This window comes from Cupressus sempervirens, chromosome 3 (genome assembly GCF_028749045.1).
Source record: "Cupressus sempervirens isolate cs-2001-9-10 chromosome 3, ASM2874904v1, whole genome shotgun sequence".
Lineage (NCBI taxonomy): Eukaryota > Viridiplantae > Streptophyta > Pinopsida > Cupressales > Cupressaceae > Cupressus > Cupressus sempervirens.
This window is the reverse complement of record NC_143120.1, coordinates 391,837,396-392,125,753: the sequence shown is the minus strand read 5'-3', so window position 1 is coordinate 392,125,753 and position 288,358 is coordinate 391,837,396. Positions and strand designations below refer to the sequence as shown.

General features: G+C 34.7%; 1 protein-coding gene across 1 annotated transcript; it reads right to left on the bottom strand.

The window, feature by feature from the left end:
* Positions 1-208,894: 208,894 nt before the first annotated feature.
* Positions 208,895-214,346, bottom strand: LOC149566675 (E3 ubiquitin-protein ligase WAV3-like). The gene is made up of 3 exons (XM_089819990.1): positions 214,178-214,346; positions 213,698-214,063; positions 208,895-211,006 (listed from the first exon to the last, which is right to left on the bottom strand). Exons 2-3 carry the CDS (start codon positions 213,899-213,901, stop codon positions 209,093-209,095), a joined length of 2,118 nt encoding a protein of 705 aa, XP_089676116.1. The 5' UTR covers positions 213,902-214,063; positions 214,178-214,346; the 3' UTR covers positions 208,895-209,092.
* Between the last annotated feature and the right edge of the window lie 74,012 nt (positions 214,347-288,358).

Here is a 288,358-nt window from a genome sequence, read left to right as displayed (position 1 = left end):
TAATCTTGTATCCTAGCCTGTATCCTATCACATGCACACACAGAATCCCATTTTCCTTAAGCTTTTCACAAACCATCTACCTATCCACCTATCAACTATTATAGACATCCCATCCTTCACAAACATTTCCATCTCACAAAAAAAACAAAACATGAACAAACTTGTACATTTGTAACATATCTTAGTCTGTTAGCTTGTACATCCTCTTTAGCTTAGTATCATTGTATCTATCTGGCTTTGGTGTTAGTTCATCCTTGGTCAACATCTTGCACACATCGCACACCTTGGTTAGATATTCCAATGCATCCTTTAGCTAGATCTCCTATCACCAAAGTGTTATCCTTCTTAGTTCAACTTGCCAGACGCATCACTCATCCAGATCCATCAGCTTAGGTGCTCTCTGATAGATCCTTGCAGGATATAGCTTTCCTCATGTCTGATCTTGGTCCGTTAGTACCTCGTCCTACCCATATCGTTGGCAAAAAGTTCTCTTTTGGATTTTCGCTTTCTTTTGATTTGGGATCTTCCCTTTTGGGTCTTGAAATATCTTTTCCAAGCAATCTCCTTGTTCCCTCCTCAAGGTTGCCACGATCTTCCATATCATGGTATGTTGCGAATGGGGCAATTAGAGTGTAAGGTCTTGATCAGGTCTTTTACTTGTTTTCTTTTTCTGCTTGTGGGTTACCTAGTGTCATTTCCATGCTGCTTCCTCTGGGATTCATGTGTGATACTGGGGCAATCCTTTCATGTTTGTTTCAAGTCAGTTCGTCAGTCCTCTGGATGGTTGGTGAAAAGGCCTTGATGTTCTTGGTAACTTTGGCAATTAACCAACAGTCCTATAGAAAATCTAGTACTCAACTACATGGTGGTACTTCTCTTTGAAGTATCCCCCCGCTCAAAAAGCTTCAATGGATTCCCTTCATCTCCATTATCCCCCATCCATATCCTACATCTATCATTCCTACCCCAGCCTATGCATCAGTATCTCTTTAAATCACTCCTCACGCTTAGCTTTAGGGATCCACAATCTTAGTCTTAGGGATCCACCAATCAAATCAATCCACCAAGCCTCATCTTTCGAGATCCACAATCCTAGTCCTAGGGATCCCCGAAACCCATCTTCTGCCAATCTGAATCTTTGAAATCTTGTTGCATCAGCTTTATCATTCTATCATCCATCTCCCTACCATGGATTCCTTTTATAGCGCTCCGCTCCTCCTCCCCCCCCCCCCAATCCTGGAAAGTCTTAAGCTTGCTTTACTATTGTGCCTCTGATTTCCCTTTATCATTCTCCTATAGTGAGAGTTTGAGCTCATTCAACCCTTTCTCTTTGCCAATATGTGTCTTAGCTCATCTCAATTTCTTGTACTTTTCAAGAAGTCGTCGAGCCTCATTTCTCTCCCCGCCACCTTCTTGAGGGGGCATCATCTAAGTCTAGTCTCTCCTCTTCTTATCCGAGACTGGGGCAACCTTGTTGCTAAAACATCTTCTTCGTGTCATCTTCATTCGAACTTCTTTGAAATAGTGTTGTCTCAACACTATGTCAAAGAGGGGAAAAATGTAGACACCTAAATTTGATTACACTATTTTAGTAATCCTATTTAGTTATCTAAAAAGGCATTATTAATTAAATTTCTATTTAATTAATCCTTTGTCATCCCCTAGTTGATTAATTTAATTAATCATCTATAGTCCTAATTGATAAATCAAATAATCTATTATTTATCAATTAAATCCTATTCTTCTATCTAATTACAAAAATCCCCATTTATTAAATAAATCTATTTGATAAATGAAATCCTCAAATTCAAAAACCCCTAACCTATCTCTAATCCTCCATTTAGCCTAATCCACGCCATCCACCCATACTAACCAAGCTTATCCACTAACTCACCCACCCTCATTAATGCCATCCACTTGCACATCTCTAACATCCCTAATCTAATCCTAAACCCAAGCCTAATCCACCCCCTAATGTTGTCACATTCCTTAAACAAGTTTAAGACTTTCCTAATCCAAACCAAAGTCTCCCCTCAAAAAACCCAACCACTAAGTCATGAGTGCTCTTACAAAACATAAAAGCCTCTTACAAGCCCACTCATGACTCTTACACCCATCTTCCAAACTCTTCCCTCTTCCACACTCATTCCTCTTACATCCCTCTTACATACTCAACCCCACTCATCATGACTTTAACCAACCCTTTACCCTACCCTCTCACACTCATCCTCCTTGTGACAAGTGTCACCTTCCCATTGGTGCTAAACAAGCACAATCCATGTGCTCTCCTTTGAGTGCATCCTAGCCCTCCTTAAGCCTTCATCCATCCTTGCATCTAAGCCCTCCATCCCTCTACCCCTTAGCCCATAAATTGAATCCCATCGCAAGCCATTTCATCAACAATCTTTGAGCTAAAGTTACCATGCTATTTTGAGAACCAAAGTCATCAACCATACCCTTATAATTCCAAATTGAGAGCTCACAAAGCTACCAATTTGCCATTACCCATCTCCATTGAAGCAGCTTTTGAGCATCTTGAGCATACATCCACAGCAAAAGGACACATCTACAGAATCAAGAAAGCATGGAGTGCTTTTTCTTGTGAGGTTTGCACTTCTTGTTTTCTTTCTTTGTCTAAGCATATATTTGAATTTAGTTTTTGGTTTGTGAATGTTTACTTTATTTGTTAATGTTCTTTGCATGCTAATTCTTCTTCTACACCACCTACTTTAATTGGTAGTATTGCTTCTATCCATATTTAATGTGATGATATAATTGTTTTTTGTATCGAATATAGGTATTGGTGAGGTCCATGATTTTATTATTCTAATATTTGTTTCTAATGTACTCATATATTTGATTTGATTGAAAGATTAGATCCTTAGAATTCATAGATTTCCTTTGTTTTGGATAAACCAAAGGATGGTATGTAGTGTTGTGGGGTCCTATTTCTCGATGCCTTAAGTATCAAAAGTAAGACTAGGGTGGTAGTAGAGTGTTCTGATGCCTCCTAGTATTCCTTCGAAATAGGATAGATTATGAAGATTTAGATAGATGGATTTGGTTTGATTGTTTCCCCTTTATCAATTGTTTTTCAACAGTTGAGCTTTAGCTAATGTTAATTCTATATTAAGTTTTGGTATCTATTTTGATTTCCATTTGAGGTCCATTAGGAATTTTTCTTTTCTGCCTTATTTTTTTGTTTAGTGTAGGTTTATATGCTTAATATATCTTGATAAGTTTAGGAGAACATATTAGAGAGTTACCATTATAAAAAGGTTCACTAATGGACCACTAGAAATTATTTAAATCATCTCAAATTAATAAACTTGACAAAAGGTAGAACCATAGGTTCAAAATAAACAATAAAATTAGGAGTGAATTAGAAAAAGAAACAAAAGAAATGGCGACTTTGAAAAATCTTGAACTAACACATCATCATCATAATATTCTTTGTCACTAGATAACTTCGCATATCATGATTATATCTTGTATAGAAGATATAATTTAATCATCATAAACTTCTTATTAGGTACCCTTTCTCTATACTAATCCCTATAAATCTTGCATATCTTCTGCATGAATTTGACTTATGTTACACACACTTAACCTCATCCTTAGGATATAGTGTGGAACATATCCTTAAGTATATGCAACCTGAACATCAAACTTTTTCTCTACAACAATGATCTGTGTTTGCTACTCTACTAGTCTTTACAGAATCACTACTATGTTAACATCAATGACAAGAAACAAATCTTCCTTCAAGAAAAAATTCTCCACCATTGGTTCTCTTTCTGTCACCCATATTGCTTATCCAATCTACATACGTATATGCACATAGAGTGAAATCACCCAATCTTTTATATTATATTACATAATCAGATGTTGCTTTCAAATATCTAAATATCTTTTGTACTTCTAAATAATTATACTCCTTAGGATTGGCTTGAAATCAAGCTACAATCCTAACTACATTTTCTATATCTAGTATGGTGTGAGTCAGATACTACAAACCTCCAATCATGGATCTATACTTGTTCTACTCAACTATAGGTGTCTCATCCTAGCAAGATAACTTATGACCAGTTTTCATAGGTGTACCAATAGGCTTAAAACTTTCCAATAAAAACATTTTCATCAAATATTTCAAGTACTTAGCTTGTGAAATAAAAATACCATCACTATTCTACACAATCTGCAACCCTAGGAAAATATTCAATTCTTCTATCATGCTCATCTCAAACTCATTCTTCATTTATTTTGATAACTTATCACTTGCTTGATCTTTATTGCCAAATATTATGTCATCAAAAAAATTTACTATTATCAACAAACCATTCTTAATTTCTTTCAAATACAAGTTACAATCTTTTGTACCTTTAGCAAATCCAAGTTTTTCCAAATAGCTATCCAGCCTTGCATATCAAGTTCTAGGTGCTTGCTTTAGTCCATATAGAGCTTTCTTTAGTCTGCATACCATATCTTTGTCTTTTATTAGAGGGAAACCATTAGGCTGCTCAATGTAAACCTCTTCTTCAAGTTCTCCATTCAAGAAGGCTAATTTAACATTTGTATGATATACTTTGAACTTCTTATTTTTTGCATAAGCCAAGAACATTCTTACTACTTCCATTCTGGCCACAAGGGCATATGTCTCCTCATAGTCTATTCCTTCTTGTTGTGAATATCCTTTTCACACAAGTCTAGCCTTGTTTCTTACAACTTCACCTTGCTCATTCATCTTATTTTTGAATACCCATTTTGTTCCAATTACGTTCTTATCTTTAAGTCTAGGGACTAATTCCCATGTTTCATTCTTCACAATCTAATCTAGTTCTTCCTTTATTGCTTGAATCCAATGATCATCTTACATGCTTCTTCTACACTCTTAGGTTCAACTTGATAAATTAGACATAATTTATTATTAAGTATGTTTCTTGTCATCACACCTTTGTCTTTGTTTCCAATTATCTGCTCTGGAGGGTGATTCTTTTTCATGTTTTTGTTAGAGGTAGGAATTGCCAACTCAATTCTTATCTCATCTCTTGGTTTAGATCTTTGTTCTCCTCTTCGCTCAATAGTTTGTACATCATTGTGTAGATCATTGTTAGTCTCAAAGAAAACTTCAACATTATGTCTAACAATTCCAGTACTATCTTCTTCTTCATTTGAATTGTAATATAACATATTTTCCTTAATTCCAAACTTTTCATCATTATTTACATTTGCACATTCAACTATTGTCTTAGTTCTATGATTAAAACATCAATATGCCTTGCTTTTTAATAAATAGCCAAGAAAAATACCTTCATTTCTTCTTGGATCAAACTTACCAATATCATCATCTCTCTTAATGTAACACTTGCTCCCAAATATTCTAAAATACTTAATTTATGGTGAATGACCAAATCATAATTCATAAGGTGTCTTATTCATACCTTTTTGTGATTTGTACTTTATTCATAGTATATACTGTTGTATTGAATGGTTCTCTCCAAAATATCTTGGAAACATCATTATGAAATGATATTTCTCTTGCTTCCTCTAGTACTGATATGTTTCTTCTTTCTATAATCCCTGCATTTTTTTCAAGTGTTCTTGGTGAAGACAACTGTCTCTTGATTCCATTCTCTTTACAAAACATGTTAGATTCTCTAGAGGTGAATTATCCTCCTCTATCTGATCACAAACATTTTTTTTAACACTAGATTCATTCTCAACTCTATTTTTAAATATCTTAAACTTGTCAAAAGCTTCACACTTCTCTTTAAGAAATTCTACCCACATCATTTTAGTGAAATCATCAACAAAAATTATAAAATACATTTCACCATAGAATCCTCTTGTTTTAGAGGGACCACTCATATTTGTGTGAACAATCTCTAGTTTATCTGTGGTTGTGAACTTCTTGCTGCGAAATGATACCTTCTTCTACTTAGCCAAAATACATTCTTTGCAAACAACATTAGTAGGCTTTATTATATTAGGAAAATCTCTAACTACAAATGTGCTGCTAACTTTCACAATATTATCAAAGTTTTAATGACAAAATCTCCTATACCATAACCAACTGATATCCATTTTTGCAACCAAACATGGCATTTAGGTAAGATTCAACTGAAGTACATTACCTCTGGATCTAGTTCCAGTTCTAATAATCTTCCCATCTTTATCCTTGATAGTGGAAGTCTTTTCTGTGAATTGGAATTGATGCCCTTTGTCCACCAACTATCCAACACTCAAAAAATTATGCTTTAATTCATCAATAAAGTAAACATCATCAATGTTATTCTGTCATCTAAAATAATGAATGATATTCCTATAATGTGACAAGTTGCATTGTTACTAACGCTAACGATACCTCCATCATAGTTCCTAAATTTAACAAACTTGTTCCTATCACCAGTCATGTGATGTGAACATCCACTATCTATTATCCAATTAGATTTCTTTTCAACCTGAGAAACTAGAGCCTTCTCTTCTCTAATTTATTTATCAAAATCAATTTCCTTAATATCTATAAATCCTAGTTCATCATCACTTTTGTTGCAAAATTTGTTTAGCACACCCCTCAGGATTCATGACAAGGGCTTAGCTATGTCCTATGTTCTATAAGTTGATTGGTTGTATCAGGCATTAAAAGATCAATATTTTGGTGCAACAAAAACCCACTCTAACCACTGGTATCAAAGTTTGGTCAAAGATTTGAGTCCTTATACCCTCGGGTAATGCTAAGGGGATGATTGTTCAAAAAAAAAATTGTGCTCCCCTTGGGATTCATGACAAGTGCTTAACCACCTCTTGTGTTCTATAAGTTGAATGGTCATATCAAACATTGAAAGATTGGTATTTTGGTGCAATGGAAACCCCACTCTAATAACTTTCACTCTAACCTTTTTCATCAAATTTCTCTTCTTCATTAGCATATAGAAAATTTCTAGGTCTTCTAAGATCATACTTTTCATTATACTTTTTCCCTCTTTTAGGAAATTTAGATGCATAATGACCAAACCCATTACAAGTCCAACATTTAAAGATATTCTTACCATATTTTTCCCTTCTCACAAGAAGGGATATACCTTCTTCAATCTTCTTATCTTTATTAGATTTGGTTTTCCTGCTACTAGAAAAATCTCCATCTGTGCTAGTGCTTCTAAATAAGCTTGGCTGAACATTTAAGGTACTAAAAATTGTCTACACTCTAGTTAGTTCTCTTGATTGTCTCAGACCTACTTATGTTTCTTCCAATCTTCCAAGCAATATTTTCTTGGTAAAATCCTTAGTATAGGGTATAAGTAGTTGAATCATCTGAGGTAATTCCTTGAATGGTGGTGTCAAAGTCTTCAAAGTCTTCCACACGACCTCATCTTATTCCTTTTTTCCACCATATGCCTTGATTCTTGCAATAATCTATGATATCCTACCAATATAGATTTTTACAGATTCATCTTCCATCATGTTGTATTGCATAAAAATGTAACAACAAAATAAACAATAAGCATCTAAAGTCTATTCCTACATATTCATGCAAACCTCAAATATGAAAGACAACATGTAAATAATGATGACATGAAATCAAAAGAGCTTAAACCATTCAAAAAAGAACTAATGCAAACCTCATAAAATCACCAAGTTGTTAATGATTTCATTATTTTGGGATGTTGTTGGTCTTAAATCTGTAGCATGACAATGGGCTAGATAGTGCTTCTGGAGATGAGTTGAGGGCTCTCCTTTTATAGGAAATGAGATGAAATGGACGGTTGAGATTCAATGCAAGATGAAGGGCTAGGATCTTTGAGGATCAATGAGATGTTTATGAGGTGGATGCCAAGTATACTCCATGTGGATTAGGGTTTTTGACCATTCAAAGGGGGAAAAATTCTCACACATGTGTGAGCAACCTCTAATGTGATGGGTCAATGACAAGTGTAAGAGGTGTAAGAAGCATGGTTTCTCACACATGTATGAGACACCTTGATTCTCATGTGAAGGGGGGAAACTATGTAAGTGGTGTGAAAAGTGTGAGGGGTGTGGGAAGTGTGAGTGTTTCTCACACATGTGTGAGTACACACTTAGGATTAAAAGGGGATTAACAAGGTGATTAGGAAAAATAAGTGGGATTAGGTAGTGGGTAGGCTTAGAAGGATGAGTTAGTTTAGAAAAGTGAGGTTGGGTGAGGGTTAAAGTTAGGAGCCATGTGCTCAAATAGAATTATATTTAATATTTAATTCCAAGTGAGATTAAAAAAGGATTAATTAAGTAAACAAAGTACTTTACTTAATTAAAGTGAATGGGTTAAGATGTAAGTGGGGTGAGGGGAAATAGGCTAGGATTAAATAAACCTAAATTTATTTGAATCAAGGAAAGGTGAATGTAATTAAATAAATATAAATTTATTTTATTAAAGTTAGGATAAGACTATAATTAAATAAATAATAAATATCAAGTTAATTGGTCAGGAAAAGGGGTATTTAGACAATTTTACGTGTCGACATTTTGCCCCTCTTTGATATAGTATTAGTAATGTTATATCAAAATATATATATATATAGTGGATTTAAGGATAAGACTAGTAATATGATGCCTCGGTCATGGAAAGATGAGGGCAGAAGGGTATAGCCAAAATGTATGCTAGAAAACTAGACCTATTGGGAGCAAGAGACAAAAAGAATATGTTAATCAATATGCATATACCAAATATTGAACAATAAAAGGAAACTAACTAACACTAGCTTGAGTTTTGCAACTCAAAGCAACCAAAAGATCAAGTCCTCATGCAACCTCAAACAGCTCAACAAAGGCACCCATGAGAGGCCTTGTTGGTGTGTTTAGATTGGAGGCATGTTGATGTGCTCTCCCAAAACACAACTATATTGAACCTCTTGATATGTAAATGCAAGTGTGATAATGATCCTATGCTAAATGAGTGAATGAACACCTCAAACAATGGCTATGTAAGTAGCCATGCTTGAGAACATTTAAGGATATGGTGGTGGAATGCAATAAACAAACTAAGCTAATATGCAAAGATGAAATGAGAATGGAAATGCAAGAATGAGCTAATCTAACAATGCAAATGTAATGAAGACTAACAACTACCAAAGGTTAGTATGCAAGCATGAAAAATGATTAACAAGCCCAAAACTCAAACTAACATGATAAAATTGCATATGAGGGAGATGAAAATGCTTGAGACAAGGGCTCTATTTATAGGCTTGAGAGAGGCCCTAGTGAGGTGGAATCTATGTGACATCCACATAGGTGCCACAAAGAGACATGTAAGCAAGCCATGCAAGTGGTCAACATTAAAAGTTTTCTCACACATGTGTGAGCAAACTTGGAGAGAGGAGTGGGGGACAAAGTTGTAAGAGGTGTGAGAAGTGTGAGGGGTGTAGGAAGTGTGAGTGTTCCTTACAAATGTGTGAGCACACACTTAGGCTTAGGAAGGGGGTTTAGCAAGATGATTAAGGTAATTAAGTGGGATTAAATGGTGGATAGGCTTAGAAGGATGAAAGTGATAGGTGTAGACTAGTTTTTAGGCTAGGTTTAAGGCTAAATTAAATAAGATTTAATTTAATCATATGTTTAGAGAAATTAATGAGATGGAGGGGATAAAATATATAAGATTTATTTAAAAGGGGGATTTATGAAGGATCGTGTATTAAATAAATTTAACAAATTAGGAATGGAAGTATTTAAATTAAATTTAAATATCTTAGGAAAATGAACCTTTTTAATTAAATAAATTTAATCAAATAGGTAGAAGAATATGAAAAATATAATTAATTATAATGTCAAGGGCAATATTAAATAAATTAATATAGTCTTTTGGGATGATTTTAAGCATCTACACTTTTCCCCTTTTTGATATGATGTCGGGATGATAGTATATCAAAGAAAAGAAAATATAGGTTACCCCAAAAAGGATAGGAGTCTTAGGGGTGGTGTTGAAGTGATGACAGAGGAGGAGGGTGCCCCCTCATGAAAATTGCACAAAAAATAAAATTTGGGCAATTTTCACGAAAAGGTCGTTGGAAAAAAAAGAAATAAGAAGGAAATGGGTTAAATGAAGACATTGCATGACTTGCAGATAAAAAAAGTAGACTGATACTGCTTAGAAGGAACACAAGCTCAAAAAGGGGTCCTAGGGGCCTATATAGGCCTCCAAGGGGCTCAAGGAGAGGTCATTTGCACACCTAGAGAGCAGAGAAGCAAAGTGACCATGGACCCTATTGAGGGGTTACAACTTGGTGAGTGCATTTGGGAGCACCAGAGACTTGCAGAGATGGGCTCATCGATGATTCGACTAACCCTCTTGGTCAATTTATTGATTTAGTAGGTTAGATCACATTTATAATGACTTAAATAGGCCCAAAAAGCAATCAAGGTAGGGACGATAGTCCTTTCCTCGTCATCTATGCAAATGACAAAATGATGACTACGACATCTACATAGACAACAAGATTTGTCCTATCGTCTACATAGATGAAAAAGGGGGGGAAATGGTGTTTATGCAGATCATAGGATACATCATGTTGTCGACATAGATGACAAAGAGGTGAAAAGAGCAAGTACAGATGGCAGTCAGCAGGTCGTTATATCCACAGACGACAAACTAGCAGCTATTGTATATGAGCAATGTTAGTATGCTAATAGAAACCAAATTTAAATAAAGCTTCTACAAACTAAAAAAAATTCATAAACTTCAAGATAGATTAAGATAAGCTCTCAATTGAGAATATGAGCCATTAATGGACTCTCTCAATGAGAAGCTCTCTTGTTGAGTGGCTTTGTCTAAATAGATAGGATGTATGCTCAAGCTTATGCTTCAAAAATGGCTTCAAATGGAGTTGGAATTTGGGTGTGAGTGTATGGTTTTGATGTAAAATGGCTTCTTAAAATGGCATTATGACTTTACTTCATGGATTGTGTTATTTTGCAAAGGGGAAGGATCCAATTTATAAGCAAGAGGCTTGAGGGATTGAGGGCTAAGATGCAAGGATGGGAAAAAGCTCATGGAGGGCTCAGATTGCATGAGAGGAGAGCACATGGATTGTGCTTCCTTACAGCCAATCAGGGAGTGACACATGTCATAGGGTGAGAGGATGGAAGAAAGGGGAAGGATGAGTCAACAAAGGAGGCTCAATGGGATAAAATCTTCATAAAGACCCTCATAATGGCTTGTAAGAGCAATAAAAGGGCTTGAAAGAGTCATTTATGGCCTAGTGGACTTCATAAAGTTTTATGGTTGGGATATTTTGAGGGAGATGAGAGCAATTTTGACTTGGACTTTATTAGGAAGGTTTTAAGCTTGCTTAGGCTTGTACAAATGATTAGAGGATGGTTTAGGATTAGCTTAGGGATAGGCAAGTGGATGGCATTTAATGAGGGTGGGTGAAGGAGGAGATATTTGTTAACTTTGGCTTGGGTTAGTAAGTCTTAACCCATTTTTAGGGAATGTGACAAGTTTAGGAGGGGATTAGGATTAGGTTTAAAGACATCTTCTAGAAGTGTCTAGACTTTGGATGAGGATAAAGACTTTCTAAAATAGTCTAGAATTTCCTAGGATGAGGATGAAGACTTTCTAGAAGAGTCTAGAACTTCTTAGGATGAGGATAAATTAGATTTTTAGGAAATAAATAAAGTTTTATTTATTTCAAGGGTTTGGGTTGAGGAGATATTTATTAAAACTTTTTTAATAAACATGAGGATTAATATTTAATCTTAATCAAATATTTTGAGTTGGGATTAGGGGTAGGAAATGATGGGATTAGCCTTTAATCAAAATTAAAGAAGGATTAGAAGATTTTGGAAGAGGTTAGTGGTCTTGAGGGAATTGGCCAAGTTTTGGGAAAAGAATAAATTTTTTATTTATTTTGGGATTTTTGGTCAATTTATTAATTAAATAATTAATAAATAAGGAAATAATGTTTAAATAAGATTTAAACATTTTTTCGGAGGGATTCCTTAATTAAATATTTTTAATTAAGATAAAGGGATTTAATGGCATAAAAATAAATTAATTAAATAAATAAATAATTAATTAATAAATGATGATGTCATTAGGAATTTTTTAGAAAATAAAAATACTTTATTTTCTAAAGGTTTTTAGGTGTCTACATTTTTCCCCTCTTTGATGTGATGCCGCAAGTGGCATGGCATCAAAGATAAGAAAATGAGATGCCCAAGGCTAGAGCAGAAGAGGAGAGAATGGACTACAAGATGCCCCCTCAAGAAGGCGGCTGGGAGAGAAAGCGACGCTCGATGACTTCTTGAAAAGTACAAGAATCCAAGATGAGCAAGAAGACTCAGATTGGCTTAAGAGAAGAGGTTTAGTTAGCTCAAACTCTCACTACGAGAGAATGATAAAGGGAGAATCAGAGGCACAAGAGGAAGCAAGCTTAAGATCTCAGGGATTGCAGAGGATGAAGGAGTGGAGTGCTATAAAAGGAATCCAGGATGGGGAGATGGATGAGGGGATTATAAAGCTGATGCAATAGGATTTCAAAGAGTTAGATTGGCGAAAGATGGGTTTCGGAGATCCCTAGGACTAGGATTGTGGATCTCAAAAGATGAGGCTTGGTGGATTGATTTGGATTGGTGGATCCCTAAGACTAGGATTGTGGATCCCTAAAGCTAAAGGTGAGGAGTGATTCAAAGAGATACTAGTGCATAAGCTGGGGTAGGAGAGACGGATGCTGGATATGGATGGGGGATAATGGAGATGAAGGAAAACCATTGAAGCTTTTTGAGCCAGGGGATACTTCAAAGAGAAGTACCACCATGTAGTTGAGCACTAGATTTTCTATAGGACATTTGGTTAATTGCCAAGGTTACCAAGAACATCAAGGCCTTTTCACCAACTGTCCAGAGGACTAACAAACTGACTCAAAACAAACACGCAAAGATTGCCCTAGTATCACACATGAATCCTAGAGGAAGTAGTGTGGAAATGACACTAGGTAACCCACAAGCAGAAAAGAAAACAAGCAAAAGACATGATCAAGACCTTACGCTCTGATTGCCCCATTTGCAGTATACCATGATATGGAAGATCGTGGCAACCTTGAGGAGGGAACAAGGAGATTGCTTGGAAAAGATATTTCAAGACCCAATAGGGAAGAGTCCAAATCAAAAGAAAGCAAAAATCCAAAAGAGAATTGTTTGCATACGAGATGGGTAGGACGAGGTACTAACTGACCAAGATCAGACATGAGGAAAGCTATATCCTGCAAGGACCTATCGGAGAGCACCTAAGCTGGTGGATTTGGATGAGTGATGCGTCTGGAAAGCTAAACTAAGAAAGATAACACTTTGGTGATAGGAAATCTAGCTAAAGGATGCATTGGAATAGCTAAACAAGATGTGCGATGGGTGCAAGATGCTAATCAAGGACGAACTGACACGAAAGCCGGATAGATACAATGGTACTAAGCTAAAGAGGATGTATAAGCTAACGGACCAAGATATGTTACAAATGTACAAGTTTGTTATTTTTTTGGTTTTTGTGAGATGGAAATGTTTGTGAAGGATGGGATGTCTATAATAGGTGATAGGTGAATAGGTAGATGGTTTGTGAAAAGCTTAAGTGAAAATGCGGTTTTGTGTGTGCACGTGATAGTATACAAGCTAGGATACAAGATTATTTACAGGCTAGAATATGGTACAAGCTTTGGATAAGATTCAGATATACAAGGTATGGTACAAGATTTACAAGGTATAATACAAGCTTTGGTACAAGATTTTACAAGCTGTACAAGAGGTATTTACAAGCTCCATTAGATTTTGGATATTTGGTTGGAACACCAAGGGAACAAGTAGGTGTTTTATGGGATGGTGGGTGAATGGATGAGGGGTAGGATAGTGATAGATAATGGATTAGTCTTAGTACACAAGGCACCTAAATTACTAGGTTTTCACCAAGGTACCTATCCAAGGCGCTTGAATTGCAAAGTTTTCACCATTGGACGCTTATTTCTTTTTACTATTTTTTTTTGTATTTTTCAAAAGTTGGGTATACCAAGGATCTTCAAGCATAGAACTTCTTGAGATGAATGATGTTAGTAGGATCATTCAAGAGTTCTCCTTCTGATGTAGATAGTTGATAGGCTCTGGAGCCAAAGGAAGCAATGACAACATAAGGACCAAGCCATGTAGGTTCAAACTTGCCTTTCTCTTCTCGATCAGCTTGGACTTTCATGTTTTCTTTGAGGACCATGTCACCTGGCTAAAAGTGTTGTGGAAGCACCTTCTTCTTGAAATTCCTTTTGAGACAAGTTTGATAGACTGTGAGATGATCATAGGCTTGTTGTCGCTTCTTGTCTAAGAGATCTAGCTGGGTGAGCCAAGCTACTCTATATTCTTCATCTGATATTTGCCCTTGCAAAGATATGCGCAAGGAGGGAAGTTCAACCTCTATAGGTAGTACTCCTTTGGCACCATAGACTAGGGAGTATGGATTTGTGCCTATGGATGTATGGAAGGAAGTTCGATAGGCCCATAGGGCTGGATTTATTTGTAGGTACCAATCACGGCCGGAATCATTGACAACTTTCTTTAGGATTTTGAGGAGGGTTTTGTTAGTTGCCTCTACCTGGCCGTTACCTTGTGGGAAATATGGGCTAAAAAAGTGGTGATGGATGCGGAGGGAAGTGCATAATTCTTCCATGTTGAGATTTTCAAAGTTACCTCCATGGTCGGTGAAGATGGTGGATGGGATGCTGAAGCGGCAACCAATGTGGTACAAGATGAACTTGGAGACCTGAACTCCTGTAGTTGAGACTAGGGGGACTGCTTCCACCCATTTAGTGAAATAGTCTGTAGTTGTTATTATCCATTTATGTCCATCAGATGAGAGGGGTGTGATAGTTCCAACTAGATCAAGGCCCCAACAAGCGAAAGGCCAAGGTGGTGCAATAGGCTGTAGATCCTATGCTAGAGCATGCACAAGATTTGCATGCTGCTGACATGGGAGACACTTTCTGACAAAGTCACAGGAGTCTTCTTCAATGGTAGGCCAATAGTAGCCTTCTCTAAGGATTTTTCATGCTAGGACAATACCACTTGTGTGGGCACCACAAAATCTAGAGTGTACTTCTTTTAACACCATTGCAGCCTCATTTTGGTCTAAACATTGAGAGAGAGTATCGTGATAACCCTGACGATATAGGGTATTGGCTATGATAACATAGCGAGAGGATTTTTGGATGAGGTTATGGTGTTGGGTACGTGTGAGGTGAGGGGATATGATACCATCGTTAAGGTAAGTGTGAATCTCATGATACCAAGGGGATTGGGGACCAACCAAGATACAAACACAGTTTGAATCCTCATTTGCATAGGCGGGTGTGAGGAGCTGCTCCACTAAAAACTCATACTGTGTAGCTGCCTGGGGAATTTCCAAGAGCGAGCCTATAGTAGCCATAGCATATGTTGCTTTGTTCTATATTTGAGGCACTTGTGTAAACTGAAGCTTTGTAAAATGTTGGGTTAGCTGATCAACTAGCTCTTTGTAGGGTAATAGCTTTTCATCTTTGGTTTGATATTCATTTAGGGCTTGCTTGATGATGAGTTGAGAATAGCCAAAGATTTGTAGCTCAGCAATGTTCCATTTTGCAGCTATCTTTAATCATGCTATGAGGGCCTCATATTCAGCTATATTGTTGGTGCTAGGGAATTGTAGCTTGAAGGCTTTTGGAATGTAATCTCCTTGAGGTGTGACCAACAATATTCCTGCCCCTGATCCATGAGATGTGTATGAGCCATCAAAATAAAGTTTCTATGGGGGTTGTTCTTCAATTAGACAGATATGCTCATCTGGAAATTCTTTGATCAATGGATAAGCATCTATTAGAGGTGCATCAGCTAGGTGATCTACTATAGCTTGCCCTTTGATTACCTTTCTGTCCACATACTGGATGTCAAATTCGATAAGGAGCATAACCCATTTGGCCAAACACCTTATAAGTGTTGTTCTAGAGAGCATATACTTGAGAGGGTCAATCTTGGAGACTAGTTGGATGGTATGACTTAGCATGTAATGGTGAAGCTTTTGAGTTGAGAAAACAATTGCCAAACAAGCTTTTTCCATAGGAGTGTAATTGAGTTCATAACCAACTAGGGTTCTACTGATGTAGTAGATGGCTCTTTCTCTACTACAGTCATCGAGCTGTGCTAGAAGTGCCCCTAGAGTAGTAGGTGTTGTTGATATGTACAAAATCAGGGGATGACCAGGAACTGGTGGAACCAGGATAGGGGGATTGATGAGATACTGCTTGAGATGGTCGAAGCTGCGCTGACATAAAGGATCCCACTTGAAGTTCTCATCCTTCTTCAGTAAATGTGAAAATGGTGTACACTTATCTGCAAGCTAGGAGATGAAGTGTCGAACAGATTGAAGCTTTCCCTGAAGAGAATGAAGTTGTCGCAGTGTCTAGGGAGGAGGCATGTCTAAGATAGCCTTGACATTCTTGGGGTCGATCTCTATACCTCATTTAGAAACTATAAAGCCTAGAAGCTTGCCAGATGTGACCCTAAAGACACATTTCTTGGAATTCAACATGAGATGATATTTGGCTAACCTATCAAAGACTTTCTCCAAGTCAGCAAGATGATCCATGAAGGTATGAGACTTGACCAAGATATCATCCACATAATCCTCCAAAATGCTATGGATGAGATCATGAAAAATGGTTGTCGTAGCTCTTTGATAGGTAGCCCCAGCATTCTTTAGGCCAAAAGGCATCATGTTGTAGCAAAAGGTTCCCCAAGGGGTAGTGAATGATGTCTTATGTTGATCCTCTTCTGCAATCTTGATTTGATTATACCCAAAAAATCCATCCATGAGAGACAAAATTTCATATCCAGTTGTAAGATCTACAATCATATCTATGTTGGGAAAGGGAAAATCATCTTTTGGACAAGCTTTGTTAAGATCTCTGAAATCAGTGCAGATTCTAATGTCACTAGAATGTTTAGTGATGGGGACCATGTTGGAGATCCACTTTGAATAGTCGATAGGTTGGATAACCTTGGCAGCTAACATTCTTTCTAACTCAGCTTTGACCAGTAATGCCACCTTGGGGTGCATTTTTCTAAGCTTTTGTCTGATGGGCTTGATCTGTGGATTGACTGCAAGATGATGAACTACAAGCTTTGGATCAAGCCTTCGCATGTCCTAATATGACCATGCAAATCGGCCAATGTTCTCTCTTAAGACCTCAAAGAGGAGATTAGCTTGGTCTTGTGATAGGGATGCAACAATGTGAACAAGCCTAGGGATATCTGAAGAACCAATGTTGACTTCCCTAGTATCCTCAATTAGAATAGAAGATATCTCTGGTCAATTATCTTGAGGAGGTAATGCTAAATCCTCATGTTCTGCTTGTGGCTCTGGATGTTCTTGCTGAGGGGTTCTCTTTGCTACCTTAGCTAGTCTCAGATTCACCTTAGTTCCAGTTTTGGGTGTATCAGAACTAGGTTGGGGATTTTCTCCAAAATACCCCTTGGGATCTAGCTTGTAGATATAGGCAGAATCTGGCTTTGTTTTCTTGTGAGGTGTTTCAGCTCCCATGAATCTCAGAAGTGCTTCCTCTGATGTGAACTCATCAATGTGTATGATGCTTGGTTGGTCCCAATCTATGAGTTGTGGATGGGCGAGTGGTAGGTCAATGAGGTGGATGGATAGTTCTTGGAGAACAGAGTCTCTGAGGGAGATTTGGTCTAGCATATCATCGTAGGCTCTCTTTTTAACTTCCTTAGGAATGTCTTCAATTTTGACAAGGTCACGATGAATGTTCAAAAAAGTGTGACTGTTCGTATTGGTGCCCTCAGTTGTGGGTATGCCAAAGCCAAGACCTGACTTCGATTCCCACTTGTGTGTGTCGATGGGGCATTGCATGCCTCTTTCTTCTGGTCCTAGACCACCACCTTGATAGTTCCATTTGTTAGTGATGAGCTTATGTTCTTGGGGATACTTTTGGCTGAAGTGATCAAGGTGTGCCTGATTCCTTTGAGGTGCATCCTTATGTAACCAATTGTTCAAATCTGGAGTGAGCTCCTCATGAAGAGGGATTTTTGAGGATATAAAGGTTGTTGGGCCAAACTATTTGTATCGAGGAGGTGGAATCTCCTTAGCTTTTTGATATGTCAATCATCCATGGGCATGTGGATCAAGTGGGAGTGCCCTGACAAAAAATGCATCCAACAGACTATACTCTCCACAGCCCTTGTTATTTATCTTCATGGTAGATAGGGTAGAGGCGATGGTTTTTGGGTCATTACAAGTGTGGGATGAGCTGGCGATGGATGTGCCGATATCAATTCTAGGGCAATGGTTTGTATATGAAGCTTCAACTGCATTGCAGTAAGCAAAGGGTTCCAGATCGGCATGGATGGTTACCTCAGTGCCTTGATGCATAAATTTGATGCACTAATGGTAAGTGGATGGAACGGATTTCATGGCATGAATCCTTGGGCAATTGAGGAGGATGTTGAATGGTAGGTTTAGATCAATAACATGGCAGAGTGTTTCTTGGATGATTGCCCAACCTTGATTGGCAGCAAAATAGTTCCTTCTGTGGTTCTTTCCAAGTTGTCATAAGCTTTGATGGTGATAACCTCACTGATGATATCTGCCTCAGTATACCTATCTTGTTTTATGAATTTTAGGGTGCAAATATTCAAGGCTGATCCATTATCTATCATTACTCTTTTCACGGCAAAATTGGATACCTTGATGGCTATGCGAAGTGGAAGGGTGTGATCTGGCTCGACCACGGGTATGTCAATGGGTTTGAACAATAGGGCACATGAGGATGAAAGGTGTCCAACAAGATTACAAAAATCAGTAGCATTGATATCAGAAGGGACACAAGATTTTATGAGATCACTATCAAGGATGTTCTTTTACATAGGACTAGTGCGAAGAAGGTCTAAAATGGAGATTTGGGCTGGCATGTTCCCAAGGTGTTCCAAGATATTGTACTGGCTTTTTGATGGAGCTGATAGTGCTGGTGAAATGGGTGGGCCTGCGATGTTAAATCAAACTCTTCGAGTGGTGACTGCACACTCATTGTTTGGTCCTTGGATATTGATAACATTGACATAAGGTTCTTTCTTGGATATACAACCTATAAGGCTACCATAGTCTATATAGGATGAAGTGTGTTCATTGTTCTTCCCATGCTGTTGGTTTGGCTGACGGTTGTTGGTGTTGTTGTTGTTGGTTTGGATAGGTGCTTTTCTAGGATTTTGATTTTTGGGAGGAGGAAAAGGATTTTGATAGATCTTTAAGCCTGTATTGGGAGAGATTTGGGCACCAACAGTGATTTCCTTCCGATCAATGAGGTCCTACACATAGTCTTTCAGTTTCATGCATCTGAGGGTAGTGTGACCTTTTACCCTATGAAATTTGCAATACTCATTGTCTTTGTACCATGCAGCTTTGGATTGGCTTGGGTCAATTTGCTGGGTAGGAGGAAATTTGATGAGGTTTTCCTTGACTAATTTCTCAAAAATGACATCCAATGGCTCACCAAGGGGAGTATAGTTTCTAGGTGTAGGTTGGAATCTGGGCTTTTGTCCTGTAGCTACATTGATGGCATTAGCTTGATTGCTAGACCCTTGAAAGTTTGGTCTTGGATTGTGGTTTTGATAGTTGTGGTTGTTCTGCTGTTGGTAGTTGATAGCTTGCTAATTGTTTGGTTGATAGGGTGGGTTGGACTGGTTGTGAGAAGGACCAACAATATTCACATGTCTGGTGTCAGTGACGCCATCTGTTGCAACATGCTTGTTTTTGTTCCAATACCTAGACTTTTCATTGGAATGTGATTGATTTTGGTTGGCTTCCTTGTAAATCTTGACCACACCATCTTTAATGAGTCCTTGCTCAAGGATCATTCCTTTCTCTTTGATATCTTTGTAGGTCTGCAAATAGTTCATGGTCATGTGGTGATCCAAGCTAGGATGGGCATTATCAATAAACATTTTCACCAAATGGCGCTCTAGCAAGGTGCAAGATATGCGGGTGATAAGGGTTTGCCATCTTTGCAGGTATTCAACAAGGCTTTCTCCACCTTTTTTCTTAGTGTGGACAAGGTCAACTATTGATAGCTCTATTTCAACAAGATGGGCATATTAGGCTACGAATGCCTCAGATAATTCAGCAAAGTTTTTAATTGTGCCATAGGGGATTCTGTAAAACCATTCAAGAGCTGGTCCAGCCAAGCTTTTGGGAAAAAGTTGCAAGAGGAAGACATCATTGTATGCCACGTCCTGGCAGTGCATGTAAAATTCTTTGATATGTGTGATAGGGTCTCCTTCTCCTCTGAATTTGTCAAATTTGGGTACCTCAAAGTGTTCGGGAAATGGTTTCATGGTAATGGCTCTGTCAAATGGGTAAGGACACACATTCTCAAACCTGAATGTCTTTGGATCATTCCCTTCTTGGATGGCTTTCAGAGCTATCTTCATTTGCTCCCATTCTGAATTGATAGGTGATGACTGGGGTGCCCCCAATGTAGGAGTGCCTTGAGGTAGGTATGCACTAGATGGGGCCACTGAATATGGATGGCTGTGAGGGATTTTCTGATAGAGATTGTACATTATTTGGGCAGCTGCATGGTGGATGATGTTTTGCTGAGGGGGAGGTGGCGCATAGTGCTGCATGTGCTGCGAGGCTTGCTATTGATATGGGATTTGAGGTTGGGATTGAGGAACATAAGCTGGCTATGGGATAAATGAATTGCTTTGTGGAGGTAAGGTATAAGATGGTTGTGAAGCTTGGGGAAAGGATCAGGGGACTTGTGGGGTTTGACCAAGGTATGTGGGTTGCGCCCCCATTCGGGATGGTACCTGCAAATAATTGGTGGTTGGCTAGATTGGTGGGTTACCTCCTAGAAGTGGCATTGAAAAGTAGTTGGTAATAGGAGGTAATGGATTAGTTGGTGGTGGAGGTGGTGGGAATTGAAAGCTAGGAAATGGAATTGATGGGGTTTGATAGCTTGGTGGCTGGATTTGGAAGCTTGGTAGAGTGGTGACGGGAGCTTGGGTCACTTAAGAGCTAGGTAGAACATTGGTAGTAGCTTGTGGGGTTTGATAGCTTTGTGGAGTGAGGGTAGTAGCTTGTGGTTTTGTGGCTGATGGCACTGAGCTTCCAAGACCTAATGGAAATGATGGGATTGTGCTTTGGGCTATGGTGAACAAGCTGGGGGTGATGAAAGGTTGATTACTTGGCCCCATGGGCAGCATCCCTGTCATATATTGTTGAGGTTGGCCAAATATTCTAGCACTGATTTGGGAGATGGGTGGATTTGGAAGGCTGGGTTGGGGAGCAACAGCAGCAATAGTGAAGGGGGTGAATGGTGAGGTGTTTTGGGTAAAGGGGGTTTGGAGTGGAGAGGTATGAACCAAGGATGGAGTGGTGGTGGCTGGGCTAGCTTGCGGCATGGAGATTTCAACTTGGGTGGATGATGGTATGTTTGGGTCTATTGGATCATATGGATTGGCTGGAGGCTCCTCTTTTGGAATATATTGAGGATAATTTGGATCATAAGAGCCTATGGGTGGTGGCAGCTACCCAAACAATGGGTGAGATGGATCTAATAATGGAGGGGGTCTTCCAAAGTTAAAGGTTCCCACATTGTCCCTTCAAAAATTAGCCATGATTGTCTCTTTGTTCTTGTCTATAATGGCGTTTACCAATACTGCATTTCCTGGTTGGTTCATGAAAGCTTCAATGTCAGTAGATGATGGCATAGCTTTCTCTAGGCTGAAGGATGGCTGAGTGCTCAACGGGGGTGAGGTTGTTCAATCCAAGTGATAGGGCTCCATTGTTTCTTTCTTCTTGGCTAAGCAAGTGATGGGTGGCATGAAAAATGCTCCTAGGGATGAGATGCAACAAATGCTGGTGGATGCAAAAGGAAGGTAGGCTTTTCTATGCAAATGATTTCCTAGGTTGAGAAAAAGCTATATGACAAAACCTAAGGAGGATTGGGTTGGGGATTCTAACTTCAAAGATATGTTGCCAAAGCACAAAAGGTGTACTTTCCTATGTGCAAGCTTGGTGGTGATTGTGTCAACTTAAGGATAGACTGATGATCCTTTAGGAAGAACACGAGATTGACCACTTGTGGATCCCAACTTTTAGCTCAAGGTGATGAGGGATAACAAGTGGCAAAGCTAGATTACCCTAGACAAAGCTTTGTCAAAAGGGATAACCTTGGTGAGATTGGTGGTTTTGAAAGTTTTTAGGAATGGAAAACTTTTAGCAAGGTGACAACAATTTTGAAAGCTTAGATGTGCACTTTTTTGGATTGTTGGCTAGATGGTTTGATTCTAAATGAGATGGATGAGCTAATAATGCTTAAGGGGATAACCTAAGATGGCTGGATTTTCTACAAATATGACTCTAAAGTGAAGCTTATCCAAGAAGATGTGGAGAAACAAGGGTGTTTAATCATAAATCATGCTTAGTTGGTAAGGCATAAGCAGGATTAACTCCTGGATGTTGGCTAAATTTGATGGTGCACTCTAACCAAGCCTCTTGAAGTGCTTCGTCAGCAGCTTTGTCCTCTACTTTGTGGAGTTTGGAAATTCGCGGGCTTGGTGTTATTTCTTTTCTCTTGGCTAAAAGTTCTTGGTATGCCTGAGATGGCTTGAGTTTAACTTTGTGAAACTTTTGTTTGGGTTTGGGTTGCTCTGACCTGAATTCTTGAATCTGCTTGGCTTTGATAGACCTCAGTTATTTTGCTTCAACTTGTTCAACTTCTGGAATAGGCAATGGCTACTCTAAGTGTACCCTAAGCTAGGATTGACCAATTTTGGCAAACATTCATTCAATAAGTAAAAGACTAAGCAAGAGATAGAAACAACCAGATAGAAGTTTTGATTCCCAAAATGTGATACTTGCGCCAAGGAGTGTGTGTTCTACAAATGTTTCAATCAATCACTTCAAGCACATTAACATCCTAGATGGTTGTCTACAAGGCTGATAGTTGGTTTAGTTAGGGAGTCCTCGATATACCCAAGGTCCGTGAGGCCCAAATCCATAGATGAAACCAAAAAGATGTCACACAGTCGAGAGGAGTGGTAACCCACTTCTCCTCTTTCACTTCTCAAGGGTATAAAGTTCCTTGAGGCTTAGCCCGAGTGACAAAATCTTGATCCCAAGAGAGGTGTCTTTCAATTCACCTCCTGGTTCTTATACTCTTCCAGAACGCGGGAGTTGAGGCCGTCCAAGGGGTGATGAAATCCCCAAGCAGGCCTCCTAAAAAGAAACAAGGTTTTGGATCCTAATCTTATGCACCCAAGATGGCCTCAAAAGACAACAAGGGGAGAGAAGACTTGGATGACCTTGGGCTAAAAAAACACACTTGTTCTTTTACCAACTGACTCTTATGTGTGCTAATCTAGACCTTGCAAGCACTCATGTTTAAGAGACAATGTTCAATTCCAACTTGAAGCACCAACAAAATTAAATCGATCGAAGAATGCAAACAAGAAGAAGAGTTAGGGTCAACAAAAGAAAACTCATGTTCTCGGAGGCCCTCCACGTCAAGTATCGATTAATTTCCTTTAAAGAATTCAAGAGTTGGTGTGATTTTTTTTTAAGCCCAAAGCAAAGATGTGTGAGACTCGATTTGTCAAGCGCGCGCCCGGAGGCCCTCCACGTCAATAGTTGTTCAATTTTAGTGCCCAAACTTGAAGTGTGATCGATTTAATCTAGAGTTTTGGTCATTTAAAATTTTTGATAAAGTTAAAGCAAATGTTCATTGACCAAGTGAGTGAGTTAGATTGTGGAACATTTAACACCTTTTTCAAGTAGACCCATCCCCATAAATGGTGTTGAGATTCCAACCAATGGTTGAATTGATGGGTGATTAGAAAAGAGGTGAGTCCAAGGAACTACTCAAATTGATTTTGCAAATTTTTATTTAACTTAACAAAGTTTCTTAAATGTCCAAAAATCAAACTTTACCTAAATTGCATGTGGAAAAGAGATTTGTTTTGTTCAATTTTAGAAGCTCCAAATGAAGTGTTTGATATTGCAATGGTTAATTGATCCTTGGCATTCAAGATAGGATTTGTTGTTTTAATCATGCATTCAAGGAAAATTTGATTTTAATCCATGGCATTCAAGAGTGATTTTAGCAACATGCATTCAAAGACAAGTGGTTAAACATTCAAGTTTTTTCTTTTGAGCATTCAAGATTGAAATTTTGTGTGTTATTTTAAGAACTTTGAAGTGCTTTTTTTTAACCTTAGATCATTCAAGATTGTTTTGGACTCAAAAGTGAAAATGACTCTTTGGAATTTGGTTTTCATTCAAGATTTTGTGTTCTAGTTTGCATATTTTAAGCCCAAAAATGATATTCCTAGATTGTTTTGATGCATGAAAAACCTAAGAAACATTCAAGATTTTGCAACAAGACATTTGTTTGGAACAAATAACAAAGCTTTTTAGGACAATTTTTGGCAACCATTTAGGACTCTTAGTTTTCATGAGATTTTTAAAAGAACTTTAAAATATTTGCAAATGAGGTTCATTTTATCCTTGATTGATGCTTTGAGTTTGATTTAGTTTTTAGTGTGCACTTAGTGTTGATTTTGAACCTTTTGAAATGAAAACTTGAAGTTCTTTTTAAATTCTCAAAAATGAAGTGTTCCTAACTTTGCATGAATGCATCTAAAACCTTGATGTTGCAAGGATGCAAATGATTAGATTGGTTTAGTTTCACTTGTTAAAAGATTTTTTCTTTTTTGAAAATTTTTAATTTTTTAATGGATTTAAGTATGATTTGGGGGTTCATTTTAAGCACTAAAAAGAAGTGTGTATGATTTTGCTTCCTTAAAAAAAATGGCCAAGATCTCCCACAAGAAGAAGAAGAAGAAGAAGATGTAAGAAGAAGAATATAGACAAGAAGAGGAAGAAGAATTCCAAGTTCTTTGTCCACCTATAAGCTTGAAAAATATGCAAACACTATGAGATATACTATGAGTTCCTTTGTCTTCCTCATGCTCATGTGGACCTACAAAACCAATTTATACAATCATACCAATCACAAAAACAAGAAAAATTAGCCAAAATCAACAAATGACATACAAAACTTGACTAAAAAAGCTAATGAAGATGACCCATGTGGGGTCCCACCAGGCGTGCCAAAATGTATATGAGCAATGTTAGTATGCTAATAGAAACCAAATTTAAATAAAGCTTCTACAAACTAAAAAAAATTCATAAACTTCAAGATAGACTAAGATGAGCTCTCAATTGAGAATATGAGCCATTAATGGACTCTCTCAATGAAGCTCTCTTGTTGAGTGGCTTTGTCTAAATAGATAGGATGTATGCTCAAGCTTATGCTTCAAAAATGGCTTCAAATGGAGTTGGAATTTGGGTGTGAGTGTATGATTTTGATGTAAAATGGCTTCTTAAAATGGCATTATGACTTTACTTCATGGATTGTGTTATTTTTCAAAGGGGAAAGATCCAATTTATAGGCAAGAGGCTTGAGGGATTGAGGGCTAAGATGCAAGGATGGGAAAAAGTTCATGGAGGGCTCAAATTGCATGAGAGGAGAGCACATGGATTGTGCTTCCTTACAGCCAATCAGGGAGTGACACATGTCACAGGGTGAGAGGATGGAGAAAAGGGGAAGGATGAGTCAACAAAGGAGGCTCAATGGGATAAAATCTTCATAAAGACCCTCATAATGGCTTGTAAGAGCAATAAAAGGGCTTGGAAGAGTCATTTATGGCCTAGTGGGCTTCATAAAGTTTTATGGTTGGGATATTTTGAGGAAGATGAGAGCAATTTCAACTTGGACTTGATTAGGAAGGTTTTAAGCTTGCTTAGGCTTGTAAAAATGATTAGAGGATGGATTAGGATGGTTTAGGATTAGCTTAGGGATAGGCAAGTGGATGGCATTTAATGAGGGTGGGTGAAGGAGGAGATATTTGTTAACTTTGGCTTGGGTTAGTAAGTCTTAACCCATTTTTAGGGAATGTGACAAGTTTAGGAGGGGATTAGGATAAGGTTTAAAGACATCTTCTAGAAGAGTCTAGACTTTGGATGAGGATAAAGACTTTCTAGAATAGTCTAGAATTTCCTAGGATGAGGATGAAGATTTTCTAGAAGAGTCTAGAACTTCTTAGGATGAGGATAAATTAGATTTTTAGGAAATAAATAAAGTTTTATTTATTTCAAGGGTTTGGGTTGAGGAGATATTTATTAAAACTTTTTTAATAAACATGAGGATTAATATTTAATCTTAATTAAATATTTTGAGTTGGGATTAGGGGTAGGAAATGATGGGATTAGCCTTTAATCAAAATTAAAGAAGGATTAGAAGATTTTGGAAGAGGTTAGTGGTCTTAAGGAAATTGGCCAAGTTTTGGGTAAAAAATAAATTTTTTATTTATTTTGGGAGGCTACAGTTACACTTCTGAATGTGTGGAGGATACTATGAGTGCCAATCTAGGGGATGTATCTAGAGTATGTGTTGGAGGGTGCAGAACTCTTTCTACAAGAGTGCTTTGGGAGGCGATAGTAGAGACTGTCAATTTAGTGATCTTGGCTGACATGGCAGGAGGCATTAAAGAAATGATTCTCAAGATTAGTTGTGTACATGGAATTATTGATCTAGAGGATGGTATTGGACCATGCTAGGCATAGTTTTTCCATCAAGTGGACACAAGTGCTTAGCACCCTGCTACAGGAGGACAATGTTTTCTATTGTTGGGGACAAATGATTCTAGTGAAGCTCTATCATGATCTGCATATGTGTGCATACAGGACATAGAGTACTATGGGGCTGAGATTGACACTATTGATTGTATGGTTGTAGGAGCATATTGGTGTCACATGACTGATCACTAGATAGGAGACATGGCAGCTCAGTGAATCATTCACCTATAGATATAGGCCTCCTATCTAGTAAACATCTACAGAGTCATTGGAATTTTGGCAGCGTTATCTCGATGAGATCATTATTTTTGACTAGATATCCTATGATGGTGTAGAGTGATGGGGTACAATTTTGGTAGTTGGCAAAGAGGATGACTCTAAGAATCAAATGTATCTCCCCTACACATAGATAGACTATGAGATCATCGGATGCTCTATGCACATCATCATGCTATATATGCCCTCTATGGTGTGGCAACTATTTTGTAGAGTGTAGGATGCAGTTCCCGACAAGTTTTTGTAACCTATCATATCACGAGAGTATGTCAAACTATGGGCTCATGGGACCACCCTATGACTAGAACAAAGTTCATGGTTGGCTATGTAGCTAGTGCCCTGGGTACATAGGTAGGATTGTGGAGATGTCAATATGACACTGGCATATGCACAGTGGTGGGTAGCACATCAGCCTATTAGATTGACAGTGCCTGGGGCACCACCGTTGATAAAGTTGGCATAGGAAGAGGGGGATGAAGTATGGGATGGTGGGCAAGTAGTTATGATGCCACCACTAGCACAAGAAGTATTGAAGGGGCCATAAGGGTGTAGAGCCCAAGCGAGGAGGGCACTAGCATAGGGGCCACCAGTGGGGCCATAAGTATAGATGTTGATCAAGCCAAAGGTACAGGTGCCATTAGGTGGATAGGGGCCAGCTAAGGACATAGATACAACCAAGGCAAAGCAAGATAGTCTCTGTACAGAGGTTTCCTAACTCTAGAGTGTGGCACAAGTAAAGTAGGCCTAGGCAGATATCACGTAATAGGCCTTGGCAGCCTTATAGGCAGAGATCCAAGTATAGAGGGCTAGGGAAAATAGTGCATAGGAGGCCCTAACAGCCTTATAGGCATGGGTGGATTCAGGGGAGTTTGTAGATTTCTAGATGCACGATAATGCATAGCTAGAGGCCCTATGAGGAGAGGTGGACACATTACGGGTCCAACGAGATAGCCATCAGGCATAGCTGGATGAGTATCATAGGCAGTGAGATATGATGTTTATAATGGATGCATGTAATGAATTAATGTGATGAACTAATCATACCATCGAATTAAATAAATAAAATGCCTAATGAATGTGACAATGAATGAGATAATGAATGTATCCCAAAATATCAGTAACTAATAGTGCAAAGTGAAATGAACCTAATGTAACATGAATGAACCTAATGTAACATGAATGAACCTAATGAATGGACATGTGTCAAAACTTCTCACTTGTAAGAACCAGGTAGCATAGCATAGTAGGGAGCCAATAAATAGGATGCATGGAAATGGAAAGATGGTATGAAGGCTATTATATGGAGGAAGTGAAGGCATGTGTATTTCCAAAGCTTGTATGAACATTTTGTTGTTGTGCCTCTAGTATGGATCACAAGCATGGGCATGAAAGGGGAATAAAGAAGGGATATGGGAGGGAGGATGCGAAACAAGGAGAATGATATGAAATGTAGGAGATGAAATGGATGGGATAACCAAGACCAAGGAGATATGAAAGAAGGATGAAAGTATATAAGAGTATGGATGGAAAAGGGATGAAATGAACATGACAAGGACTATGGGATGCAAGATATGGATAGAATGTCAAGATCAAATATATGAAAGGACGTATATAGGGTAATGTATGGATAATGAGAAAGGGACATAGAAAGTTCATATACATGGATGAAAGGAAAGGGAAATTCAAGATCAAAGATTGAAACAAATGAATGGTAGATGGAAATATGAAAGATATGTATGGAATTTTGGTATGGATGGAGCTTTCCCCCAGTGTAGAGTGCAAGTGGAAGAGGAAAAGTGAATGGATGGATAAATGGAAGTGGAAGTGGAAGACTGAAGCATCTAGATACATGGATGTTATCCTTTTCTTCTTTGTCTCTATTATTTTCAAGGGATTTTGACTACTTTCTCATAGATGTTGGTAGGATAGTGAAAAGAAGGATAAAGTGGATTGGGGAATGGAGGACAATGACCTATGAAAAAGTTTGGATTAAGGGGGTGGAGTGGCTAGGACGAAGTCATGGTTGATGGATGCTAGGTTGGATGACTTGTGGATGGGTGGATGAAGGAGGTGGAAAGATCTTCATTGACACACATCTTGAAGGGTGATGGAAAGGTGGAAATTTTGGAGGATATGTAGGAGAGAGTTTGAATTTTTGGAACTTTTGAATATAGGGACCCAAAATGGATGAAGGAGATGATGGATAGAGGATGGTGGATTTGGGTATATAATTGATGGGGACACAACCCAAGCATAGAATGGACATAACAGGAAAAGGGAAATTGTATTAACTGTGAAAATAAGCTAGTACATTTAGTACAGATAAAATAGACTTCAAAACATGCCCTAAGGGGGCTTACAATAGCACAAAATTGGAGATAATTTCTCCTTTTGGTACCTCCTCTCAAATTCCACTCCGAACTTCCTTTTACAATGCCAAAAATGTCCTTAAATAGACCTCAAAGGGTTAAGGACTAGGAGTACATTCTAGAAAGTGCTAGTAGGCATCCACCGACCAAGTAGAAGGCTCTAGAAGCTGCGTTAGAAGTTGGTGCAAATCTAGAAGAAACCAAAAATGGTAATTGAACTTTCGAGAGGCATAATTTTTGAACCATAGCTCTGATTGACAAACCGTTTACATTTTTGGAAAGCTCTCAAAGCGCTCTATAGCCCTATGGACCAACTTCACTCGTACCCCATTTTTTGTCCCATTTTGAGGTCATTTAATGCCCCTAACCTAAAATTGAAGCATTCTTAGGAGGTCTCAAAAAATCAAAAAATTGTGATAACTTTCAAACCGTGGGGCCTTTTGACCTAATTCTTTTTCTGGAATGCTCTAAATTGCAATTACACTCATCTAGCCAATTTACACCTCCTATTTCACCAAAATGATGGCTCAATTACATACTCCTATTTTTTTGACATTTACACGTATCCCAAGGTGTTCAAATACTCTATCCTAGAACACTGATAGTGGAACTATGAGAGTCAGAACCTTTATTTGACCCAAATGGGAATCCAAAAATGAAAAAACATGAAATAGAAACTAAGTCTAAGTACATTTTTTTGGGTGACACAAGATTGCCCTTATACCTCTAGATGCTCCTACATCAGACACCCAGGGTAGATTGAAAAGTGACCCTATCACTTTATGAATGGTAGAGGAAATCCCAAATGGGAAACCTTAGCTGCTAAAATCCAAGTTGAGTCCTCTATCGGCCATCCTTTCCAGTTGACCAAATACTCTTCATACTGACTATTTCTGGTACTCCTACCCACACGATGATCTAGAATGTCTTCTATCTCCTCCTTCTTAGAAGCAGGAATTGGACATGGCTCTAACATCAGTTCCTTATCTGCACCATCATCATGATACTCTGTTAAGTCTGCAATGTTGAAAATAGGAGAAATGTGAATACCATTTGGAAACTCCACCTCATATGCATTTCCTGAGTCATATTTCTTCAGAATTTTGCAAAGGCCAAATTTTTTCATTTTCAGCTTGTTGTAAGTACTGGCTAGAAATCTTTCTTTTCGTAACTGTACCATGACTAGATCCCCTACTTGGAATTTTGTATGTCTTCTCCTTTGATCAACCTAGCTTTATACTCTTGATTTATCTTGGTAATGTGTGCTTGAACCTCCTCAAGTAGACACTTGATATGTTCAGCAAATTCTTCAGCTTTAGCACTTGTCCTCTCCCCTTGCTCTATCTTCCTCAATTCTAGTGCAATCCTTGGGCTACTTCCATATACAATTTGGAATCATGATCTACCAGTACTCCTATTTACAGAGTTATTGTAAGAAAACTTGGCTTGTGGTAGAATCAAATCCCACCCCTTGTGCTTATCCCCAACTAAACATCTCAGCAAATTGCCCAGACTTCTGTTTACCACTTCTGTTTCGTCGTCAGTCTGTGGGTGATCTGTGGAGCTGAATTTCAAGTCTTTTCTCAACTTTTTCCACAATGTTCTCCAGAAATATCCCACAAATTTAGTGTCTCTATCAGAAACTATACTCTTTGGAAGACCATGTAGTCTTACCACCTCTCTAAAAACAAGTCTACAATATGGATAGCATCATGAGTTTTGTGGCATGGAATGAAATGTGCCATTTTGGAGAACCTATCAACCACCAAAAATACTGAGTCATTACCCCTTGGTGCCCTTAGCAATCCAAGAACAAAATCCATACTTATGTCCTCCCATGGCTTTGATGGAACAAGCAATGGCTGATATAGTCCAATATTGTGGCTAAATCCCTTGGCAACTTGACAAACATGGAAACTCTGTACAAACTTCTTCACATCTTGTGAAATCTGAGGCCAAAAATAATGTTCTCTAAGAATGGCAATGGTCTTATCTCGACCAAAATGTCCTGCCATCCCTCCACTGTGTTTCTCTTTAATCAAATTTTCCCTCATGGAACTCCTTGGAATGCACAATTAGCTGCCCTTGAATAACATACCATGCTAAATCAGATAGTCTAACCATTTAGTTCTATCTACATCAACAGGCTCTTTACAAGCTTTCCATGCTTCAGCAAAATCAAGATCTTTAGGGTACAGATTCTTGAGTTCATCAAACCCAACTACTTCAACCTGCATTACTGTAAGCAACAACTGTCTCCTACTTAGTGCATCTGCAACCCTATTAGATTTTCCACTTCTATGTTTCAACACAAATGTATAGCTCTGTAAGAACTCTACCCACTTCATATGCCTCTGATTCAATTTACCTTGGCTATTTAGGTATTGTAATGCCTGGTGATCAGTATACAAAACAAATTCCTTTGGCAATAAATAATGCCTCCATTTCTTTAAGGCCTGAACTATTGCATAGAATTCTCAATCATAAATAGAATACTTCTTCTTTGCATCATTCAATTATTCACTAAAATATGCAATAGGCTTACCTTCTTGGCTCAATATAGCCCCAATAGCACTGCCACTAGAATCACAATCCACTTGGAACACCTTTCTAAAATCTAGAAGTGCCAACACAGGTTGTTTTATCACCTTCTTCTTTAGCATTTCAAAACTTCTTGTAGCTGATGTAGTCCATTTGAACTCTTTTCTATCTCCTCTTATTGTGTCAGTTAGGGGTGCACATATGCCACTAAAATTCTTAATAAACTTCCTATAAAAACTAACCAGACCATGAAATGCTATTACCTCAATAGCAGACCTTGGAGTAGGCCATTCCAAGATGGCTTTTACCATCTCTGGATCCATTTTAAGACCTTCAAGTGATATAACAAACCCCGAATAGACTAACTCCCTTTTTGCAAAGATACACTTCTTCAAATTAATTAATAGTTTCTCTTCCCTTAACCTCTCAAGGACACTATGAATATGCAATAAATTTTCTTCCAAAGTCTTGCTGAAAATTAAAATATCATCCAAATAGACAATAACAAATTTTCCCAAGAACTTCTTAAGTACCCCATTCATAAGCCGCATGAAGGTACTTGGGGCATTCGTCAATCCAAAGGGCATGACTAACCACTCATAAAGACCCTCCTTGGTCTTGAAGGCCATTTTACACTCATCTCCTTCTTGAATCCATATCTGGTGATAACTAGTCTTGAGATCTATCTTTATGAAGTACTGAGCTCCACTCAAGTAGTCCATAAGATCATCCATTCTTGGTAAAGGAAACTGATATTTGATAGTTATCCTATTTATAGCTCGAGAGTCTATACACATCCTCCACTCTCCATCCTTCTTTGGTGCTAATACTGCAGGTACTACACATAGAGTTAGGCTCTCTCAAATCAAGCCCTTCCTCAATAGTTCCTGAACCTGTCTATTTAGCTCCTCAGTTTCAATAGGAGTCATCCTATGAGCAGCCTTGTTAGGAAAACTAGCTCTTGGGATTAAATCTATCTGATGACTGATTTGCCTTACTGGTGGCAATCCTTCTGGAACATTATTAGAGATAATATCTCCAAACTCATCTAGTAAATCTAAAACTTCAAGTGGTATTTCACTACTACCTTCTTTATCTTTCCTAGGAATCAAAGCATAGCACATACGCTAATGTTTCATTCCATCTAAAAAATTTATTCCATCAACAAGACAAATCCTAGCACTGCTACATACCTTTTCACCTTCCTTTTTCATGGGCTTCAGTTTGTGGCAAACTCCATCTTTTGTTAGAAAGTATGTGTTTGCATGACCATCATGTATTGCATGCTTATCAAACTGCCATGGTCTACCCAACAATAGATGGCAAACATCCATTGGAATAACATCACAGAGAACTTCATCATGGTAACTCCCAATTTTGAATTTCATGAGACATTGTTCACTTACCAGGACCTTATGATCATCTTTCATCCAAGCAATTCGATAGGGCTAGGGATGTTTCTCCCTCTTGAGCTTTAGCTTAGAGACCATCTCCTATGACACCAAGTTGTCAGTGCTACCACCATCAATGATCACATCACAACATTTATCCTCACACTTGCATCTGGTATAGAACAAACTCCTCCTTTGTCCTGGTTCAATCTCACCAATTAGTAGGATCCTTTCATTTACCAAGGTCTCTCCTCTCTCTGCATCCTCTGAATGTGATGACTGTGCATCCTCATCTACATGAGCAACCCTAGCTTGACCCTCAACTCTCCTATCTGTCCTTCCTTTTTGTTGAGGGCATTCAAAGGCATGATGACCTTCTTCATTACAATGGAAATAGGTACCATGGAAGCCTCCTCTTCCTTTTCCACATCCTCTACATCTTCCTCTCTAATTTCCAAAGTCTTTATCACGGGAGCAGTTGAAACCCTCATTCCTCTGGTTCTTGCTAGTACCCACATCTTCATTTTTCTTTTGGGTTTCATTTCGGCCTCCAAATGACCTATCACTTCCCCTTCCTCCTTGACCACGCCCTCTCTATCTCCCTTCAAACCTCTTATTCAGCTTCTCTTCAACTCATAGGGAAAATTGGTATGCCTCTTCAATGCTGGTCATTCTTACTAGACTTAATTCCTCCTGGATGCTAGATTGCAACCCACTGATATAACGGGCAACCTTCTCCTTATTTGCTTCTGCATGCCCTACTCTAATCAAAAGTCAATAAAACTCCTCTGTATATTCTTGGACTGATCTTCCTGCTTGCTTTAGCCCATGCATCTTCTTAAATAAATCAAGCTCGTAGTCCACAAGAATGAACTGCTTCTTCAATTTGTCCACCATGCAATCCCACCTTGTGATCTTCTCCTTTCCTCTTCTATTTCTTTCCAATTGAACCTCTTGCCACCAGATTTTGGCATGGCCTTTTAGTTTGGCCTTTGCAAACTTAGCCCTATTTGGGTCCTTGATATCCTCATACTCAAAGTATTCTTCCAGTTCATTGATCTAGTTGATCAACTCATCTGGTTTCAGATTTCCTAAAAATACAGCCACATCAATTGTAGGTCTTTTCCCAAACTTAGAAATGGCCCTGAAAAGCCTTTCCTCTGCCTGATTCAGAACTTCCCCATTGAATTCCCCTTCTAGTCCAATTTCTTCTTCTTCATTGTCATCCTCATTGTCGTCACCTGCGGCAACATTTGTTCCTCTACGGAGCTCCTCCTGTAATGCCTATACCTGGCCTTGGAGGGCTCTAACCTCCTTAGGATTAATAGCTCAGGCCCTTCCACCATGCTCTCTTCATGGAGGCATCTTCTTAACTCAAACCCACAACCACACAGTCCTAGTGCAAACTACTTCACAGTCGGCGCTCTGTCTACACACTCAAGAAAAGTAGCTCTGATACCACTTGATGGGGACACAACCCAAGCACAGAATGGACACAATAGGAAAAGGGAAATTCTATTAACTATGAAAATAAGCTAGTACATTTAGTATAGATAAAATAGACTTCAAAACATGCCCTAAGGGCTTACAATAGCACAAAACTGGAGATAATTTCTCCTTTTGGTACCTCCTCTCAAATTCCACTCTGAACTGCCTTTTACAATGCCAAAAATGTCCTTAAATAGACCTCGAAGGGTTAAGGACTAGGAGTACATTCTAGAAAGTGCTAGTAGGCATCCACCGACCAAGTAGAAGGCTCCAGAAGCCACGTTAGAAGTTGGTGCAAATCTAGAAGAACCCAAAAATGGTAATCGAACTTTCGAGAGGCATAACTTTTGAACCGTAGCTCCGATTGACAAACCGTTTACATTTCTGGAAATCTCTCAAAGTGCTCTATAGCCCTATGGACCAGCTTCACTCATACCCCATTTTTCATCCCTTTTTGAGGTCATTTAATGCCCCTAACCTGAATTTGAAGCATTCTTAGGAGGTCTCCAAAAATCAAAAAACTACGATAACTTTCAAACCGTGGGGCCTTTTGACCTGATTCTTTTTCTAGAATGCGCTAAATTGCAATTACATTCATTTGGCCAATTTACACCTCCTAGTTCACCAAAATTATGTCTCAATTACATACTCCTATTTTTTTAGCATTTGCACGTATCCCAAGTTGTTCAAATACTCTATCCTAGAACACTGATAGTTGAACTATGAGAGTTAGAACCTTCATTTAACCCAAATAGGTATCTAGAAATGAAAACACATGAAACAAAAACTAAGTCTAAGTACATTTTTTTGGGTGACACGGGATTGCCCTTATACCTCTAGATGCTCTTGCATCAATAATGACCCAAAATGGATTTGAAGAATGGAAGCTTGGATGATTTATGAATGAGGGAAGCCTTTGGATTAGCAAAATTGGATGTCATTTTGAATCTTTCTTTAACATTCATTGCTATAGTAAGTAGCTTTGGGATCCAAAAAAAATTTGCATTTTTATTTTTAGCCTTTGTTGCCTTTGAGTTCTATTTCTGATCATATTTTTATTTTCTTGCACATGTCTTTTAGAGGTGACATGTTGATCCTTGGATTTTTTTGGATTTTTGGCTTTATTCACTTGTTCTTTGGCATGCAATTTTCTTCCATTGGCCATGGTATGGTTGCATGAAGATAAATGGGGTGGAGAGCATATGGATGGTGAATGTTGGAAGGAATTCAAGGATGTGTCCTTTTTCGATCTTGATTAGGAGCATAACAAGATGACGTGGAAGAATTGGATATTGTGGATGGATGTATGTAAGGATCCAAAATGGAAGGAAGGGATGAAGGGCTTGGATGTGGAACATAAGGACCCAAAATGGATGGAAATGAGGAAGGAAGAAAATGATGGATATAAGGTCCCAAAATGGACTTTAAATATGGATGATGGGAACATTTGGGTTTGGATGGAGGAACTTTGGATTTGGAAGAAGTGGAAGGCATACCAACATCTTGAGACATTATTTCTTAAATGGGATACTTATCATTTTCAACACAAGATGTGAGTCCATGTATATGGGGTTCATAAGTGGATTGGATAGGTGTGATAGGATCATGTGGAGGATAAGGATCATAAGGGGGATCATGAGGGATAATAGGATCTTGAGATGGAGTGGGATCGTGAAAGGAAAATAAAGGGGTAATTTAATCTTGACTTAAAAGAGGATCATGTAATGGAATGATTGGATCATGAGATGGAATAGGATCATATAATGGAGTGGGGGGAATGGGACCATGAGATGGAGTGATTTGATCTTGACATGGAAGAGTATTAGTGGATGGAGTGGAAGGAACTTCTTTATGAAGTGGAGGATCTACAAATTGTAACTCTTTAGATGAGTGGAATCGGTAAGGTATGTGGTACATAGAATGCCTTGATCTTGATTAGGAAGGCAATCATGAGATAGAGTAAGAGGGATAAATGGATCTTGACAGATAAGGGTACAATGAGATGGAGAAATGCTCAGATCTAGAGGAGAAGAGGAATCTATAATGTCATGCTTTGGAGGAAGGTCTTGAGATAGAACTAGGGGTATGACTTTGGGTGATTAGATCACTTTATTTTGAATTTTTTTCTTAGACAAGAATTCGGGTCAGAAAAACCTATTATGAGGTGGGGATGATGTTTTTGGAGGATTAGGATTTTTTGAAGGTGGAGGTATGGGTAGGGGATTAAGGTGATGGTTTTTGACATTAAGCTCAAATTATGGGGCATTGCATGGAGGATTTGGACTAGATGGGACATGAGGACTATGGTCTTTGAAACATGGGGGAGGAGGACATATGGCATGGAAGGTGGACTTTTTTTGCTGATTTTCTAGGCTCAAGATAGAATTCCTTAGTTCCTCAATTTCTTTGGCCATGACATTTCTGTTTTAGGAATTGTGTGGGCTATGAATGGAATTGTATGTTGTTGCAGGATAATGAGGTGGATTTCCCTTGTCAAAGGTAGAAGAATAATGAACATGAGATGGATTAGAATTGGATATCAAGTTATGAAGATTGATTTGATACATAGGTTGAAAGGGTAACTCCATATTGCCTTTGAAGATCTTCAACCATTTGATTAAGCCAATTCTTATCCATAGATTAGACTAGGAGTGGAGAGAGATTTGATGATGAATGAAATATCAACTTGGGACTAGGAGAAATTTTGGACTTTTTGCTGACTAGATTTGGATTTGACTCGATATTGATTGGATTGGATTTGATGTGATTTGATGTTGGATGAAGTTTTGATATAGCTTTGATAAAAACCTTATAATATTGCAAACAAGTAAATTTATTTAATTAAAGGTAGGATAAGTTTGCAATTAAATAAATAATAAATATATATTTAATTGGTCACGAAAAGGGGTATTTGGATAGTTTTAGGTGTCTACACATGTTAGCATCTTGAAATGCACATATCCAATTCTGCAATCTTACTCTCTTTGTATGTATATCACCTTCAAAAATATATTATAATGTTGTCCAAATCTTATGAGATTTATGTAGTGACTTTACTTGACTATATTTATTCTCTAGAAGAGCTGATAGTAAAGCTTCTCTAGCTCTCATGTTGCACATGAATAAATATCTCTCTACTTTACTTAATTATTCAATCTTATCTTCTTTGACAATTTTCTTTTTGCTTTTAGTCAAAAGAAAATAACCTAGACCCATACATAGCAGATGAGTCTTCATCTTCTCCTTCCAACTATTATATTTGGCCCCATCAAATCTAGGATTTGCCATTGGTCTCCCAAAGTTATTAAGATTTTCTTGAAGGACTTGAAGTATTGATACCAATTGTTAGAATATATAGTCCACCAATATAATTGAAGGGTGGGCGGGTCAGGGGGGGTGGTGAATCAGCTATCCAACTCATATTACAATAATCAACCTTATTAAGTTTTAATCATGTAAGAATTTGGCTTAGGCCAGAATTCACCCAAGAACTAAAGAACTCAACATAAGCACACAATAGACCAAAATAGACAGAGTATGATCAGAATGATGATATTCATTCAATAACTGGATGAGACTACACTAGGAGTGCCTAAATATAAAGGCCTCAAGAGAGCTTCTAGAATGCATAGAAGTTAGCATCATGATATGTCATACAACTAGGCACATGTCCACCAGATATGGGTTATCCTCCATTGAGCACAAGATTAAGTGTGATGATGTGAGGATAAGCCTACAATGGTGTCACAATAGGTTTTCTACCACACCATGCCTCAAAAGGAGTTTTTCCATCTAAGGTTGGATGAGGAGAATGATTAAAAATGTGAGTAGCACTGGAGATTTCTTTGACTTCTAATGATGGATCGAGAGACTTGGCATGAATCATGCAAATTGCCATAGATTTGAGAATTTGGATCCTCAAAGTTGCTATATCTATCTTATGCAGACTGAATGCTGGTGGAGTCTAAAGATCAATTCTCTCATGTTTGCAAAATTCCATAAGTCGTCTGTTCACATACATGCTACCATTTATCCATGTGGAGTATTTTGATGGCCTTTCTAGATTTCCATTATACATAAGTCTTTAAGTCTAGAAACTTGTCCAACATTTCATTCTTGCTATGCAGAAAGTAGACTCAAGTGAACCTTGAAAAGTCATCAACAAAAGTGAGTATGTAGTGACCCTAATTGAATGCAAAAGGACCTACTAATACCATGTGAACCATTTGAAGAATACATATTGCTCTTGAAGACTTCCCCCTCTGTAACTTCCCCTCTAGATGCATATCCACTAAATCTGTCGAACACTCACCCTTAGAAAAGTTGATTTGAGGTAGACCTTTCACCATTTGGTATGTGCAAAGTTGTTGAAGATAGAGATAGTCAAGATGACCATACCGCTCATGCCATAATTGCATGTTTGAATTGGATTGATTTAACAAGGCTTTTGAAGGAGACTTGGGTACAAAATGAGCGAAATAGTACAACCTCTTGTGATCATTCACTTTCCCCACTACAACCAAGGAATTATCTTTAAGACTGTGCACTTGAACTGAGTCTAGAAGGAACTCAACTCTATGTCCATCTCTGAGATGAGTGATTTGGTAGATTGATAGGAGATTTGAACTTAGTTTTGGAACACAGAGAACCTCTTGAAACTCTCCATTTTCCATCTCCACATTTCATTTCCCTTCAACTTCCATTTTGCTATCATTTCCCATGAAGATGTGTGGTACATTTGAGTGATTCAATGAAGAAAAATCCTCTTTTGAAGAACCCATATGATATGAGGCACCTGAGTCAAATATCCATTCCTTTGAAGAGTTTGCATTTGCCATGAATGCTTGTCCTTTTCCCTTTGAATCTGAAGAAGATCCCTTCTCCTTATAAGCATTAGTAAATGGAACATTATGTTTTTTCATGATATTGGTTAATTCGTCAATCTTTTTGAGATAACACTCATGCTCTTCATGACCCATTTTTTGCAATAAGCACACTTCTTCTTCTCCTTATTGTTGTCCCCTTTCTTGTTCGAATTCAAGGACTTGCCTTGTTGATTAGATTGTGGTGTTGTCTTTTCTGCATCCTCTAATTTGTCTTTCTTCCACTTCTTCTTACCCTTTCCTTTGTTTGAAGATTGTGCAGCTAAATGTTGAGAACCCTCATTGGCCACCAATGCTTTGGATTGAGGTGTTTTGAGAATCCCCATTGATTTCAATTTCTTTTCTTCATCATCTAATAGTTTAGCATATTCATCAAAAGTGACTTTCTTGTAGGCAGACCCTAAGGTAGTCTTTGAGGTGTTAAAAGTAGATACAAATGTGGAATACTCTTATTGCATCTTGTTATGTATGAGATAGATCAATCTATCATCTTTTATAAAACTCCCACAATTAGTAAGCTTTTTCCTTAATTCATTCACCTTGATGATGAAGTCTTGTATGGAGTCATATGACCTAGGATCTAAGGATACAAGCTCATCTTCAATTTTGAAAACATCCTCTTTAGACACTTTACCATAAAGGCTTTCAAGGGTATCCCAAGATTCCTTGGATGTAGTGCATTTTTTGATTTGATACATGATTTTATCATCTACCCCCAAACATATATCACCTAGGGCTTTTCTATCCATTGCTACCCAATTTGAAATTTCACTTGCTGATACATTATCACCTACTGGTTTAGGAAGAGTACCATCTACAAATTGTGAAACTCCATTATGCATTAAGTGATGCAACAATTTGATTGACCACAAAGCATAGTTATGAGGAGTTAATTTAGGAAACTTAAAGTTGCCCATAATGCAGAAAATGAAAGAAAAGTGTAGAAAAGAGAGAACACAAAACCAAGAACACCCCCCCCTTTTCACTAAATCAAGAAACCCCCCCAAAAAAGATGCTTTGGGCACTTTATCAGTAGTGTGATTACAATGGGCCACTTGCCAATTTTGGCCTTTGTGGACTTCTAATTTTTCTTTTTACAACTTCTTAATGGAGTACAAATTTGAAACTTTACAATGTGCTACAATTCTGAAGCATTACAAAGTAAAGAAAGGCCCTGTTGTTGAAAGTGACAATTTTTTCTGTACAACACTAAAATCTAATGCTAGATCTAGAAAGTAGACTAAAAAATATGCACTTTCAAAAAAAATAGAACCTTTTTTTGACTCTAGATGTGCCCGTACGGAGCATTTGAAGTTGCAAAATATAGAATTATCTAGGTATAGTCGCCAAAAAATGCAATTTTTGAACAATCTATGCACCAAAACTAGAAAATAGCTATACCACTAAAATTTTTAGAAAATTCTACCCAATTTCAAAAAAAATTGCACCTAATTTGGAGTCCAGATGTGCAAGTTATAGCCTCCTGAAGTCGGACTGCAAAAACCAAAATGAATCTAGAGAGGGGTTGCATCAGTGAAACATAGGATTAAATTTGATGATCATACGACCATCATAGCAGTACAATTTTACCATGGAATGACATCCCGATGGGCATCAATTTTAGGATAGTGAAAAGATGACATCAACAACTCCAAGGGTTGAGTTGACATCAGTGGCTGATGTGGCATGTCATACCTTACAAAATTGTATGAAATTAGTAGACGTGTCAGGTGACTCAGCGATGACATGTCACTGACTAACTGTCCACATGTCAAATCTGATTGTGCAGGCTTAGTACACCTGTCAAATGTCTATTTGATCAGTAGGTATGCTGACTCTGACCATATGTGGAGCTAACTAGGCAGGTGTGTGAGGTTTTTGACCTGCCACATGGGCAATTCGAGAGGCATTACATGTCCTTCTGCAATTGGTCCACGTGGTTTTCGCCAGAGTGAAGTTTGCACTGCCAGATTCCTTCCTAGGTTGCCGGAGGTCAAGATTTTGACTCCCCAAAATTTGTGTAATTATCCCACATGCATGGGTATAATAGTTTGGGGACTATTTAAATAACATTCACCATAGTTTTAAATGCAAACGGCCATAGGTGTATTTGGAAAAACCTTCGATGAAGGGAATAAGCCTACCAGATGTTAGATGTTATGTAATTTTGATGCCAAAATTATGACAGTGATCACTGGGTAGGTTGGTCGTCATCCTGTGTGCGCAGTTATGTTATATGCACAATGTGATTAAGGAGCCCACCAATTAAAATATAAGGCCTACGAAATTAATATAACACCCACCAAAAATACAAATCCGAGCTGGGGTGTCACTGCCCAGTTCGGCAAAAAAATTTCTCTACTAGGTAATTGAATAAATCCGAAAATAATGATTTCAAAAAATACAAATACCCAATAATTGCAAAGAATAAAATAAATTCATATCTGAAAAAGCAATTAATCAGATCAAATTAAATGATCATACCCAATTGCAAATTGGGGCCTCCGAGTTTCAATTTGCAAAAAAAAATTGCCTCACAATCAACTTTCACCTAATATAGGAAAAGTTATAGTTGATCTTCACCAAATTGACACTCCAGACACAATGGTGAGGTTAGATTTGGCTCTAGACGCTCCCAATTTTTGTGGATCCTCTAGATTTGTGTTAAGGTGCTCAAGCATGAACGATCTTGAATAGCTACGTGATGAGAATCCTCCTTGGCTCTAATGCCATGTAAGAATTTGGCTTAGGCCAGAATTCACCCAAGAACTAAAGAACTCAACACAAGCACATAGTAGACCAAAATAGATAGAGTATGATCAGAATGACGATATTCATTCAATAACTAGATGAGAGTACACTAAGAGTGCCTAAATATAAAGGCCTCAAGAGAGCTTCTAGAATGCATAGAAGTTAGCATCATGATATGTCATACAACCAGGCATATGTCCACTAGATATGGATTATCCTCCATTGAGCATGGGATTAAGTACAATGATGTGAGGATAAGCTTACAATGGTGTAGCATGCAAATCAATGGTGTAGACAACATGTGCTAAATGAGGAGTGTGAATAACTGTGTTGTCATCATGACAACTTAGTGAATGATGCATACTCCAACTCCTAAGTGTCTCACCTAAAATAATAATAAAATAATGCAAAATAATTAAATAATGCATTAACCTAAGTAAAACTTAAGTGTAATAAGTAAATACTTATTTACACTAAAAAACCATATGAGCAATATAATCGGAAACCACAAGAAGATACTCATGCACAATAACACCATATATTAACTAGGGAAACCCTTGATCATATGAAAAACCCTAGTGGGGATGGTACCCACAAGATGATGTACTAATATAAATATTTGTTTATAGAGAATGGACCCTATTAGGAGTCTATAACAAAAATTAGTACATGTTAGTCCCTCTTAGGAGACTTTGAATCCCTATTAGGAGTTGTGCCAACCCTATTAGGAGTTGTGGAAGACAGATGGACTCACTATCCCAACAGCTTTAGGGAAATACCAATGAACCCGGTGTCCAAATGATCTATGTATTATTCCTTGTAGAATTGCTCCTTACTCTTTCTTTGACCTATAACCTAAACTTTTTCTCCTTCTAATCTTGTAATCAGATCATAAATATCGCATCCAATAATCCCTCAGATCTCTTACTCGCATTCTCCAAACACTCTGTTCCTTTTCACACTTTGCATTCAATACAACGATAATGACTTCCATACATATTTTACAAACAAGGAAAACATCTTTAATTTATACTGTATCTTCAAAATAATTCCTTTTGTTGGCCTTGAGGCTTTCCCAATTAATTATTATAAGATAATTAATTAATTCATAATTACAATATCATTGTCAGCTCGCGGTCTATACAACTTCTCACACGTGCAACCCTAGGGCTTGCACATTTTTTGATGTCATAATTAGAGTTTATTATGTCACTAGTTGATTGCACATCTCCATATTATATCTCTATCAAATGATATATTACAAACATCAAAAATTGCTTCTTAGATACTTTGTCTCTATACTACTCTTTGTATATTAGGCATATCTTTTGTACATCTTTGACTCAAGTACTATGCATTGAACCTTCACATTAGGACACTATATCAAACATGTCCATGAATGCACATCACTAGATAATCAAAACATTGTTTGTACAATCAAGATCTATGTCTGTTACTTTGCAAGTCTTTACAGACTTACTTCTATGTTGACATCAAAAACAAACATAGTCATGAATACAACATGTCAATACTCTCCAATTCATAGAATACTCCCCCAATGTAGTATCATTAGCATTCATGCTAACAAATAGATCTCTTTCTACTTCATTTCATTCCTCAAGCTTGGCTTTTTCGACAATCTTTTTGTTGTCATTTTTCAAAAGCCAATATCCTTGACCCATACATAATAGATGACTCTTCATCTTTTCTTTCCAGCTGTCATAGTTAGCTCCATCAAACTTAGGACTATCTTTTCTGGAGTGACATGCCATTGATCTCCCAAAGTTGTTAAGCTTTCCCTTCAAGGACCTAATGCTCTGATACCAATTGTTAGAATATATATTCCACCAATATAATTGAGAGAGGGGGGTGAATTAGTTATCCAACTATTAAAAATATTATCAACCTTATTAAATATTAACCATATGAGAAATATAATCAGCAACCATAACAAGATACTCATACACAATAACACTAGATATGTTAACTAGTGAAACCCTTGATCAAAGGGAAAACCCTGGTGGGGATGGTAGCCACAAGATGATGTACTAATATAAGTATTCCTTTTTAGAGGATGAACCCTATTAGGATTCTATGAAAACATTCAATACATATCAGTCCTTGTTACGAGACTTTGAATCCCTGTTAGGAGATTCCAACCCTATTATGAGTTGTGCCAGCCTTGATAGGAGTTGTAGAAGGTAGATGGACCCACCTTCCAAATATCTTCAGGGGAAGGACCAGTGAACCCACTATCCAAATTCCCTCTATATTGTTACTTGTAGAACAATAGAATGAACTATACTTTGTTTCCTCTTCCTCTATCCTATCAACTAGATTTCTTGTCATTTTGTTCTTGATATCAGATCACCAACTTTACATTTAATAATCCCTTAGATCACTTACTCACATTTGCAAAATGATATGCTCCTTGTCTGTACACTTTGCACTTGATTCTCATGCATAACACATTTTACAATCAAGGAAAATACTTTCCTTTATACCAAGTCCTCAAAATAATTCCTTGAGTTTCCATTGAGGCTCTCCCAATTAATTATAATAAGACTATATTAATATAATTAAATATTTTATAATCACATAACATTGTTAGCTCACAATCTTTAACAATTTATCACACATGCAACTTTAGGACTTGCACACTCACTGACATCATCAACAGATTATCCTCTTTCACTAGATAACTTTGCATATCACAATTATATCTCTATTAGAAGATATAATCTGATCATCATAAATTTCTTATTAGGTACTCTCTCTCTCTCTCCACTACTCTCTATAAATCTCACACATCTTCTACATGACTTTGACTTATGTTATGCATACTTAACCTCATTATCAAGACATGGTGTGGAGAATATCCTTAACTACATGTCACCTAAAAATCAAGACTTTGTCACTATGACCATGATCTCTATTTGTTACTATGTTAGTCTTTATAGAATTATTTCTATATCAAAATCAATGACAAAGAAAGTCATGAATGCAACATTTCAATATTGCCACATGCTCTCTAATTCTTAGGATACTTTCCCAAAGGAATACCATAAGCATTCATGCGAAAAGAACAAGGCTAGACTGGTATGAAAAGGATATGTAGAAGAAGAAGGAATTAACTATAGGGAAACATTTGCCCCTATTGCAAGACTAGAAGGAGTTAGAAAACTAATTTCATATTCTTATTACAAAGGATCTAAGGTATACCAAATGGATTTCAAATTTGTATTTATGAATGGAATACTTGAAGAAGAAGTCTACATAGAGTAATTAGAAGGATTTTTTGACCTTAGTGAGAAGAATATCATATATAAGTTGCACAAGGCTCTATATGGTTTGAAACAAGCCCCTAGAGTATGGTATGAAAGACAACACAATTATTATGAAGATTGGATTTTGTAGAATTAATGATAACAATAACTTATATTTGAAGACCATCAATAACAATGAGGTATTGTTGTCTAAAATCTTTTTTGATGATATCTTATTTGGAGGCAAGGAAGAATTATGAAAATTATTTGCAAATGAGATGAAGAAAGAATTTAAAATGTTTATGTTTGGTGAGATCAAATTGATTGTTGGTTTACAAGTTTATCAAATGAAGCAAGGTATCTTCATTACTCAACCTAAATACATCAAGGAGATGTCAAAAACTTTTGGAATAGAAGATTCAAGACCAGTTAGTACACCTGTGGCCACTAGAAATAAGTTACCTAAGAATGGTGATTCTATTGATGTGAACCAAACATTGTATTGATCAATAATTGGAAAAATTCAATATGTTGTTCATAGCAAACCTAATATTACATTGGTAGCTAGGATATTTGCAATATTTTCTACAAGTCCACATGATGGAAGTGAAAATGATACTGAGATACCTGAAAGGAATAGAATACTTTGGATTTTTTTATATGAAGAGTGATAAGTTTGAACTAAAGGTGTTCACTGATTCAAATTGGGAAGGAAATTTTGATGATAGAAAAAGCACAAGTGGAGGATCTTTCTTTCTAGGAAAGCGACTAGTTTCATGGATAGGAAAGAAGTAGAACTACATTTCTCAATCAAAAATTGAAGTTGAATATGTGGAAGCAACAGTGAACTTTTCAAATATCATATGGATTAGGAAATAGTTGAAAGGTATAAAGAAATGCACTAGTCCAATTTATTTCTATTGTGATAACACTAGTGCTATAAACATATCAAAGAATCATGTAATGCACACAAAGACTAAGCATATTTCTATGGAGTATAATTACTTGAGAGAGCTAGTTCAAGTCAAATAAGTAAGATTTGAGTATGTAAATACTAAGGAGAAAATAGGTGATATGTTCACTAAATATTTACCCAAGGATGCTCATGAATATCTAAGAGGTAATTTAGGGGTGATTCCCCTAGACAAGGCTACTTAAGTTGAAATGGTGTTGTAAGTCAAATGAATTGATCTAAATATCTTACAAGTTGATGCAGACAACCCTACGTTAGGAGTTTCCTAGAGTAGTAGTGGAGGAATAATGACAAAATCATATTATATATCACATACATATGATAGATGATAAATTTAGTACTGACATGAAGATATCTACATGAAAAGATGTGTGAGATAGATTAGGTGTCTTTTGGAATTGTTATCAAAGAGGGAGAGATTGAATAAAACAAGATTTCAGTTACCTATGGAGTTATCAGTAAGAGGGAGAGATTGAATAAGAAAGGAGTTTATAGAAACCAAAGTGTTGCTAGCAATATAGAAGAATCTAATTGATTTCATGATCTGATATGATAGAGGGAGATTATGTGTTGTATATCATACCTACATGGAAAAGAACCAAAATTAAAATAAAAGAAAGATATTGTTGGACACAAAGATGTGAATCAAAATGGAGCTAAGGCTATTAATGTAGATCTGATACTATACATAGAGGGAGTTTTCTCAATGCAGTACATGTTTTAGATTGCATGGTAACTAGAGGTGTTTCCATCAATACCAAAGAGGGATATTTCTAGAAACTATAATTGAAACAATTTTTATATTGTAATTGATGTCAAACCTTATTAGTAAGATAGTTCGATATCTAATTTGAGTGCCATATCTAGATGATTGATGAAGAGCATTTGAGAAGTTGGTAATAATAAAATCACCTAGTGGAAAGGTTGAGTAATTAGAAGAAACTAAAGATGGGCACTTGATTAGTTAGACTTTGACAAGATAAAGTGATTGTTTAATCGTGTTATAAGTAGAGAAGGTAGTTGTCTTGAAGCCTTGAAGAAGTGATCAAAGATTGATCAAATGCATAGGCTTGACTGAGCAACACAGTAGAAGATTAAGGAACTTAAATTTTATGTTGAGTAATGGTAGTGTCAACCGAGTGCCAATATAAGCCAAGAAAATAGTGTTGACCAAGCATCAATATTGACTAAGTGTTAGTATATGCATCAATCAAAAATTTAGTAGTGATCGATTAACCTAGTAATGACCAAGTGTCAGAACATAGTGTTAGTAAAGGGAAAACATTTTAATTGTTTATGAGGAAATCATGATTTCCAAATAAAAAATTTAATTCTTGGAATATGTAAAGCATGTTGAAGATAAGTGATGCAATGAGAATTTGAAGATACCCCTACTCGAGGTAATCTAGATCCTAGCAAATAAAAACATAGTGAAAAATGAACAAGAGGAACAAGATTTAGATCTAGAGAGACAAAATTTTGTATATTTAAATCAAGAAGTTTACATCCAACATGCTCAGTTGTGAGGCCTTCCGGGTTATGACTATTACAAAGAAAAATACATCTTTCAAAGAAGAATAGATCTCTAGACTCAAATGCAAAGTTCTATCTCTAAGATACCCCACACTAAGACTCCTACTACATCTCCATCATTCAATAATAAATGCCTAAGACTCTACATAAGAACCCTTTAAATACTTGCATGACCATAAGTCATCTTGTTACAAATTACCATCTGAATAAACCCTTACATTACATGCATAACCAACCCAGAAGTTGGCTCTCAACAAATATTAAATACCTATCACAAACTTAAATGTATAGGTCATCTCCAACTACAACTAAACATAAACAACTTGGTCAATGAAGGACCAAGACACCATTGACCATCAAAAAAATCACCAACTTACTAGGAATACAAAAAACTTGATCACCAAAGAGACTCAGTTCACATTGAACTCAGTCAAAATTGGAACTGAACACCAATAGCAACTTGGCACCAACAATGAACTTGATCGACTTTGGAAGAGTAAGTTGATCGACAAAGGAACTCAACATCATCTGTAACTTGATCAAAACTTGGAAAACATTGTAACTCAAAAAATAGATTACTAACCAACTCAGTAATTGAAGACATTTGGTCAAAGAAGGAAACTCAGTCAAAACTAAATGTTCGTTTGATACATGAAATCAATCAAAACTATCACACGACAACCATAGCTTTAAAATAGTAGGAAGGTTTAGAAACCAAGGATGCCCCTATAGTAGACTACAATGGTAAATAGAAAAGACCTTAGATGATCCTGCATTAGACTATCAAGGAAAATAGAAAAATGTGCCCCACATTTTGATTCCAAAAGAAAAATTTGCACTCAACTTCATCTTCATGAAAGGCTTCCAATCCATCAAAGAAAGGAGATCAAATTTCAAAATCAACCGTTTGTGCTTCATCCATCCAAAAATCAAAATTTCATCCAACCAATCAACATACTCACTCATAGGGATTAACTAAAATCCATAATGCTAAACAAGTAATATTTACAACTTATTTTTGGGCAGTCATTCTGCACAAGGCCAATGACAAGAATCCTTCATGAAATTCCTCTCTTAAAAAGCTCATCTTTTGGATCAACTCCAAGGTTTTGTATTTGTCTTACAATGTGCCAAAATTTTCTCAGTTGAAGATAAATGTGATTATTCACAAGGAGGCCTTTAATGGCTCTGGAATGAAGTAAAATTTGTTTGTTGTCTCAAAATAACACACAAAAGAACTATGTTTTTATATTTTTCTATTTTTGAATGAATGTAATCTAACAATGCAACTAAAATGAGTTCTTATTCTAACAAGGGGTTAGCAAAAAAAAATAACAAAACTGAAAGAAAATAACATGAAATTGAAAACCTAACAGACATAAGCTACAAAAAAAAAAATTTGTGAGTTAAACTTTTGAAGAAATCGGTAGGAAACCAATGAAAACATGAGCAGCGCTTCCCAGAATCCACTGATGCAATCGTCGGTGAGAAACTTTAACAATCGTATGATATTTCACCTTTCATCAAATAGCAAGGCCACGAAAAGTGTGCTAATGCGAGACAAAAAGTTATGCAGGCACAATTTGATTATCTCTTCTAAAGCTAGATATGTTAGCAAAATTCATAAAATTATAGCAAACACCAGAACTAAAGAATCAAACAACCAGAAATAATGCAATAAACCTTTAGCTCAATCAAAATATCATGAAAAAAATCCACAAAAATATGACACATTCAGGCAAGAATCACTACACTCCAAATGCAAACACCAAAAGCATAATTTTATTGCATAATAATGGCAGCCCTTGTTACATATTACAATAGGATATTTATAAAAAATCATCTCCTCAATTTGTGTTGATCGTGAGAGATATTCTTGATGCAATAAAATGCTATTAAACAATAAAACAAACTAAATATATACAATATAATTAGTACTTAGTAGGACTCCATCCATATTTTATTCATTAATTGGATACATGAGCCTTCTACATGTTTAAAACAAAGAAATTATGAGAGAGAAAAGAGGAGGAAGCCTTTAGTCAAAGTAGAAGTATCTAGATATTCCAAAAATAGAAGCTGGTCCTTTACTAGGTGTTTGTCGAAGTTAAACTACCGTCAGAATGCATTCCTAATGCATGGAAAGAGTTATTTTTGGAACAACTAGTTAACTATTGGTGCACCTCTAAAGTGAAAAGCCGTGGACTTGCGTACCTGTGCACCTGAGGAGCTGCAGAGCTGCAGACCTCGATAGGGTCAAAATCTCAAAATTTTACTAAGTGTCAAAATTGAAATTTTAGCATCTAGGTTTTGTTCATCTTCATCCCAAAGCTATGTTTGGATGTTTTCCCTTAAATTTCTCTATCATCTCAGTAATCTTAGCTGCATCCAGTAGATCTAAAGCCTCATACTTATCCTTAACCTTCTATCTATAATTGTCTACCTCAATTAGGGTATCAACAAAATCCCCAAGTTTGCTATCCAATTCTAACAATGCTTCTTTAATTCTGAAGGCTTGTCAGATGTCCTCATCATCAGTAACCTCTACAAAAATATTCTTGAAATTCTCAACCACTGTCTCTATAGGTAACAACTTTTCTCATTCCTCATCTTCAAAAATATCCATGCATGCATCACTATAGTGTCCCTCTACTTCCAAATTCACTCTCAAGCTTGGTCTTTGAGCCAATAAATCTCTTCACGTAATATTCCCATTACCTTATTGCTATCCACTATCCTCTCTATCCAATCATTGATAATACCTAGCTCTTCTCCTATATATACATCGATCAAAATATGGTACCTTTGCCCCTTTATAGCTTGTAGAGTTTGCAAATCGTTACTCCAAGCCCATACTTCATCCATAATACTGAAGTTCTTCTTCAAAATTGCTACGAACTTATTCACATTCTCCTACTTAGCATGCAAAAATTTTAAATTCCTTGTGATGATCAAGATACCCTTCTCTAAGAATAGTATTTAAGTCTACTCAGGGTGCTTAGGATCAAGAGGACCAACTACTTTGGCTAGATATTTTTTAAGGATCTCAACTTGTCTTCAAAGGGTTTGGAGTTTAGCCTCATCTTGCTCCATGTTCTTGAGGACATATTTGTCCCCCATAGTCATCATCAAACTAGTTGAATCTTGTGTAGGCATCCCCAACATAACATCCTTCAATTCATAATCCTTGAGACCAAGGCCTTCCATATGTATTTCTTCTAGAGGGATAGCCACTTGCCCAAACAATTCCTAGCTCTATGTACTGGTGACAAATGCCAATGGGAGACTCAGGTTTATTCAAAATCTCTACAATGTCACAAATGTCTTCTTCTGAAGCACAAAATTGAAGCTTAGTAATCCTCATTATTTCCTTTTGAATCCATCTAGGGATGCATCCTACTGAGAACCTAGCTCTTAATGTCAAAAGGTTATGCTCTGCAACTTCCTACCCTTTGTCGCTCCTGCTCAGAGTTATCTTCTATTGGGAGGGCTCTTCTTCTATAACCTCAATCTCAATAGACCCGATAGCTTAAACCTTAGTGTCTTGGTAAGGTAGTTGAGAATATTGCACCATTTGTCCCTCCTTTGAAACTTCATCAGTCAACACTTGTTCTGGTTCCTCCTCCTATGATGGTTCCCTCTGAACCTATTCTTCTTTTGAACTCTGAGGTGGAGGAGTTACTGAGCCCTTATCTACCACTGTAATTCATGGTGGAGATGGAGGAGTAAGATCAAGACCCTATTAATTTGGTGGCATCTCTGTCCAATCTTCCTATTGAGGTTCACCTATAGGGGTGTCCTTGATCTTATCCCAAATTAATTATGTACCTACGAGCATGAAATCAAAATCTAACATTGAAAAAACTTCATCACCTTCTTCACTCTACTCATCCACCCACTATTGTACTTTATCCTCTAAGGAAGAGAGTTCTAAGGGTTCTACTTGGTTGGATGGCAAGATACATGTGGCACTCTTTCTCCATTTTAATTCTATAGCTCTTGCTAGCCAAGTTCTTCCCTATAGGGGCACTTTTTCTTCTTCCTCTTCTAATTCTTCTTCTTCATCATCTTCATCTCCCTCCAGAACGCTTTTAGGAATAGATGGAGAAGGCACCAATCTTTTTTTAATCCTTTGCCTCTTTTTTATCCAGATCTTAATTCTCTTCTTTTGTTTCTTGGAGGTAGAAGGAGAAGTTGGTTTTTCTTGCATAGGAGGAATGGATGCCTATGGAATCTCTCTCTCTTCTGGTTGTCTAGGTATAATGGGTGAAAATTGAGGTTCATCTTGGACTTGAGTAGCTCCAATATCCTCAGACCCTTGTGCACTTTGTTCTTGCTGTTGGGGAGGCACCTATTCTGTAGCTTGTTCTATTTGAATTCTCTAAGGAGAGGTCCTCTTTCTTTTGTTCTTTCCCTTCCTTTCAGGAGGGTGATAATATCCAACTAGGCAATCAAGTTGGCACACTGTCTCTACCTTGATAGGAGACTGGGCCACAAAGGTAGGAATTGTTACTATCTTTCCTCTACCTCTTTCTGGGCGAGCATGTACATGAAAGGTTACTGTATTAGGAATTGGATCAAGTGGAAAATCTTTCTTGATCCAATCCTTCATCATTTTGATGACATTCCTTGCTTGATGATTAATATCATCAACCTCTTCCCTGTCAACCTTAGCATTCATAATGGGCCTTTCACCAATTTTGTCTGAGTTGAATAGGGGCACCTGTAACTCCTTAGAATCCTGTTGCCTTATATCCTCTAGGATATTAACCTAGATATTCTTCTCTTTCAAACACAAATTCATCCTGCAATAGTCCCTTATGTGGACATTGTAGTCATTTGTTGCATTCATCCAATGATCTTCAACAACATCCTCATGGTGAAATTATTTTCCTGCTAGACTCTCCACTCTCCCAACATTGTCAAAATAGGGCTAAGGAGAGTTGTAATCTTCAAGGGGATAATTCTTCCATTCCCATTCAAAGGAAAAAATATCTTATTTTCATTTCACCTGATATGGTCCAATGACCAATGGCCATGCCCAATAAGGTCTATGTTGTCTCTTTATCTTTTGATAGGCCGACTCAATTTGTTTGGCAATATCTAATAGCACTAGTTTGTCACTTGGGTATCTTGGGAGCTTTTTAGGATTGATGGAGGCAATAGCTACCTGAAGATATGTGAACATTTTAAACTAGATGAAGTAGGCTTTGAGAACTATAATCTATTCTTTGGCTTCATTGGATAACCTCTTCCCATAATCTCCCTCAATGAATTGGATAATCACAAAGATAAATGCATCATTCATGATTCTATATTCTTTGATCGATGTCAAAAGCTTCTTCTTCACTAGCTAAGGGTAGACTATGTATGGCAAGGCATTAGGATTCTGCATACTACCTCTTCTATACAAACTGGGGTAGTTAGATGCCCTTGCTGCAAGTAGGTATACCATGTAAAAATTCATGTAAAACTTATTTTTGTCCTTCACTATCCTCAACAACTGACACAAGTTTTCACTTAGTGTGGTGGCCCAATCTAGTGGTATCTTCGCAAATTTGATGATCTTAATGAAGTTGAACATGAAAGTACAAAGGTGTCCTACTGTAGATAAGCCCATGACTTTTCTCAAGAGAATGATAGAGTATCCAATGTCCTCCTTCATGTATGACTCCCACTAGTGTTTCTTGTACTATCTCTTAGCTGCTTCATATGAGAACCTAATGAACTGATCTGCTCTTGGGAGATGGAAGACCCTCTCAATGTTATTGAGTAAGAGGTCCAACACAACTTCTCCTATGACATTCTTGACCACTCTCTCATAAGCAACAAAATATTGTGCCAATGTCATGATTAGTTCTTCTGACTACACTGACACGGGATATGACACTGCATTCACTAACCTGGAATGGATTAATGAGAAGACTAGAGCTGATCTCTTGATGGGCCTATTGCAAATCCTTAGGAATTCTTCCAAATCTATGTGTCCTAGGTTATTATCTCTTATTTATGTGTAATCATTATGGAATCTCAACTCTGAAGGTACACCTTGGAACTTGAATACGATGGGTTTGGGTGCTACTCCGAATGCGGACACCATTTGATCACCTGCATGTCACAAGAAAAAAATGCTTTTCAGGTCAGTGATAAAACTTAGAAATAAAATATAAAAGATTTGAATTTTAAATAAACAAAAATGAAACACCCAATTTGGGCTTTTTAATTTATTTATTACTTTTTTTTAATTTTTTCTACCTCTTATATTTTATTTTCTTTTAGATTTTATATTTTTTTGTATCAATTTATAAATGAGTGTGTAGTGGTTGCACATGCAGTGTTGCATACCATGCACGATAGACATGCCATAGTCACTGCTTATATTGGCACCATGGATAATGGTTATGTTGGTGTTGCGGCAGGTGGGTATGTTGGCACCGCTTGCACTGGGGCATGCAGTGGCCAAAGGGCCACACAAAGGTTCAAGCACACAGTGCATAGACTAAAATACATGGCACAAAGATTAAGTTTAGTGTGCAACACCAAGTCTCAATGTGCATGCTACCAAGGCTAAGCATGTGCAACACATGAATCAGCACATAGCGCATGGCTTAGCTCATGACTTGTGGCTTAACGCGTGGCGCCAAGTGAAAGTGGATGCGTGAAAAAACTTGGAACACACCTCTGAATGTGCACCTCAATGGAAACCCTTGAATGCAATGAAAATAAAATGAAGTGTTGTATGGGTAAGGGGGGTTTCATAACCTCCCCCACCGGGTGGGGTGCAGGATGCGTGGCCATGGGCATGTTGTGCGTACTTGCGTGAGGATTTTTTTTTTTAATGAATTTTTATAATTTTTATATTTTTTCAATTTTTGACTTTTTTGTGTTTTTTCAACTTTCTGATTTTTGTGTCTTTTCCTAATTATTTAATTTTTTTATTTTTTTTGATTTTTGATTTTTTTGTGTTTTCTAATTTTGACTTCTTGTCTCCTAACATCTTTTTTTTTTCCCCAAACTCTCAAACTCATAGTTTGAGAGCCTAAAAAAAGAAGGGGGTCCCCATTACTAGTTAGGAATGGGGCATGTGTTGTGAGACCACAACAAATAACCCCAAAAAAAGGAAGAAATGACCAAGGCATTTCTCCATCAGCAAACATTCTTCCAACATGTATCAAACACCACCAAACTTCAAACACCTCGAGCATATTTTGGATGACTCTACAATCAAAATCTCAAAATTTGAAACCTTCAAACTTAGTGTGTGATTTGTGTATTCATTCATTTTGACATCTAAAGATGCAATCTATCAAAGTTTTCTAATAACTTGGAAATAATCTTCCACTCTTCCTAGCTCATTCATTTAGAATCTCTACGAAGGCTATTCATCGATCATTCACTTAAGCAAATGAGAGAATTAGTTCGAGGGCTCTTGGTAGGATGCCACATTCTTCTAATTTTTTGTAAAATTTGAATAGTCACTCCATGTTGTTTAGAATGTTACTTTTGATGAAGCAATATTTTGGATACAAAATACCTCGTTTCAAAATGTATCTTTTTCCATTTTGAATCTTTAGAATCCTTCAATCTTAACATCATATTTTCTCTCATTTTCTTTCCTTTTTTTTTTTTAATCTTCTATATCCTGACTATGCTTAAACTATTTAGTCAGGACATTGGTGTCATTTCTAGGATTCAATCTCTTGCGAACATCCCTTATGTTCCTCTTTTAGAACTTTTTTGAAACTCTCATGCCAAACAATGACCTTGCCAACCTTTTGAGGAGACCCCTCCTGTTTGAACTAGTTGAAGTTTGATTGTCCCTTGTCATCTTTGACTTCAATTCAACAGCACCTAAACAATCAATTTTGAAGTTTTTCAAAGTGTTGAGAAATTTTTGGTCTGGAGTCCTGATTTCTAGACTGAAAAATCCTCTATTTCCACAAGAAATGTCGGTTGCTTGGTTGGTATAAGACACACAATTGTCCAAATGTTTTTATAATGAAATACCTCTTCCTAAAATTAGAACCAAAGAGTTGTTAGTAAAATCTTGAGAAAAAAATCTCAAGTACACCTTACCCCCTAGGACTGACACAACTTTGAAAGGAAACATGCAACTAAAAGTAAACATGCAACATGAAAGAAAAAACACTTGCAAAAATAAACGCACTTGGAGGAAAAATAAATAAAAATCTAGGCTAAATGCAGAAATAAAATCTAACTAATTTTTTTGTCTTTTAGGCTTTGAAATAATGCTTTAGAAACTGCCCATTTATGAGCAAGGGAAGAAATTCCCCTGTAAGGAACTGAGCCTAAAAGTGTTTTCTTTGAAAATTTCCATGATCTAATAAGGGCTAGACAACAAGCATTGAAACTTAGTATGGCTGCCCAACTTTTCTTTTGCCTTACCCTAGACTAGAACAAGGTCAAAAATCCTGAATGATTTAATTGTGGCTCTCTTGTCGAACCATCTTTTCACAACAGCTTGATGTTTAGCCATGTGCTCCAATGTAGCTATTCATTTCTTGTCTATCTCTAAAAGGTTCATCAATCCAATTTGTACTTTGTTAGCATATTCAGTGTACCCACTCATGAATTTCAAATAGGAATATGCAAATGTCTATAGACAAGCAAATATTAAGAATTCCCCAAAGCATTTTTAACTCTCACTCAATCTGTCCATAAGGCATATTTGAGTTGAGTATGCCAATCCCTAGGGTTCTCCTTCAATAATCATCTTATTATCATGATCAAGTTCTTGTTTGCAGATTATGCCACCCCATTTCCTTGCGGGTAATAATTTGAAGAGAACTTGATCATGAATTTATTTTCAAATGCCCATTGGGTCAAGAATGCAGATGCAAAAGTAGATCCATTATCACACACAAGGGTGAATGGCATTTTGAACCTAGTAACAATGTGTTCTTCTATGAAGTCTATTACCACTTTAGTAGTGTAATTTCTAAATGTTTCTGCTTCCGTCCATCGTGTACAGTAATTTATACCTATGAGAATAAATGTGTGTCCAGTTGATGATGGTGGATTAACCGAACCAATAAAATCTAGCCCCCACTTTTTTAAGGGGAGCACCTCGTATATTGATTGTAATGGCATTTCTAGGTGTCTCTCTTTATTAGCAAGGGTTTGACATATATGGCAAGAATGCACATGTTCGAAAGTTTCTTTGACTATTGATGGCTAAAAATAACTTGATCTGAAAATCATGTGAGTTATTGCTTCTATCTAACCATGTCCTATACCATACTTCTCATAGAAATGTTCCAAGACTTCCTTGGCTTCTTCATGTCCTAAGCATTTTAAATAGATCCCTTTGTAGTTCCTTTTGTACAACTTCTTGTCATGTCACATGTAGGAATCAGATTTCATTTTAAGTCCCCTATGTTGTGAACTATTCATCCACTTCAGACACTGGTCTTGTAGAAGATAACAAATAATGTCTTGATACCAAATGTTTGTCACCACTCCCTAATTAATGTCAACTTGTGATACAACCATCTGCTTCTGATCATCCTCATTTGTTTCATCGTCAAACTTGAATTCCTTTTCATTTCCATCTTGGTTATCAGCTGTCATTTTTGACAACCCTTGACCTCTGACTAATCTCATAGATTGAATTCTTGAAGTATGTCCATCCACTTTCCCCTTCTTTCACCAAGTTCATTCTGCATCAAAAGCATCTTTACTACTAGATTAGGTACAATTGTATACACCTTACTTCTTATTATGTAATGATGAAATTTCTTTACTGCTTTGATTAATGCAAAGGATTGTTTATCAAGGTTTGAATAATTGAACTTGGCATTCTTCAACGGGCAACTCATAAAAGAAATTGGTCTTTCATCTTCCTTTTCTTTCTTCTATGTCAAGATCCCTACACAAGAGTGTTCAAAAGAAAATGAATAGATCTTAAAAGCCAACCCATAATTAGGACTCACGAAAACTAGGGCCATAGAAATGGAAACCTTGATATCTTCAAATGACTTCTTTATCTTAGGAACCCATTCCATCTTAGCCCCCTTTTTGAGTAAATCATTAAGGGGATGAACTATCTCTGCAAATCAACTTATGAATTTCTGCACAAAGTTTATCTTTCTGAAAAAAGACTTTAATTCTTTTCAACTGTGTGGAGGTGCCAATTTCAGAATGGCTTCAACTTTATCAAGATCAATGGAGATTCTAGCTTTAGAAATGACATGTCCCAGGATATTTCCTTTAGTAACACCAAGTGAGCATTTCTTGGGATTGAGAGGTATGCCATATTTATGACATCTATTGAATACCTATCTTAGATCATCAATGTGGGTACTTAAATCTTTCAAAAAGATAGTCAAGTCATCCATGTAGATGACTATACATCTATTAATTAATCCTTTGAAAGCTTCATTCATCACTCATTTAAATGTAGCTCTTGCATTAATTAGTCCAAAAGGCATTCTTTTGTATGCAAAAGTTCCTCACTTGGTTATGAAAGTCATCTTTAGTCGATCTTCTTCATCAACCATCACTTGATTATATCTTGAATAGCCATCCAAGAATGACATCATTTTTGAACCATTTAGAATCTACAAGACCTCATCTAGTGAGGGAAAAGGATAGTTTTCTTTCTGAGATGCTAGATTCAAGTTATGAAAGTCAACACAAAGACAAATCTCTCCAATCTTCTTCCATACAGGAACCAAATTTTTGACCCATGTGGAATGGGGGATAGGAAATATGATCTTAGCATCTAGTAGCTTCTTTACTTCTTTCATGATCAGTGGTTCAATGATAATATTTACTGGTCTTTGTCTTTACCGGAATGGTTTGGCATCTAGTTTTAATGGGATGTCATGTGTGATAATCTTAGGATCATATGTTTTTAGTTCTTCATAGCTCCAAGAAATAACATCCTTATACTTAGTAAGTAATTTGAGCATGTCTTCTCTTTCCTATTGATTGCACGCTTTTCCTATCTATACCATTTTTGGTTCTTCATCAGTACCCAAATTATATGAGTCACATTATTTTATTCCTTTTTCTTGAGTCTCCCTTCTATTGAGTGTTGATTCATCATGATCAAAGATATGTTCAAGTTCAACCATTCATTTTGGAATAGTATTGGTCTTCAAATTAAGAATGCCATATTCACCTCCAAGCTCATCATCTTTAGGTTTGTCATCTGGTGTATCATCAATTTCTTGTCCCTCAAAATGGCAATAGCACATGATAAACTCAAATATATGTTGATCATCCTGAAAGACTTGAAAGTTAGTGATATTATCAAGAATGGACAGAACAACAACCAATTCTACTGAGAATCTTTTCAACGTGGTTCTTTCAAGTGGTTGCAAAGCACTTGCTGAAATGGAGAGAGCATTTGCTACCATATTTTTTCTTCTTGGAATGGATTTGATGTTCAAATCTTTAAAGTCATCCAATATATCTCATACCATTTTTCTATAAGCAAGTAATCTTTTATTGTTGCAAGAGTACATGGATTTTACTTGTTGTATGACCAATTGAGAATCCCCTTTGATTATGAGAGTTGTGACTCCTTTCTCAAGTGCAAAGAGAAGTCCTCAAATTTACACTTTGTATTCTAAAGCATTGTTAGTACATCTAAATTGTAATTGATATGCAGCATAGAAAGACATACCTTTTGGGTTGACCAATTTGATACCTACACCAGCTCCCAACTTGCACTGGAACCATCAAAGTAGAGTGTCCAAATCGAATTTTTCTTGGGTTTCCTGACTTTATGCTTATTCATCCTTAACTTTTATTTCACTTGAGCCTTGAATGAATGTTTCTTAGGAATCCATATTAACTTTCCTTGTCTAGGACTTGATGATTCCCCTTTGTAATCTGTAGATAGAGGAAGTGTGTGTTTTTCTTGTTTTTCTTGAATTTCCCCTATCAGTTCTTTCATTTCCTCAACCTTAGGTTTAGGATGAATGACTACTAAAGTCCATCCTTTACCTTTCACATATCATCTTCTCCTTTGAACTTTAATCATCCCAGGAGGTGGAGAAGACAAACCTCCACCATCTGAAGAGCTATCACTGTATGATGCATTTAGATCTTCATTTTCCTCTTCAATCTTTTCAACAAGGTTGGATGAGTTCAATATTTTTTGTTTTTCTTTGAATTCATCTGTTGAGGTCTTTTTATCCTTGTTTCCATTATTTGTGTTAGTACCTTCACTACTACTTCTTGACATAATGAGCATTCAAATTCTAAGTGACTAACTTTGTGCAATCAACAAAATCTTGGAAGAAGGAGGATATTGGGATCAGCTTCCTCTCCTAAACATTGTAAATTAGGCACCATACTATCTATGAACTATGTCACGGTTTCACTTTTGGGTACTGACACTTTAGGTTCTTTATTCTGATCTTGAGATGTATTGGTTGGAACCATATCCAATATCATCACTTTTTATGAACCCAAATCTGATTGTAAGAATGCTATCTCATTTGAGGCATTATATTTTTTGATTATTGTTTTTAGTTTGGGTTCAACATCTATCTTGATTTAATTGTTCAATCCTTTCCATGGCAACCACAATTGAGTGAAGTCTATAGAAAAACATCCTCTTGGACATTTCGTCCACTCTCTGCTTCAAAGTAATCCATATTTTTCTAGGATATCAACTGCATGTATGTCAATAACATCCTGAATTTGAGGGTTAACGATTAATTGTATCCGCACATCTTTCAATACACCAATGACTTTTACCTCTATTTTATCTAGCTATATTACTACTCGATTGGAGGGTTAAGGACTAACTCTTAGCCTTTGAGCTATTGATAATGGCATTACATTACATGAAGCTCCTAAATCAATAAGGCAATTGTGAAGGTTCTTCCCATATATCTTGATGCTAAGCAGAAATAGGGGTACCTCAACTTTGTCTTTCAACATATGGACATCACTTATACAACATTCACCTATTGAGATACCATCTTTTGAGGAACAATATTCGTATTTTGGGATACCTTTATATGATCCAGAGTCTTCATGAATGCTTCTCATTATTGTGGACAATTTTTTAACATGTCAAACATGGAAATATTGGCCTTAGTCCTTTTCAAGTCCTCTACTGCATTGTACTTTTCAATGAACCAAGCAGGATTCTTCAATATTGTTGGTACATTCACTTGATTTCAATTTTGTTGTCCTCTATACACTGGTCTTACTAGTGGCAGATTGTTACTTGCTCTTGGATCAGGTGGAGTTGGTTGAAAAGCTAGAGGAATTCCATCTGTTAAGTGATCCTTTCTATTTCTGAGATTGTATGTATTCTAATTGTCATTATGAAAGGAAAACATCTCATCATGTTGAAGGTCTAGTTCCTAGCTAAAATGGAATGAAAATTCCTCACTTGTTGGTGGTTCCACTTGTGTATTCTATGCAGAATTGTAGGATTCCAATAGAATAGTATTGAATTATACAGGAGGAGGATTGTCATTTACCTGTGAACTTTGATTGATCTTTTGTTTTCCATTATGGTACAAGCCATCATTGTTAGGTGCATTTTGGCTATCATCATATTGATTGATATCAACATACTGAATGTTGTTGTTGTTTTTATCAGCAGGAATGCTTCCATTATTCATATGAGTGTTCCATTATTGGTTCTGCCTTTGGAAGCCATTGTTGTGATCAGGAGGATTGAAGTTGTTCCCTCCACTGTTCTTTCTTGCATTGTTGTTAGTATTGTTCTTGTTGAAGTTTCTGTTGTAATTCTAGCCAAAATTATTGTTGTAGGGGCTAGCGTTGTTTCTTTGGAAGTTGTTATTTTATCCTTGTGACAATCTAAGATGTGTCAACTCATTATTCATTTGTGACATAGTCTTTTTCATTTGACCAACTTCTAAAATAAGGTTATTGTCTATTTCCATGGGAACTATTGCTTTCTATTGAAAGAAAGCTATTTTTGGAGGCTCATACCCTAGATAGGTTATTGCAGAGCTCTATGGAGTGGGTGCCTACTATAAAGGAATTAGATTCATAGGTATGAATTGGCTAGGCATTGTGGGTGCTCCCACAGGGTATGTTGGTATTGTAGTGATTGCTTGTGTTGGAAGCATCATTCCTCCTCCATTAGGATTGGCTTGCTTCATGAATGTGATTACTTCTACAAAGACTTTATCTAATGTATCAATATCACCTAGAGGAAGTCTTCTTAGAAAGATCATTGTAAGAGCATCCATAGCATTCAGATAAATTTGAATAGCGGCTCCAACTGGTATAGTGTATGGCATTTCTAGCTTGTAGTATGCCATGTGCAAGTGATGGTTGAAGTGTGAAACTAAGTATGCCATGTGAAAGTGATGGTTGAAGTGTGAAACTATCTCAGATAGGTCCCTTTAAATTGATATAACCTATTGATGTATCATAGCTGGATTGATGAAAGTTTTGAATTGGTCCAAGAACAATTTTTTGAAAGTAGCCCAATCTCCAATATATCCTAGTGGCAAATTAACATACCAATTAAAGGAAATTTCCCCCAAAGAATAGGGGAATAAACAAAGAACCACATCCTCATTAGCAATTTTCTTTTAGTTGCAAATTTCTTTGAAAACTTTGACATGATCCTCTACAATTTGTGTCTCACCATAGATAAATCTTGGGCAAAATTTATCGGGATTCTTAGGGAGGTCATGAAGTGCACCTCTCAAGTTGATGGGTGAGTCTACAACATTTGTGAAAAAGGCCATTGGAGGATTTGATGGACCTAAGGGTGGTTGTTGAGGAGTAGCTATTGGAATATGGGGTGGTCCACCAGGTGGTTGGAGTGGAGGTGGAGTTGAAGAAGATGATGAAAGTTCGAATGGAAGTGGTTGAATTCGGGGTATTCGATTGTCACTACGTGGTTTGTGGAAGTGGATAAGCTCAAGAAACTCGTGTACACTTGGCATAGACCTTAATACTCGCTGAAATGGGGATTTTGGATCAATATCCTCCAGTTTGCATCAATTCTAGAAAAAGTGCATCTCTGTAGAAGTACACTTTCTCACCTTTCTAAACTTTGTGCAACACAAAGTTTTGCACTCTTGTGCACCTACGTAGTTGTGGATCTGTGGACCTGCATGGCTATGAACCTACATAGCCACACACCTATGCACCTAAATTTTTGAAAAACTCAAAAAAAATTATTAGCTTGTGTGAAGCATAGATTAGTACAAAAGTGTAAAATTTTGAAACTTGGCAAAAAATTTCTTCTTTTCCCAGAGTCTAAAGCGCCCTCCTTCTAGTGCCACTTCTATTGGGTAGTCATTCTACAGAAGGCCAATAACAAGAATCATTCACAAAATTCCTCTCTTGAAAAGCTAATCTTTTGGATCAACTCCAAGATTTTGTATTTGTCCTACGATGTACCAAAATCCACTCATTTGAAGATAAATGTGATTTTTCATGAGGATGCCTTTGTTGGTTCTATTATGATCTTGGAATGAAGTAAAATATGTTTGCTATCTCAAAATAACACACAAAAGAACTATGTTTTTTGTATTTTTCTATTTTTGAATGAATGCAATCTAACAATGCAACTAAAATGAGCTCCTACTCTAACAAGGGGTTAGCAAAGCAAATAACAGAACTAAAAGCAAATAACATGAAATTGAAAACCTAACGGACATAAGCTACAAAAAACAACATGCTACGAGTTAAACTTTCAAAGAAGTCAATAGGAAACCAATGAAAATAGGAGCAACACCTCCTAGAATCCCTTGATGCAATCGTTAGTGAGAAACTTTAACAATCATATGATATTTCACCTTTCATCAAATCATAAGGCCATGAAAAGTGCGCTCATGCAAGACAAAAAGTTATGTAGGCATGATTTGATGATATCTTCTCATGCTAGATACATTAGTGAAATTTATAAAACTATAGCAAACAACAGAATTAAAGAATTGCACAACCAGAAACAACATAATAAACCTTTGGCTCAATCATAATCTCATGAACAAAATCCACAAAAATATGACACATTCAGGCAAGAATCACTATACTCGAAATGTGAGCACCAAAAGCATAATTTTATTGCATAATAACAACGGCCTTTGTTACATATTACAATAGGATATTTATAAGAAATCATCTCCTCAATTTGTGTTGAGAGTGAGAGATATTCTTCATGCAATAAAATGTTTTTAAACAATAAAAAAAACTAAATATATACAATCTAACAATCTAACTAGTGCTTAGTAGGACTCCATCCATATTTTCATGAGCCTTCTACATGTTTAAAACAAATAAATTATGAGAGATGAAAGAGGAGGAAGCCTTTAGTCAAAGTAGAAGTGTTTGGAAATGCTAAAAATAGAAGTTGGTCCTTTACTAGGTGTGTCTCGAAGTTAAACTGCCATCAAAATGCGTTCTTGATGCATGGAAAGCACTATTTTTGGAACAAATAGTTAATTGTCGATGCAACTTTGAATTGTAGAGTTTTGGACTTGCGTACCTATGTACCTACGAACCTGTGGAGCTATGGACCTCGACAAGGTCAAAATCTCAAAATTTTACTAAGTGTCAAAATTGAAATTCAGGCATATGGGTTTCATTCATCTTCATCCCAAAGCTATGTTTGGATGTTTGCCCTTGAATTTCTCTATTATCTCAGTAATCTTAGCCACATCTGATAGATCTAAAGCCTCATACTTATCTTTTACCTTTTATCTATAATTGTCTACCTCAATTTGGGTATCAGCAGAATCCCCGAGTTTGGTATCCAATTCTAACTATGCTTCTTCAATTCTGAAGGCTTGTCAGATGTCCTCATCATTAGCAACCTCTACAAAAATCTTCCTAAAATTCTCAACCACTATATCTATGGGTAACAACTTTCCTCATCTCTCATCTTCAAAAATATCAAAGCATGCATCATTGTAGTGTCTCTTTGCTTCCAAAATTCACTCTCGGGCTTGATCCTTGAGCCAATGAATCTCCTTATGTAATGTTCCCATTACCTTATTTCTATCTACTATCTTCTTTATCCAATCATCAATCATATCTAGCTCTTCTCCTATATATACATCGATCAAAATGCGATACCTTTACCCCTTTATGGCTTGTAGAGTTTGCAAATCCTTACTCCAGGCCTATACTTCATCCATAATACTGAAGTCCTACTTCAAAATTGCTACAATATTATTCAAATTCTTATACATAGCATGCAGCAACTTCAAATTCCCTATGATGATCAAGATACCCTTCTCCTCAAAACTTTCCCACCATTGCTAACAGGCTTTCAAAAATGGATCAATATGCATTGCTCCCCCTTCTTTGAGAATAGTATTTAAAGCCTACTCATGGTGCTCAGGATCAAGAGGACCAACTACTTTAGCTAGATATCCTTTTAGGATCTCAACCTACCTTTAAGTGTTTAGAGTTCAGCCTCATCTTGCTCCATGTTCTTGAGGACCTCTTTGACCCCCATAGTCATCATCAAATGGGCTAAATCTCATGTAGGCTTCTCCAACATAACATCCTTCAATTTGTAATCCTTGAGACCAAGGCCTTCCACATCTATGTCTTCCAAAGGGATAGCCACTTGTGAAAACAACTCCTGGCTCTGTGTACTGCTGACAAATGCCAATGGTGTTGCCTCATGTGATGGAGACATAGGTTTATTCAAAATCTCTACAATGTCACAAATTTCTTCTTTTGAAGCACAGAATTGAGGCTTAGTACTCCTCATTATTTCCTTCCAATTCCATCTAGGGATGCATCCTGTTGAGGACCTAGCTGTTGATAACAAACGGGTATGCTCTGCAACTTCCTTTTCTTTGTCGCTCCTTGGAGTTGTCTCTTTTTGGGAGGGCTCTTCTTCTATAGCCTCAATCTCAGTAGACCTTGTAGCTTGGTCCTCAGTGTCTTGGGAAGACGGTTGAGAATATTGCACCATTTGTCCCTCCTTTGACACTTCATCGATCAACACTTATTCTAGTTCCTCCTCCTATGATGGTTTCCTCTGAACCTATTCTTCTTCTGAACTCTAAGGTGGAGGAGTCATTGAGCCCTTATCTACCACTATAATTCAAGAACCTTTGTATCTGGTGGCATCTGTGTCCAGTCTTTCTATTTGAGGTTCACCTATAGGGATGTCCCTAATCTTATCCCCAATTAATTCTATACCTATGGGCATGAAATCAAAATTTGACATTGAAAAAATGTCATCACCCTCTTCACTCTACTCATCCACCCACTTTTTTACTTCATCCTCTGAGGAAGAGAGTTCTAAGGGTTCTACATGTGTGGACGGGGAGATACCCAACCCACTTGTTCTCCATTGTAATTTTGTAGCTCTTGCTAGCTGAGTTCTTCCTTGTAGGGGGTCCGGTAACTCCTTAGAATCTTGTTTCCTTATCTCCTCCAGGATATTCAATTGGAGAGTATTCTCTGCTAGATACAAAGTCATCCTACAATAATCCCTTATGTGGATATCGTAGTCATTTGTTGCATTCATCCAATGATCTTCAATAGCATCCTCATGGTGAAAGTCTTTTCCTGCCAAACTCTCCACTCTTCGAACATTGTCAAAATAGGGCTGAGGAGAGTTGTATTCTTCAAGGAGATAATTCTCCCATTCCCACTCAAAGGACGAAATATCTTGTTTCCATTTCACCTAATATGGTCCAATGACTAAGGGCAATGCCCAGTAAGGTCTCCATTGTCTCTTTATCTTCTAATAAGCTGACTCAATTTGCTAGGAAATCTCTAATAGCACCAGTTTGTCACTTGGGTATCTTGGGAGCTTCTTAGGATTGATGGAGGCACTAGCTACTCGAAGATATGTGAACATTTTAAACTAGATGAAGTAGGCTCCGTGAACTATAATCTGTACTTTGCCTTCATCGAATAACCTCTTCCCATATTCTCCCTCAATGAATCAGATGATCGCAAACATAAATGCATTATTCATGATTATGTATTCTTTGCTCTATGTTGAGAGTTTCTTGTTCACTAGCTGAGGGTAGACTATGTATGGCCAAGCATTGGGATCCTGCATATTGCCTCTCCTGTACAAACTCGGGTAGTTAGTTGCCCTCACTGCAAGTAGGTATACCATGTAAGAAGTCATGTAAAACTTCCTTTTGTCCTTCACTATCCTCAACTTCTCACACAAGTTTTTACTTAGTGTGGTGACCCAATCTAGTGATATTTTCATAGATCTAATGGTCTCAATCAAGTTGACCATTAAAGTACTAAGGTGGCATGTTGTGGGTAAGCCCATGACTCTGCTCAAGAGAATGATAGAGAATCCAATATCCTCCTTCGTGTATCCCTGAGTCATATCAACTTTTCCTGTTATCCTTCCCCTAGGAGGCTTCTCAATGAGGAAAGAAGATTGTATGATGTCTATTGCCTCCCACTAGTGTTCCCTATACCATCTCTCAACTCTTCATATGAGAGCCTAATGAACTGATCTGCTCTTGGGAGATGGAAGACCCTCTCAATGTTATCAAGTTGGAGGTCCAACACAACTTCTCCTATGATGCTCTTGACCACTCTCTCATTAGAAAATAAATATTGCACCAATGTCATGATTAGTTCTTCTCATTGCACTAACACTGGATGCAACATTGCATGCACCAACCCAGAACAAATTAATGAGGAAACTAGAGCTGATCTCTCGGTGAGCTTGTTACAAATTCTTAAGAATTCTCCCAAATCCATTTGTCCTAGGTCACTATCTCTAATTTCTGTGAAATCAGCATGGAATCTCAACTTTGAGGGTGTGCCTTAGAACTTGAATAGGACAAGTTTGGCTACTACTCCTAATGTGGACGCCATTTGATCACCTGCAGATCATAAGAAAAAATGCTTGTCAGGTCAGTGATAAAACTTAGAAATAAAATGTAAAAGATTTGAATTTTAAATAAACAAAAATGAAATGCCCAATTTGGGCATTTTTATTTATTTATCACTTTTTTTTTTACCTCTTATTTATTGATATATATATATATATATTTTTTTTTAATATAATTTTTATTTATTTTTTTATTTATTTTTTTAATTTTATATTTTTTTGTATCATTTTAGAAATGAGTGTGTAGTGGATGCACATGGTGTTGCGTGCCATGTGCTAAAGGAACGCTACGAGTGCAAGAGGAGCGTCGCGGGTGTAGCTTATATTTGTGCCACGAACAATGGTTATTTTGGCACCGTTTGTATTAGCGTCACGGGTAGTGGGTATGTTGGTGACGCTTTTACTAGGGTGCGTGGTAGCCAAAGGGCTAAGGAAAGGTTCAAGCACATGGTGCATAGACTAAAAAATGCAATGCAAAGACTGAGTTCAGTGCGCGGTGCCAAGTCTAGACACGCATGGTGCCAAAGCTTAGTGCGCAGCACCAACTGAAAGTGGATGCATGAAAAACTTGGAACGCACCTCTGAATGCACATGTTAGTTGAAATCCTTGAATGCAATGAAAATAAGATCAAGTGTTGTTTGGGTAAGGGGGGTTTTATAACCTCCCCTAGTCGGACGTAGTGCGTGGTGCGTAGCCACGTGCACGTACTTGCGCGAGGCGGTTTTTTTTTTTTAATTGAAATTTTTTTTTGAATTTTTATAATTTATATTTTTTTTCAATTTATATTTTTTTTTTGTGTTTTTTCAACTTTCTAATTTTTTTGTGTCTTTTTCTAATTTTTGAATTTTTTGTATTTTTTATTTTTGATTTTTTGTGTTTTCTAATTTTGACTTTTTGACTCCTAACATCTTATTATTATTATTATTATTTTCTGGACTCTCGAACTTACAATTTGGGAGCCTAAAAAAAGTAGAGGGTCCCCATTCTTAGTTAGGAATGGGGCGTGTGTTGTGAGACCACAACACTTATCATCATAAACATCCATAATAACATCCTCATACATGTAAACTAGATCAGCAACAATATCCAAATTACAAACCCCATCAGCAAAAAAATATGAACTCAAATCCATACTAAGAACAAAATATAAATCCATAACATGAAAATTCTCCACTAAATCAATAGTAAATGAATCCATATCAAGAACATACAACAATAACCCTATGCCATCCATACTCATAAAAGTATATATATTCATTCCTCCAGCAACATAAATATCACCAACATCATCAAAATCCCCATCAGTAACAACATTCATATCCTTCAACATCTCAACAACAACATATAAGTTTAGATCCATATCAACAACAACAACAACATCTAAATCCACCTCAATAGCATCTCTAAAACCTTAACTACATCACCAACAGGTAAATCCATCTTCTTATCATGAGAAACATTCAAATCAATAACATTCATAATAGAAGGAACATGTAACTCCAGATCAACATATAAATCCTCAATCACATCTACATCAATATTAAAATCATCCTAAATAATAGAAACTTCCAATTCCTTACCAATATAAGTGAAACTCTCCTCCTCGGCAATCTCATTGCACATAATAATATACCCTACAATTTCCATGTCTAATCTATCCATCTGCTCATGAAAACCAAAAGATACTTCATCAACTGCAACAAAATCATCATCCACTTCCATGATCTGTCTTCTTCTCTTCATAATCTCTATAACTAGCCAACAAACCTTCTTTCTAATCCTCAGATGGCAACTCCAATCAAACTCATCCAAATCATCAATCCTTTCTTGAATTTCATCCCAAAAAGAATCATACTCATTTTTCTCAACATCACTGAAATGTCTTCCACAATCTTGAACTAACTCAACAACTTCTACTCTGGTTATAATTTTTCTCAGCATGTCAAAGAACTCTAGATCAACATCTTTCCTTCCACAAACCATCTTTACACATACAAACAACAATCAAATGGAAAGTTCTCTGTAAGTGTAGGCTAAATCTTTAGATTTGCTACCCTACACCAAAATCACCAACTAGTGAGGACTTCTGAAGAAAATATTCTCAAATAATTTTTTCCCAATCCAAGGTCCTAAGACAAACTGCCTCACACTTCGGTGATCTATTTAACACTTAGGAACACTGAGCTCTAATACCATCTAATGCAGCAAGAATCTAAAGATACCCCTACTAGAGGTAATTTGGATCCTATAAAATAAACACATAGTGGAAAATGAACAAGAGGAACAAGATTTACACCCAGAGAGACAAAATTTTGTATATTTGAATCAAGAAGTTTACATCCAACATGCCTAGCTATGAGGCCTTCTGGGTTATGACCATTATAAAGAAGAATACATCTTTCAAAGAAGAATGGATCTCCAAACACAAATGTGAACTTCTACCGCTAAGATACTCTACGCTAAGACTCCTACTACATCTCCATCATCCAATAATAAATACCTAAGACTCTACCCAAGACCCCTTTAAGTACTTGTATGGCCACAAGTCGGTCTATTACAAATTACCAACTAAATAAACCCTTACATTAAATGCATAACCAAGCCACAACTTGGCTCTCAACAAATATTAAATACCCATCACAAAATTAAATGAAAAGGTCTGATCCAACTAGAACTGAACAGAAAAAACTTAGTCAATGAAGGACAAAGACTTGGCCAACCATCAAAAGAATCACTAGCTTACTTAGCATACAATGAAATTGGTAACCAAAGAGAATTGATTCATGCTATACTCAATCAAAATTGGAACTTGGTTGAGATTGGAACTCAACACCTTAATAGCAACTTGTCACTAATAAGGAACTCGATCGACAAAGGAACTCAGCATCATCTGCAACTAGGTCAAAACTTGGTTAACACTATAACCTGAAAAATAGATTACCAACTAACTTGGTAATTGAAGACACTCAGTCAAAGAAGGAAACTCAGTTGAAACTGCAAGCTCAGTCGATACATGAACTCAATCAAAACTATCACTCAGCAACCATAGCCTGAAAAGAGTAGAATAGTTAAGAAACCAAGGATGTCCCTGCATCAAACTACTAGGGTAAATAGAAAAGACCTCAAATTCTCCTACATTAGACTCCCTAGGAAAATAGAAAAATGTGTCCCACATTTTGACTCCAAAAGAAATTTCCACACTCAGCTTCATCTTCACAAAAGGCTTCCAATCCATCAAAGAAAAGAGATTAAATCCAAAACTCAACCATCTATGCTTCATCCATCCAAAAATTTGAATCTCATCCAACCAATCAACATACTCACTCATAGGGATTAATTGAAAATCACAATGCTCCACACGTAATCTATGCAACTTATCATCACAAACATCCATAATAACATCTGCATACATGTAAACTAGATCAACAACAACATATGAACTCAGATCCATAATAACATCAACATATAAATCTATAACATGAAAATTCTCCAATAAATCAATATAAAATGAATCCTTATTAGGAACATACAACAATTACCCTATGTCATCCATACTCATTATAGTATATATATTCATTCCTCCAGCAACATATAGATCAGCAACACCATCAAAATCTCTATTAGTAACAACATAGATATCCTTCAGCATCTCAACAAAAATATATAAGTTTAGATCCATATCAAAAACAACAACATCATGTAAATCCACCTCAATAACATCTTTGAAACCCTTAAACATATGACCAATAGGTAAATCCATCTTCTTAACATGACCAAAATTTAGATCAATAACATTCATAACAAAAGGAACATGTAAAGGAACATGTAACTCCAAATCAACATATAAATCCTCAATCAAATCTATATCAACATTAACACTATCCTGAATAATAGAAACTGCCAATTCCTTACCAACATAAGTGAAACTCCCCTCCTCATCAATCTCATTTCACACAACAAGATACCCTGCAATTTCCATGTTAGATCTATCCATCTGCTCGTGAAAACAAAAAGATACTTCATCAACTTCAACAAAATCATCATCCATTTCCATGATTTTTCTTCTTCTCTTCATAATCTCTATAACTAGCTAACATACCTTCTTTCTAATCCTCAAATGCCAACTGAAATAAAACTCCTCCAAATCATTAATCATTTCCTGAATTTCATCCCAAAAAGAATCATACTCATTGCTCTCAACATCATCAAATGTCTTCTACAATCCTATGCTAACTCAATAGCTTATACTGTAGTTGTAATTTTCCTCAACATGTCAAAGAACTCTAGATTAGCATCTCTCCTTCCACGAACCATCTTTACACATACAAACTACAATTGAACAGCAAGTCCTCTATGAGTGCAAGCCAAATCCGCATATCTACCACCCTACACTAAAATCACCAACTAGTTAGGACTTCCAAAGAAAATATTATCAAATAATGTTTCACCCAATCTAAGGTCCTAGTAAAAACCACCTCACACTTTGGCAATCTATTTGGACACTCAAATACAGTAAGCTCTAATACTATCTGATGCAGTAGGAATCTGAATATACCCCTACTAGAGATAATCCAAATCCTAGCAAACAAACACATAGTGGAAAATGAACAAAAGGAATGAGATTTAGACCCAGAGAGACAAAATCCCATATATTTGAATCAAGAAGTTTACATCCAACATGTCTAACTGTGAGGCCTTCTAGGTTACGACCATTACAAAGAAGAATACATCTTTCAAAAAAGAATGTATCTCTAGACTCAAATGCAAACTTCTACCTCTAAGATACTCCACGCTAAGACTCCTACTGCATCTCCGACATCCAATAATAAATGCCTAAGACTCTACCCAAGACCCCTTTAAATTCTTTCATGGCTACAAGTTAGCATGTTACAAATTACCAACTAAATAAACCCTTACATTAAATGTATAACCAAGCCACAAGTCAGCTCTTAATAAATAGTAAATACCTATCACAAACTTAAATGCAAAGGTTGGCTCCAACTAGTACCAAACATAAACAACTCGGTCAAATGAAGGACCAAGACATGACCAACCATCAAAATAATCACTAGCTTACTCGACATACAAAAAACTCAATCACCAAAGAGACTCAGTTCATAATGAACTCGGTTAGAACTTAAACTTGGTTGAGACTAGAACTTGACACTAATAGAAACTCGGCACCAACAAGGAACTCAGTCAACAATAGAATAGTAACTCGATCAAAAAATGAACTCTACATCATCAGCAACTTGGTCAGAACTCGGTGAACACTATAACTTGGCCAAAAGATTACCGACCAGCTCGACAATTGAAGGCATTCAATCAAAGAAGGAAACTCAATCTAAACTATAAGCTTGGTCAATACATGAACTCAGTCAAAACCATCACTCGACAACCATAGCCTAAAAAGAGTAGGAAAGTTAAGTAACCAAGAATGCAACTACATCAATAAGGATGGATGACTTAGAACATTTAAATCAAGAAAATTTGTGTTTTCACGTTTCTATGCAAGGATTTAAGGAGAAGTTTCTAGAAAAGAAGAAGATGAGTGAGAAGGTGGAAAAAGTAATTATATGTGATGAATCTGATCATAACCCTAATATCTATGGTGGTGTTTAAGTGGAAAAAGATCATAATTTCCTATTTAAGGAAGTACATGGGCTAACCTAGTAAGGTTGGAGTAGTTGTTGATGCTATTGATTAGAAAAATTAAGTAGAAGGCTGAGAAGAGTTGAGAAGAGGAGAAGAGTGATTGCTTGAATGGTTGCCAAGAAAATCAGAGACTGAGATGACAATGAAGGCCAATTAGTGGATCAACATTTGAGCCAAACTGGGATCTATATTTTCAAAGTGATTTGTGTTTTCTATATCAAAACTTGGTGTTACTTTCTAACCATTATATTAGTATTGAAATCTTTTAATCAAGGTTGACCTAATAGTAATATGTAAATCCTTTAATCAAGGTAGCATTCTAATGGAATGTTATAAAGTCCTCATACAAGGCCACTCCTAACAAGGTGATTAAATGCTTTAAAAAGGTCACATTTAATAGTGTGTTTTGTAACCTTTAAGAAGGTTGGCTCGTAATAGAGCTCACTTCAAAATAGTGAAAAGATTGGTGACATTTTACTAGTGGTTTCTCCTAAATTGGGTTTCCAGGTTAAATCCTAGTGGCAAACTTGTGTGGATGTTGTTTGTGATGATTTACTATTAATGGTTACATTTTGCAAGTCGGTTATATTTAGGATAGTGGACTGCTAGGTTAAGTTATTAAAATGTTACTATAGAGGCTGAACTAATGGATGTTTAGATATGAAGTATTTTAAGTATTCGTTTGTTCAATTGGTACATTTGGACCTTGGATAACTGATTCAATTCTAACAATGGATTGCTATCTAACTATACAGAAATGAATATCTTGCATTCAAAATAATTTTTTTTAAATGGAATAAAAATTAGACATGAGAATGAGGTACACCCCATAGAAAATAAAGTAATACAAGGTTCAATAATTCTCTCTTTGACTCATTTGAAAATAAGAACACAAAGTATTTACTATAAATTAGAAGAACTATTTTTTCCTTTTCCCAAAAATTATGAGAGAAATATAACTATCAAGAAAAATCATTTAACCTTTTTATCTCACCCTAGAAACACATATATTGGATGTTGCTTTGTCAATTGTACATAATGTAAAAATTAGTGAAGCTAGGACCAAAAAATTGGAAAAAGATTCAATTTATTTTTAAAATGTGTCACTGCGGTGAATAATGAATTTTTAGGAAGAAGGAAAAGTCCAAAAGCCATTTGGCTTAACATAAGAGTTTGAGATTATGACCAATCACATCATTTATAGAAAAATCCCTACCATTGGAGAACATAAATCAATTGATGAAACAAATAAAATCCCTATTAAAGTATAAATGACATGTTCAATAAAGGTAGAACAATAATTTAGTTACTCGTCAAAAAATATCTTAAATATAGTGCATCTATTAGTGTTAATTCAATACTTGATTTGTTAGTTCACTCATTTCAACATCTAACATGGGGTGTCTACAAGTATTATACATGACTCGAAGAAAAAATTATATGATTTTAGAAGCTACCTCTTCAAAAATAATTTAATAAGTTTGAAGATTGACTTACAAAGACAAAATAGATAAAGAAAACTCAAAAGGGAAAAAAAAAACTCAAATATAAGCAAGCAATCTTATCAAATAGTTTCTATTACTACACTTAAATTTCAGCATCAAACATGAGATGTCAATAAGTGTTAGGCATTGCTTATAGAACAATGTCTATGGTAAAACCAAAGGATTTTCAATTAGTTTTGAAATTCACTTACAAATAGGTTTCAAAGGTTAAATATTCTTCTAATTTAAGGGATCAATCTAATCAAATCATCCAATAGATAATAATGATGATGCTTCTCAATATTATATTTTCATAATATGATTCTATAATACTCATAGAAAATGATACAACATATATAGTATCTAAAGGTTTGATTAATCAAAACAAGAAAGAGACAAAATTGATCTTGGTCATTATATTTGCACAAAGGTAGAAAATATAATTGTAATTTTAATTTTAAGAATAGCCAAGCTAACTCACGTAATGGAAAATAAGGTATACTTGTTGTAATTTAAGAAATAGTGTTATGGTCAATTTCCTTCCACGTTTGATAAGGGTAGCTCAATTATATAGTGAGGGATTTCTACTTTATCTCTATACTCATAATTAGAATGTATAAAATCAATGAAAAGAAAAAAGAATAGAATGAAAATTATACCAAAGATATCTTGGATAGGTTAGATATGGATTAATAGCTAATTATATTGAAAAGAATATGTTGCAATCAAAATATGAAAAAATGCAATAAAAATTAGACATGAATGAGGTACGCCCCATAGAAAATAAAGTGATACAATGTTCAATAATTCTATCTTCGACTCATCTCAAAATAAGAACACAAAGTATTTACTATAAATGATTACAACCATTTTTTATTTTTCCCAAAAATTATGAGAGAAATATAACTATCAAGTCCTTCCACGTTTGATAAGGGTAGCTCAATTATATAGTGAGGGATTTCTACTTTATCCCTATATTTGTAATTAGAATGTATAAAATCAATGAAAAGAAAAAAGAATAGAAAGAAAATTATACCAAAGATATCTTGGATAGGTTAGATATGGATTAATAGCTAATGTTATAGAAAAGAATATGTTGCAATCAAAATATGAAAAAATGGAATAAAAATTAGACATGAATGAGGTACGCCCCATAGAAAATAAAGTGATACAATGTTCAATAATTCTATCTTTGAGCCATCTCAAAATAAGAACACCAAGTATTTACTATAAATGATTACAACCATTTTTTCATTTTTCCCAAAAATTATGAGAGAAATATAACAATCAAGAAAAGCCATTTAAACCTTTTTATCTCACCCAAGTAACTATCATATCTCTAGCATTAGAACTACCTAAATATTGGTTGTAGTTATATAAAAGTGTGTGCCTTAGCAAGCCTAACTTTACTAACAATTTTGAATGACGAGATAACATTTTTTATCTGATGACTGTATTATGTATAATTTATGTTCGTCTCATCTAGAATAGAAGAAAGTTTTGTCTTCTTTATTTACAACACATTTTTTTTCTCCTGTAGTAATCTCAATATTATGAAAATTATTGGATTCTTTACATGAAGTTTTGTGTCTAATTTTAGTGTCAACTATTCCATGCTTTCAGCCCTTTTCCATAAAAGCATCTGATTTATCATTCGTGCACGCTTGGCATAGACATGTTTGCCACACTAATGGTCTGAATGTACAATTTCATCAAGTAATAACATTGGATAGAGGCATTGACATCCATTAAGGTCAGTTGGAAACTCAACTAGTCTAGTAAAAATAGAATTCATTCATTTACTATTGTGAAGACTTTAGAAACAATTTTAAAATGTCAATTATTTCTTGATATATTTATAAACCTTTGAAATAGATGTATAGATAACCAATCTTATTCTTAAACATTATGCACTTAGTAATTATAAATCACTTTTGAAGTATGATAAAGTAGAACTTCTCAAAATAAAGAGATTTCTAAGAAAACCAATAAAAAGGATTAACATTAACATTTTAGTTTGCACAACTGCTCATGCACCCAATCTTATAATACCCAAATGTGATTTTTAAAAAGAAATATTGCCAAAGGATTTGATCCCCTTTATTGTAGGTATCATGAAGCATTGAAATTTTATCCAAAATTTCTAGCCTTATATTTCACTGTCAAGCACCAACCTCGTTCCCATGCATTTGTCTTGTTGAATAAAGCAAGAAATTATTGGTGGACCAATTCTTTTGACAAGGAAAAAGGAATTCTCTTTCCTATGAATGTCTCCACAAAGAAGAACCCAAATGTATACATGTCTCTCCCAAGGACAGGTTAAACATGTGAGCTATAACAAAATCAATTGTTACAAAAATATGATTTGTTATTCCAAGTTTGTATCGATGAGAAAGTTAAGAACACACCTCGGTGGTGTATGAATATAATGAGACATCGTAGTAAGCAATAGAAACTTTGTCATGTATCTACTACCTCAACATGGACCATAAATTCTCACTTTTTTCCTGAAATTATCATCAATCCTTTCAACATAGATAATACGCAAAACATGTTGAAGTAGAAAGACAATAGCAAAATTGTCCAAAGATGTTTTGGTGGTAGAAAATGGAACTTGTGGGCCATCAGAGGAGCTGGATTGCATTTCATGTTTTCTATCACAATTCAATTCATATATGTGGCAGTCATTTGAGACATAATTTCTTCTTTTTTCTGAACCATACACGAATAGAATATCAGATTTTTAAGTTGTATTATATGGATTGATAGTAATGATGGCCATGTTACGAGCAATTAAGAAGCAAATGCTCAACTACTGATTGCACATCAAATGTTTCACATCAAAATTGTGTATTGAAAACTTTGAAGCATCTTATGATTTGTCTAATTTATTGATTGTGAGTTAAAAGATTATCTACTTCAACAAGGTTAATGTTGGAGCAAAGGCTATTAACATTTTTGGACAAAATTAAGAAACCTTAAATCTAAGTTAGATAAACAGTCTATATCTTTAATTGGTTGTTTACTGGTATAAATTTTAGAGATATCAGATTTTCACAATCCATTAAAATTGTTGGTAATTGCTTCTGAATTAGATTGTGTTCAAATTTTTACCATCAAAGTTTTAATTCATACTACGTGATTCATCAACGTTGCAACTCTTGCTCTCTCATCATAATGATGAATCACATAGAATGATTTGAAATGTTGATGGTATAAATATTGTTTATAATTGTAGTTAGAGTGGGAAAAATACGTAATTAAGATTATACTAAATACGGAATGGTAATATTAGAATGAAGATTTGATATACAATATTCAAATGAACAAAGTCTATTTCAACATATTCTATTGAGAAATATAAAACAAAAAATATTCAAATTATCAACATCATTTCAAGATTCTAGCACTTTAATCATTGGTCATCACCCTTCACCTTTAGACAATGATCTTGAAGTTTTTAAGAAAACAATTTTATAATTTAAATATTTTATTAAGGTTTTACTTCTCTCTAATCAAAAGTAGCCAAAATTTTTGGGAGGTGACATTTAGTACAAAAGATACAAGAAATATAAGGAAAATTCTCTCTCTTTTGGTCCATATAAAACATGAAGTTAATAACTTTTCTAATCAAAAGAACAATATTTAAACTCATTTAATTTCAAATATATTTTTAACAAATTATTATTATTACTTGCATTAAAGATAGTCAATTTCAATATGAAAGTGATTTGAGACATGTAATAAGATATGTTGTATAAGAAGAGGAATGAAATGAAAATAAAGACTGGAGAAATTTTTATTACAAAATAAAAATGTTGAAAATGTCAAATAAGGAAATGGGTTTACTAACAAGAACAAATCATAGGAAAGGGATGAACACCACAATTTTATTACAATCTTGTAAACTATACATAATAGAAAATAAAAGAAAGAGATATAATAGACTAAAGGAAAACTAAAATACTCGTAATGAAAATGGAAAAATATAACACACTAAATGTAATTATTTATGTAAGCTAATTTGCATATGATCTAATTTGAAAAGAATTAGTTAAGATTATGCATTTGTAAGACTTAAATATGAATTTGATTACATCAATAGGAGTCATATGAGTTATGAGTACATAAAAAATTAAGCATTCAATATTTTAAATGTGAACAGGGAAAAAAAACAAAGAAGGTATGTTTCCTTATTTTCCTCAAAAAAAGGTATATTTTAGATTTATGTTAAGGATTTGAAATGTAGGATTTTAGTTTCAAACTTTCTTATGTGATTTTCATATTTAATGTTTGAAAAGGGTTGTAGGGAAAAGCTTCTACTCTAGACTAAGTTACTAGAGCTTGACGAGGAGTGAAAAAATATTTTGTATGATTTTGAGTAGTTATCTTATGATTATCTTAACTTCTAGTTATGTTATATAATCATCATTTTAATTTTATTTAGGTCTTGTAAAAGTACAAAGTTGTGTCACACTTTAGGCTAGTGTATGAGGACACGGGAATTTATGTATTTTTGACTAAAATTTAATTTTGGTCAAACATATAATATAGCTTTGTATTAAAACTAGATAAGTATGAGGAATAAATAAGGATTCACACTTAATCCACAAATTGGATCCTCTAAACTTGAAGGAACATCAAATTAGTTTAGTGTTCCCAATGCACTCAAATGCCCCCAAAGTCTCAAAACTTGATCTTCACCTTGACCACTTACTCAAATCCATTAGGATGTCTTATTTCATAAAATGTGAAAAGATTAGACCATTCTTACATTCCCAAACACAAGTTCTAACCCAACCCAATATCAAGCCCTCAACTAGGCCTATTCACCAATTAGGTCTCTAAATACTACTTTTACTTATTTTCACCCAAATTCTCCAAAAAACCCAAAAAAATAATTAGACTTGAAAATACCCTTTTGGGAATAATTTAACATATATCTAATACTCAAGTGACCTTCCTTTGGACCACCTCTACCAAAATGGGTAAACTAGTGTTGATCAAGGCTTAATTATGTCACTTTTACAAAGGAAGTATCTTCTAAAATTTAAAAAAGAGCCTCTAAATTGCTTCTAGTATCATAAAATGTCCCCAATCCAATGATATTTCACTTACCTTGGTCACATCAACTTCCTAGATAGGTTTTTTGACAAACCCTCACCAAATTATGCCTAAAACTAGGGCCTTATGGTTCTTTGACCGAAACTCACTATAGGATTCAAACAAGAGTTGTTACAGCTTTACTTTGACATGCCCAACCCTCATCAATAATAAAAACACCCCCTATCAAACTATATCTCCTACAACAATACACAAGCTTCCATTCTCATTGCATTTCATGAAGCAAGTTAGTCATTTCCTTTCATGTACACTATCAACTCCTCACTTTTCCTGCAAAATTATTAGTGGCTTGTATGATGGTACATATTAGGACTTCATACCTCAGCCAAAAGTGAGTACAAAAAGAGGAACAAATCATATTCTCTCGTTGTTTCAAAATATCAAAATAAAATAACATACAACCATGTCGAGATAACATTCAATTTAAACAAACTTTTAAATTGCTTTTAGATCCTTCAAAATGGACTCAATTTCTCAAAAATACATAAATGAAATGGATGTTAAGGTTTTCCAATTTAAATTTTGATGAACCAATACAAATTTCAAATCAAAATCTTGGAAAACTCATGCCACACTTGTAGAACCGTGCCCTTTCATTCATAAACTTGTCATATTACATGTCCTTCATTTTTCCTTCTTGACCTTTTAATCAACAAGAAAAAAATTATTTTAAGTCCTAAAAATCTTGTACAAATTCCCAAACTATTCAAACTACCATTACCCACCCAAGGCCAACTAGTCATTATCATTCATTTTTTTTTTAATTTTAAAATCCTAACTAAACTTCTATGCATCCAAAACCTAAACAAATTCATAGCTTTTAATCTTCTTGATTCCCTTAAATCCTTCATACCCTATCAAAGTCTATTTGGCATTGGTTGTGTCATTTTACAACTTTTGGTCCTATGGTCCTTATTAGGACTATTAGGATGTTTGACCCTTACCTCAATGTTATTATATTCAATAGTCATTATTGACTTTAAAACTTCACAATTGAGTCCTATTGACCTAGTACCACGTCCCTCATGTCTTAAGGCCTTTATGTGTTTGACTCTTACATTAGGTGCTCCAGTACTACTAAGTCAAATATGGACCACAATTTTTCTAACTAGAAGTACCTAAGAATTTCATATTTTATAAGACTATGGAGTCAACCACACAAAATGATTTATATAAAAAAATCAAATTTCAACAACTCATACTCATCTAAATAATCTTAAAAGCATTTATAAAAATACATTTTTTTTAGATCTATAAGAGAATTTTATAAATTTTGTATGTGTCTGTGTGAGTGTATGCACATGTGTTCACGTGTGTGTATATACATACATACAAACAAACAGGTATGTATATATTTGTGTGTGTGTGTACATATATATGTATATATGTGTGTGTCTGTACATATATTATGTATGTATGTAAATATTTATGTACGTATATATATGTATGTATGTATATATGTGTGTGTATATAGAGATATATGTATATATTTATTTATTTATTGATATATTTACATATACATATACATACATATATATGTACATGTATGTATGTATGTATGTATGTATATGTATTTGTATGTATGTGTATATATATATGTATATGTATATGTATATTTATATGTTGGAAATGTATGGTGGGCTAGGTGACTGAGAGGGGGGGTGAATCGAGAACCAATAAAACTTTAACTTCAATTCATTAATTAATCCTCTTTAAGCTAATCTAATCTAATTGCAAGCATGAAAGATTGAAAGCAATAAAACAATCATAACAGTTGACACAATATTTGGTAACCAAGAAAAACTTCCAAATAGAAAGTAAAACTGGGGTGGGGATGATACCCACAAGCTTTAGTACTATAGTATAGAGTTGGCCTATTAAGGCTTACAAATGATCACTTCTAGTGATCTGCCTTGTTAGGAGCAATAAGGACTAATAGGTCCACCTTGTAAAAGGATTTATACAATACAATGAAGTATGCACTCAATTAGGAGATTTAGCATAAGACTATTAAGTCCACCTTGTTAGAGGATTTGATTGATACACCTATTAGGATGAACTAGTAGCTAATCTCTACTATGCAACTCGATTTGTTGATTAAGATTCCTTTGATGTACAAATGATCACCTTGTTGTGATAGATAAGACTTTATTTTTCCTTATATTGCTTGTAGCCTTTACTCTTCAACTTGCATTCACACTTGTCACTCATTCTCTCATTTGGATATGACAAGATATCTTACATATATACCAATCCAAATAATTACCTTCTGAGGTCGGCTACAATACCAAATTTATCAATCTTCACCAAGCCAGCTCAATGATGATACTCGAGTTATGAAGACCACTTGGGTGATATTTTGATACTCAACAACATAGTGAACTTAGCAAACTTTGGAACTTAGTTGACACTAATGCTCGGTCCACATTGATCACTTAGGAGTAGACATCAACTCGGTTAACACTAATGACTCAAAAAATATTGTAGAACTTGGTTGACATTATAGAGCTTAGTTGACATTGAAGCTCAGTCAACACTACAACTGCTCTACTTGGTTAAAATAACTAGCTCGGTTTACACTATCTTTCTATTCTACCCAATTAACACTTACTTTCTACTTGGTTGATACTGCAATAGCTCAGTTTATACTAAGAGACTCAGTTAGCATTGCAATAGCTTGGTTAACACTGTGAAGCTCGGTAGCAATGTGACCAACCAAATGATCAAGTGTTTTGGCACTAATTGACAAATGATTTGAACATAAGGTCAACAATATATATATACATACATAGATACATATATACATACATATATATATATGTGTGTGTGTGTGTGTGTGTGTGTGTGTGTATACATGTATTTATGCATGTATACATATATATACATACATGTATATATGTATATATATGTATGTATATATGTATACATGCATATATATACGTATATACATTTATTTATTACTTTTATTTTTTATTTTATATATATATATATATATAAATTAGGCCATCAACACTAAAATATAAGGCTAATTTGGGAAGGAACACCACTTGTCATTTATTTTCTAACTATCATTCACATCTTTCTTACCTAAACCCTTAATAAATAAATTTTAAAGAAACCATAAAATGATAATTAAAAGACCACCAATAAATTTCACATGAACAAATACAGACCAACTTTAATCTCTAGTAGTTAGAATTTGTAGACTTTAATTGGAAGAGTTGTGCAATTTTATAATAGCTAATAATGTGTAACTATTGGGGCATTTTCACATAAGTATTGGGAATTATCAAATTGATGTGGTTGTAAATATTGGGACATCCTTAAATAGATATCCAATGACACTTTGAAATGACCAATGGCTGACCCTTGTGTGCATAATGGATCCCACAACATGTGTTGTTACTACCTGGAAACCAAAATAATAGCTATTATCATTTAAGACACATATAGGAAAAAAAGTTAGTCATTGTAACTGCTAGTATGCTTCCATGTCATGGAAAATAACTAGTATCTGTTTAATTTTTTTGGAAAATTGGGTTGCAATAGAAAAAAGGAATATATGTAAAGAGGATATAATTCTTTTGTAATCTTGGTGAATAATTAAAATAGAAGGTGATGTCAATTAATAGAGTTGTATTTTAATTCATAAAAGTTACTAAATTTATTTAATAATATACATTTTTATGAAAAAAAGTTGATGCACTAATAATTGAGATTATTATATACATGAGAAATTAAAGAGAAATAGATAAAATTTACTTTATAAAGATTGATGATCTGTGTAACTTCACTTGTAACATTTTATTGGAAACTAAATTTTAATGTTTAATTTTAAAACTATATTCAAATAATATTTTATTTTATTTTAAATTAAAAACATAAACTATACTAAAAATGCATACATTTTATTAGCTTTCATCATTTCAAAGTCTAGAAAATATGGGTCACTTTCTAATTATTCAATTTAAAAAGTTGAATCAGTGTTGACCATTTCTTTTATAAAATTGACACAAAATTGTACTTTACATTGATTAGATCATCTTAATTATTATAAGTTAGGATCGGTAATATTGATGATATATTTAAGTATGTATAAGAGTTAGCACTTGGTATTTTCATTAGCATGATAAAATGAATAGTTCACTCATTAGAAATATTTAGAGGCTTTACCTTTTTTGGAAAGGGTATAAAAATATATTGAACCAGAAATAATGATAGAAATAAAAGAAAAATTAATCAAAAAGTGACCACAACAACCAAACATCATTCTAACCACAACTACCAAATAAAAAAGGAGGGGCCAATATCCCAACCTACCTAGACAAAGGAATTTATAGCTAATCATCTCCATAAACTATTATATAATTCCAACAAATAATTAGCATGAACATGAGTATGCTTCTAGGGCTCTCACAAAACATACTAAGCTTTCTTTTAAAAAATAAACTGGGAAAAAGGATGTAAAGTACTCTCCTCTTTTTTGTTACACAAGAAACACATTGAATTTCCCTAGCATCCTCTTTTCTAGATATTCTCCCAAATGAGACATTCATTTTTCACCAACATCAATAGAAATAAATTACATTTAGGCTAAGAAAAAAAATCAAAAATTTCCCCCCATCAAGAAACAATCACTTTTCCATATGTCATTATGTCAAACTCCATGCATCCTAAGGCCACAAAAAATCTTCCTTGAGGGTTTGGGCCCCAAGAAAATACATATTGTCTCTTTAGGAAGTTGCATATCTTCTTGCTAAAATTTTCGAAGAATATTCTCAGTCGTTCATTAATCCTCCAAGAGGTCATTCATGTGACTCTTTCAATCTATCCATTTACCCTCACTCTAGCTATGGATAACTTCAAAAATTTCAACTTTACTCCATCTAGCTTCGAATGATATCATAAAAAAACTAAAATCATCGAAATTGAAAGAGATGCGCAGGATTCCATCTCAAGAATCATACAAGAACATGACTTTATCTATTTTATTATAGAACCAAAAGAGTCCTCATTTAACAAATTGTAATCTGCTTCCAAGAGAATTCTAGATCATAGGTGATTGACCTATCATATTGCATCATGGAACATCCCTACAATCCACTCCCCTCCACATACTTAATATCAATAAATGTAGAATAAGGTCTTGACCTTAGTTAATAGATCATAGGTAAAAGGATTACTACCCCAAACATGACCATTCATACATGATTGATGTAACCTAATTCTAACATCCTACAAAGGAATAAAAGACAAATCTCATTTATCTAGAATCTACTTATTAAAGAAATCTAGCATCAAATTTTTTAAGATTACTTATTAAAGAAATCTACACAAGGCATAAGTATATAGGGAGAGTCTAAACAACTAAATTCAAAATAATCATCCTCTCATTAGTTGAAATCCATAAATAAGTTCAGTGGCTCACCTTCTTGTGAATCTTATCTAAAATATCTTGCTAAAACCCCTAGGCAAAGGGTGATCTAACAAACGAACCCCAAGATAAATAAAAGGCAGAAAACCAACTTAGAATCTTAAAATCCTATTAGTCTTGTCTTGAATAGTTAAAAAGGTTTTAAAAAAGAGGATAAGAGACTTATTTTCATTAACCTACAAGCCTAGAGTATCCAAATAGATCATTTTTGTACCACCTGAAGCATCCAAGTTGGTTTGGTGAGCCAAAGATTCAATTGATTTAGCATCTTATCAAGCATGGGCTAAGGTACCATGAGCAACATGTCCAATAAGCCATAAAATAGCAGGGGCCCATTAATGCACACCCTATGGATTTGTAAGTTTCATAAGTAACAAATCCATATCCATTACTATTCTACCCACCAATGTGGTTTCATATTCATATGCAAAATTGGACTCTTTTTCGCTTTACCGGTATTGGAAAAAGATGGAGATGGAAAAAATGATAAAGGTTTTACCATGGAAATCTAATCAATTTGAACATCAAATCTCTAGCTTTATCTAAGTCTATGATTTGGTAGGCCTATTCCACCTTGTTTCAATGATTCACAAATATCGTTGTTCTAGTAGACCTCTACTCTATCATCTTGTTAGCATGCTTTCAACACACAAGTTTTAAACTTCAAATTTTCCCCATAGGAAGAATTTCTAGTGATTTGTATGCTAATGATGTTGTTGTAAATCTCAATCTATAAAGAAGGTGGTGTTTTGGATTTGTTCAATGCAAAAATAATGGTTCAAAGGGGGCCATGTGGTTTAGGTTTAGATGTCAAATATGCAGATCATCTTCCCAAAGTGCATTTTTAGATATAATGGTCAGAAATGTAAAATCAAGGGATGAAGTTGTAATTGACAAGTTAGTTTGATGATATGTTTTAGTGATTTGGTTTTGACATGATAAATGCCCAAATTACAAACTTGAGTAAAGTTTAAGGTTAAACTCAAGTCTAAAGATGCTAATCCACTTATTCAAGGTTTAGGAGTGGAATACCTCAAGTGCAAATCTAAGTTCATACTTTGAGTTCAAATGCTCTAAATTCAAATTCAAAGGAATCAATTCATGTCTATAAATTGAGTGATCAAACTAATGGTTCTTGATTTGCCCAATTAGTTAGTGGTAACATGATCATATGTGGAACATTCAAACAATCTGCATTTTAAGTGTCTCCAAAGGGGCATCAGCCAAATGTAACAATGATACCCGCACCAATGACCAATTGGTTATAAAAAGAAGGAAGAATTTTCAAAGTGAACCCATATTGAATGCCTAAAATCATGGTCACTCACTGAGGTGTTTCTCAATCATGGATATAATGGGTTGTTCATCAAAACAGGAAAATATTCATAGGAATTTTCTAGATGGTCAAATTCAAATGTGTATGGTAACCATGTGATGGTACTAACCAAGCATGTATGGTGATCTCGATGTGCAGTTGGAAAGTGACAGATAAATTAGAATGTTGAAGCTTGAACAATGCATGACAAATGTTCAACTAAATGCCAGGTGTCAAATACGCAGAGGCAGCCCAAAAAGAACGTATGAATGTGATCAATGATTGATTAGAAGATAATTCCCAAGGAGACAACTTACATATTCAAGTAGATTATTTAGTCAAACTAATACTCATCATCTAACAAGGCAAGATTCATGACCATGAATTCTACATTTTCATCATCAAAAGATCTACTCTCAGAATAGAGTAAGGAATGATAGGCATGAGATTATTCTGATGCATAATGAGAATGCCTATAAAATTAGGGTGCAAAACGAATATATGATACACAAATTTCATATAGTATCATGAATAGTGGCAACCTACAAGAACGTGTCTCAATGCAGATAAGAAAGTGAAGATGTTTTCAATACAAATGCTACTAATACCAAATGGCATAGCATCCCCAAGTCAATTACACTTTGAAAACGAAGAGTCAAGAGATCACAATAGTACCAATAATTATAAGGTTGTTGCAGACCTTGTAGGGTCCTTCATATTGAATTCAATGGAGGTATTTGTGTGTTAAAATGCTAATTTTAAATAATAACACTTGACATGCAATGTGGACATATAAGTTATAGCTATAAATTCCCCAATTATTAGAGGAAGCCCAATGAAGAAGAATATCATTAAAATAGTCAAGATATTCAAAGAAAGTAAAAAAGTTTGTCATTAACGAGTGATTAAAGGTTGTGATGCCAAGAATGAGTTATAAGTTAGTAACTGAAGGGTCATGGAGAGAAAAAGATGTTAAATAGAGAATTGAATGATGTATGAAGGATTCTGCTTTTTCTAGATGTCATGTAGCTGCTAAGGGAGGGGGCATATTTTTTGTTTTGTAATAGGGGAATAATGGAGAATATTTTATTTTCTAAATAAGTTTCTTGTAATCTCAAGGACAGGGAAATCATGGGATTTCCTTTGTTTTGTGTATACAATGAAGAGAAGGTTATGTTGATCTGATTTTGTGTTTGGATATATCTTTCTCAAATTAATGTTGATCATGTGACCACATCTTTTGTGTTTTGAATGCAGTCTTTTGGTTACTTGTAATACGTAGAATAAATAATGTTTTCTTTTGTTTCCTCCTCAATGTAAAGAAGGATTGGATGAATGGTCTTGTGGCTATTTTTTGATCTTTCTCTCTTTATTCTAATCTAAATCCAGCAATTGCATTTGTTCATATTTATGAATGAATGTCAGAAATCCTTGGTATCTTCAAGTTAAAGATATATCCCATAGTTTAATTCATTGTATATCTTTCAACGAGGGAGTTGTACCTCTCAATTTAGAGGAGCATTATGAGCCTATGATAACTCATCCAACTATTAGTTTTGTTTGTTCTTCTCACTGGATGTTTAAGAGTCAGTTTATTTAATTATTTATTTGAAGGACAATCTATTTACTAATACATATGCATACTAGATGAAGATCAATGGTACAATTGAATCTAGAAAGATTGATCTAGATGAAGCCCTACCCCTCCTATTAGAAGGTTGAAGGATATACCTTGTCTTCCCATTCCTTGCTTGTTGAAGGGGGGTATACAGGGTTGTATTGGAATATTATAGATATAATATCCCCACCCCTTGAAAAATTCTAGGCTAGGTTGTGGTTTGATCTCTAGGGAGATTGAATTGTGGTTCCTTAAGAGGATATGAGGCGAGCTCATAGAATAGTAGGGCCTTATATGACTATTAACTTATTGAAGGTGTCACAAGAATTCCATAAACATGCATAGATGGAGCAACACAAATATTATGGGAAGATGCAAGATCCCTCTACGATGTGCAAGGGTTCCCTCTCTCTTGTAGGATAATCTGTAAGGGTTGGCAACGGGAGATCAATGATCTCATCCTGATGATGGATCATTGCATATGATTTGAAATGTTGATGATTAAAAGCACACCCAATCTCATCGAGAAGCATAATATATAATACTATGGATTATGGAAATTTATTATCATTAGCCAAATAGGTATGAAGAGACTTTTAAATGTTAGTGTAGACACCCAAAAATTGGCAAAGACCTAAATCACACAATTTCGATCAATCAATGCAAATTAAAGAGAAAATCAAAAGAAACGCAATAGACTTTGAAATCAAAAATCACATCAGGTCATTAATCGCCTATCAAATCGATAAGACCTAAATAAATTTTAAAAGAGGAGAAAAATAATTCAAATTCATAAAATGGAATTCAAAAAAAGGAGGAAGGAAAAAACAAAGTGTTGAGAATAAATAAGACATTTATTAAATCAATAAAATCATTTATCCTCACAAAATTGAAAATCTCCCTTTTTCATTTTAAAAGAATTAAAAATATCCTCAATTATCCTCAAAACCAAGTCTGTTGGACTCTTCCTCCTGGTCTCTTATGAAATAATTTTAGTTTCACTTTCACCCATCAATCAAAAGTGAAAATCCTAATTCCTACCCCAACCCCTTCTGAAATCTTATAAATAGGAGGGAAATCCAAGAGCAAGGCACCCAAGTTTTAGGCATCTGCATTTAGGAACATTTTGGTTCATCATTTTAGCATTATCATTCTATCAAATTCATCGCATTTTAGCATTATTTTTATGTTATTTAGCATCATTTATTGCATGTTAGTATTGCATGTCCATTTTAATAGCATATAATCTACATTTTTAGTCCTAGATATTACATGCATCCTTGTAGATCTACATTTTAGAATACTCCCATTCTAGAATTGTCACTAAAATGCTAGTCTAAGAGCTATTTTAGTAGTTGTAGTTAGGGAAACATGAGATGCTCATAGAGATTACATTCTGATGATGATATATTGGGTTTAGTTTAGTTCGTTGTTAGTCTATCTGCATTCTACATTAAGGTTTCATGAATATGTGATTACACCATGTACAAAATACATGAATACGTGGAAGATGAGTAAAGAACAAGTCTCAAGTGAGTGATAGCTCTCTGCATCTTGCTACACTAGTACTCGATACACTTGACCCTTGGCTCTAACATTTGGCCAAGCAAATTCCCACCGATGCATAGACAGAAGCCACTACTAAATCACCGCTAACACATCCCATGCTTTCTTATTCACCTGGTACAAAAGTTTCTCATTAGTAGAACTAAACAAACTTAACACTATTACACACAACCAGAAGCATGCCTAGTCTATAAATAATGGTTTTATATGCTATCATGTGCTTCTAGTACCTTGATGATGTGCTTGACTAGAGGTACTCAGATGAAGTCATGATTTTTTATTGGTTTTTTACTATTTAGCTCTAGTGACCCTTTGGTCTCATGCATTATTGGTGTCCACTTATAAGTGCCTCCTCTTGTATGGAACGTCATGTGTACCTTGACCAATTTTGTGCGCTATCTTAGGTGAGGTCATTTATCTAACATGTGACTATTTGCATGCCTATTTTTATTATTCTATGGCTATAACTTCTATTTCTCAGTGGTTGTCATGTCTTCTTGTCTATTGTTCATCTTTGTTGGAACTTCTCGGCATGACATAGTATTCACATCACCGTAGCTGAGCTAGTGGTGGTTGTACTTAGTCACTTTTTATCACACGCTCTATGATGACAATTAGTTTGCATCTCTTTTAAAAAAAACTAACCAATTGGTCGCACTCATCTATTTTGCATTTTCATCTTGGGTTCCTTGAAAACAAACAATTGGCACATAAACCAGGATTACACTACCATGACTTTCACTCAGCAAGTTCATGGCTAGTTATCTAATAATAGACAACAACAAAAATACCATCAACATCAATATCAAGATGAGCTTCTAGCACTCTGCTATCATGGACTTTGTCTCTTCACAACATAGCCACCAAGATTACACTTCATGGGTTCACATTTTCATTTCACCCATTGTGTTATGTGGCTTTCGAATCTTAGACAATTCTAGTCACTATCAAATTTTACCACCTCATCCATTTCCTTGTGTGGCTTTCAAATCTCAAATGATCTTGTTTAACCACAATCCACCTCATCTAATTCACTACATCATCTTTTCTCACACTCCATCATCCTTTCATTTTTCCATTTCATCTACTGCATCAAGTGGCTTTCAAATCTTACACAATTCCATTTGTCACACACTCATTTTCTCACTTTTCATTCCATCCCACTTCATTTCCTCCCTCATTCTAATTTGCTTCAATTTATCTATTTCACTCCATTCTTGACTTGCATTCCATCTTCCCTCGTCACATTAATTTCTTTCATGCATATCATCTTTTCATTTTGTGTCTTTTGAATCTCAAAATTTGACACCCCACCTCATAGCCTTCAAATCTCAAACAATTTCATTCCCTTCCATTTTTCACCTTCACTCACACTTCATTTTTCACATTATATTTTTATCACATTTTCATTTATCTTTTCATCTCATTTCATCCCTTTTTCACACTTTTACATTCCTTTTTTATTCTCATTTTATCATGTTCCATTCCATGCCACTTTGCCACACATTCGCTCCTCACAATAGATTTCATTTCATTACACATAATTATATTACATCACATCACATTACATTAATTCTTATTCCATTACATATCATCCTATTTTTATCATATCTCATATCATACTTCATTACATCATATCATTCTCACTTCCTTGCCATTTTTGATTCACTCACCAATTTATTTTCATTTCATTACAATAACTCTGATCATTTCATTTCTAATCATTTCTTTCATTGAGTATTTCATTTCATTTCATTACCTATCATGTCATCACATGTCATTTCATTCATTAGGCATTTCATTCCACTTCATTACCTATTCCATTTCATTTTATTTCATTTCATTGACCATTTCAATCCATTACCTATTTCATTCAGTTCCATTTCATTACCTATGGTATTTTATTCCATTCCATTACCTATTGCATTTCATTCCATTTCATTACCTATTGCATTTCCTTCCATTTGATTACCTATTGCATTTTATTCCATTTCATCACCTATTGCATTTCATTCCATTTCACTACCTATTTCATTTTATTCCATTTCATTACCTATTTCATTTTATTCCATTTCATTACCTATTATATTTTATTCCATTTCATTACCTATTTCATTTCATTTCATTACAATCACTTTATTACATCACATCTCATCACATTATGTTAAATTACACCCAATGCCATTTCATCACATTCCATTATGTCTCATTTCATTTTACCATATTGTCATTACACACATAGTATCACATTACCCTTTCATTACATCATTATCGCCATGTCATTCATTTCAGTCATTATCCATTTTGTCATGCTACATTAATCATTCACATATATATACACATCCACATCCACTGCTACCATAATCATCAAATCCAACCATCACATGCATACATAAGTCCATGATATAAGAAGTGCACACATCTAAATATCAATAAGCTTGAATATCTCATAAATTAAAAACAACAATTGGACAATACATCCAAAGGCCAAAATCCACATGCATATAAGATAGACCGCACTCACATGAACATCCAATAATCACATAACATGAACATCAATAAATCACAAAATATCTATCCATATGAACATCCAAAAGTATATCAACATAAATATCAAATGAACATCGAAAGAATAATCATATATAATGAGGAGTAAGGCCACAACACATAAATATACATTGACCCATGTGTGGGTGCCTACTCTGATGGTCCCTTCTTGCTGGGGGCACTCGTCCCCTCTTGGGACATCTTCTCTATCATACGTGCAACCTGTCACATCTATGGAATGTATGTCATCTACCCGATCACCTGTCTTTCATATGTGCTTGGTGGTGGTGGTGGCCGTGGTGGCCCTGGTGTCATCACAACTATGAGTGTTTGTAGGGAACTCAACACCTCACCCATCTGAGCCTCTATGGCACTCATCTGAGTCTCCAAATCTATTGAACCCCCTTGCCTCTCTAGTGCCAGCTATGAATCTAGTGGAACCTATTATTGTACCTATGGTTGTGCCTCTGGTAACCCCTCTTGTGGCCCCTATGGCTGTACATCTTGAAGATCCCTACTTGATGCCTATACCTGTGGTCTCTGGCATCGGACAAACTACATATCCTCTAGCAACCTAGCCCTCACCTACTCTATTCTAGCCTGCTCTACCCCTCTATCCTATTGCCCAACCATCCCTCCTCTCACCTATGCACCACCATAGCCTCGGATCCCTCTAACCCTCCTTGCACCTACCGATCTCTATATTGGGCCTTGTACCACTCCCCTCTATGGTAGTACCATAGCTACTCAACCTCACCTCCCCTATGCTCTAACCACACCTCTTCCTTTGCCTCTCCCCAAACCACCTTCATCATCATCATCCCCCACTCGATGGCTCATCAATCCCCAGAATAGGCTTAGCCAGATCTGTATATCTAGGGAAGGGATGCTCTTGAAACCACCGTACATAATCTCCCTCCATCCCTATATCTACCACCCCATCTCACCAGGCCCATGGTTATAGTGTGTCTATCATCTACAAAAAAGGCCTCCAAACAAGCCTCATACTCTAGAGTTAGCCCCCACACTACCCTCTCTGACTATACTCGGGCATAATGTGTTGTCCCTTATGGCATGCCATGTCATTGACCAAACTATCTCACCACCTTTCTAAAACAAAGCCACTCTATCATAGTAGGAACCTGACCAAGAAAATACCTCAAACTAAAGAAATACACCATCTCATCATCATCCTATGCCCATGGCTCTGTGAACCTTTAAGGTCTCCACGCGACTTCATCAATATCATCCAAAATCTTGCACCAATACTCTATCTTGTCCAAATGGGGCTACATGATCAAACCAGAATAGGTATAAATGAATGGCATACCTTGAGGCCACCGGTGCACACACACTAGACATGTAATGGCCAAATGCTCCCATGTCCATAGCTATAACAAAATCACCCCTGCTAACAATGATGACGCATCAAAATACACAACCTGATGTAAATCATGATATAAGTGGGCCAAACTATAGCTACCCCATGCAAATCTCTGTGGCTCATTAATAATATCCTATGTTAGTCAGCCCCATCCAACTGGACACCCTCACCCTCGACAATTTTGCAATAAAAATCCCCTATCAAACTAATCAAAACTACTAGTAATGCCTCATACTACAACATCTGAAACCATGACACGTTGTCATCACCAATACTGTCATTCCTAAAAAGTCTTGAAAAGTAGCACCATTGGTAGTGTCATCATAATAAACCAAATCTCCTACTGTCAAGATTCAAAATATCCTGTATACATCCTCAAGAGTCACTGTCATCTCCGCATCAGAAAATGAAAGGTGTTGTGGTCTGAGTGCCACCACTTAGCCATAGCTGTCAGTAATCCCCTATTCACTCAGAACTAGGGCATCTGTAACAAATATGTCAACCTACATCTATCTATGACCTACTGGTTTGTGCCCATCAAGCAGCTTATTGCCTCTAAGGGCCATGGATATAGTCCTCGTGCCATGAGCTTTTGCCCACACAAATTTTTTCATCACACAAACAAAAACATCAATTTTTGTCACAAAGTGATCATTAGACATCAATCTCATATTTATATCTAGCTACCTAGCTACTAGTTCTATCTTGGACCTATTACTCGTCTTTCTCTATCCTGAGTCATACTTGCTTGTCTTCCCTACTCTATATCCTGAGTTGGGACATCACCTATCTAGCATCGAATTGATCCTACCACATCACTTTAAGAATACCTTATCACTATTTTTTAGTCATTTTTTTGTGTTATCCTATGCTCAACAGAAGCCCTACACCCAGTTTTCACACTTCAACAATCATATGCGCTATTTCCTAGGACATATGTGCTACCAAATCAGTTAAAGGCATTAAAATAGGCAAATGCACTATTATAACATTCAAAAGCACTATTTCCCACATCAGAAGTGCTACAACCTACCTAAGTGCTATTTAAATGAGCATATGCACTCTTTAATAGTGCATAAGAGCTATTTACTTCATAAGCATTACAACCTTAGGTGTATGTGCTATAAGATAGGGTGGATGCACTCAAACATTTAAATGCGCCATGAAACTACTTATATGCGCTCTTTATTCACTGTATGCACTAATTTGTCTCAAAAATAGGTTTTTAAATGTGTTATTTCATCCTATGTATGTGCTAAACTACTATTTGAATGTGCTAAACTATTTCAAATGTGCTAAAAGAAAATGTAAATGTGCTAAAAGGCTAAAACTACCACATTTATCATGAAAATTTGCACAAAAATCTTGATGACTTATCAAGGCACCATATTCTACTAGATGCTCATACCAATGACCCTTCTTGAATCTATGCATTTGTAAAGGGACCACCATCCTCACTGAATCAGAGCTCCAAATCATCAAATACAAAAGGGAACAGTGAAATGACAAGGGTAAAAGGTCTTTTTGACCTATTTAACACACCTAAGGGGCATTTATATCACATTTTCACCTCATTTACCCATCATTTGACTCTTTTTTCTCACTTTTGTGAATTGGTATTGTATCCAACAAATATAATCATCTTTTTCTATCCAATATCCAACATTTCAGAAATAAAATTGGAACCTCCTTAATTTTTTCACTTTCATTTTTTTCCAATTTCATTTCTGAGCAGGCAGTATATTCGTATCAAACTAGGGCATCCAAACTAGAGTATCAAAATTTTTTGAAATATCAAAAACGTCCTACCCCAACCTAACATTTCAAAAATCAAGTCTACCAAAACCAAGCTATCCAAGAAAAAATATTGCAACACCAAATCAACACCACAATCAAATCATCAAATCAACGACAATGAAAACATCAAATCATCAACAATCAAACATCAAACCATCAATAGACAGACAACAAGAAAATGGTGAAATGTCAAAATATCATCGGACAAGACATCCAATCATCAGAAGTTGACCTAAAATCAAAAGATTAAAATAGTCTATGAACTAATATGCTTTGCATATTAGCTCAAAGAGAGGCATTTGTAGACACCCAAAAATTGGCAAAGACCTAAATCACGCAATTCCAATCAATTAGTGCAAATTAAAGAGAAAATCAGAAGAAATGCAACAGACTTTCAAATCAAAAATCACATCAGGTCATTAGTCACTTATCAAATTGACAAGACCTAAATCAAATTTAAAAGAGGAGAAAAACAATTCAAATTCATAAAATGAAATTCAAAAAAAGGAGGAAAAAAAAGCAAATTGTTGAGAATAAATAAGACATTTATTAAATCAATAAAATTATTTATTCTCACAAAATTGAGAATCTCCCTTTTTCATTTTAAAAGAATTAAAAATATCCTCAGTTATCCTCAAAACCAAGTCTTGTTGGACTCTTCCTCTTGGTCTCTTATGAAATATTTTAAGTTTCACTTTAACCCATCAATCAAAAGTGAAAATCCTGATTCTTACCACAACCCCTTCCAAAATCCTATAAATAGGAGGGAAATCCAAGAGGCAAGGCACCCAAGTTTTAGGCATCTGCACTATAGGCACATTTTGATTCATCATTTTAGCATTATCATTCTATCAAATTCATAGCATTTTAGCATTATTTATTACATGTTAGTATTGCAAGTCCATTTTGATAGCATATAATCTACATTTTTAGTCCTAGATCTTGCATGAATCCTTGTAGATCTGCATATTAGCATACTCCCATTCTAGAACTGTCACTAAGATGCTAGTTTGAGAGCTATTTTAGCAGTTATAGTTAGGAAAACATGAGACACTCATAGAGATTACATTCTGATGATGATAACTTGGGTTTAGTTTAGTTCATCGTTAGTCTATCTGCATTCTACATTAAGGTTTCATGAATACGCAATTACACCATGTACAGTTAGTAACCTTGAAAATTTTGGCAACACCCATCAAATTTTTATCATCCACAAATTTAAGATGAGAAGGAGGAAGATCATTTCCCCAATTTCAACGCTAGATGAATCATTTCCTTACCCAAGATTTGAAAAATATTTCCATTCATTCTTCTATTAACATAAATAAATTTAGGGAAAGAGGATCACCCTGCCTTAAGCCTTTATAAGCTCCAAAATAGCTATGTAGGCTTGTTATTGTGATATTGGTATAAGAGGAGGTACTAATATAATTCATAACCCAATTAATTCACTCACTAATGAAGCCAAAATCTTAAATCACTTTACTAAAGAAAATCCATTTATCTCTATCATAATCTTTGTACATGTCCTACTTTATAAACATAGGGCCTTTTCCTTAGAAGTTTTCATAGAATGTATATTTTCTTTTGTATGATAACCCATCAATATTCTGTCTCCATATACAAAAAAAAATACATGATCCTCAAAGATCAATTTAGTGAACAGTGGCTTATAGGCTATCTATAACTAGTTTTGTGATTATTTTTAAAATCACATTATAAAAAGAAATGAGATGAAATGATTCAAAAGAATTGGATCTTTCATTTTATTGATGACAGCAAGGAAAGTGGAATCTATAACCCTTGGCATCTACTTTTTTATAAGATTCCTACACCCCATTCAAGAAATCCAACTTGATTATCTCTTGAAATTCTTGAAAAAATTATGTAGGAAACCCATTAGGGCTAAGATTTTTACCCTTATTCATTCCAAACATCACCCCTTCAAATTCTTCCAAAGAAATATATCTATAGATATTTTCTTTAATTCTATTAGAAGCAAGAGGAGAAATATAATCACGAACTAGACCATCTTCTATCTTAGCAATGTTGTCTTTGATTTTAGCTTTGTGGAATAATGGATCATGTCCCACATTTTTTATTTAAAATTATGATCTATGAGTATCATCTTAGATTGGAAGAACTTTAATTTAATTATGATATAGCACCTATTTAATGCAAGATCATCACCTCTTGCATCTCTCCTCCCTTCTTCCCCTTTTCCTCTCAAGACCTAATTGATTCTCTTTAAAGCTCCTATTTTCATGGTGTAAAGCTAGAGGTAGAATATAACCACCTAGGTCCTCCCTTTCTCATCCAATCACTCAAAATATATTTTCTATATCATAAAAATCATATCACATAAAGTGTACCTAATATTTGGGATCTGAGACATGTTTTGGGACCCATAGGGTATTCCTAGCATTTTTGGCCCTTGTTAGAAGGGAAGTAGTGCATCCTTTCCAAGGCCCTATATTGGGTCCCCTTCTTGGATCTTGATCCTAGGTTTACCACAATTCATAATTGAGGTAAGTTAGTCTATGGGAGAATGTTAATTCTGAACCCTTAATAAACCCTCTCATTTGATCCATTTTGTTCATCATGCATTCATAATATATACACACACAAATTCATACACACTAGCATTCAAGCACTCAAGTTTTTAAGAATTCAATTCTTCAAGCATTCCTCATGCAAGTTATTCCATTGAATATCAAGGATTCAAGCTTACAAGCAATTGAAAGAGTTTATCTTCAAAATCTCCCTCAATCCATTCAAGTTCCTTTGTTGCATCTTCTACATTCATTCATATGCATTCTTGATCCAATCCAATTGGCAAAGAGATATCATTGCATTCAATTTGAGAGATCTGACCAGCATAAGGTGAATTCTCACATTTACTTTACATTTATGTAATTCAATTATTTCAATTCAAGGTTATTTCTTAAATTGGGGTTTTGTCGAGACAAGCCCCACATCAACAAAAAAAAGCCCATTTTATTATGCGTTTCAAATATTGGATAGGCAAATAGATTATAGATTCAAATACCCTTTTCATCATTTTTTACAAGTGCAAAATTAGACTTGGGATTAGTCACAGTCGATCAGGGTTATAGTGCTCCCCTTCTTTAGGAGAAAGTTGACATCATGTGGAAGTTAACCTTTCCATAATTTTGAATGATTTATGGGCCTTGTAGATTTGGTAATCGCAGGCCTAGATCTAATGTTGTTTATCTATTTTGAGTAGAACATCAAGCACAAAATCATATCCAAAGGTGATTTCTTTAATCCCTTTTGTTATTTTAGCATATCTCTTCATTAATCTACATTTTGTTTCCTATATTTCACTATAACTAGGTTTTTCAAGGAGTTTCACATATTTTTCCCTATTTAGCTCACTAGATCATGGGTTTACATTAGTCTAGCTTTATCACTTGGATAACACTAATCTTCATAGCTCTAGCCATTTAGAATTGGGATTGAGAGGATAAATTTTATTGACTCCCTCTTTGACTTGTGTAAGTGTGGTTATGTGATGAACTTAGCATTTATTTCCTTGATTACCATTCCCCCTTGACATCTTTGGTGAACCCAACTTTCAACATTTTCTCTTTTAATTTTGGAGTTAGATCATTGTATGCAATTGTGTTACCTCTTGTATTGTTGTATGTTTTATATATTTACTTTCATTAGATTATATTGTCTACTTTTTTATTTAGTTTATATCATAAGGTTAGGTTCTTATTTTGTCTTCTTACCTTGTTTAGTGTATGAGCTTTATTAGCTCAAGCCCTACTTATAGTGTGCTCATTAGGAGAAGTCATAGGCTCATGGCTCACTTTGATCTGGAATCTTCTTCTCCTCTCTTTAGGAACCTTAGTGATCCTATGGTTTCTCATGATCTTAATCCTTCTATGGATCATGACTCTTATCATTCATATCTTGATGAGGATGGGACTTTAAGGATTCCTCCTGCACAAGTTCATAACCTTGCTATTGAGATTGATAAAATGCACAATTGGCTTCTTCAAGAGAATCACAATACCAATAATATTTTTGCTTTTTATGATGTTAAGAAATTGATTAGTAATGATGAACATGGTGTTAATATTTTGTGTCATCTTACTCACCTTGTCCATTATCATGTTAAACCTTTGGCTCAAGCTACATCTTAAATAGGAATGGCTTAGCCTCTCAATAGTATTAAATCAACCTTTCCTATTTCCACACCTATCTTTAACATTCCTACTTATGTTTCTCCTATTGTGACTACTCTTATTCAACCATCTAATCCTCCTACTTGTATTTTTTCCTATTCCTTATTTACCTATGAATGTTCCACCTACTTCATTTCCTACCTCACAAACTCCACACAATATTGTTGCTTACACTTATGCTAATCCTTCTACTCTAGTTCCTAGTGTCCCACATGTAGCACCTTATATTCCAGCTAATTCATACACCCTTCCTAGTGTATGAATTGTGTCACTGCCACCTATTTCCTCTCATGATTCCACTATCATTATCCTTGCTTAGATTATTTCTTCCTTGCAACAACAACTTTATTCCCTTAATCAAAGTTTAATGTGCTTACATGTGATATGGGTAGTCATTTTTCCTTGAAAAGTATTTGTACCACTTCTCTTGAACAAGACGATATGCCTCACCTTGACAGTTATAATGGAAAGGGTAACCCTATGACTCATCTAAAAAAAATTCCAATTTCTATGTAGTGATTATGCACGTGATCATAGGATTTTAGCTAAGTTGTTTTCTTACACCTTCCATGAAAAATATTTGCAATAGTATTCCTCTTTTCCACCTTATTCTATTTATTCCCTTTCAAAAACTTGCTAATGATTTCATCCAAAAATTTCAGAATAATATTGGTCCTTAAGTGTCTTTGATTGATTTTATGCCGTGTAAATTGGGTTCTAAGGAAAAAGTGATAATTTTATTGGTATATTTGAGAATTTGCATGCTTATATTTATTATCATGTGCCTAATATTGATATTCAACATATGTTTATTACAAACTTACAAAAATACATTAGAGACATATTGTTATTGATACTCAACATATTGGTGTGCCTTGAACTTCTCTATGGACCAAGCCATCTCTTCAGGCTCCAATAAATCTAAAGTTTGGTATTTTCCACTTACTTCCCTATTAAAATCATGAACCTCAGGTCCCACTTCTACAAAATCAGCCAATTTTGAGTGTAGTTCTTGTTGTGTCTCCACTGCTTTAAATATTTGCCAAATTGTTGGAAGTATAAATTAGAAATCCAGATACTGAGAGGGGATGGCGGGGGGAGGGGGGGAGGTGGGGAGGTTGGGCGGTGAATTAGGATTTTAATACTTTAAATTTTTCACAATACGAGTGCATTTAGCATATTTTTCATCTCATATCCAATTGCTTATGCATGCATAACTTATAAAATAAAACTATAATAACATATAGATATAATCTATCAATCACATGCATGAAAAGTAATCACATGACATAGATTTTGGTTACCCAAAAACAATTCAATTTGAAGGTAAACTGGGGTGGCAATGACACCCACAAATCTTCACTATTGTATTGATTTAGTTAACATGTTAGGGTTACAATGTTTGACCATATCCAATGATCTACCCCATGATGCTTCTTCCCTATTAAAAGGTTTTGAGACTATTAGATCTCACCCTATCAGAGGCTTTCACACATGCAAAAAAGTAAGGACTCTGTTAGGGGATTTACAAAGATATGTTAAGACCACTCTATTAAGAGATTTACCTTGACTCAGTTTGTTAAAACTGATTTAGTACCTAATCCTTAGTCTACTCTGATAATTTTTTCTTGGATCTCCTCTTTCCAAACTAATCTCTGATCTCTGATCTAATATAGCTTTACTATCCTTCACTACTTTGACTAGGTTTCTTTCTTTGTTTTGGAATAACATAACTCTTTTGCCTCTTCTATAATGTTCACACATTCACACTTGAATCACACGAATAGCCTATTCACTCCTCATCTATATTTGCTTTCTCCCATATTGAAGTCTAGATCATCTCTATTTAAAGATTTTATAAAGATTTTTCTAGATGCTTCCTTTTTTTGCCTCTCCACCTAATTTTTTCATCACAGAACAGAGGGATCTATGATCCACATCATAAAATGTGTAATGATCTCTGAAACAAACTCTACAAGGATTAAATATCTTGCCTATGTCAACCTAAAATGGTTTACCTTAAAGTTTTTATCATTTCTAACTTGAATGTTAATCTTGTGTTGTTTGGCACTTACAGTCTCTAACACTCGACATTCACTATAAATATTGATGACATTTGGTATCTACTATGCTCAGCACTTTTGTGTAACTCAACAACAATATACTCAAATCACTCGATAAACATTATACTTGGCTTAAATTAAAAATACTCAGCGACCAAATACTTACTCGGATCCTACAGAGCTCAGTATATACATATTTATATACAAGTATATATCATGACCTAGCCTATATAGAGTAGCTCGGTCGTAGTGATGACTATCTGACTCTGCATATTATATGACTAAGTGTTTGACACTAACAAAAAACAATAGTTATAGATATCAACAATCTCCCCCTTTGACATTAGTGGCAAAAACACTTTTTCATGATTACAACATTACAATGCTAGTATGGGTACTCGCCTAAGCCTAGGACTTAGTTCATATAGAACTAAAAAACCTTGACTTATGTTGAATAAACAAATAATGAACAATATATACACATGACTTAAGTAGTCTGATTGTTTTAGTGTCATACCATGTTTGCCTTTTGCATTTTGATTTTTGTCTAAACTCTAATTTCTAACTCTAAACTCTTCTTATTATTATATCCATTCAAAATATGTAATCATCATTACAATCACATTCCCACTTGACTTCTCTTTTGATTTTTCTTATTTTCCCCTTTGACTTCTCTTCTTTCCCCTTTGTTTTTGTCACTTATGTCTGTTGTTGGGGTTGAATGGGTGGAACCAAACTATATTTTCCAATAAAAAATTTGTAAACTCAGTTGATCATAGCAAGTGCATGATCTCAAGTGGTTCTTGTTGATTTGAAAATGTGATTTTGTAACTGTAACCTAACTTCCAAATCAATCAAACTCTCAGCCACCAAAAGATTATGATCTTCATTGATATGATCCTGTGCTAATTTGATTTCTCTCTCCAAAACCTGCAAGTGAGGTATTATCATGGATTGGATGGAGATCAATTTCGATCTCATGTTGCTATTAGCTACCTAAAGCTCAACCAATTTTCCTTGAGCATTAAATAACTTATTATAATGATTTAAGCTAGATACAGTTGACTATGAAATGATGTTTCTTATTTTCTTCATATTAGCCTGAATCTGATTGATGTTTTCCTGAAGATCACTGGTGAATCTTGGCACATCACACAAAATATTGTACAAATGTTTTACTTTCTAAATTAGCTCTTTTGTGTTCTATACTCATTCTTGTAATTGAACTTTCTTCTAGACAATGGTAGTTGAAACTTTGTGCACAACCTTATTCTCAAATTTCTTTCTTGACCAATCCATCAAATTTTCATTGGTTTCTATATCTCCATCATTTATTTTTTCAACAATATTTACAAGCTTGGAAATTATTGGGGCTTGTCCGTCAAAATTTTCTATATCAAATGTCTCAACTATAATGTCTTTAACATCATGCAATACATGCTTTTGTTGATGTTATTTTCTTAGCTCTTCTTCCTTCTTCTTAGCCAAAATCTCTTGCAACAAAATTGTTTTCTCAAGAGTGAGATTCACCAAATCCAATTTGTGGCATCTCAATAACTTCATCTAGACTAACTTCAATATCTGGTGAGCTTTCTTTTATTACTTTCATTGTGAGAGGATTATAAGTGTTGCTTCTCAACACTACTTTGGGAGATGGTGAGGGGGCATCAACACTTAGTCTTGCTTCTACATTAGTGCTAGAGACAACAATAGTAGCACTTGATATAGTCTTATTTTCCTCTTTATTCTCCTCAATATGAGGTATTGACACATTTAGTCCTTCTTGATCTATGGTAGAAATGTTTGAACTTGTGTCTTTATCAGTTTCTTCTACCTCTCACTCCTCCTTGTCTTCATCTGAGGACTTTGCTGGAGTGTCAAGGGTGTCGGCATGAATTGGTGGCATGTTTCCTTGTAGAATCAACACACCTAAACTCATTACATTAGTCACATCATCTTGAATAGTTACTTTCTCAGTTTCCTTTGTTGCTTCTTTAATTATGAGACCAAGAATACTTATCCAAAGTAACTTGTTATGTTGAATAACAACTTTAGTCTTATTTTGCAATATCAAAAAGATTCTAAATTTAGGAATGAAATTGTTCCTGTATCTCTCCAAAAAATGTATCCTTCTATTCTTGTGATAGATCAAGCATGACCTTGACTAATGTCCCAGTTCTAATGTTTTTCTCTTTTGTTGCTAGCTATTGCCATCTTCTAACAAGTCTATTGTACAAGTCTATAGGTATCTTCTTCTCAACTTCATTTGGAGCTAACTTTACTTTTCCATCATATCTATCATGGCCTACTCAACTTGTGTTCTATCAATATTGTCCAATGTGTCATATTTCACAAATCTAAAACTGGATAAGCCTAAAGATTTTCTTAGGCATAAAAATAGCTCATCAATAGCTTTTATTATTATTTTGGGTGGTCTTTTAACCAATCTTATTATCTTTGGTTTTGATCCACTAGAATTAGCAGTCTCCACTTTTATTTTCTTTGTAGATTGCTCGACACTAGCTATTACCCTTCTTGTTGGTTTGGAAGGTGATGAAGGAGAGAGGAGTATTACCATTGGCTTCTTTGTAGTTTCTTTAGCTTTCATTCTAGATGGTGTGACAAAAATTTGGGATTTACCCTTGACTGCTTCTTCTTCTTCATCTTCCTCATCATCACTACCCTTTTCTTCATCTTCTCCTAGACCTTGTGTAATCTATAGAGGTTCATTGTTCTTGCCTTGGATGCCTAGCTTTTCTCCTAGGTCTTCAATCATTATCTTCATTTTCTTTTCCTTAGAAGCTATATTGATATATGTAGTGATTCTTGCATTAGCTTCTTCATACTTCCCAAAAGATTCTCCTTCAGTGTCAATTTCTTATTTCAATAATGCAATGATATTTGCATTAATTGTATCACTATCAACCTCATAATCAAATGTTGTTATCCATGCCTTCCTTGGCTTTACAGCTTGTACACGTGTTATCTGTGTCTACTAAGAAACATACATCATTGTAATATCTTATTACCAACTCTTCTAGTATTCTCATCCTCATCATTCTTTGTTTGAATTCATCAAAATATATACCCATGAGATTTTTAAAATTCTCTCCTAGTTGAGTTATGAATTCATTGATTTTTCTTATCACTAATTTTCCTTGTTCCAAAACAATATTCCCAATACCAAGAAAATACTTCTAAATATAAAAAGAAAATACACATAACAAGTGATCGGAACTTACACATTGAGTTATTTTCCTTCCTGATAGATATCAAGTTTTTTACTAATTGCAATCTCTACAACTTCGCAATATCATATTCATGATCTTTCATGACTATCTTCCATGCTTGATCCATTGTCATACATGGCATGTCATTCAATCTACTAGATTGATAGAATTGTGAGAAATCACTCTCATTGCAAACTCAATCAACAGATTAGGAATGTTTATGATGGACAACTCTCATCCATTACACTTGGCTCCTAAATTGGCTTCAACTTCTTCTCGACTTAGACTCTACATGGTCTTTTTCTTGTCTAGTGTAGGATAATGAGTAACCTTATGAATCATCTTCTTGGTTATTTCAACTAGTCCATTGTGTAACCAAAACTTTATGTCATGGATGCTTCTCAACAAAACCTTGATCCATTCGATCTTAAAATTACATGGAAATTCTAGGGCACAAGTTAACCCTTTTCTTTCAACAATTTTGAATTCCTCCTTCAAATATCCTTCATCACATTATTTCTCATAAGCTTCTTGAATCTCATAATCACCTACTTCTCCAATCTTACATATGTAGAAACTCATCACATCATGTATCATGATTACCTTGGGTGGTATCAAGGATAACGCACACATTGAGTTACCTCATCATGATCTCAGGAATAACACAAAATTTAGGTGGAGGAAAAGCTTCACTCCTCACCAATTGAACATTACTTACCTTTACTCCTTGACTCTTTCTTGTAGATGATGAAGCTTCCATTTTTCTATGTTAGCTTTCATAACTTCTTCTCTCTAGATAATTTGGCACTACTTAAATCATCACTCAATCAAGATTCTTGTCTTAGATTTTCTCTTAAATTGCCTTAGGATATCTTTGTTTACTAAAATCACTTTGTGCTCTCAAATTCTATATGCAAGGTATGAAATAATGTCTTCAAATTTTGACATATACTTTATTTTTCTCAATTTAGGGTCTTCATTAATGTTATGTACTCAAGTAGGTGGAAGCCAACTATCTCAATTGATATTGTGCCTTTGAACTAGGTCTTTACTATACATCTCAGCCTTTTCCATCTAACTCAGCCTATGCACTAGTTTAGCTTCTGAAGTACTTTGTCCATATTTAAATGCTTGGTCAATATAGACAATTTTACTAATGTTTGGCACTTACTATGTACATGTTTATTTTGCACTAGTCCTTTAATAAATATGTTCTTATGCATCTTTACTTATGCAAATATGAACTTTAGCACATTTTATGTTAGGAACTAATGTAAGATGTATCTTTGAATATATATAGTTCCTTACATACCTTTCTTGTTTAGTTTGAGATGATATGATCACCTTCTCCATTGGATTGGGTGATCTCAACTCCATTAGTTCCACTTTTTCCATCTTCTACCTTTTTATTCCATGTTTGATTCATCTCCTTCCTTGTTTGATTAGTGTCCACTTTTCATTTACCCTTGGTGTTATTGTGATTTGTTGTTGGTACTTGAGTCCTTCAGTTGTATCATCTTAAAATGGAATCACTTATGTGTCAAGAGTGTTTATCCCTTCAAGTAATTGGCATGGGGTCATGTTAAGCACCTTGAATGATTTTTTTCATGGATCTAGTAGTTTTCCCCCTATTATTCTTATCTCTCTCTATTTCTAGCCTTTTTCTAAAAACCTACTCTGTGAAACTAAGAACTTTGATTTCCAAGTCAAGGATGACCTGGTGGGTCAAGGTTGACCTCAACCTTGACCTAGGTCAAGGATGACCTCAACCCTAACCTAGGGTAGTGTTGACCTTGTCCTTAAACCTAGGTCTTATTTTCAATTTTTGGGAGTTTTGGGATCTCAGGCTTTGGAAATATTATTTTCCTTCTTCTAGGTCAGTTGTTTTGTGTTTCAGAATGGTAGACTCTTAATTTACATTTAATTTAGGTCCATTTCTAGGGGTTAAGGTTAAATGGGATTTAATGCTCCTATGTTGACCTTCTCTAGGATTTGGTGCCCTAGATCTAATGCAGAGACCAAGGTCGACTTTTAGTTATTCATAATCAGAGGGACTTCTTTTAGTGTTTTCCTAACACAAACATGTTTCTTCATAGGATCACTCTCCTTGACCCAAGCCAACTCCATAACCTCTCAAAGTGCACACCAAATCCTTATACCACCATAGGCTCTACATCATTGTAATCATCCCAATGTCCCTCCATCTAATCCCTATTTTCCTCTTATCCCCACACAACACCTAATCCCTTCACAAAACTTTCCCAACACATTTATGAAAGAAATTCATCATAAACTACCATGTCGTTGTTCCTTACATAGACCCAAACACATACATTCATAACTTTTTACCCCGATCATATTTCCTCAATCGCTCCAGTCAAATTTGGCACAACTTGGTCCTCTCCAACATATACAAATCTTGGTCTGATCCAACAGTTCAATTCAGAGATATGGCCCCTGCACTAGACTGCATTTTTTGGGATAGTTTTTCATTCATCTTCCAAACAGCACTTTGTCACAACCTAAGACCTCTGCCTTTAATTTCTTGCATTTCTCTTAAACAATCTCAAAAAATGTCCTCTCTGCCACGTGATAGTGACAGTTAAAAGTTTTCTATTATAAACAATCTATATCAAATGAATTCCTTCTAATAGAAATAGACTTGAAACATTCTAACAATGTTGGAGAGTCAAATTAGACACTTAAGAAATCAAAGAACTTGCACAATAAAAAAAACAATCCAAATATAATGTCACTGTTCTATGACAGTTCTATTATGGTAGAGAAATTATTGTATTTGTTATTGTTTTTCAAAGCTTCTTACAGAAATCTTCGACACACCTGAAACTCATTTACATCATGATTTTATAGACTTCCTTTCCCTTCCTCAAACTAACAAAACCTCTAAGAACCAACCACAAACTCCCTTAACTGTCACATAACAGTCATTGGACAGTTTATCATCTTTCACTAACAACAATTTACTAGTTTGTCCTTGTTTTAACATTTGATCACTTTAAGACTTATGGAACTTTTAGAACTTCCCCTATGACTTAAAAATACTAAAGGACTTAAAGACTTCACTAACCTATCCTCTTGATTCCACTTTAGTGCCCTATGAAGCTTGTTATGGCAATGTTGCACATTTTTCAATTACATTGCACTTATTGTACTTTATATGCCAATCATGACTCTTTGACCACATTTGATCATCCTAGTACCTTCTAGGACTCTATCCCCATGACACTTCATTGTATTACATTAATGACCCTTAGGTACATTCCTTGTCCTTTCATCATGATGCCATTAATGGCTTACAATATGAACTTTAATGATTACAAACATTTCAAAAAGGACCTTTACAAGGTCTTATCACATTTAATGACCCAATATGGTCATGTTGACACATTGTCTTCTCATGTCATCATCCTTGGCCTTGATGCTCCTGCATCATACTCCCAAGGATCAAAGCAATCCAAGTCCCTTTGGATTGAGTTCTTCTTCCTTTTCTTCTAGTCTTGAAGTACTCCATCAATAGACCCTACAACTAGATTGTACCCTCTACTCTTTGTCCTCATGTACCAGAAAATAAATATCTTAGATGTATGCCATGTGTTCCATCCTTCAACTATCATCATGATATGCCCAAGGTTTGTACCATCATCACCCATAGAATAACCCTGCAATCCTACAATAAAATTGTTAGAAAAAACAAGTATCAATAGTCCTTCATTCACCAAACCATATGTTTGGTTTTCCACTTCCTCATTCATCCATTCAGCCAACTCTTTCTTCTATTGTTCACCCATTCCATGTGACATTTCAATGTCTGAAACTATGTCAATATGCATGGTCTCTCCCTGACCAAATTCTGCTCCATCCTCTTCTTGTTTGCCATTCAACTGATCCCAAGATTCCACCTTAGTTATATCTTCAAGACCTTGTCCATGGTTTGCCTCTATCAACTCATTATCCTCTTTCTCTACACTATCATCTGCCTGCCATGCTTCTTCTATGGCATCAAACTCTCTTGTCAAATCCTTTCCACATTCTGGAATACTTGTTTCCACTGTCATGTTAGCAACTTGTATGTTGTTATCATCACCTTGAACCCTTATATCAGCAGGTTCAACTTTCAACAACTCTTTCCTCTTGCTTAGCCTCTTGATAGGCCATGTAACCTTCTTCTTCATTCTCATATGCCAACTTGTGGCTTCCCTTTCCATCTCTGCTTTTAGAAATTCTTTTATTGTCTCTGTCTGCACTTTAGTGTGCCTTCCACTATCTTTCATGTCTACCTCATCATTATAGCTATCCACCACACTTTCAACTTCTATGTACCTTCCTTCAACATCTTGTCCTCTCAATGGACACCCCTTCTTTATGTCTTCTTTCACTAGGACCTCTTACTGATCCATTCTTCCATCTGCTAATTCACTTTCACTTTTCCTCATCCTCACTTCATTTTGTTGCTTCTTTTCTTCTACTGTCCATGTCCTCCCAAGGATCAAATGGCTTTCTCTCTTATCTACTTCACTCTCACTTCCACTCTTACTCTCCCATTCTTCCATGATGGTTTCATATTCTTTCCATAAATCATGGTTCTCTTGTGCATTTTCTACACCTTGCATCTCTTCTTCCTCATCATCATACCATTCTTCCTCTTGGTATTCCATCTCTTCTTCTAACTTATTCAACTTCTTCATTATCTCTTCTTCTCTTTTATAGATTTCCTTCAACCTACCTTCCCACCATATTATAAACTTCTCTTTCCTTTCATAATAGGCTTCTATGTCTTTTCTTCTCACTATCTTTATTTCTTCTTATCTTTGCTTCTCCCTTTTATTCTTCTTACCAAAGATAAATTCTTCTAGCCACTTGAATTCCTCATATAACTCCCTCTCAGATTCTATAAGCCCCATCTTTACATATACCTAGAATTCTTCAAATTTCAAGCCACCTTACACCTTCCTCACCAAGAAATCTCTAGACACCTATAATACACCTTTCAAGTTTGGGACACTTAAGGAGGAATTAGATGCTCCAAGGCTTCAACAAAGGGACTAGTGCATTACAAATGACAAAGGCTCCTAGATGATGAAATATGAAACTTATCAACTCCTAAATAGACTTTTTTGATGCTTTGATACCACTTGATGCAGAGACCAAGGTGGAGTTTTAGTTATTCATAATCAGAGGGACTTCCTTTAGTGTTTTCCTAACACAAACATGTTTCTTCATAGGATCACTCTCCTTGACCCAAGCCAACTCCATAACCTCTCAAAGTGCACACCAAATCCTTATGCCACCATAGGCTCTACATCATTGTAATCATCCCAATGTCCCTCCATCTAATCCCTATTTTCCTCTTATCCCCACACAACACCTAATCCCTTCACAAAAATTTCCCAACACATTCATGAAAGAAATTCATCACAAACTACCATGTTATTGTTCCTTACATAGACCCAAACACAGACATTCATAACTTTTTGCCCTGATCATATTTCCTCAATTGTTCTAGTCAGATTTGGCACAACTTGGTCCTCTCCAACATATACAAATCTTGGTCCAATCCAATAGTTCAATTTAGAGATATGGCCCCCACACTGGACTACATTTTATGGGATAGTTTTTCATTCATTTACCAAATAGCACTTTGTCACAACCTAAGACCTCTGCCTTTAATTTCTTGTGTTTCTCTTAAACAATCTCAGAAAATGTCCTCTCTGTCATGTGACAGTGATAGTTAAAAGTTTTCTATTATAAACAATCTGTATCAAATGACTTCCTTCTGATAGAAATAGACTTGAAACATTCTAACAATGTTGGAGAGTCAAATTAGACACTTAAGAAATCAAAGAACTTGCACAATAAACAAAACAATCCAAATATAATGTCATTGTTCTATGATAGTTCTGTTATGGTAGAGAAATTACTGTATTTGTTATTGTTTTTCAAAGTTTCTTACAGAAATCTTCGACATACTCCTCCATAATAGAAATATCATATAACCCCCCTCTCTCCATATTTTCCATCACATGATCCATTCTACATTGATCACTTTATTATACTTAATCAATTAGGATCATCATATTGAAAAATAGGGTTAAGAGAGGGAATCCTTATTTTCTTTCTATTCAATAGTATTTGCTTGAATGTCCAAACTTGTGACATTTGGAACATACATTGTTAGGTGCATGGTTCTACCTTAGATTAGTCCAATAAAATTTTGTCTATGATCTACATTCATATGCTCTATGTCCACATTTTTTAGTGTTGTAACAATAGCCTTCAAATCTAGGTGTAGTAGATGTATTATTCATTCTTGTCCTACACTTATGTATTTGATGTCCTTGGTTCTTGCAGTAAAAACAATAACCAACAAACTCAGGTTTAGGATTTTGTATATCTTTTTTTCTCTTGCAAATGTTCACGGTATGACCCAATTTTCTACAATGATAGCATGTTGGTTTGCCTTTAGATTTTGCATTTCTCAGTTCTCCACTCTTGGATTATTCTCCTTGCTTGGTAGATGAATGTTCTAAACCAATAGTGCTGCCAGATTACCTCACAAGTTCTTCAAAGTATTTCATTGCTTCATTTGTCTTGTTGAATCTCTCCACAAGGTCTTTCTCAGTTTTTAGTTCATTCTTCAGTAAGTCCTTCTATGGAATTAGATTTTCTATTTTCACATCTTTTCTATTCAAATCCTAATTTGCAAGGATCAGTTGATTCATCATGTTGAGTGTTTTTGAGCTTTTGTACATTGGATATCCTTTCTTCAAGTCTAGTTTCCATTATCTTTTTTTATTCCTCAAGTTTCTTCTGTTGCTTAGTTACTTCGCATAGCCTTGTTGATTAATCTTGTGTTCCCTTTTTAGTCTTGTGACTTCTTCATTTAGGATTTTGTTCTTATCTAGTAGTTTTGTAGATGTTGTGTCATTTGAATTTACTATTTCAAAAAATACTTCAATTTCAATTTCTTCATAATGAAGTGGTTTATCCTAAATAGCCAATTCCTTTCTCCTTTTTAGGGATTTCTTAAGTTCTTGTTTGATTATCTCAAGTTGTTATATATGAGTTGGATGTCAATCACCTTCTTGTCAATAACTTTTTCCAATTTAAAAGCCTCCATCTCCAAGATCTAAACTCCAAGTTGTTAAACTTCTCCAAGAGAACTTGTCTATTATACCAATTGTTGGAAGTATAAATTAGAAACCAAGATATTGAGGGGGGGTGAATCAAGATCTATAATACTTTAATTTTTTCACAATATCAGTGCATTCACCACATTTACCATCTCATATAAAATTTCTTATGCATGCATAACTTATAAAATCAAACTATAGTAACATATAGATCTAATCTATCAATCACATGCATGAAAAGTAATCACATGACACAATAATTTTGGTTACCAAGAAACACTTCAATTTGAAAGGTAAAATTGGGAGGGGATGACACCCACAAATTCTCACTACTACGGTAATAAACTTAACCTATTAGGGTTACAATGTTTGACCATATCCAATGATCTACCTAGTGAGGGGTCTTCCCTATTAAAATCTTTTGAGACTGTTAGATCTCACCATATTAGAGGATTTCACACTTACAAAAAAGTAAAGACTCTATTAGGATATTTACAAAGATCTATTAAGACCACTATGTGAAGAGATTTACCCTAACTCAATCTGTTAAAACCAATTCAGTACCTAATCCTCAATTTTCTCTGATAAGTTGTTCTTGGATCTTCTCTTTCCAATTTGATCTTTGATCTGATATAGCTTTACTTCCCTTCACTACTTTGACTAGGTCACTTTCTCTAATCTAGAATAACACAACCCTTTGACCTCTTCTTCAATGTTTGCACATTCGCACTTGAATCAGATGAATAGCTTTTTCTCTCCTCATCTATATTTCCTTCCTCCCATATTGAAATAGGTTTAGATCAGCTCTATTTAAAGATTTCATAAAGATTTTTCTAGATGCTTCATTATTTCACCTCTTCATATGATTCATTCATCACAAAACATAAGGATCTATGATCCACATCATAAAACATGTAATGATCTCTGTAAAAAACTCTAGAAGTATTAAATATCTTGTTTATGTCAATTTGAAATAGTTTACCTCAAAGTTTGTATCATTCCTAACTTTAATGTTAATTTTTCATTTCTCAACACTTACTATCTCTGACACTTGACATTTGTTGTATATGTTGCTGACACTTGATCTATTCAATTCTCGGCACCTCTATGTAATAATCACTCAGTAAACATTAGACTTATCTTACATTGAAAATACTCATTGACCAAAGACTTACTCAGCTCCAAAATAGATCAATATATACATGTTTATATATAAGTCTATCTCATGACTCGGCCTATATAGAGTAGCTCAGTCATAGTGATGATCATCTAACTTTGCCTAGTATATGACTAAGTGTTTGACACTAATAGACAACAATAGTTAGAGATATTAACACAAACATCATCCTTAGAGGTCACCATTTTAAGAGATTCTCACAACTATTGCACAACTATTTCCATTGACCATAGGTGAATTTTGGAGTCATTGTCAAATATCTCCAAGCTAGTTGCACTATAATACTTATCCTCTTCCAAAAATTGGGCTTGAGTCCTAGCCTATATCTCATGGATATCTCTGTATAGAGATAACATGACCCTATTTCTTTCCTATATCTTTTCAATTCATTCATCAATATTATCCAATTCCTCTCCACTATAAACATTCAACAATATTATATATCTCTACGATTTTATTATCTAAAGTGCCTCCATGTCATTAGTTTAGGTGAACACATCATTCATTAACCCAAAATTCTAGTTGACCACTATTGCCAGCTTCTCTTCATTCTTTTGTATGTGTGTAATAGATGTATATTGAGCTCTATTATTTATACTCCTTTATCTTCAAAACTATGACACTATCTCTTACATGCATTAAAAAATGAATCACTTGGTTTCAGGGTCAAAGCTCATTTTTCAAGGGCAGCCGATAGAGAAATCTCAAGGTAGTTAGGGTTAATGGGACCCACTACCTCTTTTAAAAACTACTAAAAAAAATTATTCTACTTACTCAAAACTTGGAGCTCCTCTTCCCCTTAGCCTAAATGGTGGAACACCTTTATTAAACCCATAGTTATCAAAACTTTGGTTGTATCCTTAGTGGCCTTCTACAAAATGACTTCTTGCACCTAGTAGTCATGTGTGATCATGGTGTCTATATCTACATGAGGAGTTTGAATGGATTTGTGTACCACCAACTCTTGTTATTGATTCTTCATAATGAAGGATGACTGCTTAGGGTCCTCTCAAATAGGCATTTTTAGCTTCACTACCTGGTCAAAATTTTCATTCCTTCCTTAGGAGTCTTCACATACCTCCTATGACAAGTCTTTAGCTTCCATTTTAGCCAAGAAGGAGTAGTGCCCATTGGATATATATACTAACCAGATGACAAAGTTTTCATGGATGCTAGTCATTTTCCTTTGTCTATCCTCTCTAGGGTCTTTTCTACTCTTGGTTGTTCTACCACTGGGGTAGCCATTATAATTCTGGGAGGGTATGGAAGTGGTTGTACTATTAGTGAAACTTTCTCTCCAGTGTGACAAATTATCCTCCTTTTGTATGATGTGCCACATATATCTCCTCTTTTATAGCTTTCTTAGTTGCTCTACAACTAATGAGGCAAAATCACTACATCCTTCTTTGGTGGAGGTGGTAGTTGTGTTTATGTATTTCTCAGAGGAAGAGGAGGTAGTGTATTCTAGTCATCACCCAATGGCTCCTAGCATAGTGTATCCCTTATTTCTCCTTTCTCCAAATGGGTCCCCATGAGAATAAAGTAAAAATCAGCAAGATCAAACTCATCTAACCCATCCCTTTGTGTGGACTCAGTCCACTCTTCCTGCTCCCAATTCCATTAGCTTCCTTCTTGATCTTTTTGACAAATTAATTCAAAGATGTGTTGTTACTATGACTTATGTTCGTTAGGAATTTCATTTTCAATGATTTTCTTTAATGTATTGTTACCCTATCTCAGTAATTTGCTTTTGAATACATGGTTAGAATAGGAATTCATATAGTTGTGTGGTTAGAAACATGGATTCATCATAAAATATGAAAATACAAAAAATATATTGGTTTGTGGTCACATTTTTTAAAGTTCTACAGAATTTACAAATACCAGCAAAGGCCTCCTTATAAACAAACAAATTTATCTTCGATTGCGCTATCAAGTAAGTTTTAAAATAGCCATCTAAAACATTGGATTTAGTTAACCTGATCATATTTTCAAGAGAGAAATTAGTAAGGATTTCTATCATTTCCATCATGCAAAATGATTGGTCAATAGAAGTGGCACTAGAAGGTGGGTAGCTATGAAAAAACTTAGAGTTCCTCTTCTTCTTGCTCTAAATGGTGGAACATTTATTTTAAATCTACAATTTTTAAATTTTTGGTCATAACCTTGGTGGCCTTCCCCAAAATAACCTCCTACACCTAGTAGTATTGTGTGGTGATGGTCTTTATATTTATGTGAGGAGTAAGAATGGATATGTGTGCCACCAACTCTTGTAGATTATTATTCATAGTGAATGATAGTTTCTTAGGGTACTCTCAAATAGGCACCACCAGCTTCACTGCATGTGTCAAAACTATCATTCCTTTCTCAAGAGTCTTCACATACCTCCTTTGATGGGTCTCTATCTCTTATTTTAGCCAAGATGGAGTAGTAAGCATTGGAGACATATAATGATTAGATGATGAAGTCTTTGTGGATATTGGTACTTTTCCTTTGTCTTTCCTCTCTGAAGTCTTTTCTACTCTTGGTCGTTCTACCACTGGGGTACCCATTATAGTTCTAGGAGGGAAGGAGAGTGGTTATACTATCGGTTAATATTTCTCTCAAGATGTGGCAACTTGTACTCCTTCAAAATATCCCTCTATAAGGTGTGCCACATATATATAGTCTTCTATGACCTGGCTTAGTTTCTCTATAACTAGAGGAGGCAAAGGCACGACGTCCTACTCTTGTGGAGGTGGGGGTGGTGTCTCAACCTTTCTCATAGGTGGAGAGGGTATCTATTAGATAACTTAGAGGGGGGTGGGGAATCAGTTATGTTCAGTTATCCTATAGTCCCTTCAAACACTTTCAATACCAAACAACATCCAAAAACATCACTTTACTCCAAACTATGTATTCATTATTCTATTATAGTTGAATGATGGTAATATAACTTAATAGTTACCAATAATTAACTTAGTTGTTACTAAGTAGTAGTAAAATTAAAATAACATGTAAATCAACTTGCAACATAAAAGAATTAACACATTTGACACCAATATTATAATGTGGAAACTCTATAAAGGGAGAAACAACCTAGGATCGACAGGCCAAAATTTTCACTCTTCTAAAATGAGCTCGGATAAGGGCCAACCTTGTTATAGGTTACATACACATTGCTAAAGTGACTTTGTTAGAGGATTTCAACCAAAAGATCATCTAGAACTTATCACTCCTTGATCATATCTAAAAAATGGCCTTCTCTAAAGGGGTTACAAACATCACTAATTGATGTTACCATATAGGATTTCATAGACTTGTTAGGTCCACTTGGTTTACAATATTTTATGCTACATTGATTAGAAATTAAATGTATAATTATAATATGTTAGGTATAGTGTTAGCTTTTGTTTAGATATCCTTTTTTCTTGGTCTCTTTCTAACCTCATCCTCTAATCTCCTTACTGTCTTCTCTTAACTAGTTGAATCACACTTACAGTCTCTCTCCTTCTTTCAAGTCTGCTCAGTTCACCTAGCTCAACTATCTTCTTTCATCTTTCTACAAATTTGCACAATCACCACCTTAACAACAAAAATCAACCTCAACTCAATCATCTTTCAACTAGCAAGAAAAAACTATCTTGAACATCTCCTTAAATAGTTGTCTTTGTGCTTCTAGATTCTTCCATGTATTGTTTCTCATATTTTACCAAATACAATTTACCTAGTCACTTAGAAAATAGAACTTTTTTAACATCCTTATCCTTCTTCAATCTCCATAATCATATCCTCACTAAATTTTCCTAGTCATTGATATTGTTAAACACTTTTACTCATCCCTTTAGACATCTCAAACTTTCTACCTTTTCATCAAAATTTGGCCTCAGATTCCATCTTTACAATCTTGTTCTCCCAATTATTACTCAATGAACATAACATTTCGCTTGACTAATATGGTGCTCAATCAATATTAGACTTTCTCAAGCAATACTAAACTTCTTCTTTACTTTTCCAACTTATCGGTGAACATTGTAGTCACTCAGTAAATATTGTCTTCCTTCTTTAACCTTGTCACTCAGTTTATCTTGTGTAGCTAAATGCATAACAATATTACATGATTGTGAAATAATCAAACCAACATTACATTGTCACTGTCCAACTCATTCAAGTACCCATAGAATGTCATACTTATCAATTGTCTTCAACATACTTTCTTCAAATCCTCTTCATCAATCAAATGATATGGCACTCTATTGAAATACCATGATGTCTATCCAACTAAGACTTGACATCAATGACAACATAAAAACTAATATGACTCTTTTACATACATTCATTGTACTACCAATTACATTATCAGTTGGGGATAAAAATCTTCCCCTTTAGCATTGATGACAATACATAACATGTCATTTCACATTACATCATATAATCAAATGTATGCATTGTCAGCAACACAAATTTTCATCTCTTTGTCTTGAATCAATAGATTCTCTGTAACTCAGTCTATATCTTCAACAATAACAATCTTCATCAACATTTCTCCCCTTTAGGATATGATCTTTTTTAATTCATCTTTAGCTTGATGTATACTCTCCCTTTGCATTACGTTCTTTGGTTTTTGTCATTGTCATCAGAAACAACTCTAATATTCTCATTAACTAATTCTCTTACTCTTTCTCTCCCCCTTTGTACTAATGATATTATCCCCCTTTGACACTAATTCCAAAGGTCATTATAAATGTCAATATGAAAATTATAAAACTTTGTAGTTATCCTTGTACCTTTCATGTATAGTATACATGTTATCCAATGAAAATTTTGATCTCACCAAACATTGACATCTCAAATTTTGTACTCATTTTATTAGAAAATATCTTAAATAACATGTCATTTACTCCAAAAATTATGTCATCAACAAATATTTCAGCAATCAATACCATACTTTCATATTCACATTTCAAATATAGCTTGGTGTTCTCACTTGTTCTATAAAATCTAATCTTAATCAAATAGAAATGTAAACTTTCATATCATGCTCTTGGTTCTTGTTATAGTCCATATAATGCTTTGTTCAGTTTACAAGCCATGTTCTTCTTATCAAGTTAAGTGAATCCTTTAGGTTCTTTACTATATACTTCCTCTTTAAATATTCCATTAAAAAATGCAGATTTGATATCCATTTGATAAACTTTGAACTTATTGTTGTAGCATAAGCCAACAATGTTATTGCACCTTCCAATCTTTCCATAGGTGCAAAAGTTTCTCCATAATCTATTCCTTCTTCGTATGCATAAACTTTGAAAACCAATCTTTCCTTGTTTCTTACCACTTCTCCATTCTCATTCAAATTGTTTCTAAAAATACATTTGGTTCCTATTACATTCTTATCTACAAGTCTCACTACTAATGTCTAGGTATTGTTCTTCTCAATCTGATCAATCTCTTCATTCATAGCATTTATCCAATGAAGCCTTAACTATTATTGGTTCAAAATCAACAATCAAATAGGTATTGTCTCTTAACTACTTCTTATCTATACTCCAGAACTTCTGTCTCCAATAATTTATTTAGGAGAATGATTATTTCTCACATATTTGGTGAATATAGGTTCAACTCTCTAATTTTCAATAATATCTCCACTTGACAAGGGTTGAACTTCATGCTTGGCTTGTACTATTTGATGCTTAGGTAAAGCATTTTGTAATTTGGGTGTGATTATCTGGTACTCAAAGTAACTCGAGCAGTGTATTAGGTGTCTCTTCATATACATATACAAATTTCTTGTAATCTTCACATTCCTTCTTTCTTTCCACATCATTCTTGTCTACAAACTCATCAAACATTACATTTGCACTTTCAATCATCTTGTTAGTAGTTTTATTCAAACATTTATATGCTTCTCTCATAGATGAATAACCAAGGAATATAGCTTCATCTCCTTTAAAATAAAATTTTCCATTCCTTGTATCCTTATGAATATAACACCTACTTCCAAATATTTTGAAATAACTTACATTCAGTGTATGACCATACCAAAGCTCATAGGGTTTCTTTTTTGTTCCTTTCTTCAATTGAACTTGATTGAGTGTGTAAAAAATAGTACTAATTGCTTCTCTCTAGAATATATGAGCAATATCTTTTTCAATCATTGGCGTCCTTGCACAATCCAAAAAAAAATTTCTCCTTTTAGCAATTCCATTTTGTTGTGTCATCCTTAATGAAAATAACTATGTTTTAATATTATTCTCAGCACAAAATTTAGTGAATCCAATAGACACAAACTCACCACCTCTATCAGATCTTAAACATTTGAAATATTTGTCAGTTTCTTTCTTAACTCTAGCTTTATATCATTTGAACATATCAAGAGAATGTGATTTCACCTTTAGAACATATCAATAATCATTCTAGAATAGTCATCAACAAATAATATGAAATATATGTCACCATAGTAAATGTTAACACATATTGAACCACATAGATCAATATGCACTAATTCCATGATATCATTTGAAGTGTGTGTTTTTCTTTAAAACTATATTTTTTCATCTTATCGAGATGAGATTCTTTACACATGGAATTTTTAGATTTTTACAGATTCAGTAAGCATCTTACTCTTTTCTTTCTACTGACCTTCACCATATTCTCAAAGTTTACATAACACAACCTTTTATGTCATAACCATACATCTTCAACTTTATAAAATGATTGTGTCTCAAGAGTAGGATTAAGATAAAATAAGTTACTTCTTGTTTGAATTCTAGTTCCAATAAAATTACCTTCATCATCAAAATCTTGACTTTTCTATTCTAAAATAATAGCTTATGACCTAAATTATTCGACTAAGAAACACTCAAAAGATTATACTTTAGTCTATGTACCCAGTATGCATCATCACATGTGATCTTATCATTCAACATTGGTGATCCTTTACCTTTCACTGGATATGGAACATCATTACCTAACTTAACACACATAATCAATTTATTCAAATTTATCAAACTTACTTAGATCACCAATCAAGTGATGTGAGCATCCACTATCTATAATTCAGATGTGATGAACCTCCTTATAGCAATATCATGAGAATGCTCGAAATAATTGTTGAATCTGAAGAAGGGGTTCCCAGGTAGCATCCTCTGGTTGCATGCCATGCCACTGAATCAAGACCTCAGAGATGGAGCGAGAGCGAAGCTGGCGAGTGCGCTGGTCAATGATTGCCACCGGCTCCAGGATAATGGATCCTTCCGTATCCATTTCAGGGAGAGTAGTTTGTGCTCTGAAAGTGGTACCCAGAACTTTCTTGAGACAAGAAACATGAAAGACTGGATGAATGCGGGAAGAAGGAGGAAGTTCCAGTTTATAAACAACTGAACCAATCTTCTGCAGAACCTTATAAGGCCCATAAAATTTTGGGGCCAGCTTATGACGCCCTTTCAGCTTTAGGGAGGATTGTTTGTATGGCTGTAGACGAAGAAAAACCATATCCCCAACTTGAAATGAGCACTCAGAACGGTGTTGATCTGCTTGCTGTTTCATCCGATTACGGGCCATGTGAAGATTATCCTGTAAGGTACGAAGAATCTGATCCCTGCTGTGGAGAACTATGTCAACTGCCTGGACTGGTGAGCTGTTGGGAGTGTAGGGAAGGAGCACTGGAGGTGCCTGACCATAGACTGCTTCATATGGAGTCATTTTAGAGGCAGTGTGGTAAGAGGTATTGTACCACCATTCAGCTAAAGGGAGCCACTTGGCCCACTGATGTTGCTGTTCGGAAGTGAAGCAACGAAGATAAGTTTCCAAGCATTTATTGACAATTTCAGTTTGACCATCAGTTTGTGGGTGATAGCCCGAACTCATCTTCAATTTGGTGCCAATTTTCTGAAACAGTTCAGTCCAAAAATGACTGGTAAAAGTTGCATCACGATCAGAGACAATGGAAGAAGGGAGTCCATGAAGACGAAATATCTGGTCCATGAAGATTTGTGCAACAGAGGAGGCAGTATAGGGGTGGCTGAGGGCACAAAAATGACTATATTTCGAGAGACGATCAACCACAACCAAGATCACTGTCTTGCCACCGGATTTAGGAAGCCCTTCAATGAAATACATAGAAATATCAGTCCAAATCCGTGTAGGGATGGGCAATGGTTCGAGCAAGCCAGGAAGGAGGGTCGTTTCACCCTTGTGGCGTTGGCAAGTATCACATTCAGCCACCATCTGTTGAATCGTCTGTTTCATCCCTTTCCAAAAGAAGTTTCTCCTTGCTCGCTCATAAGTTTTGAGGAAGCCTGAGTGCCCTGCTGAAGGAGAAGCATGGAGTTCATAAAAAATAGCCTGATGTAGAGCTGGGTTCTGAGGAAGCACTAGCCAACCCTTGTATCGAAGAGAAGCACCATCCCAAGAGTAATGTGGTATAGCAGAAGGATTATTGGCTAGCTGGTGAATGATTTGAGATAAAGAAGAGTCACTGTCATAGCCCTGCTGAACAGATGCTAACCAATTGGGAATGGGCATAGAAATAGCGGAAAGGGAAGCTTGATTATCAAATGTGCGAGAAAGAGCATCTGCCACAATATTCTCCTTACCCTTCTTGTAGGTGATCTCATAATCATACCCCATGAGTTTGCTGACCCATTTCTGTTGTGTAGGAGAGGATACCCATTGTTCCAGGAAGTATTTTAGACTTTGGTGATCGGTTCTGATGCAAAAATGACTCCCTAAGAGGTATGGCCGCCACTTCTGTACAGCATGCAAAATAGCCATCATTTCTTTTTCATAAGTAGAGAGGGCTAGATTCTTACCAGAGAGGGCTTTGCTAGTGAACGCAATAGGATGGTCATCTTGTAGGAGAACAGCACCCAATCCATTGCCGCAAGCATCACTCTCAATAGTGAAGGGTTTGGAAAAATCTGGCATTGCGAGAACAGGTGTACTGCACATAGCCTGTTTCAGTTGTTCAAATGCAGTCTCAGCAACAGGGGTCCAGGAGAAGGCATCCTTTTTTAACAGAGCTGTCAATGGTGCTGCAATTTTCCCGTAATCTTTGACAAACTTGCGGTAGTAGCCAGTCAACCCCAAAAAACCCCGAAGGCTCTTGAGAATTTTAGGATGCGGCCAAGTTTTCATGGCATCTATTTTTGTAGGATCCACCCGCACTCCATGGTGTGCAACAATATGCCCGAGATACTCCACTTCCTCCTGGCCAAACACACATTTAGATAGTTTTGCACAGAGTTGATGATCAGAGAGAAGTTGCAAGACAAGCTCCAGATGATGGAGATGCTCAGCCCAAGTTTTGCTATATATGAGGATATCATCAAAGAAGACCAGAATGAATTTCCGGAGGTATGGCCGAAATATGTTATTCATCACTGCCTGAAATGTTGAAGGAGCATTCGTGAGGCCAAAGGGCATGACTAAAAATTCATAGTGACCATCATGTGTGCGGAAGGCAGTTTTAGGTATATCCTCCTCATTAACCCGAATTTGATGATACCCAGAACGAAGATCTAACTTGGAGAAAAAATGAGCCCCATGAAGTTCATCAAGAAGTTCATCAACAACTGGAATGGGAAACTTGTCCTTTATAGTGAGATGATTAAGTGCTCGGAAATCAATGCAGAGTCGCCATGATCCATCTTTTTTGCGAACAAGCAGAACTGGAGAAGAAAAGGAACTGGTACTAGGGCGAATAATAACTTGCTTCAGTAAGTCACGGACAAGTATCTCGATTTCGATCTTCTAATGAAATGGGTAGCGGTAGGGCCTGATGTTGGGCGGAACACTGCCAGGAAGGAGCTAAATACGGTGGTCCTCTAGACGAGAAGGAGGTAATCCCACAGGTTCAGCAAATACACCAGAATACTTGTCCAAAATGTGTTGGAGATCGGCAGGAGTGCTAGAGACTGTCGATGGCTGCATCTGAATGGAATGGAGCTGAGCGATGACACCATGTGAATTCTTCTTAAGAAGTTTTTCCATACGGTGTGAACTGATGATGCTGAGAGACCCTGGTTGTAAGCCTTTCAAAGTGTGTTGGTGCCCCTCGGCTGAAAACTGCATCCAAAGTTCAGCAAAATCCCAGAGAATGGGGCCAAGAGTGCGTAACCATTGGGCACCCAAAACCACATCACAGCCACCTAAGGGTAAGGCAAACATGTCAGAGCGCATGTTATAATCGCCAATAGAGAGACGCACATTGCGACATTTCCCTTTACAAGGTAAAGTGCCCCCATTGGCAATCATGACTTCAAAGCTAGAGCAGGGATGGATAAAGCAATCAGCCTGTTTGGCTATTCGTGGATCAATGAAGTTATGAGTGCTACCAGAATCAATGAGTATAGTAAGAGGGATCTTCTTGAAGAAACCCTGGACCCGCATGGTTTGTGGAGTAGTGACTCCTGCCAAAGCATGGACAGATATCTCTGGTGGAGCTTCTGGTGAAGGAGGTTCAGGCTGGTGAGGCTCAACCTCATCATCCACTGTTTCCTGAGCATCTACATATTCTTCCAGTTCTGGGGGAGAATCCACATCCAAGAGATAGAGCTTTTGCTGAACACATCTATGGCCCCGAGACCATTTCTCATCACAATTATAACAAAGCCCTTTGTCTCGCCTGACTCGCATCTCTGTTTCAGACAAGTGCTTGATCGGAGTAGTTCTGGGAGCTGGTATGACTGGAGGGTTGTGAGAACCTATATTTCTGAATGGAACAAAATTAGATCTGGAGCGTTGTAGAGCACTAATCTTGTCTTCCGCTAACTTAGCCAACCCAAGGGCTTCCATCATTGTAGTAGGTCGAAACATTTTGACTTCTGAGCGAAGTGCATCCTTTAGACCACTGACAAAACAACTACGAAAGAATTCATCAGACAAGCCCTCTGTGTGATTAGCTAATTTTTCAAACTCTGTCTGGTATTCTCTTACAGTGCCTGTTTGACGCAGTTTAGTGAGTGCTCCTGTGAAATCATCAAAGGAACTAGGGCCAAAGCGCTCCAAAATGAGGGTGCACAATTCTCTCCATGTTGGGCCTACATTAGCCTTGATGTACCAACGGAACCATTGAAGAGCTTCATGTTCCAAATGAAAAGATGCAAGGGGGACTTTGTGGTTATCCAAAGTATTATGCAAGCTGAAATACTGCTCTGCCCTATAGATCCATCCAGTCGGATCAGAACCATCGAAGCGTGGAAAATCAAGCTTTGGTCCACGGAAATTGCCAGAAGAGGACCCAGTATCTCCTGAATGGTTTCGGCTCATGGCTGACTGCTGAAAGTTAAGACCCAGAATTTTGTCATCCAGATCTTGAAGTTTGGTTTTGAGGGATGCCATTTCTTCTTCCATGATTTTTGCTCCTGTACACGTAACAACCATAAAGCAAGGTTTTTTTTTTTTTTTTTTTTGGAATGGGTAGAAGATGAGAAACAAAAACTTTTTTAGTTACGGCAAACTTGGATTTGGGTAAAACTCAGATAGGAAATGGGTGTTCGACGGGTGGTGGGAGACTATCTGGGGACAAGGGAAATAGAAAAATGAGGGTTTCAAGGGTAGGGAGGCGAACAGTCCAAGAGGGATAAGGGAGCAAAATGAGGAATTGAATCTTGTGGCTCAGTTTGGTGGCGATTGGATGAGAGGTGAAAAAGATAGGGCAAACCCTAAAATTAGATAAATGAGGGATTTAGGGCTTTGATATGTAAAATTTGGGGTTGGGTCGCCAAGGAAGGAAGTATGCGAAATGATATTGCAGATGTTCTGCGGAAGTATGAGCAGAAACAGAAAGCAAACAAGGAAGCTACGACTAAAAAACAGAAAAATTTTTACTCTTTTTTGAACAGTCGACTTAGAAAAATTCACTCACAGACAGAACAACTGAAAAGAGTTATTGCAATAACAAGAGATATTAGAAGTGAGAGGAACCTGAAGGCCACGACAGAAAAAAAATTTGATGTAATTTCCACCCAGCGAGCCCAAGAGAGTGCTCTGATACCAGATGTGATGAACCTCCTTATAGCAATATCGTGAGAATGCTCGAAATAACAGAATACAAAGTGATAGCAGAACTCAGAATGAATCTACTGATCGCAGGCCACTTCGAGGGGGTAACCTCCTTTGAGCAAGCTCAATACAATAAATTCGTCCGTGCCCATCAAGGGCCTCAACCTATTCTTATATACTGAGTACGATCTAGAAAAGTAATACTACCTATGCATGTGGGATAATAAAATATACTCACGGGACGACTTACAAAGCATATGCGTCCAACAACACTACTCTAACAAAATAAACAGAAGGAACACACAGGTTCCTAACATCATGAATCATTTTTATTAACATGTAAAATAAGGATAGTTTTACTTTTATACCTTTCTCCATTGGGATCTTCCTTTATTGAAACATGTACCATCTCAATTACTTCCTTTTCTTCATCAGTACTAGACTCAATGTGCTCTTCTTTAGCAATGTAGCATGATTTCTTCCCTTTTTCTTTGTAATCCCTATTCTTTCTGTACTTGAAATATTTGTTGTCATTTCTATCATTCTTGCTTTTGTAAGGACATTTAGCAATAAAGTGACCAACTTCATTACACTTGAAACAAATCAAAGGCAACTTACCTTTGTATTTAACTTTTACTCTTGATAACCTTCTTGCAAGAAATGCTTCAAGCTCAACTAGATCATCCTCAGATTTAGATTCACTTTATTCCTTACTTTTCTTTTCTTTCTTGGAACTTCCAATGATTAGTGAAGATTAAAAAGCATTTCCAATTGTAACCATACTATTGGCATAATTTCTTAATTCAACTATAGTCAACCGACCAACTAAATTGTCAAGTGTCAATATATTACTAGGTATAGCTCTCACTTCTTGAATTGTGAAAACTTTGATAGCATAAATAAGTAGAAGAGTCCTGAGAGCTTTAGTTACAATTTTACAATCATTGATAGCTCCTCCAATAGCTTTGATTGTGCTCACAACATCCTTAAATTAGTTTACATATTGTGCAGCATTCTCACCTTATCTCATTATCATGTCATAGTACTTTCTAATACTTTTGTATTTAGCTCTTCTTACATTATTATTGTTTCCTCCATGTACAAGTGTCAATTTATCCCACATATATTTGGTAGTAGTACAATCCTTGATATCATCAAACTCAACATCATTTAGTGCAAAATGCAATGTCAAGCATCAAGCTATTGTGATTCCTCTTCTCAATCATTTTCTCCATAGCCAAAGGACTAGCAGGGTAGTATATTCATGTTCCAACTAATATGTGAAATTATCTCCTTTCTTATTGGTCTCTTTCTGGTGTCTAATCTCTAATCTCCTTACTATGTTCTCTTTACTGATTGATTCACACTTACACTCTTTCTCCTTCTTTCAACTCTTCTTAGTTCACCTGGCTTAACTATAGCCTTTCTATTAGAGTGAGTTTATCATTGCATCAAAAGACTAATCTATTAATCCCCAATACAACCACTCAACTTATAGTACACATGAGGTAGTTAATCCATTGTCACAAATCTCGAGGGGAGCACAGACCATTTTTCCAATAGTCTCCCCCTTGGTGTTACCTGAAGGTTTGAGGATTTCAACTTGTGACCAAGGTCTAATAGAACTTGTTAGAGTGTGTTTGGAATTATACCAAAAGAATTATTTTTTAATCTCCGATATAGCCACTCAAATTATAGTATACAAGAGATGGTTAATCCCTTTTCATGAACCCCAAGGGGAGCACTAACCACTTTTCCAACACTTTCACTTTCAAAAACTTTGTACAATCACCACCTTAACAATAATAATTAACCTCAACTCGGTCATCCTTCAACCACCAACCAAAAAATATCTTGAACATCTCTTTAAATAGTCATCTCTATACTTCTATATTTTTTTGTTGCTTAATTGCAATTGTTGATCTCAAATTTTACCAAATATAATGTATCTAGCCACTTAGAACATACAACTTTCATAGAACTTTGTTAACATCCATGTCCTTCTTCAATTCCCATCATCAAATCCTTACTAAATTTTCTTATTCATTAATCTTGTAACAAATTTTGACTCACGCCATTGGACATCTCAATCTGTCCATCTTTTCATCAAAAGACGGCCTCAGATTCCATATTTACAATCTTGTTCTTCTAGCTTTTACTTGGTGAACATAACATTTCACTGGGGTAATATAGTACTCAATCAATACTAGACTTTCTTAAGAAATATTTCACTTCTTCTTTAGTTTTCCAACTGCTCAGTGAACACTATAGTCACTCAATGAATATTATATTCCTTATTTAATCTTGTCACTCATTTTAGTTTGTGTAGCTCAATGCATTACAATATTATATGATTGTGAAACAATCAAACTAATATTACATTATCATTATCCAACTCATTCAAGTTCCCATTGAATACCATACTTATCAACTTTGTCTTTGACATATTTACTTCAAATTCTCTTCATCAATCAAATGATATGGTTGTCTACTGAATTAGCATAATGTCTAGCCAATTAGGACTTGACATCAATGACAACATAACAACTGATATGACTCTTTTACATACATTCATAGCCTTACTAATTACATTATTAGTTGGGGCTAATAATATCCCAAATAGACCTTGTGAAAGTGGAGGTAATGTATTCTAGTCATCACCCAATGGCTTCTGGCATGGTGTATCCCTTATTTCTTGTAATGCCCTGGCCGGAGAACCCTACCTGAAGATCTTTGGAACAAGAATAAATATAAGCCAAGATTTAAAAAATAAAAATAAACAATTATGGGTGCACATGAAATTCAACATACAAGGATCACAAATATTGCAATGGAAGACTAAACAAACATCCAAATGCCAATGGATCTCCAAATGCCACTACTGACCAAAAATGTCAAACTATGGAAGTCACAAACACATTCAAATCATAAACATCCTGAATTCAAAAGGTCAAACTCTAGGGTTTAAGAACTCCATAAAGGGTATCCCAATCACCTCTCAAAACCTTTCAGTCAAGTCAAAAAGTACTCATTGGTCACCTGAATAGGTTTTCTCATAGACCTAGGTGATATTTCCTAACACTCATGGGCAATACTTAACCAGTATCATATGAAATTTCTACAATGGTCATGCAATACTTTCAGGGTTTAGACGATAAAGTTTCTATGGTCATGTGATACTCTTCTAGTATTGTATGACAATTTTCCAATAGGCATGCAATACTTTACAGTATTGCACAATAGAATTCCCTTGGTTGTGTGATACTTTCTAGTATTCAATGATGTTTCTTCTTTGGGCATGAAACACTTTATAAGTATCACCCAATCTTGGAACACTGTCACCTAGGAAAACCAAGAATGCTCTAATGAACATTTAGAGGGGTAAAGAGAGAGTTAGAATCTCCACACTGGGGAGCACCAAATCCACAAATTGAGGCTTGGACACTCGAACACAAAAGAAGCATGATGGAAGCACAATTAACCATCTAAGTCATAGTAGTATAAGAAAATGTACTAAAAGAAGCATTGCAATGTACAAAAACAACTAAACTCTTGCACGGTTCCTCCCAACCATAATAGCATCATAAGACCTCAAAGGTCCTAGCCATCCCCAACATATAACATCCCAAACTGTCGACTAGATTTTGTAGAGCTATCTTATGAGGGCATCACTACTACAACATAATGACATCATAGGAACAAGAACATCTAAACATACTAAACCAATAAAATAATAGATATTCCAACTAAGTGAATCATATTCTAACATCACAATAAAGGAATGCATCAAGTAAACTAACATCATCTAAACATGATATCCAAGCATCCCAATAAAATCATAAATCACAAGATAATATACTTTGGAACCCGAAGTGCCAAGTGAAATGCCAAAAAACAGTTGCAATGGAATAATAGATAGTCTTTGTAAACTAGTCCCTAATAGTGGTATAAGTAGCTACGCCTCCCAACCACATGAAACACATAGGTCCACTCTTGTCATGTTGATGGAGATAATGATCCAACCACAAACACAAATAAAGAAAATATTTATGGCTAACACTCATGGTAGATAGTAGAGAGGACCGCAACCAAGATCATGAGACAATGCAAGTAGATTAGGTCCTAATTAGACACTCTATGGGTTACTATGTAGGGGCCCACTAGAGGTAAGTAGCTTGGCATTAGGTAGTGTAAGCTGGTGGTGGCAGCTCTACTTCATAGGGATGGAGCACAATCATGTGTACTCAGACTTAATCGGGTGCTCACATAACAAGTGTCCTCAAACTGAATTGAGTGCTCACTTAAAATTTTATTATCTTACATTTATAACCCAAGTAATTTATTTAGTTATAATTTGATTAAAACTTCTTCATGCCAACCCTATACAAAATAGTCACTAGGTTCTGAGAGAGAAGCCCCCTCCATGTTACCGTACATACACATACTCATCACATGATGAGTGCCCATAGACATGCATATTCCCAACCCAACCCCAAAAGAACATAACTCCTTTGAAGTAAAACTAAGATTTTTGGCCTTGCAAGTCACCTGACAAATGCACATGCACGTTTTTGTGTGTGGCACACCACCATCATGAAGATCATAAAACAAGGGCTAGATGAGAACACATGCCAAGATAACTCTCAACCTATTATAATCTTGGGAGTATGGATGTGACATGAATACCAATGCACTGAAAAAGTAAAATAGTGGTCTAAGTGATATCCTATAGATAATCCAAGTCCATGACCAACATCATGCCAAGAAAACCTAAGTAAATTGGGTGACATGCAAATCGAGGTAAAAACTTCAAAACTTGTAAACTTCAAAATAAAAACCCATTTGGTCTTATGCTGAAAAAGCCATGAAAATCAAATAACAATTGGGTTTGGACATCATATGCAAAAATAGTGAGCATAACAGTGTGAACCCCAAATCCTCATCCTAAAAATCAAGAAAATGTTCATACCCATCCAACTGAGCTGAACTAACAATCAAAAATAGAGGGGAGCACTAGTTATCAACCTCCTAACATACAACTACTAGAAATGGAGCTAAAACATAAAAATGGGAGAGCCCTACCTAATAGCGAAAAGGATCAAAACAAGAATCAACAAAATAAAATAAATATCCTGTGGAAGCTACCGAAAGTCATGGCAATCCAAGGTCTCCTTGAGCTGGATCCAATGAGATTGATCTCTCAAAGATCACACTCCCATAGCTCCTACAACAAATAGAAATGCAATCCTCTAGAAGAAGATTTTGGAAAAAACTCTCAATTTTCTAGTTTCCAAAAGTGAGAGTTGGGGAATAAAATTCCTCTTTGGATACTTATTCACTTTTTTGAGTGAATAATCATTATGATATATAACTAACCCAATTAAACCTTGACTAAACCCAAAAAAAAATAGGCTATCTCAAGTAATTGGAATTCATCTACAGCAAAGCTATCAAGAATTAAAATTAATTAAAATAAAGCCCAGAAACCCTTAAACCAAAATCATAGAAAACTTTACAAACTTTTACAACAAATGTGAACCTCTAAATGCATAGACATGTTCACAAGTTTAATCACATAATGCAAATGAGTCCAAATGTATTAAATCCCTAGAAGGTTTAATTTAAACAATGAAATAAGATATGTCAACCATACAAGGATGACATTGGTAAAGTATGAATGGCTGAATCACTAACTCCATGTACCACTGCTAGGGATATAAATCCTACACATTAAAACACATGATCAAGTGCAATTGCATATAATAACATAGTCAAAGAAATAATACATTAAATAACCTAATGTAACCATTTAATTAATTATACTGAAATAATCCATTTACATCACTCATGTTCACATAAAGAATCACAAAGCAAGAATGAAGTAAATAACTATTTCATTAAATCCAACATATAAACATAATTAAAGATATGTCCAAATACTGAATAACTAGATATCATCATAAAACATATTGTCATCTCAAAATGGCATCATTATGCAAATATGATCAATTGAGCAACATAGTAATCTAACATCTATGATACTAGAAATCAAAGTATAACATCTGACCCTTAGGTCAACTCAAATGTAAAAATAACATGAGTAACAAGTATCTCTCAGATCTAAATATAACAAGGTACAAACTGCAAACACGAGAGGCACTACATCCTCCCCCACTAGGCATAGGGTTACTCCTAGAAGCTTGCAAAAAGATAGGGACACAAATCTCTCAACTGTGTAGCATCTTCCCAAGTAGCAAAAGTCTCATCGCTCAGGTCCCACTAGACCCTTACCTAATCTATGTCCTGACCTCTCAAAGTTAGTCTTTGATGCTAAAGGATATGAATGGGTTCCAAAGAAATTTTTTCTTCCTCCACCTGTAAAGCATCCTAGTCAAGAACATGGGTCACATCAAAAAAATACTGCCTCAAAATAGAAACATGAAAAATATCATGGATGCATGATAGGCTAGGTGGCAACACTATTTGATAAGCAACATGACCAGACTTCTTGAGGATCTCAAACTATTCGACAAAACATGGCACCAACTTAGAGTCTTTCCCATAATGAATGGGGCTCTTCCTTGGATGCACTCTCAAAAACACCCTATCACTAACACAAAAGTGATGATCCAACCAATGGGCATCTGCATACTTCTTATGTATGTCTTGAGTAGTAACCAAATGCTCTCTAATATGAACAACTTGCTGCTCCATATCCTGAAGCATCTCTGGACCTAAAAGTAGTCGGTCCTCCAAACAATCCCAACTCAAAGGGGTATGACACGGTCTACCATACAAGGCCTGAAAAGGTGACATACCAAGAGAACTATGATACCCATTGTTATATGAAAACTCAACAAGGTATAAACAATCCTCTCACTTCACCTACCTATCCATCACATACATGAGACACATGTCTTCCAGAACCTAGTTCACTCTCTTTGTCTGACCATCAATCTCTTTGTGTAAGCCAAACTAAAATTGAGTTGCATGCCCAAAGCATGTTAGAGAGATGTCCATAATGTTGAATTAAACACCAAATCTCTATTTGAAATAATCCAATGAGGGATCCCATGAAATTAAACAATATCTTCGAAGAAAACATGCGTTATAGAAGAAGTTGTGTAGGATATCCTTGTGGGTGAAAAATGTGCCACCTTGGACAACTTGTCCACTGTCACCATGATACAATCATGTTTTCATGATGACATAGGCAACCCTATGATGAATTCAATAGATATGGTATCCCATTATCACTCTAGATTGGTATGTGGTTGCAAGAGACTTGTCGGATGCTGATGATCTACCTTCACTCTTTGGCACTCGAGACATCGAGCAACAAAATCAGCAACATCGCACCTCATCTCTACCCAAAAGTAAAATTGTTTAAGATCAGCATGCATCTTCTTAACATTGGGATATGTGGAATACGGTGCATGATGGGCTTCCAACAAAATAAGGTACGAAGATCACCCGACACTAGTACATAGATACACAAAAAGTGTTGTAATAGTCTATCTGACTCAAGAAAATAACCTAAAAACCTCCCCTCAAGGGCACATCTAGACTCGATCTCCACCCTCACCTCTTAATACCATGTGTCACTAGGTAAAGCCTCCAAGATATGGCCTCACAAATCTACTCCCAATGAAAAAATTGATATCTCATGTCGCCTCCTACTCAAGGCATCCACGACAACATTTTCTTTCCCTTTAATGTAGTGAAAATCAAAGTCATATTCACACAAGAACTCCATGCAGTAATGTTGTCATACATTCAAGTTTGGCTAAGTAAAAATATATTGTAAGCTCTTATGATCGCTATGCAACTCAAACCTGTGTCCCAAAAGGAAATGCATCTAATGAACAAAAGCATGCACCATGGCCACAAGTTCCAAATCATGATTGGGGTATTTAAGCTCATGGTCCTTGAGTTTTCTAGACTCATGTACAATCAGTCGACTATCCTTCATCAACACTACACCTACACCTTCTAATGAAGTATCCATGCAAACCATAAAATTTCCTACAAGATTAGGCACTGCAAGGACTAATGCATTGGTCAAACACTCCTTAAGAGAAAATAAATGTTTCCTCACATTGGTCTAACCAAAATTGGTTTTTCCATTTCTGCTAAAGAGAAGTGATGGGAAGAGCCACATGTGAAAAATCCTTCACAAAGTGATGGTAATAACCTATCAATCCCATGAAACTATGAACCTTAGAAACATTAGTGGGTACCAGCCAATCCATGATAGCTTAGATTTTCTTTGGACCCACCTCAATACCATCACTAGTGATAATATGCCCCAAATACTTCACCTCCAACTAGAAGAATCCACATTTACCCAAGTTACCATATAACTGATGAACTTGTAAGCACGACAATATTTGGTCTAAATGGACCTCATGTTCCTCTGTAATCTTAGAATAGATCAATATGTCATCCAAGAATACAATGACACACCAATCAAGGTATGTGCAAAATACTCCATTCATCAAACTCATGAGCATTGATGGTGCATTGGTTAACCCAAAGGGACAACTATGAACTCCCAATGCCCATAGCATGTATGAAAATTTGTTCAATGAATGTCAGCATCTTAAATATGAAGTTGATGGTATCTTGACTTAAGATAAATCTCTAAGAACACTAATGCTCCCTTCATCTGATTAAACAAGTCATCTATTCTTAGCAAAGGATATTGGTTCTTCATCATCACCTTATTCAACTACTAGTAGTGAATGCATAAACACAATGGTCCATCTTTCTTCTTCACAAAGATGACTGGTGTACCCCAAGGGAATAAACTACGATGAATATCGCCCTTAGCCAACAATTCCTCCAACTATAATCTAAGCTCACTCAACTCCTAAGTGGTCATGTAGTAAGGAGTTCTTGAAATTGGCTCTGCTCTTGGCATGAGATTGATTCATAAATCAACGTCACGTTGTGGTGGCATACCTTGTATCTCATTAGGAAACACATTTGTATACTCACAAAGGAGTGGGTGATCATTAAGTGTCACTACATGGCTCTCAGCTTCCTCAAGATCACTGACAGAAGCTACAAATATCTGACATCCCTTCTATACACTCTACTTCAACTAGTTAGCTAAGACTATCTAAAGTGACAATAGTCTTTGGACCCCTAAAAGCTCCACCTACCCACCTATGTTATTAATTCACTACACTAACTTATGACAACAATCTATGTTCTCCTAATGGGATGCTAACCAATCCATGCCCAACACAATGTCATACAATCCTAGTGCTAGGATGCAAAGATCCACTGTAGTAGTGAAGGTATCCAAGTTCAATCTATAACCACTAACAAAGGAGTCCATAGCCACTTTGGATCCTCTGGTTAACTCAACTTTCCACCTATCGACATGATGTGCTTCCACTAGCCCACATTGTTGAACAAGAGATGGTAAAATAAAAGAATTGAAGAACATGAGTGAAATAATATTGAATATGAAATACCATATAACATACTTGTAGCCTTGGCTACGATACCTTGATGCTTAGCTTTATGCTTATCAACCAACAAAAAGACTCGATGGCTTCTACTTACATCTCCCATAGTAGATTCTGACTTGGTTGCACCTCTACTAGGTCCTGAAGAATTCTTTGAAGGAAATCCCACTACTCTATGGCCAAGCCAACCGCATGAGAAACATGCCCCTTTTTCAAAGGATACATGGCCACGTTCATCCTAAGAAGCACTAAAATAAAGTGTGCTTCCCTTGCTAGAGTTATGTTGACTACTCTAAGGAGGGTGATTATGCTAAGACTTTTGGCCACGACTTTGGTTATACCCTTTCTTTCCTAAGGCTTTTGAATGTTGTCCACCCTAAGTCCAATACCCCTTTTGATTTTTACAAAGTTGGCCACCATGAGAGGGTGTTGACTATGTTTGGACCTTTCCTAAGGACTGAGTGAACTATGCATCCTACCCTAAGGTTTGTGAACTATGGTTATGAGAACCTAATTTACCACTGAACCCCTTAGCCAAATTACTTACTACAATTCATGCCTTCTCTACAACAAGGATAAGAATCCTAGGTTGATGCATCTGAACCTCTCCAATAAGGGAGTCCTTCAAACCTTGGACAAAATGTTGAGTAAGGAGTGGCTCATCATGATTATTGCATGAGTACTACCTAAGCTCAAATAATCTAATCTCATACTTTCCCACCAACTTGTTCCCTTGCCTAATCACATGGAACTTATCAGCCCAAGCCTTCTTGAACAGAGGTGATAAGAATCTCTCTTTGAATCTCTCCTCAAAGATCTCCCATGTGAGATCTACGATACTGATCTGGAGCTTCTGCCCCTTGATATTCCACCAAATGGATGCATGGTCCCTCAACTATATAACTACACAATGGGCCTCCAGATTGGTTGCATATGGATACATGGAAAAGAAACATTCCATATCCAATAACCAAGTCTCCACCCTAAGGCCACCTCCCTTGCCATCATAGAATGGAAATTTGGACTGTTGAAGAGATTTCATGATATCCAAATGGATGGAATCCTCACCATCACAATTCCTACCTCCCCAATGGTGCCTTCTACCACTAGGTGGTGTGTAGGAACATTCACGCTTATCTTCCTCCTCTCTATGCTCAAACATGTGGGAACCTCCATGATGAGACCCCTCTTCCTGACCATAGTTGTGTTGGTTTTCCTCTATAAGAGGTCCCAACTAAGCTATGATCTCCTACAACAAAAGCATTAATGCCCCAATGCCACCCTGATCCTTATTACCCTATTCTTGACCACCAACCTGAAATTCATCCTCTTGGTGTTCTTCATGGTTATTTTCTCAGTTGCACCCCGACCACCAGGTCTACATGTAGGAGGCATCACTATGGAAGCAACAAGATAAGGTCAGAATCATACATCACAAACATAAGAATAACACGCATGAACCACAAAAAGATAAAAAAATAGAAAGCATAAGATAAAAATATACACAATGAAAACAAAATCATAGTGGAAGCATAACACAGAGATCCCAATCTTGCAACATGGGCTCTAATACTAGATGTAATACCCCACCCGAAGATCCTTGGAACGAGGATAAATATAAGCCAAGATAAAAAAAATTAAACAAGTATGGATACACATGACAATCAACATACAAGGATCACAAAGATTGCAATGGAAGACTAAACAAACATCCAAACACCACTACTAACCAAAAACAATAAACTATGGAAGTCACAAAACACATTTGAATTAGAAACATCTCAAATTCAAAAGGTCAAATGCTAGGATTTGAGAACTCTGTAAAGGGTGTCCCAATCACCTCTTGAAAGCTTTTGATCAAGTTGAAAAGTTCCTACTAGTCACCCAAGCAAGTTTTCTCATAGGCCCAAGCAATATTTCCAAACACCCATGGGTGATACTTAACCAGTATCGTACAACATTTCTACAAAGGCCATGCAATACTTTTAGGGTTCGGTTGATAAAGTTTTGATGGTCATGTGAATATGACAATTTTCCAATGAGCATGTGATACTTTCTAGTATCACATGATAGAATTCCCTTGGCCATGCGATACTTTCCAATATTGCATGATGTTTCTTCTTTGGGGATGTGATACTTTATAAGTATTGCCCAATGTTGGAACATTATCACCCAAGAAAAGAAACAATGCTCCAATAAACATTCAGAGGGGTAAAAAGAGAGTTAGAACCTCTACACAGTGGAGTACCAGATCCACAAATCTAGGCCTGGACACTCAAATACAAGAGAAGCATGACAGAAGCACAATTAACCATCTAAGACATAGCAGTATAAGAAAATGTACTGAAAGCAACATTACAATGTAAAAAAACAACTAAACTCTTGTGCAGTTCCTCCAAACTGTAATAGCATCATGAGACCTCAAAGGTCCTATACATCCCTTGCATGTAACATCCCAAACTGTTGACTAGATAGTCAAAACTATCTTATGAAGGCATCACTACTACAATGTAAAAACATCATAAGAACAAGAACATATAAACATGCTAAACCAATAATTCAATAGATATTTCAAATAAGTGAATCACATCATCTAATCATCTGCTAACACTATATGTAAAAACAACTAGCATAACAGTTTGAAACCCCAAACCCTCATCCTAAAAATTAGGAAAATGTTCATACTCATCCAACCGAGTAGAACTAACAATCAAAAATAGAGGGGAACTGATGCAGGAACATCTTGGTTTCCTTGTAATCTTGTACTTTTGTTCATTTTGCCAGTTATTTCCGAGTAACTAGTTTCCAATTGATGTCGAGTGACTAGTTTCCAATTGGTGCCAAGTAACCAGTTTCCAGTTCATGTCAAGTGACTAGTTTCTAGTTGGTGCCTAGTAACCAATTTCCAATTGATGCTGAGAGACCAGTTTATAGTTGGTGTTGAGTGCCAGTTTCTAGTTGATGCCGAGTAACCAGTTTCCAATTGGTGTCGAGTGCCAATTTCCAGTTAATGCCGATGATGTCGAGTGCCAGTTTCTTGGTGGGTGTCGAGTTATCCAGTGTGTGTTGAGTTGTCTATGTTTTTGGTTCTTAGTGGGATCTAACCTGCATAGCTAATTTTGAACATGAATTTAATGATAGGATCTTGTATCGCCCTTTCTATTATGTAATATTCTAAAATATTTTGTAAGCCATTTTGGCAAGTATAAATAGAGAGTTTAGGCTTAGAGTTAAGTAAGTTTTTCGAAGAAAGTTTGATCTTTGAATGCGAATGTATTTGTAATTGGCCATAACCCAGAAGGCCTTATAGTTGGGCATGTATGGTGAATATTTGAGGAGTTAATAAAATATATCTTGTTCTCTCTCCTTGGTGTTGTGTTTGTGTGGTCTTTTCCGTTGTGTTAACTCTTGTAGGGTGGTTTGGATAGCTGGGTGAGCCTTTGGCCCTAGTTATTCTACCCTTGCCTGCATCAGTTGGTATCAAAGCTTGAGGTTCATCATTGTGGAGATTGGATCATGTAGAACCCTTATTTGGATTTGGTTGTAGGGTGGCAGATCTATGGATTTGACCTATAACTTGCAGAGGGTTACGATCTTGGAGGAACCTAATTTGTAAAGATGGTTCATGGTAGAGGAAATAATGTTGATAATGCTATATTGGATTAGTTGAGACAAATTGTAGCCAGATTAGATGCTGTGAAGATAGCCCAGAGGAGAGGAGCACATCTTGATGATGTAAGTGATGATGAAGTGGTAGCACCAAACCATAATCGAGAACCTAAAGAAGATCAAGATGAAGAAATATTTTGAGAGTATTGGCTAGAGAAAATTCAAAACCTATCGTGGAAGTTGTTCCTTATGATGGAAAATTGGACATTAATGTTGCGTTGGATTGGATCTCTGATATGGAGAAGTTCTTTGAGTATGAAAACACTCCTAATAATAGAAAGGTGAAGATTGCAGTCACTAGGCTGAAAGGTCATGCATCACTATGGTGGGAGCACTTGCAAACTGATAGACAAAGGAGAGGAAAAGAGAAGATTAGAACTTTTCCAAAGATGGTGAACAAGGTAAAAAACAAATTCCTTCCTACTGATTACCAAGTTAGCTTGTTGAGAAAGATGCAAAATTTGAAACAAAAGGAGATGATTGTAAGAGAATATACCGAGGAATTCTATAGATTAGACATCAGATCTAGACATGCGGATGATGATGTTGAGAAAATTGCAAGGTACATTAATGGATTGAGATCTGGAATACAAGATGAAATAAGTTTTGTGAAGCTAGAAATTGTAGAAGAAACATATCAATATGCCTTGAAAGCTAAGGATATCTTGACAAAGAAGCATGAACAAAGACAGAGAGGTAGAGGTGGTAGATTCCAAAGAGGCAGAGGTAGATCTTATGGAGAAAGTGGCAAATCTAATAGTTCTATGTAGGATAAAGGAAAATCTGAATGGAAGAATGATGACAAAGGCAAGATCGAATGGAAAAGTGGTAATTCTTACTGAGGAGGCACTAATTCTTATCGAGGAAGAGGTAATTCTTATTCTAGAGGTGGATTTTATGGTAATTGTTTTAGATGTGGCAAAGAAGGGAATAGATCATTTGAATGTAGATCTTCTGAAGGTGGGCAGAATAATAGAAATGTTATGATTCAAGAAGACATTGAGAGTTCACCAAGTGGACTTGAGCCTAGAAAAAATTTGACGAAGAGAAGAACCTTATGTAATAAGGGAGGTAATGAGGAACCTATTTTAAGGAGAAGTGTTTTCAAGACAAGATGTAAGATGGTTGGAAAATGTTGTAAAGTGATCATTGACAATGGAAGTTCTACAAATTTGGCATCAGAAGAGCTAGTTACAAAGTTGCAGTTGTAGAGGCTAAAACATCCCAAACCTTATCATGTTTCATGGATAAAAGATGACCATAAGATATTGGTAAGTGAGAAATGCCTTGTGAAGTTCAAAATTGGACATTACTTTGATGAAGTTTTGTGTGATATTATACCCATGAATTGTTGTCATATTTTTTTGGGTAGACCTTGGCAATATGATAGATATCTTGTACATGATGGAAGATTGAAACAATATACTCTTTGGGTAAATGGGAAGAAACAAACATTGTTGCCTTTGATCGAAAGTCCAGATGAGGTTAATTGTATTGCTATAAAAATTTGCATGGTTAATGGGAAGCAATTTGAAAAGGAAATGAAAAAGAATCAAGTCTGTTTTGTTATAATTCCAAGAAAACTTAGTTTTTCCAATGGAGAACGAGTGCAAGAAAATAGTGTTAACCAAGTGCTAGTCAGTGGTGGCCGAATGACAGATGGTAGTATTGACTGAGTGCCAGAAGAAATTACATAGTTGTTGAATGAGTATAAAGAAATTATTTCTGATGATATTCCTGATGGTTTACCTCCAGTAAGAAGTATAAGTCATTGTATGGATCTGATCCCTGCAACTAGTTTTCCAAATGAAGCACCACATAGATTGACACCTGCAGAGAATGAAGAACTTAACAGAAAAGTGCATGAGTTGTTGCAGAAAGGTTTGATTAGAGAAAGCTTGATTCCATGTGTTGTACCTACTATATTAGCACCTAAAAAGAATGGAGAGTGGAAAATGTGTACTAATTCTAGAGCCATTAACAAGATAATAGTGAAATATAGGTTTCCTATGCCAAGGATGCATGACATAATGGATTTTTTGAGTGGAGCAAAGTATTTTACCAAGATTGATTTGAAGAGTGGCTATCATCATATCAAAATTAGAGAAGGTGATGAATGGAAGACTACTTTCAAGACAAAAAATGGTTTGTATGAATGGTTGGTTATGCCTTTTGGTTTGACTAATGCACCTAGTACTTTCATGAGGTTGATGAATCAAGTTCTGAAAAGATTCTTGGGTAAATTTGTGATTGTTTATTTGGATGATATTCTAATATTCAGAAAGACTAAGAAAGAACATCTTGAGCATATTAGACAAGTATTGCAGAGGTTGAAAGAGGAAATGTTGTTGATTAATTTGAAAAAGTGTTCTTTTATGCAAGAGGAGATTGTGTATTTGGGATTTATGATTTCAGCTAATGGTTTGAAGATGGATCCTGAGAAGGTTAAAGAAATTTTGGAATGGCCTACACCTAAGAATGTGAGTGAGGTAAGATCATTTCATAGTTTTGCTAGTTTTTATAGAAATTTTATAAAGAATTTTAGTGCTATTTGTAATGCTATGACTGAAACAATGAGGAGAGATAAAAAGGAATTCAAGTGGACACATGGAGCTGATAAGAGTTTTGAGACTTTGAAACAAAAGGTTTCTGAATTACCTATATTGGCTTTACCTAATTTCAACAAAGTATTTCAAGTTGAACATGATGCATGTGGTAATGCAATAGGAGCTGTATTAAGTCAAGAAGGTAAGCATGTTGCTTTCTTTAGTGAAAAGTTGAATGATGCTAAAAGAAAATATTTTGTGTATGATCAAGAATTTTATGCCATTGTTCAAGCATTGAAGAAATGGAGACATTATTTGATGCCTAAGGAGTTTGTGTTGTATAATGATCATAAAGCTTTACAATACTTGGGAAGTCAACATAAATTGAATAAAAGACATATGAAGTAGGTTGAGTAATTGTAGAGTTTTACATTTGTGATCAAGCACAAGAGTGGAGTTACTAACAAAGTTGATGATGCGTTGAGTAGCAGACGTTCTTTGTTGACTGAAATGAAGGTTCAAGTTCCTGGTTTTGATGAGATGAAATAATTGTATGATGTTGATCCTGATTTTTCTGAGGCATGGAGAGAGTGTAGAGCACCAAATCTGACAGATCACATAAGTAAGTATGATGAGTATTTCATTCAAGAAGTTATGTTTTTCAAAGGCATCTAGTTGTGTATTCCTAGAAGTCCTATGAGGTTGAATTTGATTAAGGAAAAGCATAGTGGTGGATTAGCTGGATATTTTGGAATTGATAAGACATTGAGTTTGCTGAAAGAGAAGTATTATTGGCCACAAATGTATAAGGATGTTCAAAAATTTGTAAAGAGTTATGGAGTTTGTCAAGTTGCAAAGGGAGCGAGTCAAAATATTGGTTTGTATACACCTATTACTATTCCTAAGAAACCTTGGACTGATATTAGTATGGATTTTGTTCTTGGATTGCCTAAAACAATGAAAGGGTATGATTCCATATTTGTTGTAGTGGAAAGATTTTCTAAGATGACTCATTTTATACCATGTAAGAAGACATCAGACGTTGAGCATGTTGCTAAATTTTTCTTTAAAGAGATTGTGAGATTGCATGGATAACCAAGAAACATTATTTCAGAAAGAGATAGTAAGTTTGTTGATTATTTTTGGAAGGCTTTGTGGAAAAAGATGGGTACTGAGCTGAAGTTTAGTTCTACGTTCCATCCACAAATAGATGGATAGATAGAGGTTGTGAATAGAAGCTTGGGAAATTTGCTGAGATCTTTAGTTGGGAATAAGACAAGTAATTGAGAGATGGTATTGGCACAAGCTGAATTTGCATATAAAAATTCTGTGAATAGGAGTACAGGGAAGACACCTTTTGAGATTGTTACCAGAATGCATCCTAGAGGTATATCAGATTTGAGAGATGTTGCTAGTGAAGAAAAGAAAAGTGATGCAGGAGAAGAATTTTCTGATTTTATGGAGTCTTTGCATAAGGAAGTGAAGTTGGGGTTGGAACAAAGCAATCAGAAGTATAAGGAGAATGTTGATCATTCTAGAAGACACCATGATTTTCAAGTTGGTAATGAGGTGATGGTTCATCTAAAGAAAGGAAGATTCCCAGTTGGAACATATAGCAAGCTGAAGATGAAAAAAATTGGACCTTGTAAGATCCTGAAGAAGTTTGATAGTGGTAATGCTTATGAAGTTGAGTTAATGACATGGATATATCTCCTATATTTAATATTGCTGATTTGTATAAGTATCATGAGTCAGAGGATGAAGTTGTTATACCAGATGATTATCCTAAGAAATAGATTGAGGAAGTTGAATAGATATTGGATCAGAGAGTTGGCAAGAGTACAAGAGGAAAAGATTACTATGAATATTTGGTGAAGTGGAAGAAAAGACCTATTGAAGATGCTTCATGAATTTCTCAATCTGAGTTGGATTCAGCTTAGGTTGTGACACTTGCATGATTCAGGAGAATCATTTCTTCCAACCCTGGTTGTCTGATGTAGGAGCATCCTAGGTTTCCTTGTAATCTTGTACTTTTGGTCATTCTACCAATTGCTGCTGAGTAACCAGTTTCCAATTGATGTCGAGTGACCAGTTTCTAGTTGGTACCAAGTAACCAGTTTCCAGTTGATGCCGAGTGACCAGTTTCTAGTTGGTGCCTAGTAACTATTTTCCAGTTGATGCTGAGTGACCAGTTTCTAGTTGGTGCCAAGTGCCAATTTCCAGTTGATGCTGAGTAACCAATTTCCAGTTGATGTCGAGTGCCAGTTTCCAGTTGATGTTGAGTGATGCCCAGTGCCAGTTTCCTAGTGGGTGTTGAGTTATCCAGTGTGTGCTGAGTTGTCTGTGTTTTTGGTTCTTAGTGGGAGCTGACCTGCGTATTTAATTTCAATCATGAATTTAATGATAGGATCTTGTGTCGGCCTTTCTATTATGTAATATTCTAGAATCTTCTGTAAGCCATTTTGGCAAGTATAAATAGAGAGTTTAGGCTTAGAGTTAAGTAAGTTTTTGGAAGAAAGTTTGATCTTTGAATGTGAATGTATTTGTAATTGGCTATAACCTAGAAGGCCTTACAGTTGGGCATGTATGGTGAATATTTGAGGAGTTAATAAAAGATATCTTGTTCTCTCTCCTTGGTGCTATGCTTGTGTGGTGTTTTCCGTTGTGTTAACTCTTGCAAGATGGTTTGGATAGTTGGGTGAGCCTTTGGCCCTAGTTATTTTATCCTTGCTTGCATCAGGAACACTAGTTCTCAGCCTCCTAACATAAAACTACTAGAAATGAAAGAAAAAATAGTGCTGAAATATAAAATTTGGAGAGCCCTACCTGATAGACAAAAGGGTCGAAACAAGAATTTTCCAAATAGAAGCTGCCAAAAGTTGCAAAAATCCAAGGTCTCCTGAGTTGGATCCAACGAGACTGATCTCATGAAGATCCCACATCATAGCTCCTAAAATAAACAAAAATGCAATCCTCCAAAAGAGGATTTTAGAAAAAGCTCTCAATTTTCTAATTTCCAAAAGTGAGAAGTGAGGAACAAATTTTTTCTTTGGATACTTATTCACTTTTCGAGTGAATAATCAATTAGGGTAAATAACTAGGCAACCCAATTAAACCCTAAATCAATCCAAACAAGAATAGGTTATTCTAAGTAATTGGAATTCATCTACAACAAAGTTATCAGGTATCAAAATTAATGAAAATAAAGCCCAAAAACCCTTAAACCAAAATCATAGAAAACTTTACAAACTTTTGTAACAAATGCGAACCTCTAAATGCACAAACACATTCACAAGTCTAATCACATAATGCAAATGAGTCTAGATTTATTAAATCACCAAAAGGTTTAATTTAAATAATTAAATAAGATACGTCGACCATACAGTGATGACATTGGTAAAATATGAATGGTTGAATCACTAACTCCATGTGCCACTGTCAGGGATATAAATCTTTCACACTAAAAACATGATCAAGTGCAATTGTATATAATAACATAGTCGAAGCAATAATGCATTAAATAACCTAATTCAACCATTTATTTAATTATACTAAAATAATCCATTCACATCACTCACATTCGCATAAAGCATCACAAAGAAAGAATGAAGTAAATAACCATAGCGTTAAATGCAACATATAAACATAATCAGAGATATGTCCAAATACTGGATAACCAGATATCATCATAAAACATACTATCATCTCAAAATGGCATCATCATGCAAATATGATCAATTGAGTAGCATAGTAATCTAACATCTATGATACTAGAAATCAAAGTATAACATTTGACCCTTAGGTCAACTCAAATGTAAAAATAACATGAGCAAAAATTAGTATCTCGAAGATCAAAATGTAACAAGATATAGACTACAAACATGAGAGGCACTACATTTCTCCTTCCTCTAAATGAGTCCCCATGAGCATAAAGTCAAAATAAGCAATATTAAACTAACTCGACATCTCCCCTAGTGTGGACTCAGTCCATCCTTCTTGCTCCTGATCCATAGATTCTTCAATCTAAATAGGTTGTTCATGGGCTATATTGGGTGTTTGGGTAGATCTTCTCCTTATTTATTATTCACCATCATGGAATTGATAGGTCCCCTTATTTAAAGGAAGATATTAAATTTCATCTTATTTCTCCTCATCCTCTTTAACTTCCAAGATGGTTTCAGAAATATGAGGCAGGTGGAGTGCTCTATTTCTTCAATTTCCTCCTCTTTACTCCAACTACCACTTTCTTTTCTCTACTTCATTTAGGGACTAAGGCTCCTATCTAAATGGGAGGTTATTTGGGCTGAAACTCCTCTTCTTCTATAGTCTTCTTCTTGTTCTTTCCCTTAGGCTTTCCCTCCCTTTGAATTTATATGACATCTCTTTCATGGTTGTGCACTATCTTAGGTCTAACCGAGGACTTCTCCTTGTAGGTGGGAATAGTGACTTTAGTCCCTTCTCCCTTTTGTGGTCTATTTGGTGCCTTAAGATTTGGGATGTTGAGTACAACATCTAAGTGTAAATGCCTCTTATCCCAGTCTCTTGTCGAATCGACAACATGTCTGACCCACTCAATGTTGGATATCACAATTCTCATCTCTACTCATTATCGTGTTCACGATATGATGCTCTAAGATCTTGTATTTTTTGTTGATGGGATCCAAAATATTGGGGCTATCTTTATTCCATACCTTAAGAGGTATATGCAATTTACGACCTTCTCTTCTAGTTCTATACTCATCCTACAATAGTCCCTTATTCAAATTTCACAATCATCTACACAATTCAACCATTGATCTTCAATTGCAACATCAAGAATGAACTATTTTCCTATAACTTTTTGGATCATTCCTATGTTATTAAAATATGGGCGGTCCAATGGCTAGTCCTCCAAATGATACTTATCCCATTCTACCTCATAGGTGGAGATGTCTTATTTATGTTTCACCTCATAAGGCCCAATAGTGATATGTCATACCCATGTCTTCATATGCATCTTGTGAACTTTTCCATATGAAGAAGCTAGCTACCTCATAATCTCTAAGATTATAATCTTATTTGATGGATAGCATGGTAGCTTCTTCAAACAAAGAAGTGTTCCATCTACTCAAATGTAAGTGAATTTCTTGTACTAGATGAAGTAGCCTCCCACTTGTGTCACTTTTCTCTTTGCCTCAACTAAAAACCTTTTCACAAAATCCCCTTCTACAAATCCGATTATGGAAAAGATGAATTCATCATTCACTATTCTATACTCTAGGTTGTCCTCTAGGAGCTTCTTCTATGCCAACTATGGGTACAAAATGTGTTTCCATGCATTGGGATCTTATAGGCTTCCTCTCTTCAACAGACACGAGTAGTTTTCTACTCCAACTTCTAGTAGGTAGAATATATAAGAAGTTGTGTAGCATTGTGGATTGTTCTAAACTAAAATGAGTTTCTCATCCAATGAGATGCTTTTAATGGTTCTCCAATCAATCTTATCGTGCCTAGCTCTGATGATTTCAATGAAATGTGTCATCCACATCTCCAATTGACTTGCAATAAGAAGTCTCATTACTCTACTTAGAAGGACAATGCAATAACCAATGTCAGCAATCATGTGGCCTTGTATCATGTCTACCTTACCAAGCCTCTTGTTATGTTGGGCCTTGGTGATCAAATACCTGTTGTACACTATGCCCTTAGTCACTTGTTGGTTTTCTCTATACCAATTGTCTGCACTCTCATAGGTTATCTCCTCATATTCATTAACCTGAGGGAGGTGGAAAACCTCTTCTATATTGCCTAGTCAGATATCCAAGATAGTTTCTCTAGTTATGCTCTTGACAACCTTCTCCTTGATTACATATTGCTTTGCTAGTGTCATGATCAATTCCAAGGATTGCACCGATACCATATGTGACACCACATTTACCAAACCACTTTGAATGAGTGCCAAGATAATCTATGATCTCTCACAAGTTTTTTTTTTCAATCACCAAGAACTCATTCCAAATAATGTGTCATAGCTTTGCGTCTTTGACCTCTAAATGCGAGTCATTGAAGTGTGACTTCTTGGGTACTCCTTGAAATTTTAAGGTTACAAGATTTGGTGTGATCTTAGTTGTTGTGGAAGATGACAATGTCATGATGACCTACACAAAAGATGAGCATCAGTCCATTGTTGATTAGCAGACAAAAGGCACTTGAACCAAAATACTTAGTGAAAAGTGACTAAATAGGTCAAAAAATGATGAAAATTACAAGGTGTGCACTTTCATACCTTGCGTACCTAAAAAATTACATAGGGTGCACTATGCACACTGATCAAATAAGTAGGTTTTCTGTTTTGGGAGGTGCACACCATGTGGAGTCGCACATTTGTGCAAGTGCGCTAGGTGCACAACTACACACATGATGTTGTGCATTTTTAAGAAGTGGTGTGGTCATCTCTGGGATGTTTATGAATGAGAAGTGTCCATGTAGTGCACTTGTGAGGGTGTGTTGGGTCTTTACCTTATAGTGTGCACTATGGAGGCTCAAAGTACACTATGGATCTATAGACCTCTTAAGGGTGAAAACGTGTGCTGACATGAAGCTCAATGATCATAATGAGCACAATTAATGGGGTTCCCTCTATTTATAGGCATGGGTATGCAAAGTAGGAACATAGTGCACACCTTATGAGGGATCATAAGTGTGCAAGGTGTACATGTACACATCTTGGCACTTAACACTAAAATGGGTTGATGGGAAAGGTGTATAGGGTGCACACTTTTACCTTAGTGAATTGAGAATTTCTTTTCTAGCTATCAGGTTTTGAATCACGCATGCTTCCCAATTTCCTAAGACCAAATCACAGTAGTCCCACCCCCTAAGGCATCTTGGAAGATACTTTATTTTTAGGAGCAGGCTTCCCAAACTCATAAGAAAAAATGGGGCATGTTTTGTAAATCCACAACCAAATTGAAACCTCAATCTTACAAATTTTGAGATGCTCATTATGTTTAGAGTTATAGTTAAGTTTTCAAAATTGGCCTTGTAAAATTTGAGTTTATTTTCACATTTAAAATTAGTATAGTACATTGAACAATGGATATGATTTGTATACTTTATGTTTCTTTTATTTTCTATGTTCATTCATTCAATGTAAAGTATATGTTTGAGATTCATGTTTGTTTCATGTTTTTCCCAAATTTCCAAAATTGTTGGTTGCAAAATATCCACCCAACATTATTTGGCAACTTTGTAGTGGTTATGATACACATTCAAAAACATAATTTTTTCGTTTGAAGTATACACATGACCTATATATCATAATTATGTTTATTGCACTTTTTCAATCTTTCACCAAGAACATATAAATGCTTATCCAAGGTCATTGAGAGACTTATTTTGGTCCATTCATTTTGACACAACCTATTTATCCTCCTTCCCAAGGTTCATCCAAAAAAATTTCTATTATGAGGAAAAAGAAACATATTGATGAATACATCAAGGCCATCTACATTGCATGTGGTGTAATTGGATAAGAAAAAAAAAGAAATCAGTTGTTAATTAATACACTAATAATTTTGTTGATTAGTTTTAGAGCCTTTAACCATGATCTATCACTAATTTGAGTACCCTCAAACCCAAGTTTGAAGAGCAATTAAAGTTGGATGGATATGAACATTCCCTTTTGGTGCCCAACTTACCTATTTGAATAAATAATTTCACATTCTTATGAATGAATTCATTACTTGATTAAACAAGTTGAGGCACAAGATGCCAACTATTACTCAACCTACAATTAAGAATGTGAAGAATTTCTTTGTCAGTGCTTGAATATTTGATGTATGTTTTCTATTAAGAAGAGAAAATCCAATTTCTCTTGGAGCTACAAAACATCTAAACAAAGATTAATATGACTCAATCCTCATTTGTTAGATAACAATAAAACAAAATGTGTTCAAAGAAATTTCTTATTTAGGTTCATCTTTTTTTCATCCAAAAAAATGCATCTTATAGTGCAAGGGTTTGCTAATAATTTGTGTCCCTCGAAAATAAAATATCTCAAGAAGAATTCTCTTACCCTTATAAGGATATACCAAGGATGTTACATCTAAATTTTGTTCATAATTATAATAAATGGAATATAAAAATCTTCACTTGCCACCAAATTCCTCTTTCTCTTGAGGCACCTCAACAATGCATTAGTAAGTGATTATGAATCCAAACAAAGTGATATTTCTCTTCTCTTTCAAATCAAGTAAATATACATATCTAGCCACTCTCATATTTTTTTAGTGGATTATTAGGGATCTATCATGCAATATACCATGTTGGGTAATGAAATTTACCTTGTCAAGGTACTTGTTAATGAAAAATATCATGTTTTCAACTATGAAGAATGAATGATCTAGTCAAGATGAAAAGAATGTATTTTTGTTTCAAGGTCATGAGCTTGAATATATTTTTCATAAGAGAACTACCCAAAACAATTATAAAGACCTGGTCACAAACATCATAAAGAAATTATGTTCAAGTATTGATGACAATCCTAAATTTGAAGTTTGTGGACATCATATTTAGGTGTGTTGTGCAACTATATTTTTATTTGACTCAGTTGAAGGAAACTATTTACAATAGAATGAGGTTTTCATGTTTTACGAAGTAGTTGGTAAGGGTATATCCAACAATAAGAATTCAACCTTTTTCCTCTCAATAAGTTATCTGATACAACATCTTTTTAGGTTGGAATCCAATGACAATATTTAAATTCCACTTGTACATTAGCATGAAGATACACTTGAAAGTGAATCCAAACATACATCTATAGTTTAGCAAGAGTTGTTTGGATTTGTGGGTCCATTTTGGAGTAGCTGTATTTTTTTATCTATCTACAGTGACAAGTGATATTTTATCCAAGGAATTGTGCATCAACTTCATGGTCCAAATGTTCGTACTACATTTCTTCATTATTGCTAGGGACTACGAAAAGAATCTCAATATGTTTAAGAAGGGAAGCTACTTTTGTGAGCCAATTAATGGGTTTATTTAAGAAGATTTTCTTTATTGGATAATCAAGATTAACCTAGTTTATTTACTTTCCAAATAAGTGCATTCTCAATATCTTTGCATAAGTTTAAGAATTATTTTAGTGAGCTCTTTTTTAGTTTGTTTCCTTTATGTCATTTTTGGTTGTTTGAATTTTTTTCACAATGAATGGATAGGTACTTGGAGTTTAGGACTCTACCATCTTCAATCATTTTCATGACCAAAGGAAGTTCCCTCACTAGAGAAAATTATTTTATTTTATTTCAGCATGGAAAAAAAATAGATCAACCCCCATGTTTGTTAATTTGAAATTAAGATCTATGTGTTCCAAGCACATTTTTCAAGGTATAAAACTTGTATTTATTTAAGCATTTTTGAGTTGTGTGTTTCTTTGTAGTCAAACTGAATGGTTGATGTTGGTTCCCAAAATGGTTTTAGAATTCTTACACTACCAATACATTTCACAATAAATTTTAATGAGAAAGCCAACTTGAACTATCAAATCCCTTTGAAAGACTAGACCAACTAACATGGATAAAATAAGCGTATGCACTTTTGGCTTTGCAAGACCAAGGTGAGTTCACCTAGACTTTGGTTACTAACACTTCAGTCAACATTTCCTTGAATTAATGAAATAGATAATCTCATAAGGCTAAAAAATAACAAGAATTTACTAAGTAATGTCTAGTTACTCATTAATTCTCAATTGTCATGGAGCATAAGATACACACCACATACATACTCAAAACTAAAAACATTTTTAATTCAAATTTTGGTATGACTAGGCATAAAGAACTGACAAAATAACTATTCCAATATACTTAGATTAGTGCCTTATCAATTGGGTGATTAACACTTTGAATAGCTCATCATATAAATGGAATATGTTGTAAATTATCCATGACTAATATTACTATTGCATTACAATAGTACTTCTCAAGTAATCTGAAATTAGACTCCTTAAAGCTATTATTGTATAGTCTTATGAATTTATGAATTAATCTCTCAACATTTTGTTTGATATTTGATTAAAGTTTAAAATTAATATAGAAACATTTGAAATAAATTCAATTAACATAGTAAGAACTTTGAATTACTAAATTCACAATTCAGAAAATTGACACAAAGGAAGGCATCAAATTCAAACTATATTTCATTAAACTTAAGAATCACTATTTTTATGATCAAAATTTCTGATTGGAAAATATAATGAATTGAAATAAGACTCAAATCTAAACTTTAATTTTCTCTAAGAAAGCTATACAATAATTCTTGGCATGCCCTACACCTAAATGAGACTCAAACCTATACATGAGATTCGACAAAAAATTCTCAGCCCTTCCTAAGTGATTTTGAAAATATTTTAATTGAATAAGGATTGCAATAAGAAAAGAATCACTCAAGGAATAAAAAATTTGACATCTAGTTAACTAAGAATAAACTTTACAAACACTAAGGGCCCGTTTGGATCATGGATTTGAGCAGGAATTAGCATTCTGAATTCTCAAAATTTCCAAATCCATTGTTTGGGTCTGTCAAATGAGAATGAGAATTTAAAAAAAAAAGAATCTGATATCCTCATTTACCCTCGAAAATCAAGATTCGGTCTTCCATCTAAATAGGTGGAATTGCCCAAATACCCATTCTAATTCCATTTTTTCCAAAACGAGCATTCCAAATTATTTAAATAAAATTGTTTTTTGACGTCCGCACATTCAACTATTTGAAATGTGATTTGGCGCTCACTTTTGCATCTCGAGATTTTTCTGCATTTGCCCCCTCCACTCATATTGTTTGTGCTCATTGTCGTCTCTACACGCTGGACATTTGGTATTCGAAGCCTATTTATTTTTGCATCTTGGTTTATCAAAGTAGAAATGCAGTGTATTCTTATTTTAACTCCATAAATTTTGCCACCATGTATCATTTACACAGTGATTTCTATGTTGCTCTCCTTCTGATGAGCAGGCTATCATCAACTCAGGTCTGATAGTGGGTCGATTTTCGCAGACCATTTTAGAGATTTGTAAGATAATACAAATAACAAGAATTGTGCAAGTCTGAGGCACAAAACAAAATCTCATGAAATCCCTATTAAAATTTCATTGGGCCACTCCATTCCCATTTGTGATGATTTTGTTTTATCAGGGCAGAAATGATTACTGTTATTTCTAACTCTGCGGTGCAATGTTTACTCTTTGTTTGAAAAACTCTTTAATATGCCTCAAGCTTCAAGAATGCAAAGCTTTCCCATTTTCATATTGTCTTGGTGCTCTTCCTATTTCCTTGGAGTTAAAAATAATTCAGTGTCCCATATACTTCCCTTGGAACTGGTCTATTTTTATTTCGTATATGAACATTTGGCAAAAAAAATTTAATGTCACCATATAAATTAATGTATTTTATTTTGGGAGTTAATATTGTCCATGTCTAGCATAATTTTAGCGACATTAAATAAAATGACTTTAAAATCATGCTAAAATAATATATTAAAAATACATTTCATTCATTTTTTTAAAAATTGTAAAAAAAATGCTTATTCTCGTTGGTATTCTAATTCTAGAAATGTGCAACCAAACGAGGAAATATGTATTCTCATATTGAATTCTTAGTGAACCAAACGATCCCAAAACAAATTCTCAAAACCATAATCTAGATTTCAAGTTCCAGAATCCCAAATCAAGGATTCCGGATGCCAATTCTGAAATCATATTCCAGCAACCAAACGGGCCCTAAGAGACAATGACAACAACCGTGGAACCACAACTATACACATGGCACTAGCTTCATGATATTTAGGTACCACTTCTCTTTAGATCTTCATGATCACTCATAGCTTTAATAAAAATATCAAAGCTCTCAATAAAATAGTTTTCCACCCTCTTTGTAATTGGCTACCATGTCACAAACCTTTTGCAAAAAGATAAAAAGAAACAACATTTCTATGTTGGTCTTAGTTGATTCATTGTCACTTCCCAAAACAAAACGTGTTCGTTGGCCATTAAAATATTTGCACAAACTCCAATTGGCATACCAAATAAAACCAAAAGGAATTATTAATCACTCTATCATAAAAAAAATATACTTAGCCATCTAAAATTTTTCCCTACACAAATTATCTAGTACTTCAATGAATGTAATTGTATCGATATCATTCCACATATGCAATAATGTCTCTACATTCTCAATAATCACATAAAACTCAATCGCCCAAGTGCTCACCTCCTTCACCTTCCATCCTTGTCATAAATGGTCAAGATGTATGCACTATAAGAATCAGCAAACAAGTGCATTTTCTCTTTAATGATGTGATCCTTTCATGTGAAAAATGCAAATAACATATTTACATTCTTAACCATGTCCCATGTCTTTGAAATCTTATACATGCTAGGTTTTTCATGCAAGGCATAAAAATAATAAACTTCTCCATTAACACATTTCTTCCAAACCATAAGGAATGAAGATGATTTAACATATAAATAAAACCAACACATTTGGCATTAATTCTCTGTAGAATCATATGTGACCCATGAACAAAATCATTCTTTCCTTTTAATATGTCAATCTTGTGTTGCAAAACCTTCATTGAAACTATAACACCTAATGGATTTTTCTCTTCTTCTAAATCCTCTCATCATAATTTTCAATTCTATCCCCTTGTAAAACAATAGAGACAACAAAAATTAAAGATGAAGGAATGAAACCATTTTTTGTCTCAACAACAACATCTACAAGTTCCTTTGAAACTTCAATGGAGATCTCTACAATCTTCTTATTTTCTCTATAATTTTCTCTTTCAATATTAAATTTATCATGAGCTTTCACTCATACTACTTAACAACATTGTTCAAAATGGTAAAACACTTAGTCAACTCCCGCTCTAGATCCTCAATTTTTGTTTTTCCCAAAAATGAGAAGTGGGAGATTATGCTTATAATTTCCATGTTGCTAGTGTTTTGTATATTCCATATATTTTTTCCCCTCCTTTTCCCTTGGATATCTATCAAGCGGGGCTTGTGAGTCACAGGAGCCAATGACCATATATCCAACATCTTTCTCCTTGAATCAAAACCTAATCCACAAATAAATTCTCCAAATTCCATTGCAAGTTTAAATATTGGGTCAACTTGACTCCTAATTTTATAAATAACAAAAGATGACTTTAGATCCCATCCATACACAAGTAACATACCACTAGGTTAGACTAATTCCTTGGATTGTTCAATAGTCAAATTATAGCTTTCAAGATCATATTGTTGGAAAGACATCAATGTTGTTATGTGGAGCCTAATCACACTCAAAGGTTAATTTTTCCTACTTTTTCGGTATAGTTTCCACCGTATTTTTCTATGAGGGTTTGGGGGTAGCACCCTCATGATAGGGTCAAGGGGAAGAACCCATTGCGAGGTCTAGGTGTAGCACCCAAAGTGGGGTCCTAAGGTTGAGCCCTAGGCATACTCTCTATGCCCTCGATGCTAAAAATGACTCTATGATTAAAATAGGCATTGAGAGTTATTTTTCTATTAGACAAATTATTCTAGCCCTAATTTTATAAATTGAGAGTTATTTTTCTATTAGACAAATTATTCTAGCCCTAATTTTATAACTACCATAAGTCTTGTATAAAAATGTCTAGGGTTAGGGATTTTATTATGATTTTGATTTAGTAGTTTCTTGTGGTATTTATTGAGTTGCAAGGGATTGCAGATTATAATCAAATTTCCAGATAAAATATTGGAATCATTATTTGGTGGACATAGCCTAGGGATTGGGTAAACCATGTTAAATCTTTGTTTCTTGTATTCATTGATGTGCGTTATTCCTTTGCGAAATTGGTTATATTTTCATGTAATTTTTATTCATGTCCCTCTAATCTTAACAATCATAACCTCTTTATTGATATCATCTTGCTTAGGTCTCAACAACATTTTTAATTCATTTTCCTTTGATTTTATCCAAAAAAAAATTGACATAGTGCAAGGCTGAGTGAACCCCCCAGTGGAGGTGACTAAGCCCCCAACAAAGAACCACAAAATAAAAATATAATACTTAACACAAGATATGATAGAAAGTTCATTCTTTATTCATCAAATTACTGATTACATGCAATGTGTCAGGTTGTAAGGCCTTCCCAGTTGTAGCCAAATACAAAAAAATTATAGTAATAGTTATGCAATATCCCACAAGATCCAAAAAACTCCTAGCTAGCCTAGATCTATAACAATGCAACAACCTAGTAAAAATGCCAAGAAAGATCTAAACTTGTTCTCGCAAGCCACAAGAAATCTTCTTGTTTCCTATGCCCACACTTCACTACTAGCTCTGCTAAACTTCACCCCTCTCAGCTACACCTCTCTAGTTGACTACCAACTCCTTCACTAACTCTCCTACAACACTACCCAAACCCTCCTTTTATACTTGCATGACCACAAGTTGACATGCTGCAAATAGAATCATCTAGAACCCAAATAAACTTAATTTGCCTTAGTTGTCTTATAGAAATCATTAAATGCACATAGGAGAAAGAACCAAGACCCCAAATAGGTCCACACCCATTTCATGATTGATCCACATCACGATCACATGCAATAAATATTAAATGCATAGGTTGGCCAACTAGATCGAACAAGACTGTACTCCTCAGTGATCCAAACCACTGAGAAACAACAACAACAACCAAGCATCTCCAATAGCAACCAAACCACTAGATACAAGAACACCAATACACCCATCAAGCATAGTTTCAATCAAGTTGAATATCGATCAAGTTACAAAGATCACCAAGCACAAGTTCCACTAAGAAGAACTTACACCAAGCATCACTAAGTTCATTCAATCATTGAGTTCCTCTGATAATACTACAACCAAGAACTACCCTAGTAGTAATGAAGGGTACTTCCCTTAATACCACAAAACACATTAGAAACAAAGAAAAACAAAAATTTGAGAGAAAAAATATGGGCTTCTTATTATCACTGCAAATATATAATTATTGAATTACAATATGAAAACCCACAATAGTGCCTTCCTTACAATAGTTTGTAAGACAAAGCTATGGCTATCACCTAGATATGCCCTAGACAAATTTTCACAACCTGAGAAGGTTCTAGACACTACACCCTAACCCTTGAGGCCAACCAACCTTATATTATATTATTTTATTACCCTTTACTACAAAGGATCATCTCAAGACAAATTACAAATTACATTTTTGGACCGGACCACTTTTGGAGACCATAACTAGCAAATCATTGACCCAAAGAGCTATTATAACCCCATTTTGAAATCCTCCTCCAAATTTCTACAATGGTTGATCCATCATCCAAGGTTTGACCTCATTTTGGAGCTATTTAGACCTTCATCACTGAACCTAAAGTTTGGATAGCCAAAATTCATATCAAAAATCTGCAATAATTGCACTAATACATATGATATGACAATGGAACTCATATGGCAAGATGATATGTCTAAGATGAACCTCCACATATGTGATTAAAACAATCTAAGAACATAAGACTAGCTTACTAAAATTAGAAAGCTCCCACAATAGAAACTCTATATAGGAATAGCCCTTATTGAAAAAATGAAACTAAAAATAGAAATATTTTTGGGTGATGCAATATTACCATTACACCCAGGATTCTCTAGCATCAAGTAGTGACCAAGCATCACCTTGTTTCAACTGAGTTCACAAACACCAGTCAAAAGCCACTCCAACATACAGGATTGCCAACTACCCCAGGATGTTCCTACATCACTTTTAAATTCATCAAATTTGATGAAATCTTCATCTTGCAAAAAGAATTTGATAGAAGCATTTTCTCATCCATGTGTATTTCAACTACAACTTCAGTTTCTTTAGCCTTGTAACTGTTAAGTGGCACTTGACAATCCCTCAATATTTTCCTTAGCTCTAGAAAATATGGCCCCAATCTATAATCACTACCTTGGAAAGATCCTTGACTTCTTGAGCAACATGTTCAATTATTTGCCTATTGGAAGCTGACCTTTGAGAGGAATTCATTGGACTTACTAGTTTATTTGGCATGATGGCTTGAGAAAGCTAATGACCAATACTTAGGATTACTTAAGTGTTGTGAGTAAGAAGATGTCAAATCAAATCCACCACTAGTAGGATGGTTCACCAGCCAAAACAAGGACAATGAGTATATTAAAGTTAAACGAGAAAATAGGTGGAATGTGGATTCAAGTGAAAAATGAGTGTGATGAGTCACCAAAAATGTGACATGATAGCAGGAAAACTAGACAATGTGATATGACAAGCATCCATGTTCGAATGTTCATAAATTTGAGGGAAAAAAGCTATGCATAGGGTCACAAGGAGATTGGTAGGTCTACTTGTCTAGAACCCTACTTGTAGGTAGTCACGAGTATTGTATAAGTTTCTTGTGTATGCTATTCAAATTTTGAATCTACTAGTTTGAGTGAGATTTTTTAATAAGGCTTTTGTGCCCAAACTTTGGGAAGTATAAATAGATTGTCACTTCATTTTTGAAGTTATTCATAAGTGCATTTTTGAAGTTATTCATAAGTGTTGGGATTATAAGAAGAAGTGACCTATAAAGAAATCAGTCAAAAAATAGACAAGTTAGTTAGAAATAGGAATGAATTGACAAGTATAAAAGGTGACACAAGGTGTTCATTGGGAAAGGAAAGGAAAAGAGAGGAGAATCAAGGGATCTCCAAGGTTTACACTACAGATGTATAAGGCAAGTTGTGACACTTACTACATCACCATTTTAGTTTTCTCTCTTGCCATTGCAATTATTTATAGGATCCTAACTGGTCATGCTTCAATAACAAGCATTTGTAAATCCTCTAACAAGGTACCTCCTAGAAGGAGTATTGTAGATCCTCTTGCAAGGTAGCTTTGACAAGCTTTTGTAATCTTTAAAGATTATCAACATTCTTAACTGGGTGTGTTCTTAGAAAGAATAGTTGCAACCTTTAATATGGAAAAATTTTATATGCAATAAAAGGCTAGTGGATATATTACTCATATTGTGGTTTACATCCTCACATAGAGGGTTTCAACATATAAAATCCATGAGACATTGATGTATGCTTTCTTGTGTGAGTACACATGGTTCTATTGTGTTGCATTTATTATTGTTTTATTGTTTAAGTGACTATCTAAAAAAAGTATTTGATAAAGTATCTTAGATGATCGATTTGAAATTTTATATTGGTTCACACCACCACCCCTCCCCCCCCTCCAACCCCCCTCTCAGTATTGGTTTGGGACAACAATTTGTTTTAGATCTCATACCCTAATAGTAAAGAGCTTAATAGCTTAAGGGAATATCCAATGAAAGCTTTCAAACTTCATAAATAGCTTGATGAAGCTCTAATTGTAGAACCAGAATCAGTATGCAAAGAACATTAACAAATAAAGTAAACATTCAAAAACCAAAAACTAAATTCACATATATGCTTAGACAAAGAAAGAGAACAAGAAGTGCAAACCTCACAAGAGAAAACACTCCATGTTTTCTTGATTCTGTAGATGTGTCCTTTTGCTGTGGATGTATGCTCAAGATGCTCAAAAGCCGCTTCAATGGAGATGGGTAATGGAAAATTGGTAGCTTTGTGAGCTCTCAATTTGGCATTATAAGGGTATGGTTGATGGATTTGGTTCTCAAAATAGCATGGTAACTTTAGCTCAAAGATTGTTGATGAAATGGCTTGGGATGGGATTCAATTTATAGGCTAAGGGGTAGAGGGATGGAGGGCTTAGATGCAAGGATGGATGAAGGCTTAAGGAGGGCTAGGATGCACTCAAAGGAGAGCACATGGATTGTGCTTGTTTAGCACCAATGGGAAGGTGACACTTGTCACAAGGAGGATGAGTGTGAGAGGGTAGGGTAAAGGGTTGGTTAAAGTCATGATGAGTGGGGTTGAGTATGTAAGAGGGATGTAAGAGGAATGAGTGTGGAAGAGGGAAGAGTGTGGAAGATGGGTGTAAGAGTCATGAGTGGGCTTGTAAGAGTCTTTATGTTTTGTAAGAGCACTCATGACTTAGTGGTTGGGTTTTTTTGAGGGGAGACTTTCGTTTGGATTAGGAAAGTCTTAAACTTGTTTAAGGAATGTGACAACATTAGGGGGTGGATTAGGCTTGGGTTTAGGATTAGATTAGGGATGTTAGAGATGTGCAAGTGGATGGCATTAATGAGGGTGGGTGAGTTAGTGGCTAAGCTTGGTTAGTATGGGTGGATGGGGTGGATTAGGCTAAATGGAGGATTAGAGATAGGTTAGGGGTTTTTGAATTTGAGGATTTCATTTATCAAATAGATTTATTTAATAAATGGGGATTTTTGGAATTAGATAGAAGAATAGGATTTAATTGATAAATAATAGATTATTTGATTTATCAATTAGGACTATAGATGATTAATTAAATTAATCAACTAGGGGATGACAAAGGATTAATTAAATAGAAATTTAATTAATAATTCCTTTTTAGATAACTAAATAGGATTACTAAAATAGTGTAATCAAATTTAGGTGTCTACACTAATCACCATTGAGGGTCCAAAGGACAAGCTAAGGGTTTCCTTAACTAAGAGAAAACAATTGGTAAAGAGACTTAGTATAAGTCAGCTCATACAACTATTTGAAGACCATAGTGGGTCATATGAATCTAAAGAAGAAATAACATATCTCATATCTAAGAATAATAAGCTTGACAAAAAAATAGCAATATTGAAAAGGGAATGAGAGGAAACAAAAAACAGAATGAGTAAACCATAGGAGGAGAAAGGAAATGTAATTTGTGCAAGAGATGGAGTAGTAGAAGCATTAAAAACATCCCCAAAGGCTAAATAAATAGTTCATAAATAAGGGAAAAAAATGCACAAATGTTGCAAATGGAAGAAGAACACTATCATGTAAGAAAGGAAAAAAGTGTCCCACTTGAGCATGAGTTCATGACGATGAGAAGTAGATTGAACTATTGACTAAAGAAAGAAAGAAAGTAGATGAACAAATACATAAACTAACTAAAGAGATAAAAGGTACAAATGAGAGAAATGAGAATTGAGGAAGTTTAATGGAAGCTCTAAAAAGATAGACAAACAACTCAAAGCTCAAAGGAAGACAAAAATCGTAGTTGGTTTGGGATATAAAGGTGACAACACAATTGATAAAGTTGAATCTTTGGAAAAAAAAAGATGGATTTCAAGAAGAAAGGAAGGATTTCACTAGGAAGTAAATTTAAACCAAGAAAACTACCTACTACTATTGTGGTAAAAAAGGACATACATTAAATGTATGCTGGCATACATAGGTATCATTAGGTACTCAATATACCTTTAATGGATATTGTAATAACTGCCATCGATATGGTCATACTACACAAAAGTGAAAGTCTCATAAATAGGTATCATCTAGTACTCAATATACCTTTAATGTATATTTTAATAACTACCATCGGTATGGTCATACTACACAAAAGTGAGAGTCTCATTTCAATAAGAAGATAATTAATGGTTACTACTACTACTATAACAAGTATAGACAAAAAGCAAAGGAAGGTAGATTAAAGGGTTGATGAAATCCATCATCTCCAAATTCTTCTAGTCCCAATAGAATGCACAATTTTACTCATATGTGCTTAACTTATACAAACCATGGCCACCTTATGACATACAATAAAAACGAAAACATGTCAAAAGAATAACATTGGACCATGGAAAGGAATAGGAATAACATTCTACAATTGTCAAAAGAAAAAACATATGGCTAGAGATTGTACATCAAGAGACAAGTAAAACACTCAATTTCCTAAGAATAAAGGAAAGATGAAGATAGTAGACAAAGAATATGTTAAGAAGGATCTTGAAAAAATATAGATCAAGAAGAGTGATTAAAAAGAGAAGGTTAAACCTAAAAATATTGTGAGCTCACCATCCCATGGTGAGATCTATGAGTCAAACTAAGCTATTTTAGCTTAAGGGGTTGTATGTATGAGGAAAATCATACGTCAATCCCCTCATCTAAATTGATAAGTCACAAGATATAGTATGGAACTTGGAAAATATTGACAAAATCAATAGGAAGGATGAACCTATACAAAGACGTGTGGTCAAGAGAGTGTTAATCTCATATTGATTTTGATATTTGAGTGACTACAAACTTAGCCATATTCACAAAGTGTGTGTCGAGCATAAGTTGTCAGATAATACATGTCGAGCAATATGTATAGTATGTATTGAGCATTAGTATGTATCAAGTAGATAGTTAGTGCCAAGTCACTCCAGTGGTGAGCAATTTTAATAGATGTTGAATAATTCAAATGTTGAGTGAGCAATGGATGTTGATTCATTTAGAGGCTGAGTTACAACATTGAAGTTATAGTGGATGTCAACCATCAAAGGCTTTAAGTGCTGAGTAAAAAAATTTGGACATAGTTGTCTGTAATGGCACAAACTTCTATGTAAAATATTTTTGGGCTAATGTAAAGATTTTTTTGTGATTCTAGATGATACAAATGAATTTATATTGAGAATCCTTCTACAATAAATGCAACTAATCAGATTGAGGGATGTTCTAAGTAGAAAAATGGGTGAATCACAATCATTGATTCCAACCTAACTCTGAGTCACTTAGGTCTTCTTAAGGAGGAAAAATCCTAAAGATTTTATGAGTGAAGAGAGAAGTTTGCATGCAAAGACAAACTATTCATAGTGACTAAGGAGTTGTGATTGAGATATGAATTGCAGAATCAATTAGAGAGAGCAGAGGAAAGTCGAGAGGATAGAAGTGATACATCTAATTAGAGAGGATTGAGTATACATTAGGAAAGAGGTGATATGATATATAGTAGAGAGGTGCTAACTAAGGATTGAGGTTGAGACATTCTAGCAAGTGAATTAGTGAAAATATCTTAACCGAGTAGTCCTAGCAGGCTTTTGTAAATTTTTTAACAGGGCGCTTACTTCATTGTAAGTTGAAGTCCTTCAACTAGGAACACTTTTAACAAGGTGTTGAAATCCTTTAACAGGGTAAAATCTAACAATCTTTGTAAGCCTTTAACAAGGCAAACCTTTTACAGGGTAGATCATAGTTTATGATCAAACATTGTAACCTTCATTGGATACACTTTATAACTATAGTAGTGAGGATTTGTGGGTGTCATCCCCACCCCAATTTTACCTTCTCATTGGAGGGTTTCTAGGCAACCAAATATCTTGTGTCATATGTGTTAAATGTTTATTATTTTCATGCTATGGATGAATATGTTTAGTTTAGTATTTTATTATACATGTAGATTGTGAGATGGATGTGTGGTTAATGTTTCAATGGATAAAGTTTTGAAGTACTAATTCACCCCCACCACCACACCCCCCCCCCCCCTCCAACCTTAGAGTTTACTTTCAATATTGTATTTCCAATAATTACTATCAAAGAATTGGTTCTTTGGAAAGGAAAGGTTTGTAGCTTTGAGGAAAGATCTTGAAGATGGAAGTCTACAAGTTGGGAAAGGTTATTAATAACGAGAAGATTGAAATTCAACTTGCTCTACATCAGTTGAATGAAGTAAGAGATATGTTGAAGTGCTCATTAAAGATAAGGAAAGAGATAGCTATTGAGGAGAATGACTCACATTACCAAGAGGAAGATAGTACTAAATTTTTTATAGATGGGAACTCAAGTGAATTTGGTGTAGCAGTTGCAGATCTGATTGAAAAGAATGGTGCCCAAATTGAAGAGGTCAAAAATAAGATAGAACAAGAAGTCTAATAAATATTTCTATGTTAGATGACTGATTAAAAATAGAAAGCTGAGGAAGACAAAGTCATGATTGAAGATGACAAAAGGGTACTGACCAATAGACTAGAAGAGAAGACATCAAAGGTGCAAAGGATTGCTAACATGTAACTAGAAATATGAATCAAGTGATGGTTGCCAATCATGAATTGAATGGTAAGAAAATTAAGATCATAACATTGAAATTATAAAATGGACAATTGAGAAATGATCTAAGAAGAGAAAAGGGATTTACTAAAAGTTTCAAGAAACCAAGTGAAGCTAGCAAGTACTTTGAGAAACTAATGAGATATCCTAGATCTAATGATGATATTATTGGATTGGGATACACCAATACTAAGGAAGGAGAATCATCTAAGAGTGGTGAACAAATAAACAACAAAGGTAATAACTACAAACCCACTTGTCATAACTGTGGAAATTTAGGTCATACAAAAAATGTTTTTAGGAGAAACAATGCAAATTAGAACCCTAAGAAGAAATTCATGGGTAACTGTCATAAGTACAACAAGAAAGGACATCAAGCACATGAATGCAAGACCAATACTTCAAGGACATAAAGATTTTAACATTACTTCTACACCTATAAGAAGTATGGACATAGAGCATATGAGTGCAAATCCAAACCTAATTGGTTATCAAACAAGCAAGAAAAGGTAAACCATACTGACAAATCTTACAACTGGGATTACAATTCAAGGTATAGTTGTCACTATTGTCAAGAGTATGGACATGTTGATGAGAATTGCATTAGAACACATTTCAGAAGTGATTATAGTAGATGGTTGAGTCAAAGTACATGTTTTAACTATTTGAAGACTAGTCACATAAGCAACAACTATCCAACAAGGTCAAAAGCACCAAGTAGTGAATTCAATAAAGGAAAAGAGAATATTGATGTCAAGAAAGTCAAAGTGTAGATGAACAAGACATGGAAGAAAAAGGAAGATTATAGCACATCAAGTTTGGATGAGGTCACTTCATCCAATGGATCAGGTGATCACATCAGCCCCAACTAGGCAATCAAAAGGTATGTGGGATTGATATTTCAATAATATATTTTACATCAGTTCCAAGAATCTAAGTTCTAAAAAAATTATATATGGATGAATTAAGATGAAATGTATTGGTTAGGACTTGGAAGAATTCTATAAGTTTTATTAGTTTTCATGTTGTTGTCGAGCATGAAAATTTTTAGTTGATGTCGAGCTATTAAAAGTGATAGTATTGGTCAAGCTTGTTGTTGTTTTTGAGTGTAGTAGAAATCATGCGTAAGCTGAGTTAGTTCAAATTGCTATGATAGTCGAGCTCATAGCTTTGTAAGCATTGAGCATTTATTGTCAACTTTTAAGGGCTATATGGTTGATATTTTGCTCATTTGCATTTATTCAAGATTGAAGAGAGCATGAAGATCTTAAGGAAAACTAAGGAAAATGATTCAAGTGTTTGTGAATTGAATTTAACTATTACTCATCACTAATCATCAGATTCATAAGGTATTTATCATGTATCAAGTTACCCTATCTAAATTATCACAAACCCTAGTTATTTGATATGGTGTCTAGTTCTTCTACTACTATTAGAATGGTAGGTAAAGAGGTTTTGAATGTTCAATTGATAAGCAATGAGATTAATTAGCCATCCTTCCAAGATATTCCTGATATAGCATATAAGGGAGATCCTACTGGTGTGTTATCAATGATACCACCATAGGTTTTGATGATACAAGATGTAAGATGTTGCTACACTTGTAAGGTTAGAAGTATTGGAGACATGGAAATTAGAGATTTGTATGGAAAATTGTGTGTAGATGGAGTGGTGAAGGAGGAGAAAAAAATTGTAGAGAGAAAAGGGTTAACCTGTGCCCTAGATTTTCCTAATGTATTCAAAATAGAATGGATTAAGATAGTATTAAGAAAAATGCATGATCACTCTGTATGGTTGGAAAATGGCCCTATCAAGATCACAAAAAGGATCATTCAATGAGTAACAAGGTATCCTACTCAAGATAGACCCAAGACCATACAAAGTGATGCTAAGGAGGTAATTGAGAAGAATACTGAGGCCATATGTAATAAAAGAGGGATGAAAATAGACAAAATTTTAGATCCCCTAATTGCATTTGCAGTGAGAATAATTTCTCACAGGTTATTTCAATCTAGCAGATTGAACAATGTGTCTTGTATGGCTATGGATTCAAGCTACAAGATAGTAAAGAAGGGTCACTCATATGACCTTCTCGAGTTACAAATCTAGCAGTTATCAAAAAACTTGGGAGCCATAAAAAGACAAAAAGTGCACAATGCAAATTTGGTTCATTACTAGTTTGCATATTCTTTTATATACAAAACACATTCCCTTTATTTGGAAAAGTTGGTTGGAAGACCAATAGGTTTGTTGTAGTTTAGATTGGAGAGTTCATAGAACAACTTGGGGACAACTTTGAGTCAATAATGACAAGTTATTTTGAAGACTTTAAGAAGTCTATGAAGCAAAGACTTAGGATACTAGTGTCACTAGTAGAGAAATATTATGATGATGTTTTTTTTTCTAGTTGATGTTGATCATAGTTATGTACAAGCAGTTGTTCCTAGGGACAAATGGATCAAGCCATTTCCCTATGAAATCAATGTGGATGAGTTATCAATAGCCATCATAGCACTATTAGCAAAAGAAATTGACAAGGTGCAACCTCATTTCTCAATTATGAGGGAACCAAATCAAGAATCACAATAGATTTGAAAATGACTTCTATGGTGAGAAAGAAAAAAAAAATTGTGAAGAAGCTAACGGAAAGATTTGGTGAAGGAGGAGAGGAAGAAGATGATTATGATGATGATGAGGATGATGAAGATGATCAACCAGTTCATGCTCCTCTTGCACTAACACAAGGTCAAGGAGAGGACCAAGAAGAAGAAGAAGTAGAACATGATGAAGGTGTCAAGGGAGAAGAAGCCAGTAAAGCACCTAAACGTATAGAAAAGAAGAAAAGAAAAGCTAAGAAGTCTGCAATGAGGAAACCAAAGAAGGTTGTAAAGCCAACACAACAATAGCTAGTAGTACCTATTACTAGGGCTAGCACAAGGACAACTGCACAGAAGACACAAGAGGCTATCAAAGCCAAAGCCAAAAGAACTACCGCTAGTGCAAAGTAGAGTCAATAAGAGAAACGAAAGAGGAAAAAGTATGTAGCTCTAGTTGAGTCAAATAAAGAGAAGATTGAATCAAATGACAACAATCAATTTCAAGTGGTAAGCTACAACCCCTCATCAGACTTAGACAACTTGTGTGACAATATTAAGAACAATGCAGATTTGTCAAGGTTCACACATGTTGAGTTTGACAAACTTGGAAAGGTAGAAATCAATAAGGTTGAGGAATTTGCATATAAAATTATGGCCACATTTAAGAATACTCCTATTAATCTTTCCAACTCTCTAGAGTTGAGAAAAGGTGGCAATACAGTTTAACTACTGAAAGAAATATAAGTGAGACTACTCTAGCCAAACTAATGCAAGATTTGGACAAGTCATCTATGACTAAGGCCATAAAAAAATACAAGGGGATATTTCTCCCAAATATAGAGCCTTTAACATTTTACAAAATAATAGTGAAGAGGTTGTCAAAAAAAGCACCCAGTTATGGAAGGTTATCTATGGGTTGACAACAGAAAAGGAAATTGAGCAAGCACCTTAGGAGGTAGGTGAGGACAAAGATGAACAAGAAGTAGTAGAGATTACTAAGGATGGATCTATTAAATATGGACATGAGGGAGGAATAGATAATGAAGCAAATGTAGAGGCTACAACTAAAGAAGGGTAGCAGCAAGATCAGAATGTACCTAAGGTACATATGTGGTGTGTTAGTCCCCCTCATGTAGACCAAGCTAGTTAACAAGATAAATTAACATAAATGATGTTTCTGATAACACAATGCAAAACATCAATCCTTTGATAGAGGATGATTTGAAAAGGTTACTATAGGATTCAAATTTAGTTGGTAAACTATGCAGTGATCTTGTATTAATCAGCATAGATTAAACTAACAAGGTATTATTAGGGGAGAAATAGAACACTGACACATCTAGTGTACCCTTTTCATCTATAGAGATAAGAGCTCTAGAAGCACTACGGGGTGTCACCACTAACAATCATGTTTCAATGCACATTATGGTATATCAAAGAAAGGACATAGCGACATCAAATGTCAACACATTAGTGTCAAATGATTCAGTATAAGTAGTATTGATAGTTCAACAAGATGGGACACAAGTCTATATAGGTCAGGAAGATAGCCATGCACCTAACTCACAAGTACAAGGTGAAGAAGACAAAATGAAGAAGGAGAAGGATAGGACTAAAGAGTTAGTTTTGACTACAAAACTAGAGGAATAAATAGCAATTCAGACATTGGTCACCCTATCTATCTTTACATCTCCTATTCCTAATCAAACTCTTCATACACTAAGTGTAGATGCTACACCATTGCAATCATCAAGGCCTACTTCTGATACATCTAAGGTTGGAGAAGGCACATCTTATGAAGATGTCAACTTAGATTAGCTGATTGAGCTTCCAAAGTTTGATCTAGCACCAATCACCATAGAAGGAATGAGCATATTGCAAGAAGCTCTAGCAAGGAAGAAGAACCAAGAGTTACTCAAAAGGGAGCAAAAGAAAAAAAAAAGTGTTATATGACATCAAAGAAATATTTCTTAATGCCTTTAGCCTCCCAAAACCTAATGAAGGAAAACCTATTATTGAGCAACTGGTGAATATAGTGGACAAGAACAATGATGCAAACTTGGATACAAACACTAAACATTTAGAATGGTCTAAGAAGATGTTTCAAACAAAGGTTGATGAAAATATTTATAGTGTCATTGCACTAAGAAAATTTGACTTAGCAACCAAGATGGAAGATGTAAAGAAGGTGTTAGAGAATATATTTTCTCTATACACAAAGCTTTGTGATGTGTTTATTCACACAAGAAGCAAATAGGGCTATTGACCAGTTGTAGGGAGATTTAAAGACAATGGATAATATTATTAAGTTGCCTCATAGTCATAGTCAGACTTGTTTTCAAAGATTGTTATCTACTCAAGGTCAGCAAGCTGCATTACAAGCACAAGATGCAAATACTAGGGCTACCTTGATAAATATTCAAGCCATGTTGACCCCACGCATGGAGGTGTTGCACAAGGAACTAGCCTTTGAAGAAATATTAATGAAGAAATATTCTCATCTTTCTACTCATGAAGGGCTAGTAGACCTTGTTACTGAGCTAGATGTTCAAATTCAATATCTAGAGGTAGCGTACAACAATTGGAATACAACATTTAAGAATATACTAGAGGTGCATCACATATTTTTGGTAAAATACATTATATTTGTACCACCCATGATATAATGTCAAAAAAGGGGGATATTGGATAAAAAGGGTGATATTGGAGTAAATGTAGAAATAGAGTAAGCCAACAGTTTAAGAAAATTTACTAAGTAGGAGTATCAGATTTAAATATAGTATAGAAAAATCAACTTAGGGGGAGTTATGAAGTTTTGAGGTATGACTAATAAGTCATCAATTTTACAAAATTTTGATGTTTTGAAATTTTGTATACGAGTCGAATAAAGAATATAGATTATCTGAGTTATGCTCAAGTTAAGGTTATAAATGCATCATAAAGTGTTTTTTCCACTCATGTCAAAGGGGGAGATTGTTAATCTTAGATTGGTTTTGACATATGAGTGACTACACACTTAGTCATATTCACAAAGTGCATGCCAAGCATAAGTTTTCAGATAATGCATGTCAAGCAATATGTATAGTATGTTTCAAGTACTAGTATGTACTAAGAAGACAATTAGTGTCAAGTCACTACAATGATGAGAAAGTTTAATAGATGTCGAGTGAACAGTGGATGATGAGTCATTTAGAGGCCCATTTACAAAATTGAAGTTATAGTGGGTGCTGAGCATCAAAGGCTTCAAGAGTCGAGTAAATAGCCTTGGACATAGTTGTTCGTAATGGCACAAACTTCTATGTAAACCATTTTTGGGCTGACTTAAGGATTGTTTTGCGATTCATGATGATAAGAATGAATCTATATTGAGAACCCCTATGCAGTACGTGAAACCAATCAAATTGAGGGATGTTTTAAGTGAAAAAATGGGTGAATCACAATTGTTGATTCCTACCTAACCTTAAGTCACCTAGGTCTTCATAAGGAGAACAAACCCTAAAGAGTTTATGAGTAAAGAGAGAAGTTTGCATGCAAAGATAGAGCATTCATGGTGATTAAGGAATTGTGATCGAGATATGAATTGCATAATTAGTTAGAGAGAATAGAAGCAATCAAATAGGATAGAAGTGATACATCTACCAAAGAGGATTAGGTACACATTAGGAAAGAGGTGATCTGATATTTAGCAGAGAGGTGTGAACCAAAGGATCGAGGTTGAGACATTCTGGTAGGTGAATTAATGAAAATATCTTAACCGAGTAGTCTTAGCAAGCTTTTGTAAATTCTTTAATAGGGTGCTTGCTTCATTGTAAGTTGAAGTCCTTTAACTAGGAACACTTTAACAATTTGCTGAAATCCTTTAACAGGGTAAGATCTAACAATCTTTCTAATCCTTTAACAGGGAAAACCTTTCAAAAGGTAGATCATAGTTTATGATCAAACATTGTAACCTTCATTGGATATACTTTACAAATACAATACTGAAGATTTGTGGGTGTCATCCCCACTCTAGTTTTACTTTCTCATTAGGGGGTCTTTGGGTAACCAAATATCTTGTGTCATATGTGTTGAATGTTTATTATTTTCATGCTCTAGATGAATATGTTTAGTTTGGTATTTTAGTTTACATGCAAATTGTGAGATGGATGTGTGGTGAATGTTTCAATGGATAAATTTTTGTAGTACTAATTTACCCCCCCACCCCCCCCCCCCCACTCCCCAACCCTCAGAATTTACTTTCCCTACTGTATTTCCAACACAAAGTTTAAGTCAAAGAAGGTCATGAGAATTAACTACAAAGGTTGAATGGTAGGTAAGACTTTCATTTTTACCATTGCAACCATAAGGTTATGATTACAAGCTATAAATTGACTCACTCTATGCTAGTTATCAATTTGTAAATTCAAAACTACTTAAGCACTTTGATTTCCAAAACCCTAGCTTTACAACTATGAACATAGCATGAGTTTGGTGTCGATCTGAGTAACTAAGAAAGGCAATCCAAACAAGGTGTTTTTGAAAGAGTGTATTTTTAAGTTGATAAGAAACTATCATTTGGACTCAAATAGATGAAAAATTATATTAGGTAGATTTGGTCAATAGGAAGAAAAATGAACCTGAAAATTACAAAACTCTTTTGTTGAAGGTTGAAAAGAGAGACATGATAGGAGCACTCTCATTGCTTTGAGGTGACGTTCTTCTCACTAAGAATGTAAGTGCATTTTTTAAAGTGAAAATTGAAGATTTTGGTGACAAGGAAATTTGTGAACTGTTCTAGAGGTTTTGTCACAAAGGAGTTTTGGAAGATGCACACAAGAATCTAGAGAAAATAACCCTACATTGTGTTGTGAATATTCCATACTTATTCCATGAGGATTAGATAACATTATGTTGAGAAGAATGAATGGATAGTCTATGTGTTTAGAGAAACCCTACAAGATCATAAAAGAGGTGATCTATATGGTTACAAGGTTTAGTTTAATTGGGAAGCAACTACAACGAGAATCATATCTACAAAGGAAGTGGCATAATTTATTGGATGTCATAATGATGGACAATAATGTAGAGTGACTAACATAATGAACTCTAAGATGAAGTATGTGACAATAATAATAGTGCACAAGATCTACTACTCATCTTGAAATAATAGTGTGTCAAATGGAGTAGTATATGAAGTATATTAGATAATTCATGATCATGTAATAGCCAACCTAAACAAATGGTTGTAGGTGTATATACGAGATAATTTACACAAAAGTAAAAAATAATATAGTAAGAGCATTCTCAATTTTGTGGTAATCCTTGTATGTGTTTTTTTTTACTTTAGAAAAGAGTTTCCAGGGTTCAAATGCTTCATCTACGGAAAAGAGTGACTCATTTCAGCCTAGATGACTAGTATGTACAAGAAGCTAGAACAGAAGGATAATTTGATCTTGTAGAATTACTTCAAGGATTTCTAACAAGAGATGCAACAAAGGAAAATAATTCCCTTTAGTCTGGTGGAATAATACAATAAGGAAGTGTGCTTCCTTGTAAAGATCATAAAATGCATGATTCAAGCAACTCAACGTTGAACCTGTTGGTTTCCCCCATGAAATTATGGAAGAAAGAACAAGAACTCACATTGATAAGCTACTCTCTATGGCTCAAGATCCTAAATTGCCAAGGTTTAGAACCTATAGTGAGATTGATGAAAGGCATCAAAAGTAACAGGAGATGGTTGTAAACAATAAAAGAGAAAAAAGGTCCATGAGGAAATGTGCCTCAAAATAAGAAGAACCTAATGAGGTTAATGACATATAAGCTAAAGTGAGGCCAGAGCTTATTGGTGAAGCTCCCTTAAGTCCTCAACTAGAGATGTGAGCTAAGGTAGACATCAAAATTGAACCTAAACTAGAGTCCACTCCTGAACATAAGGAGGCAAGAAGAGAAACTAGTAAGAACAATGGCAACACAAACAAGCCCACAACATCCAAGACCTACAAAATGAAAAGGAATGAGAAGCAACACCAACACCAGAGGAATAATAATCCTCTAAAGAAATAGAAGGTGAGGCATTGAAGTCACCAAGAGGAGGTAAGAGGAAAAAAAAATCAATGTCACTTGATGATATATTAGCTAATATTATGTAAAATGGAAAGTATAATACCTTGAAAAATAAATTTCTAAAATTCAATGAAGCAAATAAGAATGGAATAGTTAGTGTAGTACTATTAAGTATGAGGAATTTTTGTATAAATCCAACATATGTGAGATCATTTTTTCCTAAGGAATTAAGTACCATAATTTCTAAGAAATGGCAAGAGAGAATAGCCTAGTTTAAGAAAATACTAGATGGTGCCCTAGAAAAAATGAGACCATAGTACTTCAGGGTAGAAAGGTTATCATTAGTGGTTGCATACAAAAATGATACCAACATGCAAGACAATATAGATTTAGTCACAACCAATGAACTAAAGGAAGCATTTGAGAATGCATTAAAAGTATGATTGACACTAGCCACATAGTTGGATGAATACAACATGAAGAAGAAGGTTGAACACGCACAAATGAAACAAAGTATAGATCGTAAAGGAAAAGGTATAATGCTCAAGAAAAATCCTAAGAAGAAATAAAAAGGTGGATTAGGAACTAGTAGGGGCTCTAATGAAGTACTAATAAAATACCTACCAAAATTATGAGTGAACTTCAATCCACTCAAGTCAAAAAGGACTAAAGTGTTATCCCCAATTGATAATGTAATTGATAGTGGGAGATTGCTAGATGATAAGTGTTATAAATGTATGTAAAGGAGTCATATAAGTTTTTATATTGTTATTGATGTCAAAGTCTTAGTTGGATAGGCATTATGCTAACTCAGAAAAGTAACATTACATTAGATTGATGAATAGGATTTGAAGAAATTATGATGAAGACATAAGTGATATGTAAGGTATTCAATGCATACTCGAATGAGTCGAACAATGATTCTGTAATATTGGCTTGATTGATTTACAATCATGTATTGTATCAATATATTGAAGATCACAAGATTAACTAAGTCATGAGGTTAACTAAGGGAGACTTTATTCACCAAGTGACTACAGTATTTCTTGAACAATTCGTAAAGGAAGAACAACACAATGTTAATTGAGCGAGCTAGTATTAACCAAGTTATATGTGTTGGAAATATGGCTAGGTAGGATGTGTTAAGGTTGTCATTTATGGAAACATATATCTCAGGATGAGAAGGCAAGTTATACAGTTGAAGATTCTACAGTCAGAGATAGAAAATTGTCTAAGTGTTAAATAGTTTCAATAGCAGTCAAAAGATAGTTTATGGTTTTGTGAAGACTACAATGATATCTAACACATAAAAAGTTAAGGATAGGTATATCAAAGTTTCATGATGCAATACATAAGTGCAAAGATCAATGCAGATAGTACAAATAAAGTTATAGGTCAAATACCAATAAAGGCAATATGCATAGCACAAAAGTCATGAAATAATTACTTATTCATCTAGGGACAACATCCTAGATGTTTACCTTAAGTTAGCATAACATGTGATTACATCAAGTTGACTACATAATTAGTTTTGTGAAATAAAAGAGTATAAGTAAAGAATCATTTCATGCAAAATGTTTGATGGGTGTTAGATCTGATGATATGAAAATTAAAAGTATATGATGAGTATGCAAACTATGTATATGGCATGCAAACTTCTATGAGAGATCTATGATGTAAATTATGATGTTAGATTAGAGCCATGCAAAGTACACCAATCAACAATAAAGAGGTTTTTGCATCTATCTCATTTTGTATAAAGGTGTTAGATTGTATAATTACATGTTAGGGCAGTGGGTTCTTCTTGCATATAGTTGTAATTGTATTACCAACTCCTAATAGGGTTGAAGCGACTCCTAATAGAGTTGAGGCTTTTAACAAGGCCTAGTCCTCTAACAAGGAACAAGATATTATATGTAATTCATAGACTCCTAACAAGGTCAATATCCTTAACCTGATTCATTTGTTTAGTGGATCATTTTGTGGGTGTCATCCCCATTGGGGTTTTCCCTTGGCTAGGTTTTCCCTAGTTAATGAATATGGTGTTATGAGTTCTCTTTGTGTATGGTTTTATTTATTGTTCAACATTATTGGTTTACTTTCATATGCATGTTGCAAAGTAAATAATAATATCCAGTTATGGGAAAAAGTTTATAGAATATTGATTCACCCCTTGCCCCTCAGTATTGTTTATTTCTAACAACTACTATCAGAGAATAGTTACTTAGAAGAGGCTTAACATCTTGAATAAGATCTCTATGGATATGGAACAATTAAAGAGAAATCTTGAAGAATCTCTAGAGAAAATAAATTTTCTTACAAAAGAAAGAGACAACCTCAAGGAAAGGTATGAAGATGCAAAAGATTACATTGGTAAACTAAAAGATAAGATTCATTACCTAAAATCTAGAAAAGAGTCAAAAGAGTAGACTAGTGATAGTGATGAAGTAGTAAACCTTAAGAAAGAAAATGAGATCTTGAAACATGAGTTGAAAATTGTTGAACTTAAGTTGAGTATGAAGAAAGATGATAGTAAGATTGAACCAGATTTGAAATCTGAAAATGAAGACCTAAGATCCTATTTGACCCAAGTAACATCTGAATAAGATTCTATAAAATTAGAGTATGTGCAGCGTTAGAGAAGTACAATATCATTGTGAAAGGAGAGTTAACTCAAGCTTAGCAATAGTTAGAGAAGCTTTATTCCAGCAGTGAGAATAGTGACGAACAACTATTTTTTCAAAGATCTTCTTATGATAAGATAGGTCTTGGATATCTTATTGGAGAGAAATCAACCAAGAAAACTAAAGTTAGGAAGGAACCAAATCTAGTTGTTGAAAATCGTAAGCCTAAAGAAACTGATCAGAATAGGATTAAGCCAAGCACATCTATAGAAGTATCTAAAGAAGTTGAGCAAGTTAATCAACCAAAGAAATGTGATGAACCAAAACAAATAGAGCAAGCTAAAATACCTAAGGAGGCTAAATATGAACTTAGAGGTTGATGTTTTATATGCAATGAAGTTGGTCATATGAAGAGAGATTGGACAGGTAATTTTTTTAAACCTGTCACTAATTTCTATTGTTATAATTGTCCTAGTTTTGGACATAAAGCAATAGATTGCAAGAAACCTAAGTTTGATAGTAATAATGGAAATAGTAGAATGTTTAGGGATATTAATCCTATAGGTAATGAAAGGAGGAGATCATAAAGAAGATCCAATGATGGAGAAAGACTTAATGGTTTAAGGAATCAGATTGTATGTTAAAAATGCAACAACCTTGGACACATTGCAATTAACTGTAGAGCACTAAATAATCAAAATGGAACCAATCAGAGAAGGAATGCATATGTATGTTAGTTATGCAATAACTTTGGACACATAGCAAGATTTTGTAGAATGGATAGAAGAAATTTCAACAGGAATCCTTACTATAGAAGGAACAATAACAGAAGCAATGGAAGAAATGATAATGGTAGCACTAACAGTTAAAAGGAAACACTTAAAGAGCATGTTGAAGAATTCAAGGAAGTATTTGTGAAAGAAAATGAACCAGAAAATTCACATATAGTTTTAGAAGAATAATTTTTGAATGCTTGAAGAAAGAATGAAATTAACCATAGTGTGTGATTCAACTTATTTGAATTAAGCATCTTTTATCAAAGACAAAGCACAATAAAGATGGACCAAAAGTTAGAAGTCAAGTTGAGAGTTGTGAAGTTGGTACAAGGTAGTAAAGGTTATAAGGAAGCTTGAGTTAAGAGCACAAGTCATTTGGAAATCAAATGAAGGAGAACAAAGTCAATCAAGTTTATTGGTTAAAAGAGTAACAATTTTGAGAATCTTGGTAGATGTAAAATTAATCTGAAGTTTCATTTGAAATATTTAAGGAATGCAAACAAGATTTTGAGTACCAATCACTCGTGTGAAGATTTAAGGAGAAATTTAGAGTGATTTGATAGCAAGTAAAGGTGAATATGAAGCATTTATTGTGTGAAGTGGAAAAAGCCCTAGTTTCACAAAATTTTGGTATCTTATAAAGTTTCTGAACTGTTTTGAATTAGCTAAAATGGAGAATCCTTCTATTAATGATGTTAGTGAGAGGTTGAGATATCTTTTTAAGAATCACCCATTCATATCTCAAGTTGATGACCTCTTAGGAGCATTTTTGCAAGTTCTAGAGAATGTTCTTCATGTAGAAGATATCAGGTCATACATTCACTACAAATTTGAGAGCATTAGAGACAATGAAATTCATAAGGACCTAGACCTAGTGTGACAAGGAGACTTGTCATTGAAACAAGGGTTCTCACACCTCAGAAGTTGAACATTGTGAACCATATGTTCTATACAAACTTCGATAATCATGAATGGAGCAGAATTATACTAAGCCACATTCATGAAGGAATGTTTTGGGTTGGAGGTGTGTCTATCATGATTGACAATAATATAATATATAGGTTAACTGGTTTATACAATAAGGGCAGAAACCTAGTTAATGAAAAGAATGTGAAGAAGTTGGTGGAGACCAATCTGAAGACCAAATCAGATGGCAGGAAAATGAGGATTGACCTCATAAAGTAGATAGATGTGAAAGTGATCAATAAGATCATTGGCTATATGATTAATCATAGTTCAAGATTGAACTTGGTACCTATTGGTTTCCTACATGTAGCATACATAATGAGAGATGAGAAAGAAAAGGTTAATATGTGTGATATTCTAAGGCATCAATTGTTGGACAACATAGAGAAACTCAAGAAGACAAGAAGTGTGGTGTTCAGATTTGAGTCATTACTAATACACCTATTCTTCCAAGTGATTCAATTCCTTGGTATGCCTGATAGGGAATGGGACAACAAGAATCAATGCACCATGAGCTTGGTGATATATCATTATAGAAGACAATTTGAGGAGAAGATTGTTGAAGAAATCAACAAAATGATAAAAGGTTTCCAAACTATGATGAAGCAGAGATACAGGATACCACCCTTATTGGTGGATAAGTACAAAGAGGACATATGTTTCATGGTTGAAATAGATGTAACATGCATAGAGGCAATTGTGCCAAGAGTTAAGTTCATAGACCCTATGGGCTATGAGTTAAGTGAAGAAATAATTGAAGGGTATGTCAATATCATACTTGAATCTAAGGAGGGTAAAGACACTCCTAGATGGGGAACTTATGCAAAGAAAATAAGAGAAGTAGAGAGCAAGCTCTATAATGAGGATATAAATAACAATGCTAAGAAGAAAATTGGATCAATTCTTAAACAATCAAGAATGACTAGAGAAGAGTTCAATGAGATAAAGGGTATAGCCTTACAAATGAAGGCTAGTGGTCAAACTGAGGTATTGACAACTAATCCTATTTCCATAGCAAGACCTTTAGAGGGTGTAATAGTACCAAGATCAACTTTGTAAATACCTATTTTTTCCCTATGCCATAGTAGTCCAAGTGCAACCCACTATTGTACATCTACTGAAGAAGATTGATGAAGAGGATGTACAGATAGTAGAAGGTAAATTGTCTACTCCTCCAGTCAAAAGGAAATTAGAGAGACTCACTAAGGTGAAACAAGAGGTTGAGTCGCCTAACAAGAAAAGAACCAAGCAATTGTCAAGTGGCCCTAGAAAGAGAAGAAAGATATTGCAGATGGTTGAATTAGATGAGTCTGATAAATTTGATGATGAAGAGGATAGACCTATAGAAAAGGTAGTTGGTGAAGCAACGACAGCCACTGGAAACAAGCCTTGGAAGCCAAATGTAGAAAAATTGAATATGCAAATCATTAATGACAATAATTTCATTCAATTGAATAAATTCTATACCATGTATACCAATATGGACAAAATTCAATTAGAGAATGCACTAGTAAAGAATATGATTCTAAATAATAAAATATTTGAAGATGTACAAAGACATATACCATAGGACCTATATAATAGGTTGATAATAGGATAAGAAGAGTCATTGGTGAAGATAAGAAAATAAGAGAAAATATGATCAAGAAGATTTGCAAAGTCAATAGTGATGAAGACATAAAAAACAGAATTGAGCCCTTGCTAAGAGAAAAAAGAAGAGACATTCTTTTGATGGGAGGCAATTATGAAGAGGTAAACAAAGAGATAGAAGAAGTCATTGTTAAGTACATGACTTATGTACCCAAAGAAGTGAGCACAAATTCAAGGGGAGTAATCCCTATGCCTATTGAGAAAAGTACTCTAATAGCAACAATAATGAAAGCAAAGGACATTTAGATGGCAGATCTATCTTTGGAGATCTCCATTGGAACAAATACTATGCAATTTGACACTACAAGTGTGATAGTTAACATCACAAAAGATCCTTTCAAGGATCTTGGGCCAAACATTGTTGGTAATATCATTGATTACTCTAGCTCAGATGGGGAGGAGTAGAAGAGAAAGAATGAAAAAGAAAGAAAACAAGAGAAAACAAGATCAAAAGAGAGAAGGAGAAAGCAAAAAGAAGCAAAAAGAAGATGAAAAGAAACAAAAAGAAGAAGAGGAGAAAAAGAAGCAAGAGGAAGAAAGAAAGAAGAAGGAAGAAGAAGACAAGAAGAGGAAAAAGAGGAAGAGAAGAGGAAGAAGGAAGAAGTAGACAAGAAGAGGAATGAAGAGGAAGAGAAGAGGAAGAAGGAAGAAGAAGAAAAGAAGAGAAAAGAAGAAGAAGAAAGAAGTAGAAGAAAAGAAGGAGAAGGAAGAAAAAGAATAAAAGAGGAAAAAAGATGAAGAAATCAAAAGAAAGGAAGATGAAAAGAAGAAAGAGGATGAGGAAATGAGGAGAGAGCAAGAAAAGAGGAAGAAGAAGGCAGAGGAGGATAAGAAGCCAAGTGCACCTAACACATCTCTCACCCTAGCTACACTTACTAGCTCTAATGATGATGATCAATTAGAGTTGATATCATCCATTAGTAAAAGAACAAACAAGTCAAGAGTTCATAGAAAACTCTTATGGAGATAATTAAATAATTACAAGGAGTCATGACTATGAAGTCACTTGATCCTAACCTTGAGGATAGAACCAAAGCTTTGATTCAAGAATTTAATGTTGAATTCACACGTTTGTTAGAGGTGGCAACAACATAAGCTCAAGCCAAGCATGATGTGCACATGTTTGACATTGTCTGTCACAACATTATAAATTACTTGTTAACTCGTGATGCATGCATCAAGACATTAAGGAAATGTGAGCTTGAAGGGAAAAATTTCTATGCAAAGTGTGCAATATCTTTTAGCTTCACAAAAGATGTTGACAGTGAACTGAAAGGAAAATGCATAGAGGTAGAAGCATTGGCTAGTCAATTAAGTCATCTTGATGTGTAGATTAAAGCAGTAGAAGCACAGGTTAGAAAGACTTATGATGAGATAAGTCTACTAGAATATAGGAAATTGAGGATAACAAAGAGGTTCTCACTTCTAAGAGAACACCTATGTATGAAGTTAAGAACAATTGAGCAACAGTTGGAGGAATGTCTATCCATCAAGACATCTTTTTGTACTTAGATTGGAATGCAGTGGAGATAGCATCCTATGGATTGTGTGCTCTTCTCAGTATTTTAGAAGGAGTCAAGGACTCATGGGATAAGAACATGAAGAGTCTTGCAATCAATTTTGGTGACTTTATTTTCCTCTTGTTACATGTAAATAAGTTTTGACACCTTTGTCATTGATGTCAAAGGGGAAGAAGGAAAATTGTATAGAGTATCAGTTTGTATAGAAACAGTTATATACTAATGCGGAGAAATGTTACATAGTATTATATTGTATTAGGAGATATAAGGAAGATGTTTATAAGTGTAATGATCCACAAAAAATTTGAAATTTTGAAATTTTTGAAGGCTATTTTTGAAAAGTTCTTTTTGTATAACCTTTTGGGACTTAGCCAATTTTCCCATATATTTCCATCAATGCCAAAGGGGGAGATTGTTGGCAATGTGGCTAGGTAGGATGAGTTAAGGTTTTCATTTATGGAAACATATATCTCAAATGAGATGGTAGCTTATACAGTTGAAGATTCTATAGTCAGAGACAAAAAATTGTCTAAGTGTTAGATAGTTTCACTAGCAGTGTAGAGATAGTTTATGGTATTGCAAAGACTATAGTGATATCTGACATATGTGAAGTTAAGGATAGGTATATTAGATTGTCATAATGATGTACCTAAGTGTGCAAATTAGTACAAACAATACAAACAAAGTTATAGGTCAAATATAGTAAAGGCAGTATGCACACAGAATAAAGTACAACAAAAACATAGGAATAAAGTGTTAAGGAAATATTTTAGTCATGATATAAATACTATTTATGTAGGGACAACATCCTAGACTTTTACCCTAAGTTAGCATAACTTGTGATTACATCAAGTCGACTGTGTAATAGTTTTTGTGAAAGAAAAGAGTATAAGTAAAGAATTGTTTCATGCGAAGTGTGTGATACGTGTTAGATGCGATGATATGCAAATGAAAAGTATATGATGAGTATGTGAACTATGTATATGACATGTAAAATTGTATAAGAGATCTATGATGCAGGTTATGGTATCAAATCAAAGTTGTGCAAAGTACAACAATCAACAATAAAGAGGTTTTGTATCTATCTCATTTTGAATAAAGGCACTGCATTGTATAATTGCATGTTAGGGTAGTGGGCTCTTCTTGCATGTAGTTGTAATTGTCTCCTAATAAGGTTGAGGCTTTTAATAGGGCCTAGTCCTCTAACAAGGACCTAGACACTATATGTAATTCATAGACTCCTAACAAGGTCAATATCCTTAATAGGATTCATTTGTTTAGTGGATCATTTTGTGGGTGCCATCTCCATCCGGGTTTCCCCTTGGCCAGGGATTCCCTAGTTAACAAAATATGGTATTATGAGTTCTCTTTTTGTTAGGTTTTATTTACTGTTCAACATTATTGGTTTACTTTCATATGCATGTTGCAAAGTAATTAATAGTATCCAGTTGTGGGCAAAAGTTTGTAGAATATTTATTCACCTTGCCCCACCCCCCACTCTCAGTATTATCTATTTTTAAAAATATGTTTCCCAAGTAAATGTTATGTTTACCGAGTGATAACTGAATAAACAAGTTTTTTAATGGAAATTTGGAAAGCTCGAGAAGGTCTAAAGCAAGAGTCAATGTTTTTTGCAAGATCAATGATGGAGAAAATTCAAGAAGTATCTAATGATGGAGATTGAATGAGGATAAGGATAGACACAAATTTATATGTAAAGTTATATTTTCTATGTGTCTAAATTCATTGTATGAAGGAATTATTTTGTAAACCTAAGATTGATAGTTATGATTGAGCGACAAAAAATGGAAGGATTTGGAAGCATTGAGAAACCTTTTTAAGGAGATGTTGGAGACAGTTTTAGGTTGCTACTTTAATTTTTTTACTGGCTTATGTTATTGATTTTTCTACTAATTAAGAGGAGATCAAAGTGTGAAGGAGAATATGGAAAAATTTGTTGAGCTAAGTGAACTAAGTAGTAAAAGAAGAAAGAGAAGGAGTTATACAACCAAGATAAAGAACAGAGTGAAGGAAGATCCAAGATAGAGATCAAAAAAGGAACAAGAAAGAACAAATATCTAAACAAGAAAAGGCAGCTTATATTCTAATATGTCACTTTATACTGTTATTGTTCAACCATTATAGTATAATATCTTGGAAGTACTGATCAGACCTAACCAGTCTATGAAATCCTATATGGTAACATCTATTAGTGGTTTTTGTAAGTCCTTTAAATTAGGCCACTTTTTTTAGTCAAGGATAGGGAGTGATAAGGTCTAGATGATATTTTGGTGAAATCCTTTAACAAGGTCACTTTAACAAAGTGTATGTAGCCTTTAATGAGGTAGTCTCTTAGCAGAGATCACTTCAAAAGATTGAAAATTTTGGGTTGCCAATTCTAGGTGGTTTTCCCCTTAACAGGGTTTCCAAGTTAAAAATCATTGTGTAAATCATGTGATTGTTATTTATGTTGTAAGTTGTTTTATATGTTTAACACTTTACTACAACTCAATAATAACTAAGATATCTCTGAATAAGAACAAGAAATTTACTATCATTCAGTAATGCAAGGAATAGTTTGATAAAAGTTTGGAAAGAAGTAAATGAATGGATTAAATATTGGCTTGGAATAGTCTACTGAGTAATTGAAGTTATTTTTGTTGATGTGTATTATGCTTTGGTGGTTTTGAAATGTTTGAAGGGATTGTGTAATAACTAGACATAACTGATTCACCACCCACCCACCTCCCCCCCCCCCCCACCTCATTTATCTAAAAATTTGGTATCAAAGCCTAGTATTTGAAGAAATAAGTTAAAGGAACTTGAGTTAAAGATTGAAGATGTATAAGAGAGAGCCACCAAAGCTGAACAAGGAGAAATTTCCCTCATGGAAAGACCGAATGAAGTTGCATCTTTCTGGTATTGGAGATAATGTCACACTTTGGTCAGATAATGAATACACTACCCCTGATGGTCCCCTAATTGTGGAACAATTAAATGAAAAGAGGAATCATAATAGTATGATTATTGATATTGAAACTACTCTCAATGATGGTGAATTTGATGATATCAAGAATTTTTCCAATGCTAAGAAAATGTGGGATAAAGAGAAACTTGTATATGGAGGACATGATAATGTAAGGAGAGACGAAGTTGAAAGCTTGAGAGGTAAGTATGATGACATGAGAATGAAAGAAGGTGAAAATTTTGTAGAATATGTAAACCAAATCAAAGATGTTGTGAGTACAATAAGAGATGTTGGAGGAGATATTATTGATTCTTAAATTGTAAGTAAAGCTTTAAGAACTCTTTTGCATGTTTATGCTATCAAAGATTCTAATATTCAAGAAGTAAGTGCTATGCCTATAAATGATCTGACACTTGATGGTCTAGTTGGTCGATTGATTGCATTTGAGTTGAGAAATTATGACAATGGCATGGTCACAACGAGGAATGATTTTAAGTCTACACTAACCTTCAAAAATTCAAAGAAAGAGAAGAAAACCAAAGAAGAATGTGAGTTTGAAATTGAAGATGATCTAGATGAGATTGAAGCATTTCTTCTACGAAGGTTATCAAGAGGTAAATGTAGATACAAATGTAAAATCCTCTTGATCTATTTCAAATGACATGAGGTTAGTCACTTTGTTGTTAAATGTCCTAACAAAAAAAAATCTAATAGAAATGATAGAAATGACAAGAAATATTACAAGTACAAGAAGAACAAGAATTATAAAGACAAAGGCAAGAGGTCATGAAATATTGTTGAAGAAGAGCATACTGAGTCAAGCTCCAATGATGACAAGGAAGTATTTGAAATGGTCTATGTTGCAATCAAGAAAGAGCCAAATGGTAAAAGGTATGAGAATGAAACTGCCCTTATTTCACATGTTACTAGGAATGATTCATATATTATTGATAATGGTTGTTCACATCACATGACTGGTGATCTAAGTAAGTTTGATAAATTTGAAGAAATTGATGATGGTGGAATTGTTAAGTTTGGAAGTGATGTTTCATATTCAGTGAAAGATAAAGGATCACTAATGTTGAGTGATAAGATCATTTGTGATGATGCATAAGGACTTACATATGATATTTTGAGTGTTTCTCATTTGAATAACTCAGGTGACAAGCTAGAATTTGAGAAAAAGAAGGTCATGTGCTTTATGATGAAGGTAATCTGATTAGAATAGGAATGCAAACAAAAGATAACATATTCTACCTTGATCCTACAACTAAGAAATGTTTATTTTCTAGAGTTGAGGATTTGTGGTTATGGAATAAAAGGTTGTGTAATATAAAATTTGAGAATATGGTGGAAATTAGTAGAAAGAAAAGAGTAAGAAGCTTACTAAATCTACAAAAACCTGAAAAATGTTATGTGTAAAGAATGTCAGCTTAGTAAGATGAAAAAGTATTTTTTTTCTAGAAAGGAAAATACTTCAAATGATATTATGGAATTAGTACATATTGATCTATGTGGTCCAATTAGAGTTGATAGTTACTATGGTGATAGATACTTCATATTGTTTGTGGATGATTATTCAAGGATGATGACTAAAATGTTCATGAAAGTGAAATCAGATGTTTTTGATAAGTTTAAGTGGTACAAAGCAAGATTTGAAAAGGAAATTGGTAAATCATTAAAATATTTAAGACCTGATAGAGGTGGTGAACTTATGTCTATTGAATTCACTAATTTTTGTGTTGCAAATGGTATTAGAAAGCAGTTATCTACACCGAGGACACCACAACTGAATGATATTGTTGAAAGGAGAAATAGATCTATCATGGATCATGCAAGGGCACTAATGATTGAGAAGGAATTCTCTTAGATATCTTGGAGAGAAGCAATCAATATTGTTGTTTATACTCTCAATCAAGTTCAATTGAAGAAAGAAAGAAACAAGACACCCTATGAGTTGTGGTATGGTCATACACCGAATGTAAGTTATTTCAAAATCTTTGGAAGTAGGTGTTACATTCACAAAGATGCTAGGAATATAGACTTGATGTTAAAGGGGACGAAGGTATGTTCCTAGGCTATTCATCTAAGAGAAAAGATTACAAATGTTTGAATAAGACTACTAACAAGATGATTGAAAGTACAAATGTAAGATTTAATGAGTTTGTACAGAGAAATGATCTAGAAAGCAAAAAAGAATTTGAAGATTACAAAAAATTTGTTTGCCTATGAAGAGGCACTTGATACTGTACTTGAATTACAACATAAAGCTATCAAGAACCAGATAAGGACACCCGAGTCTCAAATAGTTATATTTGAGCACTAGATGGTACAACCCAAGAAATACGTTGAACTTCTATCATGTAAAGAAAATGCTATGAATCAAAAAAAAAAATGAACCTTTATTGGCCAAATATATGAGAAAGAGCCATTCACTTGAACAAATAATTGGATATAGAAGTGTTGGATTACAAACAAGAAGCAAGATAAGAGAAGGTACATGTTTAATAGCTGATTTTGAACCTAGATCAATGAAAGTTGCATTGGATGATGAATGTTGGATTAATGTTATGAATGGGGAGATTGATCAAATTGAGAAGAACAATACCTAGACACTTGTACCAAGACCTATTGATATGAATTTTATTGGAAAAAAATGGATTTTCATAAACAAGTTGAATGAGAATGGAGAAGTGGTAAGAAACAAGGCTAGATTGGTTTGCAAAGGATATGCACAAGAAGAAGGAATTGACTATGGTGAAACTTTTGCACCAGTTACAAGAAGGAAATGGTCTACAAGTTGAACAAAACACTATATGGATTGAAACAAGCCCCAAGAGCATAATATGAAAGGTTACACTCTAATTTGATTAAGATTGGGTTTTCTAGAACAAGTGAAAACAATAATCCATATTTGAAGAATGAATCTCAAGATATGGTGTTGATTGTTGAGATATTTTTTGATGACATAATATTTGGTGAAAAAATGATAAGTTGAGTAAGACATTTTCTAAACAAATAAGTACTAACTTTGAAATGTTAATGCTTGGAGAGTTAAAAAATAATAATCATTGGATGCAAGTCTATCAAACACAAAAAGGTATCTATGTTACTCAATCCACATATATGAAAGGAATCTTGAAAACATTTGGGATGGATGAGTCTAAACCAATCAGTACATCTATGGTGACTGGAGTAAAATTATCAAAAGAAGACACTACTAGTGAGGTTGATCTAACACAATACAAATCTATGATTGAAAAGCTATAGTATGGTGTACTCAATAGATCAGATATTGACCTAGTTATTGGAATCGTTACAAGGTTTTCATCTAATGCAAGGGAAACTCAAATGACTATTGTGAAAAGGATATTTAGACACCTCAAAGGAACTGAAGATTATGGCCTATGGTATAAAAGAAAGGATAACTTTAATCTCAATTTCTATAGTGATGTTGATTGGGTTGGAAATTTTGATGATAGAAAAAGCACAAGTGGTGGACCTTTATTTTTAGGAAAAAGGTCGATTACAAAGTTCTATTACACAATCTATTATTGAAGCTAAATATGTTGATGTTACAATCAATTATTCAAATATTGTATGGATCAAACAAATGTTGGAAGGAATGCAAGAGGAAGCAAACAAGTCGATCACTATATACTATGTTAATACAAGTGTTATGAATATTTCAAAAAACCTAGTGATGCATGCAAAGACAAAACACATATCAATCAAGTATCATTACTTGAGGGAGAAAATTCAAGAGAAATAAATAAGGCTTGAGTATGTGAAGTCCAAGGAACAAATAATTGGTATATTTACCAAGCCACTACCTAAGGATGCTTTTGAGTATCTAAGAGGTATACTAAGGATCCCACCAATATCTAAAATTCACTAGGTGAAGTTTCATGTTGCATCAATTCATAGATGAATTGTAATATCTTCTAGAGTTGATGTAGAAGCGTTCACACTTTAGGAGCATTTATGAAGTTGTGAAGTGAACTATGATGAAATAAATGTAATATGTACATGCAAGGTACAAGGATAACTACAAGGTTTTAAAAAATTCATGATGAAATTTATAATGACCTTTGACATTATTGTCAAAGTGGGATAGAAATAGAAAAAGAGAAACAATGGAGATACATGAAAAGTGGGGGAATAGACTGAATGGAAGAATATATATTAAATGATAATAAAATTGTATGTCAAAGAGAGATAAAGCTACAAAGATGAAGATGAATCAAAAGACTAAAATTGATACAAGATATCAAAATCAAAGGGGGAGTAAAGTTGAAGATGTTGAAGAACTTGTTGCTACTAAAGATATAGAATGAGTATTAGTTTAAAGAACCTTAATTGCAAAGTTGTATTGTTGTCAATGCATACATTTGATTATCTTATGTAATGTTGTGTAATGCAAAGTCTAATGTTATGTGTTTCCATCAATGCCAAAGGGGGAGATTCTTAGCCCCAACTGATAATGTAATTGACAATGGGAGATTGCTAGCTAATAAGTGCTATGAATGTATGTAAAGGAGTCATGTGACTTGTTATATTGTCATTGATGTCAAAGTCTTAGTTGGATAGACATTATACTAACTCAAGAAAGTACCATATCATTAGATTGATGAAGAGGATTTGATTGATGAATAGGATTTTAAGAAAGTATGAAGAAGACATAAGTGTTATGTAAGGTATTCAATAGGTACTTGAATGAGTTGGATAGTGATTATGTAATATTGGCTTGATTATTTTACAATCATGTATTGTTGCAATGTATTGAAGATCACAAGCTTAATCGAGTCACAAAGTTAATGAAGGGAGATTGTATTCATTGATTGACTGTTGTGTTGGTCGAGTGATTGGTAAAGGATGAAGAGCATATTGTTACCTTAGGGAGTCAATATTAATTGAGTTATGTATTTCCCAAGTAAAAAAAAATTTATCAAGTGACAATTGGATGAAAAAGTTTGGAAAAGTGGAATCTAAGGTTGACTTTTGATGGAGATTTGGAAAGTTTGAGAAGGTCTAAAGGGAGAGTCAAATTTTGTTGCAAGATCAACAACAACAAAATTTTAGGAAGGATTTGATGATGGAGATTGAATGCAGATAAGGATGGAGACAAAGTTCTATGTAAAGTTATATTTTCTACGAGTCTAAATTCATTGTATGAAGGAATTCTATTGTAAACCTAAGATTGATGATTCTAATTAAGCAAAAAAAGATGGAAGGACCTAGAAGCACTGATAAACCTATTTAAGGAGATGTTATAGAAATTTTTAGGTTGTTGGTTCAAAGTTGTCATTGGTTGATGTTATTGAGTTTGCTACTGATCAAGAGGAGATCAAAGTGTGAAGGAGAAGAAGGAAAAGGGAGATTGTTGAGCCAGGTGAACCAAGTAGTGAAAGAAGAAAGAGGAGTTATACAACCAAGTCAAAGTATAAAGTGAAGGAAGATCCAAGATAGAGATTAGATAGAGAAAGAGAGAGAATAGAGATATGAACAGGAAAAGGTAGTTTATATTCTGAAATATCACTTTATAATGTTATTGTTTAACCATTATAGCATAAAATCTTAGAATATCAAGTGGACCTAACAAGTCTATGAAATCCTATATGATAACATTGATTGGTGGTGTTTGCAAGTCCTTAATCGGGTCACTCTTTTTAGTCAACGACAGGAAGTGATAAGGTCTAGATGATCATTTGGTAAAATTCTCTAGCAAGGCAACTTTAACAAAGTGTATGTAACTTTTAACAAGGACATAATGTCCTAGCAGAGATCACTTCAGAAGAGTGAAATTTTTGGGTTGTCGATCCCAAGTGTTTTTTTCCCTTAACAGAGTTTCCATGTTAAAATCATCATGTGAATTGCATGATTGTTACTTGTGTTGCAAGTTGTTTTAAATTTGTTACAATTTACTATAACTCGTTAATAACTAAGCCATCACTAGGTAATAACTAGAAATTTTTCCTCAATTGTTAATGCAAGGAATAGTTTGATAAAAGTTTGGAAAGAAGTGAATGAATAAATGAAATGTTTGAAGAGACTATGTGATAAATGATTTACTCCCACCCCCCCCACACACACCCTCTCAATTTTTTAACATGAAGCATAACCCAGTCTTATAAGAGAACAAATTCCTCAAAGGGAGGATGAGTTGGAAAAGGAGAAGGAAACTCATACTCAAGCTGCTATAGTAGAGAATAATATAACAAAGGAGGTTGAGAAGCATAAATAAGACAAAGAATCAGCTAATTAAGATTCACCTATCAAAACATAAGGGAATAGGGAAGTTGGGGGAGTAGGGAAAGGGATGCCACGAGAGGAAAAATAGGAAACAATTGAGGAACAACCTACATAAGAAACTAGAAATATCTTGAGATGGAAACTCAATTATAAAAAGAGGATTTTCAAGTAAAAGAAGACACCCCAATAATGAAGGACACTCCATTAATTGATACCATTCTTGTAAATGAGGTAGCACTGGTTAGAGAGAAGCCATAGGAAGAGAAACAAATGGGTGATATTAAACAAGCATCAAAGAAGGAAGATAATCTGAAAGTAGAACAAGTAACATTAAGGGAAGTAATACCAAAGAGACAACATGTACCTAAAAAAGAAATAATTCAAGAAAGGGATAAGTCCCCTATTCATGAGAGAAAGAACACTAGTAAGGGAGACTACAACAGAAAAATGGAAGGCTTTTGAAATGGAACATAAGGGAAGACAAGAGGAAGTTAAATCTTCCAAGAAAGATAAGACCCCAAAAAATTGAAGGTATTTGCAAGCATTTCCAAGGGATTGTTGGTGTTTTAAACTACCAAGTAGCAAAATACCTGATACCAAGATAGTGAAGAGCAATTCAGTCTAAGGATTAGTTGTTTCCTATACTCAACTAAGACATCATCAAATCTAGACCCAACTTCAACAAAATCATAAACATTTTCTACTCTTTAGGTTGTGCAAAACCAAGGCAAGTGCACCTGAGGGATAAAACATTCAAAACTTGAGACTATCTTCAAAATTAATTCATTCAATGACATGCTATTACAATACTCATCCCTATAGCATATGTTTGGTCATAATTTTTCTCAATTTTACAAGTAATTATGGTTAACAACAGCTAAATAAAACACATAGATTAAATGCAAACAAGTATTGACCAGCTATGATACTCTTCATACATTTAAAGTAAAAATTATTTTGATTTTAAGATTTTGCTTGATGCTTATCCATGATTCCTTCATATGCAAACTAAGATAATTGATCAGTGCCTTATCCATTGGGATTCAAAGTCTATCCAACTATTTTGACCTAATTGATTGCATTACAATCAATATTATCAACAATCTTCCCTAAAACTCATTCTTATGCATATCCTTCTTACTGTCTGGAAATCCTATCATATTTACTGAAACATTGAATTAAAAGCAATAGTGGATTGACATACAACCTATCCTAGTTCCATTAAATTGAACAAGCTTTGCACATACAGCCTCAAAACAACCAGTCAATAAAAATGGAGACAAGATTTAGAGAAAATAGATATGATGGCAGTTCATCTTTATATTAGTTTTCTTTGAAAATTTCATAACATTGGAATAATACTTAGAACAACTCAAGGAAAAACAACATGATCTTAGAATGCTAGTATATTTTCAAAATTGTAGAGAAAATACATCACAAAAATTATATCAAGAAAACTGGACCAAAATAAAACTAGCTAAACTAAATGTTGTACAATAGTTTGGACCCTTTCTCTAGCCCTGGAATCTCACTTATATAGTGTGAGATGCAACAAGCTTCAGGCAGAGAGAACACTAATAGTTGTCCTTAAGACACAAAGATATTTACAAAAGTTACGATCAAAGAAGACAAAAATTGGTGCAACAAAATTATTTGCATTATGAACATTCCTTTTGTGGGGACCATTTCTAATGCACTATTTTTTGTTGAGGAATTAATGATTGGCTTTGCAATAATGGTCATTCCTTGGAACATGTGGCCATTGGACTTTCTTGAGATGGATGTTGTTCTAATATTTGAAAATTGAGCTGAACCTAGGGTTCTCCATCCATGTCATCTTGTACTAACAAATTAACAGTCACACTTGATTGTCTTGTTGCCAAGTCATTAGTTTGGGCCTCTATGCTTGTGACTGCAATTCTTTGTTTACCTTTATCTTCTTCTACTTGTACCGATGTGTCAATTATTTGCAAATCATCTTGTTCTATTTCATCAGCATCGATCTTTCCAATCACTAACTGTTTTGCATGTACAAAATCTTCAATCCACTTGTCAAAAAGTGTGTCATCTGGCCAATTAAAATTCAGAATATCATGTTGTTTCTTCATCACATACTCTCCCAATTTATCTATTTCAATAAAAATTTCTCTTAAAGAATCATAAACTATTTGCACTTTTACTACTCTTTTTGTTGTATTCGCCCACCATGCATGTCCCTTTTCATTTATGACCCTATTCATCCTAAGGCACAATAGATCATCTAATTCTTGGGCCCATTCCTCTTTATCTTTTAATTTATCTTTTTTATCCAAGGCATGGGGGAAGAGTCCAAAGTTTCTACTCTTATACTTTGCAAGATAATTTATGATTCTCCTTTGTAATGCAATTCTCTTATTATCAAACTTGAAGAGATCATTTGTCAAATAAAAAGCCCTTTCTATTTCTTCACAAGATAAAATGATGATTGAAACACGCAAAAGAGTGACATATTTATCCATGTTGTTCCATTTATTAATAATTGGCTTCAAGGCCTCCTCATTTCCTTTCAACTCATTCCACATGCTTATTACTTTTTCCATTTTTCATAGAATGTGGGCCAACCAATTTTATCAACCAAATACATAATTGTTTTCCTCAACTTATCCTCATATTGGATATCAAATTCCACATGCAATGCCTATAGTTTTCTCTTTTCTTCTTCAAAATCCTCTATAGTATAATATTGAGGTCTCTGTGGTGTGTTTGGAATTTTTATAAGAGGAGTGGATTTAAAAGACTCCACTAGTGGATTAGGATAAGTAATTCTAGGCCTGCTAGACTGTCCTTGGTACCCCATCACCTTTTTCTTAAGCTCTATTATTTTTTTGTACTTCTTTATTATAAGCTACTAGAATTTGTTCATATTTTTCTTGTAATTCTCGTCTTTCTTTTTTCTCCCTCAAGGTTGTGGCTAGGGTGAGGTTGGTTGTTCCAACATTTAGCTCTATCGCTTCCTCATTTGGAGTATCCTCTACCCTTTCTACAATTAAGTTTATAATCATACGAGTATCATCAGGTTGGGAGGAACTGGCTCTATATCCTCTTTTCATAGACCAAATTACTAAGGCAACATGATCTTCACTAAATTTGGCACCTTTCAACTCCTTTTTTAACCTTTTCATATGCATTCAACTTCTTGGTCACAAAGTTAAAAACCATTACATCGGCAATGTCCCAATTTGGCAAGAGCAAAACCCTAGATGATCTTATCATTTTTCTTCCTTCTTTAGGGGTTAAATTTTTAAATTCTTGCACCATATCATCCTTGATTTGATCTTGTATGGATGTCTCTTCCATTTTAGGATGCTCTACCTTCATCTTATTACACTTTTCTTCAAATAGTTCAATATTTGTTCTCCATGCAAATTCATAAAAGACTCCAGATTTAACAAAATTGTCATTAGAAATAAATTCATGACTAGCTTGTTCTACAATAGGGTCCAATTCCCTTCCTTTGTAATTAGCAGCAGTTAACTCAAGGGTAGGCATGGGAGGCTCTTGAGAACTTCCTTCTTGTAATTCTGAAATAGTAATAAAAACTCCCCCTTGGGATCCTAATTGCTCCATGTGCTCCTTAGTGAGTTGTTCATCTCCTACATGCAATGGGGATTGAGTGGGTGAGTATTCCTCTTTTTGGGAGACTTTTTTTTGTTCTATTTTTTGCCTCTTGGCCTCTGGCTCTTCAGGCCTATCTTCCAAAACAATAGTAGTTGACCCAACTATCTGTTTACCCTTATCAACTGTAGGCTCTTTATTCTTAATGATATTATAGCCCGACCTCCTCTAAATAACCAATTGCCTTGATCCTACTACAGGAGTAAAGGATAACCTTTTCATTACTTCTCAAGCCTTGTTAGGATAAGAATTAATAAAGAATGTTTTATTTTCATTCATGGCCTCCATGATCTCTAGAAAAGTGATCATCAAATTATTTATCTTATCTGCCTCTGTCTTTGCATCTTTTAAAGGCTTATAATCTTTATCAAAACAAATGATAAATACTAGAACCGTGGAATAAACTCTCCACTTCTCCTTTTTGATCTCTTGTTCTTGGAGAGAGAATTCATTTCTTATTATGTCTTTGGGGAAATAGAGTTGATTTTTTTTGGCACCATTCTTAGTCCTCTGTCTGAAAACTTCAAATAATCCTTCACTATCATTGAAGAGATCATGAGAAACAACCATTTTGTATTGGCTTAAAAATATATATAGAAATAACCAAACACCCTTGGTGATTATGAACTGATGGGCCATTATACAGGATGGGAAAATAGAACCCCTAGACTAATCAATCAGTTGTGCTTCCTCCAATCCACCTATCTACCATAGCATTTTATCTATTCCCACCTTTAGAGGTACTTGGTAGGGGAGTACATGGGGAGTTCCTTGGAATCCATATACTTTGAACATTGTTGACACAAGGTATGGAATGGTATTTTCCCATGGGAAACCTTCAAACCAGTAGAGGTATTGATAGGTCTAATGAAATCCAACAATGCCTTAGGTATCCTAGGATTATCCTTTAACAAAAAACTCCTCAACCTTGATGCAAAGTATCTATCAAATCTCACAAAATTGGCCTCCTTTGCATCTCAAGTCATATTTGCACTCCACAATTGAACTGGTAGAGCTTCTCCCTCATATTCTCTATTCAACAACATTTCTTTTGTAAAGAAGGTAACACCTTTATACAAGAACATATGCATCAATAAAGAATAGTGGCCAAATGTTTTCTCAATTTTTCCCTATGCAATTTCAATTAGACCTGTGTGAATTTCTTTTACTAAATAGGATGCAAAATCAAGAATAATATCCACACCAAAAGAAGAGATTTGTGTCATCATATACATGAACTTTATTAGCATAAAATCTTATTTATCTTCACCAAAAAACTCTACACAAAGTCATGTAAATATCAATGGTTTTAGAATTGAAAAAATGCTTCTTGAAAGGCTCTTTAGTTGATGCTATAACAAAAGTCAAATTACCAAATTGTGGCAAAGTGTCCTCTCAGTGTACCTTGTCTAATTTGATCTTTACGAGACAAGTATTCCTTTTCCAATCCCTAAAATTCAATGATCTCATGGTAACCTATGGTTGGCTCCATTCTAAAAACCTCCTAAATTTCTTCTGCAATGATTTTCATCAGACACTCCCCATCTATTTTCCTCACCATCCTAGCTATGGGGTCATAATTTAGGGCTATAATTATGAGAAGGTCTAAATCCACGAAAACCCTAGGAACTACTTGTTTACCTAAATCAAAATTCTAAATATTCCCATGGGGAGCAAACAATTTCCTCTCTGAGAACCATTTCTTGAACAATTGGAGCCTTTTTTTGGAAGTTATGGCATCCCTAGTCCAATTCCCCTTATCAAACAATGCATCTGCAACTTGGAGCCTAGGGTTTATAGGAACTATTTTCTTAATTTGGGCTGATGCATTTGTGGATTCACTTAATTATTCTAGGAAATATCATGTATATTTCTACTGGCATATTCTACTTTCCCAGAGAAACCCTTCTTTGGAGGCATATTGGACAATAATGCAGAAAAACTAGAATTCTTTGAATTATATTTGGATTGTGATACTTGGATTTTTTGTTTCTTCTCTAAATGTTGCAATGAATTGCTGATATAGAAGGTTTTCATGATTCAAGCAAGCATGACAATAAGCTCTTAAACAAATATCGCTCTAGAAAATCAAAAATACATTTTGTATGAAGAAATTTTCAACTGTCTACACTATATTCCTGGTTTTATTTTGCATGGGGAGCTTTAATTCTCATAAATGGATCATAGAGAAACATAGTGGCATTACCTTCAAATTTCAAAATAGGCTGTCGATATTTGAAAAATCCAATGATTGAGAATAAAACATTTTATGACTTGGCTTTAACCTTCCTAGTTAGTAGTTAGTCCACTTGAATCCTTCCATGTGAGCCTTTTCTTTCATTTTTGGTGACTTACATAGGACCCACGTACACCTCTAGACACGTGTCATGTTCTCACTATGTCACCAAGGGTAAAATTTGAGCAACTCCCCTTGGCGACGAAGTGACCACCATTGATCAACCTTGCATCAGATGGTAGAGCTTTATGATAATCATAGTACACATAATGTGGGCCTATGACATTTCCTTTAGGTCGCCATGTCACCAAGGATAAAGTTCTTGCAACTTCCTTTGGTGACAAAGCAACCACCATTGATCATGGGAAGATCTGATGGTGTGGACCAATGTATTATCTCTTTCAAAGTGAATCCCTCATAGCAACTGACATCCTAACAACTTGACAAGTTGTTGATGATATGGAAATTTACGATGTCATCCTCAAGGGTTGGTCCTACCACATATCCATGTGGCGAGTTGTCGCTATGTTGCCAAGGATAAAGTTCTTGCAACTTCCTTTGGCGACAAAGTGACCACCATCGATCATGAGAAGATCTAACAATGCGGGCATTTTGTCTTATAACCTTGTTCATTCATGACTGGGTCCCTTGGGAAAGTATTGCTTGGTCAATATGTCGCTAGGAGTAAATAGCATGTGATTTCTTATGGCGACAAAGTGACAACCCTTGATCTTAAGCATGTGATTTCTTATGGTGACAAAGTGACAACCCTTGATCTTCCTTAAGATCAAGGGTTATTGTTATTCAATTGATTTTTCAAATTAAAAACATAAACCTACAGAATATCTAAGATAAAATCTTAGGTTAAAATTATTTTGGGAACTTAGGATAATATTAAATAATGCAAATAACCTTTTTAAAGGTTCCCAGGAATGCAAAAGGGGTATTTAAAAGATTTTTCTAGCACATTTTTTATTTTGAAAAGGCATACTATATAAACATAATCCCAAGGCTTTCTATGGCAATGCTTAGTGAAACAAAAAATAGGGTTCTTCTAAAGTTAACAAAATTAAAAACACAAAAACCTAATTTTCACAAAGGGAACTTGGAACATTCATTTAGTGATGCATCAAGATAAACTTGAAGTGAAAACAAGACTAACAGGGACAACAAAGTGTTAAGAAGACTAATCCAACCAAGTAGAAACTAATCGTAGAGGAGGAAACATGAAGTAAGAAGAAGCATAAGGAACAACAAGATTTCACCTCTAGATATTCATCATCTATGTCTAAAGATGGAGAATTTTTTGAACAAGATGTAGAAGAAGAAGTGGAGAAAACCACCACACAGGAGGAAATTGAAAGGATGAAAGACAAACTTGGAAAGATGAATTCCAAGGAGTTGAAGAAATTTTCCAAATTAGGAAAGCAATATGAAAGGCTCAATCAAGATAGCAAAAGACAGTAAAGGGAAAGAACATTGGTTAAAACAATAGGTCCCATTATTCACCTAGCAATGAAGGTCACATATGACTTAGATATTTATCAAATTAACAAACTCATTCAAACAATTGAGAACATTGAAGGCTAGAAATAATATATTAGGAAGGTTGAAGAGAAGAATGTTGAACATAAGATATTGGAGAAACTTATTGAGCTTGTTGAACAAAAAAAGGTTACCCTAGTAGATATCGGTGAGGAAATTATTGATGTCTCAAAGGACATCACATTGGTATTCCATAAAGCATATACTTTAAGTACATGCAATAATGACCTTGAGCATAGGAAACGGGAAGGTCAACATGGGGGCTTCAAGAAATCATCAAGATATTTGATCCACTCACTGGATCATTTTTAGATTACTTAGCTAAAGCACAAAAAACCATTCACTTAGTTAATAGGTTGAGAGATGAAGAGGACAAAAATGATATCAATTTCTTAGAACTACAACGTTTCATGTCACCACTAGCAAGTACTATTCAAGAACACACCAAAGATGCATAAATATAGATTGCCAAGAAACTGATAAGTACTCTAGATGGCATTGGTGAACACAAGGTATACATATGGAGCGAGACTCTTTCTGTCACCATTCTAAAAGAGTAATGGGAGGCACAACTAAAAAATGCTTGTGAATACTTCAAGGAAGTGTTTGAAAAGCTATGACATAGAACATTACCCTTTTTATTGTTGAAAAAAGGGGGAGAATATATAAAGGAGGAGATAAAGGAGACAATACACAGGGGGAGAAGAGTTCAGAGAGAAGAACAAAACATAGAGGAGAAGTGTATTGGAACAATGATGAAAGGGATGTTGGAAATATAAGGTAGGCAAGGTTATTGAGAAGGGAGGGGTGAATCAGGAACCAATAAAACTTTATCTTACTTCAATCAATCCTTCATATAATATTCTGATCTAATTGCATACATGAAAGAGTGAAAGAAAATAAACATTCATAACACTTTGACAAAAGATATGGTAACTTAGAAACCTTCCAAATAGAAAGTAAAACTAGGGTGGGGATGATACCCACAAGCTTTAGTACTATAGTATAAAGTTAACCTATTAAGGCTTACAATTAACCACTTATGGTGATTTGCCTTGTTAGGAGCAATAAGGACTGTGAGGTCCACTTTGTTAAAGGATTTACAAACATACAATGAAGTACGCACTCGGTTAAGAGATTTAGCAAAGACTATTAAGTCTACCCTATTAAAGGATTTGACTGATACACCTGTTAGGATGAACCAGTGGTTGATCTCTGATATGCAACTCTAATTTGTTGGTTGAGATTCCTTCTATTGTAATGATCACTTGACTGTGATAGATAAATCTTAGTTGTCCCTTATACTGCTTGTAGCCTTACTCAATTTGCACTTATGCTCATCACATTCTCTTTACATACTTACTTGGATATGATACAATGTATTACATTTATACCAATCCAAATCATAACTTACTGGAGTCGTCTACAATACCAATTTCATCATAATTCACAAAGTCATCCCAACTATTGTAACTTGAGTTCTAAAGACAAACTCGATAATGTTCTGATACTCGAAAAACATTGTTAGCATTCAACAATCTTTGGCACTTGGTTGAACTTGGAGCTCGGTCCATACTAATCACTTCTAAGAAGCTCAAAGTCAGTCAACACTATGTGACTTGGTGAACACTGAGAAACTCGGTAGCTTCTAAATCACTCAGTTCACACTGCATGACTCAGTCAACACTAGATTCACATTGTTAACACTACAAGCTTAGTAGACATAGTATAACTTGGTTAACATGCCATAACTCAATTAACACTATGATCTTCTTCACTTCCACTGAATAGCTCAGTAGCCTCTGATACACCCAATTTGCATTGTGCCTTGCTTATGAAGCTCAATAAACATTGTGTAGCTTGGAAAACACTGCAAACTAACTTAGGTGCTCAGTAGACACTGCATTCTAACTACTTGGCTTGGGAGCAACTAAATCACTTGGTTAACACTACAAACGGATTGATAAGCTTAGTAGCAACTGTAGAGCTTGGTAGCTTTGTAACCATTTGATTAAGTGTTGAGTCATTGATAGAAAAATTGACCATAATGTCAACAAGGGGGAACTAATGGATAGATGAACAACAAAGATCAAGTTGAGGGGAAGTCTCATTTCTTTTTACTAAGTCCACATAGACTAGTCAAAGAGAGGAAAGAGAAAAGGCCAAAGGAGTAGGTATGTATAGATTTCTATCAATTCCAAAGGGGGAGATTGTTGGACTTATTAGTTTAAGTTTAGCATTACTTAAGTGTTGTTATTGATTAGCAACTGATAAAGAAAGAGGTAGAAGATTTCAAGTTGGATTGACTACTAGTAGGGTGATTCACCAGTCAAGATAAGGACAATGACTATGTTTAAGTCACAACAAGAAAATAGGTGGAATGTGGAGTCAAGCAAAGAGTGAGAGTAATGATTCAAAATGGTGTGACATGACAACATAATGACTAGACATGGTGATGTGATAGACATCCATGTTTAGACATTCACAAAGTTAGAGGATAGAAGCTACACATAGGATCATAGGGATACTGGCATGCCTACCAATCTAGACCCCTACTCATAGGTAGTCATAGGTATTATGTGAGTTTCTCATGTTTTTATTCAAATTTTGATTATGTCAATTTGAGAAGGATTTTTTAATAGGGTTTTTGCATTGAGATATTGGGAAGTGTAAATAGCTTGTACACCTCATTTTTTAAGTTTTTCATAAGTATTAGGATCATAGGAAGAAGTAAGCCAGTAAGCTATAGAGAGAAGACATGAACAATAGATAGGTTGGTTAGAGACATGAATGAACCAACAAGTGTAAAATGTGACACGAGGTATTCACAAGGCAAGCCAAGGCAAAGAGAGGAGAATTTGAAAGGGATCTCCAAGGTTTACATTGCAGATCTATAAGACAAGTTGTGCCACTTATAGATCAACCTTTTAGTTCTCCCTCTTATAATTGCAACTATTAGTAGGCTCCTAACTATGCATGCTTCCTTAGAAAGTATTTTTAAATCCTCTAAAAGGGTACCTCCTAGAAGGAGTGTTGTAAATCCTCTTACAAGGTAGCTTTGACAAGCTTTCTTAATCTTTATAGATTATCATTATTCTTAATTGGATGTTTCTTAGAAAGAGTATCTGTAGCCTTTAACAGGGTTACCTTTTATACGCATTAAAAGGTTAATGGGTATATTACTCCCACTTTGGTTTTCATTCTCACACTTAGGATTTTCACATATAAGATTCATGAGTTCTTGATGTATGCTTCCTTGTGTGAGTTCATATGGTTTTATTGTGTTTCATTTGTTATTGTTTTATTGTATAAGCAATTGGTTGAAAAATTATTTGATAAAGTAGCTTGACTGACTGATTTGAAAGTTTGTACTTATTTACCCCCCTCTTAATACTAGTTTGGGTCAATAATCACATATTCATCATCAGGAAGAATGTTGCCACATGAAGATTCACCACCCTCTAGATTAACTCTTTCTTCTGCTCCTTTCATTAAATCTTTAATTGTATTCATAATATCATCATAATTTTGGAATAAGGCTTTCAACCTTGTACCATCTTAAATTGGGTGCACTCCAATTTAATGAAGGTTTAGCACCTATTTCATGTGAGATCTTCAATCTCCTTATGTCTTCCATCCTTTCTTCCCCTTTTTGTCCTTTCTCCTAGGTGGAATTGGGGTAAAGCCTAAAAATCCTCTTTAAAGATCCTATTTTTGTGGCATTAAGTTTGAGGTAGGATCTATCCTCTTAGGTCCTCCCTTTCACCCATCTATCGAATTGGAATCTACTCTTCACACTGAAATGGGATTTCCTTGGAACATGGACTAGATTTCCAAATTTAGGGACCTATTGTGGAGTCCCAAGACAATCCTAGGAGTTTGTGCACCTAATAATCAGGGGAACAGTGCACCCCTGACCAATTAGGGATGCATTCCATCCCTAATGGGCTAATCAAGGACGTAGTTTGCCCCTGATGAGGCCCTATTTTTGGTCTCCATTTTGGGACCCTTGTTCTAGAATGTTCAAGGTGATAATCTCCAGGTAGGTCTGCCTACAGGAGTTAGTCAATTCTGAGCTCTATATAAACCCTTCCATTTGTTCCATTTTCACATCTCATTCACAATTATCCAAACACTTTAGCACTCAAGCTCTCAGGCATTCAAGTTTCAAGCCTTCAAGTCTTCAAGCATTCATTCAAGAATTTTGTAATTGAAGATCAAGGATTTAAGTATTCAAGCAATTGAATCAATTTACTTCAAGATCTTCTTTAGTCCATTCATCTTCATCTTCCTGGTCCAAATTTGTTGGTGAAGTAAGCACATTGCATTCAATTCAAGAGATTTGACTTTTGTAAGGAGAATTCCTACATTTACTTTACATTTCATGTTATTTCATTTATTCCAATTCAAGGTTAATTCCTAAACTAGTGTTTGACCAAGGCAAACCCCACCCCCACCCCCGCCCAACCCTTTTTTTATTGCAGGTTGTTGATATCAAATTGACAAATAGGTTGTTGAAAACTACAATCGAAACAATTTTTATGTTGCCATTGATATCAAACTGTACTAATGAGACATTTTCTAACAAAGTAGATCGCCATATCAGTTGATTGATGAAGAGGATTTGAAAAGAGAGATAACTAGATGAACTAGTGAAGTGTTGAGTAAAGAGGAGTAAGTTGTTAGAATTGCAATGGGCACTTGATCAGTTAGTCTTTGACAAGATAGTTGTTTGATCATCAAATGAAGTAAAAAATACAATTGAGTTAAAGTGTAGAAAAGTAGTTGAGAAAATCACTAAGCTTGATCAAGTGACAATTTAGTAGATCAATGAAGCAGAAGATTAAAGAACTTAAGAGTTGCCCAAGAAAGAAGTATCAACCGAGTGATAGTTATGGCTGAGCAAGATGAAGAAGAGAATTGTAGTATTGACCGATCATGATGAAGATTGAGCAAGCCAGTCTAAGCCAAGTGAGACGGAACAATAAAGATCAAGCTATATAGTGTTAACCAAGAAGAAGAACACAGTGATGACAAAGTGTTAGAAAAAAAATTAGTTTGTGAAAGAATCAAGTTTTGAGGCTAACATAATTGGATTTTCAAATTTGTCAAATGTATGAATGATGAGGATTGATGAGATGGCTTATTTAATGCATGAATTGAGTTTGTTAAGTGATCAAAGGAAAGGATTCAAGGTGAAGTTTATAGAAGTATCAAGAAAGGAGTAGAAGGATAAAAGGATGGATAGATTTAATGAATTTGATCAAACCCTAAGATCTACACTGGTGTTTAAGCAGGAAAAGATCAAAGCTGCCTATTTAAGGAGGCATAAGAGATGTTTTATTGTTGGTCAATTCATTGTTTATTGGCAAACTTATGAAGAACCTGTGAAAAACATAGTAGTAGAGGAAAATAGTAAGATTGGTGACGTGTGATTGCTTGGAGGGTTTCCAAGCATATCAGTGATGGAGAATATGAGGAATTCCAATCAATGAAATAGCATGATTCGAATGGAGATCTTTATTTGCAAAGTGATTTTTATATTAACAGATCAAACCTAGTTGTTACTTTCTAACCATTGTGGGAGTAAAATCCTTTAATCAAGTTTGACCTAATAGTCATTTGTAAATCCTTTAATCAAGGTGAAATTCTAATGGAATGATCCGGATTTCTCTAACTAGGCCACTCCTAATAGTGTGACACCTAATAGTGTGTTTTGTAACCTTTAACAGGGTTGGCTCTTAACCTAGCTCACTTGAGAAGAATGAAAAAGTGGTAGCTTGTTACTTGGTGTTTTTTTTCCAAATTGAGTTTCCACATTAAATCTTGGTGTCATACATGCATGAATATTGTTTTATGATGTATGCTATTTATTATTGCTTAATTTTGTTAGTCGACATATACCAAACAAAGAGCTAGTGATAAATGAATTAGTTAAGTTGTTGATAAGTTGCTATATTGACCAAGTGATTTTATGAAATTGATTAAGTTGTTTGAAGTTGTTAGAACATGTATTGGTACATATGGACCTAAGGATAATTGATTCATCCCCCTCTCAATTATTCTAAATATTCTAACACAAGTTGTAGATCTGAGTACCCTTTTCGGCTTTCTACACAACAATGAAAATATAATCAATGTTGCTCACTATCATTAGGGGCGCACTGCACCCCTGATGATCCCATTTCACTCCTGAAGATACAGTTAGCTAAAATATTTTTGGATTTTGTTTGTTGTGTTGTGTTAGGCCCAGATCCAACGATTTCCATTCATTTCCCTCAAAAGAACAAGCATAAAATAGACTTTAAAGGTGTGTTCTTCATCTTTGTCTTTTCAACACATGTACATATATCTAGCTCTAGCATTTTATATTCATCTAGGGTTTTCAAGGATTTTGATACATTTCCCCTAATGTTCCTAGATCTAGCTTGCATTAGTGCTCCTTTCTTATTTGGTTAGCACTAATATTTCTAAATCTAGTTCTCTAGAATAAAGATTGAAAGGATTATTCTCCTTGATTTCCTTCATCTTGTATTGCATGCATATGTGAGGTGGTTGTGTGATGGACTTGTACCCTTGATTTACATTTTCGACCATACAAAGCTATTCCAGTAATCTGATTCATGATAAAAATTTGAGAAATGAAGGATCTTGTTCCTTAAAATCATTATACACCCTATGGATATCATTCTACCTTCTCTTTTTCTCATATAAATCCTTGGGAAGAATTATATTCCTAATAAAAATTCCCTCTGGCAATGGGTGGTGATCGAGAAAAGGTGCGCATGCCATTTCCGTTGATATTCTTGTCACAATCCCTTTTGGATCACACAACCCCAATGAGAATTAGCCATTTTATAATGCTTGAGGAAGGAATTCATGGGATCTAATAACTAATTTCCAATAATAAAATCATCAACTACCCACATCCTAGGAACCAAGGTGCCTTTCTTCTTGTTTGGGCACATGAACTCTTTATAAACCAATGTTAGCTGCTAGATAAACTCCACAATGCCAACCCTAGAAGGGGCATACTTGGGTAATCTATGAGGTGCTTGAGGACAACCAAGAACCTTGATGATGGTATGATTATCAAACAATAATAGATCCACCCAATTGTGCCTAACAAGGCCATCAAGATTAGTTCATTGTTGGAGAAATTATTTCCTCAAAGGGACCTAGCATTCTCCTAAGAGGAAACACAATCCAATTCTCAAAATACACAAAGAAGAAACATACATATTACTTTCCCATACCCTTTTCCATAATTGGACAGGCAGTGACATGTCCATTTCTTCCTTTATCAAGTTTAGATCCTTGTTCATATGATTTGTATTATGACATAAAATGAGGTGCATAAAAAATGAATTACACTTAAATTCAATCTCACTTAGTGTGTTCTGGATTTCTACCAAATCATTGTATAATTTGGTGATGATGTATCCCACATAATAAAATTCCTTATTCACATGGGGATGTAGGACATCCATGGCCATCATTAAGGAGTCCCATGTTATTATGTTTCCTCTATTCATCCCCAACGCTCTATACAAACCATGAACTGTGTATTTTAAATAATTGTGAAAAGACTCCAAATTGAAAGGAGGATTAACATCCTTGGGAATGGGAATTAGTTTCCTTCTCTCTTAGAATATATTTAGGGATAACTTCTTGTTTTAGCACATCCTTGTGTGCATCATAAATTGCTTTCTCATTCTCTAAATCAATATCCACACTTAAAGCATTGGTGATACCAAAATTGTGCACAACACTTTCTCTATGATTTTTTACCGTGGAGAACTTGTCTTAGTGTATGATACACATTATGAAGGGGTCATAATTATTCACCAAATCCCTGATTAGGTTGACATCCACATAAACATTAGGAACAATAAACTTTTCTAAGTTTAGGAACCAAGGATTGCAAATGGGAACATCCCTAACTTGGTTATTGTAGAAATACATGAACAAGGACCTGCCAATTGAACTTGGAGTTTCAGGATAACTGCATCTGAAACATTTATCCATTCAAGCTTGGTCATTTGTTGATAGTGCATTCAATGTCCCATGTAGCAATTATGCTCATTCCTCAGAAAATTTTTCCTTCTCAATCTTCTCTTCACCATCAAACTTAGTAGAGGAGCCTGGTTGTGCCATTGTCTATAAAAAAAACTTCACCCTTCACTAGAAAATACTTTACAAATGCTTTCACCACTTGTCTTTGAATTTTAGAGAAACACTTCACACCGTTACACAATTTACAATGCTCAAAATTAGATACACAATGATGAACAAGCATGCAACTTACTAATTCTTTGTGCATACAGAAAATATCCATCAACCTCGAGATTAATGTTTCATGCATATCAATTTACTTAATAGTGTTTGTAGAAGAAAATTGACATGTCAATAGCTAAAACACATAACCTACTAGTAGTTATAAATTAAACAATTCAAATTGTGTGACATGGAAAAGGAGCGTCCATCATGTCAAGATTTCATTGGCTTTACTCATACCTTTACCGACCTTTACCTTGGAAATTTCAGCAGTATGATCCATGGGTCACATTATCCCACCACTACATGCCATGAAAGTAGCACTTTAATAACCTTGCAATCATGTGCAAACCACACCGATTTTTTCACACAATTGCAACCTTTAAAGAATTCTTGGTGCTTAACTTGCAAGCATGTGCAATGCTTGGTAGTAACTTTAATATTTATAGTAATGGAGAAAGGACTATTCATCAAAAAATATTTTTGCACCATCACAAACCACCAATGCAAGGAAAAACCAACTTGTGTAGTTGCAAAAAACACTAGCATTCTTTAGCACAAGATTGCAAGTCAATTTGATAGTAACTTTAAGGTCTCACAAAGTCATGTACACCATTGATATTTCTTCATGAACATGTGGCAAAATCTTGCTTTTTCGCAGTTCAAGCGCTTCTTTTTAAAAATAGCCTTGCAGACATGTAGATAAGCCTTGCCTTTATTTTTTAGATTGGAAACATGGCAACTAACCATAATATCACAACAATAAAATAATCATTTTAATAGCACCTATGATCATGAGAAAAAAGGAGAATGGATCACTCTCCCATGAGACACATCAAACATGTACAGTGATCCACTGCATATTCACCCTTTACAAACTAAGACCCCAAAACAACCCACAAACATGCGGTAGACATAAAACTTGACTATCACAATAGTTAAGATCACACATTCACACTTACTAAAACACTAATCGCCAAACACCTTGTAAACATGCAAAAAATATGAAACTTCAAGAGATAACCATTTCACACGATCACAACCTTCAAGAATTAGCATTTCCTAACCTTGTGAATACATGATAAAAATAAACCCAACCTCTCAAGTGGCTTCTCATGTTATATGAAGATGACCACTTTTTGACTTGCAAACAAGAAGAAAAAAAAAGGACAATTGACTAATGTTGATCACGATGATGCATACATCTAACAAATCATTAGCAACCAATTGGAGAATAGTGAAGCACAAAAAATCCAACTCAACATTTCAAACCTTATATATTGTACATAAGGGAAAATGAAGTTTACATACACAACAAACTTTGACAAGGAAAAACAAAAATAAAATTAGATGAATCTTTCAATCCTAATAGTTGAAATCTTTGATTTGTTAGCTTTTTTATTAGTTTTAAGTCAAGTCTTAGTATTTTCCTTGTAATTTTGCGACTTATTGGGCCCATTGCAAGTAATGTTTACTTATAAGTGTCGGTCAAAACAAAATCTCCAAATTGCATGATGTTATTAGGATTTTTATCTTGACACACATTAACAAAGAGTTTGTTAAACTTGCAGTTGGGACTAAAGGTTTGAATTGCAAGTTTGAGTTTATTGGTTGTAATCATTAATGGCCCTTTCTTTACATTATATTCCTTTCTCTTTTGTTTAACTTAATTCAAGTCGCTTTGAAGTTTGTTTGATTTCTTTGCATTGCACATTTAAGCTTACTATTAGCACCTTCTCATGTTTGTGGATTGATCCAAGCCTTCATTTCACTATTTCTTTTCCTTTTATTTAGTGAACATTATTTTGATTATGCTTTTTCCTAGGACTGTAATTCAAATTTCTTTCATTTTTGTATCTAAGAATTGTTTTTATTTTGATCTTTTTTGAAACACAAGATTCTATATTGTATGAAGTCACTATTTATAGATTACAACTCTATGTGCTTTTTTGCATTGTAGTTCTTTAATCAAGTTTTTGTTAATGTATTTCTCATTTTTACTTTGCACCTTTTCTTTTTCCCTAGTTTTCTTCTAAGATCAAGGCTTTGCATTTTTTTCCCTAGTCTCCTTTTGGCTTTTTTGTTGAGTTATACAAATTGGTGCTAAATTTATTTTATTCTAGAATGTCTTTATAGATTTTTTTAAGAATGGGTGTCAATAGTAATCTACATACTAAGATCACAATTCTATGATCGAATCCTTGATCTCTTTGCAAACAAATTAATAGCAATAATTTTTTGTAGGCAATGCAAGTACAACTCAATTTCAACACAACATGAACATAAGTGATTACCTTTCTATCCATAGTTTATTGTGAAACCTTTCTATAAGTGATTACCATAGAAACCAAGAAAGCCCCAACAAAAGCTCTCTTGTAAGTTTAAACCCAACGTTCATAGCTTAATGAAGATATCAACTTGGTTGTAAAAGTAGAGCCCCCCTTCAAATGCCTTATTTTTGCCTAACATCAACAAAGAGCTAACAAGAAAGACTATTGATAGCCTACAATACCTCCATTTCCCCTTTGAATTCCATGTGTGATATGCCCACAATTCCAAGAAGGGTATAAAGACACCCAAATCCCCACGAACTCAGTCAAATAATTAATGCCATCTTCAACAAATTCAGCTAGATTACAAGAATATGCCTAAAATCACTCCTTGTAAGACACACATTTACTTTCATAGGCCTAAATCCTTTAATTTGCCCATACCTACATTGTTTGTACCAAAAACATGATTTTCATGTATAAATGGAAGATTCTACTCTAGATATTTCCATGCAAATAAATCAAAGAAAATAAATCCACAAATTCTACACTCACCTTCCTATATCCTCATGCACACAAAATCGTCCATGAGCTAATAGCCATTTATTTTTTGGGAAAAAGTTGTTAGTAATTAGATCACTTGGGCAAGTTTAGTGGTACTAATAATATACAATTTTATTAACACATTTGTGCAAAAAGTGTTAAACCAATTGTACAAATTGTTTGGTTGTCAAACCAAATGAGTAATGAGATAATAGGAAATATGTTTCCCAAGACACTCACCACCTTTTCACCCTTGTGTGCATAAGATCCCATAATTAAGTTGACAGGCTTCCTACAGTGGCAACAATCTTCAATGTAAACATTTTTCATTTTGAAAAAATTTGACGTTCATTTACATGTCAGAAAAATAAACTAGAAGTAGACTAAATATAATTATAATTAAAATCGTGAAAATTGCAGAGAGGAAATGGAAGTAAAAATGAGGCAAATCAAGAGTCTCGAATCATTTCCTCATACCTCTTAGACTCACATAAATATGCAATGATGGAAGTTATGAGATTATGAAAATAGGCGCCTCGTGAAAGATATCTCTCGACTTATTTTATAAAATATATATAAGCTAGTATATATCTTTTATACTCAAAAGCCAGATCTTTAATACATTAAGTCACATACAAAACCAATCCAAAAATTGTCCAAATGCAATGTACCGTTTAAGACCTATGGATGCAACTTCTACACTTCCCCAAAGACATCTTTTAAGCCTATCCTCTCAAATATTCTCCCAAATGCTTATTCTTCATGCTTTGCTGATAAATGCTTCAGACATTATTCTCCATGTATCGTTGAAAAGATGAGATTCGCGCCCTTACGATCTTTGAAGACCTTTGCCTTGAGCTGACTAAATCCGCGGGATTTTAACAGTCAAAATGAATAAATGCATCTAGGGTTAGCCAGATGATTCAAGCAAAGTCGGGCATTCTGGATATGATGCAGATCGCATCAGAATCTTTTAAAAACCAAGAAATTAGGTCCACAGTTCAGAAAAACTTGGCGACTGGCAACCATGGACTCCACAATCTCCAGGTCCACGGATCGAAAAGATAAGTTTTGAGAAAATGTATAATGAGTAGAGAAGCTTTTAAATTAAGCTCGTTTAACGATCTTTTTGAAAACCTCGTATGAAAGATCTTAAAAATTGTTCAATGGGATGCTTATTTACTGATTATTCTAACATTTTGATATGGATAATTGATTCTGATTGAAAATATTAATGTTAAAAATTCAAATTTCATTCTTATGTTTTGAAATGGATCATAGACTTTGATTTTTTCAAATATTGATATTTTAAATTTTAAATTCAGAAACAGTGGTGAGAACTGCTTTTGTACTGTGGAAATCTGATGACCCTGGATGATCCTCTATTATTAAAATTAAATCCACTCTGTTGTTAAAGATAAATCCATTAAAAATAAGCCGATTGATCATGATTTAGTTAAAGTTAGCTAAGAGGAGACGAAACTGGATCGATAGAGCATTCCAGCAGCAACCAGATCTTAAATGGTCTGTGAATGGAAATATTGATGCATAATATTCAATTCAGAAACAATGCTGTTAATTCCACGAATCGTAAAAATCTAACAACCCTAAACGATCACTCTATTGATTGGAAATAAGCCATAGCTCTGAGAATGAGTTGGTAAAAGGCCCAATATACCAGATGACAGAGCAATCCGATAGCGAATAAATGATTCCAAGTTCAATTGCTAAGAGCTCAACATTTATGCTCCATTTATACAGGTAAAGGTGAAAAGTTTAATGTACATATGGCAAGATTCAGAATCCAGCCTTTTCAAATCCATGCAGATCGCTATCCTTAATTGAAGATTTACGTTGCACTGCAACCTTGGCAAGTTTTTCTGCAACTTTCCAGGCAGAACAATTCTGCGTTTGTGAAAGTGTGAGCATGTCGACCATGGAAGGAGTTTGATATTCCATGGTGAAGGCCTCCATGCTTTCACCTCGCGTGGTGGCGCGTTGGCGGAAGTGAGAGCTATGGGAAGAGAGAGCGTAAGCCCTGCCTGACCTTTCATAAGTGTGCTGGTTCTCCATTCTCGACTCGATTTCTGTAAGCTCGGACTGCAGGGCAACACAAAGCCCGTCCGAGCTCCATCTCTGCAAAGCAGCTTTGGCTTTGCGGATCACCTGCTGCGCTTCTGTCATCTTACGGCAGTCCGCCAAAGCCCTAGCCTGCGAAATCGCCAGGGCCGTTTTAACCCTATTTCTCTGTCTCTCCACCTCGACATTCTTCTGCGGAACGGCGCGGTCGGGTCTCGATATAGAAACCCCTCGCCTTTCCGTCTCTAGGGTCTGTCTCGACACAGGATCTCTGCACAAAACCCTGACGGCGAGTAAATCAGTAGTAAAATCTTTTGTGGACGGAACGGCCAGATCCACAAGAATGTGTTTCTCCTCCTCGGCGTAAAGATCCCCAAGCTCGACCATCCCCTGCTTCCCCGAACCGCAAATCTCCGTCCTGTAACTCCCGGCATGGATGGTCTTGAGTTCGACTCCCTCAAATTGACGAAAAATCTCCAACCTTACGTCCTGCACGACGACACTTAGCAGCCCGCCAATGCACTGTGCGAAAGCGTCCTGGACCAAAGATTCCGACTGGATGAAAGAAAATGTGCCGCCGGAATCCTCCGCAATTCGGTGCATTGTGGCCGAGTCGTGATCGACGCCGAAGCCGAAAGCATGGATAGGAAAATTGCTCCTAAATTCATGCCTTTCATTCGACATACAGAACGTGTCCTGGCCGTCGGAAAGCAGCATTATGCCGGCCACAGGATTCCTTTCACGGCGATCTTGAAGGATCTTTACGCCCTTTCGCACACCATCGCCAATATTTGTGCCGCCGCTGCAGATCAGGCGGTCGATCACTCGCCTCGCAGATCTCTGCCCTTCCTGTGTCATGCAAATCAAGGGAAAAAGCCTCCGTGAAGTGGAAGAAAACACGACTACAGATAACCGATCAGCGGGGCTGAGGCTTCCAATGACGAAGCTTATGGCCCGTTTGAGCAGCCCAAGCTTTGTTCCCGCCATGCTTCCGCTTACATCCAGAACTGCTACCAGATCCACCGGCGCTCGCAACCTATTACTCGACGGCCCTGAATCCGCCTTTACTATGCTTTGCGGGGCTTTGATGTGGATCAGGACTGTTAAATCACGGGCATTCCCAGCGGCTACAGCCTCGGCTTCCGGATGCAGGGCTATGTCGATTTGTTCTTCTCTGCTATTGCAGCTACCTCCTTCCCTTTGAACAGCAAAAGAATTCATGAATAATTTTTCATCGTCATTGTAGGTCGAGGGTTCGGGGGTTTCTGTGTTGTGGTTTCCTCTTAGGCCTGCTATGGATTCGTCCAGCATTCTTAGGACGGGATCCATTCTTTTCTGCTCTTGCTCTGCATTCCTGAGGCCTTCTTGCTCTCTGAGCTGCTGTTGGTGGCTGAGGAGCGGTGCAGGGCGGGGTCGGGGGTTCGAACTCTGGGCATGGCCGTGCCAGTGCCATGGGACCTCTTTCCAGGTCAGTCTGCAGACGGGACACGTGAGATTCCCGCGCCTGGCGTACGACGCTATGCACGGAAAATGAAATGCATGTGAACACTCTGCCGTGAATATGGCATGTCCCTGTCCTGCTTTCGTTGTCTCTAAGCATATTGGGCAGCAGCTCCTGCTCCTGCTCTTGCTCTGCACCATTCAATTCAAGCATCAGAATTAGGCTAAGTACCTGCTTATGTACTCATCATACAGAGATTTACATCATCTGGGTAAGTCCGGCAAGAATTTAATTATGTATGATTTGTTGAGTATAAATATTTTGGATCACTGTCAATTTTTTATACTCTCATTTCAATGCTGTTCTATGAGAAAGACATGGTATGGACTCTTCATGTTTATTCTCGGAAAATGTTCTCATCATAAGGAGTTTTTATATCATATGACAAAGTAGTTTCTAATTTCAAAATTATGTAAAATTATTCAGTGTCAATATTTTATATCACAATCTCACTTTAATGCTGTCTCATAGAAGAGATATAGTATGAATTCCTAATGTTTATTATCAGAACACTCATCAAGAATGAACAAAATCACCAAGAATGAATCTTGACTAACAATTCTTACTGATCAACTTTTAACTTTCTAATGTTTTAGGCCACAGAACCTCCCATGGAAGCATAGTTGACTGCTTTAAGAATGAAACTATAATTGGAGACATTAAAAGTTTTTAGTCCATAGTAATAGGTGGAATGTAGTTTTTAGATTCAATTAAGATTTAGTTTAGATCATCTATCATTATCGTTAGACTAGTAGATAGTTAAAGGAGTAGAATGATAATGATGTGTTACATAGAATGAAACCTTGATTATTACTACTAAATAGATTTTATACAATTGAATTTAAATATTACTAATAAATAGATTTTATACAGTTTGAATCTAAAACCTACTCTGGAAATTTAGTTATTTAATTACTTTGGCAGGTAGCTTGAAACATTCCAAAGACATCAAAGTTTACAGAGGAAGACATTCAGTAGTCGTCTAAGCTAACTTCTTTCTATAGAGACTGTGAAGTGCTAAATGGAAACACTCAGCCATAATAGCCACTTACCAAAAATAATAGTATTTTTGATATAAATGGACCAATCAACAACCAAAAAGCTAAACATGTGTAATCGACTATTAATACATATATTGTCACCATTAATTCACGTTTTATCATTTTAAGAACTTTTTAAAAAACAATACTTATCACAAATCGTTAGGAACCCTAATTACTATTAGATCTCTTCCAACTAAATGATACTGATAAATGGACGTAGTCTAAAGATTCATTTTAATCCTTCCCACTACTTTTTCTAATTCGAATAGACCGTCCCACTAGGAGCCAATGCCCCTGCCATTGGACGGGATTAAAGTGATACCCACCACAAATATTATTCCATTCCAGGCCCATAACTGTACATCGCCAGGTCAAAAATTAGAAAAAGTAAATGAAGAATCCCCCGGGTAATAGTGTTTAGAATAGAAAACAAGATCTTTGATTATAATTTCTATAGCGGTTCTACTGTATGACTGATGTACGACAGTATCGACAGAAGACAGTGAATGAGTCCTCAGGAAACATGTGATCCAAGCTGAAACAGACTTTTGCTGACGACCCACTTCCTTCAATTAAATAGATCACGAGGACTTTGACGTTTACAGCAACACAATAATTGACATGATCATATAATGAAACCAATGTCGTCTTCCTGGACTGACAGTTTTCCGTTTGTGGACTTACAATAACTTATAGGAAAAGAAAATAACTATACCAAATGACTTAACAATAAAGATGGCTTGCTGGTTGCAGGCATGATAGTATATAGAGGGCTCTTGGATAAATTGTGAAATTTTCTGTATGTTGATGATGAATTGTTGAGTGCCATATGTAATATTAAATTATTATAAAATCAAGTATCTTATATATTAAATAAATTAGAAAGTTCATTAAAGAGAGATTTTGACAATTTATTTTAATTATTTGTATAAGTTTTTGGATTTGATTGTGTTCTAATATTTTTGGATCAATGTTTCGAATGTCATCAGGATGAACATAAGAGAACACAAGGAAAATTCATTTCCATATAATAAAACTCTAAAGTGTTTCTTTTTTTCAGTTTCAATAGAAAAACTTTTGTATATTGATATTTTGGATCTCACTCCACAATCTAGACTCAAAACAAAGAAAACAGATAACAAAATAGAGTGGGATACAGATCTAATAAATTGTGGATCACACTCCATGACTCAACTTCAGAATGAAGAAGTAAATAGCTGATCCAAAACAACATTTCAGATCTAAGATCAGAATGAAGTAGATGTATCTTGGAACATGATTCAAAATATTGAAGAAAGTAGATTTAGTACTAACAATATGTCTGATCACACTATATAATTTATCATCACAATAAAGAAAATAGAATGTATGATAGACTACTATCTTAAACATTGAAAACAGCAGTTAACACTGTAAAGTATGATTCCTAAGACATCGATTCACAAAAATTTACAATCAAATCTAAAAGCAACAATAAACTATTCTCAAATAAAAACCTTGATTCAACTAAACTAACGAACGATCTTCAGTTTCTCAAAAACTACATATATAATCCTGATAGCAATATCACAAAAACAATATTCTGTCTGAACTGAACTCTTAACCCACCAGAGACATAATCGATCTAGAAACATTTCTGAGCAGATCAAATCCTCCACATCTATACACATTTTGGGTGAACATGGAAGCTACCAATAGCTCACAAGACACACAACAAACAAGACGCAAGAAAAATTGTTGAAAATGAAAACCAAAAGAATGGAAAGCACAATAACTTACTCTAGAAAGTAGATGAGCGGAGCTGAAAACGCCCCCAGGCGGCGCCGCTTCTTTGTCCAAGATTGGGCATTTAGCCTTTTGTTTAAGCCTGCAGGCAGAATCTAGATCGTCAAATTCTGAAGAAGCCAAATTGAAGCGCTTGAATCCAAGAGCCATTCCAACGCTTGTCCAAAGGCTACTACTACTTCTACTATTATTGCCCATCTCTATCTCTATCTCCCTCCCAAAGAATCTCTCACATGAAGCAACCAACTCCAAATATGTTACTATTTTATCATTATCTCTGCCTCGTTTTTCTCTATGGTGGGTTTCAGAAAAGTCAAGAAGTCACCTCCATTTTAGAGTGCACGGACATCAAGATAAAGCCTGCAAAAGTGAGCATATCTTAACAATAAGGCAGTGAGTGAGGGCAGAAAGAAGCCATTTTTTAACATTGCATAATTATTACATTTGTATGTTGAAGTAAAGTCAAGCAGTCACCTCCATTGCAGAGAGCACGGACATCAAGATAAAGCCTGCAAAAGTGAGAATTTCTTAACAATGAGGCAGTGAATAAGGGCAGAGAGAAGCCATTTTTTAACATTTAATAGTTACTACATTTGTATGTTTCACATGGGTAGGAGGAAATTGACAAGTTGTCTGAAGTGGAAGTGGAACACTGTTCGTTTATTCCACCACCAGAATATCCTAAGCCAATCTAATCTAATCCAGCAAATTTGCTTTTTGGAAGGGTCGTTCTTGGACCAGAGAGAAAGACCTTGCACAATTGCGCTAGGCACTATCTATGGCTTTAACCATTTTTATACCCATCATGAAATAATTATCCCTTTTGTTATACCCATTAGGAAGTAATTGCAGGTTAAGCAGCTAATTGTTTGTTTATTTGTTATTTTTTAAGGCAAATTGTGCTCTTCACATCAACTCAAATCCCTCTCATGATTAAATTATTAAAAATAGAACTAAGAAAATGGTGGTGACAACAGATAGCAAAAGTATTTTATTAATCTGGTTGCACACATAAAACAAATTACATGGTCTCTATAAATAGAGGACTTCCAACTACAAACAAGGAGTATAGAACATACATGTGGATGGTGTAATGTGAGAGCACTAACACTACACTTAACAACTTTGCCATGTGTTAGGAGATATATTCAATCATGCACACATGGGGTGGAGTTAACTGTAGTTTTAGTTGCAATAGGAAAAAGATGTGGGTTTGGTCTATTCCAACATCTTCTCTTAATTTTTACCACTAAAGGCTCTTTGTGTGGAAGAAATTACAATAAGAAATTCAAATAGAATAGGTCCCCGTATTGAGCCTTGTTAGGTACCCATTTTACAACATAAAAATTTGGTTTCCCTTCTCATTATCAGTTTATTCCTTGTGTCATTATGATATGGGTTTTTTAAACTAGTTCACCCATAAGCATTTGTGATTTCCCCCCAACTAATGCAATTGATTATCATATTCCTAGTAGACGTTTCATCGAAACAAGTGGTTTTGGCTTACCACAAACTTTTAATGGACTTTTTGGTTTTTCACCTAAACAAGTGGTTTTGGCTTACCACAAACCCTTCAATAGACTTTTAGGTTTTTCACCTAAACAAATGGTTTTGGCTTACCACAAACCCTTCAAGCTTTTAGGTTTTCACCTAAACAAGTGGTTTTGGCTTACCACAAACCTTTGTAACTTTGTAAAAATATTGTTCCAATGACGGGGAAACCAACTCTAAACTTTTCTCATGCACAATAATATTGAGTCTATATGAAAAATAATCCATCTACCAAGGCACATGGGTACCTAGCTGTTGTGCTCGCTAGTTCTCTACGAATATTTTTCAGATACAGGGTTCATCAATATGTCAAACCGAAAGGAAAAAAGAACTTGTGGTGTAGGGCACAACCAATAATGCACTTCTTACTAGAACCATCACTATTTGATATTCACGACTTTCAACGTATTATTTCAATATGCATATCATCAAATTTTTCCAATTCTTAGAGTAGCAAACCTTTCTTCCTCTCCCTTTAATTGACAAGAATGCTTCTCCAAATGTTATATGTTTCTCATGTGTTCAATAACCAGTTATCCAACCTGATTTCCTTAGGTGACAACTTTTCTTTCTTCAACTAGCTTCTCTCAACACTAGCAACTTAGATTGTATCTTTAGAGGTTCTCTTCATTCTAGGCATTGACTTCAATGATCTGCCTTTCTTTTCATTTGGCAGCAACATATCTTCTCTATCACATTTTCTTAGACAAAAAATTCATGAATCAACAAAGATCAAATATTAACACACCCCCAAAAAATTATAGCCCATGAATAATCAAATCTGCTCTAACACCATATTAAAAAATAGAACTAAGAAAATGGTGGTGACAACAGATAACAAAAGTATTCTATTAATCTAGCTGCACACATAAAACATATTACATGGTCTCTATAAATAGAGGACTTCCAGCTACAAATGAAGAGTTTAGAATGTGCATGTGGATGGTGTAATGTGATAGCACTAACACTTAACAACCTTGCCATCAGGGATAACTTTAAGAAACCCCTCTCTAAAGAAAAGCCTAAAATGCTGGCGAATCCAAAATCTTGGGGGCAGGAAAATTTTAATATCGAGGATGACTTTTCTGTTCCATATAGGGAAATAAAATATTATATGTTGGCGATTTTTTTCTTGCCCTAGCAAAAATCATTTTAAATGTGGCGAATTAATATTTTTTTTCACTGACAGATATATAAATGATGGCTATTTTTTCCCTTGCCAAAAATGAATTAATAATGTCATAGGCGATTTACTTGTTTTGTAGGAAAATGAATAATAATGGTCTTGGCTAATCTTCAGTGGTAAACTGAAAAATTGTTTAATCTGAAAGTGAAATTTGCATATGTATTGGCTAGTGACTGTACTGACTGCTAAGTAGTCACTTTCAAGTTTCAACTTGTGTACTGTCTTAGGTGTGTTATTAATAATGTTGTAACATCGTTACGTCAGTATCACAATTTCCAAGTCGACTATCATCACTTTTGTTACGTTAATAGTAAATACAATAGTTTTATTGACCGTTGATTAGTTAGAGATCAACGATAGTAGATGCATCTCAGGGCCACTTGCTTGAAAAGACTTGTAGTCGCATGTAATTTTTCGGAATGGAGACATGTGGAAAAGTTTGCATGGAAATCATTAATCATGTTAGGCACTATTGACTGTTTGACATTAATGTCAGCACATTTCGGCGTTTCACACACTTGAAAATTAATAGGAATACAAAAAAATAAGATATGAAAGATCATGAACGCCAAATAATTAGATGCAACTGTAGTCTGCCATTAAATAGGCTCTTCAATTCCTCTTTCAATATCATTTCTCATATTCTAATTTCTTCAATCTGAATTTGGTTTGTAGTTGCACTTTGCAGAGTTTTCAGTTTTTTGAATCGTAGTGATGGATACGCCAATTCGCCTAAAATGAACTAATATGGCTCTTCAAAAGCCCTTTTTGGGCAAAATTCTTGATGATGTCTTTGCCATGGTTTGCAAGGTAGATGGCCAGAGTCTTTTTATCCGCCATGCTATATGCATGGTACTCGGCCATGAATTCTTGAGAAATGATAAGAGGTACCGTGTGTCCACGAATACTACCTCCCACTTCTTCGCATCTCTTCTCGACTTTGGAGGTAGGTAAATAAACATGTTGATGCTTCTGCATAACGTTTTTAAGGAAACGTTTTTAGAAGATGATGTCAAATTTATTGTATTCGCCGAGCAGGTACTGGGGCCAGGTATTGGCATCCCTTTTGTAGATGTAGTAGACAAGTGTTGGGAGGAAGGCATAGGGTGCATTATACATAAGCATCCTTTCTTGCTTGGCATGAACGAATGACAATTGACTCGCCATCGGAAGTGGGTGTGGCTTAGAAGAGATTTTCTGCAGAAATGGTTGTTGTTGGACGATGACGTCAGCGACACAGGCTTCATATGGCTAGATGAGTTCAGTGACATCATCTTCTCCTATAAATTCCTCGTGGACGGAATTGAAGACCTTTCTGATTAAAGGCTTCAATCTCTCGGTCCCTGAGCTTGCTCATGCTTCAGCCTCCCTGGTTCCCTGTTCCCTTGGCCTTTTAGGGCAAAAAAAAGTTTTGATTGGGGCAAAAGTTTGCCAAAAAAATGTTTTCAAGATATATGTATTTTTTTTTGGATTGGGCCTTGCCCTTTTTTGTAAATTACGAAATAGTAAAATTAGGCCGATTAGTGATTTAATTAGCTATTTTGAATATGTAAGCTATGAATCAGTATTATTTACATTGTACAATCTAAAATATTATCAATGAAAATAATAGTTTTTGGCTTCTCAAATCGTTGTTCTTCTTAGTTTACGATTTTGTAAGTTTGTTTTTGGCATCTTGTTTCTCAAATTATGCACTATTGAAATGTTATTGTTAGTTTGCGACTTAGTTAAAAATAGTGAACTGTTAATAATTAACTATTTTCTTTTAATCTGATTGGTTAAAAGTTAACAAATAGAGCTTCAAGAAAAACTAAAGATTAATAGATTATAACCTTAACAAAGTTAAATATAATTTTGATAATTTATGTGTCAAAGTTTTATTTTCATACCTATCTTGTCACCTATTCCTAACTTTTTTTTCATTATGAAATCTTTTAAATGATGAAGAATAGTTTATAAACAATTATCACAATTTTCAATGTATGTTAAATTTTAATAATTTATAGATATTATAACTATATTGTATTTTAATTTTGAAATTAAATAATAAATATGAATAAAAATAGAGCATTTGCAATTATATTTCTAAATTGTAATTATAACCATATCATATACATATAATATAATTATTTATACTATAATATAATATAATATAATTACAACTATATGATATAATCATAACCATATAATATAATATAATTATAATTTATAATCATATAATATTTATATAATATAATAATAATAATGACCATCTCAATTTGATAGATCGACGGCCCGGGATGAATTTCGGGCCGATTCGGGGAATCTTTTCCCATCTGCGCAGATTCATCCGAAATCGTGACACGTGAATAATATTATTTTTATTTATTATTATTTATTATATAATAGAACATATAATATAATTATTTATACTATAATATAATTATAGCCATATGATATAATCATAACCATATAATAAGATATAAATATAACCATGTAATATAATATAATAATAATAATAAATTTAATAAAATATATAATGACCATCTCAATTTGATAGATCGACGTCGATCTATCAAATTGAGATGGTCATTATATATTTTATTAAATTTATTATTATTATTATATTATATTATATGTTCTATTATATAATAAATAATAATAAATAAAAATAATATTATTTTTATAATAATCATAAATCTTAAATGATTACATAATATAAGTAATATATTTTTAATTGAATGCCAAAAAAATATTATAATTTATAAAAAAATACATTATTAAAATATAAAAGATAAACCAATGCACTTATATTAATTTTTTAAAAAAATATTCAACAATAATAATTTAATAATTTAATTAAAAATAATAGAACATATGATATAATTATTTATACTATAATATAATATTATATAATTACAACTATATGATGTAATTGTAACCATATAATATAATATAATTATAACTATATAATATTTATATAATATAATAATAATAATAATGACCATTGAGTCATCAACGGTCCGGGATGAATTTCGGGCCGATTTGGGCAATCTTTTCCCATCTGCCCAGATTCATCTGGAATCGTGACACACGTGTCACGATTTCGGATGAATCTGGGCAGATGGGAAAAGATTCTCCAAATCGGCCCGAAATTCGTCCCAAGCTGTTGATCTATCAGATTAAGATGGTCATTATTATTATTATTATATTATATTATTTAATATTATTTATATTATATTATTATATAAATAATATTAAATAATATAATATAATAATAATAATAAATTTAATAACCATTTGATAGTCTATAGATTGACGATCCGAGATGAATTTCGGGTCGATTTGGGGAATGTTTTCCCATCTACCAAGATTCATCCGAAATCATGACACGTGTAACTTATGTACATCACTATATTATTTAATATTGAGTCCTGACAATTTATTACGATTAGATGTACATTGTACATAAAAGTTAAAACCATTAATTACTTATTACTTTCGTTTTAACTATTAAACTTCAAGTATTACCTTTTTAGAGTATGAAGTTGAGAGTTCTGGAAGTGTAAGACGAGAGTCAGATACGATAGTCGTAGGGTTTTCAAATTTTAAATTTTCAAAGACTGGCAGAATTTCATTTTGTGTTATGATTTCTAAAGACTGCAAGTGTGAAACTTGGGTATCAGACGACAACACCAATTATCCAATCTCAATTTCAGGTATTTAATTTTTTTTCAAAAAAATTCCATTGCAATTTGCAGCAATAGAAATCTTGATTTTAATTGTTTTAGGTTTAAACTTTACAATTATTTTGAATAGGGCCTGAAGTCTAATAACCAGTAGCAGCCAAGCATGGGCAAAACAAAGTCAAAAACCTCCCAAACGAGTGCACCCATAAAGGAAAAAGAAGACCATTATAGAACTCAGACAAGTGCTACAAACCCCAGGTTTCGCCGATGAATGCCATGATATTTTTGGTCTTGTTATCCATGGAGATTTTGGAATCATGGCAATTAGACATTCATTGTTTAGTAAGTGGAAAGATCTCTAGAAGGGGAGAATTTATTACAAATATAACAGCAGTATTGGTGCATATACAAATAAACTAGCTGCTCTGGTTACTGGATTAGCAAACCTCGCTGTACCCGAAGTATTCCCTTGCCCGAAAATTGTAATGCTATGCGCTTAGGATTATGATGAAAATAGAAAGGCAATTGTAAACCAAAACACTCAGGAAGAAATTTTATCAATAATTGAGAGTGATTTTTTCACTCTGTTAGACCTAGGGTTAGGGTTTAGAACAAAAAACTCTAAGGAGCGCATTAACTTGGATAAAGTAGCTCAGGCTTATGACAAGCTGGAAAGAAGTTTTCAAGATTCATATATTAAGGGTTTAATACCCTTAGAGTCCACTATTAGTGTTACACTAAACAAAGACCATAAGCCTCCTTATCAGTATGATATTTTTGTGCCATGGGTTCAGAATACTATTTCTTTGTTATCATTTTGCCTGGGATTGGATAGTAACAAGGAAGTGGGGACCAGTGTTCTTGAAATGATTTATAATATCCATTGTCGAGGTCAGTCAGTTGACAATGTAGCAGTAAGATATGATTTTGTTTGGTACATTGTTGAATCTATGCAACAACAATTACTAATGATTAAACAAAGTACAACTACAGGCAAGACGAAAACATTTAGGTTCACAAGTTACTTGTGTTACCTTCTTTTAGCAAAGCATCACCCAATATTTGAGACAGAGAACAACAAACTTGATATTGAGGTCTATAAGTTCGATGAGAAAACTTAGAAGAAATCAGAGACACCAAGTCCAGTATATGAGTGGACACATAAGATGAGGATGATTGCTAACAATAAAAATTACAACCATGTTGTAGACTTGTTTTTGGCACTTATTTACCAAAAAATCATAGGCACTACAATGCTTAGATTGCTTGTGTCTTGTAAAGATTGCATTCAACTGAGAAGTCAAATTCAATTGGCTGACTGGTTATTCATGAAAGAGTACACTGTCTTAAAGTTTTACAGTTCAACAGTTGAACCCTACAAACTTTCAATGCATGTTACAGTGGAATATGTAAGGTAGATGTAGAGCGCAGATGAACTTTTCAGTGGACAACAAAAGAAAATGATATTTCTTTCCTTGTCTTTTGCAATTGGAGGCCTCACATTTGAGAGAAAAGATTTCAAAGTGGCAAATGAATTGGTAACTTTTTTTGACTTTCATTTTGTTAGTCACTGGAATTATGATCCATTGAACATAATAAAAACAAGACTTATTGCCAATGGGAACTCTGTGAGCAAATATCAACACCAGGAGATGCCATTGATAGAAAAGTTAAAAACAAGGATTTGTGGGATGAGGTTAAGAAAGAGATGGAGAAACATGCAGTAGAGAATAATATTTCAATGCAACAACTGTCATCCCAAATTATGACATTGCACATATTAGAGTCACACAAATCAGGGCCTCTGATATACTTCAATTTCTACGAGAAAGCATCTAAACCTTCTAAGAAGTCTATGCCAAAAGAAATTAAAGAGGCATGCATATCTGAAATGTGGTGTCAAACCAAAATAACCGAGTTTTGGAAAATGAGGAAAAATTTGGGTGAACCAAAGACATTAGCAGATTTTGAGGAAATTGATGAGGAAGACCTTTTCAGCACTTATTGGGATAAAGAGCATCCAACTGTATTATATCAACTTGGTAGGTGTAGTGACAGTGATATTCAAAGACAGAAGGACTTCCAGTCTAATGCTGACATTCAAGGTATTGAGGATTTTGGGTCAACCAGGGGCAGAGATATTATTAAACTTCAAATGAGTGATTCTACTAAACAAACGTATGTAAAGGAGCAACTATGATACAAAAAATGGGTTATGCAGGTGTAGGGCCCATTGGTGCAAGTGGTGATGGGATTTGGAATCCAGTTCCAATACCAAACCCACCCAAAAGAGGAAGTAAACCAATCATTGGAAGCTCCGAGATTGAAGATGATTCATCTAAAAAGGGCAAAAAACATTATACTTCTACTTCTGAAGGTCATCCCAACACATTATTTGTTAAATCTTCAAATCCAATTGTAGTTGATCCCATTGGCATTGGTACTGACATTGGTACTAGCATGGATGACCCTTGTGCAAAAAAGAAAAAACTTATGACAATTACACCGCAAGAAATGTCAGCGGTTACTTCAGCAATGTATGCACTAGTGGCTTCTATACAAAACCCTGAAAATAGTCCTAAAATGCTAGGATTTGGAATGGGCCATCTTCAGTATGTTGGCAATCCTCAAAATACAATTTTAGGTGGAGTAAGTTTAGTTGGAGATGAAGGAGCATCAGCATTCAACGATACAATTGATAATTCACATTTCAAATGCTCAATTGTGTTAGAAAATCCGAATTTTAGTTTGAACGAGTTTGCATCAAAGTTTGAACAGACAAGCAAAAAAATAGGCAAATTATGAAGACTTTGAAAAGTGACGCAGTTGTCGAATGTCAGGGATCTACTAACAGAATATTTCCAACATATGATCCAAACAATGAAATGATGAACTTCATGGTTGTTATGCCCCTGGGTAGAGATAATAATCTACCACAAAATATAATAAATCGTAACGATATACAAGTTACCAGTCTTCAAATGGATTTGTTAAAAGTGAAAAATATTGACAAAATCAATATATCAAAAGAGAGCAACAAAATGGTCTACTCTACACTTTTGAAAGCGGAGAGGGAAAACAAAAGACTTACAAAGCAAATAGAAAAGTTACTAGTAGACCTTGATAATCTGAAGTGAAGGAGAAAGCAACAGACAATAGGTTCAAAGAATTGCAAAACAGGATAAAGAAATCTTCTCCTACAGAGGCAATTGTCCAGCAAGAAAAGATGAATGAACAAGTGCAACATTTGATTAAAGAATTGGATGAGTGCCAAAAAAGACTTAAGAATGAACAAGCGTCTATTGCACAGTTGTTCAAGTTTGTAGAGAGTAGTGCACAGGGCATCAATTAATTGAAAACTGAGTTGGAATCTGCTGCCAAGGAAAATAAAATTTTGAAGGATGAATGGGAGAAGGAAAAGAAAAAAGAGGAGTCTAGGGCAAGTATGATTTTTAATTTGCAAAAGGAATTTGGGAATGGGAAGAAAAAAGAGGAGTCTAGTGCAGACACAATCCACAATTTGAATAAGCAATTGGAGAATATGAAACAAAAAGAGTTGTCAACTGCAAAAACTATCAGTGATTTGAAGGAGGAATTGGAGAATGCAAAGAAAATGGAGTCTAGTGTTACTGGAAGCACTAACACAATCCACAAATTGAGGAGAGAATTGGAGAATGCAAAGAAAAAAGAGGAGTCAACTACAAAGCAAAACCTCGATTTGAGAAAGGAATTGGAGAACGCGAAGAAAGAGGAGTCTACTCAAAGTCTCCATGATTTGAAGAAGGAATTGGATAGTGTGAAGAAAAATGAGTCCACTTCAAAGACAATCCATGATTTGAAAAGGGAACTCGAGGAAAAGAAGAAAAAAGAGGTAAGTACTGAAAATAAAATCCAAGATTTGAAGAAGAAATTGGAGGATGAGAGGAAGAGAGCAACTGACTAGCAAAGGCAACCTAGAGGAAATGCAGAAAAAGAGTGAAAAAGAAATGTCTGAAATGAAGAAAAAGGTGGAGAATGTAATAGCAGAAAATAGAACGACCTCTTCCGAAGACCATCATGTGAAGGATACTATAATAAACACAGTTAAGCTTATCAAACAAGAAATTTGGAACAAAATAATGATGATCAGTTATGGTTTGGTTGAATGGCTTGATTTAAATAGCAATCTCAGAGTTGTCTTTGAAAATGTAAAAATTTATTTTCAGGCTGAAAGACAAATCTTCACCAGTTCCTTAAAAGATCTTTTTGACCAAGTTCTCAATAAACTAAAGAGATCCAGTGATAGGGATTTGGAAAACCATGGAATAAACAACCACTTCGATGCCTATGTAATGGCCATTAATGTCTCTCAACATTGTGAAGAAGTAACGCAAATTGGTGAATTGCTCAATTCTTCTTCCAAAGAGTTGATGAAGATGAATAACACCATAGTGAACTTGCTAAATGTTGGATTACCAAATCCAGCTAACTCAGAAGGCACATTCATTGGAAACGAAAATTACATGCAAAAGTTGCAGGGTAGGATGAATTATGATTTAGGAAAATTGCTTGAGGAATTCACTCCAGAGGGAATTGCAAGTTGCATCAAACCACTGTCAACAATGAGTGATGTTATAGATAGATTCCTCCTATCATATGATTTTATCTCTCGGAAGTATTTTTTGTTGACGAGACTACAACTAATTAGCTACAACCTCAAAAAAATGGGGCTTCCAAATGATGCAGAATGGAGCACCCTAAAGAAATTTAGTGTCATCTTCTCAAACTGTTACTGTTGCTATCAGTGGCAGTCATAGCTGATAGCACTAAGTCGTAAAACTGTAACAACTTAGTAAGTGATAGAACTATAATTGTTTTGTTACTTGTTGCTCTTTAATTTTAAATTTTGGATTTAATTTCAACTTTGTTTAATGTTAATTGTTACAGGAATCAAGAGCCATCATATCAGGATAGTTGGGCAGCCAGGAAGTAGCATACAATGGCATATCAGGAATCAAGAGCCATCATGTTTGATCATATATACAATTACAAATCAACCTCCAACTATTGTTGCTCCCTTGTATTTGCAAAAGGGAATTCACGGTCATTGCAATTTGACATTGAGTCATTTGCAAAGGGTTGTAATTGTTTGTAATGTACAATCGTTAAATGTATTATGTTACAAGCTGATTTGTAATTATAAATTATAATACAATTTTTTAAAAATGGAGCTTATTCTGTTAAATGCATTATGTTACAATTTCTTAAAGAAATTAGAATCAATGAAAATCTCAACATGTTTAAAAAATACAATCAATGAAAATCTCCACGTGTAAGTACTAAGTTTGTAACATCAACATGTTCAAAATAAAATAAAATAAAATAAAGCATCTATAAAGGGACAGTGAATGAAGGCTATAAATTAACTTCTAAAAACATGTTACATAATTAATTAGTAGGTAGAGTCTTAGATCAGAGCTACTAGCCTACTACTTGACTCACGCAGAAGGTTGAGAAGCTGCTATAGTTGCCATTTTGCCTGGACCGGCTCAGCATCACTATCATTAGAATCCTCCTCATTTATTGCATATAACATTTCATTTTTTGTTGTGTTTTCTTCAGATTCACTGTCAGCGTCAGACTCATATGCATGCCAAATTCAACATCATCTTCATTGCTTTGACTTTCAATATCATGATATGAACCACTGCCACCGCTACTGCCACTGCCACTGCCACCGCCACTACCACTGCCACTTGTGTTTGAAATGTTGGCAATCCTTCTTCTTTGACATTGCTTTCTCCAAATATTGATAGCCCTATCATAAGGGAAACTTTCTACCTCATACCTAGAATTATGAAGCCTTAGACAATTATCCAAAAAAATTTCTAATTTGTTTCTAACCTTTGACTTAAGGAAGCCCAAAGTAATGAAAACTCTCTCATCCTCCACTAAACTCAATATCATTGTCAAACATAAATTAGTAAGCTTAAAATATTTTGGTATTGCCTCTCTCAACTGATTGCTCTCACCAAGGTTTTTCCAAAGCTTTGTTACCGCTCCCTCTTCATTTGGGTTCTCCATAACAACATATTGCTCCTTCATTATGTTTGCAAAAGAGTATGATTGATCTTTCAGTCGAGTTTCATCTAAAATTTCATTTATGGTGACTCCATTGATTACTTTAGGTGTGAAAAAATGTTGAATCAGACTCGTCATCCTTCTTCGAAAATCAGTTGGACTATTTAGAGACCAATATTGTGGAAAAACAATTGACATTGCTTCCAACAGTTCCTCTGGAGGGAATCTGAATCTGATTTCTAACGATAGATTGTAGCAAACTCACTTGATAGAGTCAAGCACAGAGTCTTTGATCTTCTTGAAGGCTTCACTTGTAACACATGAAAGTACCTTCTCTGGTTTTGATTCAACTTCGCTTCCTGCTTTGTTGGGGTTGACACAAGCATAGTACTGCATTGGTATGTCAACTCCACATACCCTGGCATATACCTCATCGTTTACACCAATATGTAAAAAATTCTCAGGATTGTTCAAATTTGAGATTTCTAACCACTTTGCAAACTTTGTTTCATCTAATAGTAATAATCAATATAGAGTATTTAGGCCACTACATGTCATTTTACGCAGCTTATTATATTATGCAATGTACATAGCTCTTTGTTGAACCTTTTTTATAATATTTCTCATGCCCTGTAGCATGGGGAGAATAGCTGCTAAAGTTAAGAGTACCTTAACATTAGTTAGGCTTGAACATAGCCGAGGGAATTTGTCTCGCACAGAGTGGATTAGTCCAAGAAATGACGGGTATTCAAACATTACTCGATGTGCTGGTCCATCCAAAGAGATACATCTGGTATCATTGTCTTTAAGAAGCTTCCTCCCATTAGTAAGTCCTGTAGCAAAGTGTTCAAATTCTCGGACTCGTTTTGGACTTCGAGAGAAGTATTGGTAAATCTCTTTGATCAGAGATTCCACTTTACTTACACAACAAAAATTGTTGACAATTCCAAACGTTAGATTCATTCGATGGCCCATGTAATGAATGGGAATAGCATAGGGTGCCAAATCATTCTTGATATTTTTGCAAAGATCGCCTTTATGACCTTGCATAACCGAAGCACCATCCGCTCCAACAAACACCAACTTTTTGGCAATCTCCATGCTATCCAAACTTCCAAATTCAATTAGAGTAGTCTTTAATAATTCATATAAGTTTTCAACTATCGCACTATGATTCAATTTAGCAACATATAGTAGAAATGGTTGACGACAAAGATTGTTTATATTATAAACATGCATGAACACCTAGGAAGTATTATCAATTGTTGTAACTTCATCTAGAAACAATGCAATGAAATTAGAGTTTTTTATAGATTCCTTCATATCTTCTATTTCAACTTGTGCAAGACATTTAGCCCATTCCCACCCGTTGTTTACTAACCAGTGACTGTTAGGATAGTTTCAAGTTTTCAAAAAATGCAATAATGCAGTCATTGAAGGGTAGTCCTTCATAGGGCGTCCTCTACTCAATATATAAAAAAACACACCTAATTGAACTATTTTTCTCATATTTTGCACTTCCGTTGCTTTCCCAATGAAATCTTCAATGGAACCTTTTATTGCAGAACGCTTCTCCTATATTTGCTGGTGTAACTCGTATCTTTCAACATTCCTGATATGCAGATAGTTCTCCTTTGTTTTCCAAGTTAGCACAAATTTTTTGACTCCATCTATAATTTCCTTCTTGTAAACTTTATCGACATGCTTTTCTATGGTATCAATTTTAAGCTGCAGCCTCTTCTCCTTCTTTGTTATCTCTGTGCAAATCTTACATCTGCATTCTACAGGAGGCTCACCATCATTTGGATTGGGCACTGGTTCAATGAACCAGTACTTTTCCACCCATTCTAACTGAAAATTCCTTTTGGATAGATCCCAGCGAGATCGATCTTTCTTCGATTCCAATTTTCTTTTCCCCTTTTGTGCATGAACCTGATTTGTGGAATCAATTTTGGTTTTCTCAACTGACTGGTCTGGGACCGACTCCAACTCTATAATCTCAATTTGCGACTCCCTACTTAGGGGAAGTTCCTCCAGATCTTGTTCAAGTTCGTCCTCGATTGAGATATTAGGTTCACCAACTTGAACTTCAATACTGTCTGAGGGTCCAACTTGTGATGAATCTCCTTTTTCAGTAACCACTGGAGATCTAACTTGTGAATCTTGTAGGTTGCCAAAATTTTCACCACCAAAATATGCAGCTATGGTTCTGCGTTTTGGTAATGGTGGCCTCTCTTGGATTTCAGGGATCGCACCCCTCTTGTTTGATATGGCAAACCGATAAAGGCTGCAAAAAAATATCAACTTAGTTGTTGAACTAAAGACTTAACTACTTAGACTACATATAATAACAATAATATGATTCATTCTCAAAAAAAGGGTACTACTACTATAGTACTACAGTCTATGGTACTACCTAATATAATTCACAAACTTAATACCTATAGGCTATCTTAGCATGTGAGATGTCCAGTCACTAGGAGACACTAGACAGTGAAATTAAAAAATAACCAGTACCATTTACAAAATAATTTAAGAATCACTTGCCTTTTACAAAAATCATGGTCCACGAGTCAATGGCCAATGCACTCAGCACTATGAAAGTTCGGCAGCAATAGGAAATGCTAGTCTCCATACCAGAAAATAGCGAATTGTGTAGAATAATAATTTCTTATAGTCCAATCTAGGTTGGCGAATTAGGTGGGATTAACAAGCGAGAATGTCAAGTGTAAGCTAAATGCACCTTCCTATGCAAGCCCATAGTAGGAAACAGTTGACTAAATGGGGCGGGTGATCGACACACATCAGTAAAATGGTTGGCGACACCCAACCCAAGGGAAAATTTATATGGTTGTAGTAATGACGAAATAACCTCGGGCAATAAGAAAAAATATGAAAAGGCTGGCGATATGTTTAAAATAAATGTATCCAAACTGTATATTGCATTGGTGATTGCGCCGATATTTTTGACCAATCATGTGATAACTAATGGGTGACCACCCTAGGCGTTAGACCCAAATATGATAAATATCTGATGATGCGGTTGGACCCAAATATGATAAATATTCGCTAAATGACGATTGACCCGTTAGACGGGATCGCCAAAAGGAAAAGATTCGCCGCTAAAGTAATCCCTGCTTGCCATATGTTTGGAGACATATTCAATCATGCACGCATGTGGTGGAGTTAATTGTAGTTTCAGTTGCAATACAAAAAAGACACAGACTTGGTCTATTCCAACATAAATATAAATGGCTAAAGTCATATATGTCATATATATTCAGTTATTTATTTATTTGTTCTTTTAAAGGTAAATTGTGGTTTTTATTACCTTGCATTCTTAAATTTAATTAAATATAAACTATTAAAAAGTCATATATTATTGTTAGGTCATTAAATTCATGTATTTTTGTTGTTTAATTTTATGCTTATTTTAGATAATGTATGAAACATGACCAGATACTTAGATGTATTGTATGTTTATTTTTAGTTTGGCTTATAGCTAGATTCTTACCTTAATATTTTGCTTCTGGATTGAGATTGTGTGTATATTTTGAACCAACGTTTTGGGTCACAATCTGTGAACCATCATCAGGACAAGAGAGCTATATATTGATTTTAACTTCTATGTGTACCATTTACTCATCATCATTTGATCTTCATTATGACTTAGGGGACATGGCCTAGTAGCCATCTAGTCTAACTTCACGTACATAAAACTCCTAAATTGTAAGTCAGATCTTGCCCATTTTTTTAGTGTATCTCAATAGGTGAGTTAAGAGCTTAAAGCTAAGGTTTATTATTCATGGATCTCTCTTTAGAGTTTGTCGAGCACAAAGTCACCAAAAAGTGGCATTTCAAAAGTGTCGCCTAATACATGCTATGTTCTTGCACTAATAGTTGTTCATTCAAACATTTTAGTACTTGTGGTCCAAAGTCCTAATAGTGGTGTACAAATGGGCCAATCACCAACTAGAAAAGCTAAAAAATGATTGACTTTTAGTACATGTACGATCAACTTATAGTACACATGTTCTCATTTTTGGGGCTATTCTATTAATAGCAGTTGGGGGGTAAACTTGACAAAAAGGTCACAATTATTGGACCCCCTAATAGTTATTGGATCACTTCTCTTGCTTTCATATATTTGCTCTCCTTTATGAAATCATGTTTTTATTACTAAAGTGGCTTGAGGTTTTGTGTGATATCAATATACCCAAGAATAAATCTAAAATTCAAATTCCAAGTTTCCTTACCCTACTTCTATTATGTATGGAGTAGAAACATAATAATATACTCACAAATATTATACTTCTTTGCTAAGTTTCTCAAAGATAGATTCTTATCTAGATTTACTTTAACTCCCATCTGTTAAAAATTTCACACATGTATCGTTCACTCATCATTATTGTACTTAACTAAAACTTACTCTCATATATTTGCTCCCTACTTTGAAATTGCCTTTGAGGTTGATTCCGTGTGATATCGAGGTACACAAGAATAAACCTAAAATTCAATTTCCAATTCCTCTTACCTTAGGGTCCGTTTGATTGTTGGAATACAACAAGAATAGTCATTGAAAATTAGAATATGATTTTATTCTTTGTTTGGTATGTGGAATCAAAATGTAGAATAGGAATATGTATTCCCATTTTAGCCCCAAAATGAGCATTTGTCCATTCTAAAAAATACTTGTTATTGGAATTGCTATTCCTATTCTCATTTAATAATGTTTTCAGAGCTGCATCATTTTGATTTCTTCTCATGCTCCACCATTTCTCAATTTAAAAATGATGATATTGATTTTTTTCCCCCTAAGATCTATGAATCAAACGGGAGAAATCATTTGAGTTCAAATAATTGAGAGGTTATGCACTAGACAATGATGTAGAGAAAATTAGGAGTAGAAAAAGAATATATTTTTGGCACAATCATGGCCAACAAATGTTTTGACTACTAAACTCATCAAAATATATAGAGATTATAGAAAGTGGCCCTCTAGTTTGGCCCATGGTAAAAAATTTAGAGATTATTCACGATTGGATTGTAGTTCAAGGAGTCTAAGATGATCACAACGGCCAAGTGTGTCAATGTGTCCTCATCATAAATTGTAATTTCTCAATGAAACAAAGAGAACTCTATTGTTTTGGCAGGTTATTCCCTGCAATTTTTCTTGGCAAGCATCATTGGTGCTCTAGTTCAAAACTTAGTGGGAATCCGTGAGGGTCTTGACTTCCAATTTCTATTTTGTCTAAAAAACAAAGAATTCAAATGCTTATTCCAAAATAACAATTCTAGAATAATAATTCCTAGTTCTCCATTCCTATGCCTGCAATGAAAGGGGCCCTTAATTCTACTAGTCATTATTGACTGACTAGAAACTAGTTTGTGTGATGTATTTTTTATTAAAGGTATACATAGGTTTTGAAGGGGCCTTGAAACCCTTTATAATAAAAGATTATAGAGAAATAACATTAATCAAACATCGACAAAATATGTTGGCAAAACAAAAGTCAAACATCTAGATAGACCAAAAAGCTACTAGACACAGACATAAAATAGAGACTTGACAAAGACAAACACAAAAGGAACACAAAGACCTAAGCTAGACTTTTTAGACTGTTGGCCATGTCTTCTTCCATCTCAATCATTTTGAGAGCAAACTTTTTTAGATCCTTAACATCGAGTGGTAGGGAAGAGCCTACCATTTTCCTTTTGTTGGCTCTAATGTGCCTTTCCAGACCGTCTATCTCTTGGCATTCAAAAGATTTGTGTGATATGCTACCATGTCATGGTATTCAAAAATATTATTTAAGACATTTAAATTTATCCAAAAAAATAAAGGCAATGATGTTACCTAATTTTGTGTTTATTTTGAGAATGTTTACATTCACAAGTATGATATTTTTAATGTGAAGTCTAGTGTATAAATAGATTCTTACACACATCCTTATCTGTAATGATTTTAACTTCTATATGTACCATTTTCACACATACCATTTGCTCACATCATTATATCTTCATTCAAATTTACTCTCATGCATTTATTCTCAACCTTGAAAACCACTGTTTTATTACTAAAGTGGTTTGAGGTTCATTTGGGGTGACATCAAGGTATAGAAGAATAAACCTAACACTCAAATATGGAAAATCAAAGTTCAAGTCCTTTTATCTCTCACCTAGTAGTCATTATGGATTAACTAGAAATAATTTTGTGAGACATCTGACCATGTAATCGTACTTAAAAAATTTCATTTGTGTATTTTTTAATATCATCTAAAAAGATATTTTTTAATATCATAAAAAAAGATTAAGGACACTTAATTTTGTGTTTATTTTATGGAACTTATGAAACATAATAATACAGTCATAAGTGTTATTTTTTAAATTTCAAGTCTCATTTATAGCCAAATTCATCCACATTCTTATCTTTGTTGGTTATAAAATTTCTATTTTGTATTTTTTTCATATGTACTGTAATGCCATGCTTGGAGATCCTTAGAAACAAGGATGAAATATAAGCAAGATATTTAAAAAAAAAAAAAACAAGCGTAAGTGCACATGACAACAACATACATGGATCACAAAGATCGCAATGGAAGATTGAAAATCATCCAACACCAACGGATCTCCAAGCATCACCACTGACCAAAAACATAACAAGAAAACATAAGAGATCCACCAAGCTGAAAGAAAAAAGCTAACTCCTGAAAATTGGTTAAGTCTGTATTCTTGAAGTCTTGAAATTTGGCTAAGTCAAAATTTTTGAAGCCCTAAAATTTCCTAGAATCTTTATCTTAGCTCGTAGAGGTTTAGAACCTATCTCAAAAGATTTGTCGTAAGGAATTAAATGTCCTTATACTTAAACGATATATTTTAAACCCCTTAGGAAATCTGTTTTGAACTATGAAGGTGAAAAATCAAAAAGGGTATCCAAAACCAACTTTCAAAATTTTCTTCGACAAGCCTTGATAGCCCCTATTTTTAGCATGAAGCCAACAGAGTGCTAGTTTTCGGGAAAAGATGTGTTGGATGCCTCGTGAAGAAGTGCATTTTCACGTGAGAAAGTGCATTTTTGCACGAGGAAGCACCTTTCCAATAGCATAAATTAATGTTGGGTTTCGTGCAAAGAAGTGCAAAGCTGCATGAAGAAACCCAACATGCCACGCGAGGACTTGCATTCTAGCAAGAGAAAGTACAATCTCATGCGAGATCTCAAATCAAAAAGCAAGAACAAATAGCAGTAAAAAGCCAAGGAAACTACGAAGAAAAGTTCCTCCACACTGGAGAGTGCCAGATTCACATTTCAAGGCAAGGACACTTGAACCATAACTGAAGAATAGAAAGCTAGAAATAACATCTAACCATCTAATAAAACACCAAAGGAAAAAATAGAAAGAAAACATCGTAGAGTACTGAAAGCAACATCGTAGTGAGTGGAAATAACAAACTAAGTATGCAGTTCCTCCCAACCATCAATGGCATCATAAGACCATCGTGGGCCCTAGCCATCCTTTGCATGTAACATCCCAAGTCATCGATCAGATCGTCAATACCATCATAATAGGGACGTCACTCCTAAACATGCTACAACATATAAGCATAAGGAAATCTAACATGCTAGAATAAAGCATAAGATAATTCTACAAGTAGATAACATCACCTATCACATGCTAATCATCATAATAAGGAAATGCGTCAAATCTAACATCTTCTAAACATGATATACAAGCATCCTAATGAAAGCATAAATCACAAGATAGCATACTTCGAAACCCGAAGTACCAAGTGAAACATCTAGCAACGGTCGCACTAGAACAAAATATCGTCTTTGTACATCAGTCCCTAGCAGTGGTATAGGTAGCTACACCTTCCAACCACGTGGCACCCATAGGTCCACACCTGCCATGCTAATGGAGATAATGATCCAACCAAAAATACACGCAAAACAACCATCCATGGCTAACACACATGCCAGACAGTATGATGACTGAAACCAAGAAAAAGACGATGCATAAACTATAGGTCCTGGTCAGACACTCAATGGGCTACTATGTAGGTGTTGACACCATGGCGAGTCACATGGCATCGACAAGCCCAAGCTAGTATTGGTAACTACTCTTCTCAACAGAAGGCACACAACCTAGGCAACAACTCTTCTCAACAGAAGACGCACAACCCAAACATTTTATTATCTTATAATTATTAACACCCAAATGTTTTAATTTAGTTATCACTTATATAAAACTTCTTTTTCCAACCAATGGGAAATAGTCACTAGGTTGTAGGATAGAAGCCCCTCCATATGCTACCCTACCCTACCCATGCTCATCCAACGATGAGTGCTCGTAGGCATGCAAACTCCCAACCCAACTGCAATGATCATAACTTCTGGAAGTACCACAGAAGATCGGGCCCCGTAGGTCACTTGACAAATGTACACGTACATACTCATGTATGGTGCACCACCATCACGAAGATCATAACACAGGGACTAGATGAGAACACAAGCAGAAAGTCACTCAACCGAAAATAGACTCAGGAGGACGAATGCAACATGCATCCCAATGCAACATACAAATGCAATAAAGGTCCGATTGAAATCAAAATGGATAATCCAAGTCCATGACCCAACTCATGCCAAGAAAACCCGAGAAAACATGGCGGCATGCAAAATGAGGTAAAAACCTTAAAAACTAGAAAAATTTCAAAATTAAAACTCGTTTGACCTTTGGGTGCAAAAACCCCAAAAATCCAAAAATAAAAGAATTTGGACACCATATGTAAAAATGTCCAACATAACGGCTCAAAATCCCAAATCCCCATCCCAAAAATAGGGAAAATGTTCATACCCGACCAACCAGGCAAAACCAACAAACAAAAAATGGAGGGGAACATTAGTTCTTAGCCTCCTAACATACTGCTACAAGAAACAAAAGTTGAAACAGAGTAACAACAATAAAATGAGAAGGCCCTACCTGATAGCAAAAGGGGCAAAAACTGAAACTCGCACAATAAAATAAATAACCCACCAAATCTACTGAAAGTGACAACAAATCATAAACTCCTTGAGCTGGATTCAATGAGATTGACCGCACGAAAAACCCACTCTCATAGCTCTGAGAACAAACAAAATTCGAATCCTTCATAAGAGGATTCTCAAAAAGCTCTCAAATTTTCTATTTCAAAAAGTGAGAAGTGAATAATAAAAATAGTTTTTCAATACTTATTGATTTTTTGAGTGAATAGCCGATTAGGGAAAATAGCCAGTTAGAGTAGCTAGACTTTGAATCAACCCAAACAAAAATAGGTTATTCTCCATAAGGAGAATTCACCTAAGGAAAAGCTACTAGAAATTAAATCCGAAAAGATTTAAAACCCGAAAACCCAAAATCATAGAAAATCACTTAACACTTTCTTGACATAGCGAAACTCTAAATGCACAGACACACTCACTGGTCTAATCACATAATGCAGATGAGTTCGAATTTACTAATCATCGAAAGATTTTAATTTAAAATAGTTAAAATAAGGATATGTCGACCATACAGGGACAACATTGGTAAAATATGAACAACTGAATCACTAACTCCATGTGTCATTGCCAGGGATATAAATCCTACACACTAAAACACATGATCAAGTGTAATTGCATATAATATAATAGTCGAAGCAATTAATGCATTAAATAACTAATTAATCCATTTACACCACTCACATTCGCAGAAAGCGTAAAGATACATGAATGAAGTAAATCACTATAGCATCAAATCCATTACATAACATAATCAACAAATATGTCCAATAACCATAAAACCAGATATCATCATAGCTCTATTGTCATCTCAAAATAGCATCAACATGCAAATATGATAAACTAAACAACATAGTAGTATAGCATCTATGGTACTAAATCAAAGTATAACATTTGACCCTCATGTCATCTCAAAGTACATATAATAAGAGTATCAAGTATCTCTCAAATCAAAATAGACAAGGTATAGACTGCAAACATGAGAGGCACTATATGTACTATGCATTTTTTATTGCATCTTTACTAACTTAATTTTGAATTTTTTTTTCTCTAAATTGAAAACACTTTTTGACTCCTAAAGTAGCTTGAGATTGATTTGGTGTGATACCAAAAATCACAAAATAAAAATAATAATTTAATTATGGAATTCAAATTTCAGGTCCTTATCTATCTCCTACTAACCATTATGGCTTTTTTAGAAACAAGTTTGTAGGACATCATACTATACATGATGGTATTTTTTATTTATTTATGTAAAATTATCCAAAATGTAATTATAAAGGACACTTAGTTTTATGTTTATTTTAGGAAGTGCATGAAACATAAAAACACTAGACAACTTGATTGTACTTTATGTTAATTTTTTTTTGTCAAATCTTATTTACCACATTCTTATCTTTGTTGGTTTTACAGTTTCTCTTTTGTATTTTTTTCATATGTACCATGTATTTTTTATTGCATTTTCACAAACTTATTTTCATATATATGTATTTTTTCTCTACATTGAAAACACTTTTTTGACTCCTAAAGTAACTTGAGATTGATTCGGAGTGATACCAAAGAACACAATAATAAAATTATAATTTAATGATGGAACTCAAATTCTAGGTCCTTATCTCTCTCCTACTAACAATTATAATTTTTTTAGAAACAAGTTTGTAGGACATCATACTATACATGATGGTATTTCATTTTTTTATTTGTTTATGTAAAATAATCTAAAAATTAACAACAAAGGACACTTAGTTTTATGTTTATTTTATGGACCGCATGAAACATATCAACACTAGACCACTTGAGTATACTTTTATGTTAAGTTTGACTTATATTTTATTTGTTATCTGCACTCTAATCTATATTGGTTTTAACTTTATCTATACCATTATTGTAACTGATCTCAACTAGTACTCTCACATTTTTTTTAATCTACTATGATAATGTGTTTTTACTCTTAAAATACCTTGAGATTAATTTGGTGTCATATGAAGGTACACTTGAGAATAATCTGAAATACAAATATGGAAAATTAAATTTCAATTCCTCTTACCTCTCCCCAATTAGCCATTACATATTAAGTAGAAAAATCTTATGTGGTGCTATGTGATTGTAATTTCATTTCTATAAACATTATCCAATAAACAAATCATCAAGGAACATAATTAGAGGACACTTCTATTTATAAAGAAACAAACAAAGCACATCCATAAACAAGCCATATGTGTGTTGGTGGATGTTGTTTCAATATGTATTGTTATTAATTTGACTAGAAAAGGATTTTGACCTAAGGTATGTGCATGGAAATAGAGAGACAAAAGAATATCAAAAGTGGTTATTGATTTTTAAAATATTTTTAGCTTAAAATGACAAATAATGATATAGGACAATAAATTCAAGCTAACTACATTTAATGCATCATGATGGAATGAAAACAAGATTAGTACTTAGTGTTTGAAATCTAGTTTCTAAATTACTATTTTTACAAGAAAACTAGGGTATTAAAAGGGTCAAATAGGGGATCATATAAAGTGGACATGTTTTTGTCAAACAATAATAATATAATATTATGTGTATGCCCCTATAATATTGACTTTAAAAAAAACACATTTAACAAATATATTTAGTGGAAACTTAGTAAGTTACTTTGTACCAAATTTCTCTACTAATTTTCAATGGTTATATAACTTCAATAAATTTCAAAGTGACACATCCTAAGAAATATAAAATTAAGTTTTGTCTTTAATTTTTACAAAAAAATTGAAAGTACCTCTCTTTTTAGTGTGTATATAATATAGAATGAAAAATATAACTAGTTTCAAACTCAAGTGAAGAGATAAAAAAAAATGGCACAAAAGATACATATTGGTTTCCAATTAAAAACAAAAAGACTAGCGTAAAATATTCATATCAAAACTTTAATGTACTATACAAAAATTCATATAGCTTCAAAGATAAGGAAGGTGAATATTATTGCAATATTTTCAAAAATAATATCTTAAAATGTGCAAATCTACAAGAGAGCATCCTTGATATAGAGTTTTAAAAAAATGTTTTATGCCCTACTTGTCTTTGAGCATATTACATCTATGCCCAAGAAAACTTGAATATCTAACCCTAAAATTGGGAGTCGAATGCAATTCCAAATGAAATATGTGTGTATTCTACACACCATGCTACCAACTTGCCAAAGTTGATCCTAGATTTGAGTTGTAAGTTGTTGATTCTTCATCTTTGCAATTTGTGGAGTCTTGAATTATAAAATTAAGCGATCATGATTTTTGTTTCATAAAGAAACACCAAGCTCAATGCATAAGGGTCATAAATGCATCAAATACATTTGCAACACTATATCAATACATATGCTTGGATCACTTCAATGTATCTTTATTAGATCTATACATATTTTCAAGCATATTGTTCCTTGATACATTAACATTTGTTGTTTTTTATTGGTTTTACAACCTTGCACCACAATCTATTATTGGTTGGAGCACCCTCAAAACCAAGTTTGAAGAGCAATTCAAGATGGATGAATCTGCACATGCATTGCCCTAACTTGCCTACTTGAATAAAGAATTCCACATGCCTATGAATGATTCGTTACTTTCTTCAATGACTTGACACATAATATTCCAACTATCACTTAACCTACAACTAAGAATGTGAAGAGTTTCTTTGTCAATGCTCAAATGTTTGATGTATTTTTTCTACTAAGAAGACAAACTTTAAATACTCTTGGAGCTACACAAAATCTATAACCAAAGATATTTTATCCTCATTGGTTATATAAGAATAGAGCCAAATGTGTTCAAAGAAATCACTTCTGTAGATTCCTATTCTTTACATGCAATATAATGCCTCTTATAGTGCAAGGGTTGGCTAATAAGGTTTTTGCCCTCGAAAAGTAAATATCTCAAGGGGTATTTTCTTCCCCATGTAAGGACATTCCAAGGTAGCTACACCCAAATTTTGTTCTTAATTCTACTCCATGGAATTAAAATAAGCTTTAGTACTCACCATTGAAGTTCACTTGCTCTTGAGGCCCCGCCAGTAATGTAGCAATAAGTATAATGCCTCACAACTCCAATAGAGAGAGAGCATTTTAAAGAGGAAAGGGGAGGTGAATGTCAAATACTATTCCAAGTAGGCATGCCAACATTGAATAGATAATTTCAAGAGCCAACCAATTCGGGGCAACCTCTATAAATCAAAAGATTTTGCATGACTTGTACCATAGGTATGTATAAAATCCATTGACAATGTTTAATCAATTATGTATAATCTATTTACCATTAAATACATTACCTAACTTAATTGTAACTCCTTAAAGCATTAAATAATTGATATCATGGTCAAACTTTTGCGTGTGTGTGTGTGTGTGTGTGTGTGTGTGTGTGTGTGTGTTTAGGAACACAAATACAATGAAACCTTATTGACACCTTTATTTTATTCATTCATCTTGTCCATGCACATAAAAATGAATTGTTAGGCACATTGGTAAGGAATTTTATTAGTCAATTGGGTATAATATGAACCATATACAATAATAGAATGATAAAGACTATATATAAGCACAAAGTACAAATTGATATAGTAGGTGCATTGTATATATTGTGTATGTATCCAATATTGCATCTTATTTAAATATAATTATTAAACTATGTACTTCACAATTAGGAATGAGGCAATGTAGTGCCTACCCTCGTTCACATCTTTTCTGGACATTGTTGTTGTTATTATTAGACTATGTTGGACTAGTTTTATGTTGATGGATTAGTAGTATTGTTTTGAGACTATCAGACATTATGTTATGGATTCAGTGGATATATGATGAGATCATTTAGACTTTACATTTCATGTATGCATGATGATCATTATATTGCTTTCAGTTATTGTTGATGATTAGTTAGATGGTTTATTATTTCATGTGCTTTATTATGGATACTTACCCCATACTTGCATGTGTATGGTGTGCGTGTTTTCTTATTGTATGGCATTTCTGATATGGTTAAGGAAGGGAGTCGTAGTCACCTGCTTAGTCGGGATCTACACGATGCACCACTTCCTGCCATTGTTTTTTTAGCTTAGCATTATATATATTGTATGTACATGCATGATTTTTCTGCAGGTTGTAGGTACCGGGTATCGACTTCTTTGAATTTTTCAGGATGAGCGTACCCTATTATACTATCTCAATGATAAGAGAAGGGAGATAAATTCTCAAGTCCAAATCCCAAACCCTTAAACTAATTGTCCTAGTAAGGTAGGACAAGTATCTGGATATTTTACCCACCAAATGTGTCGGATGACATAATTCGTGATTTTTAACCGTTTAGACTGATTTTGTGTGAATTGCTCTATGATGAGTTTTCATATTTTATCTTGGAGGTCTATGGTGAATTTTCTATTAATTAAGTCTTAATAAATAGATTTAATTAATTAATTATTTGAGAAAATTAATATAAAATATCATGATCTTTGATATTTTGATTATAATTAATTAAATGTGAATTAATTGAGGAAAAAGAATTAAATAAAAGAAAATTAGAAATTAAAATTAATAATAATAATAAAATAATAATAAAGTAATAAATAAATAATAATAAAAGTTATAAAAAATTAAAATGAAAGTTATAAATATTTAAATAGAAATTAAATAAAAAGTAAATTGGAGTTATAAGCTTGCATGTGAATTAATGCACCTTTTCATTTCTTATATGTCAACAACACGGGGGTTAGTGCATCAATTAAGCACATGGTGTCTACAACCATATGGCTCATCTAGAAGGTTGGAAAAGACCCATGCTTAGTTGGTGACACCTTCTAGCTATTTCTAGAAGCATTCTAGATGTTTCTTGAGAGCTCTTTATATTTAGGCATTCCTAGAAGCTTAGAGATAGCATTGGAGAGCAATTGGAGCATTGGAGGACTCGAGAACTCTAAAGAAGGGAGGAGCTTGCTCTGTGGGTTTTCTGAGGAAGAGAGAATTAGCATCAGAATCCGGGTAGATTCTTCTGATTTTACTTATGCTATTTCCACATCTTGTATTCCCTGTTTTCTTCGTGTCTTCCATATGTCTTCTGAGGATTTTCCTATTTTAATTGTATGCATTCTCAATATGGGTAGTTAAATTTATTTGAGAATTTTATATGCATAGATCTAAAAAGAACACGGGGCTAAGGTTTAGATTCATAGTCAAACCCATTAGATTAATTAATGGAAAAAGTTTGAGATCAAGAATTGTAGGAAAATTCTGTGAATTGGAATTTATATTTTGTGTATATAAATATTTGTATTTTTAAATTTGCATACATATGTGCATATATATATATATACAAAAATACAATTATATATATGTCTGTGTGTGTGTGTGTGTCTATATGCTGTGATATTTGATTAAACTCTGTATGTATACACACACACACACACACACACACACACACACACACACACACACACACACACACACACACACACACACACACACACACACACACATATATATACATATATATACTTATATATATATATATATATATATATATATATATATATATATATATATATATATATATATATATATATAAAATTAAAAGTCGAATGACATATATTTCGCAGCGAGCGAATGTTTTAAAAATCGCATCGCGATTCATCTCTGAGAAAAACGTTTTAAAAATGCTATTGAAAAACAATATTAAACATGTCTTTGGGTGGGTATATGACCTGTACCCTGTACGTCAGGCAGCGACATCATACCTGCGGTCGTAGGTACTGTGACTGCTGTCGCAGGCCTACGATGACAGGCATGGTGGCCGTACGACTTTTATAGCCGGTGGTGATTGTTATTAAACAGTAGTATGAGATTAAAATTTTAATATGACATCAATCAAAATTTTGTAATTCGATTTTATATTTCATTTTTTTAATATAAAATGCAACAATTATATATATTTATATATATATGTATATATATATATATATTTAAATATAAATATAAATATATATATATGTATATATATATATATTTAAATATAAATATATTTATATATATATATATGTATATATGTAAGTATGTAAATATGTTAATTAATAAATTTAAATTATTATTATTTGATAAAGATATATATATATATATATATATATATATTAAAGGTTCATCTTTTATAACGATGAGTTATTTTATAATATTATAATTTAATTATAAGATTTAATTAATTGTTCTAAATTATTAAAGAAAGAATATGCAATTTAATTAATAATTTGGTGGGGGACGTTTTCAAACAAAGATTATAATTGAAAGATGGATTTTAAGGGAAACTTTTATTCATTTAAAATAATACATGTATAAAATGTTCCTCCATTTATTCTCTAAACTTGGAAACATAAACTGAGACCTCTACATTTAAATTCAAGTTTGTAAATTTAGCAAAACCAAAACATGTGTTTGCATTGTGTATTCTTTATGCTATTATTTTGGATTTTTGGGTTGACTAGTGTTGACCAGTACAGGACGTCTACCAGAGGCTTGGGGGTTATGTGATTGTGATGTCATGATGATGTTTTAATCTCGATCTTTATAAACCCAACCATGGTTATGTGATGGAATGCTCTATGTATTGGTTGTAATTACTGATTGTTATAGTTGAGATTCTTATGTATGAGACACTTGACTTAACCATTTTTGGTCATCGATCAGTTATCCTTGGTTATTTTCTAGTCGCCATGATGGGACTGAAATATGGATTTATTCTTGATGATGTCATGTTGTGACATGTTTTGACTCAACCATTTTGGAGTCTTCGAGATCAGTATGATTGAGATATATTTTGGTTATTGAGAACCATTGGATACTTTTGATTATCAGTGATACTTCAGTTGCCAATAGAGAGCTGTTGTGTTCATGATTTTCTATGGATATTTGCTCATGGAGATTTGATGCTTTTATGCATATTTGATGATTTTATTATGGATTATCTTTTGTGATTTTGAGATTTATGATTCCATGAGCTTAGGGTAGGATATCTGCATGTAGTGTCGGGAAGTGGCTTGCAATAGGGGTTGGGGCCCTAAGAGGCTGCCAGGGTAACTCATTGTAAGTTGGATTAATAAGTGATAACATTCACACCTAATACTAACTGAATGAACCTAAAAAGATAAGTGTTTTGGTTCTCACCCATGCCTTGAGTGCTTGTACAGGCTAAGATGGGAGTAGTGAGAACGCATGGTTGCGACTTTGCATTCCATAGTATGCCTCGTTAGTATGAGAGGATACTAGTGGCCGCATGAGATCAATATGGACCTGTGGAGTTTAGCTAATTGCCAGGGTAACTTGTACGTGATAAATGTGATGACACTTTCTCGCTTGCATAGTAGGTTCCTACATGTCATTGTGTGCCTCTGGGATTAGATGTCAAATTTTGTGTCTGGAACCTTTGAGTTAGTATACTTTTAGGATTCCTGGACTTACAGAGATTTATGCTATGTGTTTTTGATAGCCTATTTGGGACTTGAGATTATCTTCTCAGCATGGTGGGAGTGGACCACTTAGGTACCACACGGTCGGGTGGTAGTGTATTTTCCACTCTTATCATTTGAGATTCATTGAGACATCGTGGCTGATGCGTCCTTCATGATGGTGGATATGTATCCTTTCATTGATGATTAGCATATGTTAGATGATGTTATCTTATGCTTTTATTTGCATGTTAGATTACTTTCTGCATATGATATAGTATATGTTAGGAGTGACATTCCTACTATGTTAATACCGATGATCTCTTCGGTGATTTGGAATGTTACGCATGGAGGGATGGCTAGGGCCCACGATGGTCTAATGATGCTATTTACAGTTGGGAGGAACCATGCACTTAGTTTATTATGTTTGATCTTTATGATGGATGTATATCTTCTATGATGATGTATCATGTGATTATCTTTACTTTGATGTATCATGGATTAGAATAGGATGATGTACCTTATTCTACATATGTATATTCTTTTGAGCTTTTCATACCCTGTGACATGTAAAGTGGATGATTGAGCATTTGGAAATGTAATGTATAAACATTGGACTTATCATTATTATTTCATGTGGATGTTGTACTAGATGGATTCATTAATGTTAGTTGTTTAGATGTAATTCAACGTTAAGGGATCTTTAAAGAATGTAACCAGTTGTGTATGTTATGTTTACTTTTAGATGGACATTGCTATTGCTTCCATTATGGTGCATGAGTTATATGTGGTATTTACTTTCATGTTAAAAAAAAAAAATGCTACCAAACTTAGTGAAATTCTAGGTTATTCTTTGGATCCCTTGGCGGGGCATTACAGGCAATATATTATTTTAATTAGTTAAGTATGAAATACGGGTCATAAATGCATCATAGTCATATATATTTTGAGGATACATCATCTCTTATGGCTAGAACTGAAGCATTAAGATTATTTCTAGCCTATGCAACTAATAAGGAATTTAAGATTTATCAAATGAATGTGAAGTCGACATTCTTGAATGGGGACTTGAAGAAGAAGTATTCATTGTGAAACTTGATGGGTTTCCTTTGATAAGTTAGGCATACATGGTATGCAAGTTGAAGAAAGAATTGTATGGCTTGAAGCAAGCTCCAAGAGCTTGGTATGCGAGATTGGATACATATATTTTACATCTTGGTTTTAGAAAAGGTAGTATAGATAGAAATTTGTATTTGAGAACTAATCCTATAGGAATTTTGATTATTGAAGTTTTTGTTGATGATATAAATTTTGGTGGCAATGATTAAATGAATGACATGTTTTCTGAAGTGATGAATAATGAATATGAAATTTCCATGATAGGAAAAATGAAGTTATTTCTTGATTTGCAAATAACTGAAAATAAGGATGGGATATTTATATCAAAAACTAAGTATCTTAAGGTCTTGTTGGTAAAGTTTGAAACCAAAAATTGTAAATCAATAGCCCCTCCTATAGTGATAGGTTACAAGTTGACTTCTACTAATGATTCACGTGATACATTTTAAACTAGATACATATCTATGATAGAAGGATTGCAATATCTATCACACAAGGCTATACATATCTAATGTTGTTGAAATTGTTGCAAGATTTCCAATAAAACCTAAGGAAACACGTTTAGCAGTTGTAAAAGGAATTTTTAGATATTTATAGGGTATTTTGGATGATGAAGTATGGTATGATAGATCTAAGGATTTAAGATTTTTTCTTATGATGATGTACATTGGGCAAGTACTCTTGATGATAGGAAGAGTACTGGTGGAGTAGCCTTCTTCCTTGCTGGGAGATTGATTTCTTGGTTGAGTAAGAAGAAAGACTATATATCTTAGTGTTAGAAACAATAGTCCACCAAGATAACTGAGAGGGAGGGGTGAATTAGTTATCCAATAATTAAAACATTTATCAACCTTAAAAAATCTTATCCATTCAACCAAAGTAATCAACCATAACAAGATGCACATAGAAAATTACATCAGATATGTTAATTAGAGAAACCCTTGATTAGAGGGAAAACACTAGTGGGAATGATGCCCATAAGATGATGTACTAATATAAATATTCCTTGTTAGAAGATGGACCTTGTTAGGATTCTATTACAACATTTAGTACATATGAGTCCCTGTTAAGAGACTTTGAATCCTTGTTAGAAGATTCCAACCTTGTTAAGAGTTGTGCCAACCCTGTTCGGAGTTGTAGAAGACAGAAGGATCCACTATCCAAATAGCTTTTGGGGAAAGACCAATGAACTCACTATCCAACTGATCTCTCAACTATTTCTTGCAAAATAATTGTTTGTAATGTACTTTAACTTCTTTTCTCTATCTCTTCAACTAGGCCAATTACTATTAGACCTTGTTAGACCTTGTAGACTAGGTCACGAACCTCGAATTCAAGTATCCAACTTTGGATCACATAATAAAACCTCGGCAATGAAGTTTCCTTTACTTCCGCTTTGCTCTTCTTGTCTTTGCATTTTGCTCTTTGTGCTGCATACAATCATTCACTTTCCTCCATACATCCATTCCATGATAAAGGAAAATGTCCTTCCTTTATATCGAATCCATAAAACAATTCTTTGAGTTTTCTATTACACCTTCTCAATTAATTATTATAGGACCACATTAAGAACATGTTACACTTAACAATAACATTAATATTTTACCTTGCAAATTGAATAACTTTTCATACATGTAACATTATGACGAGCAAGCTTAGCCACATCATCACCAACATGTCTTCTTCACATCTTTAACTTTGACTTCTCAGAATAGCAAATCTACTAAGAGATATAACAAGTTTACCAGAACATGACTATGTAAACTCTACCTTAGAGCAGTCTTCACCAAAAATTGCATAACTTCTTCTAAACTTAATATCTTATGCTTCAAATGTTAGTTGTGTATACTAGACACATAGTATAATCTCCTTTCAACTTTTCTACTAAAAGTACTCAATGATCTATCCATACCAACTTGATCTTTACCGATGTTCTTTTGTCAGATACTACAAAAAATTGCTATGTTGACATAATGACACACATAGTCATGAATGTAACATATCATTGTGATAATGATCTAATCATTTTTCTACAATACTCCCCCATACGAATATCAGTAGCATTCATGCTTCCAACAATCTCCCCCTTTGACATTGATGGCAACTAGATGAAAAACATCTAGTTCCAAGAATACCAACTGCAAAAGACTATTAACCTTTCTTTTCAAATCCTCTTCATCAGTCATTCCCCCATTGATATACCTCAATGTGCTTTACATCAAACTATTTTTCCATGTTGCACTTCTCCTGTTGTACTTCTTTCCAAATAATTTTTCAAACATGTTGTACTTGTTTTTCATGCTTTTCAAACTATTTTTCTTTCATGCTATACTTGTTTTTTATGCTATACTTCTCCCCCATTGACATCAATGTCAAAGGTTTCAACAACCATCAAACTCTACAACAACTATTTTTGACTAGCTCAAGTGTTCGAAGACACTATTCAAAAACAACATCCAACAAGAGTCCCATATGACTTTGTCCATCATAGATACTCCCCTATACATGAAGTATCAACATTTAGTCTAGACAAATAATAGTGCTCTGTTACACTGGACTGATGCACTCTTACATTATCTAGTCTGATGTAGGAAGGGGTATAACCTCTAACATACCTCGCAAATATTCAAAAGTCTCTTTAGGAAGAGGCTTAGTGAAAATGTCTGCAATCTTCTCTTTAGTACTCACATACTCCAATTTAATTTCCTTTTCTACAAATTTCTCTCTCAACATGTGATAGTTGATAGAAATGTGATTGGTGTTTAGAATGCAACATTGGATTCTTATACATATTTACTATGCTTGTGTTGTCATAATGTATGACAACAAGTTCATTGAATTCTATCCTTATATCCTTTAGCATCTGTTTCATCCAAATAGCTTAATTACAATTGTTTGCTGCTGCAATATATTCTACTTCTACTGTACTTTGTGAGGTACAATTATTCTTCTTGCTTAGCTAAAACACTAATCTTCCTCCAAGAAAGAAGGCTCCACCATTGGTGCTCTTTCTATCATCCATACTACCTTCCCAATTAGCATCAGTATAAACATATAGAGTGAGATCATTAGATCTGTCATACCACAATCCAAACTTTGGTGTTCCTTTCAAGTATCTAAATATCCTTTTGATTGCTACATAATGTGCTTCTCTAGGATTAGCTTGGAATCTTGTAACAATTCCAACTGTATTTGCTATATTCGAACTTGTGTGACTTAGATATTGCAATCCTTTGATCATAGATCTATACTTCTACTCAACAGTAGGTGTCTCATCCTTTGTAGATAACTTGCGTCCAATTACCATAGGTGTTCCAATAGGTTTACATGTTTCCAAACTAAACCTTTTCAGTAAATCTTTCAAATACTTAGTCTGAGAAATAAAAACTCCTTCTTTGTCCTACACAATCTATAATCTTAGAAAATATTTCATTTCTTGTACCATGCTCATTTCAAGTTCCCTCTTCATTTCTTCTACAAACTTGTCACTTTCATCACCATTTCATCCAAATATGATACCATCAACAAATATTACTAAAATCATTAATCCATCATCAATTTCTTTCCAATAGAGATTGTTATCTGCCATACCTTTGCTATATCCAAGCTTTTTCAAATGCTTGTCTAACCTTTCATACCAAGTTCTAGGTGCTTGCTTCAAACCATACAATGCTTTCTTCAATCTGCATACTATGTCTTTGTCATCTATCAAAGGACAACCTTTAGGCTATTTTATTTATACTTCTTCTTCAAGTTCTCCATTCATAAAACTTGACATCCATCTGATATACTTTGAATTTCTTATATGCTGCATATGCTAAGAATAACCTTACTACTTCTATTCTTGCCACATGAGCATAGGTTTCATCATAGTCTATTCCTTCTTGCTGCGAGTAACCTTTACATACAAATCTTTCCTTGTTCCTTACAACTTCGCCTTGTTCATTCATCTTGTTTTTGAATACCCATTTAGTTCCTATCACATTCTTGTCTACTAGTCTGGGGACCAATTCCCTTATTTCATTCTTTACTATCTGATCCAATTCCTCTTTCATAGCTTGCTTCCAAAAGTCATCTTTACATGCTTCATCTACATTCTTAGGTTCAACTTGAGATATCAAACATAGTCCTTCATTGATTTTTCTTCTCATCATCACACCTTTGTCTTTACTTCTGATAATCTTCTTAGGTGGATGATTCTTTGTCATATTCTTATATGAAGTAGGAGTTGCTATCTCAACTCTTGGCTCTACTAAAGTTTCCAAACTTTGTTCTTGTCTTATCTCTCCTTCATTCTGCAAATCATTGTTAGTCTTAAAGAATACTTCATCATTCCTTGGTTTAGTAACAACACCATCATCTGAATTGTAATCAACTACTCTTTCTTGTATCCTGAATTTCTCATCAACTCTTACATTTGCACTTTATCTAATAGTCTTAGTTCTTAGATTATAACATCTATAAGCCTTTCTTTTCAATGAATAACCATGAAATACACCTTCATCACTTCTAGCATCAAACTTTCCAATATCAACATCTCTTTTGATATAACACTTATTGCCAAAAAAATTGAAATACTTAACTATAGGTGAGTGACAAACCACAGTTTATAAGGGGTCTTGTATGTGTGTTTCCTGACTTGCACTTTGTTCATAGTGTGGACTATTGTATTCACAACTTCTCTCCAAAACATCTTGGATACATCATTCTCATATAATATAGCTCTTGCTGCTTCTATTACTGACATGTTTCTTCTCTTTGTTATACCATTCTATTCAAGAGTCTTCAACTCAACTCTTTCTTTTGCTCTAGGATCAAATCTTTGTTCTTCAATCTAATTCCCATTCTGCCAATCATTGTTATTGATAACTTCCACATTTTCATGGTTAGCTTTTGGATCAATAATAGTTACCAAGGTTGTCTCTTCTAATACTTCCTCTTTCTTAACCAAATTATCCTTATCACAATCATTCAAGAATCTTTCCATACTTGCTTTAAATTCTTCAACTTCATCTGAAAGTGAACTCTTTCTAGTTTTCCTTACTCTCTTAGGGCATGTAGATGAAAAATGACCAAACTCTTTACATGTCCAACAAGAAAAAATTTCCATACCTTCTTTCTTTCTTTTCATAAGTAGATCAATAACTTCCTTGATCTTCATGTCTTCTTTGAATCTTGATCTATCTTTACTTGTGCCTCTATCCAGAAACTCAATGCTAAATTCTACACACAATTCTAAACTCTCACCAAAAAGATCCATCTTTTGGGTGTCAACATTTCCTCCATCAGACTCAGGACTATCTTTTCTGAAATAACTTGCCACTGATCTCCCAAAGCTGTTAAGCTTATCCTTCAAGGATCTGCTACTTTGATACTAATTTTTAGAAACAATAGTCTACCAAAATAACTGAGAGGTGGGGGTGGGGTGGGGGGGGTGAATCAGTTATCCAATAATTAAAATATTTATCAACCTTGAACAATCTTATCCATTCAACCAAAGTAAACAACAACCATAACAAGATGCACATAGACAATTACACTAGATATGTTAACTAGGGAAACCCTTGATTAGAGGGAAAACCATGGTGGGAATGATGCCCACAAGATGATATACTAATATAAATATTCCTTGTTAGAGGATGGACCCTATTAGGAGTCTATTACAATATTTAGTACATACGAGTCCCTATTAGGAGACTTTGGATCCTGGTTAGAAGTTTCCAACCCTATTAGGAGTTGTGCCAACTCTATTAGGAGTTGTAGAAGACAGAAGGACCCAATGGCCAAATAGCTTATGGGGTAAGACCACTGAACTCACTGTCCATCTTATCTCTCAACTATTTCTTGCAGAATAATTGTGTATACTATACTTTAACTTCTTTCCTCTATCTTGTGAACTAGACCAATCATTTTCAGACCTTGTAGATCAGGTCATGAACCTCAGATCCAAGTATCCAACTTTGGATAACACAATAAAACCTTAGTAATGAAGTTTCCTTCACTTCTGGTCTACTCTACTTAACTTCGCATTTCACTCTTTGTGCTGCTTACAATCATTCACATTCCTCCATACATCTATTCCATGATAAAGGAAAATGTCCTTCCTTTGTACCAAATCCACAAAACAATTCCCTTGGTTGTACACCTTCTCAATTAATTATTATAGGACCACATTAAGAACACATTGTACACTTTGCAATAACATTAATGTTTCACCTTGCAACTTGAAAATTTTTTATACACGTAACATTATGATGAGAAAGCTTAGCCATGTCATCACCAACATGTCTTCTTCACATCTTTAATTTTGACTTCTTAGAATAACAAATTTTCTAAGAGATATAACAAGTTTACGAGAACATGCCTTTGTAAACTCTATCTCAGAATAGTCTTCACCGAAACTCACATAACTTATTCTATACTTAATATCTTATGCTTTTGAGGTTAGCTGTGTATACTAGACACATAGTATAATCTCCCTTTCACCTCGCTACTAAAAGAACTCGACAATCTATCCATACCAACTTGATCTTTATTGTTGTTCTTCTATCAAATACCATAGAAAATTTCTATGTTGAGATCAATGATAAATACATTTATAAATGTAACATATTATCATGATAATGATCTAATCATGTTTCTACAATACTCCCCCATTGGAATATCATCAACTTCATTCTTCCAACTCTTAGTCTACTATCAAAAATGAGTATGTGGCCCTAATAAAAACAATTGTACACAATTGATATGAATAAAGAAAATGTTGAAGGACATTGGTATAACTTTTGATGAACTTATTATTATACATTATGATAATACAAGCATGTTTAATATGTTAAAGAATCTAGTCTTACATTCTAAGACTAAGAGAATATCAATCAAGTATAATTTCTTGTGAGATAAAGTGTATTGTAATGTTTGGGATGATTATTAAATGTGTGAGTCTTGATGTTGGATATCAGAGGAGAGTTGAAGGATTTCCAAATACTTCGGTTGAAGGGGTATGAGTGGAATCTATTATCATTCCTAAGTGTGCCTCATATGAATTTTTAAGACAAGTGTGTTGTCATCAACTATTTCATTATTTGGATTTGTAAATCCTTGAAGATGGCTTCAGCCTTCACATCTCAGATAGTGAGTCTTCTTTAAGGTGGATTTTATCTTCTCTCTTAAGAAGTGATCCCTGTGTTCTTATCAACTACTAAGAGGGTTAGAACCTTTTAGTAGGGGTTAAGTACTTTAACAGGGACACATGTACTTAATATATTTTATCAACCCCTAATAGGGATAGGTCTCATAATAGGGGCATTTTAATATCAGTGCATGATCTTGTGGGTATCATCTCTATTAAGGATTTTTCCTTAGGGGTTTCCTTGAGAACAAAAATCCTTATGTTATGGTGTAGGCTTTTATCTTGACATGTAGTATTATATTTTTTGTTGATGATTTGATTTAGAAGTTTTAAATCTATAGTTGTTGGACACAATTGATTCACCCCCCAGGTTGTATGGTGTTGACTATTATTACTAACACTATGAATTGACATTTACTTGCAATTCAATTGGTTAATCTAATTACACTAAGTAAAACCTTTAACCAAATCAATTAATCACACAACATTAAAAGGAAAGAAACTTGTATAGAAAGAGATACTTTGAGTATAAATCTAAGAAAATAAGTTTAATTCAGTGTCACTAGCACCCCTTTTCATCCTTGTTAGATAGTGCTAATCTAATGTAGGCCCTTTTAAAGGTTATGCTTGAAGGTCCCTCTTCCTCTTTTCGTAATGTACATTAAAAATTAAAGGATTTTTAATCCATTTACATTCACCTCTTAATTTTTATTGTTACACAAACAAGAAGTGTTATCACCAAATCTAAAAATGACACCATCATATTTATCAAGGTTTACAAATTTATTGATATTTTCTGTCATGTGAACATTTATCCATTCATCATTCATTCCAACATGAGTAACTATATATTTTACTTGAAACATAGGTGTTTAATCCTTAATAGAAAAAAACATCTTCCTCACTTTTCTTAGATTCATCATCTATAGCACCTTTACTAACAATACAATAACATTTCTTGTGATATCTAGGCTTAAAATTTCTAGGTTTATGTTTAGGATCTTGTTCAAGACATCTTGATGAACATGACCAACATTGTTACATGCAAAACATTTTAGTGAAATTTTCCTTCATAACTACCTTCTCCTCTCATTATATTTTGGCATTCAAGGCTTCTATCTCTTGCATCTTCCCTCTTCTTCAATATCTTCTCATTCCTTATCATATCTACCAAGTCTTACAAAACTTGAAGAACTTATAGATCTCTCATAATCAATCATTTTCTAATTCTTAGAAATATTATCTTTAAATGTAGATTCAACTTTAGGTAAGACATCTCCTAATTTATTTATTTCAAAATTTGATCGCTTGCCAACCAATGTTTATCTTTTCACAATACAAATAGGTTTGATTTCCTCAATAGAAGGAACTTTGGTATCATAGAATGATGGGAAGGATCTTAGTATTTTAGATACAATCTCATATTTAATGGTTCCTCCAACACATCTAATTCCACATACAATCTTTTTCACACAATTTTTTATTGTCTCATCTTCACTCATCCTCAAGGATTCCAACTATCCTTTCAAGTTGTGTGGCTTGGCTTGTTTTGAAAACTCATGATAAGTTTCGAACTCTATGACATCAATAAATTTAGGATAAATCAAGGCACTAAATAATACTTACTTGGTAATAAGGTTACAATAGAATTTATCCATTTTATCTTAATTCTCTTTATCTAGATCATTAGGAGGTATGTAAGGCTTCTTTATTTGTGACTCAACATCTATTGCCTATTGCTCGACACCCACTGTTTGTTGCTCAAAAATTAGTTTTTGCACCTTAGTATTCCCTGTTTGCTTGGAAACTGCAACTTTGTTTTCTTGTTCAGTACAAGTTTTGGGAGCACCATCATCAAAATATATGAATGTATTGTAGTCTTTAGGTTCTTTCTTACATTCAATATCATTTCTTTTTGCAAATTTATCGACTTTCACATTTGCATTTTCCACAACTTTGTCAGAGTTAGAGTTTAAACACTTGTAAGCTTTACTCTTAGTGGATTATCCTACAAATATACCTTCATCACTCTTAGCACCAAGTTTTCCATTCCTATTATCTTTAAATATGTAACATTTGCTTCCAAATATTTTGAAATATTTTACATTAGGAGCATATTCATATCATAGTTCAAAAGGTGTAGCATTTGTACCTTTCTTGACTTGTACTCTATTTAAGGTATAGACAAAAATACTGGTAGCTTCTCTCCAATATTTCTATGATACAATCTTCTCCATCAGTAATGTTCTAGCACAATCCATTATCGATGTGTTTCTCCTTTCAAAAATCCCATTTTGAGGAGGGGTCCTTGGTGCTAAAATTTGTCTTTTAATTCCTCTATCATTGTAGAATGTGTTGAGTTCATTAGAAATTAATTCACCACCTCTATTAGATCTTAGACACTTCAGACTCTTCCCTAATTCTTTTTCAACTCTAGCCAAATACCACTTAAATAAATAAAAAGCATCAGATTTAGCTTTGAGAAACATTACAGTAATCATCCTAGAGTAGTCATCAACAACCAGAATGAAATACTTATCTCCGTAATAGATTTGATTAACAATAGGTCCACATGGGTCACTATGAACTAATTCCAAAATATCACTAGATGTGTATGTTTTTCTCTTGAAACTAGACTTTGTCATTTTTCCCAATTGACATTGTTTACACATAGCATTGTCAAGCTTTTGTAGTTTTGGCAACCCTCTTACTTTCTTCATTTTACTAATGTTCACCAAATTGACAAAGTTTACGTGACATAACCTTTTGTGCCATAACCAAACATCTTCTTATTGTGCAAACAAACATGTCTCATTAGATAAATCTAAATAGAACAAGTTACCTTTTGTCTAATCACCACTTCCAATCAAATTGCCATCAACATCATATATCTTGGCCACTCTATGATGGAATTCAACTCTGTAACCTAATTTTTTTAACTTTGAAATACTCAAAAAATTGTACTTAAGTCCTTCCACCAATAAACATTGTCAAACTTGATTTTGTCAGTCAATTGAATTGTGCCTTTACCTTTAACAATACATGGAATATCAATACAAAATTTAACACAACTACCCTTGTATGGTTCAATGTCCTCAAATTTATTTCTGTCACTAGTCATGTGATTAGAGAAACCACTATCAATTATCCATCTATCACTTTGGTTCACATATGAAATTAAAGCAGTTTTCTCATGTTCATGATAATCTTCTTTCATTGCAACATAGACAACTTCATCATCATTACTTTCAAATTCAGTGCCAATTTCTTCTTCAACAATGTAACAATATTTCTTACCTTTGTTATCCTTGTTGTTTTTGTAGTCTTGGTCATCTCTCCTTCCTTTGTACTTGCTTTCCTTTCTTTCATCCTTTTCTTCTTTGTCAAGATACCTTGTAGCAATATGACCAACCTTGTTGCAGGTAAAACAAATTATAGGTAATTTACCTTTGTATTTGCCTCTGCCTCTCCCAAATATTTTTTCAATAAGTTCTTCAAGCTCATTAAGCTCATCATTAGAAGTGTCATTGTCACTGTCACTCTTCGCATGTTTTCCTTTTCTCTTGCTAAGAACCAATTGTGACTAAAAGAAGATTCAATGGCAATAGGTGTGTGAGTATCAAAATTAAACATCTCAAAGGTAGTAAGCGTACCAATTACACCTTCCAAAGTCAAAATGTTATCTAGAGTGCATCTCAGCTCTTATATTACAAGAACCCTAGTGACATATATAGGAAGTAGTGTTCTGAATACCTTTCTTATCACTATTTCATCTTTAATCATTATTTTTGCACCTTGAATAACATTGAAAACTTCCTTGATTCTTGTACAATATTGCATTACATTCTCACCTTCCATCATTCTCATTTCATCAAATTTTCCACTTAGGCTCTCTGCTTTGGCTCTCAAAATATTTTCATCTCCTCCATATCTAATCTTCAGTTTGTCCCACATTTGTTTTGCACTATCACAACCTTTTTATGTCATCGAACTTAGCATAGCTTAGGGCTGAAGTAATCTCCAACATTTCCTTATTGTGTTCTTGTTTTTCTTTTAGTTATTGATTAGTCAAAGGAGCAATTGTTATCTTCACATATTTATTGTTCACAAAGTGTATTGCAGCATCACCAATATTAGATATGTGTAGCCTCATCAACATTTTCCATGCAAGGAATTTCTCCTTGTCTAGCATTGATATCTCCTTTTTGTGAGTCATGATATTTAGCTATAAGTACCTTCAAGATTATTTTTATAAGAACTTGAGCTCTAATACCAATTGTTAGAATGTTTAGAATAACTAAGAGGGAGCGGGGGGTGAATTAGTTACTCAAGGTCCATCACTAGCAATTGAACAATCAAACACTTAAACACTTTTGTGTCTTATATTGTTGTAGCTCAATCTCTACTGAAATTTCAATAACGATATTAACTAGTAGTTTATTTTCCTAATATAATAGACTTGCTAAATGTAAACATTCGAAATGTAAAACACCATAAAACATGTTAGGATTAACCTTAGATAGAAATAATAGTTACATGCAAATATAACCAATACCAAAAAATAGTAGATCGCATAAAAGAGAATACACGACACCAAGATTTAATGTGGTTCACCCAATGCTTGGGTTACACCCACCAATAGCAAGTCCAATATTATTATTATTGAGTGATTACAATCTACAATCCCTTACAGCTTAATATCGCCACAAGAACCAATTTTTGCATCACACATTATGAAAATCCCTAACCCTAAGCCCTTTTTATACAAGGTTTTTGTTGCTTACAAAATTAGGGCTAGAATAATAGAAAAATAGTAGCTGACACCTTTTACAATATAAGGGCATTTTTGTCTTTGGGGATGCTGACCCCAAAAACCCCCATGGGGTGTTGCCCCTCGACCCCATCCTGTACTATGACAGGGAGTTCACCTAGGGTGCTACCCTATGCTGCCCCCAAACCCCCATAAAAATAATATGGAGGGAAACCATGCCAAATAATCCTCTAAGTTTGATTAGGCTCCACATCACAACAATCTCCCACTTGGAGCCTGATCATACTCCACAACAATAACCTTCCACTTGGAGACTGATCATAGTACTACTAAACTTATAGCTCCCACTAGAATATATCAAACCACCCTAGACTCTGTTGTTCTTTTATTCTGTTTAGTCAAGAAGACCAATTGAACTTGAAGAGGAGTTCAAATTCTCCCTTGTCACTACCTTTGTAAACATATCTATTGGATTTTCATTTATATGTATCTTCTCCAGCTTTAATTGTCCATCATTCAAAACTAACCGAATGAAATGGTACCACAACTATATGTGTTTTGTCTTTGAATGCAGAGTTGAATTCTTTTCAAGATGAATGCGACTCTGACTATCTGTAAAAAATAATTATCCTTCTAAGGGTGTCCCAATTCTTTCAAGAAGAACTGAAGCCATATCATCTCCTTGGCCGCCTTTGTAGAAGCAACATACTCTATCTCTATAGTGGATAAAGCATTAATCTTGTGTAATCGAGAAACACAACTCACAACTGCCCCACTAATAGTAAATAAATAACCTATAGTACTCCACCCCGTATAAATATCCCCTACCAAATTAGAGTCAACATATTTGTATAAATTAGCAGTAAAGCCCCCAAAATATAAACACTTACTGGATGTGCCTCTCAAATATCTAAGAATCCATTTAATTGCATTCCAATGTTCAATTCCTAGATGACTCATATACTTGCTAACAACTCTCATTACATGTCCAATATCTGGCCTAGTACATACCATAACATACATCAAGCTTCCTACAGTTGAAGCATAAGGTACCTTAGACATCTTATCCTCCTCTTCGCTTGTCTTGGGACACTTCTCCTTAGTCAACTTCAAATGACCAGGTAAAAGCATGCTGGCAGCTTTAGCATTCTTTATAGAGAAATGTTGCAACACCTTCTCAATATAATCAGCTTGAGATAAAGTCAATTTTCTGTTCTTCCTATCTCTACAAATCTTCAGACCAAGGATTTTTTTTCCTAACTCAAAATCTTTCACACAAAATACATGTGCTAACTGTTCTTTAACCCCTTAATGTGATCCATGTTAGAGCCAACTACAAGCATATCATCAACATATAAACATAAAATAATGTAGCTCCTATCATCCAATCTCTTAAAATAAACACAATGATCTAAATGACACCTATTATATCCATTCTCATGATTAAACGTGTTAAATTTCAGATACCATTGTTGAGATGCTTGCTTCAAGCCATATAAACTTTTCTTCAATTTGCACACTAAATTCTCTTTACCTTTGATCTCAAATCCCTGTGGCTATGTCATATATATCTCTTCATCCAAATCACCATGAAGGAAGGCTATTTTAATATCAAGGTTCTCCAAATGCAAATTTCTAGTAGCCACAATACTTAAAACACTGAGAATAGAAATCATTTTAACAACAAGAGAAAATATCTCATCAAAATTGATGCCCCTTTTCTGTGCAAATCCTTTTACATCTAACTTGGCTTTAAATATTTTCTTACCTCCATTCTCTTCTTTCAACCTATAAACCCATTTATTTTGTAAAGCCCTTTTACCTGCAGACAACTTGCATAAATCCCATGTCTTATTTTTTCGCAAAGAGTCAATTTCTTATTTCATTTTAGACTCCCACTGAATCTTTGCATCCACCTGCACAACTTCATCATAACATTAATGTTCACAAGCATTAGTGTAGTTCCTCTCCCATTTGACTTCTGTAAGTCATTCTGATGGATGCAACTTTGTTGATCTTTTGTTGTGTTGGATCATGATTGTGACCCTGAGTGGTCTACACTGTTGAGGTGTTTGGATTTATGTTTCTGTATCAATTGCTTTGATTATGCTTTTGACTGATCTATGAGATTATGATTTGATTTATGGTTCACTGAGGTTTGTGTCAGTGCTTACCAAGATCGATGTGGTATCATGAGGTTGTTCCATGATTACCTTGTGATGTGTACAGAGATTGCACTATGTACTATTACCATGCTACACTGGAGTAGGTTCCTATAACAGTGATTAGTCATGTTTATGACTGTGTTTGCTTATGTGTTTTAAGTGCCTTTTTGTTGATTCTTTAATCAATCATTATTAAATGCTTAAGTAATTAGAAATGGATTGTTCATGTGGGATTATTTGGTTATGTGCTGTGGTCATTTACCTTGTGATATTCTGATCTGAGAGTTATGTGTTACTTATGTGATGATTTACATTTGAGGTGACCCGAGGGTCAGATGTTATACCTTGATTTCAGTATCATAGATATTAGACTACTATGCTATTCAGTTACATATTGCATGATGATGCCATTTTGAGATGATAGTGTGTTTTATGATGATATCTGGTTATCTGGTATTTGGAGATACCTCTGATGATGTTAGGTGATGGATTTAATGCTATGGTTTTTTACTTCATTCCCTGCATTGTTATGCTTTATGCAAATGTGAGTGATGTAAATAGATTATTTTAATATAATTAAATAAATGGTTAAATTAGGTGATTTAGTGCATTTATTTCTTTGGCTATGTTATTATATGCAATTGCACTTGATCATGTTGTTTAGTGTGCAGGATTTATATCCCTGGCAGTGGCACATGGAGTTAGTGATTCAGCCTTTCATATTTTACCAATGTCATCCATGTATGGTTGACGTATCCTTATTTTAAATGTTTAAATTAAACCTTTTGGTGTTTATTAAATCCGAACTCATTTTCATTATGTGATTAGACCAGTAAGCGTGTCTATGCATTTAGAGGTTCGCATTGTCACGAAAGTTATTAAGAAATTCATGTGTTTTTGGGTTTTCAAGCTTTTTAATTGATTTATTTTAATTTCTAGAAGCTTTTTCATAGATGAATTTCTATTTATAAGAATAGTCTGTTTTCATTTGGATCGATTCAGAGTTTAACTAGGTTGGCTGGTTATTTGCTCTAATCGATTATTCACTCGAAAAGTGAATAAGTATCCAAAAAAGGAATTTAATTACTCACTTCTCACTTTTGAATTAGAAAGTTGGAGAGTAAAACCCAAAATTCTCTTCATGAGGATTTACTATTTTTTTCGTTGTGGGAACTGCAAGTGTGGGATTGTCACAAGGTTGAGCTCGTTCGATCCAGCTCGGGGAAACCTTGTATTGCTGCGATTTTTGGCCACTTCTGCGGGCATTTTATTTTTTGGTTTAGATTCTCATTTTTCCCTTTTGGCTGTGAGGTAGGGCTTTCCTATTTTATTGTTTTTGCTTTGTTTCTGCTTTTATTTTTGGTAATCGTTTGTTTAGAGGTTGAGAACTAGTGTTCCCCTCCATTTCTGTATGCTAGTTCTACCCGGTTTGGCAGGTACGAACATTTCCCTATTTTTTGGGAGGAGGGTTTGGGATTTTGCACCGTTATACTGGTCATTTTTGCATACGGTGTCTAATTCCATTTATTTTTAGATTTTTAGAGTTTTTGTGCCCAAAGGCCAAATGCATTTTAATTTTGTAGTTTTCCAAAAATTTGGAGTTTTTACCTCATTTTGCGTGCTGCCTTGTTTTCTTGAGTTTTCTTGGCACAATGTGGGTCATGGACCTTGATGATCCGTTTGGATATTAGTGAAACTACTATTTCACTTTTATGTTACATTTGGATGCATGTTGCATCCATACTCTTGACGTTGTGTTCGGTTGAGTGATTTTATACTTGGTGTTATTTTTTTTTTTAGACCTTTGCTTTTGTTTCATGAGTGCTAGGATTCGTGTAGAATCCATACTCTTGGATTGAGGCCAGTTGAGTGAGTTCATGATGTTTGGTCTTGTTGCATCATTGGGATTCGTGTAGAATCCATACTCTCAGTTAGAGGCCAATTGAGTGATTTTATGATGTATGGTTTTATTGGCTTTGGGATTGTGTAGAATATGTCCTCTTGAGTTTCTTTTGGTTGGGTGTCTTGTTTTTCATTATGTTCTCATCCTGTCCTTGTGTTTTGATCTTCGTAATGGTGGTGCACCACACATGAGTATGTGTGCATACATTTGTCAGGTGACTTGTGAGGCTCGATCTTCCGTGGTACTTTCAAAAGTTATGATCATTGGGGTCGAGATGGGAGTATGCATGCCCACGGGCACTTGTCATAGGATGAGCATGGTTAGGGTAGGGTAGCATATGGAAGGGTTTCTATCTTGCATCTCAACGATCATGGTGCCATGGGTTGGCAGAGGGGGCTTTATATAAGTGATAACTAAATAAAATGTGTGATTGGTAATAACAACTGAAGATAATAAAAATGTGGGGTGCTAGAGCCTTTCTGTTGAGGGATGTTGAATCTGCACAAGTTCGAGCTTAAGCTTTTTGATGCCAAGTGACTCTCCATGATGTCAATCCCTAGTTAGTAGCCTATTGAGTGTCTAACTAGGACTTATACTTCTTGCATTGTCTTAGGTTCTTGGTTACAACCATCATACTGTCAGGCGTGAGTGTTAGCTATGGATGTTGTGCTTTATGTGTATTTGTGGTTGGATCATTATCTCCATCAGCATGACAGGTGTGGACCTACAGGTTCCACATGGTTGGGAGGCATAGCTACCTTCACCACTACTAGGGACTGATGTACAAAGATGGTCTTTTGTCCTAGTGCAACCATTGCTGGATGTTTTCACTTGATACTTCAAGTTTCAAAGTATGCTTTCTTGTGATTTATGCTTTCATTGGAATGCTTGCATATCATGTTTAGATGATGTTAGTTTACTTGATGCATTCCCATATTATGATGTTTAGCATATGATTAGATGATGTGAATTGCTGTAGTAGCATATCTATTGCTTATTGATGTTTAGCATGTGATAGGTGATGTTATCTACTATAGGATTATCTTATGCTTTTGTACTAGCATGTTAGATTCCTTATGCTTATTGTTGCATGTTTTAGTAGTGATGTCCCTATTATGACAGTACTAATGATTTAGTCAATGGCTTGGGATGTTACATGCAGGGGATGGCTAGGACCCACGATGGTCTTATGATGCTATTGACGGTTGGGAGGGACCATGTACTGAGTTGGTTGTTTAGTTGTTGCGATGTTATTTCTGTACATTATGATGTTGCTTTTGTTCACTGCGATATTTATTTCAATATGTTCATTATTGCTATAGTTTAGATGGATAGATGTTCCTCTTTCCTTGCTATTGATGCACTCAAGTGTTCATTCCTCAATTTATGTGGATCTGGTACTCCTCGGTGTGGAGGTTCTGAACTCATTTTTTCTCTATTTTTCCCCTTTTGTGTTTTCCTTAAGTGTTTTTGTGTTTCTATGGGCGACATTTTATTAGCATGGTGTGACATAAAAATGTATCGCACGCCCATAGAAACTATGTTGTACGATGCTGAAAAGTATCGTACGCCTCATGGAAAAATGTTGTGCGATACTGGAAAGTATCACATCTCCTTTGGAGAAATGTTGTACGATACCCTAAAAGTATCACACGCCCTTGAGAAAAGTATGCTCAAACTCTGAAAGTGTCACCCTCCTTCTTTAGAAATGTCACGCGATACTTTTTAGTATTGTATTAAAGTATCGCACAAGTTTTGTAAAAACTTGCGCGGGCACTTTTCAATTTGATCCAAATTTTTTGAGAGTTTTTTTGGATACCCTTTTTGGTGTTCTTTGACCCTATGTTGTTGCTTTTTGGATTTAGGTTGTTTTCTTTCAGATCATTTTTGCATGTTTTTGTTGTAGTCCTTTGGGGTTTAAAATATATCATTTAAGTATAAGGACTTATACTTAAGATATATTTTAATATATGCGACGAATCTTTTGAGATAGGTTTCAGACCTCTCGGAGATAAGATAAAGATTCTAAGAAATTTTAGGCCTTCAAAAATTTGGACTTATCAGGGGCTTCAAGATTTCAGGCTTAGCCAAATTTTAGATTTTTGCATTCTACCCCAGCTTGGTGTTTTGTTGATGAGTGGTCATTTCTTTAGCCCTCATCTTGTGCATTGTTGTTGTTGGCTTGTTTGTGTGTGTCAGTTTGGTAGTGGCATTTGGAGATTCGTTGGTTGTTGAGATTGTGGTGAAGTCTTCCATTGCAATCATTGTGATCCTTGTATGATGTTGTCATGTGCATTCATACTTGTAAAAAAAAATTCTTGGCTTGTATTTAATCCTTGTTTCCAAGGATCTCCAAGTGGGGCATTACAATTAGTAAGTAAAATAGAATACAAGGGAGGAGAAAATCTTTCTGGAAGTCTACTTATCCTTGTTGACCATCTAACATTCATTGGGGTGTGTGGTATTTGTTGTTGCGAGTGTTAAAGATCATGAGAAATTACTGGAACATCATCTTTTGGAGTATTATCCAACATTACATAACCATTTTCTTTCTTCTCATGTTGCTGCAATAGATCTTTGTACAAAATTTTCTCATTGAATATGACATCCTTGCTTCTTACAATTTTATGATTTTCAAAATCCAAAAGCCTATAACCAAATTCATTAATGCCATATCTGAAAAATACACATTTCTATGACTTAGATTCCAACTTGATTCTATTTTTAGAATCTATATGAGCAAATGCTTCACAAACAAAGGTTTTGAGAAAAGAATAACTCACCTTCTTACCAGGCCATGCTTCCTCTAGAATACCATAGCCCAAAGGAGTAGAGGGACCTCTATTAATCAAATATACAATAGTATTGACAACCTCCACCCACATGTTTAAGGGAAACCCTACATGTAACCTCATGCTCCTTGCATGCTCTATTATTCTCCTATTAATGGGTTCAACCACTCCATTTTCCTATGGAGTCCTTGGAATAGTTTTATGTCTATGAATACCATTAGTAGAGCAATGATCTTCAAATTCATGACTGTAATACTCACCACCATTATCAAATCTAAGACATTTTAGTTTCTTACCAGTCTCATTTTCAACCAAGCATTTCCATTTCTTAAAATTTTGAAATACATCAGATTTCTATGTAAGGAAATAAACCCATACTTTTCTAGTTACATCATCAATAAATGTAACATAATAATGAAAGCCACCAAGGGAAGATAACTGAGCTGGTCCCCATACATTTGTATGCACAATCTCTAATTTCTCACTTTTATTTTCCTTCCTAGTCTTCACAAAACTCACTCTCTTGTGTTTTCCATACAAACAACTTTCACAGAAATCTATATTAACACATTTCAGACCTAGTAAAACTTTCTTTGAATGAAGTACTTTCATACCTTTCTCACTCATGTGCCCAAGTCTGTTGTGTCACAGCGCTGCAGCAACTGTTTGTTCTCCCTACTCAACTACAACAATTGTTCCTAAAAATTCATTTTTCTTTGAAACAATCAAAGTAGAAGGAACAATATGACCTGTACAAAGATATAAGGTGCCTACTTTTGCATTTTTCCACTACAAGGGAACCTTTTAACACCTTCCAATATTTATCACTAAAAGTAACTACACAATCCTCACTATTGAGTTGCCTTACTGAAATTAAATTTTGACTCAGCCTTGGAACATGTCTTATCTCATGTAGTAGCCAATGATTCCCATTCTACAACTTAATCTTAACTTTTCCATTTGTAACAATTTGACAGGGTTTATTATCACCCAAATAAACAAGCCTAAAATCCCCTTGGACATAATCAATGAAATAACCTCTATGAGGTGTAGCATGAAATGAAGCACCAGAATCTAAAAGCCATGAATCATCAACACTTTATAAAGATAGAAGCAAAGCATCCTCTTCGAATTTGTTACTTACCACATTTGTGTCTATGTTCCCTTTTGGTTTATCTCCTTCATTGTTTTTTTGAGTCCAACAATCTTTCTTCGTATGCCTTAATTTCCCATAGTATTGGTAATCTCTCGATCCTCTGGATTGAGACCTCTTCCCATTTGACTTTCCTCTTGATTTCCCATGATTTTCAAAATTATTTCCTCTCTTAGTCATTCTGCCTCTGCTTTTGCGTTCAAAGCACTTCTTAATGTAGATCCACCTGAGGTTTTCCTACGAGTTTCCTCACTCAAAATAACACCAATCACATCATCATATTTTGGGGTATTAAATCCACAAACAAAATTACTCATAGCCATTACCAAGCCATTCTAGCTTTCACATAAAGAATACAAAATCAAGAGAACTCTAATTTCTTCATCAAAATTGATAACGATAGAAGATAACTGACTAGTAACAGTATTAAACTCATTTAAATGATCCACAACAAATCCATATTCTATCATTTTTATATTAAATAAACACTTCATTAGAAATACCTTGTTTGAAGAAGAGGGATTTTCATATAGTTTTGCTAGGATTTACATGAACTCTTATGTCATCTTCACTTTTGTAATATTAAATGCCATTGATGGTGCCAGGCATAATCAAATACTTTCAAGTGCCTTTCTATCTAAAAGATCCTAGTCGTCATTTGTCATAGATCCTTGATTCTTGGTTTTTCCTTCAAATGGCTTCCATAAATCCTTTTGATAAAGATAGTCCTCCATTTGCATCTTCCATAACTAAAATTTTTGCCCATTAAACTTGTCAACCCTTAGCTTACCCTTGTTTTCCATCACTCCCATTGAACCATGAGACTCCCACTCAACTATTAGACCTTCCTACAGAGGATCACAGAAAAAAAAAACGATAGTCTGGCTAAAAAAATGATGACCATCTGACTCTAATACCACTTGTTAGTATTAACCTCAGACAAAAATAATAGTTACATGCATAAATAACGAATACCAAAAAATAGTAGATCACATAAAAAGAGAACACAAGATACCAATATTTAATGTGGTTCACCCAATCCATGGTCTACGCCCACCAAAAACAAGTTCAATAATTTTATTATCTAGTGATTACAATCCACAATCCCTTATAGCTCAATACCACTGCAAGAACTTATTTTTGCATCACACGTTATTAGAATTCCTAACCCTAAACCCTTTTTATACAAGCTTTTTGTTGCTTACAAAATTAGGGATTGAATAATAGAAAAATACTAGTCAACATCTTTTACAATATAAGGGCATTTTTGGCTTTGGGGGTGCTACCCTCAAAAACCCCCACGGGGGCATTGCCCCTCAACCCCACCTTGTACTGTGATAGGGAGTGCACTTGGGGTGTTGCCCCAGGACCCCACAAGGGTGTTGAACCTTAAAACCATCTTGGGGCTCTACCTCCAAACCCCGATAAAAATTATTTGGAGGGAAACCACACTAAATAATCCTCTAAGTTTGATTAGGCTCCGCATCAAAACAAAACATTCAATCATAAGTTTGACACTAGGATTTAACGTGGAAACCTAATTTGGGATAAACCACTAGCAATATGTCACCACTTTTTCACTCTTTTGAAGTGAGCCATGTTAGGGTCCAACCTTGTTAGAGGACTTTAGAACATTCCATTAGAATGTCACCCAGTTAAAGAAATTAACACAAACTGTTAAGTCCTTAAATCCTGTTAGCTCAACCTTTAATTAAAAGAATTTCAATACAAACTATTTATAATGATTAGAAAGAAAGAAATAGGGTTTGATCTATATAATTACAACTCACTTTTTAGTTCTAGATCTCTATTCAGTTCATGTGTTGATTCCTTTATAAGTCTTCCTTGTCATCTCTATCCTTGATTTTCTTGGCAACCCTTCAAGCATTCACCCTTCTCTTCACAAGAAATTTAAGCCTTTTGCTTAGATTTAGTTATCAACCTCAAGAGCTTTATTCATCTCACTAGAAACACACATAAATTCTCTATTCTATTCTCTTCTTTGCATATCTCATTCATGCCCTTCTCCTCTCTCTAAATTTCATCTCTATGCCTCCTTAAATAGGTAGTTCTGGTCCTTTTTCATTTCTCACAATCATTGTAGATATTAAGCTTTGTAATCTAATCCAATAGATTCACTGTATCTATTCATCTCCTTTTTTTCTAGAAACTTCTCATCAAATTGATTCATTAGGTATCTTACCTAATCCTCTCCTTGAGTTAAATGATCCAACATGTCAGTCCTTATCTTCAACATGCTTTCCATATCCCAAGAAATCAATTGAGTTAGCTATAAATCATGATTTTTCATATGCATTCAAAATATTATTACTTGGCCATCATTTGGTTTTGACACTTAGTCATCACTAATTTTCTTGGCCATTATAAAGCTTCTAGCTCAGTATTAACACTATTACTCAGTCAATACTAATACTCAATCAACACTAAATGTCACTCGGCTTGTACTATCACTCAATCGACACTAGCATCACTTGACATGAACTTCAAGTTCCTTAATCTTCTATTGTATTCCTCAGTTAGGCTTAAGAAATATTTTAGTCTTTTCTCATGTCTTCATAATGTAAACAATCAAATTATCTTGTCAAAGTCTAACTTATCAAACGTCCATTGTAGCTTCCATTTTCATAACTCAACCTTTCCTCTAGGTGCTTTTTTAATGAGAAACTTCTCAAATCCTCTTCATCAATCAAAATAGATATGACATTTAGATTAGACGGAAACATGTCTCATCAGTAGATTTGACATCAATTATAAAACAATAATTATTTCAATTGTAGTTTCCAACAAAGATGCGTATCCAAGTTTGAATAACACCTCTAGACTCACATAGCAAAATTCATTTCCTTTGAAACTTTCCTAAAAATATATTATACCATTGTCCATAAAAACTTTTCATGAAATCATCCACAGCTAATCTTTGATAAATTCACTAAAGTTCCAACATATTAAAACATACATCTTGTGATGATAAACATATCATCTTAACATGTTCAAAATCATAATTCTATGATTGCAAGTATCATCATAAAAAATGTGTCTTTTGCTGATGAGGGTACACTACAAGAAAAAATGAGCACAATAGAAAAGGAAACTTTTATTATCATAAATGATATTCTATTACATTCATTACATCAAAATTCTACTCAACTACATGCCCTATGGGCTTACAACATTATCATATTCTAGAGAAAAACTCTTCTCATTGTACCTTCTCCCAAACTCCACAAAATCTGCCTTTACATCACAATAAGTGACCTTAAGTAACTCAAATTAAGTTTAGGGTTAGGAATACATTTTATAATGTGCTAGTTGATAGAAACTACCAAAATAGAAAGTTCTAAAAGTCACATTAGATGTCGGTGCAAAATTAAAAGATTCCATAAATAGTAGTCTAACTTATGGGACACATAACTTTTGATTAGGGACTTTGATTAATGAAACATTTGACATTTCAAGAAATATTTCTAAGTACTTTATATGTCAAATGGATGACTTCATCCATCACCCACTTTTTGGTGTCACACGAGGCCATTTGGTACCTCAAATTAGGGTCTGAAACATTCTTAGGAGGTCTCCAAGCAACTTAAAACTTTAATAACTTTTAAATAGTGAAACCTTTTGACTTAATTATTTTTGCAAAGTTCTTGAAATTTCAATTACAACATTCCCTCCAACTTATGTCCTCTAATCTACATAATTTTGTCTCTATAGCAAAATAATCTATTTTCTACATTTGCATGTATCCCGAAGTGCACAAAAACACTAACCCAGAATAGTAATAAAGGATTATGAGAGTTAGAGTGATGTAGGAGCATCCTGGGTTGCCTTGTTAGCCTACTCAATTTTATTCACTTTGCAAGTTGGTGCTGAGTTACTATAGCACTTAGTTGGTGCCAAGTTATTGTAGCACTCTTCATGTTTTGAGTTACTATAGCACTCTTCATGTGCAGAGTTACTGTAGCACTTAGTTGGTGCCGAGTTACTGTAGCACTCTTCATGTGTCAAGTTTTTGTAGTATTCTTTCATGTACCAAGTTACTGTAGCACTCTTCATGTGTCGAGTTACTGTAGCACTCTTCATGTGACAAGTTACTATAGCATTCTTTCATGTGCCAAGTTACTGTAGCATTCCTTCATGTGTCGAGTTACTGTAGCACTCTTCATGTGCTGAGTTACCTAGTGTATGTCGAGTGTTAGTATTTGGATGTGATTTCTACAAGCCAACTTGCGAGATTTACTTTGTTCGCGACATTTATGTTAAGATCTTTTCTTGGGATGAGTCCAGACCATTGTTGGGTCGACCTTCCTCTTATGTAATGTGCTAGAATGATCTGTAAGCTATTTTGTCAAGTATAAATAGAGTGTTTAGGCTTAGAGTTAGGCAAGTTTTTTGAGAGTAGATGGGAGAGCAGAATTGAAAGTGCAAATTCATAGTTAGATCTTTGAATCTAAATATATTTGTATTTGGCCATAACCCATAAGGCCTTACAGATGGGCATGTATGAAGATATTTTGATGAATCAGTAAAAGTATTTCACTCTTCTTCCTCTTTTGGTTGCTATTCCTTGCATTTGTTTCCATTGTGTTAACTCTTGCAAGGTAGTTTGGATAGTTGAGTGAGCCTTTGGCCCTAGTTATCAACTCTTACCTACGTCAGTTGGTATCAGAGCTTGAAGTTCATATTTTTGGAGATTGGATCATGTAGAACCTTGATTTGGGATTTAGTTGTAGGGTGGCAGATTTGTGGATTTGACCTATAACTTGCAGAGGGTTACGATCTGGCAGGACCTTGATTTGTAAAGATGGTTCATGGTAGAAGAAATGTTGATGATGCTATATTGGATTAGTTGAGACAAATTGTAGCTAGACTAGATGCTGTATAGACAGACCAAAGGAGAGGAGCACATCTTGATGATGTAAGTGATGATGAAGCAGCATCACCAAATCATAATCCAAAACCTGAAGAAGATCAAGATGAGGAAAGATTGTTGCAAGTGTTGTCTAGGGAAAATTCAAAGCCTACTGTAGAAGTTGTTCCTTACAATGGAAAATTGGACACTAATGTTGTGTTGGATTGGATCTTTGATATGGAGAAGTCCTTTGAGTATGAAAACACTCCTAATAATAGAAAGGTGAAGATTGCAGTCACTAGGTTGAAAGGTCATGCATCACTATGGTGGGAGCACTTGCAAACTGATAGACAAAGGAGAGGAAAGGAGAAGATCAGAACTTGGCCAAAGATGGTGAACAAGGTAAAGAAAAAATTCCTTCCTACTAATTACCAAGCTAGCTTGTTGAGAAAGATGCAAAATTTGAAGCAAAAAGACATGACAATGAAAGAGTATACTGAGGAATTCTATAGACTAGACATCAGATCTGGACATGTGGATGATGATGTTGAAAAAATTGCAAGGTACGTAAATGGATTGAGATCTAAAAAACAAGATGAAATAAGTTTTGTGAAGTTGGAGAGTGTAGAAGAAGCATACCAATATGCCTTGAAGGCTAAGGAGATCTTGAAAAAGAAGCATTAATAAAGACAAAGAGGTAGAGGTGGCAGATTCCAGAGAGGTAGACGTAGATCTTATGGTGAAGGTGGCAGATCTAAAAGTTTTGTGCAAGATGAAGGAAAATCCAAATGGAAGAATCATGACAAAGGTAAGACTGAATGGAAAAGTGGTAATTCTTACCAAGGAGGCACTAATTCTTACTCTAGAGGTGGATTTCATGGTAATTGTTTTAGATGTGGCAAAGAAGGGCATAGATCTTTTGAATGTAGATCCTCTAAAAGTGGGCAAGGTAACATAAATGTTGTGATTCAAGGAGATGATGAGATATCACCAAGTGGACTTGAGGCTAGAGAAAATTTCATGGTGAGAAGAACCTTATGCAATAAGGGAAGTGATGAGGAACCTGTTTTAAGGAGAATTTTTTTCAAGACAAGATGTAAGATGATTGGAAAATGCTACAAAGTGATCATTCACAGTGGAAGTTTTACAAATCTAGCATCAAAGGAGCTAGTTACAAAGTTACAGTTGTAGAGGTTGAAACATCCCAAACCCTATCATGTTTCATGGATCAAAGATGACCATAAGATATTGGTAAGTGAGCAATGCCTTGTGATGTTCAAAATTGGACATTACTTTGATGAAGTTTTGTGTAATATTATGTCCATGGATTGTTGTCATATTTTGTTGGTAGACCTTGGGAAATATGGTAGATATGTTGTACATGATGGAAGATTGGATCAATATACTCTTTGGGTAAATGGGAAGAAACAAACATGGTTGCCTTTGATTGAAAGTCCAGGTGAGGTTAATTGTACTACTATAAAAATTTGCATGGTTAATGGGAAATAATTTGAAGAGGAAATGAAAAGGAATCAAATCAGTTTTGCCATAGTTCCTAGAGGATCGAGTGTTGGTAGTAATGGTTGAGTAGTAGAAGCTAGTAATGACTAAGTGATAGCAAATAGTATAGCCGAGTACCAGTAGAAATTACAAAATTGTTGAATGAGAATAAAGACATTATTGCTGATGATATTCCTAATGGTTTACCTCCAGTGAGAAGTATAAGGCATTGTATGGATCTAATTCCTAGAGCTAGTTTTCCAAACAAAACACCATATAAATTGACACCTACAGAGAATGAAGAACTTAACAGACAAGTGCATGAGTTGTTGCAAAAAGGTTTGATCAGTGAAAGCTTGAGTCCATGTGTTGTACCTACTATATTAGCACCCAAAAAGAATGGAGAATGGAGAATGTGTACTGATTCCAGAGCCATTAACAATATAACAATGAAATATAAGTTTCCTATGCCGAGGATGGATGACATAATAGATTCTTTAAGTATTTTACCAAGATTGATTTGAAGAGTGGCTATCATCATATTAGAATCAAAGAAGGTGATGAATGGAAGATTGCTTTCAAGACAAAAGATGGTTTGTATGAATGGTTGGTTATGCTTTTTGGTTTGACTAATGCACCAAATACTTTCATGAGGTTGATGAATGAAGTTTTGAAAAGATTCTTGGGCAAGTTTGTGATTTTTTATTTGGATGATATTCTTATATTCAGTAAGACTAAGGAAGAACATCTTGAGCATATTAGACAAGTATTGCAAAGGTTGAAAGAGGAAAAGTTGTTGATTAATCTAAAAAAATATTTTTTCATGCAAGAGGAGATTGTGTATTTGGGATTTGTGATTTCAGTTGATGGATTGAAGATGGATCCTGAGAAGGTTAAAGTAATTTTGGAGTGGCCTACACCTGAGAATTTGGGTGAGGTAAGATCATTTCATGGTTTGGCTAGTTTTTACAAAAATTTTATAAGAAATTTCAATTCTATTTGAAATGCTATGACTGAGACAATGAGAGGAGAAAAAAAGGAATTCAAGTGGATACATGGAGCTAATAAGAGTTTTGAGACTTTGAAACAAAAGGTTGATGAATTACCTGTATTGGCTTTGCTTGATTTCAACAAAGTATTTCAAGTTGAATGTGATGCAAGTGGTAATGCAATAGGAGCTATATTAAGTCAAGAAGGTAACCTATTGTTTTCTTTAGTGAAAAGTTGAATGATGCTAAAAGGAAATATTCTGTGTATGATCAAGCGTTTTATGCTATTGTTCAAGCATTGAAGAAGTGGAGACATTATTTGATTCCTAAGGAGTTTGTGCTGTATATTGATCATAAAGCTTTACAATACTTGGGAAGTCAACGTAAATTGAATTAGAGACATATGAAATGGCTTGAATACTTGCAAATTTTTATATTTGTGATCAAGCATAAGAGTGGAGCTACTAACAGAGTTGCTGATGCATTGAGTAGAAGACATTCTTTGCTGATTGAAATAAAGGTTGAAGTTCTTGGTTTTGATGAGATGAAAGAGTTATATGACACTGATCTTGATTTTTCTGAGGCATGGAGAGAGTGTAGAGCACCAAATATGATAGATCACATAAGTAAGTATGATGAATATTTCATTCAAGAAGGTATGTTGTTCAAAGGTATTCAGTTGTGTATTCCTAGAAGTCCTATGAGGTTGAATCTGATTAAGGAAAAACATAGTGGTGGATTAGCTAGATATTTTGGAATTGATAAGACATTGAGCTTGCTGAAAGAGAAGTATTATTGGCCACAAATGTATAAGGATGTTCAAAAATTCATAAAGAGTTGTGGAGTTTGTCAAGTTGCAAAGGGAGTGAGTCAAAATACTAGTTTGTATATACCTATTACTGTTCCTGAGAAACCTTGGACTGACATTAGTATGGATTTTGTTCTTAGATTGCCTAAGATAGTGAAAGGGTATGATTCCATATTTGTTGTAGTGGAAAAATTTTCTAAGATGGCTCATTTCATACCATGTGAGAAGACATCAGATGATGAGCATGTTGCTGAACTTTTCTTTAAAGAGATTGTAAGATTGTATGGATTACCAAGAAGTATTATTTCTGATAGAGATAGTAAGTTTGTTGGATACTTTTGGAAGACTATGTGGAAGAAGATGGGTACTAAATTGAATTTTAGTTCTACATTGCATCCACAAAAAGATGGACAAAAAGAGGTGGTGAATAGAAGCTTAGGAAATTTGCTAAGATGTTTGTTTGGGAATAAGCTGAGTAATTGGGAGATGGTATTGGCACAAGCTGAATTTGCATATAATAATTGTATGAATAGGAGTACATTGAAGAAACCTTTTGAGATTGTTACTGGAATGCATCCTAGAGGTATATCAAATTTGAGAGATATTGCTGGTGAAGAAAAGAAAAGCACTGTAAGAGAAGAATTTGCTGATTTTATGGAGTCTTTGCATAGGGAAGTGAAGTTGAGGTTGGAACAAAGTAATCAAAATTATAAGGAGAATGCTGATTAGTCTAGAAGACACCATGATTTTAAAGTTGGTGATGAGGTGATGGTTCATCTGAAAAAAGGAAGATTCCCAGTTGGAACATACAGTAAGCTAAAGATGAAGAAATTTGGACCTTGTAAGATCTTAAAGAAGTTTGATAGTGGTAATGCTTATGAAGTTGAGTTACCTGATGACATGGATATATCTCCTATATTCAACATTTCTGATTTGTATAAGTATCATGAGTTAGAGGATGAAGTTGTTGTATCAGATGATTATCTTAAGAAGCAGATTGAAGAAGTTGAACAAATATTGGATCAGAGAGTTGGCAAGAGCACAAGAGGAAAAGATTACTATGAATATTTAGTAAAGTGGAAGAACGGACCTATTGAAGATGCTTCATGGATTTCTCAATTTGAGTTGGACTTAGCTCAGGTTGGGACATCTCAATGATTAAGGAGAATCATTTCTTTCAACCCCGATTGTTTGATGCAGGAGCATCCTGGGTTGCCTTGTTATCCTGCTCAATTTTGTTCATTTTTCAAGTTGGTGCCGAGTTAGTGTAGCACTCTTCATGTGCCAAGTTACTGTGGCACTCTTCATGTGACGATTTACTATAGTACTCTTCAATTACTGAGTTACTGTAGCACTGTTCATGTGCCAAGTTACTGTAGCATTCCTTCATGTGCTGAGTTACTGTAGCATTCCTTCATGTGTCGAGTTACTATAGCACTCTTCATGTGCTGAGTTGCTATAGCACTCTTCATGTGTCGAATTGCTGTAGCACTCTTCATTTGCTGAGTTATTGTAGCACTCTTCATGCACTGAGTTACTGTAGCACTCTTCATGTGCCAAGTTACCTAGTGTATGCTGAGTGCTAGTATTTGGATGTGATTTCTATGAGCAAACTTGTGGGATTTATTTTGTTCGTGACATTTATGTTAAGATCTTTTCTTGGGATGAGTCCAGACCGTTATTGGGTCGGCCTTCCTCTTATGTAATGTGCTAGAATGATCTGTAAGCCATTTTGGCAAGTATAAATGGAGTGTTTAGGCTTAGAGTTAGGCAAGTTTTTGGAGAGTAGATGGGAGAGCAGAACTGAAAGTGCAAATTTATAGTTGGATCTTTGAATTTGAATATATTTGTATTTGGCCATAGCCCAGAAGGCCTTACAGCTAGGCATGTATGAAGATATTTTGATGCATCAATAAAAGTATTTCACTTTTCTTCCTCTTTTGGTTGCTATTCCTTGTGTTTGCTTCCATTGTGTTAACTCTTGCAATGTGGTTTGGAAAGCTGGGTGAGCCTTTGGCCCTAGTTATCAACTCTTGCCTACATCATAGAGTCTCTATTTGGCCCAAATGGGTATCCAAAAATATAAATGCAAACATAAACTACTACTAATCATATTTTTTGGTGATACATGATCACCCTTACACCACTAGATTCTCCTACATCACTTCCACATCAATCTATATAGATAACAACTTAGGATATTATTTTTTAGACACATATATTGACATAAATGGAAAAACATCAGTGCCAAACATACCCAACATTACATCCACCAAGAATCATCCATTAGTACATTCAATCATCTTCATGGCTATAAGTGAATTCTACATCCATCCACGAGGGTTTATGCAAGTTAAATCTATTATTTATCTCCCAATTTACTTTTCTTCATTCTATTTCATTTTGTTTCTATGATTGATTCCAAAACAAGATTTTACCAAGGAAAACCCCTTTTCCTAACCTTTTTCTCATTTTTATGTGTGCAAGAATAGGATACAAAGTCATTGGATTAGTTCTAGGAAGAGCAAGTGTAGTCATTGGATTGTATGAATTTTTTGGCTAAAAACACTTGAGACACATCACCTTTCTCAACATGTCTCAGAGACATGTCATCATTCTCAACATTTTCCAACCATTTTGAGCTCAAATTTCTATCATATGTTAGTTTCATCTTCTTGTTTCCTTTTTTGTAAATTTATACTTATTATAAATTCATATCAATGTATTTTTATTAGATTTTTAGTTAATTTTCTAAGAGATAAATTTAACATCATAATAATTCATATTTCATTTCAATAATATTATAAGAAAGGACATATTGTGTCCCCATTTAAAACTCAAGTAAGCTCTTGATCCTAATGGGGGCATTCATCCCTACTAAATATTAATAAAATTAGGAAGTAATTAATTTATCATATTTCTCTCCCCATTATAGGTTCACCTAATATACAATTTGGCTAACCTAATTTCTTTTACATATTTTTGATTTGGTGGCTAGACCCTCTTCGCACAATATCCTTTGTATACACTTTAATAGGAAATCTTTGCATCATATCTTTCTTTAAACTATTCTCAAATCTTATTTGGTGCTTAGATTTACATTATATGTATTATAGATTTCTAAATTTGATATTTAGATATATACCTTAAAAATTGATTATTTTATGTGCATTTCATAAATGAATTTTATTTCTTTGTTTGAATTACACATCTCTTTCAAATATTGTAATTGCATTAAATCTATTTTTTTTAAATCATATTGTACATGAGTGTTATGACTTTGAGTCCTACTTATATGGTGGATGGGAACCTAAAAAATGGCATGCCATGAAGTTAATGAACCAAATTCAATTTTATACGATGATTTTAAGTCATAATGCACAAAGATGTAAGGCTATGTGAAGCCATTTGTAAAAGTTGTCATTGTTGTCCTAGTAAGGTCTTGATAGGTCTGAATGAGTCAAAAGACAAATGGAAGGTTTAAAACTATTGTACACACACACACACACACACACACACACACACACACACACACACACACACACAGAGAGAGAGAGAGAGAGAGAGAGAGATCTATTGTGAAGTGTAAAAGATGAACATGCAAAGTTTCAAGGTCATATGTAGAAAAAATGTTAAAATTGCATAAGATGGAAGTTTTTTTGTCTATGGGTGGTTGAATAGTTATGGAATGGTGATAATGCTATAAATTCCTTTTAATGGTTAATGTTGAGAGTAGTGGTCAAGTTCAAGGGTGTATTGGAAGAATAGAGCAACCATGCTTGTGAGTGTCACATAGGTTTTGCAAAAGATTGAGAGTCAAGGGTATGGATTTTAAACATCTATGTAATAATTGTGATATGTATGAAAGAGAAGAAATGGAGTTTAGTCTCCATCTATAAAGACTTGTATTGAATTGAAAAAGATGGCTCCAAGAAATATTTATTATTTTATTTCAAAATATTGCTACAACCATGTTCAATTTTTTGTTTACATAAATCTTTCTATTTACAATGGATTGACTTCTTAGTAAAACCTATTTGGCAATATATAATGGTAAATTAACTTTCTTGTGAATCATCTTAGACAAGTAGTTTTTAATCTAATATTTTTCATAAATTGGTTAAAACCCTCAATAACATAGTAATCCAATAGGGTTTGATGATAACTGCAATAATAAACATCCAAAGATTCTACAATTTTAGAAATTTTTGTTATAGTGATTACTCTTTCAAATGCATTTGATCTTGTATCTAAAAATTTTGGCATGTCAGAGAAAATTGATGCCCTAGTGGAAGGATATAGTGAAATGTCTAGTTTGACAGTAAATTAAATAACCTTGATTGTTATCTAATTGGGAATTCCTCCTAAATGCATATGGATGAAGTACAGTAACAAGGAATGCGTGTGGACTCTCAAATATGCATGAAGATTGGATCTAATAAGTGAATGGACATATTTTTAAATCTATTATAGTTAGAACCAAACAAGAAAGAGCAATCTCAATCAAGTTAACTTAATTTATTGTTCCTTAGCATTTAACATTGGAAAGTGTAAGTGCATTATGGAGCAAGGATTAGGAATAATATTATATCTTGTTACCTTGTACAATGATGGACCAATAAATACTTATAAGGACCCTTTTAGGTATCACTATTGCATAGGTACATGTTTGTGATCAAGACACCATAATTGGTTAATATGCATACAATGCCATTGTTAGAAAATAACCCTTTTATGTGTAAAAATAAAATAGAAATGTTAGCTTATTTCAGGGTTTAGAGGTGTGTTGGTGAGTTATTCAAAGATTTTACAAATGATTGGATAGTCTTTATTCATGATATTTTGATCAATCTTATTTAACTCATTTGATTGTGGTTAAGAAATGAACTTTTGTGAAGAAATGATGAGCTCTTGCAATGAAAAGGTTAATGGATACATTGTGTTGATTGATAAAATTGTGTGGTTATGGAAAAGGAATGTAAGGCCTTAAGACCTAATTAATTTGTTTAATCTATGGAGGGAATATGTGAAAGGTATAATTGTGTACTTGCTATGCTAGGTGATGGTTGATGGATAAATGTACATGAGAATGAATTGATAATGGGGGAACAAGATGTTAAGATTATTGTTAAAGCCTCAAATGTGAATTTGAACAAGAATATGTGAAAATGGTTGATTGCATCAACATGATCATAGAAGAATGAATAGTCTCCTAAGATTCTCTACATTAAATTGGTATCAGAGCTAGAAGAGCTTGATTTTTTAGGTAGACCATTGAAGGATGAAATACACATCAATACCTATCCTAATGGATTTGTTATTTGATGATACTAATGAGTTTTTGTTGTAGGTTCTTGTCCATCTAGTTACAAAAGGAAGTTGGTGTTGTGTGTGTGTAGGAAGACAAGAAAGGTATGTTAGGGCCCTATGATGGTTCATTTATTTCCAAAAGACTAGGGATAAAGGAAAATGGAAGGACTCCTAAGTGAGGCAAAGGTTTGAGTGGTGAAGTAGAAATGGAAAGGAAGACTTTTGACTGATAAGGCACTTGAGGCACTTGGGGTGGCTACCATTACATACCCCATTAATAGGAGCCATTGAGAAGATAGATACATAGATAGTGTTGTGTCCTTAAAAGGAAATATGATGGTCATAGAGGGATAAAGAATATGAAGGATGATAAGAGTCAATAAAAGAGGAAATGAATGGTAAAGGTGAAAGATTTCAATCCAAGGCACTGATTTGTTTTACTTGTAGGTAATTATGTCCATGTTTCCAAGGAACTTGAAATTTTTTTAGAGCCATGATTAAGGTGAAAGAGAACCAAGTACAAAGGCATGCCAGTAGGTTAATGATTCATTTTAACCATATTATAATGTATATGATGATTTTGAGTCATAATGCACAATGATGTAGGACTATGTGAAGCCATTTGTAAAAGTTGTCATCATTGTCCTAGTAAGGTCTTGATAGGTCAAAATGAGTTAGAAGACCCATAGAAATTTTAAAATGATGTATTATTTTTTATTCGGTCTATTATGAAGTGTCAAATAAGCATATGCAAAGCTACAAGTTAGTATGTAGCAAAAATGCATAAAAGTGCAACAATGCAAAATTGTAATTTTGCAAGTTGCACAGAAAAGTTATCAAAATGGAAGTTGTTCAGTGTATGGGTAGTTGAATATTTAGAGAATAGTAAGAAGGCTATAATTTCCTTTTAATGGTAAAGGTTGAGATTAGTGATCAAGATAGAGGTTATTTTGGAAGATTAGTAAAACAATAGCTTTGACTATCACATAAGTTCTACAAAAGCTTGACAATCAAGTGTCTTATAGGTGTAAAATAGAAGAAATGGAGGTTATTCTTCACCTATAAAGACTTGTATCATATTTAAAAATACAACTCCAAGAATTATATACATATTTTTATTTCCAAATATTGTTGCAGTCATGTTCAATTTGTTGTTTACATACATCTTTTGATATAATATAAATGGATTCAATGCCTAGTAAAACCTATTTGGAAACATAACACAATAAATTAAATTTCTTATGAACTAACTTAGATAATCAACCATGAGATATAGAGGAAGATCTAACTATTTTTTATAAACTATTTGAAACCCTTCATAAGAGAGAAAGCCATGAGGGTTTGATGATAATTTTGATAGTAACTATCAAAAAATTCTATAATTTGGGGAATTTATAGTATCATTCATTACTTTTTCAAATTCATTTGATCTTTTATCTAATATTTTTGGCATATGGGAGAAAATCAATGTCATATTGGTGGAATACAATGAAATATCTGATTTAACAGTTAATTAAATGACCTTAATTGTTATCTAACTAAGAATGATTCCAAATGGCATATGAAAGGAGCAAAGTAATAAAGAATCTGTGTATACTCTCAAACATGCATGGGGAATGGATCTAATAAGTAAATTGACATCATTTTAATCTATTACAATCATATCCACAAGAGCAAGAACATTCACACTCAAGTCAAGTCAAGTTTTTATTCCTTAGTATGTTAGATTAGGAAGTCTAAGTATATTATGGACCAAGGATTAGGAATAATACTATATGGTTTTACCTTATAAATTATGGACCAATAAAAAATTATAAATACCCTTGTAGGTATCACATTTTTATAGGTCCCTATTTATGATGAGGCCCTCATAACTAGTTAATGTATCTACAGAGCCATTGTAAGAGGCAAACTCTTTTCTATATAAGAATTAGATAGAAATTTTGTCTTGTTGTAGGGTGTGAAGGATTTTTGGTGAATACCAAGTATTCAAAGATCTTATCAAGAATTAGATAGGCTCTATTGATAATGCTTTAATTATTCTATCATGAGTAATTTGATTGTGATCAGGAAATGGACTTTTGTAAAGGAATGGTGAATTCTTGGAATGAATAAGGTTAATATCTACGTTGTGTTGATTGATAAGATGATGTGGTTATGGATAAGGCCTACTAGGCCTTGAGACCAAATTAATTTTGTTAATCTATGGAGGAAATATGTAAAGGATATAACCTTAAAATACATGGAAGGTATAACTATGTACTTGTTATGATTGGTAATGATTGATGGATAAATGAACATGAGAATGATTTGATAACGGTGGAATAATATGTCAAAGTTATTGGTGAAGTCTTTAGTTGAATTTGAACAAGAATATGTGAAAATGGTTGATTGGGTCAAAAAAATACTAGAAGAATGAATGGTATGCTATGATGTTATCTTATGGTGGAAAGAGGTGCAAAAACATAAAGAAGATAATTTGGTGAGTCTAAGATCATTAGGTCAATGGTTTTGGTTTTTGGACTTAAGGATCGATTCATTCTAGAGGAGTATGGATTGGTATTATTTAAAAAATTGAAGAATCTAAAGAAAAAGTATTTGATAGTTAAGGAGTACACCAAGGAGTTATACAAGATGAAAACTAGATATGGACACTCAAAGTTGCATAAGGAAAAGTTGGCTAGGTATTTGAGTGGTTTAATACTTAACATTCAAGATTAGTTAAGTGTGGTGAGGTTTACTATAAATTGAGGATTATTATTAGTATTCTCTTAAGGTCAAAGGTAATTTGAAGAGAAGACAAGCTACACCTAAGATAAGGGATAAATCAACCAGTGAAATGAGAAAGAATAAGTATGTGACTGAAGAAATTGACTAGAAGATTCATGGAAGAGGTTGTGGAAACAAAGAGTTCAAAGGTACTTTTTTGAGTGTAGAAATATTGGACATAGAGATTTTGTAACACTACCACTAACAAAAACAAATAAATTTGATACCAATAACAAGAACAAAGAATGCAATATATATTTTTTTATTAAATCAACTTAATATGAGTACAAATACAACGATTGAGTCACTCTCAATCCAAAATACTCAAGATGAAATATGGTATCATCCATATATGTTACCAATATGATGCTATTACATATTGAGTTCAATACAATAATGAAGTACAACATTCTTTTTAATCTCTAATGTTTAACATATGGATCCTACAAGTAATTAAACACTGATTCAAGATGAAACTTCAACAGTAATCTTTAGCTACTTGCTAATCAACTTGAAGTACCTGAAAAACACACAGAAATGGAACACAACACAAAAGGGGCTTAGTACACACTGAGTTGAAAAGTGTAATCCACCAGTATACATGTTAGAATAAACATATACATAACCATAATGCAGATATCTGATCCACTTAACATAGTGCAGTTCCAAAATTAATATGCATGAAGTAAACATTTACTTAACAATGCAAAATTAAACTCGCACTAAGAATAACCCGTAAATGAAGCATATATATATTCAGGTGTCATCGTTATGGCACTAAGACTCTACATCCATGTACTATATGCCCATAGTCAACACATAATGGTATTCTCTATTATATTTGTCAATGACAGAATAGAGATATGCTTTGTTCTCTGTACTTAACCATATAGGTTTAAGTCACAGGTAAGACCAATTATCTTTTATATGTAATTAACCCACCCAATTTATTTTAAAGTTATCACTGAATTAATTAACTGAATAGGATAAATCAATATTTAGCCACCTCGATATACGTTCATTATAGCTATTCTTAAAATACACATCAAACAAATTTTCTAAGAATGCACACGCAACGAATAACAATTTAGTTTTCTCATGATATTCCATTGTTCATCTTTTGAAAATCTCATCTTTTACTATCAAATTCAAAAGTAAACTTAGACTATTATAACAAAAGAAGTAAATACTACAATATTATGTTCTCGTAAATATAACTAAACTGATACATTAGCTTAATAATATTTACTAGTCGTAGTACTATACTACCTATTCCTACTGTTATAATAAACTAAACTTATCTTTCGAAATGAACAAGATAATAAAACAATGCTCATATAATATTCTTGCTTTAATTGACAAATCATCAAACATATATCATAAAACTATCTCATACACGAAACAACTTTCCATTTCAATTATGAACTGAAATGCATCTGGATAAATTAAAAGAATTCTGTTTCAAACATATTATCTCAAAACAATCCATAAATGCTATTAAGATACTTCATGGAAAAAATTAAACATAATTGAATCCAAGTGCAACCCAAGCTTTAACAAAAGATCCTTTACAATGCCATTAAAATTCAAGTGACTATTGCAGTTATACTACTGTTTAACAAAAAGCCACCACCCAGTTATCAGGAACTGAAAATCAATTTAAAATGTGATTCATTAAAATTTCATTGTAACTTCATCATGTCATTAACCAAAATAATTAGGATGAAAATTCCTAAACTATAATGTACAAACTAGCTGTTCATATAATGACTATACTGATATTGAAACAACAGCATCTACCAATGTTTTTATTCATCAATTAATGTCATATTCAGTTCTGAACTATATCTCAAAATATCAACTAATTATGACTCAATTTCTATCATATAATAATGGTACTTTTTCTATTAGTATCGAATAGTTTCAATTTTCTTATAAAAAAAATTCATTTAATACTACTCTCTTTATTAAAAACTTCCTCATTTCTATTTGTCATAAAGACATAATTGGTGTTAAGAATAGCAATAATTTAATTTCCAATTATCATAAGAATACATTGTACCGATGATAAGAAATTTGAACCACGACATATTTTCATGCATCGACTGTTGACAACAATTTAATCGCACAATAACACAATAACACAATGCTAATACTTGCTGGTTTGAACTTTATCTACATTTCACACTAACTGTTTGACAAAAATTTTGCCCATGATTTCATTTAGTGGTTCGATAGTTGTCTACATTTTTGTTTTCCAACATCTCAAACACCATATAACTTCTAATACCCATGTTTCAAAACATAGATAGTGGGTCGAGCTTACATCGCACCCGTATTTGTATTTTCATAAAATAAGTTCGGTTATACTCCTCCCAGCTTAAACATACTGAACAATTATATCACCCCTAACTTCAAATAAGTATTTGATGTTACACAAAACCCTTAGTCCATGCAACTACCCAAAGTCGTAAGCACATATTGCTTTCTAATTCAATTGGGTGATACTGCATATAATTTCAACAACGACACAAGCATGAACATAACTGTTTTACAAAATAACCGAGTCCAAATTAAAACCCGTATCATAGTGTAGCTGTGATCTATGTCGCAAGCCAATTACATGACAAAATGTCAACATAGTATATGAAATTGAAACACACAAGTGACCTCTGTTTTCATAAAACTATATATATATATATATATATATATATATATATATATATATATATATATATATATATATAATATCCGATTTAAAACAACATCCAAATCCAAATACAAACACAAAGTTTTAAAAACACATGATACCCATTATCCAAATATGGATATATACAAACCTCGGCACAAAATGCCCAACCCTATATACACCCATACTTGGGTATCGACAAGTTTATTTTAAAACTGTAGCTTCTACAATTTCCTTTAAACAAAATTAACACTCGAAAATAGCAAAGGACTAGGTTAGGAAATGCCCCCTACCTCAAAATCTCAGAAGATGGAAAACTCAAAATGATGACCAACAACCAAAATCACTATCCAAACAACCCAAACTACCAGTTGGCCAAACCCCTGTAACCTCAAGAGCAACTTCAACTAATAAAAAAAGATAAGCAACAATGACTTTTGAAGAGAAACTCTTCCATGCCCAGGTATCCAAGAAAACCTCTTCACCCGAGTCATAATGTTGAGACTCCAACATCAACTCACAAGTGTTTACTAGAACAGAGAAGAACGACCCTAATTCTGGCTAAGACTTGGCAACTCACACAATGCCCAAAGAACTGGCCGACCATCACTCCAAGATCATAAAAGCTCCATAAAATGCATTAATATCATGGGAACTAACTTAGATCCATAAACATGACCACTTCATTGCCGTCGCCAAATGGCTGATAAAACACAATGACCTCATATATAATAATAGCTACAACAATATCTTAACATTACAAAGTTCAACTTAAACATTTCACACTTAAATTTATATAAATATATGTGTGACTTTTTCACACCTATATTCATATGAATTTTGTATGTGAATCTTCAAGATATCAACTTAATATAAATATATATATATGAATTAATATTCAGACACACACACACACACACACACACATATTTACACAAGTCAAGCACAAATAGGTATGAAATACTATGCCGAATAACATATTACTTCAATGATAAAGTCATTCAACTAACATCAAATTAAATTCACTTCCATCAAACTCAAATATTAGTATCAGTTTTGAGTTCAAAAATGCACTAAGAATCAACGTAATCAGCTTGTTCAAAATGGCTAAATCCTTATTACAATAAACTGACATAAACATATAATGATCACTATAACTGTATCAACATAGACCAAAACTCAACTAACTAAATTTAACAAATTGATAAACAAAGTTTGATAATATCATAGCAATGAACTTGAATCACAACAACAAATTGAAGCAAACAAAGAGAAACAGAAGGAAAAAGGTCAGGCATGACATCCTCCCCCACTAGTTCTTGATTTTCTCCTAGAAGTCAGCAAATAAGTACGAATGAGCTGCTCTCATCATTACAGTGTCTTCCCAAGTAGCAAATTTTTCATCATTGGGGTCCCAAAGGACCTTTACCTGCTTTATTTCTCTTCCTCTTCAACTCATAGTTTTGCTTTGCATGATTTGTACTGGTTCTAGCATGATTTGCCCATCCATAATCTGCAAATGTTCCCAATCAAGCACATGAGCAATGTCAGGTATGTACTTATGCAAAACTAAAACATGAAATACATTATGTATGCATGAAAGACTCGAGCACCCTTGACTTGGTCAAACAAGTCATCAATTCTAGGTAAGGGATACCTGTTCTTAATAGTGACCTTGTTTAATTGCCTATAATCTATGCAAAGTCTTAAGGAGCCATCTTTCATCTTGACAAAGATTACTGGAGCTCTCCAAGGTGATACACTAGGATGAATCAAACCTTTCTTCAAAAGCTCCTCCAACTAAAATTTAAGTTCAACCAGCTCTTGAGCTGTCATTCTGTCTGGAGTCTTGGAAATTGGTTTTGTTCCTGGTACTAAATCGATTCAAAAATCAATTTCTCTTCTTGGAGGTATTCTAGGAATCTCCTCAACAAAAATATCTAAAAACCTCTACAAGATTGGATGATCAAGAGAAGAACCTTTAACAAAAGAATCTTCTACGTCGTTTACCAAAATGGCAAACAAACTATAGCCTTTTCGAGCACACCTTACCAATTGCTTGGCAGAAATTGTCCGCAAAGAGAAGGGTCTTCTAATACCAGCAATAACCTTAGCTGATCCAAAATCATCAACGCAATTGATTGACTTATCCTTGCAATCCATAACGGCTAGATGTTGTTCTAACCAATCCATTCCCAAAACTATGTCATACGATCCTAAAGGTATAACCCTTAGGTTCACTGAAGAAGTAAAAGATTTCATTTGAATCTTACAATCAGGAGCAACAATATCTGCATTCACCCTAGAACCTGACACTAACTCCACTTGACATCTGTTCCTTGCCCTAACCACAGGAATACCACTATTTGCAACTAAAGTAGAAGAAATAAATGAGTCTATAGCTCCAGAGTCAAATAAGATAGATACTTTCATACCTTGAGTATTACCCTAAGCTTCAATAACCGTGTTCTGGTGTTTGGCTTGCTTCTGATCTAGGGTTGCAAAGATAAGGTGGTTCCTGGCAGAATCTCCAACTGTCGCTTCAGACCTAACTGGCTTAGGTCCAACCTTCGACTTGTCCTAGTTAGGGCACTGAGACTGGTAATGACCTAACTGTCCATAATGAAAACACTCAACAGATTTCCTGAATCCCATGTTCTAACCAGAAGGATTAGGAGATGGCTTATTACTCTACACACTTTGAGGTGGTTGAGATGGTCTAGGCTATTCTGAACCCTTGGAGTCCTTATCAAACTTCTTCTTCTTGATTTTCTTGCCTAAAAATCCTAATTTCGCACTACTCTACGAAGGCTTTTGACTCTTACTAACATTTAGAGTAGGTGGATTCATGCTGGTTTTGTATGAAGCCCCATGATAACCAAACTTCATCTCAATCAGCTTTGCTCGCTCTGAAGCTTCCTATATAGTCAAAGGTCAGAAAGTTCTCACTTCCTCCCCAATCTTGGGCATAAGCCCTCTGATGAAGTGTTGTATCATGGCCTTATCATTTTCAGTCCACCCAAAAAACTTCTTAAGCTCGTAGAACCTACATTCATAAGCTTCCACTGAAGAGCCAGACTACATAATCTAAAAGAACTCCTCTGCACGAGCCTAATGCCAATATTCAGACATAAACCTCTCCTTGAATTGCTCTACAAAGAGATCCCAAGTAACTAGAGAAATATCAATGCCAAGCTTTTCCAACTCCTGATCCCACCACAAGGAACCAAATCCCCTCAAATGCATAATCAACCATCTTACTTTCATGTTACTCAAGTAACTATGTAAAACAAAGCATCGCTCAATATTCAGTAGCCAAGCTTCTGCCACTGTACCCTATTTTGTACCATAAAATAATGACCCTTTCATCTTGGAAAGATCCTTGAGCTGAGCTCTTGCCACTAGATCTTCTTCTATAGAAAGGTTAATACCCTGCACAAGAGGTCTCCTATCATTCACTCCCCCACTAGGAATCTAGTTGTTAGCCTCAATATTATTGAGATGTTATATAATCCTCTGAAGAACCATAGCTTGATCTACTTGGTTATCCTAGTTGTTTCCAACCCCAACATTCTGATCAAACTGATCATTCCCAGCAAAATTCTGGTTCCCAGGACCTCTACCACGGCCTCTGCCCCTACCTCTACTAGCAAGGTTATCCTTAGGAATGCCGCGTCCTCAAGTTCCTCTAGTGATGGGAGGCATGATAGAAACCTAAAAACAACTAACTGTTAATAACACATCGATGACGGGTTAAACCTTATAACCCAAGAGTCCTGGTTATTTTAACCACTCTCTGATACCAAATGTAACACTACCACTAACAAAAAAAATAAAATTTGATACCAATAACAAGAACAAAGAACATAATTTTTTTTTTTATTAAATCAACTTAATACGAGTACAAATACAACGATTGAGTCACTCTCAATCCAAAATACTCAAGATGAAATATGATATCATCCATATATGTTACCAATATGATGCTATTACATATTGAGTTCAGTACAATAATGAAGTACAACATTCTTTTTAATCTCTAATGTCCAACATATGGACCCTACAAGTAATTAAACACTGATTCAAGAAGAAACTTCAACAGTAATCTTTAGCTACTTGTTAATCAACTTGAAGCACCTAAAAAACACACATAAATGCAACACAACACAAAAGGGGCTTAGTACACACTGAGTTGAAAAGTGTAATCCACCTGCATACATGTTAGAATAAACATATACATAACCATAATGAAGATATCTGATCCACTTAACATGGTGCAGTTCCAAAATTAATATGCAGGAAGTAAACATTTACTTAACAATGCAAAATTAAACTCGCACTAAGAATAACCTGTAAATGAATCATATATATACTGAGGTGTCATCGTTATGGCACTAAGATTCTGCATCCATGTACGGTATGCCCATAGTCAAAAAATAACGGTATTCTCTATTATACTTGTCAATGACAGAATAGAGATATGCCTTGTTCTCCATACTTAACTATATAGGTTTAAGTCATAGGTAAGACCAATTATCTTTTATATGTAATTAACCCACCCAATTTATTTTAAAGTTATCACTGAATTAATTAACTGAATAGGATAAATTGATATTTAGCCACCTCAATATACGTTCATTACAACTATTCTTAAAATGCACATCAAACAGATTTTCTAAGAATGCACAAGCAACGAATAACAATTCAATTTTCTCATGATATTCCATTCTTCATC

What these genes read in the sequence shown, in the direction of transcription:
- LOC149566675 (XM_089819990.1), bottom strand. Translation starts at nt 213,901, where the DNA reads ATGGGCAATAATAGTAGAAGTAGTAGTAGCCTTTGGACAAGCGTTGGA. An exon ending in CCGCTCATCTACTTTCTAGA is followed by an intron (nt 211,007 to 213,697) that starts GTAAGTTATTGT and finishes TGAATGGTGCAG; the next exon opens with AGCAAGAGCAGGAGCAGGAG.